Here is a 288,358-nt window from a genome sequence, read left to right on the forward strand (position 1 = left end):
TACACACACATATATATATATACACACACATATATATATACGTGTATATATATGTGTGTGTGTGTGTGTGTGTGTATATATATATATAGCAGAGTTGGTGTGGCTGACAAGACAGCCGAATAGGAACAGCTCCAGTCTGCAGCTCCCAGCAAGATCAACGCAAAAGGTGGGAGATTTCTGCATTTCCAACTGAGGTATGCGGCTCATCTCACTGGGACTGGTTAGACTGTGGGTGCACCCCGCAGAGGGTGAGCCAAAGCAGGGTGGGGCGTTGCCTCACCCAGGAAGTGCAAGGGGTCAGGGAACTCCCTTCCCTAGCCAACGGAAGCCGTGAGGGACCATGCCATGAGGAATGGTGCATTCCAGCCTGAATACTATGCTTTTCCCACAGTCTTCTCAACCTGCAGACCAGGAGATTCCCTTGGGTGCCTACACCACCAGGGCCCTGGGTTTCAAGAACAAAACTGGGCGGCCATTTGGGCAGTTACCAAGAGTTTGTTTGTTTTTTTTATCCTTTTGTTTTGTTTTGTTGTGTGTGTGTGTGTGTGTGTGTGTGTGTGTACTCTAGTGGCATCTGGAATGCCAGCAAGATAGAACCTTTCACTCACCTGAAAGGTGAGCTGAAGCCAGGGAGCCAAGTGGTCTAGGTCAGCAGATCCCACCCCCATGGAGCCCAGCAAGCTGAGATCCACCGGCTTGAAATACTTGCTGTCAGCACAGCAGTCTAAAGTTGACCTGGGATGCTCAAGCTTGGTGAGGGGAGGGGCGTCCACCATTACTGAGGCTTAAGTAGGCAGTTTTCCCCTCACAGTGTAAACAAAGCCACCGGGAAGTTCGAACTGTTTGGAACACACCACAGCTTGGCAAAGCCACTGTAGCCAGACTGCCTCTCTAGATTCCTCTTATCTGGACAGGGCACCTCTGAAAGAAAGGCAGCAGCCCCAGTCAGGGGCTTATAGATAGAACTCCCATCTCCCTGGCACAGAGCACCTGGGGGAAGGGGCAGCTGCGGGCACAGCTTCAGCAGGCTTAAACTTTCTTGCCAGCCAGCTCTGAAGAGAGCAACAGATCTCCCAGCACAACGTTCGAGCTCTGAAAAGGGACAGACTGCCTCCTCAAGTCAGCCCCTGACCTCCTTGCCTCCTGACTGGGAGATACGTCCCAGCAGGGGTCGACAGACACCTCATACAGGAGAGCTCTGGCTGGCATCTGGTGGGTGCCCCTCTTGGACGAAGCTTCCAGAGGAAGGAACAGGCAGCAATCTTTGCTGTTCTGCAGCCTCTGCTGGTGATACCCAGGCAAACAGGGTCTGTAGTGGACCTCCAGCAAACTCCAGCAGACCTGCAGCAGAGGGGCCTGTAGAAAGAAAACTAGCAAACAGAAAGGAATGGCATCAACATCAACAAAAAGAACGTCCACACAAAAACCCCATCCGAAGGTCACCAACATCAAAGACCAAAGGTAGATAAATCCACAAAGATGAGACAAAACCAGTGTAAAAAGGCTGAAAATTCCAAAAACTAGAATGCCTCTTCTCTTCCAAAAGATCACAACTCCTCGCCAGCAAGGGAACAAAACTGGCCGGAGAATGAATTTGATGAATTGACAGAAGTAGGCTTCAGAAGGTGAGTAATGACAAACTCCTCCAAGCTAAAGGAGCATGTTCTAACACAATGCAAGGAAGCTAAGAACCTTGAAAAAAGGTTGGAGGAATTGCTAACTAGAGTAACTAATTTAGAGAAGAACATAAATGACCTGATGGAGCTGAAAAACATAGCACAAGAACTTCGTGAAGCATACACAAGTATCAATAGCTGAATGGATCAAGCAGAAGAAAAGATGTCAGAGATTGAAGATCAGCTTAATGAGATGAAGTGTGAAGACAAGATTAGAGAAAAAAGAATGAAAAGGAACAACCAAAACCTACAAGATATATGGGACTATGTGAAAAGACCAAACCTACGTTTTATTGGTGTGCCTGAAACTGACGGGGAGAATGGAATCGAGTTGGAAAACACTCTTCAGGATATTATCCAGGAGAACTTCCCCAACCTAGCAAGACAGGCCAACATTCAAATTCAGGAAATACAGAGAACACCACAAAGATACTCCTCGAGAAGAGCAACCCCAAGACACATAATCTTCATATTCACCAAGGTTGAAATGAAGGAAAAAATGTTAAGAGCAGCCAGAGAGAAAGATCGGGTTACCCACAGAGGGAAGCCCATCAGACTAACAGCAGATCTCTCTGCAGAAACCCTACAAGCCAGAAGAAAGTGGGGGCCAATATTCAAAATTCTTAAAGAGAAGAATTTTCAACACAGAATTTCATATCCAGCCAAACTAAGCTTCATAAGCAAAGGAGAAATAAAATCCTTTACAGACAAGCAAATGGTGAGAGATTTTGTCACCACCAGGCCTACCATGCAAGAGCTCCTGAAGGAAGCACTAAATATGGAAAGGAAAAACCAGTACCAGCCACTGCAAAAACATATCAAATTGTAAAGACCATCGACACTATGAAGAAACTGCATCAAGTAATGGGCAAAATAACGAGCTAGGATTATAATGACAGGATCAAATTTACACATAACAATATTAACCTTAAATGTAAATGAGCTAAATGCCCCAATTAAAAAACACAGACTGGAAAATTGGATAGAGTCAAGGCCCATCGGTGTGCTATATTCAGGAGACCCATCTCACGTGCAAAGACACACATACCAATGCAAAGAGATGGTAAACATTTACCAAGCAAATGGAAAGCAAAAAAAAAGCAGGAGTTGAAATCCTAATCTCTGATAAAACAGACTTTAAAGCAACAAGTATCAAAAAAGACAAAAAAGGGCATTAATGGTAAAGGAATCAATGCAACAAGAAGAGCTAACTATCCTAAATATATATGCACCCGATACAGGAGCATGCAGATTCATAAAGGAAGTTCTTAGAGCCCTACAAAGAGACTTAGACTCCACACAGTAATACTGGGAGACTTTCACCCCACTGTCAATATTAGACAGATCAATGAGACAAAAAATTAACAAGGATATTCAGGACTTGAACTCAGCTCTGGACCAAGCAGACCTAATAGACATCTACAGAACTCTCCACCCCAAATCAACAGAATATACATTCTTCTCAGCACCACATCACACTTATTGTAAAACTGGCCATATAATTGAAAGTAAAACACTCCTCAGCAAATGCAAAAGAATAGAAATCATAACAAACAGTCTTTCAGATCACAGTCCAATCAAATTAGAACTCAGGATTAAGAAACTCACACAAAACCGTACAACTACGTGGAAATTAAACAACCTGTCCCTCAATGACTGCTGAGTAAATAACAAAATTAAAGCAGAAATAAATAAGTTCTTTAAAACCAATGAGAACAAAGACACAATATACCAGAATCTCTGGGACACAGCTAAAGTAGGGTTTAGAGGAAAATTTATAACACTAAATGTCCACAGGAGAAAGCAGGAAAGATTGAAAATGGAAACCCTAACATCACAATTAAAATAACTAGAGAAGCAAGAGCAAACAAATTCAAAAGCTAGCAGAAGACAAGAAATAACTGAGATCAGAGCAGAACTGAAGGAGATAAGAGATATGAAAAACCCTTCAAAAAATCAATGAATCCAGAAGCTGGTTTTTTGAAAAGATCAATAAAATAGACCACTAGCCAGACTAATAAAGAAGAAAAGAGTGAAGAGTCAAATAGGCACAATAAAAAAATGATAAAGGGGACATCACCACTGATCCCACAGATATACAAACTACCATCGAGAATACTATAAACACCTCTACACAAATAAACTAGAAAATTTAGAAGAAATGGATAAATTCCTGGACACGTACACCCTCCCAAGACTAAACCAAGAAGTCGAATCCCTGAATAGACCAGTAACAAGTTCTGAAATTGAGGCAGTAAATAATAGCCTATCAACCAAAAAAAGCTCAGGACCAGAAGGATTCACAGCCGAATTCTACCAGAGGTACAAAGAGGAGCTGGTATCATTCCTTCTGAAAATATTCCAAACAATAGAAAAAGAGGGACTCCTCCCTAACTCATTTTGTGAGGCCAGCATCTTCCTGATACCAAAACCTGGCAAATAAACAACAAAAAAAGAAAATTTCAGGCCAATATCCCTGATGAACATCCATGCGAAAATACTCAATAAAATACCGGCAAACTGAATCCAGCAGCGCATCAAAAAGCTTATCTACCATGATCAAGTCGCCTTCAACCCTGGGATGCAAGGCTGGTTCAACATATGCAAATCAATAAACGTAATCCATCACATAAACAGAACCAATGACAAAAAATAAAGGATTATCTCAATAGATGCAGAAAAGGCCTTTGACAAAATGCAACACCCCTTCATGCTAAAAACTCTCAATAAACTAAGTATTGATGGAATGTATCTCAAAATAAGAAGAGCTATTTATGACAAACCCACAGCCAATATCATACTGAATGGGCAAAAACTGGAAGCATTCCCTTTGAAAATGGCACAAGACAATGATGCCCTCTCTCACCACTCCTATTCAACATGCTATTGGAAGTTCTGGCCAGGGCAATCAGGCAAGAGAAAGAAATGAAGGGTATTTAAGTAGGAAAAGAGGAAGTCAAATTATCTCTGTTTGCAGATGACATGATTTTATATTTAGAAAACCCCATCATCTCAATCTAAAATCTCCTTAACCTGATAAGCAACTTCAGCAAAGTTTCAGGATACAAAATCAATGTGGAAAAATCACAAGCAATCCCACACACCAATAACAAACAGAGAGCCAAATCATGAGTGAACTCCCATTCACAATTGCTACTAAGAGAATAAAATACCTAGTAATACAACTTACAAGGGATGTGAAGGACCTCTTCAAGGAGAACTACAAACCACTGCTCAAGGAAATAAGAGAGGACACAAACAAATGAAAAAACATTCCATGCTCATGGATAGGAAGAATCAATATCATGAAAATGGCCATACTGCCTGAAGTAATTGATAGATTCAATGTGATCTCCATCAAGCTACCATTGACTTTCTTCACAGAATTGGAAAAAACTACTTTAAACATCATATGGAACCAAAAAAGAGCTGGCATAGCCAAGACAATCCTAGGCAAAAAGAACAAAACTGGAGGCATCACGCTACCTGACTTCAAACTATACTACAAGTTTACAGTAACCAAAACAGCATGGTACTGGTACCAAAACAGATATATAGACCAATGGAACAGAACAGAGGCCTCAGAAATAACACTACACATCTACAACCATCTGATCTTTGACAAACCTGACAAAAACAAGCAATGGGGAAAGGATTCCCTATTTAATAAATGGTGTTGGGGAAACTGGCTAGCCATATGCAGAAAACTGAAACTGGGCACCTTCCATACATCTTATACAAAAATTAACTCAAGATGGATTAAAACTTTAAATGTAAAACCCAAAACCACAAAAACCCTAGAAGAAAACCTAGGAAATGCCATTCAGGACATAGGCATGGGCAATGACTTCACGACTAAAACACCATAAGCAATGGCAACAAAAGCCAAAATTGACAAATGAGATCTAATTAAACTAAAGAGCTTCTGCACAGCAAAAGAAACTATCATCAGAGTGAACAGGCAACCTACAGAATGGGAGAAAAAATTTTGCAATCTATCCATCTGACAAAGGGCTAATATCCAGAATCTACAAAGAACTTAAACAAATTTACGAGAAAAAAACAAACAACCCCCATCAAAAAGTGGACAAAGGATAAGAAGAGAAACTTCTCAAGAGAAGACATTTATGTGGCCAACAAACATGAAAAAAAGCTCATCATCACTGGTCATTAGAGAAATGCAAATCAAAACCATAATGAGGTACCATCTCACACTAGTTAGAATGGCGATCATTAAAAAGTCAGAAAACAACAGATGCTGGAAAGGATGTGGAGAAATAGGAATGCTTTTACATTGTTAGTGGGAGTGTAAATTAGTTCAATCATTGTGCAATACAGTGTGACAATTCCTCAAAGATCTAGAACCAGAAATACCATTTGACCTAGCAATCCTATTACTAGGTATATATCCAAAGGATTATAAATCATTCTACTATAAAGACATATGCACACGTATGTTTACTGCAGCACTATTCACAATAGCAAAGACTTGGAACTAACCCAAATGTCCATCAATGATAGACTGGATGAAGAAAGTGTTGCATATATACACCGTGGAATACTATGCAGCCATAAAATAGGATGAGTTCATGTCCTTTGCAGGGACATGGATGAAGCTGGAAATCATCATTCTCAGCAAACTAACACAGGAACAGAAAACCAAACACTACATGTTTTCACTCATAAGTGGGAGTTGAACAATGAGAACACATGGACACAGGGAGGGGAACATCACACAACAGGGCCTGTGGGGCGGTAGGGGTCTAGGAGAGGGATAGCATTCGGAGACTTACATAATGTAGATGACGTGTTGATGGGTGCACCAAACCACCATGGCATGTGTATACCTATGTAATAAACCTGCACATTCTGCACAAGTATCCCAGAACTTAAATTATAATACAAATATATACGTGTGGGTACATATATCTGCTATATATATGTATATGTATATATATATATCTGCTATATATATGTATATGTATATATACATATATATCCGCTATATATGTGTATGTATATATACATATATGTCCACTATATATGTATACATACACATATATACATATAGGTACATATGTAATATATATGTGCACATGTACACATATATGTACATATATACATATATTACATATGTACATATGTATATATACACATATAAACGTTTATATGTGTATATATACATATAGGACATGTGTAATATATGTATATATACATATACTTATATTATACATATATGTATAAAATATTATACATATACGTATAATATAAGTATATGTATATGTATATATACATATATTACATATGTACTATATGTGTATATACATATATGTATGGTAACATATGTATATATACGTATATACGTGCATACATACATATATGTACATATGTGTATGTGTGTATATATACATGTGTATATATGTGTGTATATGCATATATGTACCTCTGTGTATATATGTGTGTATATGCATACATGTACTATGTGTATATATGTGTGTATATCCATACATGTACATATGTGTATATGTGTATATACATGTGTATATATGTGTATATATACATATACGTACATAAATGTATATATGACTATAAATACATATATGGCAGATATATAATATATATGGAAATATATATAATATGTTATATATGGAAATATATATTATATATTATATATGGAAATATATATAATATATTATATATGGAAAAATATATTGTATATTATATATGGAAATATATATTCTATTATATGTGGAAATATATATTATATTATCTATGGAAATATATATTATATATGGAAATATATTATATATTATATGTATGGAAATATATATTATATATTACATATGGAAATATATATCATGTATATTATATATGGAAATATATAATATATATTCTATGGAAATATATAATATATTATATATGGAATTATATAATATATGTTATATATGGAAATATATAATATATGTTATATATCGAAATATATAATATATGTTATATATGGAAATATATAATATATATTATATATGGAAATATACAATATATATTATATATGGAAATATATAATATATATTATATATGGAAATATATAATATATATTATATATGGAAATATATAATATATATTATATATGGAAATATACTATATATTATATATGGAAATATATAATATATGGAATATAAAATATATATGGAAACATATTATATATTATCTATGTGGAAATATATATTCTATATATGGAAATATGTAATCAATAAATATGGAAATATATGATATATATTATATATGGAAATATATGATATATATTATATATGGAAATATATGATATATATTATTTATGGAAATATATATTATATATGGAAATATATATCATATATAGTATATATGGAAAAATATATTATATATATGGAAATATATATTATATATGATATATGGAAATATATATAATATATATTATATATGGAACTATATATAATATATATTATATACATGGAAAATATATAATACATATTATATACATGGAAATATATAATACATATTATATACATGGAAATATATATAATATCTATTATATATTATATATGGAAATATATAATATATTATATATGGAAATATATATAATATATATTAAATATATGGAAATATATAATATATATTATATATGGAAATATGTTTAATATATGTTATATATATGGAAATATATATTATATATATGGAAATATATAGAATATATGGAAATATATAGAATATATCTTCTATATATGGAAATATATAGAATATATCTTCTATATATGGAAATATATAGAATATATCTTCTATATATGGAAATATATAGAATATATATTCTATATATGGAAATATATAGAATATATATTCTATATATGGAAATATATAGAATATATCTTCTATATATGGAAATATATAGAATATATCTTCTATATATGGAAATATATAGAATATATCTTATACATATGGAAATATAGAGAATATATATTATACATATGGAAATATAGAGAATATATATTATACATATGGAAATATATATAATATATATTATACATATGGAAATATATATAATATATATTATATATATGGAAATATATAAAATATATATTATATATATGGAAATATATATAATATATATTATATATGGAAGTATATATTATATATTATATATGGACATATATATAATATGTATTATCTATGGACATATATATTATGTATTATATATGGACATATATAATATGTATTATATATGGACATATACAATATGTATTATATATGGACATATATAATATGTATTATATATGGACATATATAATATGTATTATATATGGACATATATAATATGTATTATATATGGACATATATAATATGTATTATATATGGACATATATAGAATATATTATATATGCAAATATATAGAATATATTATATATGTAAATATATATAATATATTATATATATGGAAATACATAATATATATTATATTTATGGAAATATATATTATATATCATATATGGAAATATATCTCATACATATGGAAATATATATAATATATATGGAAATATATAATATATTATATATTGAAATATATCATATATTATATATGGAAATATATATAATATATATTATGTATGGAAATATATATTATATATTATGTATGGAATTATATACTGCATATAATATATATTATGTATGGAATTATATAATATATATAATATATATTATGTATGGAAATATAAAATATATGTAATATGTATTATGTATGGAAATATATAATACATATAATATATATTATGTATGGAAGTATATAATATATATAATATATATGTATGGAAGTACATAATATATAAAATATATATTATGTATGGAAGTATATAATCTATAATATATATTATATATGGAAGTATATAATATATATAATATATATTATGTTTGGAAATATATAATATATATTATATATTATATATGGAAATATATAATATGTAGAATATATATTAAATATATAATATATAATATATATTATATATGGACATATATAATATATTATATATAATATATATCATATATATGGAAATATATATAATATATAATATATATTATATATGGAAATATATAATATATAATATATATTATATATATGGAAATATATAATATACATAATATATATTATATATATGGAAATATATAACATATATTATATATTATATATGGAAATATATAATATATATTATATGGAAATATATGACATATATAATATATATTACATATGTTAATATATAATATATATCATATATGGAAATATATAATATATACTATATATTATATATATGGAAATATATAACATATATAATATATATTATATATATGGAAATATATTATATATTATATATATGGAAATATATAATATATCATATATCTCATATATGGAAATATATAGTATATAACATATATCATATATGGAAATATATAATATATAATATATATCATATATGGAAATATATAATATATTATATATCATATATGGAAATATATAGTATATAATATATATCGTATATGGAAATATGTAGTATATAATATATATCATATATGGAAATATATAATATATAATATATATCATATATGGAAATGTATAATATATAATATATATCATATATGGAAATATATAATATATAATATATATCATATATGGAAATATATAATATATATCATATATAGAAATATATAATGTATATCATATATGGAAGTATATAATATATATCATATATGGAAGTATATAATATATATCATATATGGAAATATATAATATAGAATATATATCATATATGGAAATATATAATATATAATATATATCATATATGGAAAAACATAATATATAATATATATCATACATGGAAATATATAATATATAATATTTATCATATATGAAAGATATAATATATATAATATATATCATATATGAAAGATATAATATATATAATATATATCATATATGTCAATATATAATATGTATAATATATATTATATATGTAAATATATAATATGTATAATATATATTATATATGTAAATACATAATATATATTATATATGGAAATACATAATACATATTATATATGGAAATATATAATAAATATAATATACATATATTATATATGGAAATAGATAATATATACTATATATTATATATGGAAATAGATAATATATAACATATTAAATATGGAAATAGATAATATACGACATATTATATATGGAAATAGATAATATATGACATATTATATATGGAAATAGATAATATACGACATATTATATATGGAAATAGATAATATATGACATATTATATATGGAAATATATAATATACGACATATTATATATGGAAATATATAATATACGACATATTATATATGGAAATATATAATATATGACATATTATATATGGAAATATATAATATATGACATATTATATATGGAAATATATAATATATGACATATTATATATGGAAATATATAATATATGACATATTATATATGGAAATATATAATATATGACATATTATATATGGAAATATATAATATATGACATATTATATATGGAAATATATAACATAGATAATATATAATATATGATATATAAAATATATATTGTATATGGAAATATATAATATAAAAACTATATATTATACATGGAAATATATAATATAAAAAATATATAATATATGGAAATATATAATATAAAAAATATATATTATATATGGAAATATATAATATAAAAAATATATTATATGTGGAAATATATAATATAAAAAATATATATTATATGGAAATATATAATATATAACATATGAAATATATATAATATATAATATATAATATATATAATATATAATATATAAAATATATTATATATTATGTAGAATATATAAAATATGTATTATATAATATATAATATATCGTATATATAATATATAATATATACAATATATAATATATATAAAATATATAATATGTCATATATATGGAAATATATAATATATAAGATATATCATATATATGGAAATATATAATATATAAGATATATCACATATATGGAAATATATAATATATAATATATATCACATATATGGAAATATATAATATATAATATATATCATACATATGGAAATATATAATGTATAATATATATCATACATATGGAAATATATAATATATAAGATATATCATATATATGGAAATATATAATATATAAGATATATCATATATATGGAAATATATAATATATAAGATATATCATATATATGGAAATATATAATATATAAGATATATCATATATAAGGAAATATATAATATATAAGATATATATATGGAAATATATAATATATATTATATATGGAAATATATAATATAGAATACATATTATATATATGGAAATATATAATATAGAATACATATTATATATATGGAAATATAGAATATTTATAATACATGTCATATATGGAAATATAGAATATATAAGATATATTATATATGGAAATATAGAATATATAAAATATATATTATATATGGAAATATAGAATATATAAAATATATATTATATATGGAAATATAGAATATATAAAATATATATTATATATGGAAATATAGAATATATAAAATATATATTATATATGGAAATATAGAATATATAAAATATATATTATATATGGAAATATAGAATATATAAAATATATATTATATATGGAAATATAGAATATATAAAATATATATTATATATGGAAATATAGAATATATAAATTATATATTATATATGGAAATATATAATATATAAAATATATATTACATATGGAAATATATAATATATAAAATATATATTACATATGGAAATATATAATATATAAAATATATATTATATATGGAAATATAAAATATATATTATATATGGAAATATATAATATATAAAATATATATTATATATGGAAATATATAATATATAAGATATATTATATATGGAAATATATAATATATAAGATATATTATATATGGAAATATATAATATATAAGATATATTATATATGGAAATATATAATATATAAGATATATTATATATGGAAATATATAATATATAAGATATATTATATATGGAAATATATAATATATAAGATATATTATATATGGAAATATATAATATATAAGATATATTATATATGGAAATATATAATATATAAGATATATCATACATATGGAAATATATAATATATAAGATATATCATACATATGGAAATATATAATATATAAGATATATCATACATATGGAAATATATAATATATAAGATATATCATACATATGGAAATATATAATATATAAGATATATCATATATATGGAAATATATAATATATAAGATATATCATATATATGGAAATATATAATATATAAGATATATCATATATAAGGAAATATATAATATATAAGATATATATATGGAAATATATAATATATATTATATATGGAAATATATAATATAGAATACATATTATATATATGGAAATATATAATATAGAATACATATTATATATATGGAAATATAGAATATTTATAATACATGTCATATATGGAAATATAGAATATATAAGATATATTATATATGGAAATATAGAATATATAAAATATATATTATATATGGAAATATAGAATATATAAAATATATATTATATATGGAAATATAGAATATATAAAATATATATTATATATGGAAATATAGAATATATAAAATATATATTATATATGGAAATATAGAATATATAAAATATATATTATATATGGAAATATAGAATATATAAAATATATATTATATATGGAAATATAGAATATATAAAATATATATTATATATGGAAATATAGAATATATAAAATATATATTATATATGGAAATATAGAATATATAAAATATATATTATATATGGAAATATAGAATATATAAAATATATATTATATATGGAAATATAGAATATATAAAATATATATTATATATGGAAATATAGAATATATAAATTATATATTATATATGGAAATATAGAATATATAAAATATATATTATATATGGAAATATATAATATATAAAATATATATTATATATGGAAATATAGAATATATAAAATATATATTATATATGGAAATATATAATATATAAAATATATATTACATATGGAAATATATAATATATAAAATATATATTATATATGGAAATATAAAATATATATTATATATGGAAATATATAATATATAAGATATATATTATATATGGAAATATATAATATATAAGATATATTATATATGGAAATATATAATATATAAGATATATTATATATGGAAATATATAATATATAAGATATATTATATATGGAAATATATAATATATAAGATATATTATATATGGAAATATATAATATATAAGATATATTATATATGGAAATATATAATATATAAGATATATTATATATGGAAATATATAATATATAAGATATATCATATATATGGAAATATATATAAGATATATCATATATATGGAAATATATATAATATATATCATATATATGGAAATATATATAATATATATTATATATGGAAATATATAATATATATTAGATATATGGAAATATATAATATATAGTATATATTTCCATATATAATACATATTATATATGGAAATATATATAATACATAGTATATATGTTAATATATATAATATATAGTATATATGGAAATATATGCATGGAAATATATATAAAATATATATTATATATACATTTTTTTCCTATAATATATAGTGGAAAACAAGAAAAATTTAAAAATTAAATTTTAAAAAATTCAGTCTTAAGACTAAGTTTTTTCATCAGGTAGTGTGTACTCAGCTTCAAGTAACAATACACTGCTAAAAGTAGCTTTAAAAACAGGAGAAGTCTGGAACCAGGAAGTTTGGAGAAAAATATTTCCAAGTTTATTAGAGCAGTTTAGCAATTTCGTTAGGAGGTGGGACCCTCCTCCCACCCTCCTTTGTCATTGGCTCTGTACCTTCATACTTGCAAGATGGCTCTCCCCTCCAAGATGAGACACATAAGTATGACAATATTTGGGCCCCCAAAACCTGTCAGATTTTATAACCTGCATCTGTACCTATTGTACCAGAAGCGTTTATTCCATAGTAAGTCTTTTCAACTTTATTTTTATTTTTATTAATTTATTTATTGAGACGGAGTCTTGCTCTGTCGCCAGGCTGGTGTGCGGTGGCACGATCTGGGCTCATTGCAACCTGCGTCTCACAAGATCCAGCGATTCTCCTTCCTCAGCCTCCAGAGTAGCTGGAACTACAGGCGCGTGAGATCACGCCCGGCTAATTTTTTTGTGTTTTTAGTAGAGACGGGGTTTCACTGTATTAGCCGGGATGGTCTCAGTCTCCTGACCTGGTGATCCGCCCACCTCGGCCTCCCAAAGTGCTGGGATTACAGGGTGAGCAACCGCGCCTGGCTATTTATTTTTGAGACAGAGTTTGGCTCTTGTTGCCCATGCTGGAGTGCAGTGGCGTGATCTCGGCTCACTGCAACCTCCACCTTCAAGCGATTCTCCTGCCTCAGCCTTCTGAGTAGCTGGGATTACAGGTGTGTGCCAGCATGCCCAGGTATTTTTTAAAATATTTATTTATTTATTTATTTGTGGGCATGAGCCGCCATGCCCGGCCTCAACTTTCATTTTAAATGGTGATACATATTCCATACCAAAAAAAAAAGAAAGAAAGAAAGAAAGAAAGAAAGTTCGGGCACAGTGGCTCATGCCAGTAATCCCAGCACTTTGGGAGTCCGAGGCGGGTGGATCACCTGAGGTCAGTAGTCCAAGACCAGCCGGACCAACATGGCGAAACCCCGTGTCTACTGAAAAATACGAAAATTAGCTGTGCATCGTGGCAGGTACCTGTAATTCCAGCTACTCAGGAGGCTGAGGCATGAGAATCGCTTGAACCCGGGAGGCAGAGGTTGCAGTAAGCCAGTATCGTGCCACTGCATTTCAGCCTGGTCTACAGAGTAAGACTCCATTTCAAAAAACCACAACAACAACAACAACAACAGAAAAAAAAGAAAAGAAAGAAACAAAGAGAAAAACAAACCACACACCCTATAATTGGACAGGCCCAGTGGCTCATGCCTGTAATCCTAGCATTTTGGTTGTCAAGGCAGGAGGATCACTTGAGTCCGGGAGTTACCAGCTTGAGCAACATAGAGAGACCTGGTATCTACTAAAAATAAAATTAGGCTAGCATGGTGACTCATGCCTGCAGTCCCAGCTATCTGGGAGGCTGAGGCACAGGAGAATAGTTTGAGCCCAGGAGTTTGAGGTTTCAATGAGCTATGATCACATCATTGCACTCTAGCCTGGGCAACAGGGTGAGACTCTGTCTTAAAAAACCAAAAACTGTAGTTGACTTAACATAATAAACAGCGTTCCTTTCATTTATGGAATACCTGAGTATTAAGAAATATATACTAGAGGCTTTACACAAACACCTCTAATCCTTAAAACAATCTGGCAAGGTAGCTATTATCATTCTGATTTTACAAATGAGAAAACTGAAACTCAGAGAGCTTAAAACTTATCTGATATTTCCGCTAGTTGCAGAACAGGGAATTTGAGCCCATTTCCAAACCAGCAGTCATAATGATATTTATTTAACACTGGGGGCGGGTGGGTTGGGTAGGGAGAAATCAAAGCCCAAAGGAATAGGCAAATTCATAACTAATAAACATAGAATTAGTTGGCCAGGCACGGTGGCTCACGCCTGTAATCCCAGCACTTTGAGAGGTCGAGGCGGGCGGATCACGGGGTCAGGAGATCGAGACCATCCTGGCTAACACGGTGAAACCCGTCTCTACTAAAAATACAAAAAATTAGCTGGGCGTGGTGGCGGACGCCTGTAGTCCCAGCTACTCGGGAGGCTGAGGCAGGAGAATGGAGTGAACCTGGGAGGCGGAACTTGCAGTGAGCCGAGATCGCGCCACTGCACTCCAGCCTGGGCGACAGAGCGAGACTCCGTCTCAAAAAAAAAAAACAAAAAAACATAGAATTAGCTAAGCTTATTATTGAAAAAAAAACACAAAAAACCTGAATTCTTATAAGAAGTCAGCAAATGGCTACAAAGCTATGATGGATATTCAGATCTATTTATAACCTACAGTTCATCATTGCACTTTCAGTAGACGGTAAGCAATTATTCAGTTTGGATCAGTAGCTATGTTGAGCTTACTCTGACATCCTGTTTTCCACACCTCTTGATCAGGCTTACTGGCATTTTGTTCTTCATAAGTCTTTGTCAGCACTTCCTACAGTTGTCCAACACTATCTAGCACATACAATTAGTCACATTTGTCAACAGTCCTCAGTAAGGTTAGATTAAGTTCAATTTCTCATGGCACCCATATAAAAAGCTCCTGATTTGACTCTCCTATAGCACAATAAATTTCACTAGCCAATAGAAAATTCTGTGAAATATATGTAAATGCGTATATATGTGTGTATATATATGTGAGTGCGGTACTTCTTGTGGTAGGTTTGGTCTGTATCCTCAAATAGGTGACAATCAGACATTTTTTTTTTGTTCTAAAGGCATCAAGAAGGCTATACAGAGGCCGGGTGTGGTGGCTAACACCTGTAATCCCAGCACTTTGGGAGGCCAAGGTGGGTGGATCACTTGAGGTCAAGAATTTGAGACCACCCTGGTCAACATGGCAAAACCCTGTCTCCATAAAAATGCAAAAAGTAGGCGTGGTGGTGCATTCCTATAGACCTCGCTACCCGGGGGGGCTGAGGCAGGAGAATCACTTGAACCCAGGAGGCAGAGGTTGCAGTGAGCCGAGATCACGCCACTGCACTCCAGCCTGGGTGACAGAGCAAGACTCTGTCTCAAAACAAACAAACAAAAAAGCTATACAGTGTCTACAGGTGTTAGCAGTTAAATGGAATACATGGATAAAAAAGGAAAAATAAGAAGGAGGGAAGCAGTGAAAGAAGGAAGAAAGAACTGTATACATAGGGCAAGGGAAGGGGACAGACAGTGCTGTCACTATTGTCAATTCTGCTGTGACAGAATAAATTCTAGAACAGACTGGGAAACAGCACAGGGCAAATGTTTCTGTCCTGCCAACAGGACTAGCAGAGACTAAGCCAAACTGCTGTCACTGATTGCACCACTGCAGGTTGTCATGGATTGCATCACTACGGTTTCTCCTCTCTGAGGACACATTTTTCTCTGCTCTCCACCCAGGGACTTGGACACTTGATTTCAAATTCTCCTAACAGTTTCAGGCTCTTAAGGCCCAGTCTCACTTATTTGCCTACCCGCTTCCAGGACGTGCTCCAAAGGGCTTTACCAATATACCCCTCATGTCGAAGACCGGCCCCATCTCTGGCTTTCTCTTCTCCCCATGTCATTCCTGACTATGGTGTGGGTGGTTCTGGGAGAAAGGTGACATAAACAGGTTCCCTCTGGACTCAACACAGCAGAGCCAAATGGGAAATGATGTTGGGCGCTTTCCTTGTGAGGTCAGTCACTGAAAAGTGCTGACAGTCTGGCAGATGGGAAATCAGAGTCCCTGAGAGAGCAGGAAACACTCACCAAGCTTCTCAGCCTCCTTTTTTTGCCCTCTGCTATAGCTATCTGAAGCTGTCCTAGGGTCAGTGAACAAGAAAGTTCTCCCCAGTCTGTCTGGCCAGACCAAAGTAATATTTTGGATTAAGGTTCATGACATTTCTTTGTCCCATCCTGAAACAACCCTCTGGGAAGGAGAGGGGAATTCATAAATTTACTTTAGTTTGATTTTTGTGACTAACAAGAAAGTGGTGTTTTACCTTTTCTTCATTCTAGGTTGCTAATGTGCTCACTCTTGGCACCTTGTTAATAATATATAAGATTTATTTACCCCATCTTCATTTACTTATCATCTTTCTCCTGTCTTAAACCCCACACTTGGAGCATATAAATTTACACAGTTTATTTTAAAAGAACAGACTTTGAAGACCTACAGATCTGGTTTTCATACTGGCTCCCACGTGTCTTAGCAGAGTGACATTGGACAAGCTGGTCAACTTCTTTCAATATCACTCAGTTGTTTCATCACCAAAATGAAGGTTATGATGTCTACCTCAGAGGGTTCTTAAGATTTAAGAGAAAGGATGTCCATCAAGTGAAAGGCAAGGAGTGACTGAGTAGAAATATCCATTCCCTTTCCCCTCTCTTTAACCCATCAGCCAAAAGAATATAGCATTTTTTGTTTGTTTGTTTGTTTGTTTTTTAACAAGTTGTGAACCCAGAAAATCTGAGACAGGTCTCAGTTTATTTAGAAAGTTGATTTTGCCAAGATTGAGGACATGCCCATAACACAGCCTCAGGAAGTCCTAATGACAGGTGCCCAAGGTGGTCAGGGCACAGCTTGGTTTTATACATCTAGGGAGACAGGAAACATCAATCAATATATGTAAGAAGTACATTGGTTCCGTCTGGAAAGGCGGGACAACTTGAAGCAAAGGCAGGAAGACAGGAAGCGGGGAGGGAGCTTCCAGGTCACAGATAAGTGATACACAAATGGTGTACACAAAAAAGGGTGTACAGAAATGTTGTACACAAAAAGTGATACACAAACCTACCCTATGAGATACGTGTGTGTGTACATATATATATATATTTATCATATATATATGATAGTTAATTTTATGTGTTAACTTGGCTGGGTCACAATGCTCAGATATGTGATCAAACATTATTCTGGATATTTCTGGGTAGGGGGGTATGGATGAAAATAGCATTTAAATTAGTGGACTTTGAGTGCAGCAGCTTGCTCTCCATAATGTTAGTAGACCTTATCCAATTACTTCAATAGAACAGAACAATAGTTTCCCCAGAGAAGGGAGAATTTTCCAGGAGATGGCCTTCAGTAGTGAACTGCACCATTAACTCTCCCCTGATCTCCAGCCTGCTGGCCCAACCTGCAGATTTTGGATTTGCCAACCTCCATATTCATGTGAGCCAATTCCTCTATCTATCTATCTATCTATCTATCATCTATCTATCTATCTATCTATCATCTATCTATCTATCTATCTATCATCTATCTACATACATATACATGCACATACATATCATGTTGCTTTTGTTTATATATAATTTGTATATAAACATACATATGAAATTTATAAGAAAAGGAAGTAGATGAGTTTAAAGAGAGGTTTACAGCAATGCATTGTCATAGAAAGGAATTTCTGGCCTAATAGAATATGCCATTCTTTAATTATACTAAATAAAGATTCTCCTGTGCTTGCTCAGAATTCACCAGTGCTTATGAAATTCTGGTTTGGGGACACTCATTTAGGTTTTGAGTCCAACTGCTCGTTAGAATCCTGGTTCTGCCATTTTCTGGCACTGTGACCTTGGGTAAATGACCTCATCTCTCTCACCCCATTTTTCTCATCTACAAAATGAGGCCATTTATACCTACCCTATGCCTAGGACGGTTGTGAGGACTGAATGAATCCCCAAACTCTCTCAAAAAAAATACTCTAAAAATCCATGTTAGAGGCCAGGCACTGTGGCTCATGCCTGTAATCCCAGCACTTTGGGAGGCCAAGGTGGGTGGATCACCTGAGGTCAGGAGTTCAAGACCAGCCTGGACAGCATGGTGAAACCCATCTCTACTAAAAATACAAAACTTAGCCGGGTGTGGTGGCGCAGGCCTGTAATTCTGTAATCCCGGTTACTCAGGAGGACGAGGCAGGAGAATCACTTGAACCCTGAGGCAGAGGTTGCAGTGAGCCAAGATCTCGTCACTGCACTCCAGCCTGGGTGACAGAATGAAAAAAAAAATCCACATAGAATTAATCTCTCCTTCCAATCCTCTTATAAATCTATAACACTTTGCTCCTAACTTGTGCCTATCATGATGATTATAAAAGTATTTTACATAAAAATTTCCCCCTGTTTACTCAGTCAATAAGATTCCATCAGAAATGTATGAAATAAGAATTTCCCAGCTCCCTTCTACTCCCACTTACCAAAGAAGCAGAAATTCTATCAAATATCAGGAATAATTTTTTTTAATGCAAATTCCTCTTTGAAACCCTTTGACCCTCAGGAGATTTAAATTCTATGAGGTGAAAAAGAGAACATACCAGACCTTTAAAACAGTAGATGAGAAATATTTGCATTTCTGAAAGAATTTTCATATGATTCATGAGTCATCTTCCTCTTTGGCCGCCTAATACAAATTCAGGATGTTATTTATTGTCTCTATAAAAACTATTTTTTCCATATATCTCTAGATAATTCTTTTGCCACAACCTAAGGGGTTATGATACTTTTCCTTTCAAGAATCAAAGTACTAAGTGTGGCAAAAAGACAACAAGTATCCTCTGGACAGAAATCAAATAAGCTCACTCAAAATTAAAGAAGAGAGTAAAAGAACTTTCATGTTTTTCATGCCAGATACTGTTGAAAACATCTCATAATTAGCTCATTCAGTCCTCACAACTGTCCTAGGCATAGGGTAGGTATAAATGGCCTCATTTTGTAGATGAGAAAAATGGGGTGAGAGAAATGAAGTCATTTACCCAAGGTCACAGTGCCAGAAAATGGCAGAACCAGGATTCTAACGAGCAGCTGGACTCAAAACCTAAATGAGTGTCCCCAAACCAGAATTTCATAAGCACTGGTGAATTCTGAGCAAGCACAGGAGAATCTTTATTTAGTATAATTAAAGAATGGCAAATTCTATTAGGCCAGAAATTCCCTTCTATGACAATGCATTGCTGTAAACCTCTCTTTAAACTCATCTACTTCCTTTTCTTATAAATTTCATATGTATGTTTATATACAAATTATATATAAACAGAAGCAACATGATGTGTATGTGCATGTATATGTATGTAGATAGATAGATGATAGATAGATAGATAGATAGATAGATAGATAGATAGATAGATAGATGATAGAGGAATTGGCTCACATGAATATGGAGGTTGGCAAATCCAAAATCTGCAGGTTGGGCCAGCAGGCTGGAGACCAGGGGAGAGTTAATGGTGCAGTTCACTACTGAAGGCCATCTTCTGGAAAATTCTCCCTTCTCTGGGGAAACTATTGTTCTGTTCTATTGAAGTAATTGGATGATGTCTACTCACATTATGGAGAGCAAGCTGCTGCATTCAAAGTCCACTAATTTAAATGCTATTTTCATCCATACTCCCCTACCCAGAAATATCCAGAATAATGTTTGATCACATATCTGAGCAGCATGACCCAGCCAAGTTAACACATAAAATTAACTATCATATATATATGATAAATATATATATATGTACACACACACGTATCTAATATATAACCCCTCTCTATATAAACTTTTCATAAAGGAAAGGTGATATTTTTGTAGTACCTTAGGAATTACGAATAGGAACATTTGAAATCACTGTTGAAGGGCTAAACACATAGAAAGCATTGGGTCAAATTCTGTACTGACCACCAGACATAACCAGGAATTTAGATTCATGAATAACTTCTGACTATTAGCTTTTCTTGTGATTCATTTCTTTCTCCTAAAGCTTGAGGGCAAACAAAAATCAGGTTAATCAAATAAAATGATACATTTCTGTCTATGAATTATCTAATTTATCTATTTGTCTGTCAGTTCATCTATCTACTGAGACTTAGAAGAAGGTCTACATTCTTCCTCAGCCAGAACTGAAAATAGGGCAGACTGGATAATACATGCTGGCTTCTTTGCTTTCCAAAAAGAGAATGACCAGACCTCCCACTACCCCGCTTAAAAGTTATGTACAAATGACTTAGTTAAAGTGATGCAAGTTTCCAAAATGTTGTGGGTAGCCTTGATGATGAGGAAATTATCTAAATACAGGTGCAAACAATCTCTAGAGAGTACACCAGACAATCCATTAGGGTGCAAGTAGAATATGCTGTATTAGGATATATGCATTCTCTTTATATGTAGTTTTAGTTTAAAATATTTTAAAAATATATATTGACACTTCCCTTATGATTGTCAGCCAATCACCTGTCATGTACAATGTGAAAAGGGCCTAAGGGACAAGTAAAAGATACATAATGACAACGGTTTGACAACAGCACCATTGCTCATTGGTTTGCTATATATTGCAGAACACAGGTGCCTTGTTAAGTGAATTTACATATTCTGGCTCTGATTTTATCCTAACTAGTCCTCACAAAATGGGTAGGTGACTAAAAAATCTATTCCAGCAAAGAATCGTAGGTGTTAATAATGCATGTATGAGGGAACAATTAGAAAGCTGCGGGGCTAACACTTTTATTCCTGCCACAAGCTGTTGCCAGAAACACTAAAATTACCAAGAATATTATTTGAAATATCTATTTATATACATTATCATTATGATAGGTGGTTAATATACAAAATAATTTTTTTTGAGATAGAGTCTCACTCTGTTGCCTAGGCTGGAGTGCAGTGGTGTGGTCTCAGCTCACTGCAAACTCCTCCTCCTGGGTTCAAGCAATTCTCCTCCTCAGCCTCCCGAGTAGCTGGAATTACAGGCACCTGCCACCAAGCCTGGCTAATTTTTGTATTTCTAGTAGAGACAGAGTCTCACCATGTTGACCAGGCTGGTCTCGAACTCCTGACCTCATGATCCACCTGCCTCAGCCTCCCAAAGTGCTAGGATTACACATGTGAGCCACTGCGCCCCGCCACAAAATAAATTATTAAACTACTACTTTAAAAGATTTCATGTTATTGGATGGGCGTGGTGGCTCACGCCTGTAATCCCAGCACTTTGGGGGGCCAAGGCGGGCGGATCACGAGGTCAGGAGTTCAAGACCATCCTGCCTAACACGGTGAAACCCCGTCTCTACTAAAAATACAAAAATTAGCAGGGCGTGGTGTCGGGTGCCTGTAATCCCAGCTACTTGGAAGCCTGGGGCAGGAGAATCTCTTGAACCCGGGAGGCGGAGGTTGCAGTGAGCTGAGACAGCACCACTGCACTCCATCCTGGGCAACAGAGTAAGACACTGTCCCCCTCAAAAAAAAAAAAAATCCATGTTATTGATAAATTGCAAAAGTGGCCACAAATTCTATCTATCCCTGTATGCTTATCCATTCACAATGTGACTTTGCAACTACTCCCATGAAGAGGTAAATTCTGTTCTATTCCTTGAATCTGAATTTGACCATGTGGACAAAGAAATGGTTGTAAAAATTATACAAGAAGACTTAAACAGATATTTCAATATGTTTATTGAAATAATCCTGTCCCTGCTTCATCATTATATATCACGTGTGTTGGGGCAGATAATTTGTCTTTTTAGTTCATTGGCTTCTAAAACTAGAAGAGCAATATCTGAAGAGACTCATCTGATCTGATTTAGATTATGAGATCCCAAACCATTATTAGATGAGACTATGGTGCAAGGATCTCATCTGCAGAAAGAATAGTTTCAGGCCTAGATCACTTTGGCTCTAAACATAACAGTCTGCCCCTTGCAAACCCACAGCGAGTACCTGCTGGATGACAAGAGATGTGTATCCCAACCACCGCTGTCACCCAGCCAACAGCTGATCAACCTTCAGGAGCAGAGCTGTCAGAGCAAGTTTTGCCTGCTCAGAGGCACTCTGAACTAAATGAGCCAGTTGAGAAAACCATCCAATTGATCCCAGCCAAAATAGTTGACTTAAAAATTATAAAATAAACATAACTGTTATTCCAGGCAAATGAGTTGGCTAGAGGGTGGTTTGTCTACTTGTCTGTGTCTACACCAGTTGGATACTAAAATTCAATATAGCTTGATATCTGCTGAGGCAAATCTCTCCCCACCATACACACCTTTTCCTTCAGAAGAGTCCTGGGGCTATTCTTGGCTTTTTTTTCAGCTCTATACATTTTGAATGAGCTTATCAACTACAGTGGAACCAAAAAATACCCTGTTGAAATTTTCACTGGAATTGTGTTAAATCTATAGATACATTTAGAGGAACTGGCATATTTTTAATGTTGACTCTTTCTATCCATAAATAACATTTCATACATCTTTTAGATTTATTTATAAATATATTATTTTGTTGCTAATCTAAATTAGATATTAAAAATTCTACTTTTCCAAATGATTGTGGCAGGTGTATCAAAGTGCAAATGACTTTTAATTGTAATAATTTGTCTGTGGGTGTCTGAAATTTTTCCCCTCCCTCCCTCCTTTCCTCCCTCCCTTCCTTTCTTTTTTTTTTTTTTTTGAGACACGATATCACTCTGTCACAACACAAGCTGGAGTGCGGTGGTGGTAGAATCCCAGCTCACTGCAGCCTCGACCTCCCAGGCTCAAGCTATCCTCCTGCCTCAGCCTCTTGAGTAGCTGAGAGTATAAGAATAGCACCATCATGCCTGGATTTTTTCTTTCCTTCTTTTTTTTTTTTTTTTTTGAGACAGAGTCTCACTCTGTCACCCAGGCTGGAGTGCAGTGGTGTGATCTTGGCTCACTGCAACCTCTGCCTCCCGGGTTCAAGCAATTCTCCTGCCTCAGCCTCCGAAGTAGCTGGGACTCCAGGTGTGTGTCACCACGCCCGGCTAATTTTTTGTATTTTTAGTAGAGATGGAGTTTCACTGTGTTAGCCAAGATGGTCTTGATCTCCTGACCTCGTGATCTGCCTGCTTCGGCCTCTCAAAGTGCTAGGATTACAGGCGTGAGCCACCGCACCTGGCCTTCTTTCCTTTTTTTTTTTTTTTTTTTTACTTTTTGTAGAGACAGGGCCTCACTATGTTGCCCAGGCTGGTCTCAAACTCCTGGACCCAATAGGTCTTCCCGCCTCAGCCTCCTGCAGTGCTGGGATTACAGGCATGAGACACAATGCCCCTGCCAAAATTTTCTATGTAGACAATAATCTAGAGAAAATAGCTTTCTCTCTCTCTCTTCCCATTATACTTGATAATGGATGAGTCCAAAGTAACAGCTGTAAATACAAGAGGAAGCAGAAGGGAAAGAAAAGAAATGAAGCCAAAGTGCCCTTTTCTTCCACTATAAATTTGCAAGTCTGAAGCAGACTGAGGAAGGAGTAGCTACTCGGGTAAGAATTTCAGTTTTGATGTTACAACTGCAGGGAATAGAGGTAAATTATATTAGATAAGACTGAACTTGTATTTTCTAAGAACAATTGTAAAATCTCTGGCACAATGGAACATTGCTCTCTTAAATGTTTCAATCAATAAAAATAACTTAAGCCTTAAAAAAGGAAGTATAACACATATTTAATGTTGCTCTGGCATGGCAAGCAAACTGAGGTAGCCATAAAAGCCAAAAAAATCAAAGTAAAAGTGGGAAATCTAAGAAGTAACCAAAAAACAAAGCCAGCATTTGCCTGAGGACACATTCAGACCCCTCCATTTCCCACCCACCCCCAGTGACTCTGAGTTTCTGCTTTCATGCTCAGTTCTGGTGACGTAAAGCCCAGTTCTGGTGACATAAAGCTTCCATCAACATCGGAAGTCTAGTTGGACCACTTCCTGTATAAAGCCGGTAGATGAATAATTGTCTCCAAAAATGTCCATGTCTTAATTCCCAGAACCTACAAATATGTGGTTACATGGAGAGGGAGAATTAAGTTTGCAGATAAAATTAAGGTTGCTAATCAGCTGACTTTAAGATAAACAGATTATCCTGGATTACCCAGTGGACTCAGTGTAAGCAGAAGGACTCTTTAAGTGTGGAAAAGGGAGGAAGAAGGTCAAGAGTCAGAGAGATTTGAAGATGCTATCCTGCTGACTTTGAAGATGGAAGAAAAGACTATGAGCCAAGGAATGCATGTGGCCTTTAGAAACTGGGGAAGGCAAGGAAACAGATTCCCCAGTACAGCCTCCAGAAGCAATGCAGACTTGCTGACACTGATTTCAGCCCAGACTTCCAACTTTTAGAGCCATAAGATTATAAATTTGCATTGTTACTAGCCACTAAATTGGTGATAATTTGTTACAACAGCAATACAAAAGTAATACAGAGCCCAAAGGGATAATATATCTTCAATACAGAAATGTTGGGGGAAATTATGGTTATGAAGAAAATAGAATAATTTTTATAATACATGTTAAGATGGGGCCAGGTGTGGTGGCTCACACCTGTAATCCTGGCACTTTGGGAGGCCGAGGTGGGTGGATCACAAGGTCAAGAGTTCGGACCGCCTGGCCAACATGGTGAAACCCTGTCTCTACTAAAAATACAAAAATTAGCTGGGCATGGTGGTGCGTGACTGTAATTCCAGCTACTCGGGAGGCTGAGGCAGGAGAATCACTTGAACCTGGGAGGCAGAGGTTGCAGTGAGCCAAGATCGCGCCATTGCACTCCAGCCTAGGCAACAGAGCAAGACGCCGTCTCGAAAAAAAAGAAAAAAAAAAGAAAAAAAGTTAAGATGGAACACACAAAAACATATCCAACCTACTCAGGAGTTCAAAGCACTCTTACTAATTGAATTTGATTTGATGAAATTAAAAGTGTCATCTGCCTCTGAGAAAGGCAGGGCAAGATTCATTAACAATTAAATTTACTGGAAAAGGAAGAGCTGAGTCACTATGCCTGAAGCATGAGAATATCTTCATTCTGCGGAATTCAGGATCTTATAAACAGAAATAGATGCCCCTCCCAGCAATGAGTTCCTTCCTATCTTCAAGATGCTTTGATCATGCGTCCCAAATGGAAGAAATGGTTTTTGTAAGTTAAGGAAATAATTTCAATTTTATGACATTCAAAATATGAATTATGAGGGTTATTTGGGGAACAGACCACTGAAGTTCACAGAGTAAAAAAGTCCAGGCCAGGCACAGTGGCTCACACCTGTAACCCCAGCAATTTGGGAGGTCGAGGTGGGTGGATCACCTGAGGTCAGGAGTTTGTGACCAGCCTGGCCAACATAGTGAAACCCCGTCTCTACTAAAAATACAAAAATTAGCCGGGCGTGGTGGCAGTTTCCTATAATCCCAGCTACTTAGGGGGCTGAGGCAGGAGAATCCTTTGAACCTGGGAGGCGGAGGTTGCAGTGAGCCAAGACTGCACCATTGTACTCCAGCCTGGGCAACAAGTGTGACACTCCATCTCAAAAAAAAAAAAAAAAAAAAAAAAAATCCAGGACTCCTTCTGAGTCTTTTTTTAAAAGTGCTAAAAGTGCTACTGCTTCTACACATAAGAAGCGTTACATCATTTTTTTTTTTTTTTTTGGACAGTTTCACTCTTGTTGTCCAGGCTGGAGTGCAATGGCACCATCTTGCCTCACTACAACCACCACCTCCTGGGTTCAAGCAATTCTCCTGCTTCAGCCTCCTGAGTAGCTGAGATTACAGGCGTCCACCACCAGGCCCGGCTAATTTTTTGTATTTTTATTAGAGATGGGATTTCATCACGTTGGCCAGGCTGGTCTTGAACTCCTGACCTCAGGTGATCCACCTGCCTCGGCCTCCCAAAGTGCTGAAATTAAAGGCATGAGCCACCGCGCCCGGCCTCGTTAGATCTTCTTTTAAGTCCATGGACCTTTGATATCACAGTAGTGACTTTACAGTTTAATATTTTTTTTTCAAAGTTTGAGTGTTTCAGAAAACTTTGGCTAAAGATTTTGTGGTGGGAGGTGTACTGACTTCAAATCACTGAAGAAAAGGCAATTTAGTTGGCCAAATGGTAGCTATGTTTGAAATGTCTCAATGTTGAGTGAGGAAAGGAGCTGAAGATAAGGGTGTTACCAGAGGACCATAACATTGGCTTCACCCAGGGCTGTGAGACAGCAAATTTTCTTCCCTTTTTGGTGTTCTTACTCTTTCTACTTTTTTTTGTTGTTGTTGTTTAGATGGAGTCTCGCTCTGTCACCCAGGCTGGAGTGCAGTGGCGCGATCTCGGCTCACTGCAACCTCTGCTGCCTCCCGGGTTCAAGTGATTCTCCTGCCTCAGCCTCCTGAGTAGCTGGGATCATAGGCGTGCACCGTCATGCATGGCTAATTTTTGGATTTTTAGTAGAGACGGGGTTTCACCATGTTGGCCAGGCTGGTCTCAAACTCTTCACCTCGTGATCTGCCCGCCTCCATCTCTCAAAGTGCTGGGATTACAGGCATGAGCCACCACGCCCGGCCTTAGTGCTCTTACTCTTTACCTCTGCCCCTTGCTAAAGACTCAGGAACTGAGTACTGCCAGCCTTGTATCCTCCACAGCTACTCCAAGCAGTACCTTATCTGTGGATATCTTACTTCCCATCCTTGCATCTCATCAAATCTCAACTGTTATGATGTTCTAATTTCCCTATTTCCCTGCTTCCACTTCCAGCTTTTTTTTTTTTTTGAGATAGAGTTTCGCTTTTGTCACCCAGGCTGGAGTGCAATGGCGCGATCTCGGATCACCGCAACCTCTGCCTCCTGGGTTCAAGTGATTCTCCTACCTCGGCTTCCCGAGTAGCTGGGATTACAGGCAAGCACCACTACGCCCGGCTAATTTTCTTTTTTTTTTTTTTTTTTTTTTTTTTTTTTTTAGTAGAGACAGTGTTTCACCATGTTGGCCAGACTGGTCTTGAACTACCGACCTCAGGTGATCTGCCTGCCTCGGCCTCCCAAAGTGCTGGGATTACAGGTGTGAGCAACTACGCCTGGCCTCACTTCCAGCTATTCTTATTGGGAAGGAGCTCATCACATATGTAATATTCTACAATTCTGGAATTTTCCTTCTCTCACAGAAGAGAATGATGATCCGATGACTTGGTTTTTCTCCTCAAAATGTCCATCCATTGGCTGGGCACAGTGGCTCATGCCTGTAATCCCAGGACTTTGGGAGGCTGAGGTGGGTGGATCACCTGAGGTCAGGAGTTCGAGACCAGCCTGGCCAACATGGTGAAACCCCATCTGTACTTAAAATACAAAAATTAGCCGGGCATGGTGGCAGGTGCCTGTAATCCCAGCTACTCGGGAGGCTGAGGCAGGAGAATTGCTTGAAGCCGGGAGGTGGATGTCGCAGTGAGCCGAGATCGTGCCATTGCACTCCAGCCTGGGGGACAAGAATAAGACTTTGTCTCAAAAAAAAAAAAAAAAAAAAAAAAAGTCCGTCCATTGACCCAAGAAGTGTTTTCTCCTGTCCCTGTCAAATCAGTTTCATACATTCATGTTGAATGTTAGCAGTGAAGGTGAAACCTGGGAGGTGGAGGAGAAAGGAATGAAGTTAAGCTAACCTTCAAAATAAGCAGATAAGAGGATTTTGGAAATTGAGGGCAAATGAAAGGTGCTAGAATAAAGTGGAGGTAAGATAATTGGGGAAGAGGGAAAAAGGTAAATGGGTTGTTGCCAGGGGGTTGGTAAAGAATCAACTTTAATACATTTTCAAAAGCACAAAAATTAGAACATAATTCCATTTTTCTTACTAAATAGATATTTGGCCTGAGCTTCTATGGATGAGACTGTATGCATGGACTGGACCATATAGGTCAGAGGCTAAAATGGGGTTACACACTAAGTTTAGGGTGGCCAACTTGTATCAGTTTTCCTAGGACTTCCCCAATGTTAGCACTGAAATTTTCACATCCAGGGAACTCCTTCAGTCTTTGTCAAACTGGGATGGTTGTTTACGCTAAGTTGTTAGTGACTAATAATGGCTCCATGTGTTACATTTTCTGGGAGAATAGTAAGCTCTTGGTTTTCATAAGAAAGGCTTAGAGGATGAAGAAACTATTATGGCATTTGACTTCCAGTGATGTCCATAGAAATATTATCTTTAGTTGAAATGCAAACACTTATGATATATTTTACATACCCACAAGTGGTTCTTGGGATTCTAATTCTAGAATCTGAATTTCTCTTTCTCCTGCTTGCAAGAGAAGACAAATATAGTACTCAGAAAAAGAGACAGTCTCGGGGGAAATTTAATGGAAAAGAAGGAGGTGGAGGAAGAGGAAGAAGTGAAAGGAAAGAGAAAGGGCTCGAAGGAGAATGAAATTTAAGTGCATGTGTGTCTATAAGGGAGAAATCTCTTCTCTAAAAAAGAAGTTCTTGGCTGGAGATGATTCCATCCTCCAGGGGATATTTAGCAATGTCTGGAGATATTTTTGGTTGTGACAACCAGAAGGAGGGCACTACTGGCATCTAGTGGGTCAATTGCTACAGGGCAAGAATGCTGCTAAACATCCTACAATGCACGGGACAGCCCTTCATAACAAAGATCTAGCCCAAAGTGTCAATAGTGCCAAGGTTGAGAAATCCTGACCTAAAGAATGTATCATTAATAATGGACTAATAGACATCAGAAAAAATGTATAGAATGAGGATTGAGGACACAGCCTCCCTATCTGTCCTTAAATCATACCATATATAGAGTGATGCTAAAAAAATGATTTTCAAGGGCCTAAAATGGTAGTGTTAGCATATAAATAGAATGCTAAAAGAACATCAGCAAAAAGCAGGAAATCGGTGTCAATTTTTTATTTAGCTGCCCATGTCTCAGATAAAGTACTTGATGCAGAAAATAACAATACTTTTCTCCAAGGTTTTCCAATGTTAGGACAAAGGGAAGTATCCCAATTTACCCAGAATCTGTAAGACACTGTCAAATTGGAATTGAATCAGCAATTAGGACAGGTGAACTTTGCCTTATGAACATTAGAATCAGCCAATTTATTCACTCAACAAGCATATTCTTTCATGCCAGGATTCTTGAGGAAACTGGGGATGCAAAGATGAACATGATACACTGAAGGTACAAAAAATATAATTCTTTATTGAAGGTGAGCATTGTGTCATGGGAGCACAGCAAAGGAAAGACTCATTCTGCTTGAAAGTGTCTCAGAATAGGTAAAATTCTACTCGGCCCTTGAAAGATGAGCAGTAAATAACCCATCAGCGACAGGGCAAGATAAGGACAATCCTGGCCAAGGCTGCAGAGAGTGCAAATCATGGGGGCTTTAAAGAGGGGTAGACCTTGACATTTGAGCAACTCATCTTTGTGGCTAGATTTCATGGAGAAAAGAAAGAAGTGATTGTGTATCAGATGTCAAGAAAAAGACTACCATAATGCCTACATGTCATCCTCTCAAGTCAAACAGCATATACATTCTCCCCCATGCACATCATTGTCCTCTCCCAACTCAGAGGCTTAGACCACATGTCGCCCTCTCTCTGCCTATTCAAGGTCCCTGCAAATATCCCTCAGACCAAAGAGATGCTTCCGTGCTTGCACTACGCATAGTTTATGTCATTTAACATTCATTTGTAACTCTGTTAGGGTGGCTGCATCTCCTGAGTATAAATTGTATCCTTGCCCATCTATGTCATGAACTTTCCAAAAGATGGACCAGATATATATGACTTGAAGCTCCCAAGGACATATTGCCACATCCCTGGCAATCATATTATAGACTAAATGTTGGTGAGTTAATATTATAAGAACACTGTTGGTGTCGACAAAATGGAAAAGGAAACAAGTTTGAAACAATGTGGTGCTCTGCTGAAGTGTTATTTCAAAAAGAAAAAGAAATCATTCTTCTAGAAGTGGGATTAGTAAAGCTTACGTATTTAGTACCTGACACAAACTGGACACTCAATAAATATTTGTCCCATAAGTAAAATATCAAATTTTATTGCCCAGGTTGAGTTGATGTTAATGGTTAGATTGCTTACTCTACAGGTCATCTCACTCTTCATATCAGCAATCTATTCCTGTGTTTCTGCTTTCAACCCACAAAGGCAATAATCAATTGCCCTGATACTCTCTTACATTCCCCAAAATGTACGAACACATGAACCTACTGCTAAGCCTCCAATAGGTTTTACCTCAGTTACCAATAGAAAATAGGTAACAAGGCTGGGTGAGATGGATCACGCCTGTAATCCCAGGACTTTAGGAGGCCGAGGCTGGCAGATCACCTGAGGTCGGGAGTTTGAGACCAGCCTGACCAACACGGAGAAACCCCGTCTCTACTAAAAATACAAAATTAGCCAGGCGTGGTAGTGCATGCCTGTAATCCCAGCTACTCGGGAGGCTGAGACAGGAGTATCACTTGAACCCGGGAAGTGGAAGTTGCCATGAGCCGAGATCGCACCATCACACTCCAGCCTGGGCAAGAAGAGTGAAACTCCGTCTCCAAAAATAAGGAAAATAGATTACAGATAGTGTATTGAAATACATAAAGTCCCTATCACAGTTTGTGACATATTGTAGGTGCTCAATGAAAGGTGGCTATTATAACTTATCTTGTTACTATGGAACCCGATGGTCACAATTCTCCCAAACGTGTGTGTGCGTGTGTGTGTCTTACACACCTACCCAGAAAGGGCAATTATGCAGTCAGCGATCATCTGCTCAGTACATGTTCTTTAGAAAATCTTTTGACACTTCCCCCTAGAATCATTTCACTAATCAGTGCCATTATTTAATATTGCCATAATCCCTTGTCCCTTATTTCAATGATAGTATTTTTCTCTTTGTCCAGAGATTTCCTGTTCAGACTTGATTGCTGTTTTGTACTGCAGTTATTCTGTACTCGTATAACAGAATCAACCTGCAAAATATAAGTAATATCATATTTTCAGAACCAGCCATTAAACACTGATTAAATAATAAAACTTACATTTTTCTTATCATTAAAAAACACATGGGGCTAGGCATGGTGGCTCACGCCTGTAATCCCAGCACTTTGGGTGGCTGAGGTGGGAGCAATCCCTTGAGTCCAGGAATTCGAGACCAGCCTGGGCAACACAACCCCATCTCTAAAAAAAGAAAAAAATCGTATAAAAAATAAAAAGTAAAAAAAGAAAAAATTACTAAACAAAGAAACAAACATAATATGGTAGCACATATTGTAATGCCAAAGGTTCTTGCCTTAGCCACGCCAAAGAATTAGTGCGGCGGCTGCCCGCGGCGAGTGATGGAGACACGGACCAAGAGAAAAAAAAGCTGTAGGCTTTATTGAGCAGAGTGACAGTACAAAGCTTCCACAGCATAGAAGAGGTCCCCAGCGGGTAGCCAGAGTTAGATTATGCAGTTGCCTTTTAAACTCTTTAAAGCGGGAAATACGTGCCTGCGGAGGGAAGATGTTGCCAGAGCAGAAACAAAGGCAGTAAATTATTTTGTGGCATGTTTTAGATTTTGAGGAAAACCGGAATTGCAACTTAGGTTTTATCTACTTTATGACCTTGCAGCGGCATGGCAAAGGAGACAGGATCTCACAGGACTTTACAAAGCATGTTTACAAGGAATTGGAATTAGGAGCATAGATAAGGTCCGCTGGTCACAGAAAACGGGCATTTAACGTTCCTTTTAGTTTTAGGGGAGGGGGAAGAGAGAGAGGGAGAGAGGACACAGGGAAACTTACAGCAAAATTTTTGCTGTTTATAGGTTTCTTGGGGAAGAAAACACATGCACAAATCCTGGTGTTAGGAATATTTTAAGCATATATCTTCAATATTATTCATCCAGGACTGAAGTAAGTCCTGATGCAGGAAATGAGTGAGTTTCACAGGTTTCTGAGCCCCTACTTGACCCAGGAAGCCAAGCTGGAACGTCCTCTCAATATTATAGATATCTATACCAGTCATGCAAAAATAAATAGGTGGATGGGTTTCTTTGCTTTGAACTGAGAAATACTATGGTTAAAAAGCTTCAAGTGTTAATAACCTTACTTGCTTTCATTATACACAGTACTATCTAGGCCTTCAGTGGTGAGATAATCTGGTAACTGGTCACAGGCTATAAATCCTAAGGCCAAGGAAATAACAATTTACTGCAGGCTACCAGATCAGACAAAAAAAAAAAAAAAAAAAAAAAAGAACAAACAAACAAACAAAAACACTTAACAGGGAATGTGTCATACTCCAGGACCCAGCTAGTACCAAGGCCAGCAGAAATTTGGGTGTAGTCCTGGCTAACCCCAAAGCCCATGATCCTTCTCTTATTCTTGCCTCCCACTGCCTCTGGAAGGCAGAATGCAGTGTGTGAATGACTCCTGAAACCCACTCTTCTCACTCAATATTGGGAATCTAATTTGTTATTCTATCAGGACTACGCAAGGAGGTAAGGCTTCAAAGAATCAGTCCAAAAACAAATTTCCAAAATCTCCTATACGTATGCAGATAATTGAAGACTAGAAGGTAGGCAGTTTGTTGCACATCTATAAATAACATTGACCCTGGTCAACCATTTTCCACAGACAACTCTTTTGGTGCTGACTTCAAGTAGTGGTTTTGTGTAGTCCCATGTTGGTTTCTGGATAGTTCAAGATGAGATGGACAATTTTACAGTTAAGGAGGTAGGGGCGGCGGGGGGTGGATATCACTGTCTTCCTCCTTCCTCAGGGCTTGTCAGACCAGTTGGAAGGGGATGAACTTGTCAGTTGCTGGAAGCAATTTTCAGGCCCTGTGGACTGTAGAAAGGGTTTTAATCAATCTGGTATTTCCTAGTCCTGACTCTCCTCGGCCAAACTTGGCCCAGCTAACTTCCTCACTTCCCTAGGGGCTTCCCTTTCTTAAGGAGATAACTCTCTTTTGACTTAGCCAAGGCTAGGCTCAGGTGTAGGGAAGGAAGTCTTTAAATAATTTGTACTTTAATTAAAGGAGGAAGTAAAAAAGAAAAAAAGAAAACAAAACAAAACAAAAAACAAGAAAGAGGAAAAGCCAGCTGTTTTCTGCAAACCTTTGACACAACAGCTGTGCACTCTTCTCCTGCTCCAGTAGAAACTGGCTTCCTCCCCAACCCTGAATGTTGCTTTTCTAGTCTCCTTAGTTTATCCCAATGGCTGTGACCTTGCCACTATCATTTCACCTGTAAGTAAGATTCTGAGATATGTTAAGTGAGCTCAGAGACAGCTTGTTCAGTTCTTCACTCGGCTATGATCAAAGCTATACTTTTCACATAATAGCCATAATAGATAACACTTTATAAATACAACCTCGTTTAATCCTCAAAGTTACCCAGTGAGGAAGATTGTATTATTAGCCTCATTTCACAGGTGATGAAAGTGAGATGTAGGTCCTATGTCTGAGTCACCTAACTTCAAAACCTATTCCATAAATCAGAGGATCACAAAAAGTCTTCACATCAGAAGGGTGCTTGGTCAAAAACACAGATTTCTAGGCAGCCAACTCAGAGATTGTGACTGAGTAAATGTGGAGTGAAGCCCAGTAATCTGTTTTTTAACAAATGTCTCTGTTGAAGCAAGAGTTTAAATCTTTACAATGCTACTCTATAATTTTGTATATTCTGCTTGGCACAGCCCTTTCTCAATTCTTAGTTCTAATTAATCACTCCTTCCACTGGGTTCCTGTTCTCATGCCTGGAGCAGCAGGAACCGCATTGTGTTAAAATCAGCTCTCTTTTTCCTTTTTTTTTTTTTTTAGACAGAGTCTCTCTGTTGCCCAGGCTGGAGTGCAGTGGCACGATCTCTGCCCACTGCAATCCCTGCCTCCAGGTTCAAGTGATTCTCGTGCCTCAGCCTCCCAAAAAGCTGGAACTACAGGCGCCTGCCACCATGCCCGGCTAATTTTTGTATTTTTAGCAGAGACAGGGTTTCACCATGTTGGTCAGGCTGGTGTCGAACACTTGACCTCAAGCAATCCACCCACCTCAGCCTCCTAAAGTGTTGGGATTAAAGGTGTGAGCCACCACGCCCGGCCAAAATGAGCTCTTTTTATGTCTGTCTCCCTGACTAGATGGGGAGCTACTTGATGTCCAGAATCCTGTTTCTTCTTTCTTTCTTTTTCCTGGGTTGCTCATTCCATTAATCTTTACGTAGCTGGGTTCTCCTCATCATTTAGACCTCAACTTGAAAGTTCCCTCCTCAGAGAAGTCTGTTCTGATAACGCAATCAAGAAGCCCTCCAGTCATTCTCTGTCATATCCCATTTCCTCATCCAGTGTAAAGCACAGCAGATGCTCATCTGCAACTGGATTACCCAAATGCAGCTTAAATACATTCTTAGGACACCAAAAACAGAGGCATCAAAAGAACTTTTTTTAAGTTAAAAAGTGGTTATTTTTAAACTACAGAAAAAGTCATTTGAAAATTATCAGGATCTTGCTGGTCTCCCACTTACATTATGGACTAGTATTATTTTTATATAGAATTACATATTGAGTATGGAATCTATAACATTTTTGAACTTTGAGTCTCTAAAGGTTTTAATCTGGCACTCTGCATAGTACCTGCTTATCAATATCTTTGTTTTCCAAAACATATTGAAAATAAGTTGGATGGGTATAATTATCCAGTCTTATCTCGAAGAGGTTAAAAAACAGAAGCACAAAAACGAACAGAAAAAACATTGAACTGATTTTTTATTTTATTTTATTTTTTGAGATGGAGTCTTGCTCTGTCTCCCAGGCTGGAGTGCAGTGGTGCAATCTCAGCTCACTGCAAGCTCCACCTCCCAGGTTCACACCATTCTCCTGCCTCAGCCTCCCCAGCAGCTGGGACTACAGGCGCACGCTGCCACGCCTGGCTAATTTTTTGTATTTTTAGTAGAGATGGGGTTTCACCGTGTTAGCCAGGATGGTCTTGATCTCCTGACCTTGTGATCCGCCAGCCTCGGCCTCCCAAAATGCTGGGATTACAGGCGTGAGCCACCGCACCCATCCCGAACTGATTTTTTAGAATCCTTCCTGAATTTGAGCATTTTACTGGGAATAGAATATTAGACTAATAAATTGAGCATTGAACAATGCCCAAAGAGTATGTTCTTTCCTTGCAAAAAGCCTCTTAAGCATTAAAGAATCTACTCTCCAGAGGTTTAATTTGGGCAAGACCCTCACCACGATGAGTTCACTTCATTTTTCTTACTCATGAAATATGGGAACCAAACTAGATAACCTGTGAGATGTGGACCACCTAAGCATTAGAAAATTCTACCTTGAGATGTAAAAAAAAAAAAAGTGCGTGACTCAAGATTTTTTACCAGAAACTCTTCTTCCCCTGATTAAGGTGACTCATCATTCTATCAAAGAAAGAAATGATCTGGCATTATTTATACTTCTCAGGGTCCCACTTGTTATTCTGCTGGGGCTTGAGTTTGTCTCATATGAGACTAGTCTTTGATTTTCTGCATTCTTTAGGATAAATTTAGATGGCACTGGGCTCCATATCCACAGCCGCCAGCATGGTCCAAGCCATTGTCATCTCTTGCTTCAGGTCCTGCAGTAGTCTCCAGACTGGCTTTTCTGCTTCCACTCTTGCATCATTGTAATTCTTTCTCCAAGTAGACCCCAGAGTGATTTTTTAAAAAATATGTCAGATTCAATCACTCCTTGCATACAATATTTTAGTTACTTCCTTTCGCATTTAGAATCAAATCCCAATTCCTTACCCTTGCCTTCGAGGCCCTGCGTGATGAACGATCTAGCTCCTACCTCCTCTTTGGCTTCCTTGCCCATTACACTCCCCTCGTATGATATGCTCCAGCCAGACCGATCTGCTGGTTCTTCCCTGCACATGCCAGGCTCATTCGTACTATTATAAATAAAGTTTCAGTGCCGCAAAAGAAATAGCACTCGAATATAAAATTTTCTTTTTAATTCTCAGCAAGACAACGTACTTCTATAGAAGGGTGCACCCTTACAGATGGAGCAATGGTGAGCGCACACTTGGACAAGGGAGGGGAAGGGGTTCTTATCCCTGAGGCACGTGGTCCCTGCTGCTGTATCGTTCCCCTATTGGCTTGGGTTAGACTGCACAGGCTAAACTAATTCCAATTGGCTAATTTAAAGAGTGACAGGGTGAGTGGTTTGGTGGGAAAAAATGGTTACGGCAGAGCAGGAAATCAGAGTAAGCCAGGGTGGAGAATGAGCAGGTAATCGGAATGAGTCAGGGTGGAGCAGGTAATGGAAAAAGGTTGCTTTACGAGGAAGTTAAGTTTAACAGTAGAAGGCAAAGAACTGAACATACTGACATATTGATTCTTTGAAGAGAAATTTAGAACTCATACCTAACAGTACTTGGAGAGTGTGCATGAGCCATTCCCTCCGCCTGAACTGCTCTGCATAGCAGGTCCAGCTGTTGAATTTGTTTTAAAATGTGCTCAGGATTTGTTTAAATCAGGTATAGTAAGGCACGCAGACATGGAAATGACTGTCATGAAGAAAGAAGTTTTCACACTTGCAGGTTCCTAGAAACAGGAGGTAAGCCACGAAGGCCCACAAAGGAAAGCACCAGGGTCAGTCCAGAGGCAGAGGGAGCAGTAGGAAAATGTGGCAAGACCCTTTATTGTGTTTTGCAACAAAAGGAATAAGGTCAAGGTAGGGCAAGCAGCTTAGAATTGTCTAGTTTTAATAATGTCAGTGGGCTCTGGAGGTGTAGTGGCCGTCCTGAGTTGCCTGGTACCTGGCCCCAAGATGATTAGAGCAAGGGAATATCGGGCAGGAGAGTACGAATCCTATAGAGGAGGTTGGGGAAGTGTGGACTCCAGTTTGAGTAGTTTGCATATGAAAAGCATGCTCCCTCTATCTCTAAGAATTAGCTCTTCCTGAGAAGAGCTATCCCTCCCCAGTTACCAAGTCCCCAGTTGCCAGCACATCAAACACACACACGAAAATAAGAAAATATAGTGAATATAGTTTAGTCCTATAAACTCCATTATAGGTAATTGAAATACAGGTGCAGACTTCTGGAAACCATCACCTTCTAACTGGAAGAGGGCCTGGACAGGAACACCTCTTCTTTTCCCATTGTCTTGGACTTCATAAAGTTTAACTTGATATTCTTCCCTAGACTGGGAAATGACAAATCAAATGTTATTGCTTTTCTCGGTTTTTATTTATTTAGCAACAGTGTCACTTGCCAATCTCCCCAGTTTTTAATAAAGAAATCCTTGTAAATATGTTGTCCTTTACCAATATTCTCAATAAATTTGGGCAAGGATGTGACACCAAATGAAACTATTCTTTTCAGATGTAAATGTAGGCAGAAGTCCTGTAAATTCTTTAAAGAGAAGCAATGTGAGAAGAGAAAAGCATGTCACTATCATCTCTGAATAGCTGTCCCTTTCTAGAATCTGAACTAGGCCATCAAACTGTATTAACTCATCTGAATTCAAAATAAGGATGAGATGGAGGGGCTAGAAAAGAAAATGAAGGAGTGAGAGGCCTAAGAAGATTGTGAGGGTATTTAGGGGAATATGGTTCAAAAAGGAGAACAGCTCTCTTTTCCATAAAAGGGAAGAAAGCCTGTTAAATAATCTTTTGCTGCAGTCTCCATTAATTTGTTGTTGTCATTGACCCATTTTCCTATCTCTTAGTTGAATTTTTGCAATAGCAAAAGAACCAGCTTATCAATATATATTGAGAGTTTAGTATAATACTTGAAAATTTTGATATCACAGAATCTTAGAGTTGTAGAAATTGTAGGAATTAGAGAATTACTCATTTACCTATGCAGGAATTAATTCTGAAAGATAGTTATATAGTTAATACAGGTGATGTATTCTATTGCTGGACCCTTCATGGTATTAATTGTAAGGGATAAAAACATAGCCCTTTCATGATATAGTTTGATTCAAAGATAAAATTGAGAAAGATTTTTTCCCCATGTTTTACTCAAGAGAAAAAAATGAATCCAAAATTTTGTCTAATAGGGTCTCTCACCTGAAAATCACATCAGTAATTTTCATTCATAATTAGTTCTCAAAGCCAGCATTTTGGTAAGAGCATAAAGAGTCTGTGGTTGATTTCTGATGACAGGTTTGTCAGGATTCTGTGCTGCCAGTTGTGTATGCAAGATACTTTTCAGGTTGTAAGAAGGGGAAGAATATCATGATTGACTTTAACATTGAATGTACTTGAATATACTACCTATAAATATACTAAATGACATATTTTATTATTATTCCAGGTTTGGATAATTTAGCAGCTCATTTACCTCATGATGTATCTAGATCCTTTCTGTCTATCTTCCTCAGATGCTGGCTTCATCCTCAGGTCCTTGACTGTTTCAAGGTAGATGCCACATCTTCAGGCATCACATCCTCGCCCACCGATATCTCACAGCTGGAAGAGAAGAGAGTGCAGCCACATCCCTCATTTATTTATTTTTATTTTTATTTTTTTATTTTTGAGACACGGCCTGTGTTGCCCAGGCTGGAATGCAGTGGTGCAATCTCAGCTCACTGCAGCCTCAACCTCCCAGGCTCAGGTGATCCTCCCATCTCAGCCTCCCAAGTGGCTGGGACTACAGACGCATGTCAACATGCCTGGCTAATTTTTGTATTTTTTGTAGAGATGCGGTTTCACCATGTTGCCCAGGCTGGTCTCAGACACCTGGGCTCAAGTGATCTTCCAGCCTCAGCCTCACAAAGTGCTGGGATTATAGGTGTGAGCCACTGCACTCAGCTTCATTTATCTTTTTAAGAGATAAGAAAAACTTCCAAAGCCTTTCCTCCCCTATGTCATCAGCAAGAATTGTGCCACACGTCCATCGTAACCAATGTCCATTGTCTTAACCAATGACAAAGGCAATGGTTGTCATGATTGGCTCAAACCAATCCTGATTTACACCCTTGGGGCAGGAGAAAAGCCCAGCCTCCTTTAAAGTTTACGGCCCACTGATCATGAAAATACTTGGGCTCCTATTAACACAAGTGAAGAGGAAAATGGACATAAAGTAGATACCCCACAAAGAAGGCAGTGTGTTTTGACAGTGAGTGGTGCACAGAGAAGGGTTTATATTGTCCTCAAAAAATTAAGGAAATCCTTATTAATCACAATTTCTTTCAAATATGGAGATACAAGTTATTTCTGTCATTTCCACTTAGGCTTGGGTATTTTTCTGGATAGAAGTAAAATAAGTCTAATTTCTCATTACTGTGTCAATATCCAAGCACTATATATCTATATCTATTGAAAGATATAGATATACAGATATTTTGAGATAGGGTCTTGCTATGTTGCCCAGGCTGGAGTGCAGTGGCGGGATCTTGGCTCACTGCAACCTCCATCTCCAGGGTTCAAGCAATTCTCATGCCTGAGCCTCCTGTTAGCTGGGACAACAGGTGCATGCCACCACGCCTGGCTAGTTTATGTTTTTTTTGGTTATTTATTTATTTATTTATTTATTTATTTTATGAGACGGAGTCTCTGTCACCCAGGCTGGAGTGCAGTGGCGTGATCTCAGCTCATCACAACCTCTGCCTCCGGGGTTCAGGCCATTCTCCTGCCTCAGCCTCCCGAGTGGCTGGGACTACAGGCGCCCGCCACCACGCCCAGCTACTTTTTTGTATTTTTAGTAGAGGCAGGGTTTCACCAAGTTATCCAGGATGGTCTTGATCTCTTGACTTCATGATCTGCCCACCTCGGCCTCCCATAGTGCTGGGATTACAGGCGTGAGCCACAGCGCCTGGCCTAATTTATGTATTTTTTGTAGAGACAGGGTTTCGCTATGTTGGCCAGGCTGGTCTGGATCTCAAGAGATCCACCAGCCTAGGCCTCCCAAAGTGTTGGGATTACAGGTGTGAGCCACGGTGCCTGGCTGAAGCACAATATTTAAATATTGGTCCTCCTTGACTCCCAGGCCTTTTCCTCCCAATCTCCTCAGCCCTTCCTCGTGGTTTCCAAATTCATCACTATGTCTGCTCCTGGCATAACCCTCATCTCTTCAACTCCCAACTGATGACATGAAACTCAACTTTCAAGGCTTAGCTCTGGAAAGCCTTTCCAAAGTCCCTATGGCAGTAAGTACTCCATGTTCTGTTTGTAGTCCTCTCTAGCTCCTCCTCCATGCCCACACTTCTTGAACTCTTTATGCCAGTCAGTGTGCCAAAAACATTATCAATAACCTTATTTAGTCTTCACTAGAACCCTATGGTACAGATATTAATTTTCTTAGCTTCACAAGTGACAAAATTGAGGTAAACACAGATGAGTAATTTGCTTAGGTCATAAGGTTTATAAATCGTGGGGCCAAGATTCAAAGCCAAATCATAAGACTCCAGAGTCCTGGCTCATTAGTACCACACTGTACAGATTCAGCATGTTCTTACCCATATCCCCAGAGTTATCCTTGCCCTAAGTCTGGCTCTGTGTATCAGCATGTCTGGTGCATAGGGAATGCTTCACGAATGTTTGTCAAGTGAATGAATGATTCATGGTTATTCTCTATACTCTTCCATATAACACCATTAATCAATGTCCTCCTGAAAATATGCCCAGAAAACACTACCCCAAGTTTTTTGTTGGTTTTTTTTTTTTTTTGAGATGGATTCTCGCTCTGTTGCCCAGGCCAGAGTGCAGTAGCATGATATCAGCTCACTGCAACCTCCGTCTCCTGGATTCAAGTGATTCTCCTACCTCAGCCTCCCGAGTAGCTGGGATTACAGGCACGCACCACCACACCCCACTAATTTTTGTATTTTTAGTAGAGACTGGGGTCTCACCATGTTGGACAAGCTGGTCTCGAACTACTGACCTCAAATGATCCACCCATCTCGGCCTTCCAAAGTGCTAGGATTATAGACATGAGCCACCATGCTCGGCACCCTCAAGAGTTTTTTGATAGAACAAAATAAATAGCATATGTAGAAAAATAATTCCTCCCTCCACCCACAAAGATGTCTACATCCTAATACCCAGAAACTGTGAATACGTCACCTTACACAGCAAAAGGAATTTTGCAGATGTGATTAAGTGAAGAATCTTGAAATGGGAAGATGATCCTGGATGATCTGGATGGGCCCAATGTAATCACAAAGTCCTGAGAAAAAGGAAGCAGGACAGACAGTCAGAAAAGGAGATCTGATGACAAAAAGGAAGCAGGACAGACAGTCAGAGAAGGAGATCTGATGAGGGAAGCAGGGGCTGCAGTCAGAGAACTCTTTCTCTAAAGACACTGTGCTGCCGACCTTGAAGGTGGACAAAGGGGTCAAGAGCCAAGGGATGCAGGTAGCCTTTAGAAGCTGAAGAAGGCAGGGAAAAAATTGCCCCCAAGGGCCTCCAGAAGGGAACATAGCCTTTCTGACACGTTGATTTCAGACATCTGACCTCCAGGAATAAAAGGAAAATTAATTTGTGTTGTTTTAAACCACTGAGTTTGTGATACTTTGTTACAGCAGCAGCAGAAGGAAAATACAGTATAGATACTTTCTTTTTTGACTTGGTTATGATGTTTCTATTTATAACTCTGTTTATGAGTATAGTCCTCTTGATACTGGGTACACTGAATTTTCAGACCTCAAATAGATTCTTCTGAAAATATAAATCCTCTCCATGTTCATTTTGCTTTTCTCATTTCAAGTCACTTAGTTGGCATCTGTCTCCTCATGTTGCCAAATTCCTCTGGACTGTTACCACCATCATTGTCCCTGTTGTTTGCTCTCATTGATGCTGTCTTTTTTTTTTTCAGACCCAGTTTCACTCTTGTCACCCAGGTTGTAGTGCAGTGGTGCCATCTCGGCTCACTTCAACCTCCGCCTCCCGGGTTCAAGCAATTCTCCTGCCTCAGCCTCCTGAGTAGCTGGGATTACAGGCGCTCACCACCACTCCTAGCTAATCTTTTGTATTTTTTGTAGAGACAAGGTTTCATCATGTTGGCCTGGCTGGTCTCCAACTGCTGACCTCAGGTGATCCACCTACCTCAGCCTCTCAAAGTGCAGGCATTATAGGCATGACCCACCGCGCCCAGCCTGATGCTGTCTTAAAAGGAGTTTGCAATCAGGCACGGTGCCTCACGTCTATAATCCTAGCACTCTGGAAGGCTGAGGCAGGATGATCGCTTGAGCTCAGGAATTCAAGAACAGCCTGGGCAACATAGTGAGACCTCATCTCTACATTTTTTTTTTTTTTAATTAGCTGGGCATGGTGGCGCATGCCTGTAGCCCCAGCTACTCAGGTGGCTGAGGCAGGAGGATCACTTGAGCCTTGGAGGTTGAGGCTGCAGAAAGAAAAAAGGAATTTGCCTCCCTACATTAAAGCAGTGGCCTTGAGGCCGCATCATGAAGTCCAGCATTCTACTACTGGTCACAGATGTGGTCACAACTTTTTAATATCTAAATTTCTAAAACATCTGTCTATGAGATTAAAAAAAGAGAGTGATAACAAGTCAAATAAAGCACTTCAACCTCAAAGTATTTTGGATTCTGATAATCAGTGATAGATGGAGGCTTTGGGCTTCAAGTTAATAGATTGTTGCACTGAGGACATGAAATATTTATTACTGTATTTAGTTTTCTCTATCTCCTTATAACTTTGCATTTTCTAAATAACCTAGGCTTGTTATTCATCCTGTGAAACAGAGATATTATCTGCCTCACAATCTTCAAATAATTATTTTAACTTTTAAGTTGGTATATTTAATCCTTTAAACTATGATTTTTAAAGTGTGGCCCCTGGACTGACAGCATCAGCAACTTCTGGGAGCCTGTTAACAGTACAAAGTTTCATATCACACTTTAATCCTACAGAATCAGAAACCCTAGGCAGGCATCAGTGATCCATGCTATGGCTTTGAGCTATGTTAGGTGGTATGAATCAGAGTGTCCGAGCACTGAAGATTTTTTTGGAAAGCCATTTCACATCTCAGTGGCTGAGAATCTCGAGATAGAATCGTTCTTCTGGCAAATCTTGGGTACATGCATGCTTTATTTAAAGCAAAGATAAGGCAATACTAGTAAAGAAAAATTAAGAAAAAAAGAGACAATTATATTCTGCATAAAGCACATCACCAATGCCATCTTTCCTGATGTATCTAGGAGGTTGTGTCCTTTTTTCTATTAATTCTGTTTATGTCTAATAGTTGCAATATGCTGAAATAGTATTAGTCTACATATCTGCTATGGTCTGAATGTTTGTGTTTCCCCCAAACATGTTGTACCTAGTCCTCAATGCAATAGTATTAAGAGGTGGGGTTAGGAGGTGATCAGGTCATGAAGGAAGAGCCTTATAAGAGATTAATTCCCTTATCAAAGAGGCATCAGAGAGCTGGTTGGCCCCTTGCACCAGGGGAGGACAAAGAAGTTGTCATCTATGAGAAAGCAAGCCTTCTCCAGACACTAAATCTGCCAGCACCCTGATCTTGGACTTATCGGCTTCCAGAACTATAAGAAATAAATGTTTTTTGTTTACAAGCTACCCAGTTTATGGTATTTTGTTACAACAGCTTGAATGAACAATGTCTGCAAGCATCATCAAGATAGGGAACCTGTCTGTTCACCACTGTATTCTCTGAACCTAGCTCAATGCATGACAAGTATGAATCTCAGTAAATATTTTTAGTCTCAATGACTATTTTCCTCATATCACCTCCCAAGGCAGAAACTCCATCTAGAACTCTGTATGTCCAGTGCCTACAATGCCACTGTGCTGGACACATAGGTTCTCATGAAATATGTAAAGCAATAAATTAATGAAGGCGTGATACACATATCAAATATCATTCCAATATTCAGTTCACATTCTGATGTACTATCAAGTTGTGCTGGAAATAAGTAGACATAGGTTGATGCCAAAGGAATTTCTGTTGCACTAAGACTTTCATTGTAAAAGTATTTAATGCTAGAGAATTTACATTGCACAAGCTGCTTCTATAGAAATGGGAAAAGCCAGCAGGCAAAATAATAGAAAATTATTTCAGACATTTATCCGGATTTGGACCAGAATCTATTTTATTATGCATGAACTAAAACATAAATACTTATATAATAAAATATTAGAAAATGCTGGCCGGCTGCGGCAACTAATGCCTGTAATCCCAGCACTTTGGGAGGCCGAGGTGGGTAGATCACTTGAAGTCAGGAGTTCAAGACCAGCTTGGCCAATATGGTGAAACCCCATCTCTACTAAAAATACAAAAATTAGCCAGGCATGGTGGCATGCACCTGTAATCCCAGCTATTCAGGAGGCTGAGGCAGAAGAATGTCTAGAACCCAGGAGGTGGAGGTTCCGGTGATCCGAGATCACGCCACTGCATTCCAACCTGGGCGACAGAGCGAGACTCTGTCAAAAAAAAAAAGGAAATGCTGATAGATGTATGGTTTCGAAAATACAGTGATGATTTTATATTAAACCTGTCACTGCAAGTTTGCCATGCAATTTTCTTCTAAATATATTTCTAGAGCTGGGTGCAGTGGCTCACACCCATAATCCCAGTACTTTGTGAAGCCAGCTCAGGAGGATTGCTTGAGGCCAGATATTTAAGACCAGCTTGAGCAACATAGCAAGACTCCCTCTCTACAAGCAAATAAATAAATAAATAAATAAGTAAAGATAGATAGACAGACAGACACACAGATAGATAGATATGCCGTGTGTGGTAGTATTATCCCTTAGTCCTAGATAGTCAGGAGGCTGAGACAGCAGGATTGAGCCCAGGAGTTGAGCTTGCAATGAATAACTGTGCCATTGACTCCAGCCCTGTCTCTAAAATAAATTAATAGATTGATAAATAAATTCCTAATGAAATAAAGTGACTTTCATCTTTAACCCTTTATAGTCACAGTTGATTTTATCAAAGATCCCAGCTGTTGGTTCTCTAACTGGATATATACAGACCCAAATCTACAGCAATTGGTTTTTTTATTGTTGTTTCAATTTGCTTTGGGAGATAGAGATAGGAGATTATGATAGAATACTGAATAAAAAAGTCTTTGACACAAAAACAAGCTTGTTTAGATCTGTTTAACATTTAAGGAAAGTTAAACAGCTTTCCTTTTTGCTGTTTTTACCTGGTTCTTTAATATGCTAATATGTACTGAATATGGCCTGGAGGCAGGGGTGTGGGAGGCGAGGTTAGCACTCAATCTTGTTTGCGAGATATCCTTTGTTCTTAGAACTCAGATTAGCATCTCCCAGCACGATACAATTTGGAAAAGGCCACTCAATTCCTAAAGTACTGAATCTTTTCTGAAATAACATTTACAAAGAAGGGAAACTGTAAGGTCTGGGCTGCTGCATCAGACAGCTTTTTACTTAATAGGCCATTCCCAGATCTTTCTTTTTAAGGATAGTAAGAAAAGCACAATTTTTACTAGGAAAAAAATGGAAATGTAATGACAAACTTGAAATTTAGTCTTAAAGTTAAAAAAAAAGTAATGTCATGAATTAGTTACTTGTTATCAATATTTCATCAAACCTCAGAAAGTTGAGAATTAAATTATATCTGTTCTCCTCAGTTAAAATTTTTATTTTTATGTCAGAGTCAATTGAGAGGGTTCCTAAAAGAGCACTGGATCCCCCGCTTCTGTCAGGTGAGTTTGTGTGTCTTTGCTTTGGACCCACGGAGACCTAGGTTTGCCTCTGGTTCTGTCCTTGACTGTTTCTGCTCTCATCATATTACCTCAGTAATATCTAACTACTAGATTTGTTGCTATTAGATATGATAATGAATGCAAAATCCCCCCTTCCCCCCCTTTTTTTTGAGATGGAGTCTTGCTCTGTTGGCAGGCTGGAGTGCTGTGGTGCGATCTCAGCTTACTGCAACCTCCGACTCCCTGGTTCTAAGCGATTCTCCTGCCTCAGCCTCCCAAGTAGCTTGGATTACAGGCACACGCCACCATGCCCAGGTAATTTTTGTATTTTTAGTAGAGATGAGGTTTCACCCTGTTGGCCAGGATGGTCTCGAACTCCTGACCTCGTGATCCGCCTGCCTCGGCCTCCCAAATTGCTGGGATTACAGGCACTAGCCACCGTGCTCGGCCTTTTTTTTTCCCCCTGCTTCATCTGACTTCTTGTCTGTTGAGGGCTTTCATATACTTGGGGTGGCCATATTTTGCCTTGTGTTGATAGATGACTGTTAAACAGGAATTACTCTTAAATCTCTTTATGTTCCCACATATATCCCTGCTGTAAATATTTATCACTCCTCCATCTCAAGAAGGTAACAGAGCTTTGGTGTTCTGTTGGCTCAGTGATTTTTTGGTTACAGAATAAAAACTAAAAGTCACCAGATATCCAGAAGACAACTCAACTTGTGTTTCTTTTGTTTAGAAATCTTAGACTGATTGAGTCAGAGAAGCAGGAGTCCACTGTTGTGCTTCATTTTAGGGGAATGAGTGTGGCGAGGTGGAAGAGGCAGGTTATTCTAGAGAGAAAGAGAAAAGAAACCTAAGGAGAGAAAGAGTTTGGGCGACTAGCCCAAGACCGAGAAGTAGAATGGTGAGTTGTGGATCCCTGGGATAGCATTGCACAGATCCCAGCTCTAGGTGACCTCCCACAGGGAATGCGAATGAACACTATGGGAGGAGAAGCACAAGTGAAACAGAGATAAAGCGATCAACAAGATGACCTCTGAAGACTCTTTCTGGACACCATTAAATATTAGACTGTAAGCGGCCAGGCATGGTGGCTCACACCTGTGATCCCATTACATTGGGAGGCCAAGCGGAGGATCACTTGAAGCCATGAGTTGGAGCAGCAGCCTGGGCTACATAGTGAGACTTTGTCTCTACAAAAAATAAATAGCCGGTGTGGTGGTGCGCACCTGTAATCTGAGCTATTCAGGAGGCTGAGGTGGAAGGATCACTTGAGCCCAGGATTTGGAGGCTATAGTCAGCTATGATTGTGTTATTCATTATACTCGAGCCTGGGTGACAGAGCAAGACCCTGTCTCTAAAAATTTTATAAAATAAAAATAAAAAATTTGCTCTCTCTCGAGGGTGGGAGGAGAGAGACAGAGAGACAGAGAGAGAGACAGAGAGAGAGAGGGAGAGAGAGAGAGAGAGAGTGAGCACCTCTAGAGAGAGCAAGCAATAATTTCTTTTTATTTTCCTGCTGGTAAACTGTACTCCTAGCATCTAGAACTATAGTGCCTGGCAAATAGTAGGCACTAAGTAAAGATGTATTTAATGATTGAATATGAAGTATGTTAATGACATGAAGGAGGAAAGTTCAAGTAAGATGAGAAAAAGGAGAGGTCAGGATGACTGAGGTTTCATAAGTGGGAGAAAAGCATTATCACCAATAAAAATGTAAGTTAAATGGCTGGCTAAGCTGGAAGCCTAAAGAGTTTAGCTTTACATTGGGAACTGATAAACACATGTTGAACTGAATGTTCAGCAGGCAATTGGAGATACAAGACTAAGACTTAAGAAAGTAGTCAGAGCTAGGAATAGAAGACTCGCTAGTCCCTCAATGGAAGTTGGGTAATGAATCCTTGAGAGATCTCAGATACAGAGTAAGTGTTGGAGGTGGGCGGTACTGAACTGGAAGGGACATGCACCTTTTCTGAAGTGATGTTCAAATGAACCTGTGAATAATCCTGGGGTTAAGTAAAATTTAGGAACAACTTCCAAATCTTTAGTATTGGTGTGTTACTGTTTTTCAGCCTGTGGATTAGAGTTTTGTCTATCTGAGACATTGTCAGTAAGCAGGACTCTTCACTATCAAGGGCCCAGGAAGATTCAAAATATTCAACTTTGTAGTCTATAGCCAGTAAAATCTTTTATCGCTTATACAAAATATTGTGGGTCCAAAGTCCAGGACCCATTTGATTTTGTTAAAATGCATTAATTTATTACGTGATAAGCAGAGACATACAATTAAATTCTGCTTACATCCTTCCCTTTCTCCAAAGAGCACAAATTATATGTGTTCTTTTTTAGTCCTTAGGCAAGGATTCATAAGACCCTTCATTTTTGGGGATAATAAAAAATTATAATGATGATTGAAGTTATCAATATTTACCACTTTTGAAGCATTACAGATAGCTGTTTGGATGGTCAGTATATCACCATATGGTTAACATACTCATCACAAGTAACAGTCACTGCCATTAATGAACAGGATTTGGAAAACTTTTGCTAACATGGCACTTTTGAGTACAAAAAGTAAATTAAAAGGTTTACAAGAAGATATAGTAAAAACAAACAAAAACTGTAGTAAAACAGATTAGTAGTCAAAATCACTGGGAAAAAATAGCCAATTTAAATCTTTCTTTATACTTCTATTTCAGATGTTCACAAGTCTTAGTTTGTGTCACTACAGCAAAGTACCATAGATTTTGCGTGGCTTGAAACTGTGGATATTTATTTTTTAGTTCCAGAGGCTGGAAGTCTGAGATCATGGCTGACCTCTGCTGAAGATCCTCTTCCAGGCTGCAGACTGCCATCTTCTTGTCGCATCCTCACAGGATAGAAGGAGTTTGAGAGAGATCTTTGGGGCCCTTTTTATAAGGGCATTATTCTCATTCATGAGTGCTCCACCCTCATGACCTAATTACCTCCCAAAGGGCCCACTTCCTAATACCATCATGGGAACGAATGAAAGGTTAGGATTTCATGTATGAATTTTTGGGGAACGCATTCAGTTCATCGCAAGATGTTCCCTGTATGTATTGCTCTTTAATTATTAATGCTGTTTCTCTTGTATTCATAATGTTCTGTAGTATAATAAACAGTTTTCCATAAGAAGCAGAAATGAAGAACTGAAGTACTGGTTTTGCATGCTCCTAGGGAGCTGCTAAACATATTTTTCCTATGAGCCTGATGCCATTAGTTACTGCTTCTGCCACTACAGTTACCTTAAAAATTGGATTCATCCCCGAAGAGTGAGTGAAAGAGATCATTGACTCAGCTAGGAGGAATGATGCCTGTGGTCCTGAAGAAAGTTTTCAGTAATCTACATTCTACATATCCCTGAAGAAAACATCATGGTGTTTGAGAACCAGAACTGAAACAATGGGAACTGGAAATGACTGCAATTCCATTTCAGTTGACAGCTTGATACTCATTCACAAAAGGCTAATTAAGGCTTCACAGGATTCACATTAAATTTATTACGGCTATAAATGTTTTCCTGGAATGTCACATTGTAGAATAATAGGTATTAATTTTTCTTATTTCTTGAACAGAAAGGCACTATGTCCCCGTTTTGACACATATTAGCTCTAGATCCTTGAACAAATTATGAAACTTCTCTGAGTCTTCAATTCCTCATCTGGAAAATGGGGATAATGATAGCCCTCAGGGTTGATGTGTGTAATAAACAAGATAATCTATAGAAAATCTCCTAGCATCTAGAGGGATATAGCAAATATGAACTCACATGTGAGGTGTTTTTTTTTTTTTTTTTTTTTTTTTCCTATTCTCTTGGTGTCACTCCGTTTACTTCCAGGTGTAATGATCAAAAGCTGAGAGAGGGCCCCCAGTGTGCATGTGTGGCAATTCCTTGTGTATTCCCCAGCACGAAGTTTGTATCCTATTAGTGTCTCAGCTTGACAAGCCACTCTAAGTATCCTTATGATGATGAGAGAATCATAAGTTTGGGGGTAGATGAGTTCTTTTAATTCTGAGGATGAGAATAAATAGCCCAAGTACTGTAACTATCAAGATCCTAATGATAATCGCGCACACACCCCTTTACAATATCAGCTGTTGTCACTTCTCAGAAAAATAATTGATCTCCCTTCCCCAACAAGTAAAAGTCAATTTGATGTCTCTAAGCAATTGCATGTAAAACTTTCTAAATGTTAAATGTTTTGAAAAAAATTTTTTCAGCTACAAAGTCAATAGGTGCTTATTGTGAAAATCAAGCATTTGGAAATATTTTTACAAACATTCACATGAAGTTGCTTTAAGTCCAGCTCTGTAAACCCCCCAAAACGAGACAAAGGTGTAAGCTAAAAAGGTTAAGTATAACTAATGAATTAAGTGTATACCTAAAGTAAAGCTATTTGTAATACTTTGACAGAATTATTAGTTATGAGACTCTGAAGCAGAAATGAGGAGAAAAGCTCCACAGACATATGGGGTGAGATACCTCCCTCCTCTCCTGAAAGGGGGGCCCATCAACTCGTACAGTAGTTCAGGCTTCTAGTCCTTCCCATAATCAAATAAGAGCTCTGAGGAAGCTGCCTTGCCCCAAGTTGCCATTATTTTGTAGATTGCCCCCACACAACTCCAGGAAGAGCTCCTACCATCTCTGAGTCTGTATTGGCAACCGCTCAGCAACTGGAAGTTTTCCTCCTGTGTTGACCAAGGTAGCTAGGAGTCAACTAAGAGAGCTCTTTTCCACCCCCTACATTGCTACATTGCTTGTTAACTTGAGGCCAAAATGTCTTCTAAGGAGAAAAGTTAAGGAACTTTAATTAGGGTTTTGAAATTCAAACCCTAAACAACCTTGTAAATTTGATACCAATCACCAAATTGCTCTCTAAAAAGGAAGTAGCACTTTACAATTCCATAAACAGTTTTCTGACACCTTTTAACAAAATTGTATCGCATTCATTTTTTTAGTTTCAGCCAATCTTATTTCTCATTATTTTTTTAAAGTAGTATTATTATAAAAGGACACAAATTTTTGCACATGGTTGTAAACTATTTGTTCTTTCTTTTCTTTTCTTTTTGTTTTTGAGGCAGAATCTCACTTTGTCGCCCAGGCTGGAGTGCAGTGGCACTATCTCGGCTCACTGCAACCCCTGCCTCCCAGGTTCAAGCAATTCTCTTGCCTCAGCCTCCCTAGTACCTGGGATTACAGGTGCCCGCCATCATGCCTGGCTAATTTTCGTATTTTTAGTAGAGACGGGGTTTCGCCATGTTGGCCAGGCTGGTCTCGAACTCCTGACCTCAGGGGATCTGCCCGCCTTAGCCTCCCAAAGTGCTGGGATTACAGGCGTGAGCCACCACACCTGGCCCTTGTATTTATTGTATGAATTGCTTGTTTATGGCTTGTGTTCTATTTTAAAATAGGGTGTTTTTTTTTTGGTACTGATCCATAGGCATTTTTTTTAACATATTCTGGATATTCTCCCTTTAAAAAAAATACATTGCAATTATTTTCTGTCAGTTGCCCTATTTACGGTTTCCACTGTACAGATGTTCTACATGTTCAGGAGTTTGGGATGAACTTATCCCCAGTCCCACCATCCCACCTCCCCTCACCCTCCAGCCTGTGGTAAAAGAGACTGAGCAATGAAGACCCCTGAAACTTTGACAAAACTGGTAGAATATGAGGACGTCATCATTTATGAAGTTGCAAATAAGCTTCCTGGTAGATGTGACTTCCTTTTTTGTACAATCACAATACTGGGAAAATCATCACAATGGATATTTACATATGCAAAAATGTAGCTGAGACTCTAGTCTGAAATAGAGATTTTGGAGAAGTATGACTCTGCTTAATGCAACTAAACTGCTTTTTGCTAATGTGATACATTTTCTACACTGTGGACAGTCATAGCTGTAAGTCAGGATTTAGACTGCTTAGGCACTGTGTTTTTTTGTTTTTTGTTTTTTGTTTTTTGAGATGGAATCTCACTTGTAGCCCAGGCTGGAGTGCAGTGACAGGATCTCGGCTCACTGCAGCCTCTGCCTCCCAGGCTCAAGCAATTCTTCTGCCTCAGCCTCCAGAGTAGCTGGGATTACAGGCGTGCGCCACCATACCCAGCTAATTTTTGTATTTTTAGTAGAGCCGGGGTTTCATCATGTTGGTCAGGCTGGTCTCTAACCTCTGACCTCGTGATCCAACCACCTCGGCCTCCCAAAGTCCTGGGATTACAGGCGTGAGCCACCGCGCCCAACCCACTGTGGCTTATTATTTTTGAGATGCACATGTTCTTTAAATAATTGCTTATAGGAGATAAAACTCCAAGACAGCCAGAAGACTGCACTGGCAGGATTTTCTCCTTGAGTTGGAGGAAGGATTGTATGTAAAAAGGATTAGCTTGGTCAAGCTCAGTCATGAGCTAGGTGGTGTTTAAAATTGAACTTGATGTTCTCTGACCAATGTGTCAAATGAAAAAAAAAAAATTGAACTCGACCTTGAAAACTGTTTTTAAAAAGAAACCTTTTGAACATCATGTACTGTAAAAGAAAAAAAAAATTAAAGTTTTAAAAATTATTCTAAGAGGATGTTGTAAGAAAGTGGCCTCATGTCACTTTATAGGTAGCCCCAGTCCTGGGGTTCACTTACTACGATCTGATCTGATTGTCTTGCTGAGAGCACACCCTTATGAGTAGGTCTCTCCTATGAGGAGTACACATTCTTGCCATCAGTCATGGCAGAAAAGGCTGTACTTGGCACAGAACAGGAGAATTTAGAAGGCAGGCCCTACAATGGGGATGAGGAGGAAATACTTTGGTCTATTCCAGAGTGCATATTTAGTGCTGAATGGCCTCCCATGATAATGTGGGGAACCTGGCCTCTACCTGTCACTGGTGCGCAGAGGCGACAGTCTATGAAACAATAGCATTTATTTTAAAGAGACTGCACCACCACAATAAAAAAACAAACCTAGTAAAACAGGGCCAGCCCTATATGTACACTGCCTGAAAATTATAATTTTAGGGGCCTTTGAAAGACCTTGCATGTCCCAAGAGTCCTCTCCTTCTTTGTGGCTTTTCCCCTCCCAGCTTATTAGAAGAAATCTTCTACCAAAAGGCCAAATTAAATATACATATATTGGGAGAGTATTTTCTCCAAAACAATGACCAAAAACACTAACCCAGAGAGGACTAAAAACTTTTAATTCCATCACCCTACTTAAGCCTTTGTCAGTTTCCACAGGAATATAAAATATTTATATAATAGCAATCATGTGCCCATACAATAATATATCTTGAATTTTTAAAAATTAATGTTACACTGATCAAAAGCCCCTCCCATCACAGAGAGTTACACAGCAGTGATATCTCAGAAAGAACAATGATTTTGGCCTCAGGTGCTTTCCTTTGAGTCACAGCTCCAATGTAGGCAGTACAGCCCTAGACCACCTGACTCTGTTCCTTCCTTTCTACCATGACTGGCTTGCAGGGTGAGTGAGAGGAACAGATACAGTGCATGGTGGGTGGCTGACTCATGGTGGGCAATGACTGGTAGTTAATATTTTTAGCGTTATTTTTAAAGTCAACATTTTATTTCCTGAATTGATGGTTTTGGGGGCAAGCACTGTGCCAAGCATTCTTTACAACAGAGACTGTTCTAATCCTAATCACCCTTCAAGACTAGCTGTATTATCTCACTTTACACCTGACAAAAAATGAAGCCCACTGTGGTAATGCCACTTGCCCAAAGTCACACAGCAGGTCAGCAGAAGAGGCAGCTTTTGAACTAGGTTGGGGTCAACAGCAGTCACTACTGGCCACTACCAAATATGAAATACAAACGTCACCTCAGAACAGCAGATAGCCTCTCTCCTTAGCACACTGCTTTGCAGATTCAAGAAGTCCAGAAGGCCAGAGTGGATGAGGTGAAATACAGTTTTAGTTTTTAAGATCATGAACAAGGGGTCAGTGAAGAACCCAGGAGAAATTAAAAGAGCAAAGTAAACCTCAACACCAATTAGTTCAGATAGACAAATTCCCTAAAACTCTTTCACTATCTTGATGTCTCAAGAGCCACGTTTAAAATTACAAAATCTGTGTGGGTTATGTCAAAGGCAATCTGTAGAAAGGGAAAAGAATATGAATTATCTGAACCCATTGAGTTTTTTTTGTTTGTTTGTTTGTTTTGAGACAGAGGCTCGCTGTGTCGCCCAAGCTGGAGTGCAGTGGCGCCATCTCAGCTCACTGCAACTTCCACCTCCCGGGTTCAAGTGATTCTTCTGCCCCAGCTTCCTGAGTAGCTGAGATTACAGGCGCGCACCACCATGCCCGGCTAATTTTTGTATTTTTAGGAGAGACGGGGTTTTACCACGTTGGTCAGGCTGATCTGGAACTCCTGACCTCGTGATCCGCCCGCCTCGGCCTTCCAAAGTGCTGGGATTACAGGTGTGAGCCACCGCGCCCGGCCATTTTTTTTTTTAAAGTAAGGTTGGGAAAACAACAAATGGTACCTCCTAGTGCTGTTATTACAATTAAGACAAATACCAGAGCACTTTGGCAGGTGGAGGCGAGCGGATCATTTGAGGTCAGGAGTTCGAAACCAGCCTGGCCAACATAATGAAATCTCATCTCTACTAAAAATACAAAAATTAGCTGGGCGTGGTAATCCCAGCCTGTAATCCCAGCTACTCGGGAGGCTGAGGCAGGAGAGTCGCTTGAGCCCGGGAGGCAGAGGTTGCAGTGAGCCAAGATCATGCCCCTGTACCCCAGCCTGGGTGACAAAGCAAGATTCTGTCTCAAAAACAAACAAACAAACAAACAAAAAAAAAACAGAAAGACAAATACCAGAAAGCCCATCACAGATGAAGGACTTTGTTCCAGTTCGTGACACATTGCCAACTTTGAATTACATCCAAGTCCGTGGGTCTTCTCTCTGGGGTCAACTGACGGCACGTGATTACACTGCTCAGGGCCCAAAGGTTGGAGCTATGACTTGAATGTTTCTAGACAAGGAATTATTTGACAAACACATTTTAAAAAGTATTCAGAGCCATCCAAGTAAGAGGACATTAATAACGTAGGGTTTTTCCTATGGAGGGAAAAGAAAACGCAAAAAGCACGTTCCACCTTCGTTCTCCCTAAAGTAATTATCTCCTTCAAAAGATAAAAAGTACGAACACATTTGCCCTTGAAGGGCAGAGCCCCGGAATTCAGGAGCTCTCTGAACACTCCTCCCCTTCTGATAGGGACCAAACCTTCTGCTGAGCCTTGTGTCACAGTCAGTCCGCGGCGCCACAAGCCTCAGTGTTTACTTCTGCCGCCTGCCAGCCGGGCGGGGAAGGGGAGTACCCGGCCACCCCTCACTTTAGCTCCTGCAGCTTTCCAAACAAACCAGGGCGGGATGGGAGTGTCTTCTTGGCTGTGGAAATCGATCCTCCTACCTTGTCCTGAAGCCACCCGCCGCCTTTCCTCGTCCCTCCCTTCGCGGTGATTTTCCGGTCCCGGCGCCCAGCGAGGGCGCGCGGCTGGTGTCCGCCCCGCCCGAAAGGTAGGGGTTCGGCTGTGCTCCCGCCTGGTCCCCAACGCCTCACCCTCCGGGAGACCCGCAGCCTCCCACCACTTTGCACCTTCCTCCTCGAATTTGGGGGCGGCCACCGTGCAACTGGCGCCAGCCACGGAGCAGGAGGAGCTTCCCGCGACTCCGGAGTCGCTCGGCGCAGTCGCCCGGGATCGGGGCTGGCGGGAGCCTGAGACTCCGGGCAGGGCTGCTCCCTCCTCTGCTCCCCCGCCAGATCCGCAGGGAAGGAATCGTGCCCGCGCCGCCCCTGGCCCGCGCCACCTTCCTTTGGTTTCTGCCGGCCTCGGGCTTCTGCGGCCCGATGCGGCAGGCGCCGCGAGAGAGGCAGCCGCCGGCTGGAGCAGCGGCCCCCCAGGTCGCGGAGCCCGGTGCGCCCCTGCGGTCGTCGCTCCTGGGCCTCGGCGGGTCACTCTTGCCGGCCGGCTTCGCTGCGGGTTTGCACTGCGCGGGTGAGGGAGATTGGGGGTGCGGGAAGACCGGTCCTGGGCCGGGGTCCGGACGGCCTGGGGTCTGTGCTGCCCCGACCCTCCGGCTTTGCAGCCTCTGAGCCTCAGGGTTGGGGGTGGGGACACGGAGCGCTGTTTGCCCCTCCACATATCCTGCCAGCACCAAGGAGGTGGCGTGCGGAGGCGTAAAGGGACCATGGGCGCTGGGACCCGCGAGCCAGCCGGCGTGCGCCGCAGCCACCGCCGAGAGGGCACCCGGGGATCCTGGAGCCCCAGTGAAGGGCGGGAGGGACGCGCAGCCTCGCGGGTAAGCCCAGGAGACGCGGGGGCCGAGATAATCTGCTCTGGGACCCTCTTTTGTCGAATCGCCGGCGAGGCTGTGCAATTGGGAAGCCAAGAGGAGTGTCCAGCTCCTCGTTCACTATTGTTTTCTTGTAAAAGGGTCTGTACGCGAGGAGGGTTGAGGGGTCTGGAAGGTTCTGGTCTCTTACCGTATAAAGTTTTTCGAGAAACCCTTTTTCCCTCCACAATGGAACTAGACCTAACAAAACAAGCTCCGAGGCAGTTGAGGAGAAAGGAGGACGGTGAGTAAATTGCAGTGTTTGGGCTGCTGTTAATTTTCAAGATAAGGGAGAAGCAACTTGTCATTTTGAGGCCGCCGGCTCCGGAGATCCCGGCAATCTCAAGCCTCTTTCTTGTGTGCTGTTATTTTGGCTTAAAAGAAAACCTATAAAAAGCGACGCCCAGAAACCAAAAACAAACCCAAAGCACCTTCTTTTAGGATTTTTCAGTAGCGAGGGTTGGCGGGGGCAGTGGGGAGGAGCAGGCAGGGGAGAAGAGGTTGCTGTTGAAAGGTAATGTTTAAAAACAGTGTGTGGGGGTAGGGATGAAAATAACATGGTGACTGCTAGTGTATCAGAAATCACACCGAGTCTAAAGTCGTAAGTCCCACTTGCCTTACGAGGACCAGCTGGGTGCTGTGAGTAGGTGGATAGTTAAGGAAACTGTAGATCTGCTGAAAGCTCCTCGTGGTCTGTGGTCTCGTGTCCACGCTGACCTTTGAACCTCGTAACTCTTCGGGTCCACCTCTTTTGGGCTAGCCCGAATGTTTGACTTTCCGGTCCTCAATCTTCCTCACCTAGCTGCAGACCATAAAACTGTCTTTTTATTTACAGGGAGATGTTAAATATTTGGGAAGATCTGCTCAGGCTGCCAGGTTATTTTCCGTTTGAAAGCATGCCGATTTGACATTTGCAAGTTGGTTTATGTTGCTTCCTTTTTGTTTCACTAAGAACTCTTTTCATACCAAGATCTGCGAAAAACGATGCCCTTAGACTGTTATTTAGTTTATTGTCTGTGAGTAAGGCCAAATTCCACAGAGGGTCTTTGGATAATGGCAACTTTGCTTATAAGAAGATAATTTTTCTAGAAAGTGTTGCATTGGTCTGGTTTCCTAAGCTGTTCTCGTGGTCATGTAGACTGGGAGGGGAGATCTTCATTCCTTGTGATGTCGCTTTCCTTGAATTGTATTTTTACTATAGTTCCTCAATGTCTCAGTCCCAGCTTGCACCATATGTTGTTTACATGGTGCAGTAAAATGGGACTGCAATTTTGACTACATTTCAGTAGATTTGTTGGAGATAGTTTGTTCTTATGCCCTATATCAATAATAATAATAAAAAACCTTTGAGGCTGAAGAATAGACAGTATTGACAGAATAATACCATTAAGAGACATACCATTTAAAAACATTAGTCTGTCTCCTGTGAAATTGTAAATCGTAGGTGTTCTTATTCAGTGGCAGACGACTGGGTTTCACAGCAGTTTTCTTCTGTTGGAGACATTTCTGTGTTCCACATCATGTGGAACCTTATGGAAGAAGACGTGAGTAATGCCATGTTTCCCGCATTTCCCTGATAAGCATCATCTGCTAACCATGCAGACTGCCAGATGGCTTCCATGGAAATTGTGCTTCCATCCAGGAGTGGTGACCAGAGATCTGTTTAGCATGCATTTTAGGTGATGCTTATTGAGAAGGTGAAGGAAGCATGGAACTCCTATTTGGCACCCACTCTGATTTTTGGTGTGTTTCCATATGCTATTTTATTTAATCTTCCTGACAAAACTCCTGCAAGAAAGGAATTTTTAGCCCCATTTTATAGCTTAAAAAACCAAGATTGCCTTAGGTTGAGTTGCAGTGGCTCACATAAAGGTTTGACTCTACCTCTGCCTACACCATCCCAGGAATCCTCTGCAGTATACATTCTGCACAAATTCTTCCATTTCCTGTGCATATCTTTCTCCTTTGCCTGGCATATCCTCCATTTATATTTACCTTGGTCTGAATATGCCTTTCTAGTTATCCCCAGGCTGGGCTTTTTGAATAGGTGGTCTGCGTACTTTGCCTTCCTTGTGACAGCTTTAGACTTTCACCAGCCAGGCACCTTCTATCTTCTGCACATCTCTGATGTGTCACTTAGGTGAGCAGGGTCTGGTGAAATCTAGGAGTTTATGCTGTCTTCAATGGGCATATTCCAAAAGTTCTTTCCTTTCTGAATACATTTTCACTGAAGCTCCTACTCAAGCTATATGTTACCTGGAAGAGGTTTTCCCAGGGTTACATCCCCGCCCTCACGGTTGAAATGAAACATTCTCTCCTGTCTGTCCCAACTGTGATGGATAATAGCACACATCACACATCACAGTTTCCAATTTAACCCTTAGGGGTTAAAATGGATTTTGATTTGGAGTGAGCTTGATGCATGGAATAGAATGTATACATTGGATATTATAGTGTTTTGGTAGGAAATTGTATTTACAATTCCATATCAGGGTGTCAGAAACACAATTCCCTCACCATTGTAGGGTAGCTGGAGTTCTTTCCCCTGATGGTGACACACCTCAGCACTGAATCAGCTGCAGTGTCTCAGACTTGGTCAGGAACTTGACTGTCGTATAATCAGGCTAAGAAATGCTGAGATTCTGGCAGTGAGGTTATGAAAGTAAAAGATAACAGGATCAGTAAGACCTGGTTTTCTTCCTTGTGCCCATGTTTCTTTTTCTTGGAGAGCTTTTGGTCATCTAGGAGGATTGTCCAGTTTACCCTTTTACTGCCACAAACTTTTGTATCTGACCAGGGGCCTTCCTCTTCCTGGACCATTGAGATAGAGGGAAAGGAAAGCACCTAGCCCTTAGGAGATTTTCTTAAAAACATTGAAAAGCTGAGTGAAAAGTTATCTTCTCCCCCATTCTCTCTTTCCCCTTCTTATATGCTTAGCCTAAGACAAAGTATACAGATAGCATCATTGTATACTTAGCAATGTATTTAGTGCTGGGCTTTGAAAGATGGTTTAAACATTGATTTACTTTTTATTTGGTTGGGAATGGAAAGATCTTTAGGACCTGATGAGAACAAGGCCCCCAGAAGAGGAGATGGCAAGGAAGCTGGAGATTCCTCCAGAGGTGGCAGGGTTATTCTCACCTTCCACAGGTTGTGGAAGCAGGCGTGGAGTTGTTATGGCTGTGGGTCAGAGTCACTATGCTGAAAGATGGGGGCAACAAGGGAGCAGAAAGTGTTTTTTTCAGTGGACTTTGGGTGATATTCCATGTGGTCATCCATGAGGTGGGACTTCCCTAATGGTCAACCAACATTCACTGAGTGTCCACCATGTAACAAGAGATGTTCTTGTGGGTGGGGTTGGGAGCGTGCCGTGTTGGACACAGCAAAGCCCCTGCTCTTACAGAGCTTATGTTTTATGGGGGGCAGAGTCAAAAAATGAGATACAACTACATGAGGCATGAGTGAATTTGGGTTGTTTGAGAAACAGAAGGTGCAGTGTGAGAAGAGAGTGGTTAAGACAATATGTAGTTAAAGAAGAGTGCAAAAGACGGAGTGGGAGGAGATGTAGTCAGTAAGATAGGAAGGCAGATTTTGTGGAGTTTGAATTGTATTCTAGTTAGAATTGGCATGCCTGGAGATTTTTAATGAGAGCCTAATTCAGTCTTCACCCAGTCATGACAGGCTTTCCTGTCTCTTCTTTTTCTTTCTTTTTGAGGTGGAGTCTTGCTCTGTCACCCAGGCTGGAGTGCAGTGGCTCGATCTCCGCTCACTGAAACCTCTGCCTCCTGAATTTAAGTGATTCTCCTGTCTCAGCCTCCCAAGTAGCTGGGATTACAGGCATGCACCACCACACCTGGCTACTTTCTGTATTTTTTTTTGTAGAGATGGGGTTTTGCCATGTTGGCCAGGCTGGTCTTGAACTCCTGAATTCAGGTGATCCGCCCACTCCGGCCTCCTAAAGTGTTGGGATTACAGGCGTGAGCCACCACACGCGGCCCCTTCCTGTCTCTCTGTCTCTTTCTCTCTCTCACACACATAAACACACAAATTTCTACCCTTAGTTGCCTTTTTTTCTTTCTACTAATTTACCATAACTGATTTCCCCTCTCTTTTCCCTAGGGTAGAGCACAGGAATATCACAAAGACAGGCAGAGCTCAGAGACGCCTATACAGTATTCCTTTTATCCTCTTGTCCTTTGATTTCAAGATGTCTCATCATCACCACTCTATTAGTATCTAGGGAGGCTTGGCACAATTTTTAGAGAGAAAATTATTTTTGAGATTCTTTGGCCCATTGTTAACTCACATACTTAACTAACATACAAAACAACTAAATTATGGCTTTTCTGATTAACACAGTGGCATAAAACCTGAAACCTCAGGAGACCTATCTCACATTCAATGATATCCAAAGGCTGAAAGTAAAGGGATGGAGAAAAGTCTGGCAAGCAAATGGAAAACAGAAAAAAGCAGGGGTTGCTATTCTAATTTTAGACAAAACAGACTTTAAACCAACAAAAACCACAAAAGACAAAGATAGTGATATGGTTTGGATCTGTGCCCCCACCCAAATCTCATATTCAATTGTAATCCTCAGTGTTGGAGGTGGGGCCTGATGGGAGGTGATTGGATATGGGGGGCAGTTTCTAATCGTTTAACACCATCCCCCTGGGTGCTGTTCTTCTGATACTGAGTGAGTTCTTACAAGATCTGGTTGTTTAGCAACCCCCCCTCCCCCGCCGCCCCCCGCCGCCTTTCCTCCTACTCCAATTATGTAAGATGTGCCTGCTTCCCCTTCACCTTTTGCCAGGAGACTTCTGTGAGTTTCCTGAGGCCTCCCAGTCATGCTTTCCGTACAGCCTGAAGAACCGTGAGCCAATTAAACCTCTTTGCTTTTTTTATTACCTAGTCTCAGGTATTTCTTTCTTTCTTTCTTTTTTTTTTTTTTGGATAGGGTCTCACTCTGTTAAACAAGCTGAAATGCAGTGGCACAATCATTCTTCACTGCAGCCTCAGCCTCATGGGCACAAGCAATCTTACCATCTCAGCCTCCTAGGTAGCTGGGACTGCAGATACACACCGCCACACCTGGCTGATTTTTTAAAAAATTATTTGTAGAGACGGGGTCTCACTGAGTTGCCCAGTCTAGTTTTGAACTTCTGGGCTCAAGCAGTCCTCCTGCCTTGGCCTCCCAAAGTGTCGGGATTACAGGCATAAGCCACTGTGCCCAAACTCAGGTATTTCTTTATAGCAGTGTGAGAATGAACTAATACAGATGGGCAATACATAATGATAAAGGGTTCAATTCAACAGGAAGACCTAACTATCCAAAATATATATGCAGCCAACACAGGAGCACCCAGATTCACAAGGTAAGACCTATGAAGAGACTTAGATTTCCACACAATAACAGTGGGAGACTTTAACACCCCACTGGCAGTATTAGACAGATAATCAAGGCCAAAAACTAACAAAGATATTCAGGACCTGAACTTGACAGAATGTACCTAATAGACATCTACAGAACTGTCCACCACAAAATGACAGAATATACATTCTTCTCATCTGCACATGGCACATACTCTAAAACCAACCACACAAATGGATATAAAACAATCCTCAGCAAATTCAAAAAAACCAAAATCATACCAACGACACTCTTAGACCACAACGCAATAAAAATAGAAATCAATACTAAGAAAATAACTCAAAACCATACAATTATATGAAAATTAAAGAACTTGCTCCTGAATGACTTTTTGGAAAACAGTGAAATTAAGGCAGAAATCAAAACGTTCTCTGAAACTAATCAGAACAAAGATACAGTATACCAGATCTCTGGGACACAGCTAAAGCACTGCTAAGAGGGAAGTTTATAGTGCTAAATGCCTACATCAAAAATTCAAAAAGATCCCAAATTAACAACCTAACATCACATCTAGAGAAACTAGAGGAGCAAGAGCTAACCAAGCCTGAAGCTAGCAGAAGACGAGAAATAACCAGTAGCAGACTTGACTTGAAGGAAATTGAGACAGAAAACAAACAAAAAAACCCCCCAAAAAACCCATGCAAAATGCCATATAAACACAGACCTCTTGTCTTTGAGCTGATTCTATGAAATCACCTTTCCCATACCATTAGATTTTAGTCTTAAGAGGTATCAGCCTGTTGCTTCTGACCTCTTAGTGGGGTTTTCAGCTTAGGAAATATTCCATTACAAATATTTAGGCAGGAAACCTAGAAGGAAGTCTCAAATGCTTTTATTAAACTCTTATGCAACTCTAATATGTAAGAGTCCTTAATGTATTAAGGGGTGGAGGAAGCAGATATAGGGAATGTGTACCTTTTCTATGGTTAGCATAGGGCCAAAGAATAAAAGGAGATTGTAGATTTTATTTTTTTAATTCCGTCTTTTTTGTGGATAACTCATTGCATTTAAAAACTGTAAGATGGGTTAAGCAGTTGCAGTTAGATGAGAGCAGTGAGGTGATAGATAATCCAGGCATTCAAGTAGGGTACAAATGAATTTTTCAACTACATTTTAGAACAGCAATTAAATGTAATTTATAATCTTATTTAATTGATAGATTGTGGTAATTAAAGGAACTTTCTGTTGTAAGTGATCTTGTGAGATAAAGGACATTGCTGTCAAAATATTTTTAATATTTAAAGCCAATATTTCAGGTAGATGTCGAAGTGATTTAGCTAATTATTATTCTTTTATCCCAGATATGCTACAATTAAATGATAAATAATTGGATTTTTTGATAAACGGGATGTAAGGAGATATGTGTGTTTTCTGATCACCAAGTAACTATAAATATTTTGCACACACTGAATTTTTTGGAGGACAAATCTGGCTCTCTTATTGCAAAAAAAATTTTTTTTTTTTTTACAAATTTGATGTGTATGGTTCTTCTGCTTTAGTCATAGAATAAAAAATCATATTCTTATAAAAATCTTATATTCAAGCTCTCTAATTATGACCATCAATGATTTTCATTATTTTTTTTCTGCTTAAAAATCCAGAGAATTTCTCCCACTGATTTTTGAGGTTTTCTGCCATCTTATGTTGCTAACTTTCTTTTTATTGTCCTGTTTGACCCTGTAGCCACGCAGGTCTCCTAGTGCTTCGGCTCAGGCTGTTCTTTGACACTCAGTGCCATTCTCCTTCCCCTCCACACTCTCCCATCTAAGCCAGATTATAACATGTGTTCAGTTTCCAGCTTCATAATTTATCACTGCATGACTCTGAACAAATAGCCTAACTTCTCTGAGCCTTACTTTCCTTATCTATAAATTTGAAATAATATCCACATCACAGTAATTGTGATAATGAAAAAAACACATACAAATATTTGAGCATAGTTTCTGCCAAATATCAAATATTTAATCAGTGTTATCTGCCACTATTACTATTATAACTCTGTTTTTATAGCTATTATGACAATTCTATTCTTCCTCAATTAGTTAAAAATTGACTTTCCCCAGAAACCCTTTCTGATTGTTCTTATATACCTCTAATTTTTTCTCAGGTCTGTTTCCTCTTAGCACCTGGTTTCCCTTTGGACTATGTTAAGCTACCTATGTTATTATATTTCTTTCATCATTCTTCAGCGAATAGCAACAAATACTTTGCATCTATCATATGCCAAGTACTCTGCTATTATAAAGGGATCCATGGACATATAGTAGAGGGATTCTGTGTGTGTGTGTGTGTGTGTGTGTGTGTGTGTGTGTGCATGCATGTATGTACATATGCTTTCAAGTGGAGTTAGGGAAAGAAAATCTGTAGGTTGAATAGAGCTATGAATTTTTCAGAATAAACTAGGCTTAAGGAGCAAAAGCCGTTCTCTCCGAATGTTCTTGAAATCTGAGATTTTTTTTTTTTATGGTTCAAAACATAGGAACACTGTAGTTATCTCTGATCTTGAAACAGCTTTACATATGCTTTCTTGGACTCCTGTGTCATCATCCAGATGCAGGGTAGAGATAGAAAGGGAAGTCCTCCTTGGAGAACAGAATCCTAACTGATTATTCCAATTTATATTGGGAGTGGGAATGTTGTGGGAGGGGAATTGGGGGGCAGGGTGAGAGGAGAGGGAGAACATTCCGGGCAGCAGGAACAGTATGACCAAAGGCGCTGAGACATGAAACTGCCAAGAAGGATTGAGAAGTGCACAAAGTTTGGTGTTACTAGAGTCAAGCATTTCAGGAGATGAGTCAAGAGTCAAGCATTTCAGGAGATGAGGCAGGACAGGCCATAGGAGCCAGCTGGATCAGACTTAGAGGCCTATGGCTTATATATTTATATCTCTCTATAAGGCACTTAGGGAGGTAGGTCTATATAAACAATTTATAACAGGTAAATTCTACATGTTGCTTCTAAACTTGGACTTGGGGCTTACAATATGACATGTAATACATTCCTTCCAATTGCTGTTGTCACCAGAATATGATGGAAACATTAGTTAAGGTAATATATAATTGATATTTAGCACTCTCACTTTTAATAACTTGAGTGAAGGATAGAAATGTGAAGTGTCATTTGTGACTTTTGAGGTGGGGGATTCTGTATGAAGTTTGATAGTAGAGATGGGATTTGATGGGATTGAGACATCCAATGAGAAGAGTCAAGAGGATCACTACAAATGTGTGGCCTCGAACCTTTCAGTACCTTCTTCATATATTTTACACAGTAGAAAGCCAAGTGCTTTCTATTCACAGCTTCATTTTACACAATTATGTGTATGATAATGTACAAATACATTTTCATCAATATTTGGTTTGTATTTCTTTGTTGGCATTGCAATTAAGTTTTGGCTTCCTTCCCCTCTCCACTCCTTTGATTTGATATATCAATGTGTTATTCATAGCTTATGCAATAACTGATGTTAATATTTAGCTCTAAAAAATTTTACATTTTTACTCCAAAAATATGTTTTCTAAGTTTGAGTGTTGTCCAGTAGATTTTAACTCTGTCTTTTTGTGGTGTTTCCTCTTCCTTGGAAATTAAGCATTAGGACCCAAAACACCCTAACCACAAGAGCTTAAAATTCCCAGAGAAGAATTAGATGTGAAAGAAACAACTCTATAACTTACTTGAACTTTAATTAGCCTGAAAGTGGAATGTCGGGGAGAGGTCTGCAAGGAGGTTAGGAAAACAGAGCAAAGCAGAATATCAGCATATTTGCAGCACTGTGCAGGGGAAATCATAACCTTATTGAGGGGTCCATGCTTACTAAACAACTTTTTAATTATCACTTATGGATTTGCCTATAGAAGTTGCCAATCTACTGATTCAAATATACAGACTTCTTGGCCCTTATATTTTTCTTTTTCTTTCTTTCTTTTTTTTTTTTTTTTCTTTTTGAGATGGAGTTTTGCTCTTGTTGCCCAGGCAAGAGTGCAGTGGCGTGATCTTGGCTCACTGCAACCTCCGCCTCCTGGGTTAAGCGATTCTCCTGCCTCAGCCTTCCAAGTAGCTGGGATTACAGGCATGTGCCACCACGCCCGGCTAATTTTTTTGTATTTTTAGTAGAGACGGGGTTTGTCCATGTCGGTCAGGCTGGTCTCAAACTCCCAACCTCAGGTGATCTGCCCGACTCAGCCTCCCAAAGTGCTGGGATTACAGGCATAAGGCACCATGCCAGGCTCTTTTGTTTTTTTTTTTTTCTGAGACAGGGTCTTGCTCTGTCGCCCAGGCTGGAATATCGTGGTGCAATCTTGGCTAACTGCAACCTCTGCTTCCCAGCTCAAGCAATCCTCCAGCCTTAGCCTCTGGAGTAGCTAGGAACACAGATGTGAGCCACTATGCCTGGCTCATTTTTTTTTTTTTTTGTATTTTTCGTGGAGATGGGGTTTCGCCATGTTGCCCAGGTTGTTCTCCAACTCCTGAGCTCAGAGTGATCCATCAACCTTGGCCTCGCAAAGTGCTAGGATTACAGGAGTGAGCCACTGTGCCTGGCCCAATTTTTTTTTTTTTAATTTAAATGAATTACTTCAGCATTTCCAGTTATAAAGCAGCCTCTTAAGAATTCTGCTTCTCAGGTGAACAGACAGCTCAAGTGTCTGAACCCGCAGGGCTAAGCTGCCAACTCCTGGCTGTGTAACTCCTCCCAGATAATGCCCCTCCCTGAGGTCCTAGCTGGGCTTCCAAGACCCCTATTTCTTGGATAGCTCCATCTTCTCTAATGTTTTGTAAAGTTTTTATGGAAATATATCAGACATACAGAGGAGTGCACAAAGCATATAAGTATAGTTCAATAAATTTCCTTACAGTGAATGCACCCAAGCAAGCTGCCTCCAGATGAAAAAATAGGACAATACAGGCCCTCCAGAAGGGTACCATGTGTTCCCACCCAGTCACTATTACTACTCACATGTAACCACTACTCTGACTTTTGCCACCATAGATTAATTCTTTCCTGTTTCTCTTTCACATTAATTAGCGCCTGGTATTCTGAATGACCTAGGACATTAGTATCCGTCTGGCTGAGGGTTAGCCTTGGGCACCCCAACGAGGGTGTAATTGGTTCAGTTGTGCCCCCCCCTCCCCACCGCTCCAAGAGATATTTAGAAGTCCTAATCCCCAGTACCTCAGATTGTGACCTTATTTGGAAATAGAGTCATGGCAGATGTAATTAGTTAAGATGAGGTCACACTGGAGTAGGGTGGGTCCCTAATGCAATATGATTAGTGTCCAGGTGAAGACAGAAACACGGGAGAACACCACGTGAAGACAGAGAATTGTAGTGATGCATCCACAAGCCAAGGAATGCCCAAGATTGGTGGCAGAGCCAAAGCTAGGAAGAGGCAAGGAAAGATTCCTCTCTAACAGTTTTCAGAGGGAGCATGGCCCTGCTAACACCTTGATTTCAGACTTCTAGCCTCCAGAACTGTGAGACAGTAAATATCTGTTGTTTTAAGCTACCCAGTATGTGGCACTTTGTTTCAGCAGTCCTAGGCACTAATACAGAGGTTCTGCCATGGTACTGATCCCTCTTCTCTGCATCCCCTGAGTACACTTGGTTCTTGGTCTTGAAGATGGCCCAACTGAGTAGTGGCTACACCCTGTCCAAGCTGTAGCTCTCTAAACTGACTCACAAACTGCCTCTCTTGCTTCTGCTTACTCCCTGTCTGTGATGTGCCCTGGGGGCAGACAAGTTTCATTATCATTATATTGGTTTTTCTTCATTTCTTGACTCTGCTCTTCACTACACTTTGAGATTGAGCCAGTTTGCTTCCTGACATGCTCCAGGTTGAGCCTTGCAGACCTGCCCTTCTGCACCTTGCCTGGGTCTCTGCTGAAGTGTTCTTATTCATCCTCCCAGACCAGATTGGGGCCACACCTCTGGTGTCCAGTTTTTCCCAGTTCCTTTGGCCCCAAAAACATCTTTGATAGGAAAAAAAAAAATCAGCTCACTTTATTTTTTAAGTGAAATCCTGATTTTCCAAATAGTGTGGCATGTTGTAAATAAAGGCTTCATTATGCTGAACTTTGGCATATCAAAGATTCCTTCTTCTTTGATAAAATAGAAAAGCCCTCAGTTTAAAAAGCAGCCCAACAATTAGACTTTGGTTAGTAATAGGGAACCATGCAGAACATACTAGACATGGGATGTTCCTTACTCATTGAAAGATCGTCTTTAAACTGCCTTACAAGTTTTTTTTTTTAATTTTATTTATTTATTTATTTTTTGAGATGGAGTCTTGCTCTGTCACCCAGGCTGGGGTGCAGTGGTGTGATATCAGCTCACTGCAACCTCTGCCTCTGGGTTTCAAGTGATTCTCCTGCCTCAGCCTCCTGAGTAGCTGGGATTACAGGCACTCGCCATCAAGCCTAGCTAATTTTTGTATTTTTAGTAGAGACGGGGTTTCACCATGTTGGTCAGGTTGGTCTCAAACTCCTGACCTCAGGTGATCCACCCGCCTTGGCCTCCCAAAGTCCTAGGATTACAGGCGTGAGCCACTGCGCCTGAGAACTTATCTGTTTTTTATTTGGGGCTGAGTTTCTGGTGTTAGGGGAATCACAAGGACAGTACTGTTGTGAAGTCCCCAGAGTGACTCTCTAGGCTCAGGCCAGTTCCTGTGTTCTTGCTTTGGGACCTAGGGACTCTGCTGGTGGCATTTCTTTTAAATCCTCTTAGCACAGACTGTCCTTTGGTCTTTAATGTCCTCAGCCTAGAGTGGATGTACATTCTTCAACTGTCCCTTTCTTTTCTGTTCAGAAGCAGTGGAGTATTGCTAGCAACTATGGGAAAGTCTTCAAGACATTTTTAAAAATCACCAACTTTCAGAAGTTTAGGTAATCCTAGTTTTGGTTTCTGGTCTATTTGACATTCTTAATTCTCTTGTTAAGCCTCTTTCAGCTTCTAGCTCCTGTTGTTTATACTGGGAAGTATTTTGCCCTTGGAGGAGGGAGTTTTAGGCTAATTATATATTATATATAATGCACATTTTATGTAATTGAAAAAATATAAAACAGTACACTTTGTAGTTCAGAGGTCAGGGATAGAGCAAGGGGTTATGTGTATGTTATGTTTTATTGTCTGTGTTTAAATGTGTGACTACATGGGCTTGCCTTTAGTACATCCATACTCTCTCGGCTCAGACAGTCCTTACACCCTGAGATTTCATGGCATGTGATAGATGGGTATAATGATCTGTGATGGATGGTTGGATGGATAGATGGATGAGATAGGTTGGTTGGATAGATGGATGGATGAGATGGGCTGAGATGGATGGATACATGGATATATGGATAGATGAACAAATGATAGGGCTGCTCCATCTGCTTGGTCGGTTTTCTCACTAAACTATTATGCTAGTGATATGAATTTCAGTTGATTTCAGGGGTGCCTCCTGAAGCTTGGAAGCGTTTTCCTAAGCCCAGGAGGATTTCTTAAGCTTCAGAGATCTAGAACTCATAACTCCTTAGCTTGGCTATGGAATGTACTAAAATATTGTTCTAGTAGGTTGTGAAAGTGAGGCCAAACAGACTCCATTGTAACCCTCAGTGTACTGGGGTGATGTTTTTCATTGGGATCCCAGATTTTTTTTTTTAATTTACCTTCTTGGGGATTGCGTACACTTCTGTAGAAGATACTTTTCTTCTCCCCTCTGCCCCAGAAGAGAAATGCCCTTTGAATTTTGTATTGTATTTTCTAGACTGGGTTGTTTCATAATGTGAATAATGTCGTCAGTAAATAGTTATCCATCTTTTGAAAGGTCTACCTTTTAATGTTTTCTCAGATTCTTCTTTATAGAAAATAACGTTAACAGTGAAAGAATTCCATACATGAGTCTTCACATTTTTGTCAGTGAAAACAAAATTATTTTTTTAATTTTTAAAAATTATGCAATATTATTTATTTTATTTTAATTTCCTTATTGTTACATATTATATGTATGTATTTTGGGGGCACATGTTATAGTTTGATACGTTCATATAATCACATCAGGATAATTAGGATATTTGAGTCTTCACATATTTGTTAACTAGATTTCAGTTTACACTTGATAATAAACCTTGCTACAATGTCTTTGAGGTAACATTTCCCGTTCATGTAAGTAGATCATTGTTTATAGTCACATTATTTATAAGTCTAACCACTTCAAGACTAAAGACCAGGCTCGTTCATGCTCTGTTTAATAGTCCCCTTTGTCAGACATTGTCTATGGTATGTGGTAGGCACTTCACAGTCCCTTGATTCTAAAAACAATGTGGTAACCTTCCTGTAAGGTTGTGCCTTGGATTATTTTCTGGCCAGAACACAGAACAAAGCATTCCAGAGAAACCTTGGTTTGTTTATCTACTTTCTTCAATGCGCTCATTTTTTCAGCCCCGTCAGTATGGTTATCAGGCAGAGAAATTGGTTGTAAGAAGACTATTTTCTGCATCTACTTTCTCTTCAATATGTTTTGTTTTCAACAGCGTTATTATAGATTCACATAAACTGGAAATCTTTTTCTGTTTTATTTCCTTTTTCAGAGATTCATAGTGTTTTAAATATCTAGGTATCTTCAGATGACTTGAGCTACCAAAGGTTTATGTTACATGACTTAAACTACCAAAAACATGTTTATGTTTTAGAAAAAAATTCTATTTAAAAATGAAATGACAATTCTAAAGTATTTCTAGCAATTTGTACGATTCACTAGCTTAGTAAACTGTTTTTACCAGATTGGCAAAAAGTGATTTGGCTCCAAAATGACATTTAGATAATCAAGTCTCTGAAAACAACCTAATTTCTACTCCAAGAAATGTACAAATTTGTGATGTATTTGTTTGATAGAATAGAGCATTTAAAAAGAATGAACCAGATCTTTAGGCACCATATGGATAGACCTAAAAATTAAAAATATAGAGTGATATACACAAATTTCAGAATATTATGTATTTGCTATTCAAATGTTAACACTTAAAACAATATCATATACTCTATAATGTTTATGAATATGTATGTGTGGGTATGCGTTTTTGTGTGTATATATAAAAAGGGGACTGACTATGTATCAAATCCATGATACTGGGAGGAGAGGAATGGGGGTAGGGAAGGGACCATAAATCTAGTTTAAAAATATCTTTCAGAAGAGATGGTTATTTTTGGTAATGAGCTCATGGGCATTTATTAAATTAACATTTGGACCTCTATTAATGTTCTTGTGATAAATATGCATAATATTTCCTAATGAAATAGATCACAACTAGGAGCCATACATTTATCAAGATTCTGGGAATGAGACTGAAGCTATTATTAGGCACACCTAATATTTCATGATGTCATTCTGTGCAAATTGAAAATTAACAGAATGAATTTTGAACATGAGGAAAGCTTCAAGTTGATCTCACTCTTGGGAAGCTTACAGGTTGGGAATAAGGACCCTGGCAGCAAACTGCCTAAGAGCAAACCAGCCTTGATGCCTTTTAGCTTAAGACCTTGGGCAAGTCATTTAACTTCTCTAGGTCTCAGTCTCCTTTTCTGTAGAGTCAGAATAGTAGTGCACATCTCCATCTCAGTGCTATTGTGGGGATTATATGAGTTTGTGTCTGTGAAACCTGGAATGTAGTAAGTGTGCAAAAAAGATTAGCTATTATTTTCTTTTCTTATTTGTATTTATTTATTTTTTTGAGACAGAGTCTTGCTCTTTCTCCCACGCTGGAGTGCAGTGGTGAGATCTCAGCTCACTGCAACCTCCGCCTCCGGGTTCAAGCGTTTCTCTTGCCTCAGCCTCCCGAGTAGCTGGGATTACAGGCGCCCGCCACCATGCCTGGCTAATTTTTTGTATTTTTCGTAGAGACGGGGTTTTGCCATGTTGGCCAGGCTGGTCTCGAACTCCTGACCTCAGGTGATCTGCCCGCCTTGGCCTCCCAAAGTGCTGGGATTACAGGTGTGAGCCACCGCGCCTGGCCTGCGCTATTATTATTTTCATCACCGCCCCTGCTATCTGCAGCCTCGGTTCTTTGAGTATACCATTTTCATTCTCACCTCAGAATCTTTGCAAATGCTTCTTCCTCTGCCTGGAATGTTCTTTCTTTCTACCCTGTTTTATCTGATTAACTCCTCTTCATCCTTCAGAGACACTTCCTGTCCTTCCCTATCTGGATCAGTCCCTAGTCACCCTACAATTGGAACTTGATGATTACTTGTGAACTACTTGTTAATTTCTGCCTTTCTTGATGAACTGTAAACTGTTTTTCTTCTTCGCTGCTGTATCTCCAAAGCCTAAAACAGTGTCCGGCACAGAGTAGTCAGTGAGAAATTCTTTACTGAAGAAATCAACAAAGTTACCCTAGAAAGTGAAAACATTCAGAGTTAAATTTTGCAAGAAATGATTTTGAAATTCACTTTGCCTTAAGGATCAAGCCACTGGTTTTAGGAAATAAATCTAGGATTGTTTGATTTCATAAAAAAATCTATCATATATATTGATTTATTTGTAATAATAAATTATAAGTTGCCCTAAATTAAGATTCACCTCATATTTGTAACTTAGCTCTAGGAAATCATCTGATTGATAGTGGTATATGTGTTGTCACATTTTCATTTGCTGTGGAGAGCAGGACAGTTTCAACACGGGAATTTTAAGGTTTGGTATATGCTCATCTGATTGTTCACCCTTAAGCTAACTCATTTCTTTCTTTTAAAAATAGCAGAAAAGGTAAGGGAAAAAAATCAGATTGGAGAGGATATTTCCTAAGGGCCAGAATAATCCAGGCTTATTCAGAATAAATTGGCATAATAAGTATTTGAAAACAGAACTTTCAAATATCAGATGAAATGTTATTTATAACTTTTAAGCAAACTAAAACAGTAAACTCTTTGGAAGGGGGACTTTTAGAATCAGGAAAGACAGAAACTTGTTCCCCCTTAGTTGTAGTTTTATTTACCCTGGGAGAAAAACATAAGAATGCTTTCAAGTGTAAGGAAGGGCTGTGTATTCAGATATCAGCATACTGCTCCAAGAAAGACATCAGAGAGTTTTGAACTGATTGAAAGCCCAAATCTATTGGATCAGTTGAGGAGCAGAGCAAAATATGACCAAGCAATAAACGAGTACCTTCAAAGCTTTTAAGAAATTCTTATAGTTTGTATAGGTGGTTGGGAAGTGAAATTCCAGGGCTAGGAATATAATGTAAAGCCCTACAATGAAAAAGAAGACTGCAAATTGTGGCCTTAGGGGACTTTCCCTGCCCCGTTCAGAGACACATGATTTTTTTAACAGAAATCCCTGGAAAAATTACTTTAGAGCCATGTTTTCTTGCATTCTACATTTTCATTAATGGTAGTATACTGAAATCACAAATTCATTCATTCTTTTCTTCATCAGAGCACATTTACTTACTCTTAACATTTGAGTACATTGGAAAGTACTTGCATTTAAGTACTTTCCAAGCTCAGAATAAGGTCACCATTCTTCTATGGAAGTGAAACATCTCTTCTTTAGAATTGTGCAAAATTAATTACTGGTTGGGGTATGACCTTGGGGGTATAGGATACAACATGTTTTTGGATATTTGAATGTGTGGACTCACAAAACCCTGCTAATAACCACTTAACCTATTTATTAATCATCTGCCTCAAAATCAGGGCTGAAGACTTGAAATAATGTAGTTAGAAGACTTTGTACAGTGACCATACTTTGGGAAACCCTGGTTTAAGTAACATTCGAATGTTCCTGTTCACCCTAAATTCTTGCCACTCAAAGCAGGGGCTTCAGACTAGCAGCACTGGCATTTTTTTTTTTTTTTTTTTGGCATGATTTGGGAGCTTGCTGGAAATGCAGATAACCAGGCCCTGCCCTAGACATGCTGAATCATAATGAGCAACTTAACAGGATGCTCAGGTGATGCCAATGGCTATTAAAGTTTGTTAAGCACTGCTCTGCACACTCCTGCCAAATTGACTTTAGAACATACTAGTAATGTGTGACCCACTTTCCAAGAATGCATCCTGTATTAGGCAGTCCAAATATTAGCAAGGTCTTCCTAGTACTGAGCTCAAACTTAACTCCTTGAATTTTGCATTCACTGGCCTTGGCATAACTGCTTGGTAGCCATCAGAACCAGGTAAAATCCTCTTCATGAAGGACCTTCAAACCTGTGACTAGGCTGTCTTGTTTCTTTCCTTGATTTAAGCTTCCCCAGGTGTAACTAAATCCCTGTTCCCCCCAGTATGACAGTGCTTGAGGTTTCTTTACCAACTTATCCAGACTAAATAATCTTTTTTTTTTTTTTCAATTGATCATTCTTGGGTGTTTCTCGCAGAGGGGGATTTGGCAGGGTCATAGGACAATAGTGGAGGGAAGGTCAGCAGATAAACAAGTGAACAAAGGTCTCTGGTTTTCCTAGGCAGAGGACCCTGCGGCCTTCCGCAGTGTTTGTGTCCCTGCGTACTTGAGATTAGGGAGTGGTGATGACTCTTAAGGAGCATGCTGCCTTCAAGCATCTGTTTAACAAAGCACATCTTGCACCGCCCTTAATCCATTTAACCCTGAGTGGACACAGCACATGTTTCAGAGAGCACAGGGTTGGGGGTAAGGTCATAGATCAACAGGATCCCAAGGCAGAAGAATTTTTCTTAGTACAGAACAAAATGGAAAGTCTCCCATGTCTACTTCTTTCTACACAGACACAGCAACCATCCGATTTCTCAGTCTTTTCCCCACCTTTCCCCCTTTTCTATTCCACAAAACCGCCATTGTCATCATGGCCCGTTCTCAATGAGCTGTTGAGTACACCTCCCAGATGGGGTGGTGGCCGGGCAGAGGGGCTCCTCACTTCCCAGTAGGGGCGGCCGGGCAGAGGCGCCCCTCACCTCCCGGACGGGGCGGCTGGCCGGGCGGGGGGCTGACCCCCCACCTCCCTCCCGGATGGGGTGGCTGGCCGGGCGGGGGGCTGACCCCCCACCTCCCTCCCGGATGGGGTGGCTGGCCGGGCGGGGGGCTGACCCCCCCACCTCCCTCCCAGACGGGGTGGCTGCTGGGAGGAGACGCTCCTCACTTCCCAGACGGGGTGGCTGCTGGGCGGAGGGGCTCCTCACTTCTCAGACAGGGCAGCTGCCAGGCGGAGGGGCTCCTCACTTCTCAGATGGGGTGGCTGCCGGGCGGAGGGGCTCCTCACTTCTCAGAAGGGGCGGCCGGGCAGAGACGCTCCTCACCTCCCAGACGGGGTTGCGGCCAGGCAGAGGTGCTCCTCACATCCCAGACGGGGTGGCGGGGCAGAGGCGCTCCCCGCATCTCAGACGATGGGCGGCCGGGCAGAGACGCTCCTCACTTCCTAGATGGGATGGTGGCCGGGCAGAGACTCTCCTCACTTTCCAGACTGGGCAGCCAGGCAGAGGGGCTCCTCACATCCCAGACGATAGGTGGCCAGGCAGAGAGGCTCCTCACTTCCCAGACGGGGTGGCGGCCGGGCAGAGGCTGCAATCTCGGCACTTTGGGAGGCCAAGGCAGGCGGCTGGGAGGTGGAGGTTGTAGCTAGCCGAGATCACGCCACTGCACTCCAGCTTGGGCACCATTGAGCACTGAGTGAACGAGACTCCCTCTGCAATCCTGGCACCTCGGGAAGCCGAGGCTGGCGGATCACTCGCGGTTAGGAGCTGGAGACCAGCCTGGCCAACACAGCGAAACCCCGTCTCCACCAAAAAAATACGAAAACCAGTCAGGCGTGGCGGCGCGCGCCTGCAATCACAGGCACTCAGCAGGCTGAGGCAGGAGAATCAGGCAGGGAGGGTGCCCTGAGCCGAGATGGCAGCAGTACAGTCCAGCTTCGGCTCGGCATCAGAGGGAGACTGTGGAAAGAGAGGGAGAGGGAGACAGTGGGGAGAGGGAGAAGGAGAAGGAGAGGGGGAGGGGGAGGGAGAGGGCTCCTTTTTTTTTTTTTTTTTTTTGAGATGGAGTCTTGCTCTGTTGCCCAGGCTGAAGTTTAGTGACATGATCTTGGCTCACTGGAGCCTCTGCCTCCCAGGTTCAAGGAATTCTCCCTGCCTCAGCCTCCTGAGTAGTTGGGATTACAGGTGCCCGCCACTACACCTGGCTAATTTTTGTATTTTTCATAGAGACGAGGTTTTGCCATGTTGGCTAGGCTGGTCTCCAACTCCTGACCTCAGGCAATCCTCCTGCCTTGGCCTCCCAAAGTGCTGGGATTACAGGTGTGAGCCACTGCGCTCGTCCCAGACTGAATAATCTTAAAGGACCCTTCCAACTTTAAAATTGTGATGGATTCTTTAGTAATAAGTAATAGTGGATAGAAGATGATGGAAACTCAGGAACTGTACTTTCTATACATTTAAGGAGAGAATAATCCTGAGGCACAAATATATCATGATCCATAATTTCTTTAGGTTCAAAATTCTGTCTCATGGTGAATACTTCTCTAATAGTAGGCATTAAACAGCACTCCTTTGCTTTTCTCTTGATTTCTAAATGGGTTTGCTACTTAACACTTCAAAAGTGAAATGTATATAGAGATATATGAAAATAAGCACTTTCAGTTTCTTTGAAAATTGAAACATTTATGTACTTAAAAAAATTCTCTGTAATCTACAATTCAGCACATCAGCTGATTTTGTTTTTCTTTAATGCCTTTCAGTACAGTACATTCTCATGTAATGTCAATAGGTTTTTGGAAACTACAACCTTAAGCAAAACATTTTTGTTCATTGTCATTTTATTATTGATGAAAAAAATTGGTTTTGATGTACCTTACTTTGCTTAAAGTCATAGTTTCCAAGAACTTATGAACAATAAGTGAGGATTTACTATAAGGTGTTACACATGCATATATCTAACAAATGGAAATAATCTTCATGTAGTCAACTTTTAAAAACTTTCTTTGGTAAAATCTATTTTTTATGTTACTATATGATTTTCATAATCAAGCATAATTATTTCCCTGTTTAAGGGCATTAGAGTTCATAAATGGCCTATGAAATAAAATATTTGCCAATTTTAAGGTATTTGTTTTCTAAGAATTTTTTTAAATAAATATATTCTAACAGAGACCATAGCGGCAGAAAAACCCCACCTTCATCCTCTTAAGGTCCCAGCTGGGTCCAAGAATTAAATTGACATAAGTTAGATTAACAGGAGAAAAGCATGCACATTAATTTTACAAGTTTTATGTGGCATGGGAGCCCTCATAAAGAAGTAAAGACGCAAAGAAGCAGTTAGAGCCAGTTACGGGGCATGGCTCATTTTATTGTATTTCATAGATATTGTGCTTTTTACACATTGAAGGTTTGTGGCCACCCTTTGTCCAATAAGCCTATTGGTACCATTTTCCCACAGTATGTGCTCACTTCTTACCATTGTGTTACATCTTGGTAATCTTAATATTTCAGATTTTTTCATTATTATTATATCTGTTATGGTGATCTATGATTACTGATCTTTTTATAAAATATATATTTTTTCTTTCTTTTTAAATTTTATTTATTTTATTTTTTTGAGATGGAGTCTCACTGTGTTGCCCAGGCTGGAGCGCAGTGACGCCATCTTGGCTCACTGCAACCTCCGCCTCCCGGGTTCATGTCATTCTCCTGCCTCAGCCTCGCGAGTAGCTGGGACTACAGGCACCCGCCACCACGCCCGGCTGATTTTTTGTATTTTTAGTAGAGACGGGGTTTCACCGTGTTAGCCAGGATGGTCTCGATCTCCTGACCTCGTGATCTGCCCGCCTGGGCCTCCCAAAGTGCTGGGATTACAGGCATGAGCCACCGCACCCAGCTGATCACTGATCTTTGATGTTACTATTGTAATTGTTTTGGGACACCACAAACTACACCGCTATAAGACAGTCAGCTTAATCTATAAATGTTTATGTGTTCTGAATGGACCACCGACCAGTTTTTTCCCTGTTTTTCTTCCTCCCCTTGGGCTTCCGTATTCTCTGAGACACAACAATATTGAAATTAGTCCAATTAATAATCCTCCAATAGCTTCTAAGTGTTCAAGTGAAAGGATGAGTTGCATATCTCTCACTTTAAATCAAAGGCTAGTAATGATTAAGCTTAGTGAGGAAAGCATGTTAAAAGCCAATACAGACCAGAAACTGTGCCTCTTGAGATAGTTAACCAAGTTGTGAATGCATAGGAAAAGTTCTTGAAGGAAATTACAAGTGCTTCTCCAGTGAATACACAAATGGTAAAGTGAAAACCTTATTGCTAATATATAGAGAGTATTAGTGGTCTGAATAGAACATCAAACAAGCCACAAAATTTTCTTGAGCCAAAGCCTCATCCCAAACAAGGCTCTAACTCTTTTCCATGAAGACTAAGGGAACCTGCAGAAGAAAAGTTGTAAGTCATGAGGTTTAAGGAAAGAAACTGTCTCCATAACACAAAAGTGCAAAGTGAAGAAGCAAGTGTTAAAGAAGAGGCCGCAACAAGTTATCTGGATCTAGCTAAGATAAATGATGAAGGTGGCTACACTGAACAGTAGATTTTCATTGTAGACAGACAGTCTTCTAGTGGAAGAAGATGCCTTCTAGGACTTTTACAGCTAGAGAGAAGTCAATGCCTGGCTTCAAAGCTTCAAAGGGCTGGCTGACCCTCTTGTTAGGGGCTAACGCAGCTGTTGACTTTTAGGTTGAAGCCAGTACTCATTTACCATTCCGAAAATCCTACAACCCTTACAAATTATGCTAAATCAGCCAAGTGCGGTAGCTTACGCCTGTAATCCCAGCATTTGGGAGGCCAAGGCAGGAGGATCACTTGAGCACAGGAGTTTGAGACCAGCCTGGGAATCATAGGGAGAACCCATCTATTAAAAAATAATTGTCCTAAATCTACTCAGCCTGTGTGCTATAAAGGAACAGCATGGTTTACTGAATAGTTTAAGCCAGTTATTGAGACCTGCTGCTTAGAAGAAAAAGATTGTTTTAAAAATATTATTGCTGTACAGTGCACCTAATTACCCAAGAGCTCTGGTGGTGTTGTATGAGGAGTTTAATGTTGTTTTCATGCCTGCTAAAACAACGTCTATTCTGCAGTCTATGAATCAAGGAATAATTTCAACATTCAAGTCTTATTATTTAAGAAATATAGTTTGTAAAGCTCTAGGTGCCATAGATAGTGACCCCTCTGATGGATGTGGGTAAAGTAAATTCAAAGCCTTCTGGAAAGAATTCACCATTCTATATGCCATTAAGAACGTTTGTGATTTATGGGAGGTCAAAATATCCACTTTAACAGAAGTTTGGAAGAAGTTGATTACAACTTTCAGGGATGACTTTGAGGGCTTCCAGATTGTAGTGGAGGAAGAAACTGCAGATGTGATGGGAATAGCAAGAGAACTAGAATTAGAAGTAGAGCCTGAAGAAGTGACTGAATTGTTACAGACTCATAATAAAACTTTAATGAATGAGGATTGCTTCTTATGCAGGAGCAAAGAAAGTGATTCCTTGAGATGAAATCAGCTCCTAGTGAGAATGCTGTGAACTTTGTTGAAATGACAACAAAGGGTTAGGAATAGTAGATAAATTTAGTTGATAAAACAGTGGCAGGGTTCGAGAGGATTGACTGTAATTTTGAAAGAAGTTCTGTGGCTAAAATGCTATCAAAGAGCATTGCATGGTACAGAGAAATATTTCGTGAAGGGAAATGTCAGTTGACACAGCAAACGTCATTGTTTTATTTTAAGACATTGTCACAGCCACCCCAACCTTTAGCAACCACCAGCCTGATAAGTTAGCCATAAGCACTGAGTCAAGATCATCCACTAGCAAAAAGATTATAACTCAGTGAAGGCTCATATGATCAATCATTAGCATTTTTAGCAGTAAAATATTTTAAAATTAAGATATGCATTGTTTTTTAGACACAATGCTATTACTGCACACTTATAGACAGTGTTGTATAAACATAACTTACATCCATTGGGAAAATTTGTGACTTGCTTTATTGTGATATTTGCTTTATTGCAGTGGTCTGGAACTGAACATGCAATATCTCTTCAGTGTGTCTGAACTTATTTTTTATTTATTTGTTTTTTTTTTTGAGACGGAGTCTCGCTCTGTCGCCCAGTCTGGAGTGCAGTGGCACAATCTTGGCTCACTGCAACCTCCACCTCCCGGTTCAAGCGATTCTCCTGCCTCAGCTTCCTGGGTAGCTGGGACTACAGGTGCCTGCCACCGCGCCTGACTGTTTTTTTGTCTTTTTAGTAGAGACTGGGTTTCACCATGTTAGCCAGGATGGTCTCGATCTCCTGACATCGTGATCCACCTGCCTCAGCCTCCCAAAGTGCTGGGATTACAGGCATGAGCCACCGCGCCCGGCCTGAACTTATATACTAGATTGAACGTAATAAACTGTGAAAATGCAGCTAAATTGTATGGGGAGGCTTAAAAGATAAGAGTTATTTCAACAAGCTCTGTCTCAACATCTTGTCTTTGAAGATAAGGATGTTGCCATTTTTTCTAGTATAGAGAGGGTATCTTCCATGTGGGAATTTCATTTTCTGCTCTTAAGAAACAGCACAAGGGTTAATGAGATATTCATGCAGCTGCTATTTTTCAAGTGCCTTTAACTTAAATAGGCAAAATACCGGAATATTAATACCATAATAATGGAGTTAAAATACTCCATAAACCATGCTGTTCTTTTATAGCACACAGGCAGAGTAGATTTAGCATAATTGTTTTTAACGTCTTAAAGAGCGTGCATTTTGTGTGTGCGTGTCTCTGTGTGTGTGTGTCTGTGTGTGTGTGTTAGTCTTGTGTGAAAATAGCTGTAGCAAGAGAGGTTTGAGATTTTTTTCAATTTTTTTTTTTTTTAGAAAGTAGCCCACGGCACATTTTTAAACTAGTTGTTCTAATACTTCACCCACACTTCTTTTTCCCTCACTTTCTTCTAGATATTTTTATTCTTCTTGATCTCCTCCTCATTCTCCTCTCTCCTTCTGTCCCTTCCTCTTCTAATGATTTTCAGAGAAATAGCTACTTCTCTCACCTCACCTCTGCATTTCAAAATAAAGCTGCGTGTATGTGTGGAGAGAAGCTGGAAAAGAAGACAGATGGTTCTTTCATTACCAGGTTACTTGGGATTAATTGAGCTGGGTTTGTTATTATTTTTAAGGAGACTGAGCTGGGTCCTTCGGAAAGCCAGTTCTGAAAGGCAGGCAATAATGTAATATGTACTGTTGGATTTTTTGTTTTGTTTTTGTGTTTGGTAATTTCATCATCCTGTAAAGCATTTTTTAGGAGATCAGAAGTGAGTTTACTAAAATGGCGTTTTCCTTAAAGTTTTAAAAATGACTTTACATTTTTCTGGGGCAGCTGAACCATTCTTAGAAACATACTATCTTTATGTTTTATTTCAGCATTTGCAAGTGAGGAAGCAGCACAACCCCGGGTCTTAGATAATTTCTAACAGAGAGGCCCCAGCAATTCAGCAGGCAGCGTCCTGAGTCTTTGGCAGCCTGGTCCCTCTTTAGCAAATTCTCCACCTTTGCGAACAGAGGGTCTTTAGGACACAGATTCTTAAAAGTGCAGGTAAGCAAAGGCAACACCACCATTGTCTCAAATTGCTTAAATGTAAACTTGAGCACTTGTAATGTTCTTATACAATGTTTCTCTTGTGGGTGATGTTAAAATCCCCTCTTCTATGAATACAGGTGCCTGCTATTTTTTCTCTTACTAGTTTTGCAGGCTGGGGGCCTATAAGACTCCTAATGTAACCCATGACCCTTCAGCATATCCCACAGTTGAGCTATGAGAGTCTTACATATTATTTTTATTCTCAATTGAATGGGCCTTCTTTGGGACTCTTCTTAACCAATACATAAGTGAGGAGTAAGAAAACTCTTAAAATTAGAACATTATATGCATCACAAATATTATAGAAATTCTGCTGTTAACCAGCTTTATATTGGGCAAGAGGGTTTCCCTCTTTGGGCCTTGTTTTCTCAATAGAATTAATTCCAGTTCTCTCTCTGTCTTTAAGTGCAACAATTAATGATAGTTTCATTAAAGTACCTTCTAATTTTTTAGGCTGATTTTTCTTACTTTTTTTGGAATCCTATGCACAGATTTCAGACATCAATGTATAACTTTATTCTGAAAAAAGATCTAGAGTTCAGATGTCTACCAGGAATGAACTACATGTTTTACCCATGAATATATGCAGGCACTCAATGATTTATTAAGGTTCATCAGAGAATGATTATTCTAGCAAATTTGTTTGGAGATCTTTTTGGGAAAGACACTTATTGACTGATAACATTATGCTTTAGCAGTGCTGGCCAATATGGACACTCATAATGGTCTTGTGATTTAGTCCTAGGGAACCTCTTAAGCTCTTGCTTGTTCCTACTGAGATTGCTCATGAGGGTTTCAAAGTCCTTCCCCAGCGTGGTCCTTAGCCACTGGACTTGCAGAACTCTTGAGGACCTGAATCAAGGCTGGAGGTAGGGCTGGATCCTCAGGTTTTACTGCCAGCAACACCTCAATTTAGTGGAATCTGGACTGTAATCATCTTGGTGATTTGTAAAGCTGTTTTTCTTGTCAATCTTTACCATTTCTGGCATCAAAAAGATGGAAGTATTTTGAGAGTCTTTGTGATGCTCCTGGACTCTAGTACGTGCTTGGGTTCAAGTCCCAGCTCTGTCACTTTTGATTTGGGTATCCCGGGGGAAGTTATAACTTCTCTGCGCTTTGGCGTCTTTATCTGTATGATAGGGATGACGATAAAGCCTTTCGTAAAGGTTGGTTTTGAGGATTAAAATAAGTCTATGTCTAAAGCATTTAAAACTGTTCTATCACATAAGCGTTTAGTTAATTTTAACTGCTTTTTTTTCTTTTTTTTTTGAGACGGAGTCTTGCTCTGTTGCCCAGGCTGGAGTGCAGTGGCACGATTTTGGCTCACTGCAACCTCTGCCTCCCGGGTTCAAGCAATTCTCCTGCCTCAGCTTCCCAAGTAGCTTGGGACTACAGGCGTGCACCACCACGTCTAGCTAATTTTTGTATTATTTAGTAGAGCGGGGTTTCACTATATGTTGGCCAGGCTGATCTCGAGCTCCTGACCTCTAGTGACCCGCCTGCGTTGGCCTCCCAAAGTGCTGGGATTACAGGCTTGAGCCAGCGTGCCCGGTCCTAATTTTAACTTTTTATTGGCACCTGTCATACAGTGTTTATTCTTCTGTCCTTATTCTCTAGTGTAGGGTGAGGAAAAATTCCAGTCTTTATCCTTACGTTGTTAAACATTGCTTGAGTCACCATGGTATTTGCTTCAACACCTAGGACACAATATCTGAATCCTTCTCAACATTATAATGGATCCAAATGAGAATGAAACCTATTTCATGAAACCTATTTGCCAACTCAGATTGTTTATAGAGTTCTTGATTTTTATTTTTTTGCTTCAAAACATAAATTTGAAATGTTGTTTACAAATCTGAGTTTTTTGTTTGTTTTTACTAAATTTCAGAGAAGTTTTATTATGAAAAGCATAAAAAAGATATGGTTTCTATAGCCAGAAATAGGGTCTAATTCTAAGATGAGTTTTGCCAGTGAATTAATACTATTTTGAATGCCTTTCACTTTATATTCAAAAGCAGATGAGTAAAGCTTCCTGTCACAGATACTTTAAGATGTTAAAATGATTGTGCAGCAATAATAGCACAGTAATGGAAACTTAATTTTTCGAGGCTATTATTGGCACAAAGTCATGAGTTCTTTAGCATCTCTACCAGGACATTAGGAAGCTAATTTTTTAGGGAGGGCTTGGTGCATGGGAAGCTGATATTTCACTAATTTTAAAAGAAGAATTGAAACAAGATTAGGAGAGTCTTTACCATGTGCCAGATACTTACCTAAGTATTTTATATTTACTACTTGTAATAGCTCTATTAGGAAGTATTATTATTTCTTACTTTACAGCCAAGGAAGCTGAAGTGTAAAAAGATTAGGCAAATTCCCAGGGTGATACAACTCATCAGAAGAAGAGCTGAGACTCAAACTCAGGGGGTCTGATTGTCAAGCAAACAATCTTAACACCTAATTATGCTACTACCTACAAAGAATAAATTGCCAATGAATTATTAAGACCAAATCATGGACGTCTTAAATACCAGGCAAAGTGACAAGATGAGAGCTGCACTTCGAGGATTTTATGCCAAGTACAGCGTGTGGGCTGGTTTAAAGGGAAGAAAGATTAGAGATCATTGCTAGTAGCTAAGGTGAGAAGTAATGAGAACATGGGTTTAGGAAACAGGATTAAGATAACAGCTTGAAAACACCTGTATTTAGGTGGACGGAGGAAGAAGAGGAAATCTAGAAACACAGGCAGAGAAGTAGAGGAGGGAGGCCGTGTAGTGCCACCCAAGGGGACATTCTGGAACTGAAAACCGTAGAAATCAGAGAGGATTGGAACAAAAACAAAGACGAGTGGGTTTGGAGATAGTAATTTATTTATTCATTTATTGACTTTTTTACTCATGAAATAAGTAAATATTATTGTGCACCCATAACGTGACAGGAATTGTGCTGGAGGGGAACCTGTATAAAATGTTCTTCTTTATTACCAACTTTGCTACTTATTAGCAAGATAGCCTTTGACAAGTTTTTTTTTTTTTTAAACTTTTCAAAATCCTGGCTGCCTCTTCTGTAGTATGATACGTAAGTCCTCACTGTGTCTAAATGCCCCCAACTCTTGCGGTCTTCCCAGCTCTAAGATCTGTAATTCTTGGGTTCAAGTTGTAAATTGCAATTGTAAATTGGAAATGTTGTAAATATGTGGCCAATGATTCAGTTGGCACTTAGGTGAATCAGAAGGAGATGCAAGATAAGGTGTGTGTCCTATAGCTGTAATGTGAATGGAGGAATCCTACATATTTTCCCTCAAAAATACTGGTAGTATCATACTGACACTAATAGTAGATGGAAGGATGAGACTGAAAATAATACAGGAAAGACAGTGTCCAGGGAATTAAAAAAAAAAAAAACCCACAAACATTCCCTAGAGTGGTGAGGGAAATTTTTCTCAAAGCCACTTATTTTCAAAGGGAATCTGACTAGTTTCTTCAGAGAAACTTCTGTTGATTGAAAACTTTCAAAGGTCAAGCCCTAAAGACTCTTAAAAGATGTAGCATAAAACTTAGAATGAGCTGCCAGTTCCCCTCAAAAACTGTTTTCTGTGAAGCCCTGATCTTCTCGGCTGGATACAATTCCTTTTTTCTCTGACCTTCTCCAGCAGTGCTTCTCAAACACACAGATCACATGGGGTTTGCCAAAATCCACTTGACTCAGTGGATCAAAGGTTGGAGCTGAGACTCTGCAGCTCTACCAACTTCCCAGGTGATGCCAGTACTGCTGGTCCATGGACCACACTTTGAATAACAGAGGTGTAAAATAGTTTGCTTTAATCCTCATAGCAGATAATGGAAATAATTTTGAAACAGTGTAACATCTCCTTCACCAGACTGTGAGCTCTATTCTCCATATCCTAAAGTCGAGTACATACACATTATGAAATTCTTGATATTAATAGATAAGAGATTCTTACCTCGGTCAGTGATTCGTATTATTCAATAGCAGTAATAATTTGAATTGGTATAGGTAGGGCTTTTTTTTAAACTGAGATAAGCACCAGCATGCAATATAACTGAGATAGGCACCAGAATGCAATATAAAGTTTTCATATAAAGTTAAACGTGTTTACCATATGGCCCATGAAAACGTATATCCACCCAAGAAGTTGCACTTGAATGTTTAATGCAGCTTTATTTACAATAACCAAAAATTGCAAAGAAACGAAATGTGTATTGCCTGATAAATAACTTGTGAACTGATAAATAAATTGTGGTATGACCATACAATGGGATGCTATTTAGCAACAAAAAGGAATGAACTCCTGGTACAAGCAACAACTTGAGCATTTTTAAAAAAAGTATTATGTTAATTGACAGAAGTCAGAAATAAGATATATATTATATGATTCAATTTATATGAAATTTTAGAAAAGCAAAACTATAGTGATATCAGATCAGGCTGCTAGGGGCCAGGAAGTGGGAAGAAGGAAGTGACTACAAAGAGGAACAAAGGAACTTTTGAGGTTGATGACAATGTTTAGAATCATGACTTCAGTGGTTGTTACCTGATACACTTAAAAGTGGCGAATTTTAGTGTATAAAAATTTTATCCCCAGCTACTCAGGAGGCTGAGGCAGGAGGATTACTTGAGCCCAGAAGTTAGAGACCAGGCTGGACAGTATAGTGAGACCCTGTCTCAAAAAAAGGAAAAAAATGAATAAAGGCAATTTAAAAAATTACACACAGGCTGGGCATGGTGGCTCATGCCTGTAATCCCAGCACTTTGGGAGGCCGAGGTGGGTGGATCACTTGAGGTTAGGAGTTTGAGACCAGCCTGGCCAACATGGCAAAACCCCATCTCTATTAAAAATACAAAGAATTAGCCAGGCATGGTGGCACGTGCCTGTAGTCCCAGCTACTTGGGAGGCTGAAGCAGGAGAAATTGCTTGAACCCGGGTGGTGGAGGTTGCAATGAGCCAAGATTGCATCACTACACTTCAGCCTGGGCAACAGAGCAAGACTCCATCCCAAAAAAAAAAAAAAAGTAGCCACAGTCATCAACCTGTTAACAACATCTAATGCTTCTTGGAAGCTGATATCTTATTAGCAGGATGTTAATATGAGAATACAGGGACAATTTTTACTTTAAGAGAATAAATGGGCATGGAAAGAAAATGTGAATAAACAGTAGGAACAAAAGAAGTTCCCTAAAAGCTTACTTGTGTACTTGCAATGGACCTGAGTCTGAAGAGAGAGCTCTTGAAAACAGGAACTCCAGTTCTTTTATTTTTAGCATCCCATATAGTTGCTATTAGCTGAATGATTTTAGTGTGTCCTGTTGTGCTATTAAAGAAGAAAATTCTGCTGAGAAGTCATTTCTCTCCTTTTTATATTCTTTGCAGTGAGCACACCCCACTTTCAGGAGAGGATCTGGTCATCTGCTTTGGCAGAGGGCTTATCTTTAATTAAGTGAAAAGATCTGTCTACATGTGCTAAGGATGATATCTGGTGAAAGCACTGGCTTTGTTGAAAAGCTGAAAGAGAAGGGTGTTTGTGCATATGCATGTAGGAACCAGCTTCATATCATTGTATTAGCAGAAGAGTTGGGGGAGGAGAGGGAAAGAAAGTTAATTATACGTGTTCCCTTTCTGCAATGCAGAAAGAAAATAGTTATATTCTTAGAAATCAGTCAAAATGTATACAGCTGATCTAATTTGTTGACACTACACAACTCAATATTTTTGGAGGGGGGCATAAATCAGATTTTCTGTTAATTTACTCAGCAATGTCAGAGTTTTTTCTTAACTTGTATTAAATAGCATTAGTTTATAACTTCAGATTAAATTTAGCCTTTTCATTGTAATATTGTATGTTTAAAAAATCTATATGTGCTGTTTTTTATTTCTTTAATTATGGTCTATTGAGAATTTCTTCATCCTTCTAGCAGAAAATCCCATCAACCAGACTACTGATTCCTTAGGATTTCTCTCTTTAATTATGAGATTAATAGCTTTTCATATTATAATGTTTCTAAAGACGTGTGTTTGATAAATGCATAATTTAATGTGTATCATCCCCTTGTTTTATTTTTAAAAGATATTATTGAATGATTATTTAACAGTTCATACTCTTAAAAATATGGTTATTATAGTTTTCTATAAGCCACAATTTCAAAGTGTGGGCTTTGAAATCAGATCTCAGTTTGAATTCTGGCCAGTGCTCTGGGTATTAAACATATCTAGCATGAGGATGAAAATATCCGTGACTTCATCCTTATGTGAAAAAGGGCTTAGTACTGTGCTGGCCATTTAGTAAGTGGTTAATAAACTGTGCTATCATTTACATGATCATCGCTGCCAGAGGTTGTAGATCCTTGGGATATGAACGAAGCTGATCTCACGCATTTGGACTACCTAATTAGTAATAAGGACCAAACCTAAAAGAGAGGTAGTAAATGAATTGAGGAGGACTGAGGCCTTTCCATTCATCACTATGGGGTCCTGTACATTAAGGCTTAGGTTATATGGAGATGGCTGGGTCTGTGAGGCTTAGGCTTAGGGGACCTATGAGGCTGGACCAAAAAAAATCTAGACATTAATGCATGGCTAGAGTTGGAGGTTCTGTTGTAGATTTGCTCATGTAGGCATGTGACTGCAGATTATAATCACAAATTGAGTAATAAGTACAAAGAGGAAGGAAGGCAGGATGTGAAATCTGTTGGCCATGTTCCACACAGTCTGGAGTGTATGTCAGTGTGAGCTGAAGACCAGCAGAGACTAGGATGGATGACGGCCTGTCCGGGGGCTGAATGGACACAGGTGTCAGCAGGGCCACCTGGTAAAGGTATGGAGGTGAGCCATGAACAAGGTTACCTGCTTAAGGGGAAGGTTGTGGCTTAAATCTAGATGCTGCTGAGATATTAGACATTAGGTGCCCACAGGCTGTGTGGAGGTAGAAGGGGGATGTGCTTCTCTTATTTGCACAAAGATGTGAGTTACTAAGGAGTATTATTGAACAGCAGCATGTTGGGTTTGAGAAGAGACCTAGTAGTAGAAAGAGTAGTATGTCTGCCACTGAGGAAGCAGGGAACAGAAGGGTGCCTCACCCCAGGGCAGATGGGGACATGGTTTAGGATCCTAGTGACTAAAAAAAAAAAAAAAAATTGGAAGTTTGGCTGCAGAGCTGCTAGGGTGACTAGGAAAGAGAAGAATGCAGACGTTGGAAAAGTGTGGTATAGTTTAAGCACCCAGCAGCAGGAACCCAGGTCCAGTGGATGAGATGACCAGGATCACTACTGGATCCACAGGAACCTGACCCTACTGTTAAGCTGCTAGTCGAGGGCTCCTCAGACTCTCTTTCCGTGGGTCAGAATCAGTCCCAGTGCCTGGGGTGGCTGGGCTTGCAGATGGGCATTAGGAAGCACCTGCTTCCAGACTGAAACGGAACTGGGGATGGAGGAGACAGGGAGGTGAGGTTTGTGTGTGCTCAGCATCTGGAATAGAGAACGCCAAGGGTCTTTCTTCCTTGGTGTTGCATATTGACTGAGATACCCACCGGGTTTTTCTATTAGGTTGGTTTTAAATGACAAAAACCACAATTACTTTTGCACTAACCTAATGCGTGATAAGTAGAACAATGTTTCTAGAATTATTGCTGAACATGCTTTTTTCTAGCTGGTTGGAAAAGCAAGCTCCCTTTGGTTTGAGAAAGCATTAGGGGAGTCTAAAAAAAAAACCTGACATTTTTTTCAAGTGTTTCTCCGTAGAGTTTGTTTTTATAAACAATGCTAGCATGGTTGGGAGGAGCAGAACTGGGAACAGGGTTGGGAGTAACAGGCTTTTATTTCAGCTGAGTTTGAATCAAAAGTATTATAAGCTTTACCTCCATTTCATCAATTACTAGAATTGATATTGCTTAAGGAGCTTGCAGGATTGCTTAAGTTGGAGAAATGTTCAGTAACGTTTAGTCTGGTAGCAAAAGGAGGGGCCTGTGCTCACTTGTGAAAGCTCACATCTAGGGGGAGGTAGTATAACGCATGGCCTGTGGCCTGATAGAGACAGATTTGAGTCCTCGTTCTGCTACTTGTCAGCTCAACAAAGTCGTTGCTTCTCCCAGAGTTTTGGTTTCCTCCTCTACAAAATAGGAATTGTAAGTCTACCACTTCTTTTGCAAGGTGGTTGTCAGGATGTCATGAGGTAATACACCAAAAGCAATTATCACATGCCTTGGCACAGGCTAAGCACTCATACATCTTAATGCTTCTAATCAGTTGTTATTCACTGAGCATTTACCACGTGCTAGGCATTTAGGGTAAAAAAAAAATAATACAAAGCATCTAGTTATGGGATCTGTATCTGTTACAGTCTCTGTATTTCAGAAATTCTTCCATGGTTCTATTGTATGTCTTAGAGCAGTGATTCTCAAAATTTTGGTGTGCATAAGAATCAAATTGGTGGATGCTGTTTAAATGCACATTCCTGAGCCCCAGAGATTCAGATTAAGTAGAGGCTCAGGAGTGTGCATGTTAACAAGTCCCTGCCTGGTGCAGACTCTTGAGCCTGCCCTAGAGTCACCTCCTTTCACCAATATCTGAATTTACCCTTCTAGACTTCAAGATACCAATGGAACACCATTAGGAATTTTCAGATTAGAATTATCTCTTTTAGATTTGCCTTGTGCTTTTTATCTTGAGAGACAGGATAACACCAGGAATGGAACTCTGAGAAAGAAATGATTGAACCATAAATCTATTTCTGTCTTCCTTAAACTGTGTGACCTCAGACAACTCAACCTTATAAACCTTCAGTTTTCCTCATTCATCAAGAAGACAACACCTGCACACCCATCTAACAAGCTTATTTTGAGCCTTAAGTGGAGGGATGGACATATAAAAGATTTTTTATGAACTTTAATGCTCCACACAAAATATGCTTTTACTATTAAAGCAAAGTGAAACATTTGTCAAGATTGAGTTTAATTTGGCATATATAGGTTACTTATACATTGGGTTACATATCTTAGTTGGAGAATATGTGAACATTTGTCCTCTGCCAGTGAGTCCTTCTCTCCCTTGCCATCCTCTACCCACATTTTTGTAAAGGATGTTTTAGGGACCCTGATTTTAGGAGCATTTGCAGCCACAAAGCTGGCATTGGTCCTGTTTAATGTCAAGATCTTGAAAACTCTTTTTTTTTGGTAATCAAAGCTATATTAAAGGGCCTTATGTCTTTTTAAAAGCAGATAACCTCTTAAATTCTGTTTTTTCTTTGAATGTTTTTGCTCAAAGCAAAATGCCCTTCCACTTATAGAATATAATTAGATAATTGGTTTATTTGTGGAAGCTTTTTCCTGTGAGCAAGCAGAGGAACCATGTTTATCACAAGGATATCCTGGCTGGCCCGTGTCCTTTGCAACTTGAATACTGAAGCTGTGAATTGTACATGAAATACGATAGTGCCTTAACTTCCTAAATGTTTTTCAGGTGGCGTATGCAGTAGCTGTTCAAGAGTGGGTTCGTTTTATTGTTTGAAAACAGAGCATTCTCTCACACTTCTTTGTTTTTAATTAGACCACATATTAGTGAATGAAAAACAACAAAACAATAACACAAGTCTCGCTTACCCATACCTCCGCGTTCTGTAGAATAATACATAAATTGCCCAAAGAGTATGTTTTGGAGAATACATAGGAATTTTGACTCGTAAATACTGACTTCTTTCCCTAGACCTTCATATACTGTCTTAGATGTAAATACATTAAAAAATTTTGCTGATACTGGTAAGTTTTATCCTTGTTGGATCTTTGCATAAATGTCATTCTTTTTTTTTTTTTTTTTTTTTTTTTGTGAAAGGGAGTCTCACTCTGTCGCCCAGGCTGGAGTGCAGTAGCGTGATCTTGGCTCACTGCAACCTCTGCCTCTTGGGTTCAAGCAATTCTCTGCCTTAGCCTCCTGAATAGGTGGGATTGCAGGTGCCTGCCATCACGCCTGGCTAATTTTTTTGCATTTTTAGTAGAGACGGTGTTTCCCCATCTTGGCCAGGTTGGTATTGAACTCCTGACCTCGTGATCCACCCGCCTCAGCCTCCCAAAGTGCTGGGATTACAGGCGTGAGCCACTGCGCCCAGCCAAATGAAGTTATTCTTAGTGGAGCCTTAAATGTTTGATTTGAGCATTTAATAAGATGTTCCTCACTATTTTGGCCCATGGTAAACTGCCTTCCAGGACCATCTAATAACCCAAAGAGGTAGGTGGTGTGTTCTCACTTGTAAACACTTGAGGACCCTCAGGTCAGAAGAGGTAGACTGATTTACCTTAGGGTCCCCACACCATATGTAGAGTTAGGCTGTGAATCTTGTCTTCTGATTTCCAACCAGTGTTGACTCTTCACAGGGATTATGTATACCTAATTAGAAGTATGTGTGAACTAAAGTTTGCTCATTAACTTGCTTATTTATTTGCTTTCTCCTGACATAGTTTTCATTTCTAACTAATTTAGAATAGTGGCATGTGGGGGTGGTGACTGCATTAATAGCAGCAAGAACCAACAGCTGACAGCAAGGGAGGAGTGAAAAGCAACTCAACCAGATAATCATGCCAGTTTAGGACTGCTTAGCAAATAGCCCCACACACCCATTAGCTGCAGAGGGTTTCAACTGTAAGAAAGCCCAGAACAATTATATTTGTTGAGCTGACCCCATATTATCAAGAAAAGTTTAAATTATGTTTAGTATATTCTACTTATAAAGGCAAAGGGAGTGGTTTATTTTAAGATTTCCATTTGAACATATTTACCATTAAAAAGAAGGCAATGCCATATTATTTGGAAATTTATTCAACCAGACTCCCAGGTTCTATACTGCATCGCCATGATTGAGGTTAATAGGCATGGATAGGAGTGAAAGGAGTGGCACATGCAGTTGTTTAGACGAACTAGAAACTTGATAAGGGAGACAGAGAAGCAGTGTACCTGTTTAAAGTCACAGGCGTTGAAATAGGTCTATTATGGAACCATATGTTAAATTTGTCTTTTACATTTAATTACATAAGACAATGGAAACTTTCCCTCTTTTCCTTTGAAGCAAAAGAGAAAACCAAACATGTTTTATAGGTTTTTAAAATATATTCTATAAAGGCTTTTTTTGCATTTACATTTTAGAGAGGATTGTGTCAAGGTTTTTGTCTGTCTGCAAATGTGTAATGAACAATATTGTCAATTTAATACAAAACAAGCAAGTAGCTGAATATACCCGAACTATGATGTGGAAAAATCAAATAGGTGGATCTAAAAGTATATAAAAATTGAGGATGAGGGAAATGTTTTTTCAGTAGCTTTTTTCCTCAGTTAAAAATTAGAAAATGACTTGTAAAAATTATAATGTATAACATTTTAACATCATTTCAAGCACTGAAGAAATGAAATATTCACAGTTTAAGGCGTCTATTCACTTTCTACTGAGAGAGAAAATAGATAGGTTTTAATGTTTGTGAAAAAAGTTTTGGATATGGAATAGATGTGTAAACTTTTATTCTGAAGGAATTATTTCTTTCTTACCTACCATGAGAAAGTAGTAGGGGGAGGCCCCTACCTTTGAGACCGTGGAACTGTTTATTGGCCTAAACATACATTATGTTGTCTTATTGATAAAAGGAGAGACAGAAAAAACATTATCTTTCTGCACGTTTAGTGAGTATTTCCAAAATTACATGCCCACATCATTTTTTTCTATAGTTCCTTTTGTATATTTTTTCCAATAATGCTTATATTTGAGCCATTGTGAAAATCCATTTGTATAACATCCTGGCCTTTGCTTTGGACTTCATTCCTTGTGTTTCAGGTGAGCCAGCCATGAGAGGGTATCTTGTGGCCATATTCCTGAGTGCTGTCTTCCTCTATTATGTACTGCATTGCATATTATGGGGAACGAATGTCTATTGGTAAGTTTCATTTTGTTATTTAAAAATAACTCTCAACCTAGTCTTTCACACAAATCCACAAGTTATAGTAGAGGGTCCTATGAAAAAAACTTGTACCATTGTAACATTTTGAATATTTTCTTGCTTTCCATTGTAAATTGGGGTTTTACCATTCCAGTATCCTATAGATTGTATCTCGAACAATTTAAAAGTTGACAAGCAACACCTGCTTTCTATTGACTTCCCAGTGAAGCCATGGTGTTAACCATCTTTGGGTTATAACATTCTTTCTTTATGCTATAGATCATCTCCTTGAGTTAATGGCATAATTACTGGGCTCAGTGGTACTTAACTTTTGGAACCTAAAATGCTTGCTTAAGAGATTATTGATAAAATACAGATATTACATATGGTTTCCTTTGTTTACATATATTTGGTGAACGATGATATATGTATCTTCTGAAATAGCTTTGACTTGAAATACCACATATAAAACTTTGAAGAGGCACAGATAGTTTTACTGAAGAGAAAGCCTCTGTAATAGGGATTTTAACCTTCTCATTGTCAGTCCTTTGGCTAGGAAAAAAGTTTTGATGACCTTTAAATCCCAAACAGGTGGCAGTACATAATTATGCTAAAATAAATCACATAACTTCCTGTCTTAGACAAAGAGTCAGTATTTTTTGCCAGTGTTTCATAGTAGATCTTAGATCATGTTTCTAACTTGTGCTTACTCGATGAAAAAAAGCTGATGCTTCTGCATTTGATTTCATTACTGGTTGATTGAAAAATAATTGTAATGCTTTTCATGGAAGGACGTTAGGCAAATGGCTACTGGAAAAAACCCAATGCCAGGTGGATAGTTTTGGCCCTAAAGTTTTAGGCTTTGGACCCAAATATCGGGCTAGAGAATTTTGAAGTCTGATTATGTACTAAATGAGGACTACATCAAGGGGATCTATCCCTACATCTTTGCCACATTCTCTGTCCTACCCTTAGTAGTAGAAGACAAAAATAGAAGAGAAAGCAAAAAGCTTACTAGATTGCTACTTTCCTACAAATCCTATTGTTGGTCACAGGGAAAATGATAAAGAAGGTGATGAAAAGGATCTAAATCAGCAGTCTTTTGTCATCAGGGTTGAAGTGACCATGTGACTCCTCAGCTAACACATTACTATAGTCACGCAAGTACCTTGGGATATTAGCTCAGACAGTTGTTTGTGCAATGAACTTGCTTCCTTAAAAATGATTTAAGACATATAATTGTGTTTTTCTTTTAAAAAGTCACCCAAAGGTTGTCTTCACAATATCCTAAAACTGTTTTCTATGTTTTAATGACTTTAGAAATCAAATAATATCTTCATGTTATCCTCCAAATATAATTGAGATTTTTTGGTCTAGTGTGCTGGTCCACCATATTTATATATCTTCCTTATGTATAAATCAAGGAGTCCTTGCCATGTGGTATTCACAAAAGATGTTTTCCTGCGTAAGGAGTTTACTAGCCTCATAGTTCAGAAACCTAGCAATTCTAACTATGGGGATTTTGTACCCACAAAAATGGAAAATTGTGTGTGTCCATGAAGGGTTTAGGATATTTCCTTCATTTTGAATTCTGCTGATTATAGAAGAAAATTGATTAGTTTTTAAATATGAATTCTTCACATAATTGATGATCATTAATAAGTTTTTGTATTAAGCTGTTTTCCTCTTTCCCAGCTAAGTCTGGATCCTGCCATCCACCACCCCTTTCATTTATTTTCCTTGTTGTGCTCTGTCATGTTTCACAATACCCTTTTAAATTGTGGAGACAAGTACTCCATTCAGGAGCACACAAGGGCCTAACTTATGCCAAGAATAGAGAAGAGTTAGAAATGACTCTCAATAGTGTGATTTGTAGAGTCCCCCGGATCCCAAGGCAAGGGTCTATGGAACCTGTTCAGGTCAGGTGTTTCTGTGGTGTTTGCTGCCTGCGTGCGTCAGCAGATGTGGCAGGAGGTGGTAAATAGCCACATGCCCTTGGGGTGAGTTTCGGTTTCTCCAGCTTTCAGGGACTTCTAAAAAGTGAGCCTAGTTGCGGCTTCTACAATGCAGTAATCCTGGCCCTTCTCTGAAGGTCCTTTGAATCATTGCTCTTGGAATCACTTCTGGGTTGCTCATCACCTCAGCTTTTCCACCCTCCCTTTCCTTACATCCATGAATCTCAGGTGTGTGTAGGGCTTGGAGAAGGCACTGGCACACCTCAAGAGGTGCAGGGAGTATTTTTGTTTGCTGCCACAGAACCTCTCAGTGGTGGCATGAATGAGTTCCCAGGGCATTTGCTTCCCTTTGGGCAGGGTGCCCGGTTCTGGTTTCTGACTGACATTATTTTTGTCTCATAGGGTGGCACCTGTGGAAATGAAACGGAGAAATAAGATCCAGCCTTGTTTATCAAAGCCAGCTTTTGCGTCTCTGCTGAGGTAAAAATATACCAGAAAAACCTGTGGCTTACAAAATATTCTAAATGTGCTTGTAATCATTTTCCACACTTGTTTATTTTTTTAATGCAAATCTTAGCAGTATAAAGTGGACACCCCATATTTAAGGAAGAGCTTGAATATCCTGTCTCTTTTTGTGCTTTTAGTCAGAGCTCTGCATATATTTTAAGAAAAGGCATTGAGGAACTCAATCAAACCAGTATTCTTTTCACACAGGTGAGGCTAGAGAGGTCTATTTGTGTTTGATTATAAAAAAGCGAATTGTTCTTTAGGGTTTTATTTTTCCCCCTTGTTGCTCCCATGTTATTTTCCACCCTTATTATTTTGTGGCTTCTCCTTCCTTGCCTCTAGTTTAAACTTTTTGAGTAGAAAATTTCCCTTTTATTAACTTTTAATGAACTACATAGAATGCAAATAATGATTAATCTACATAAAATGTCAATGATTGTTGATTGTGGCTCTTGGGCTTTGTAAAGAATTTACTCTTCTATTCACATGTTCTTTTCCTCCATCACTTTGACTTTGACAGATTGCTCGTCAAAATGCTCTAGATAACAAGAAATAAAAATCTATTCAAGGCATGTTTAATTGGGTAAAACAGGCACAATCTGTTCAGCATTTTTTCTATGAAGCATTAAAAATTCATTTTTTTTCCTATTGTCTTTTATTACTGCACCTTGTTATTACTGGCTTTTAATTCTTTGGGGCTACAGATCCCTTTACAATCAATCAACTCTCTGGAAAACTGCAAATACATAAGACTTTTTCGTATATGATTCCAAGTGTGCTATGGCTGCTTGTAGTCTTTCCAGGGGTGTGCATCCAGTGAGGACCACTGCAAAACTGGAATAGTGTTTTAAACTTTTTTGAACATGACTCAGGAAGAAATACATTTTACTTGGAATCTAGTGCAAACACATATTTATATAATAAGAAAAAAAGAATTTTTACCTTTACTACTCCAGATGTACTGTGTTCTGTTCCATTCACTTTTTAAAAAGATGCCGATCGTGACTCACAAAATTGATTTTATGAGCCACATACGGGTTGCAGACCACAGGTTAAAATAATACTCTAGAATTAAGGTACTCCATAACTTTAGTGAAAAAAGATATCCTTTCCTTTCTGAGAAAACCCAAAAGGGTTAAAGTATTTATGCAAGATTATTCAGCAAGTATGTAAGTCTACAGTGTAAGCGACAGGTAGATTTATGTTTATCATGTGGACAGTATTCTCTGAGGGCAGTCCCCTAGAGTGTACTTGAGGCCACTTTCTCAGAAACAGAAAAGCCAGCAGCAATTTGGAGAAGCTCTTCTGGGAAACCTGGAGCTTTTATCTTCAGTGTTATAAAGAGAACATCTTTCCTTATAATTAGGCTTGGGTGTGGATTTCAGCTTTGTCATTTATGGGATAGTGACCCCAGACTTGTCATAGCTGATACAACTTCACATATATGGTACTTTTAAATTCAGAAATAGCTTAACATCAGCACTTTTATAATATTACTTTGTTTTTTCCTATATATGGCTATTATTTTATCACTTGCTGTTCGTTTGTTTTTAAGTTTTGTTTTTACTTCCTGAGTTGTAACATAATTTTCATCTTAGTAGCTGCAAAGTGTTTTCATTTCAGTTGTGTAGTTCCATTAAGTACCCAATTCTATGCAATATTTCAGCACGGTTTAAAGTTATTTTTAAAAATTTAAAAAAATTATACATTTTTGTATAGCCAGTATAATGATATGAATTATATGCTGTAGTTACTTTTAGTTTTGATTTTAAAAGCTTGCAAATATAGTAGGTATTTGGCAAAATCATTCTTTATCCTTTCCTTCCAGGTTTCATCAGTTTCACCCTTTTCTGTGTGCAGCTGATTTTAGAAAGATTGCTTCCTTGTATGGTAGCGATAAGTTTGATTTGCCCTATGGGATGAGAACATCAGGTCAGTAGTATTATTCTTACCTGGTTCTGTTAAATTTGAGTGGTGTTTGATGAGAATGGCATGTTAATATAATTTTAAGGGCTTTTATTCTTTCTGCTTCCTAATGATTTCCAATGGATATGATTTTGGGATGGAATGAAATGAATTACATTTTAAAATATAAATTCTCACTCCTTTTGAGGCAGTATAGAACCAAAGGATAACAGGGGTAGATTTGTTGTTGTTGAGAAACTACTTTTTACATTTGCTCTGCCGCCATGTGATCCATGTAAGTTCTGGTGCCTTACTTTATTCTAATTTAGAATTAGCAGGAAAACCTGAGGGTTAGCTTCCTTCCTAGCTTCCCATGGCTTCTTTTTACCTGTGAGTTTTATCTCATCAGCGATTCTTATCTCCTTAAGCAGTCTTTTAATTTAATCAGTGGATATTTTATTTTTGTTAAGTTTAGAGATAATTATTCCATCTTCTAATGATAAAACACTTTCCCTTCTGCTTGTTGATAAGTGATTGGCCCTATATAGCATTAAGTTCTAGATTTTTGAGGGATCATAAAAGCCCAAGGTGACAAGCCTTCAACATTGTGAGTCAGATTTTGCTTATTCAACTGATCCTGTGAGGGTGGGGGTTGTATTTTTTGTTTTATTTTTTATTTTAAAACTATTTTGCAGAGAATTTGAGAATTTAATTGGGTTAAACTTACTATTTCTATTCTAACATCAATTTCAGAATCATGTGCTATTTTAAAATTATATGATTGTTTTTCAGATTAAATGTGTTGTTTTTTGGGGAGGTTTTGGAAAGTGTCTTTAGAGCATTTACGATTTTGAATGGGCCTGCTGAAGTAGTGCTGGCTAATTGCAGTTGTATCGTTAATTTTTCACAGAATAAATCAATGTGGCCATGCTGGTTGGAAATGGGTTTGTGTGGGAGGGAGTAAGGTGGTTTACTAAGTACTAAAAAGACATGATTATCCTTTTATTCATAACACTCCATTTGTTTTCTAGCGGAATATTTTCGACTTGCTCTTTCAAAACTGCAGAGTTGTGATCTCTTTGATGAGTTTGACAAGTGAGTTTATTTCCTTGCTTCTAGTCTGGCTTTTAGCTTCAGCTAAGCTGGTTCAAAATATGTACCCCAAGAAATGTAAGATGTATTTACTCAGGAAAATTTCATAGCGTTTGTGCATAACCAAAATTTCTAGTAGTAATTTGACACTTAAATACCTATAAAATTAATTTAGACGCTGCATAACTGGTTGGCTCAAAAGTTTGCAGAATCTTGATGATGATCAACACTGGTCCCAAATCAGGACATTTTTAACCTACATTCATTTTTTTCTAAGTTGTTCCTACTTAAGAATTAGTTCACCCCCTGCTAATCAGCTCATGGCTTCCCTTTATAGGCTGTTTCCCATACTTTTCCATGCATCCTCCAAACTACTGATGAGATTCTTTCTGTCTCACTTGTTAAGGAGATTATTAGATTTTGGAAGCAGCTCTCTTCTTTTTTAATCAGAATTACATTTGAAGGACAAATATACTTGCTTTGATGTTTTCTGACTACAAAAGTAATTTAGTTTTTAGACAATTTTGTCATTAAATAACCGCATATAAATTGAATTGCCAAAAATAGACTTCTTCACTGTTGGGCTTATTTTACAGAGGTAAGTTTATTTCACAAAGTTTCAAGCCACACTTTAGAATTTGGCCAGGGTGCCAGTGTGATAATATGGGTAGTCTATAGATGTAAGGCCTCCATTAAAAAGGAAAATGGCAGAAATTACCCTCTTGCCCAAGAGAATAGGAGTGCTGTTTTTTGGGTGCAGAGAGTGGGGGTAGTGGATAGAGGTCTGAAAGTGTAGATAGAGTTTGCCATAAGAGCAGCGTTAGATTTTGTCCAGGTTTATCTCATTTTTGTCTGTTGGAGACCAAGATGCTTGACGTGAAGTGTGTATTTGTGTAATGTGTATTGGTTCATTTCAGTTTTTTATAACTTCAAACTATGCCATCAACCTAATCAATTTTAATTTTGATTGCATATCAACAGCAACCATAAATTTTTTCAACCCCCAAATTTATGTAGCTCTGATTTGTAGAATATTGTTTTTTGCAGACCTTTCACATATGTGCTTTATGTTGATTCTCTCTAATTCTGTAAGTTTCTGGAGAAACTGAGGCTAGGCACACAGTTTGTTACACTTGGTAAATGCCAGACCCAGGATGTGAACCTAGATAGTTCAACTCCAGTGCCTGGATGTCTGAGTTAAGAGTAATAAAGGTGGCCGGGTGCTGTGGCTGATGCCTGCAATCCCCCAGCACTTTGGGAAGCTGAGGCGGGCAGATCGTGAGGTCGGAGTTCGAGACCAGCCTGGCCAACATAGTGAAACCCAGTCTCTACTAAAAATACAAAAATTAGCCTGGCATGGTGGGGCATGCCTGTAGTCCCAGCTACTTGGGAGGCTGAGGCAGGAGAATTGCTTGAACCAGGGAGGCGGAGGTTGCAGTGAGCTGAGATCCACCACTGTACTCCAGCTTGGGCGACAGAGCAAGACTTCGTCTCAAAAAAAAAAAGATAATTGTGAGTCCTTGCAGCAATTATCTGCAAATATTTGTAAAGATGCTTGACTCTATACATGCAAGCTACTGTCAGGATTCTAGAGGATATATGACTAGAAGTTTTGTTCTTGCCTAGTTTTTATCTAAGAACTAGACTGTGCTTTATTTAGTTGCTTTCATAACCCCTTGTCCCACAGGTGTTCATCTGTTTGTGTATGATGCCTCCATCAGGCTAATTTTTCTCTTCTTGCTGACTTGGTCTTGCTGTTTCCTGCCCCTTTCCTCCTGTCACCAGAATCTCCCCACTCCCCACCATCATGCTAAGTTCATTTCTTAGCATTACCTTTGTTGGGAGAGAAGTAGAGTGTAGCTGGTGAGGAGGGATTGAAAATCATGCTGACTGCAGGAGTCCTTTAGTCTGAAGTTGCCAAGAGTCTGAAGTGAAGTAAATGTATAGTCAGAGACTCTAGATAAAGAGTGAATGGCAAATAACCCTGTAGGATCCCCACAGAGGGAGCACAGTGACACATGTTTTGTAACATCACAGATGTTCAGTTAGCATTGCTGAGTTGTGTGTTCGACCTGGGCAAACCTTAGAGTATTTCGAAAATAGATAAGAATATATTTATGACACTATTATCTTCTATTTGCATAGCACTTTTCAGAGGGGTTCACATGTAGTATTAAATTTTGCCTATATTTTAAGTGAGTCATTCTACCTTTATCATGTGCCCAATGTACAACACATAGAAAAAAACAAACCAGGCTGTGCCTGAGCAATACATTTTTAGTAAACTCCAGAAAGGCAGAATGGACTGAATTGCCTGAATGCTGCCTCTGAGTCAACTTAGTTCCTCAAGTGACCTTATGTAGTTCTCATTTCTCTTCTCAGCCTGGGAATAAAGCTCTAGAAGAAAGATGTCTGAGAACAGTCTTTCTTTCTCAGGCAGAGAATTTAGACTGCCTTTGGCAGGAGAGTCCTCCCTGAGCCCCTGGCTTGTGGATTTGTGAGCTGGGCCCACACGTCCAAGGAGGAAGGTATTGATATTTAGGCTGGCTTGTCCTTCGTCATGGGTCTGTAGGTCAGAGAGGAGGAGCTGAGGTAGAGAGGGATTCCTTTCAAGTTACTTTCCTCCTTTTTCTGCTTTCTTTACTGATATTTATAAAATTGCTGGCCTTGCTCTCTGCTCATTTTTTCCTACCTGTGCTCTAGAAGGTGCTTGACATAGTTTGAGTTGTAACAGCTAAGCACATTATTTTCCTTGCTTTTTATTCTCCTTCCATCCTCTTTGTCCCTTCTAGAAAGGGTCAGATGTTGTTGGTGCTGTTGTTTCAAATCTGAATCCTTTAAGATTCTACCAGATATAAGTTGTAGTTTTGTCAGATATCTTGTCCAGCATGTATGATGCCCTCAGTTGGGATAGATTCCACTGTGAATGGGAAAACTCAAAATATCAGTTGTGATTGTAAGAAGGAAGTTCTCCTTTTGTCCAGTTTTCATGTAAATGAACTCTGCAGGTAAACTTGCCAGGGCTGGTTCTGTGAGCATCAGGGACCAAGGCTGCTTCTCTATCTTAACGCCACCATTCCTAAATATACAACTTGTTCCTTCTGGTCTGGTGTGGCTGGAGTTCCACCAATCACGCCTACCTCCCTGCCAGCCAGGAGGAGGAAAGGGCGAAGGGCATACCCCAACCCTTTAAGACATGCCTTCTTCTTAAGGGCATCTCCCAGAAATCCCATATAACACTTCCTTACCTCCAATGATGTGCTGGAACCAGTTGGTACCAACTTGTGAGAGCTGTATCTCTTTGTATTCAGCTCCATATTTAGTGCCATCAAGGTGAAAGCTTGAAATGGCCAAGGTGAGAGTATTCGTACCATGGGAATTGGCAAACATTACAAATCAGGGCTTTGCCCATTCATACTCCTCCCCCTCCCCCAGAACTGATCGTTAAACATTGACTAGCAACCACTGTTTGCATCCCATTGGATAGGACTCCATCACAAGGCCACCCCTAGCTGGAATGTGGACCGGAAAATGTAGCTTGTATTCCAGGTGACTGTGTGCTCACCTTTAAAAGCAAACGTGATTTTAACAGATGAAGGAAACAAGATTATTGGGGAACAAATAGCTGTCTTTACCAATATTCTGCATCATTTCCCTGGTCCCCATCTGTTTTTATGCCTGGTCACTTTCAGGATTCTGAAGTCAAATATCTGACTCTGCTCTCTAACAACTGAGTTCAGTGCATCTTTTTTATCTGCTGCTGCTACTGATTTCTCATGGACACAGGCTCTTCTCTTTATTCTCCAAAGCACAGCCAACATAAGGTGACTAAGTTTAACAAACTTCACTGAAGACTGAGGATTTTTTTAAGAGAATTGCATCACAGAAAAGGAATACTAAAAATATGGCCATATTCCAAGGCCCTAATCCTTCCTGGCTGTCCATGTAGCTCCTCAGCACCAGTCTGCCCCCTAGTCCTAAGGATTATTGCTTTCTCCTCAGTGGAAGTACATCCTCACACAGCTAGAAACAGCAGCAACCCTAAATTATCAAATCTCAGCTCCCACTTAAAATGCACAGACAAGCTCCCCATCCCCAACCACCAACATTCCTTCTGAAAGCATGCCAAGTTTTATGAAGAATGCTTTAGTCCTGCAGCACAGGTGGTTATATAGTAACTAGACATAAATATCTTACCTAACTAAAGCACCTGTGTCAAGTCAGTTGCCTGCTAAATGGACAAGGATTTGTAAAAGCTGCCTGGTTGCTCTCTCAAGCAGCATCCATTATGTCAGCATCAGCAAAGCTGGGTTAGATTGACTACCAGCCAGGCCAGGAGCATGTCTTTAGAAAACTTAAAAAAGAATTAGACATTAGTGGTGTATTTATCGAAAAAGAGTCCTAACTCTAAACAGAATATCAATATCTGCCTCCCTACTTTAGACATTCTGCTGTTTTGCAGAGTTTCTTTACATTGCAGGATTTTTAGCAAGGAGAGCTTGAGGATGAGGGGAAGTTGCGATTCTACATCAACAGAGTGAATCATTTGTGGTGAATATGCAGAAGCAGCCCCTGCCTGCTTTCTAGCATCGGCTGTGGTCAGATGTTGGGTAAAGGTATAGAAGTCTCAGTACTTTTGCCAAAGGAAATGGTCTCTTCCATCAGAGAGTAACATACAAGACCTAAGTGATTCCCTTACTTCACAAAAGAGCAAACCGAGATCAGAGAGGTCAGATTACTACACCAAGGTCCTAAGAGGTGCTAAGCGGAGGAGCCAGAACTAGCAACCAGGTCTCCAACTATAGTTCCTTGTGTAGTTTGAGGATCTTCTGGCTGCAAGTAATAGTCTTCACTAGGAGTGATTTAAACTAAGTGGACATTTATTATCTCCTGTATTGTGTAGACATGTGGATTCAGGTCTGCATATTTGTGGTTCCAGCTTGCAGTGTGGGGCTGCTTATGGCTGTACAGACTGTGGATTGCACAACTCCAGGGAGTACCGATTCATTCATATAGTTATCTGAATGGTGCTCCCTGACATCGGACTGTGTACAACTTACACATATGTTTGGAGTGGCCCTGGTTGGGGGATTGAGTTAGTGGCTCAGTGATGTCAAGCCTCCAGGGTAGTTTTTCTGTGGCTGTCTTTTTCTCTGATGTGTAGCTGCTCTTTTTGTTATCACGTGTCAATGTCTAAGCAGAAAGGAAGAAGTGAGTAATGAAGTATCCTGTTCACATGATTCTTTTGGCAGCAGCAAAATCTCTTCCAAAAGCATCTAATAGACTTCCCTAATATCTTATTGCCCAGGGATGGGTCACATGGCTATGTCTAGATGAAACATTGGCAGAGGCAATGAGCTCACTATTATAGGCTTAGGAAAGCAGGGATCTGCTAGCAAGGCACATGGGGTAATGGGTTGGGAATGTGAGTGGTATGATTTGCCATAGATTGTTACACTGAAGGTAGAGTCATGTATTTTAATGTACATGATGGTATTGAAGGGAAAATGCATGTCAAAAAGCATTTGTAAAATAAAACACATCATAGATCATTTGAAATGGGCAACTCAAGTTTGCTTGCTCTATATTGATTGTGTTTAATGTTTCCCTCTGCATAAGGTAATGACTCTTCCAGCTTTTGCCTGACTTTATGAGAAACAGCTTTCACCTTGGGGAAGTGTAATCTCTTACTACCACTGCTTTAGCAGCTTTCCAGATTTCCATTAACAGGTTCCAAAACAATTATTTTGTTTTCTGGGTAAGCAGTTTAGAGCATACGCATTTTCCTACGTGTTTCCAGGGTGGTTGGAGGAGTAAAAGGTAATTTCTTCTCCAAACACAAAGTAGGGAAATAACCTCCATATACTTAATGTAACAACCAAACTGAATTCTAAAATGCACAGCCTGTGAATCAGGAAGTGTTGTAGATGGGAGGATACAGAGATATAAATGATACTATTCTTTCCTCTAGGGACTCACAATTTACTGCAGCTATTTCTACATGAAAGTTATGTTAATTAAATATGTGAAGTTTTACAGTCACCCAAAGGACACTGAAAGTCATTGTTCCACACCTAAAAAGGCAGAGGAAGCCAGAATCACAAGCCAAATGGATGAAGTCAAGGAGAGAATGAATCAGTCCTTTCAGAGTATGGGGTACTTGCTAGAGAGTGAGGGAAGCAATGAGTAACGAGGAGTGTGATTCAGACAGCTTATCTGTACCATTCCATACTTCCCAGAGCCATGGTGGTACTATGAATACTAGCTGTAGATAAAGTGTTATTGCCAAAGAGTAGTCCTAGGGATGCCCTCAAAAGAGTTTCTATATGATTCTCAGAAAAATGCGTAAATCTTTGCAATATCCTTTACCAGGAGGAAAAGTGGACTTTCATTGATAAGGTTTCCTTTCAAAAGCATTGGCATGATTTCCTATAGTAAAGGCCCTTCTCTCTTTCTGTTTGTCCCCTATAAGCTGACAGGAAAAAAAAGTAGAAAATGAAACTCCTAAAAATATGGTGACGTAGAGCTGCAAAGAATCTTTGGAATGGGCATTCTAAATGAGGCAATGTCTATGTTATTTCTTCCTGTTTTTTAAAAGTCCTTGAACTGCTGGGACCGTAAGTAGGAGAGGCTGAGTATGAGGAATTGCCCTGCAGAAGAGATCTGCCTGAAACCCTAGACCCCTCTTTTTTCTTGGCTTGTAGGGTATGTGGGAGGAGGTCCAGGACCTTGAGTCTGAGTGATGACCAGTGATAATGGCACATGTATATGACAGAGGGTAGCTACTCTTACCATGATACTCTTTGGGCCACGCATTATCTAGGGCTTGATGACCATCTGTAACTCAGTGTGATAGAGTGGAAACTTCTGTGAACACTAAGGTCTAAGCTATCAGTTCATTGTTGAGCAATGTTATATAACTGACCACGTCTAAGACTGAGCTCAGTCAATCCCATTACTGGGTATATACCCAAAAGATTATAAATCATTATACTATATAGACATTATACTACATAGACTTTATACTATATGCACATGTATGTTTATTGCAGCACTGTTCACAATAGCAAAGACTTGGAACCAACCCAAATGCCCATCAATGATAGATTGAATAAAGAAAATGTGACACATAGACACCATGGAATACTATGCAGCCATAAAAAAGAATGAGTTCATGTCCTTTGCAGGGACATGGATGAAGCTGGAAACTATCATTCTCAGCAAACTAACACAGGAACAGAAAACCAAACACCGCATGTTCTCACTCATAAGTGGGAAGTGAACAATGAGAACACATGGACACAGGAAGGGGAACATCACACACTGGGGCCTGTCGCAGGGTTGGGGGCTAGGGGAGGGATAGCATTAGGAGAAATACCTAATGTAGATGATGTATTGATGGGTGCAGCAAACCACCATGGCACTTGTATACTTATGTTAACAAACCTGCACGTTCTGCACATGTATCCCAGAACTTAAAGTATAAAAAAAAAAAAAAATAGACTGAGCTGAGTAACCTTTCTGGGGTCAACTTCAGATATTTGGCTTGTTGTTCAGGAGTCTTTTGTAGAGGATAGGGGCACTGGTGGTATGCTAGTGGCTTGTTGGCCTTTGCCCCTGCATGTTCCATGTAGGTAGAGTCAGGTAGCCCAGTGTCAGACTGGGAACTCCAGGCCAGGATGGATGCAGGAGCCCCTGAGGCACCTGGGCTCAGGGCCAGGCAGCCCCTTCTCTTGACAGAGGATTGGCCTACAGCCTTCATTGAATGGAGAGGATTAGACTAGATAGCATCTATAGATATTCCCCCTCTACCCCTATGCAGGTTGTCTCATGGGAACAGCTGTTATTTCAATCCTGTCTGTGCTTAGCCATGCCTTCCCCAGTGCCTAGCCTTGCTTAAAAATTCCTAGTGGAGATGGAGCCAGCTTTAGGAGGTGTAGCCTCTGATCTGAATTAAACTGACCCTGAGGTTATGGAAAGGGCAAGCAAGCTGTGAGTGTGAGAATCGCCCCCTGCTATAGCATATTCATGGGATGATTTGGGGAGGATAATGGCAATAATACCCTGAGAGGAAAGGGTTTTGAATATTCAGCAGCTCCCATCTCAGCCATACTACATGGCCCCACAGCAGAGAGCCTTTGATAAAGTTGGCTTTCTAGAATAGGGATTGAAGTCAAACTTGCTTGTAAAAGCATCTAGAGTTATGTTACTTTCTTATTTAGAAACAGAGAGCCCAGGACCATGAGGCTTCCGCCTGCTGGACAGCAAGGACTTCCAGTAGCTTCTCAGCTGTTTTCCCAGTCACTTTCAGAAGCAAGGCTGCTATAGCTAATTGATGTATGAAAGATGTAATTACAGCCATTGATAGGGAAAATATCAGCAATATGATGCACTTGGAAGCTCAGAAAAAAGTCAAAAGGCTGTACCATGACTCTCACAATAGCCAGATCTGAATATAAAATCTAGTCTCTTCTGGTGATGGAGAAAAGGAAGTGTCATCCATACAAGATGAATTTACACTCTGAATCCCAGGAGGTCCCGCACGTAGGAAGTGCCTGCAATCCAAGTACCATGCTCTTTACTGCCTCTCCTGCTTCCAGCACTGTCCCTGGGGTCATCCAAACCAGTACAGCAACCCAGCTGGCCTCTCTTCTTCTGAAAACATCTCCAACTTCAACAATACTTTGAGATACCATATTGCTGGTATTTCAAAAACTGCTGTCAGCAGGGAGGAGGCCAATGGCGTGCCCATAGATCATGTTCAGCCTCCAGGTGGTCTCATAATCAACAAAGAATCTGAAGTTTACAAGATGCTTCAGGAGAAACAGGAGTTGAATGAACCCCTGAAACAGTCTACCTCTTTCCTGATTTTGCAGGAAATCCTGGAGTCTGAGATAAAAGGGGATCTCAACAACCCTCAGGATTCAGAAGTGTTAAAACTCCTGACCCTAAGTGGCTGCATCAATTGGAAATGCTCAGAAGGTGCCCATGTGTGACAATGCGGTCCTGGCATTGTAGGCATGTTTGTAAAGCAGCGGGGACCATCATCCCCTCCCTGAATGTTACGTGTGCACTGATTGTGACACTCACCCAAAAGAGAAGGGCTTTTTTTTTTTTTTTCCATCAAATCTACTGTGAAGAGCATGCCCAGGAGCAAGTCACACCACTTGAGGGTACGATGTGGTCATCATGTTCCCCAAGTGATCCAGCAGACCTGAACTGACCACCGTTCTCCAGCCAGCCTCTGCTGCAGCTAGTTCTCTAAATGTTCTGGCCTTGTCTCTTGAAAGTTCTGTACTTATTCCCCCCACCCCCCAACCCGCTTACCTTGGTTTTATCCCTGCTCATTGAGCCTTGAGTCCCTTGTCTTGGTTAACTGACTCACACTGACTGTGTGGTGCCCGCCCACTTTTACAATGAATGGCAAACTGTTTTTGTTCAGTGTCCCCTTGCCGGCAACACTGTGTACCTTCCTCCCCTCAGTTCTTCTCTGCTGCAAATGGACATCAGCCACATTTGAACCAAATCAAATACAATATGTCTGACATTGATTTCATTTTTGCTCAATCTATAGACTCCCAGAAAAAAGAAATAAAAAAAAAACAAAGAAAATTTAAATGAACAAAAAACAGATCCTTCTGGAACCTACTGTGACATGAGACATGTCCACAAGGCGAGGTTTCAGGCACACACTGAAGGAGCATCTGCTGGACAGCCCTCCCCGCCCCCAAGTCCTTACCAACCTGTGCCACTGGTACTTATTTTTCTTGACTGATTAGGTAGACACTGATTTAGGCATGACTCTTTAATATTTGAGAGCCTAGAGCTTCCAATTAAAATATGTTGAAAGTATTTTTTAAATTTTAAACCTTACAATCAGATGAACTGTACTACTCAAAAAGGTAAATTTAATGAATATAGGAGTGTGTACATCATCTCCTGTTTACCTGACAAAGCCAATGCTTGGCTCTTTTAAACAGTTTCCGAATTCCCACATTCTCCATGTTTCCGGGTTCTACAGTGTTTGTACAGTTTTGCTACTCATTGATTTCCTAAAATCCTTAAGGTCTTGAGTTCATCTGGTCTGCTGATTTCATGGGTCTTAAGGAAACAGTGTTCTCTTTAGACTTTCCATGCCATGAGGGCCCTGGAAGGATAGCCTCAACAACTTTCCCTTCTGTGGTTTTGTTCCCTAGCGGGCAAGGACACAGTCTATTTTGTCATTTCTCCAGGCCTGCCTGGGTGAGGGTAAGAGCTGGGAGAGAGATGGACCAGCAACACGAAGTTCCCCTTTGTGTTCTACTTTAAAGCTGTTTGCCAGGAACACCGCATGAACTTTTAGTTTGTATTGGTTAAGCTCCAAGGACCAGTCCATGTTTGAGAAATTGAAGTGAGCATGGGCAGGGTACAGAAAACTGCACTTTTCTCACCAGATTCCAAACTGTCCATCTCCACACTTGTGCAGCAGAGAGCCAGAGGTAGAATCTTCGAGGAGTGGGTAATGCTGGCAAAGAATGTAGACCTGCTTAATGTAAAACACACATGCAGAGTCCTATATGGAGGTGTGTTTCACAGTCTCAAGTTCTGGATCCACATGCTAGTTCCACTTTGGAGTATGACTTTAAAATGTTACATAATAGATTTCTGAACCTCTTTCTTCATTTGTATACTGGGAATATCAGGCTTACTTATCTCAATAGGTGGGTATGAGAATCAAATGAGAGAACATGTATGGGCTGATAATAGTTGCTGACAATGATATGCTCTTCCTATAGAATGTTACTCATTGAATCTTGTATCTTTTTAATACAGCTCTAGACTTGTAAGTCGCAGTTGGTTCTTTTTCTACTTGCGCAACAAGTGGAATTTGGCACTGGGTTTCTGACAGTATGCATGGATTCTTGGAATCAGTTTTGTAAAAGATGGCTCAATCTCTCACTTGTCCATCTGTCCAACAGCATACCCTGTAAAAAGTGTGTGGTGGTTGGCAATGGAGGAGTTTTGAAGAATAAGACATTAGGAGAAAAAATCGACTCCTATGATATAATAATAAGGTAAATATATTTTCTATTTGCTACCCTAGAATTGTTTCAAAAGAATATGGTTTCTTACCTTAATACAGCTGTGTTTTGACAGGAAGGGGAGATGTTTCCATTTGGTTTTTTTTTTATTGCACAACCTTCTCTCTTGGTTGTTGGCTAGAGTTAGACGTAGATTTCAGGTTACTCATTTAGCAAGTATTTGTTAAGTCTCCTTAGTATGCCAGCATGCTTCTAGCCACAGGACAGATAGCAATGGATAAGAACAATGTTTGTGCTCCCTGTGGAGGGAAGAAAATGAGTAATTAAATATATAAAAATAATAAATGCCATACATAATTTAAAAAGGATATAACAGAGAATCTTTGAATGGCTCCTTTGTAATGATTGACCACTTTGAGAAGGAGATATCTAAGCAGGGCCCAAGTGACCACACAGCAACAGCCATATGAAGATTATGGTAGAGCAGTCCAGGCAGAAAGGATGTTTGCTGCAGGGCCTCAGGAGGAGATGATCCTGAGTTTGAGAGGAGTAGCAAAGAAACCCAGTGAAGCTGGAAAGTAGCAGGCAGGGGGAGAGTGGTGGAATTGGAAGCTGAAGCGGTGAGCAAAGATCAGGCTGCATAGGACTTTGTAAGCTAGGATTAGAAACTTGGATTTTAAGTACAACAGGAAGCTTTTTAAGGGTTTTAAGCAAGAGAACAAAGCAGTCTGGTTATGTCTTAAATATTCTGGCTGTGGCATGGACAATGCAATGTGAGGGACAAGGGTGGAAATGAAGAGGCCAATTAGGTTGCTGTATTCGGGTATAATATGATGGTGGCTTGGGACAGGATTGTTGTAGGAGAGGAAGAGATATGTGGACTGACTGAAGATGTGTTTTAGACATAGAGTTATCGGGATTTGTTGCCGTATTAGATGTGAAGAGTAATGAGAATAAAGAAATCAAGGATGCCTCCTACTCTGTTTTCAGCTTAGGAGATTGGCTGGAGAGTGGTATCATTTATTAAGTTGGGGAAGACTGGTATAGGAGCAGGTTTAGAGGAAAACCATGATATGAACATGTTAGATTTGAGATGCTTGTTAGATTTGCAGTGGGTATGTCGAGTAGGCAGTTGGATAAACAGGTTAAAATCTTGATGGTGTGTGGCCTATAAGCTGTATTTAAACCATGGACTGGGTGAGATTTCCCAAGGAGAGACTGAGAGAGAGAGAAGAGAGTGAGGACTGAGCCTCGGAGAACTCAAAATTTAGAGGTTGAGCAAAGAAAAAGGAATGTGTAAAAGAGATGAAGAGGATCCACCAGTGAGGTAAGAAGAAAATCGGGAGAAGGTGATCACAGAAGCCAAGAGAGCAAAGTGTTCCAGGACAGAAGGAGTGACCAACTGTATCCCAGTGCTGGTGAGAGGTCATGCAAGATAAGAACAGAGTGGTGACCATTGGACTGGTGACCTGAGGCTCACTGACACTCCCAATAAAAGCAGGCTTAGAGGCGTGATGTGGCAAGAAGCCCGGCTGGACTAGGTCGAAGAGGGAATGCAGAGAATGTACACCTGAATGTACAGATGAAGATTTAGAGAAACCAATGTAGTCCAGGGATTTTGCTTCAAAGAGGAGTTGAGAAATCAGATGGCAGTTAGAGATGGTTATGCAATCAGGGGTTTTTTTGTTTGTTTGTTTTCTTCTTTTGAAAAGATTGGAGGCACTATAGTACATTGGTTAACTGGTGGAAATGAGAAAGAGATTGGGGTGGTAAAAGAGAGGGGAAGGGGGTTCAGAACACAAGTGTGGTTAATGTTTCATAATGGAAAGGAGAGCCAGGATTGTGGTTACAACTACCAAGAGTCCCTCTGATGTAGTGAGGGGAAAATATGGACCTTTCTATCTCTATTTTTTTAGTGAAAGGTCAAGATAAGGTCATCATCTGGGATAAGTGTGTGTGTGTGTGTGTGTGTGTGTGTGTTAGGAGTAGCTATGAATAGTTTAAAGAATGGCAAAGTTAGCATACTGAGGCAATACATTAGGATGGTTTGGCAGCTTTGGGGGTTTTGTGGGGTTACAAGCTGCCTAGGGTTTCTGCATGGTGAGGTCACCTTATTTTCTGTTTACTATCCATTTTGAGGAAGCTGTGATAATTTACCTACAAAACAATTTTGAAGCAATCACAGGTTTCTCTACCCATAATTGTCTAAATCTGATAATTTAGAGCCACAGGAAACCCTTGCAGGAAAATATCATGGGTACAACATTTTGAAAGTCATCTCAAGTGTTAATAAGTCTGTTCGTCTTATATTACGTAGAGTCAGTAGCAAAGGGCAAAACAGTATTTATCCTCCTTGGGGACACTGTTTTGGAAACAAAGCATTTCTTTTTTTATAGCATGCCTTCATAATGTGTGCATAAATAGTGCATGTGCAACCTTGGCTTTCAGCATACACAAACCCAACGGTAGATACTTTGTGGTTCTTTAGTTTACTCTAGCAATAGACATTCATTTGGTTGTGCTTGAATATAATATAGCAGATTTATATTGTTAACCTTATTTCAGAGTACAACAATTTTGATGGGTCTTTAAACCAACTTAAATGTGATTCTTCTTACCTGTCAGTCACACACATCCATGTGCTACATGACTGTGTGGCTTTGAGCAAGTAATTTTCTCTCCAGGGGTTTGTCGTCCAAGTTCTCTTTCAACTCTGGTATCCTGTGGCTCTGTGTTCCCACTTTTTTAAATTTAGTCTTCAGTTCCCCTGGAGGTAAGACTGAATTATCATTGGCTCCACAATTAATTTTCAAATACAAATGAACATTTCTGCCTTTGATCAACCAACTATTTCATGAAAAGGAATGATCTCCTTGGCCATTATGTGTGAAAGATTGATCTATTGCTTTGTGGCTTCAGAGCACAGGATAAAAGGCTGATGTTTGTCCAACTCTGAAACCTCTGAGAACTGTGATGGGAATGGCAGATACTGCACTTGGTCTACATATCTTGTATGTTTTACTATCCACAGAATGAATAATGGTCCTGTTTTAGGACATGAAGAAGAAGTTGGGAGAAGGACAACCTTCCGACTTTTTTATCCAGAATCTGTTTTTTCAGATCCTATTCACAATGACCCTAATACAACAATGATTCTCACTGCTTTTAAGCCACATGATTTAAGGTGGCTGTTGGAATTGTTGATGGGTGACAAAATAGTAAGTAGGCAAAATTGTTCTGCCTTCAGATTACCTTTAGTGCTTTTTTTCCTTAAAAACCAGACAGCCACACTGTTCTATTCTCTATATTTTTTACTTTCAGAACACTAATGGTTTTTGGAAGAAACCAGCCTTAAACCTGATTTATAAACCTTATCAAATCCGAATATTAGATCCTTTCATTATCAGAACAGCAGCTTATGAACTGCTTCATTTTCCAAAAGTGTTTCCCAAAAATCAGGTATGTATTTATCTCTGCATGGTTTCAAACTACAGATCTGGCTGAGGTAGGATAGAGGGTCCTGGGAACTCTCAGAAACTGTATGAGAACCACAGCTCATGAGATGATTTCTGAGGGCCATCTCTGAGTTAGTAAAAGTAGTTATCTATGGATATTATCTTTATGTTTTTCATTTATGTTGCAAGGAAATGTAATTTTAAGTTGGGTTTTTTTCCTGCCCTTGTAGGGCCTTCCTGGGGTCTCTTTGTGCATGCCGAAACAATTTATCTTTCATAACTCTGTCTTCAGTGTTCTGCAGTGAGGAGAGTCTGACTGGGTGGGCTGACGGGCAGGCTTGTGCTCAGAGTAGCTGGCCTGGCTTCAGGACAAGTGCATGGCTTTGCAGGGTAAAAAGAAGTGTCTGAGATGCTCTGATAAAAATATCACAGGAAAGCCAGAGGAAAGGTGAGGAAGGACAATAAAGTAGTCCAGAAACATTTCTGTGGTCAGAGGAAATGTTGGCATTAAATTCTCAAGAAATGGTAGCTACAGCAATATTGAAAGAGTTCTTGAAACTTCAAAATGAAATCTCATTGACTTTCACTCCTGTTTGCCTTCTTTCCCTAGAAAACAATACTCTAGACCCATACAGTGGCAGAGATATTTTTTACTGGAAGCTTGAGTAACTGTATAACATGACACCTTGGTTGAAATGAGTTTTTCACCCCTTTTTAAAGTAGGGAAAAATCCAAAGAAATAAATATACATCATGTATTTTCATGATGTATATTTAGCATGATAAGAATTGTGATTAAGAAATTCAAAAGTGTTATATGCTGAAAACAAATGTTAGTGTTGCACACTGAAAATAAAGGAATATTAAAGATCAAAAAGGAAGTCACCAGTCTATTCTCTTCCCTCTACAACCCATGTAACCTCTGAAGCTTTTCTACCTTTTATGTGCTTCCAGACTATTTGCTATGCATTCATAAACACATAATCTTTTTGTTTGTTCAGTATAATTATGATTATACCATAGGTATTGTTGTTATTTTCTTTTTTCTCTTTATTTAACTCTTCCCCTATTTATAGACACTCAGATATATCCAACATTTTCTTCTCTTTAAATAATATAGCAGTACATGTGTTTATAGGGGTTTTCTGCCCATTTGTCGGATTTCTGTAGGATGGACTTCTGGAAGTGGAATGCTCAAGTCAAAAAGCATACATGTTTTAAATTTAAACCTGACTTCCTAGTAATTTTGAGGGTAAAGGACAGCTTCTGAATATGTGTTTTGTGAGTTTTCACTTCCTATATTCCTAAGTGAAGTATGATCAGGTATATCTCTTGCTTCTTCATTTTAGGTAATATCTTTAATTCCAAAAGCACAGGAAGACCCTGAGCATACTTAGTGATGACATTAGAACTAGCTGTAGCTACATCAAAGTCCCAGTAGGACATGGTGTCCCAGAAACCAAATGCTGTATTTCAAGAGAAGTCAGCCATGTCAGATGCTGTCCAGAGGTTGAATGTAAATAATAAACCCTGGTTTTAGAAACGTGGAGGTCATATTGGTGATATATATTAACAACAAGAAAGAAGGAAAAAGCCTGCTTGAATTGTGTTGAAGAGAACCTGGGACATGAGCAAGCAGCAACAAATCTTTAGTGGACTTTTTGCTAGAACAAGGATCGGAGAAATGAAGCAATAGTTGGAAGATGATATAGGATCGAAGAAGCGTGTTTTATTTTTGGTCTGTGTATATGCTGAAGGGAATGGTTCAGCAGAAAGAAACACTGATGATGAGGGGAGAAAGTAGTTAAGTACAGAAGTAAAATTGTTGAGAAGTGATATGGGATAAAATATACACTAGTGAAAAGTTGCTGAAGTTACATCTCATCCGTTATAAGAGGAATAAGCACTGCAAATGTGAGTAAAGATACAGGTAAGATGGTAGATTTGGAGTTGGGATGATGAAGTCACTCTTTTGACTGCTTTTGTTTCCTTAAAAAAATAAAGATTAACTAGTCAAATTAGGAAGAAGACTAGGGCTGTTGCAGGATACAAAGTTATAAATTCTCATCTTGGAGAGTAGGAATGGAAATTTACTAGTCAAACGTAACTGGATTGCTAGGCAATACTTACTGCCTGTTTGAGAGTTGGGTCATAAATTCAACATTCAACCAGGTAAACGTATTTTTCTCTTGCCCTATTCTGTTGCTGGGGTGTGGGTACAGGGTGACTGCAGTGCTTATTCCTCTTATAAGAGTTTGTCAGGTGGTAATATAGGTTCTGTGGGTGATGGCTGCAGAAGAGCTGGTCTACATAAAGGAATGGTTATAAAGACGGATGAAGGACTCTTAAGATGTGAAGAAAGGAAGTAGAAGACATGAAAAGGGGCAAGGAGAAGGAAAAAGCAATGGGATCAATGAGGCTGAATGACTCCTAGGTTACAATGGTACATAGGATAAAGAAAATTTTATGCTGAAGGCAGTTAATGCTTTCGGACAAGTTTGCCTCCTGGAATTGATTTGGTTGTGCTGCTTCGATTTTTTTTTCTTCTCCTCAAAATCATAGTAAGTCATATGTAATTTCAATGGGAACTGTAAGAAACACTTTATTGAAAGTGTTATGTAAAAAGCTTAAGATGTATCTTGTTTTTCGCTTTGAAGGCCATCTCAGTGAGAATTACAATTTCTGAAAGCCAAGACCCTCTTGTCAAATATCTATCACACTGGTTTTCAAGATATATGTAAGATAAGGAAAGAGGATGCTTGGTTTTTCTTTCTAAAAGTATAATGGTGCAGCTGAGATTGTGATATTGCTATGTATGCATTTGGAATATTTGTTTTCTAGTCAGATACTGTTACAATTTGTCATTGAAGTACTAGATTAGCCTTCCCCTATAGTTTAAATGGTAAGTATAAAATATAGCTATTCGAAGGCGAATTTATATGAAGTCTTTTATCATGATTCCATCCGTTTGTGAATTAAGCTGTCCTTACATTTCATACATGTGTTCAAAATTCCCAGGCTTTGCTTTTGCCATAAGGAGCCTGACTCATCATGTTTTTGTATTTTTAAAAACAATACAGCAACATTCTCTTCCTTAAGCCTCACAGTATTCTTTCATTGGATAGTTGTCCTCTGGGTTAATACCACAGCTATATTTTATTTTAAAGACTTCCTAAGATTTCAATCACAGTTTATATATTTTTTAGAGTTAAGGTATATATGCATACTCTTTGGGGCTTGAGCCTTATAATGAGAGTTTAGTTATTTCTCTCCTTATTAAATGTTTAGAAATCCCTGTTTTATATGATTCAGCCAACCAAATATGCTTTGGTAACAAGTAGCTCCTTTTGCTTAAAAAAGTTTTTTTCATCCCCTCCCCCAGAAACCTAAACACCCAACAACAGGAATTATTGCCATCACATTGGCGTTTTACATATGTCACGAAGTTCACCTAGCTGGTTTTAAATACAACTTTTCTGACCTCAAGAGTCCTTTGCACTACTATGGGAATGCCACCATGTCTTTGATGAATAAGGTAATATACTGTACTTTAGGTAATATACATATGCTTTGGACTAATCTTTGAGGGATGGAAAGCCCGTATTTTCTCTTCTCACACTCATTTTACTGAGGGACCACGTTTTGAAGGGTTGAGGGCTTGATGGTGATTACAGGGCTACCAAAGGCTGTAACTAGAACTCATGTCCAGGATCATTTTACTACAGCATCAAATCCCAATTTATGGGCCTCATGGTTATTGCCAAGTGTCATCAAACCCATATAAGTACAGAACCTTACTTTAGATATTATATTTGCACTATTGAAATTCAGGCAACCTGCTGTGTTTGAGGTATTACAAATTCACCTTGCATTGCTGTGCTTAATTATTCTCATTTGTTTTTAAGTAGACAAGATGGTGTAGAATATTTTAATCCTACAAGAGAATCTTCATGATCAAAAAGGTTACCAACTTTCATACTGGATCACACTTCTCTTGAATAGGGATTAATAGTGAGGATTTGTATTTTATTTTTTTAACAATTTTAGTTTAAATTTTTTTTTTTTTTTTTTTTTTGAGAGTCTCACTCTGTCACCCAGGCTGGAGTGCACTGGCATGATCTCGGCTTACTGCAACCTTCACCCCGCAGGTTGAAGTGATTCTCCTCCTTCAGTCTCCCTAGTTTCTGGGATAACAGGTGCCCGCCACCACGCCTGGCTAATTTTTTTTTTTTTTTTGTATTTTTGTAGAGATGAGTTTTTGCCATGTTGGCCAGGCTGGTCTCGAGCTCCTGGCCTCATGTGATCTGCCCGCCTTAGCCTCCCAGAGTGCTGGGATTACAGGCATGGGCCACTGTGCCTGGCTAAGGATTTGTAATTTACTTGACTGGGAAGGAGTTTCCTAGTTTTGTAATTCTAACTTAGTAGTGCATCACAAGTGATGGGATTAAAATGTTATCTGTATACTTTTAATATTGAAATATTACTTGATAAAAAGTATATGGATATATCTCATGAAATCAGTCCCCTTGAATCACCCCACTATATAAGCTGAGGAAGTGGTATAAATCAGGTTAGATTTAGTATTGTCTTTTGTCCCTCACCCCCACCCTCTGTCCCCACCACGTAAGACAAGCACTTAAGTATTTCAAGAATGAGGTGCTCCAACAGACTTTGGATTAGGCTGATTTCTCCTCAGCCCTAAACTTTCCTGTAGCACTTGCGGTATTTCAAGTGTCATCTAAAGAGCAGAATATTAAAACAACTTCCTCAGGAAGAAAACTTGGATATTCATGTATAGAACAGTAATTTTTAACACATCTTAAACTGAACCGGGCATTATAATAGTTTAGTTTATCTCCAGGCTGATTTTTTTGTTTGTTTTTAAACTGATTTCTAGGGGCTTCTTCCATTAAAGTGAACAACTCAAAATTTTGGTCTCCAGATTTGTATGGTACCATGATTCGGTCTACCAGGGTTTGATATGAAGGAGTCTTACTTATGTGAGAGTTGAAATGGAAAGAGTGGGCTGTAGGGAAAGCTTTTGCACAAGAACCAGCAAGGAAAGTAATTTAAAAGGCTATCAAAAGTTAAAAGTACATGCAACTCGTTACTTAACATTCGAGTTCTTTATTCGGAATTTTTTAGATATAAAGTATTCCATTGGTGCTGCTAATACTTTGAGATTGGGAAAGAAAGATGGTAATTGTATTTTTCTTCTTTAGAACGCGTATCACAATGTGACTGCAGAGCAGCTCTTTTTGAAGGACATTATAGAAAAAAACCTCGTAATCAACTTGACTCAAGATTGACTCTACAGACTCAGAAGATGATGCTAACAGTGTTAGTTTTATTTTTGTACTGCAATTTTTAGTTTAAAATATGTTGGATGCACTCGTCAAATAATTATGTATACTGTCTGTTGCTGCCTGGTGATTCATAACCACCAGCTTAATTTCTGTTAATACTGTATATTTAACTTATGAAAACCAAGAAATGTTAAGATATCAGGAAAATAAGTTTTGATTGCATTGTTTTTAAAATAAGCTAGTTTTCTGAGGTGTTTTCACACGTCTTTTTATAGTTACTTCATCTTAGATTTTTGAAGGGATATGACTTCCTACTAAGGATTTAGTTTACCACAACAATTCTGACAATAAGACATTTTGAGGAGGATATTTGGCTACTGTAAACATGGCTGGTGGAAAAGCACATGACTGTGGCTTGATGTGGCAAGCCGAAACCACTTGGCTCTGGAAATCTAAGTTCATGCTGGTTTAATTAAGCTGTCTCCTGACAACCCCCAGAATTAAATGAACCATGATTGTGAAGAGTAATTTGGTACAATGAAGGCAGTGTTTTTAAGTTAAAGGAAATGGGCTAAACATAAAGTTCTTATTAGATAAGTAAATAACTAAAGAATACAATTACTAAACTCTGATGGCTTTGTATTATTTTAAAGAAATGAAGTTTAACTTTATACAATGAAGCTAAGCTAGGCAAGCTCAAGAAGGAAAAAAAAAATCTTGAACATTATTTTTTTTTGCCTGACTTATTCATTAAATTTTGAAGGTTTTCCACTTGAGGTAAAGTAGGAAAGGTAAAGAAGATAACAGAACAAGTAAACACTTAAGAAAAGTCAAGCTGAGGCCGGGCATGGTGGCTCACACCTGTAATCCTAACACTTTGGGAGGCCGAGGGAGGCAGCTGGATTGCCTGAACTCAGGAGTTCAAGACCAGCCTGGCCAACATGGTGAAACCTCATCTCTACTAAAATACAAAATAATTAGCTGGGCGTGGTGGTATGTGCTGTAGTCCCAGGTACTCGGGAGGCTGAGGCACGAGAATTGCTTGAGCCCGGGAGGCAGAGGTTGCAGTGAGCCGAGATCGCGCCACTGCACTCCAGCCCGGGTGACAGAGCGAGGCTGTCTTCTAAAAAATATAAAAAGTGAAGTTGGCATTTTTGGATTTAAATGGTACAAAAAGAATATCTCATTTTCCCATGATTAAAGCTAATCTTCAGATGGAAAGCTTGCCTGGCTACCTAGGGTGCACCAGAGAATCTGATCCAATGCAAGCCAGTCAATCCTACAAATGTGGTGAGCTAGTCTTCCTTCCTATATTTTAATAAATGTAACCAAAGGCCATCTGGAGGTAGGGGAATGAGAGGTGAAGGAACAGAAAAATAAATAGAGGTTATAAGGATGGAACTAAAAGTTGTCAGAAGAGGTATGAGCTGAAGAAAGAATTACTCTCTTTTGACCAATAAATACAATTGGGAAACACTGGAAAACCATGGCTTGATTACTGACAACCAACCTGCCTCTCTAAAGAGGGTATATAAAGGGTGAAATACATTAGATTTGGCTCAGAAACAGAATGCAGTACTTATAAAGCAGAATAAAGGGGAGAACAGTAGTAGTTGATCTAACCCAGATTAGACATGAATACCAGCATATGTTTGCAGAGTCCCACAGTTTTGATTCTTCTTATAACTAACTTTGAGGTGCAAAAGGAAGGTACCAGAACTGGAATCACATGTAATCAGTGTGATTTTCCCCTCATACCACACAGCCATAGGCTGCAGTGTGGCTGCTGAAGTTCAATTGATATAAAGTAAATCAGGCTTCAAAAAGGATGGTGCTGTGGGTACACAAGGACATAAAGATGGGAACGATAGACACTGAGGACTGCGGCGGGGGGAGCGAGGGGAGCGGGGAGGGCAAGGGCTGAAAGACTATGTATTGGGTACTATGCTCACAACCTGGATGATGGGATCATTCATACCACAAACCTCAGTATCACACAATATACCCATGTAACAAACCTGCACTCTGCACATGTACCCTTAGAATCTAAAATAAAAGTTGAAATTATTTTTTTAAAAAAAGGATGGCACTGGTCATAGAAAAAGTCAAAGTAAACCAACAGTGTCATTTTCAAATGTTGCTGGAAGCACAATATTGGCCATAAGTTAGTGAGGTTAAAATAGAAGAATATGGCATTTTATAGTATAAGGAAAAGCTACAAACCTCAAGGTTGTTTTATTTAAACCAAATAATCTGAGCAAGACATATATACATTAAAAACAAATGAACACATTAAAATTTCACTATTTTACAATCTAAATTCTAGCAACATATACAAATAATACTGAGTGACTACAGTACATGCCGAGGTAAGATAAGTACATTCTAGGAGAATATCACTGACGCTCAAACCATTTTTATTTCCAATATGTATTTCAATACGTTTGTTTCCACTTTCCCCAGTGCCACACACACACACACACACACAAACAAAACAAAACAAAACAAAAAAAAACACAAGTTGGATTACATTAGAATTGGTGCCACAGTTGACTTTAAAAGCATTTTAATAACCATCCAACTCTTAGATTTTGCAGTTTAGGGACTTCAAGTTCAGAACCAAAAAGCAGAGAATCGTTTCATGTGACATGATGTTTCTATAGACCTCTTGCTCTCTAGGTGACAATGCAGAGCCAGGGCAAAGGTGTTTAAGCTTTGTCACTTTCCACAGCTTTGTGGCCACATTCATATTTAGATAAGCTCGGACTCTGCTCCCCTCTTCTGGAGATGGGGAGAGGCAAGTGTGTATGTGTTGTCATACTTACTGCATTAATTCTTCACTCGAACCATTTACATCAGCGAATAAACCCATTGTTCAATGCAAAGTGCAAACAGTGAAACATGAACTTAAATAAACTGGACTAGACCCATCACATCCAACAGGATCTATTTAGATTTACAGCATTTAATAAAGTATAAGTCAGAATTCACAATATCTTAAACTGTGCTGTTTCCTAAGATCAAGTAACAGCCAAGTCAGTGTAATTTTACGAAACCTGTAATGGCCACATTTGTTGTGTCTCCGATGTATTTCTATAATTGCATTAACAGGAAAAAACTTAATCCAATATACCAGTGACTTTGAGTCTTAAATGTTGCAAGCAAAGGATAAAAATTCAAGGGAATTTTGTCAGATATGGTTACTTTCACATTTTCAATTGTTACTTGATTGTCTCCAAAGCTGTATATGTATCAGACATATAAATGTAGTAAAAAAAAAACAAAAACAAATAGAAAACCTCTACTATGAAAACCAATGAACTAAAAAGAAGTATAAAGCAGAAAAACCATTTGAATCAGGCTCAGCTCTTCATCTGGAAAGTAAAGTTTATATAAAAGTAGTAAAAACTAGATATTTTATAAAAATTATTGGTAGTTCAAGGATAGCACAGTGGCAATATGAATCGAGTCTTAAAATATGCATCATTTCAGAAAACACTTGCCTCTCTTAAAAAAAAAAAAACCCAAAACTAAACAACAACAACAAAAACCTCCAGGAAAAAACAATCAGGTATACACAATTAACACAAGAATAGCAAACTTCTTTGGGAAAATGAAATAGTTACCAAAAACATCTCTCTTAAAGCTTCAAACAGGTATATTACTTGAGGAAAAGTATATTCTCTGTGTACTCAGGATGAATTAAAAAATCAACTGGTTTGCTCTCTTCCCACCTGAAAAGGGATGACTGCATTAATATATGTGCTTTCCACATCCATATATGTTTTAATAAAAGTCTACCATCTATGTCTTTTGTTTCAAACATTTTGAAACAAAATATGTATTGATTCTTCAATGAATGAAATCGCGCCTCAAAGTTTGGAGAAGGAAAAGCCAGTGAAAATAAGGCCAAAAAACCATACCACAAAAGGACAGGAAGCCTGCAGAAATAAACAGTTCTCTTTCTGAAGCGATGTTTTAGAATACTGATATAATTCATGGAAACAAGAAAACAAATACTGTTCATCTTTATTCAAATTGAGTGAATTCTGGCAACATCATAATCTGGTGGCTCAGGCCAACAGAAGTGACTAGAACTTTATGGAAAAGTACTGTTCAACATTAAATCTACAAACAAAGGTTTATGGAAGAGGGAATGTCAAATTTATGTATTTTTATTAAATGGTGAGCTGCTCATGTCGTCTTGCCAGTCTGAAGGCTTTAAAAGATGGTTTTACATTGTTGGCTAATAAATTACAGATGATTTCTATTTTGCCATGTCTAAAACTAGCTCTGGGCGGGTATGAACAAGTGGTGACATGGAAGCTGCCAGGAGGTATCAAAAACAAGGCATGAATATTCATTTGCTAGGAAGCTATAATGTCTGTTCCCCAGGTGACATACAGGACTACTCAAACCTCTTACCACACAAAGTGCACGATCACGCAGTCCTGAAAGATACACGTTAGGTTTATATTTTGTGTAACAGTTTATGGAAAACTGAAATGAAAAATTATTTTTTCTGACTACAAATATAAAATACCTTGAGACTCAAGAAAAATGTATATGTTTGTGAATGTATAAAACCAAAAAGGACAAATTCTGGTTACTTTTTAAAGAGGTAATTTATATTACTTCTGAGTGAATAATTTTGCCTTTCACTGTGATAAATATAAGTGGGTCATGTTTACAGTATTCCCTTAGAAGCCTTCAACTTTTCATAACTCTCCTAGGAAAAATACCATTGCAAATAAAGTTGGGGGTGGGAGAAGAATCTCCTTTAAAGCTTTCAAATCATAAAGTTGTTCCTGTTTACACACTGAGGAGCATACTTAAAAGACATGAAGGGATCTGAATTCATGAGACTAAGGCAAGCATCACTCATCAGAAATACTCAAACATTTTATAAACACAAGAATGGGGCAAGACACCAAAGGGCCTCAAGTGGAACACGCAAGGATGAGACCAGGCCATATACTGTGAAGCATTAAAGCTCTAAAGAGTGTCACAAAGTGAAAAAGCAATCCCCCTGCTCATTACAAGTCAGAAAATCCCAGCTATAGATCTTAAGATGGATAAGTGGATATGGCTGCAATAAAAACAATGCTTATATCACTAATTATTTAAAAAAATCCAGAAAAGAATATAGGAATAGAAGAGGAAATCATGATAGTACCCATCTTTCACAAACAGACTAGAATTTCAAGCCATTAGGTATTTCAAGAACAGTACCGTGCGTTATTGCCAGTCAGGCTTACAGAGCCATCTCGAGTTCATTAATGTACCTGCAGCATTGGTAATAAATACTCTCAGTGATTTTTAATTTCTCTGAAGTGCATTATAGGGAGCTTTTTCTGTATTAAAAATAGTGTTCTACAGTAGTATCAAACAGGACATTTGAAATTTAACAGGCGAGCAGTAACTGTGCCACCATAACACCTTAAAGCAAGATGGCAAGATTAGTAGTTTCCTGTACCTCAGTCACCACATTTTCCCCAACCACTTCAGTGACAGTTATGTAATACATTCCATATATTACTACCACTAATAATTAAAAAAAAAAAGGCCATGTGCTTTAAAACGATGCTTTGTAAAAAGCAGCATCATCTTCAAAGGATTTCTTTAAAAACATCACATTCCCCATCCCTTCCTGCTCCTGATACTTCTTGTGTGCTCTGTGGCACCTGGTACACCAATTCGTCTGGGGCAGGTGGACCTGGCTTCCCAGCTTTCGGGGTATCATACTGGGCCTGGGCTGAGGAGCAGCTGTCAGTCCTGGAGAGAAGTGTATTGTAAGTTCCCACTAGTGGGGGAGGTTGGTTCCCCGTAGCCTTGAAAGTGGATGTGGAGGGCTGACCAACTGAAGTTGTGGGGTGCCCTGACATGTCCATGATGATTGGGGTTGCATACTCAGGCCCCGTAATTGGGAGTGGTTCAGCATAGGCATGATAAACTTCCTGCCCTGGTGAGTTGTAAGGATCTAGGTCTGCATAGCCTGCTTCTTTTCCTTCTTCTGGTTTAAAGGTAGATCTTTGATGAAGTGTACCAACAATTCCTCCTACCAGTGGCTGAGCATACTCTGTGGATATCACAAAACAACAGAAAAGTCATTTTACTAGTAAAGAGATTGCATAATTTAGGGTGGCAGCTACAGATTATACTAAAAGCAAACATTCTTTAGGGTACTTTTGTTGCCATCAATACTTAATCTGCAAGAACTTTGAAAATTAAAATTAAACATACTGTCTAGTACTTCTCATAGTAATAATATACCAGAAAGTCTCATTCATGTAATTTTGCATATAGAATTTTCACATATGTTCTTTAGATTTACAGACAACATATTTCTTTACTGAATATTTCCTTTCTGAATTATTTTCAGAATATTTCATTGGAAAAGAAACATTCAGTTACTGGAATAAATATTAATCTTGAAAAATAATTTCAGAGATTTTTTTCAAATATTAGGAAATGTTTAAAATAAGTATGTACTAGGCTAAGAGGATAAACACTGTAAGGCTTCTTCTGTCTTTCCCGCTCTCCTCTCAACATCTCGGGTCTCCCCACAAGCCTCAGTTAACATACATAATGCCCAGAGTCTTTAGAAATCAATGTCCCAACTTTACAGACAGAACATCCAAGATACAGAAATGACTCTCTGAAGAGTCACCTTTTAAAAAAGTGGTTCTACCTTTAGGAAACAATTCATTTCTTAAACATGAAAGGGATCAAAGAACTGTAAATCCCAAAGCACTTTATAGCAAGCCTAAGCAGTTTCTCCCTCTGCCTGGTACCAGAAGGCTGCAACATAGCTACCTGCAGAGTCAGCCTGCAGCACTGTGGTGACTTCTCTTGGACTCAGGTGATTAACTTCACTGCTGCTATAGCGAACTGGGGTTTCCTCATGGTCCACTGCTTTTGCAGGAAGAAACTGCTTCATTCCTTTCCACCAACCTTCATTGTGACGGCAAGCCAAAGAGACCATTAAATAAAAACTTGTATCTCAAACAGTAGTATCAAGAGAAAAATCCTGTTGCATTTAAGCCATTTCTATAACAAATATCTCTACAAACTTGCCTTTATAATCCAACTTTTTTTTTTTTTTGCTGTGATAGACTATCCAGCACCAAGCAGTACACGGTAGAAATCTCTACCAAACACATGCAGGCAAATCACTGTTAGTATAGTACAGCCAGATACAGTATCTATTTTAGGGGTGGCTTTAATTACATTTTTCCCAAAAAATATTTTCCAAGATCTACCCTGGGGCACTAGCTGCCCTTTTCTATCCTAGCCACAGCAGTGAACTCTCCTGGCTCCTAAGAGCTGATCCAGTAGTGAGATTGGGAAGTGAGAAACTGGTAGGGGGGCCCCTTTGGTGTCACTTGCAGCAATTCAGAAGATGACAACTCATCATGGGAGACCTCCCGATTCCTAAACTGCTGGACTCCACTTGGTGAATAACCATGGCAGAGGACAAACACACACTGTGTCCTGGAGACCACAGTCTTTTGTTTCTTACTCAGTGTTCACATGGGCCACAGAAAGCCGGTCTCCTCATGAGAAACAGATACACAGGACAAACTACACAAGTTTTCCAGAAGAAAAAGAACAGAGCTTGTTTTAAGAAATTTGTACTTTTCATTTCATTACTTAGGAATTACAAGAGACTTTGCAGAAGGGTAAAAATGGTGAGAACTGAAGAGTAATGCCATTGTTCTAACAGTGTCGAGGAGTTCACGGCCTGAGAATGACTCTTTTTTCACTACTGCCCCCTGTAGGGGAGCGACATCCCTCTGATAGAAATGAGATGCAAAGACCACGTGAGTTACCTGCCCGGTCCCAGTAAGGTAAGTCATAGGTGCCTTCAGTTTTTTTCTTTCTGGAAAAATACAGAAGAGAAGTTAGCAAATAGAGTAAATTCACTGGTAAGCCTACTCCCCCTACCCCATGACAGGCCCTGGTATGTGATATTCCCCTTCCTGTGTCCAAGTGTTCTCATTGTTCAATTCCCACCTATGAGTGAGAACATGCGGTGTTTGGTTTCTTGTCCTTGGGACAGTTTGCTGAGAATGATGGTTTCCAGCTTCATCCATGTCCCTACAAAGGACATGAACTCATCATTTTTTATAGCTGCATAGTATTCCATGGTGTATATGTGCCACATTTTCTTAATTCAATCTATCATTGATGGACATTTGGGTTGGTTCCAAGTCTTTGCTATTTTGAATAGCGCTGCAATGAACATACGTGTGCATGTGTCTCTATAGCAGCATTAATCCTTTGGGTATATACCCAGTAATGGGATGGCTGGATCAAATGGTATTTCTAGTTCTAGATCCCTGAGGAATCACCACACTGTCTTCCACAATGGTTGAACTAGGTTACAGTCCTACCAACAGTGTAAAAATGTTCCTATTTCTCCACATCCTCTCCAGCACCTGTTGTTTCCTGACTTTTTAATGATCACCATTCTAACTGGTGTGAGATGGTATCTCATTGTGGTTTTGATTTGCATTTCTCTGATGGCCAGTGATGATGAGCATTTTTTCATGTGTTTGTTGGCTGCATAAATGTCTTCTTTTGAGAAGTGTCTGTTCATATCTTTCGCCCACTTGTTGATGGGGTTGTTTTTTTTTCTTGTAAATTTGTTTGAGTTCTTTGTAGATTCTGGATATTAGCCCTTTGTCAGATGAGTAGATTGCAAAAATTTTCTCCCATTCTGTAGGGTGCCTGCTCACTTTGATGGTAGTTTCTTTTGCTGTGCAGAAGCTCTTTAGTTTAATTAGATCCCATTTGTCAATTCTGGCTTTTGTTGCCATTGCTTTTGGTGTTTTAGACATGAAGTCCATGCCTGTGTCCTGAATGGTATTGCCTAGGTTTTCTTCTAGGGTTTTTATGGTTTTAGGTCTAACATTTAAGTCTTTAATCCATCTTGAATTAATTTTTGTATAAGGTGTAAGGAAGGGATCCAGTTTCAGCTTTCTACATATGGCTAGCCAGTTTTCCCAGCACCATTTATTAAATAGGGAATCCTTTCCCCATTTCTTGTTTTCGTCAGGTTTGTCAAAGATCAGATGGTTGTAGATGTGTGGTATTATTTCTGAGGGCTCTGTTCTGTTCCACTGGTCTATATCTCTGTTTTGGTCCCAGTACCATGCTGTTTTGGTTACTGTAGCCTTGTAGTATAGTTTGAAGTCAGGTAGTGTGATGCCTCCAGCTTTGTTCTTTTGGCTTAGGATTGTCTTGGCAATGTGGGCTCTTTTTTGGTTCCATATGAACTTTAAAGTAGTTTTTTCCAATTCTGTGAAGAAAGTCATTGGTAGCTTGATGGGGATGGCATTCATCTATAAATTACCTTGGGCAGTATGGCCATTTTCACGATATTGATTCTTCCTATCCATGAGCATGGAATGTTCTTCCATTTGTTTGCGTCCTCTTTTATTTCGTTGAGCAGTGGTTTGTAGTTCTCCTTGAAGAGGTCCTTCACATCCCTTGTAAGTTGGATTCCTAGGTATTTTATTATCTTTGAAGCAATTGTGAATGGGAGTTCACTCATGATTTGGCTCTCTGTTTGTCTGTTATTGGTGTATAAGAATGCTTGTGATTGTTGTACCTTGATTTTGTATCCTGAGACTTTGCTGAAGTTGCTTATCAGCTTAAGAAGATTTTGGGCTGAGATGATGGGGTTTTCTAAATACACAATCATGTCATCTGCAAACAGGGACAATTTGACTTCCTCTTTTCCTAACTGAATACCCTTTATTTCTTTCTCTTGCCTGACTGCCCTGGCCAGAACTTCCAACACTATGTTGAATAGGAGTGGTGAGAGAGGGCATCCCTGTCTTGTGCCAGTTTTCAAAGGGAATGCTTCCAGTTTTTGCCCATTCAGTATGATATTGGCTGTGGGTTTGTCATACATAGCTCTTATTATTTTGGGATACGTCCCATCAATACCTAATTTATTGAGAGTTTTTAGCACGAAGGGCTGTTGAATTTCGTCAAAGGCCTTTTCTGCATTTATTGAGATAATCATGTAGTGTTTGTCTTTGGTTCTGTTTATATGCTGGATTACATTTATTGATTTGCGTATGTTGAACCAGCCTTGCATCCCAGGGATGAAGCCCACTTGATCACAGTGGATAAGCTTTTTGATGTGCTGCTGGATTCGGTTTGCCAGTATTTTACTGAGGATTTTTGCATCGATGTTCATCAGGGATATTGGTCTAAAATTCTCTTTTTTTGTTGTGTCTCTGCGAGGCTTTGGTATCAGGATGATGCTGGCCTCATAAAATGAGTTAGGGAGGATTCCCTCTTTTTCTACTGATTGGAATAGTTTCAGAAGGAATGGTACCAGCTCCTCCTTGTACCTCTGGTAGAATTCGGCTGTGAATCCGTCTGGTCCTGGACTTTTTTTGGTTGGTAGGCTATTAATTATTGCCTCAATTTCAGAGCCTGTTATTGGTCTATTCAGGGATTCAACTTCTTCCTGGTTAGTCTTGGGAGGGTGTATGTGTCCAGGAATTTATCCATTTCTTCTAGATTTTCTAGTTTATTTGCATAGAGGTGTTTGTAGTATTCTCTGATGGTAGTTTGTATTTCTGTGGGATCGGTGGTGATATCCCCTTTATCATTTTTTATTGCATCTATTTGATTCTTCTCCTTTTCTTCTTTATTAGTCTTGCTAGCAGTCTATCAATTTTGTTGATCTTTTCAAAAAACCAGCTCCTGGATTCATTGATTTTTTGAAGGGTTTTTTGTCTCTATCTCCTTCAGTTCTGCTCTGATCTTAGTTATTTCTTGCCTTCTGCAGCTTTTCAACGTGTTTGCTCTCGCTTCTCTAGTTCTTTTAATTGTGATGTTAGGGTGTCAATTTTAGAACTTTCCTGCTTTCTCTTGTGGGCATTTAGTGCTATAAATTTCCCTCTACACACTGCTTTGAATGTGTCCCAGAGATTCTGGTATGTTGTGTCTTTGCTCTCATTGGTTTCAAAGAATATCTTTATTTCTGCCTTCATTTCATTATGTACCCAGTAGTCATTCAGGAGCAGGTTGTTCAGTTTCCATGTAGTTGAGTGGTTTTGAGTGAGTTTCTTAATCCTGAGTTCTCGTTTGATTGAACTGTGGTCTGAGAGACAGTTTGTTATAATTTCTGTTCTGTTACATTTGCTGATGAGTGCTTTACTTTCAACTATGTGGTCGATTAAAAATATGGAACGCTTCACGAATTTGCGTGTCATCCTTGCACAGGGGCCATGCTAATCTTCTCTGTGTCGTTCCAATGTTAGTATATGTGCTGCCGAAGTGAGCACCACAAATGTGGTTTTCATAAAAAGCCCAAGCCATGTGCTTTTCCTACTGGGAAACATTCTCCAGTATAAGACTATATTTTTGATACTAAATGCATCCTCATTTTAAAGCGTAGGTATACTTATTTCATTATTTCAAAGTACAGTATAATAAAAAATTTGTGGAAAAGATTAATGAGTGTTGAAGATGTTAATGAAACACTTGAATGGAAAAGAAATAAAAACATATACTGATTAAACACCTTTCTCCCTGAAAATGCTCTAATCATCATATGATTTAGAAATAAAAAAATAAATAAATCATCTTTTCTAAATAGAAGTTAGATGCCCTATATTGCTAGGACAACAAATTTATGGCATCAGTATTAGTCATAGGTTGTACTATAAAGGATTTTATACACATATGTGACAAAGCTTCTGGTTACTTATTCATTACGTATAAAGTGCTTAGAATGAGCTCTGGATTCATTAAGCTGCAGCTGTTTTTATTATCATTCTCCTCCTCCCTATTTTCCACAGCATATTAATGGTATCTGCTCCTTTACTCCTTGTCATAAAGCCACTCATCAGTGATTTCAACTACATTCCTAACAGTAACTTCAATTCTCCAGCTCAGATCGTGTCCTTAACGCCAGGTGTGTGGTCGAATTGCCTCAGGAGTCTGGATGTCCACAGGGTCCTTTCAACACTATCCCAAACTGACCTCAGGCTCTGTCTGACTCCTGCCCTCTCAACAGCGGCACTCCTCAGTCCTCCCCTCACACCCTGTGCTTTAATTAACAGTGAGTTATACCTTATTTATTATGTGTTCAGAGCAGCAGTGGGTAAGAGCACGATCTCTCAAGTCTGGTCCAAAACTCCCCTCTGCCCATGTACTAAGCAATAACTAGGCAAGTTATTTATGCCCGTAAACTAGGCAAGTTGTTTGCCCATAACTAGGCAAGTTATTTATGTTGTGTCTCATTTTCTCCTTCTGTAAAACGGGGCTTATTATAGTGCCTGCTTCGTAGATTGTTTTGAGGATTAAATTAATTAATACAGGTATTCAGAATAATTTGCGTAGAGGTGCATGTTGTCAAGACTGGGCATGTGGTGGTAACTGCAGAAGCTTTTGCAGATACACAAAAGCTTGTTCCACTATTCATTCCATCTGTGTAGAGATGTGAAATTTTCCTAAATTTTTAAATCACTAAAATAAAATTGAAAATAGAAAATACAGGTATTTGGAATAATTATGTAGAATAGTGACTAAGATTAGCATTCAATTTTCTATAAAAATTAGCTACTGCTGCTGCGGGCCTCATCACTACTATCACTGTTGTTGCTAAGTTCCTTAAATGCATCATACTCTCTCCTCTTCGGAATTTCCTAAAGTCCTTTCCTTTCCATATTGTTCTCATACTAATTTGCTGTGTCTCTGCTTAGACAGCCTGCTCATGAAGCTGGGATCCACTAGCTTCCTCCCATGGCATATATTCTATGGCTGGTGTTACAGCTGGGAGTTTTTTTTGCATTGCATCCGTTCCTAATCTGTAAGCTTTGGGGTTCATCACTGGAATCCCCAGCACATGGCTCAATACTTGACACAGGGTAACAGCCAAATATTCAAATATTTGTTGCATGTCTGAACAAATGAAGTCATTTTCATTCTCCACCAAACCTGTCCCTCCTGCTCTGTTATCTCAACTCATGACACCTCTACTGGTCTAACTGCACAAGCCAGAAACCTCAGATTCCTCCTGTATCACTTCTTCCTTACTAGACAACTAGTCATACATCCTGTCAATGCTACTGGGAAACATCTCCACTCCATCTCTTCTCCCTTTCCTAGAATCAGTGTGTTATGTGTCTGCCTGGCCTCAGTGGTTTCCTAACTCATCTTGCTAAGTCTCTCAGCCTCTCTCCTCTTCAATCTACCCTTCAAAACTGCCACCATCTTTGTACAATCATCTGACAATATCACCTCTTTGCTTGACACTCAAGTGACTTTCCATCTATAGAATGAAATCTAAATTCCTCTCTTCCAGAAAAGCCTTTCCTGATCCAGGCCCAGACTGAACCTCTATGGTTATTTCTCAGGACTCTCCCACACCAAGTGTACATGCGATGACTCACTATTTTGCCTACATTCCATATCTCTGTGCCTTCACTCAAACAATTGGCTCAGGTTGGGCCATTCGCTACTGCTATGGTCTGAATATTTGCATCTCTCCAAAATTCATATGTTGAAATCCTAACCCCCGTTAGAAAGTGGGGCTTTGGTAAGTGATTAGGTCATGAAGGCAGAGTCCTCATGAATGGGATTGGTGCCCTTACAGGAAAGGCCTGAGAGAGCGTGTTTATCCCTTCCTCCATGAGAGGATCGGGCAAGAAGGCACTGTTGATGAATGAGCCAGACGGCAGGCCCTCACTAGTCATAGCATCTGCAGTGTTTTGATCTTGGACTTCTCAGCCTCCAGAACTGTGAGAAATCAATTCTATTATTTATGTCACCCAGGTTATGGTATTTTCTTATAGCATCCCAAACAAAGACATCTACCTTCCTCTATCTAGCCAACTACAATTCCTTTAAGGCAAAGCAAGGCAAACTTGAGGAGTCCCCTTTCCCGAAGAAAAAACTTCAGTTAATTCTCATGGTTCATAACTCATCAAACCACATGATATAGTTCCTTGTTAGTCAACCCTGCTAAACACTTCAGAGAAAGGAATTGTGTCTCATTCTTTAAGTAAATGTAACTATCATGTGTCAGAAATTGTTCATATTAATGTACATATCCCAGTGTATAATGCAGAACTTGATACAAAAAAGGTACTTAGTAGCTGATTGTGGAATTGAACTTATTTATTTTTAACGGGAATAAAGGAGAAGCATGAAATTTTCATTTTAATAATTATCTTAACTCTCACTCTCAAACAGGTAAACATTTTCATCTTCTATATTTAGCTTCTACTTCACATTTGGTAGTTTTGGACTCAGGTGAACTAGTTATGTACTAACCTGTTTCTCCAGTGCCAAGCACACACTAATATGAGAATGAGAGTAGTGAGGACCATGACCAGCACAGGGACAAGAACTGCAGCCAGCGCTACATCTGAAGTTACAAAGACAAAAACAGACAAACAAAAGCCATATTAACACCAAAGGCAGAAATCACTAGGTAAAATTAACCACATCATCTTTCAACATTCTTCTACCTCACAGAAATACCATAAACATTATTTGTCAAGACCGGGCATGTGGTGGTAACTGTAGAAGCTTTTGCAGATACACAAAAGCTTGTTACACTATTCATTCCATCTGTGTAGAGATGTGAAATTTTCCTAAATTTTTAAATCACTAAAATAAAATTGAAAAACAAATGAAAAATTGGGAAAATATATTTTCTACATATGAGAAGAGTTACTTTAAATAATTATTATATTGTAGGGCATTACAAGTCAAATCCAAACATTTAAGAGAAAAATCAGTAGAGATTAACTAGTAATACATTAAAAAATACAAGTAACCATTAAATATGTTAGCTTCACTAGTAATCAAAGAAATACAAGTTAAACAACCAACACAAAAAAAGTTAAAACAACAAAATACTACTTTTGCTAATCAAAGTGGCAAATATTTAAAACAACAACTAATTGATGAACAGGCTACCAGGAAACAGTTATTTTTTAATGGAAATATAAACTGATACTATCTCACTGATTGGCATTTTTGGGCAATATGTACAAAAATCTATTGGCAATTCCATTCCTAGAATTTATTCTCAGAAACTAAAAAAAGATGCATCCTTAAAGATGTTCTCCCTGTTTCTGCGTAAGAGTGAAAAATTGGAAATAATCCAAATGCCCAAAAATGAGAGGGAATAAATCATGGTATCCTCCTTACAAGAGAAAATAATCCAGCAATTGAAATGATGTTGCATCATAATGGCAAAACATTCATATATATATATATATATGGGAAGGTAACAATGTGGTGTTAAGAAAGTCAATTGGAAATGTGTGTGTGACCAGGTCAGAAGCCAGCATAATGCTGGAACTGGGAGAGATTTAGGGATCATTTAATCCCCTAATTTCACTCCAGAGATAAGGAATTCTGGGCCCAGATATAGAAAATGATCTGCCTAAGGTCACTTGGGATATTAGTTTCTTCCTTTGTCGCTCAACCCCCTACTTGCCATGAAGATGATAATAGCAGCACCTGCTGATATTTACTGGGGACTCAGAGCCGGACACTGCAATGAGTCTAACCTGCACCATCTTCTTTACTCCTTAAAACAACTGTATCCAAAAGAGAGAAAGAGGCTGAAGATACAGGAGGGGGAGAGGATAATCAGTAAGATTGGGTCCCTGAGAGGTAGATGGAGGGGAACCAGGGCACAGGTGATATAATCAGCCTTGGGCAACATAAGGAAGCCCCCTTTTCACTGCAGTGAACAGAGGATACAGATAGGTTTGTAGGCTCCACAAAAAGGGAGTTTCACTGGAAGGAAACTCCCTACTTTCTCTGTGAAGTTGGAGCGGTAACTGAGAGTGGGTGAAGATATCTGGGTGAAGGGTTTGAAAATAAGGGGAATATTTAAAATAGCTACAGTTGAGAACAGACAGAAGAGCTACTGCAGCCTTTCAGAAGGTCAGCCAGCTGGTGCCACGGGCCCCACTGAGGGAGGACCTGGAAACTACAGAGGCACAAATCTGACCATGACATAATCTTTTCCATGAAATCACTCTCAGCCTGGCTGTAAAAATGGAGAAGTCCATAAACAGAAATAATGACTTAGACTAGAAAGCACTCAGAATTCACAACGGTAAATGTGCTTTTTCCGTTAAGATTAGTGAGACAAGAGAAGATAATCAAGTTTAGATGGATGCTGTGTGATTTAATCAGAGGCTTTAAAACATCTTCTTAGGTTCAAAAAATAAATTTATGTACTACCATCCCCCTAAAAAAGAGACAGGAGGTCTCTGAGAAGACCAACTCATTCTTTGTTATTCTTTTTGGGCATACAGGGATCCTAATTCTGGAAGGAAATTATTTAAGGACTCTTTTTAGCCTTGAGGGTCTGAGATGCAATCAGATTTTAAGATGAGCAACACTTTTCAGTGACTGATCTCCATCCAGGCATGTGGTCTGGGATTCTGCCTAAGTACATGCCTTCTGACAACTGGTAAGCAGTTAAAAGATGCTGAGATCTCCTGCCTCTGAGAACTCTTGATTCTCTCTAGCTGTACCTGCAGCATGAGAAAGTAATTCATCTTTGTGAAAATACTTCAGAAGATGGGAAAGAAACCAACATGGGGAAAGTCAGAGAAAGTTATCTGAATCCAGGCAAACTTTCAAAAAATGAGAATGACTGAAGTTCTATGTGGCACAAATTACTTTGGATGAACGGCTTTCTCTCTCTGCACTTTCCTGAAAACAAGCAAGCTTTTTATGTGACAACTCTGATACTTAGTCTACTATGACACTGACACTTTTTTGAATTCAATTGAAATTTTGTTTTTCAACAACTAGTAAGACTACTATGTTTTATATATTTTGAGGCTTTATTTATCACTGATGACAAAACTTGAAAGTAAATTCTAATAAATTTCTATTTATGATCTTAAAAAATATAATTGCAAACACTTAAAAAGAGATCAAAGTTTTTTTTATGAATATGTTAACTATGAGTATTTTTTAACAATTATTAGTTTCTACTAAAAGTTCTGTTTTTATTTTCCCCTTTTTGCCATCAAGTTCCCTATCCATCAAATTAATATATTATCAAGGGAAACAAGTTTGTTTCCTGCTATGATTTCAGTTATTTCTAGAAAATATTGTATTTCTAAGCCTGAGAGTCAACATGTTTAGCTGTAAGGAACAATAAATCACAAGAGGAGGCCTGCAACACAGTGGCCTTCTCTAAATATTTAAAGAGCAATTCTACATGGCAGCAGAGACTACAACTTAGATCAATGCAGTCTTTTCCTATGAAAGAAAATAAATTTTTTTTTTTTTGCTATACTTAAAAACTATAGTTGGAAGAAAATAAACTGAAGGTTTAAAAATGCCCGTGAAGACTTTAGTTAAGAACAAAACAATACTATGTACTAGGCGTTCATTTCCATGTTTGCATACCTTTGGTTACATTTGGAGTTACGGTAGTATTTCTGATATCAGGACTGGCAGTTGTTTGTTCTGTCTGTGCAGGAAATTCATTGCTACTGCGAGGTTGTAGTGGTTGGGTAAATTTTGGGGCACGACCTTTAAAAAAGTTTCAAAAGCTCTTTACTTTTTAATCTGTACCAACTTGATTAACATAAACTTATTTGATAATGCTTTTAATATATTTTTGGAAAGTTGCACCATAAATCCAAGGAATATCAAATTCTCACATTAAAAACAGGCATACCTTTGGCTATTTTTGGAGGGGCTGTAGTGTTTTTGAGGTCATTGCTGTTCCGAGGAGGTGGAGGTTGAGTAAGTTTTGGAGGACGACCTTGAAAAATGGTTTAGAAAAATTTAAACATTTTGTTTTTAAAAATCATAATTAAAAATAGTAATGCTAAATGTCTTCAATATTTCCTAAAGTATTTAATTCTGCAGAATAATTTTAACTCTCAGAGAGAAATATATTGGAAGGATAAATATTATACTCTGCAATAAAGGCACAAATATGCCAGGATTTCTCAGTTTTTAAACAATTAAATCATCTGAAAATAATCTTAGGAAGAAGAATAATGGGGTGGAAAGTGATGTTGAATGCTAAAGCTATAAAGGAGTCATCCAGATTTTGATATAGTACTTATTCAATTCGTTTAATAATTATTTATGGAGGGCCAACGATGTGTCAGGCACTGTGGTAGCCTTTGGGGGTACAAAAGTAAACAGTATATTAAAATGTATAATATTGAGATAAATTATTCTTGCTTTAAATGTATTGTTACAATCTTTCATGCTTATGTTAAACAAATATTACAGTACATGAGACCTGATTTAAAATTATTAGGATTGAGACTAAATTTGGAAAGTGAATCTCATTTACATTATGTCATGAATGATGCTATTTCTTCTTCCACTTATAATTTTGGAAACCATTCTGATAACTAACTTTTTAATATGGTAACCATTTTTTTAACATCCCTTTAAGAAGATATTGCAATTAGAGTTTAACCAGAAAAACACTCACATTATTAATTACTCTCTCTGAGAACAGCAAAACCATTTTAAATTGGCAATCCAGTAAAAATAACATATCTTAAACGAACTGTCTCTTTACCTTTAGGAATAAACTGACATCCGAGCAGCTCCATTTTCATGGCAATTTTCTGCTGCCATTGGGTAGGATTCACTCTAATAAAACGTGCAATAATTGGTGGCAAAAAGTTATTACGCACATCCTGGTGATAATCTTTGTTTCCTTGAAATATCTTTAAAAAAACAACAAAAAATTGGTACTTCAAATCAATAGAGGTCAGGGCTAAATTTCTCCACTTAAACATGTTTTTGTTCTTTGCTCTAGGCCTTAAATTACATCTGGAAAGTATGACAATAAGGATCAATTTTTAAGAAAATAATCATAATTTGGAAAAATATTAAGATGCTGCACATTTTTATCAAAAGTTTATAAAACAAAAATATTTAATATAGAAATGATTTTAAGATGATTTAAGAACTTAACAAGAGGGCTAACTTGGCATTTGGGTAAAAGGTTTCAAATCCAGTGAGACAATTTATCCTATTAATAAATCAGTAACTCTAGTCCTGTGGAATTACCAACTATTTATATATATTAATTTTTATTTTTAAAGTAAAACAAAATTGATCATGCCAGGTCTTAGGGGAAATATTTTGCTTGTGTACTTTTCATAATTTTTCTCTCAACAGGCTGAAGGTGAACATATACTAAGGAACATATACTAACAAACATATAACAGATATATACCTCCACCTACTGGATAAACTGCATAAAGACAGTTCTCCTATTATCCCGGTTTTTGTTCCATGCTGCTATTTAAACTAGAAGTGACTTTGAAATGCTATTTTATGCTTAAATTATTAATTATTTTTAGAGATAGAGTCTTGCTCTGTCATCCAAGGAATGCATTGGCGGGATCATAGCACAATACAGCCTAGAACTCCTGGGCTCAAAAGATCCTCCCACCTCAGCCTCCTGAGTAGCTAGGACTACAGAGGCGCATGCCAACATGTGTGGCAATATTTACTTATTTATTTAGAAAAGAGGTCTCGCTTTGTTGCCCAGGCTAGTGTGCAGTGGCGCAATCTTGGCTCACTGCAACCTCTTCCTCCCAAGTTCAAGTAACTCTCCTGCCTCAGCCTCCTGAGTAGCTGGGATTACAGGTGTGCACCAACATGCCCGGCTAATTTCTGCATTTTTAGTAGAGAGAGGGTTTTACCATGTTGACCTCAAGGGATCCACCTGCCTCAGCCTCCCAAAGTGCTGAGATTACAGGAATGAGCCACTGCACCTGGTGATTTTTTATTTTTGTAGAAAGGGGTCTCGCTATGCTGCTCAGGCTGGTCTCAAACTCCTGTCCTCAAGTATACTCACACCTAGACCTCCCCCAACATGCTGGAATTACAGGTGTGAGCTACCACGCCTGGCCTGTGACTAAGTTAATGCTTGTAACTAAATAGCAACAAATGCATTATAAAAATAATCCCTAGGTAAAAATATGAGTTTAGGTGAGTCTCATTCCCTTAACTACTTCAAGCAAATAATGATAGTATCTTACAATGGACCAGCACTTAATTATTTATAAAACATTTTAATGTAACTAATTCAGACAACCCTATGAAATAGGAGGGCATAGGAATCTGTAAGTGGATTGCACAGCTAGTCAATGACAGGGCAGCAACTTGACTCTGGGTCTTCCGACTTAAGTATGGACTCCAATAAGCTAAAAAGAGCCCTGTTTGTTCTCTAGGTCAGATCAACTAGGTAGTTTCTAAAGACCATTAATAAGCATATATTGCCTAAAATCAAAGTGATTTTTTTTCTAATCAGCTAAGGTGAGATTAAGTAAATGTTTAACTTCTCAATCAAGCTATTTCCAAGTATTGTGGCTCTAATTTCTTCTTGGCTAATTCACTTGGCATTAGACTATAAATCTCGAAAGATGTGTTAATATCCTTCATTTCCTAAAAAGTTTGTTTTGCAGTTACAATAACTTCCATACTAGTGAGCTCCCGTGATTTCCTCAGATATTACTCTGAAATAAAATGAAAGGCAATTATTTTCATTCTTAGTATATTAGTGGAACAGGGACGATAACAAATCATTACTTTAACACATAAAAACTATCTTTAAGATATTCCTCTATATTGCTGTCTCAATTTTATAAAAACTGAGTAAAAAAGATTTGCTATAGTCAACCTATGAGCATTTACTGAGAATCCTCATGTACAGAGAAGTATGTGAGGTGTCATGAAGAGAAAATGGATATGGTTGCTACAGTTCCCACCCTCAAGAAACTTAAATTTTATTGATTACCACACATAAATATGGCATAATGTTAGAAAGTGATATATTATGAAAACAAATTGTATATATATATATAAATCCCATTTTCTAAAAACAAAAGCAAATGCAGTCTCTGTGTACTCATGCACATGTGCAGGCTCAGAAAAGGGGTAAAATGAATACACCAATTACCCTTGGGTTGGAGGTGATGAGGGAGCAGATGGACTTACATGAGCGGGAAAAGACTGTTAATTCATACAATTCAATGTGAGGATTTGCATTTCTGACCATAAGAGTAACGGATTAGACTTATTGTTCAGCCCTATACGTACCTGAGAAACTGGATAACAGGCTGCCTTGGGCAATAATGACCGGGAGAAGGGAAACAAATAAGGTGAACCCTGCTATTTATTGCCCCAGTACTGTCTGTAGAGAGTTTCCAGGCCACAGTGCAGGGAGAGAGATCCCTAACAGAGCCTGCCGGTCTCACTGAGTTGCGGAGACAGAGCTGAGAGTGGGAGGCCAATAAGGTAGCTAGAATTTGTAGGCAGAGATTAGGAGAGAAGAGAGCTATAAAGATAGAGTGAGTGAGTGAGAGAGAGAGAGAGAGAGAGAGAGAGAGAGAGAGAGAGAGAGAGAGACACTTCTAGAATATATAAGGAGTTATCCCTTAAATCTTCAGCTGCATGTAAAGAAATGACCTATGGCCAGTAAAAGAAACACTGGAAGGAGTCAGCAGGACAAGTCTCACAGCTCCCTAGGTCTGGGAATTCCTTACACTGCCAACAGGTAGAACAGAGAAACCTCATAATACGTGGGACGCTGCAGTGAGTACTTAGAACAGTATTGTCTCAGTGGGGGAGAAAAATAAGAAAACTGAAGGCTGTCCAGGTCCTGCCTAATGAAGTTTAAAAGCAAGCCTTGAAAATATCACATTGTTTCCAGTAGCTTAACTACATCCCAGAATAAAGCTCAAAAATACTTAAGGGAATAATAATAACAAAAAACCCCAGCACCAAACAATGTAACACAATGTCTGGCATCCAATAAAAAAAATTCAGGCAGGTAAAATATGATCCATAATATCAATCAACATAAAAAGACCCATATATGACATAGGATAACATTAGCAGATGAGGATATTAAAAGAGTTATTATATATGCTCCATGTTCCAGAGATAGAGAAAAGCATGAGCATGTAAAGACACACTGGAGACATCTTAAAACTCCCAAACTGAACATCTAGAGGTAAAAAATACAGTATCAGAGATAAAAATACATTGGATGGGATTAACAGATTAGACATTTCAGAAGAATAGATTAGTGAACTTGAAGACAAAACAGAAAACTTTCAAACTAAAACACAAAGAGAAAAAGACTGAAAAAAATAAAGAACGGAGCATTGGTGAATGGTGAGATACCTTCAAGGGTCATAATATTCATAAAATTAGAATTGGGGAAGGGAAATATTTGAAAAAAAAAAAGAACTACAATTTTCTAAATTTGATGCAAATCATAACCTACAGATCCAAAAAGCTCAAAGAACCCCACGCAAAAAACAAGAAGAAAAATATAAAAAAGCCACATCAATCAAACTGCTTAAAACAAATGATAAAAAGAAAACCTTAAAAGGAGCCACAGAAAAAAAGACATATCACATATTGAGGAAAAGAAATAATAGCAGAATTCTTGTCAAAAACAATGCAAGCCAGCAAACAGCAGACAACGTATTTCAATTATTGAAAGGAAAAACCAAAAAAAAAAAAAAACAAAAAAACCACTGATCAACCCAGATTTCTACACTTAGAGAAATTACCTTTCAAAAATGAATGCAACATAGAATCTTTTTCAGAAATATCATTTAATGTTGTTAGAAGTTTTTATAGTATAAGCCTGAACAATTCTTAACATTCCAAAAATTTAGCTATATTCCACAAGCAAAATAAATGTGATACAAATGAATATGGATGTGGTAGGAGTAAAGAGTAGCCAAGTTTAGGGGCATGAGGTAGAAGATATGTATGGAGACAGTATTGTTATTTTCTTTAACAGGGAGAGGCTCACCAAAGATGAAGTTCATGTGACGCCAAGTAGAAGAGAAGAAAGAGGCCTTGAATAAAAGCAGAGGAGTCAACATGCATATGAAAGATAATGAGCCCCTGGAGGTTTTTGAACAAAGAGATGAGAAAAGTAGTAATTGAAGACTTTTTAGCAAATCATACATGATAAAAAACAAAAATATATAATCAAAATCAAACTCAGGAAAGTTTGAAAAAATGTCATCATTGTTTCAGTTTTTTTTTTTTCCACTTTGAGACAGAGTCTCCCTCTGTCGCCCAGGCTGGATTGCAGTGGAGTGATCACAGCTAACTGCAGCCTCAACCTCCTGGGTTCAGGTGATTCTCCCACCTCAGCCTCCCAAGAAGTTGGGACTACAGGCATGCGCCACCATGCCTGGCTAATTTTCTGTATTTTTAGTGGAGATGGCGTGTTGCCATGTTGCCCAGGCTGGTTTCAAACTCCTGAGCTCAAGCAATCCCAAAGTGCTGTGATTACAGGAGTGAGCCATCATGCCCAGCCCCATAGTTTCGGTACTGATGGGAGACATCTATCTTCCTTAGGCACAAGGACTTCTCCATTTAAAGATCAAAGGGATACACATCTGAATAAGACCCATCTCTGCCTGCTCCCCACCCCTTATCATTTCCTCTGGCTCATTCCAGCATCTTCATAAATTGTTGCTAACTAAAACAAAGATTCCATAATTAGATGCTAGAGCAATTCTTCATGTAAGAAAAAACAGAAGTTTCCCAAGATGAAAGTTGGTGAGATGATCTTCAGATGAATTTTCATCTCTAATATCCTATAATTTAATGCACGTTGGTTTTCAGCTTTTTTCTTTTTTTACCTCTTGCCTACAGAGTAGAAATCTGGGAACAAAGGCTCTCCATCATCTGGTGAATTGAAAAAAGCTTCATAAAAATAAGAAATTACAAGGTCCCTTTTAGACTTTCTTAATAAAGTGTCTAAACAATTCAATTAAAAATGCAATGACAAAAATCAGAAAAGTACTCACCGTTACAATCACCAAAAGGAACCTAGAACTACTGAGAATTTCCTAAAGTCAGTAGAGTAAGGCCAATAACACTACCTAAAATAACCACAAGAGGGTAGTATAAGACATTCTAAACTTCTACATCTCTTTTATACAGGAGAGCTCTGCGACTTGGCAACCGACCATTTTAAAAATGTTTTTTAAAAATACCTTGGTAATCATTTTACCTTATCTTGCTCCACACCAGGCTCTCTGTACACAGTCCATTTCTGCCCATCATCACTGTACAGGATTCTGTAGGCAGACACATAGTAATTGTGCTCCACCATGGTGGATCCAGTGGTTATAATGCCTGGGGAATGAAGAGTTGCTTTCATTAATGCACATGGTCTGATTGCCTAAGTTTGTTCAGCATCAAAGTATAAACACTTGAAATGCACAGCTCGAACATTTCTAATTATGGCTCATTTCCATATCCAAGTGCACGTTTTTGTCATAACAATTACTAAATCCTTGGCCTTATTCCCTTGGAGAGAGAGGAAGGATTATGGGTGTGCATTAATTAAGGAAAGAACTATTCTGTTTTGGTGTCTTGTGTTTATATAACGTCGTAAAATAGATTTTGACTACTGGGTAAGATGACTTCCTGGGAATGAACAGATTAGAGATGATTATTGGTATTATTTACAGTACCAAAACAAAATAAATATTTTAACAAAATTAAACCAATCCCAACCAATTATTCTGACCATTTGCTAAGTTCCCCTAAATTAAATTTATACTCTCCACATGTGGAAAATTAATGATCTCATCATTTAAAATGGACTCCTTTAACATAAATTTCTCTTAATGACTGTAAGAGACCGTTATTTTAGATGTCTCAAGACCACTTTACTGAAACACTACCTTAGAAAAGAGTCTCATTACAATGGAAACAAAAAGCTATTACGAATTAAATACTGTGATGGTTAATACTGAGTGTCAACTTGATTGAAGGATGAAAAGTATTGTTCCCGGGTGTGTCTGTGAGGGTGTTGCTAGAGGAGACTAACATTTCAGTCAGTGGACTAGGAAAGGCGGACCCACCCTCAATCTGGGTCGGCACCATTTAATCTGCATCAGCACGGCCAGAATAAAAACAGGCAGAAGAAAACGTGAAAAGACTAAACTAGCTTAAGTCTCCCAGCCTACATCTTTCTCCCATGCTGGATGCTTCCTGCCCTTGAACATCAGACTCCAAGTTCTTAGCTTTGGGACTTCTGGACCTTTGACCATAGACTAAAAGCTGCACTGTCGGCTTTCCTACTTTTGAGGTTTTGGGACTCGGAATGGCTTCCTTGCTCCTCAGCTTGCAGATGGCCTACTGTGGGACTTCACTTTGTGATCATGTGACTCAATACACCTTAATAAACTCCCCTTTATATATACATCTGTCCTATCAGTTGTGTCCTTTTAGAGAACCCTGACCAACACAAATAACTCCTTTTCTCTGCCATGTTTCATAAAATGTGTCTCTAGTAGTATTAACATCAGTGAAGAAAATATAAAACCATATAATTACAATTTTAATGCCTTAATTTTCTCTGAAAATCTTAGATGTTACTAGTTTTTCAAATAAGTGCTACAAATTGCTCTAGAAAATTTTTGTCTCTTAACCTGTTATTTTCTTTTCCCTATTCAAATCTATTTGTAACCACTGGTATTCATCAGTGGCAAAAGCAGCCCAAGGCGGTCCAGGTTTTTTCAGCCTGGCTTTTTTGGGTTTCCAACTGTTCTCTTGCCCTGTGTGGTCAGTCCACTCCAGCACAGATGATGCTGTTATTTGAGGATCCGCGATCACACCAGACTCCATCCCCAGTGTTCCATAACATCCTGAAACAAAGAAAAGACTAAATTTGGTTTCCAGGTATAATTTCAAAATGCATGTAGACCTGCTCACTGAAAACTTTCTATTCCATCTTTAATTAACATACACTGCACTAATAATACACTGTAACAGAGAAATTTCAAAACTAGGCAAGTGTTTCTTGGGCATATGTCTTTGTGTATCATTAGGAAACCTACAAACATGCTCATTTACAAGCATGACTGTTAGTTTAATGGAGATACATTATCTTCTCCCTGGGACACTCTTCCCAAATAACTGAGTAACTCACTCCTTTACCTCCTTCAGGTTTTTGGCCTATGTTGCATTCTCCCTGAGGTCTTCCCTGGGAGGAAGGCCCTTCCCAACTTCAATCCAGTCCTCCTTCTTTATTTTCCTGCATCTTTTATCATATTGTAAACAGTACATTATAAACAGTAATTTATTCATTGCTTATCATCAATCTCTCACTACTAGAATGTAAGCTCCAGGAAGGCAGGAGTTTGTTCACTTTACTCTATCACTCGAACCAGAGCAATGCCTGGCACATAAAGAGAAGGCACTCAGTAAGTATTTTCTGTTGAACGAATTGATTACTTCTTCAGACAAGTTCAAAAGTCATCTTTCTTAAGGAACCTTCCTTGCTTACATGACCATTTCTCTATAAATATAAAACCTTCAATTTGCTCTATTCATTATATTATTAGATAACTATCTTACCTCATAGTGTTATTAAGACAACTACGTGAGAAAGTACAATAAATCAGCAACTGACACAGTGCCTAACAGTGTTCAAAAAATATTAATTATATAAATAAAAAATTATAAAGTCCATAAAAGGCTTACCACTTGTCTTAAATGTAAAAAGACTTGTAGATAAGTGTCCCCTGAAAGAGAGAAGGGTTTTTTTTGGTGATACTCACATAACACATGATTGCCCCAAACATTTTCTTTTGATTTGGTTCCCCCCACCCAATAAAAGAACCAAGAAGACTGTGTGGCTAAAAATTAGACAACTAATATTGTTCCTAGGGAAAAAGTCTCATTTCTAAGCAGGACAACTTCTGAAATCAGCATAAACAGCTTTCTCTACCAGTATCTAGCACCCAGTTTCATATGTGATTGTGCAAAAGTTCTCTATGTAATCTTTAATATGTGCTTCTTTTTCATATGTATTTACTCATTGTTTACTGTCAATCTCTCACTACTTTATTTCATGAAATAAATGGATTCTTAACACTTTTCTGTGGCAAATGCTTTTGATGAAAATACACTAAAAGGTCTAATTCTCAGAGAATGAGGCTCAAGTTTTTTCGGATAAACATGAGAAAAGTTGCGTCCTAATAGATTTATTTTTCTTTTTTTTTTTTTAGGAGAAATCAACATCTCATGGCAGAAGTTTCAGTGTACACTCCTGCCTTTAGTCCAACATACAAACCATTACAAGAGGATGCAATTTATCCCTGTTTTCTTTTTTAAAGTATGAAAGAGAGAATTCACAAACACTAAATCTTTCTAAAGGTACAACATGGTAAAGGAATGAAAGGGTCTGCATAAAATAATCTAGAAAAAAAAAAAAGAAGGGAAGGTAGTTGAATCTATACCAGGGATGGGCAAATGACTGCCCATGCATGGCCTGTTTTGTATGGGCAGTGAGTTAAGAATAAAGAGCTGTAAATAAAACAAAAAAAGAATAAGCTGCAGAGACATGTGGCCTGTAAAGCCTAAAATATTTATTAGCTGGATCTTTACAGAACAAATCTGCTGAATCCTGTTGTATACCAATCTGGATATGGATGATGCTTGTGTCTTCTGAATGAAAATTGGCCTAGGACCTCTGAAGAAAAGCTGGTTTCAATTAGGCTTAGTGTTGTCTGAAAGACTGAGCATATCTAAGAGACAAGATTTATAAAAACAGATTGCTAACACTGCATTTCTATTTAATGTTTCAACTTCTCTTGCTTTTGATGCCTACCCTACGTTTTATAAAACAGTAGAACACTATAGTTACCATGAAAATACATCCTCAAAACATTCTCTTAGAATGAAAGGAAGATTCACAATAATGCTTATGATGTAACACTTTATGTCAAATTTAAATTTATATTTAAAGTATTTCAATTATCTTGAATCCCCATGTGCTATAAGGAACACAGTAGTTAAGCCTTTCAATCTGTAAAATAAATAAGGATTTGGCAACAAACTTCTAGACTCTTATGTAGACTTTTTTTAACACTTAGAAAAGACAGAAGAAACACATTACTCTTCCAAATGACTACATTTTTGAAGAACAATAAGCTAAAGTAGTACACCACCACCTGTACTCTTCAAAATTGCAGACACTGGCTGGGCACGGTGGGTCACGCCTGTAATCCCAGCACTTTCGGTGGCCGAGGCGGGTGGATCACGAGGTCAGGAGTTCGAGACCAGCCTGGCCAACATGGTGAAACCCCGCCTCTACTAAAAATACAAAAGTTAGCCAGGCGTGGTGCCACACACCTGTAATCCCAGCTACTTGGGAGGCTGAGACTGGAGAATCGCTTGAAACCAGAATGCAGAGGTTGCAGTGAGCCGAGATCACGCCACTGCACTCCAGCCTGGGCAATGAGAGCGAAACTCTGTCTCAAACAAAACAAAACAAAAAAACAGACACTGAGCACACTAATTTGAGTGCTTACTGCCTAAATGTTCTTTCATGAACACCATTAACAGTGATACTGCTGAGATCTAGCTAGTTCTTAGCCCAATGCTACCCAGAATGCTAATTATATATAGCATATATTTTTTAAATTGCATATATACTTACACCACAGATGTGACGTTGTTAGCCAAAGAACTTTCATAATAGGGGATACCTTTACTAATTACAACACTGATTTGGCCGCCCAACGTGTTTGACACTACTCCTGCATGCACACCAGCCATGCACAATGGCGAGGACTTAAGGAAGGGAAAAGAAAAGATTCATTTTTAATTTTCTCTTAATAATTCATAAACAAGACACTCTACTTCCTGAGAAATCAGTTAATCTAGGCAGTTTCTTCATAAACTTCATAAACAAAAATAGATTATTGGTACTGTAACACAACAGTTTTAGCAGAAGAAAAAGAATAAAACACATATTATTAAAAAATGTCTTAAAAAGGTAAAAGATAAGGATATATGATTAACACACCTCTAACTACTCTGGAGTTCTAAAAAAATAAAGTTATATCACAATTTTCAAATAAGTTTATATCTGGCTTACATCTCTATATCCATGAGGAATTGTTCCAGATATCTCAGCAAAAGGAAGCAGACAACCAGCTGGGCAGTACTTACTGAGAAATGAAAACAAGCAAAAGGTTACATAATGCTGTATTTTACAGGGAAAAAAGCAACCCCCCAAAAATATCACAGACACATTTTTCAGTTCAAGGTGAATACCATAATTTCACTACCCTCAAAGACCCACCAGTTCTTTTTTTTGACACGGAGTTTCACTCTTGTCGCCCAGGCTGGAGTGCAATGGCACCTTCTTGGCTCACTGCAACCTCTGTCTCCTGGGTCTCAGAGATTTTCCTGCCTCAGCCTCCCGAGTAGCTGGGATTACAGATGCATACCACCACACCGGGCTAATTTTTGTATTTTTAGTAGAGATGGGGTTTCACCATGTTGGCCAGGCTGGTCTCAAACTCCTGACCTCAGATGATCTGCCCACCTCGGCCTCCCAAACTGCTGGGATTTCAGGTGTGAATGACTGTGCCCGGCCAGGACCACCAGTTCTAAAAAGCCCTTTCAGACTTTCTTCCATCCATATATATATAATATGTCTTTACTCACACATTTGAAACATTTTTTGTCTTATTACATACTGCCTTGATTATTTTATTTCATAATGAATGGTAGACATGTTTCTACTATAAAACCTACTCATCAAATTTAAGAGCTAAATGATATTCTATTCTCTGGATATGCCATAATACATTTTACCAACCCTCTATTGATCCAATCTAAGCTGTATTAAAAGAGGTGCATTCATTCACGCTGCTACCCATCCACCCAACACATTTATTTGAGTGTCTATTATGCTGTCTGTTGAGTGTAGGGCAGTACTAGGTACTGGGTTTACAAAAGTCAAACAGACAAATATTGCCCCTGTCCTCACTGAGTTTATATTCCAGTGGTAGAAGACATTAAACCAATACTTACACAAATAATTGATTTTGATTCTGCTATGAAGAAAAGTCACGCTGAAATAACCGGAAGAAATCTAACTTAATACAAGTAACACAGTAATTCAGTAAACTTAATGAATTGCCAGGTAGCACCCTAAGTGCTTTAGGTAATCCATATAAGAACTCTATGGAGGAGATGCTAGTGTTGTCCTCATTTTAGGAAACAGGGAAATTAAGGAAATGTATGCCCATTCACACAGTTAGCAGGTAGCAAATGGGCTCTGGAGTCCATGCTCTTATGCAGGACTCTGTACCACCCCCAGTCAGGGAACGGGGGTGGCAGGATGGGGCTCTTAGGAAGTGAAGCCTCAGCAGTGAGCTAAGGGGTGTCACTAGAACAAGTGGTGGGAAATGCACATTAGTCAGAGGGATGAGCACAGCATGAGGCAGGATGGCCTAGTGTGTGTCTGGAAGTGGGGACGGCAGTGCAAGTAGGTGCCAGAGAGCAAAACTAAGGTTAGTTAGAGAGAAGACTGGACAGACGGGCAGGTAATGCAGGAGCCTTGTGGGCTATGGTGAAGAGTATGGAATATATTTCTAAGTAAAAATAGGAAGCCAGTAAAGGATTTTGGCAGCTTACATACATAATCTGATTAGTAATTTAAAAAAGATTATTCTGGCTCCTGGGAAGAAAAGAGATAGCAAGGAATCATGAGTGGAGGCTGGGACACCATTAGGCGATAGTACAGCAGCCCCGGACAGGGATAATGGGAGCTTGGATTTGTTGTGGCAGATCATGGAGCTGGAGAGTGGCGCGAGCGCAGCTGACCCTCTGCCGGGGCTGTCTACCATACACTGATGCTAGGGTTACCCCAGCTAACGTCCCCCTCAAATGCTGAAGAGGGCACCCTTCCCACACAGAACCATTCTTGAAGACAAAATTAAGGTTCTTGGGGGGAAGTGGTAGTAAGTTCGGAAAAGTTAGTAAGATGGCTCTTGAAAGATGAGAATGATCTGCCAAGCAGAGAGGAGGCAAGTGGTTCCTGGTAAAAGCTCTGTGAGCTCAGAGCACTGTAAATAACTCAGAGTCATTTCAATATGGAGAACACAAGATGAGACTGGAAAAATGGCCTGAGGACTGCTTTGAAAGAACGAGAAGACCAGGTTAAGGAAATCTGGACAACTGTTATTTATCATAATAAGTAGTTTCTCAAGATTTTTAAGCAGGGAAATGATCAGATATGTATTTTGAAAACAACTTGGCAGCAGTGTGAATGGCAGCCAGCAAACAGAAATAAGAACTCGATTAGAAGTTGTCTAGGCAAGGGACAAAGGCATAAAGAAGAGAAATAGTAGAAATGGTACTTGAGTAACAACACTGCAGAATTCTATAACAGCCAAAACCATGCTCTTTCAATTTTTTGAAAAAAGATAAATACCTTTTCAACTTTTACTAGCAGTTTTGCTAGATTTTGAAAAGCAACTAGTTCTACTTTCAAAGCATATTAAAATGATACTTTCATTTTGCAGATCTAAATGCTACAATAAAAGCAAAATGTAAACATGCAACTAAATGGCTTTATGCTTTAAGTAAGCTCTAATTTATTGAAGTCTCGGAACAATGATATGTATCACACAATATACATTAACCCTAAGAGTATACAGAATGAAAATGAAGAAGTGAATGAAAAGTAACATTTAAGCAAAAAAAAAAAAAAAAAAAAAGTCACAAATATAATCATACCTGAACTCAGGTTCCAAAAAATTGGATGCAGTGTCCAAACAAGTAATTAGATCTAGAAAAACAAAAATAAAAAACTGATTCCATTAATATACAGGATTACCTTGCTGAAACTCCAAGTGTCTCAGAATCCCAAACTGTACTACTCTAATTTTCAAAAATCTCAATGGCACTGTCAAAGTGGTACTAAAAACTTTACCAACTTTTGTTAAACACAATTTCTTTCTGATATTAAGTTTCTTGATTTTTGGAGCAATGTCCCCTCAATACTGTTTACTACATCACCTCAGGAAGTCACATACCATATACACACATATATGTATATGTGTATTTATATATATATATATATTTAGAACATGCATAGATAAGTAAAATTTATAGCTTTAAAGTGGTTTCTGTAAAATACAGCTACCCACACACACAAATATTTCTTGGTTATTATATAACTAAAAATGATCCTTTGCTGTTTGCACATAAGGAAAACAATGACAAAGAAAGTGAGTTAATTTTATGGCTCTAACTATTAATAACTGCTAATTAAAATCTGGTCCAGAGACAGGACTGGTGCATCAGCATCTTCTGGAAATTTAGTAGAAATTCAAATTCTTGAACTCCATCCAGACTTACAGAATCTCTGGCGGTGGTGCCCAAAAATCTGTTTTAACAAGTCCTCTCAGTAATTTCTTAAGCACACGGAAGTTGGAGTAGCATTGCTCTAAAGAAACAAAACTTCTAAAATTTAACATTTTCTGCCTAGAAACCAATACAGCTGAGCAAGAGCTAATCTGCCTCTAATTAAGACCAAGTTCATAGGCTATGTAAAAAGTGGCTTTGGTTAAAAAAACAAAACAAAAAACAAAACAAAAACAAAATACCATCTCAGTGGCTTCCTTCTCTTAGGTTAGACAGCAAAGCCTTCAACACAGCCTACAGAGTCTTGAAGTGCTGGCCTTGTCTTACTCTGCAGTCTTGTGTGTACCTGCCTTGGCTTCTCGCCGCTCCAGTCTTGTTTTGGTCCCCTGGCACAAGCTGCTCTCTTGACTTGTAAGGCTTTCCCACTACTACTTAGCCTAGCTGATTCCTCTCTAAGAGCTCAGCTTCACTGCCACTTCCTCACAGAAGCTGTCCCTCAGCTTCACAAGTCAAATTCCTTTAGCACACAGTAGGCACTTAAGTTTTGTTTGTTTTAATAAACAGATGACTATTCTGTGTTGTCAAAGGTAATGTGTTATGTTAATATGTAAGCCTGACTTGTTGATGTAATTATAGAGTTATAAGCAAAATCACTCTATAAAGCCTAGTCCCCGGACAGAGCCTGAGGCTGTTTGTCCTCACCTTTGTATTTCCAGTATCAATAACAGCATATGGTATACAGGAGACTTATTTATTGAATCAATGGATGAATAAAAGTTTCTGATCATTAGCATGTTTGGCTAAGTCCAGTTATTTACTAACCTGCAGGGAAGAAAACCTGGAAGAAGACCCCAAGGCAATCACAAAAGTAAGTGATTTTACATATAAATGCTTGATTAAAGAACTGTGTCAAGGGTAGCCAATATACCCTTGATGGAGATAGCTCCTAGCACACTGAACAGTATGTAAATATTTGTTAAATTAATGGTTACCACAGCAAGCATATGATAATCGATCATTTTATTCCATAATTCTGAAGAAATTTTGTGTTTACTATTCAACTAAAATGTGTCTTGAACTAGAGCTTAATAACTGTGTTGTACCAGTAAGAAAGGGGTATTTTCAAGGCAAGTGTATAAATTAATATTTATAAACCACAGGCATTTGAATGACAGTTAAGCTAAATCTGTGCTTTAGGAATTTAATAGGATAGATGCCTAAATAGGGGCTCACTACCACCCAGTTGACCAACCAGAAGAGCAGGCAAATTGAATTACCAGTTCTCTAGTTATTCCTGTCAATCTTTGCCCAGCATCAACAAGAATCAATTTTCCACTTTCTGCTCCACCAAAAAAATTTCCGACTTCTAAGATTAGAAGTTGAATTTCTAAGATTAATAGCCTGGGATGAAAGGTACTGTGTGGTCCAATATGGCACTTAAACCACAAGAAGACTGCCAGCTGGCCCCATTATCTTCCAGCCACATCCCAGAAATCTGGTCAACTATGGATTATTTGATCAGAACAGGGCTTTGGTTGTAAGTCCATGCAGTGCTGAGACTCCAAAACTATGCCATGCAAATGTGCAACTCACTAAAGTTGCTCTCAAATTCCATGGAAGTTCAAAAGAGCTCTCAAGGAGAAAAATAAGAATTCAAAATGGACAGCTACAAGGAGAGCCAAGAAGACTGAAGATAAAGAAAGCCTTAAGTACACACTTTGACCTTTACAACTCTACAAAGGCAAAGAAAACAACATCAAATAAAGCAGGCAATTAAGAAGCTTTAGAATGTCTTTCTTAAAAGCTTTTCCCAAGTAAACAGCCTTCCAGAAAATTGTCATTACTACAATGCTCCCAGCTAAGAACACAGCCTAGCTCCAAAAAAATCCATCTGCCCCAGAGATTTCTGATAGCAATGTATAAGTCATCATAATCAAAGGAACAGAATTGAAAATCTAGAAATAAACCCTCAAATTTATAGTCAACTGAGTTTCAGCAAGGGTGCCTAGACAATTCAATGGGGGGAAGAATTATCTTTTAGACAAATGATGCTGAGACAACTGGATATCCACCAAACAAACAAATGAATTGGACCCGTACCTCACACCACATACAAAATAAAGTGGATCTAAACTTAAGAGCTGAAACTATAAAACTTTTAGAAAAAAATATATGAGAAAATCACAACTCTGGATTAAGCAGTGATTTCTTAGATAAAACACCAAAAGCACAAGAAAACAAATAAAAATAAATTGAAGTTCATCAAGATTAAAAACTTTTGTACTTCACAGGACACCATTAAGAAAGAGAAAGATAGCACACAGAATGGGAGAAAACATTTACAAATGATATATCAATGAAAACAGATGTATCTAATATCCAGAATACATAAAGAATATTATTATGTGGCATTAAAAAGACAAAGGAACCAATTTAAAAAAGACAATGGATATGAACAGACATTTCTCCAAAGAAGATATACAAATGGCCAACAGGCACACAAAAAGATGCTCAGCATCATTAGCCATCAGGGAAATGCAAATTAAAATCACAGTGAGACACCACCATACACTCATTAGGATGGCGAAAATAAAAAAGACATAACAAGCACTGGCAAAAATGTGGAGAAACTGGAGTCTTTATGCAGTACTAGTAAAATTGTAAAATGGTGCAACTGTTTTGGAAAATGGTTTGGCAGTTCCTTAAAATATTAAACAAAGAGTTAGCATATGACCCAGAAATCTCACTACTAGGTATATGCCCAAGAGAATTAAAAACCTATGTCCCCACCAACATTTGTACACAAAAGTTCATCAACTGATGAATGGATGGATAAACAAAATGGGGTGTATATACATACAATGGAATATTATTTGGCCATAAAAAGAAATGAAGTACTGATTCATGCTACAACATGGATAAACGTTGAAAATATGCTAAGTGAAAGAAGCTAGTCACAAAAGACCACATACTATGTGATACATTTATATGAAATATTTCGAATAGGCAAATCTATAGCAATAAAAAGTAGATTCGTGGTTTCCTAGGACTGTAGGGGGTTAAGAGGAGAGAAATGGGGAATAACTGCTACTAAGGAATTTCCTTTGGGGTGATAAATATGTTCTAAAATTGACTATGGTGATAACTGTACAACTCTACACTGAAAAATCAACGAATTGTATATACAGATATTTTATTATTTAATTTCAACTTTTATTTTAGATACGGGGTACATGTGTAGGTTTGTTACATAGGTATACTGCATGGTGCTGAGGTTTGGGGTACAGACCCCACCACCAAGAGAGTGAACATAGTACCCAACAGGTAGTTTTCCTTTTAACTTTATTTTAGGTTCAAGGGTATATGCGCAGGATTGTTATATAGGTAAACTTGTGTCATGGGGGTTTGCTGTATCTTTTATCACCTAGGTACTAAGCCTAGTTAGCATCCCACAGTTATTGTTTCTGTTCCTCTCCCTCCTCCCACCCTCCAGTAGGCCTCAGTGTCAATTGTTCCCCTTTATGTGTCCATGTGTTACATTTAACTGCCACTTAAAAGTAAGAACATGTGGTATTTGGTTTTCTCTTCCTGTGAGGTTAATGGCCTCCAGTTCCATCCATGTCCCTGCAAAGGGCATAATCTCATTCTTTTTTATGACTGCATAGTATTCCATAGTGTATATGTACCACATTTTCTTTATCCAGTCTACCATTAATGGACATTTAGGTTGACTCCATGTCTTTGCTATTGTAAATACTGCTGCAATGAACAATATGAGTGCAATTTATAATCTTTTGGGTATATACCCAGTAATGGGGTTACTAGGTCAAATGGTGGCCCTGCTTTTAGCACTCTGAGCAATCACCACTGGTTTCCACAATGGTTGAACTTACACTCCCACCAACAGCGTTTAAGTGTTCCCTTTTCTCCACAGCCTCATTAGCATGTTATTTTTTTACTTTTTAATAATAGCCATTCTGACTGGTATGAGATGGTATCTCATTGTGGTTTTGATTTGTATTTCTCTAAAGATCAATGATATTGAGCTTTTTTTCTTATGCTTATTGGCCACATATGTGTCTTCTTTGGAAAAGTGTCTGCTCATGTTCTTTACCTGCTTTTTAACGTTTCTTTTTTCTTGTAAACTTGTTTAAGTTCCTTATCGATGTTGGATATCAGATCTTTGCCAGATCCACACTTTGCAAATATTTTCTCCCCATTCTGTAGGTTGTCTGTTTACTCTGTTGATAGTTTCTTTTGCTGTACAGAGCTCTTAATTTTAATTAGATCCTATTTGTCAATTTTTGCTTTTGCTGTGATTGCTTTTGGTGTCTTCATCATGAAATCTTTGACAGTTCCTATGACCAGAATGCTATTGCCTACATTGTCTTCCAGGGTTTTTATAGTTTTGAGATTTACATTTAAGTGTTTAATCTATCTTGAGTTGATTTTTGGATATGGTATAAGGAAGGGGTCCAGCTTCAATCTTCTGCATATGGCTAGCCAGTTATCCCAGCACCATTTATTAAATAGGCAGTCCTTTCTACATTGTTTATTTTTGTTAACTTTGTCAAAGATCAGGTGGTTGCAAATATGTGGCCTTATTTCTGTGCTCTCTATTCTGTTCTATTGGTCTATGCACCTATTTCTGCACCAGTACCATGCTGTTTTGGTTATTGTAGCCCTGCAGTACAGTTTGAAGTCAGGTAATATGATTCCTCCAGCTTTTTTCTTTTTGTTTAAGATTGCCTTGGCTATTTGGGCTGCTTTTTGTTTCCATATGAATTCTAAAGTAGTTTTTTCTAGTTCTGTGAAGAATGTCATTGGAAGTTTGATAACAATTTCACTGAATCTGTAAATCACTTTGGGCAGAATGGCCATTTTTATGATAATGATTCCTCCAGTTCATGAGCATGGCATGTTTTTCCATTTGTTTGTGTCATCTCTGATTTGTTTGAGCTGTGTTTTGTAATTCCTGTTGTAGAGATCATTCACCTCCCCAGTTAGCCGCATTCCTAGGTATTTTATTCTTTTTGTGGCAATTGTGAATGGGATTGTGTTCTTGATTTGGCTCTTGGCTTGACTGTTTTTGGTGTATGGAAATGCTAGTAATTTTGTTTTTTTTCTTGAGATGGAGTCTTGCTCTGTTGCCCAGGCTGGAGTGCAGTGCAGTGGTGTGATCTTGGCTCACTGCAACCTCCGCCTCTCGGGTAGCTGGGATTACAGGCACACGCCACCATGCCGAGCTAATTTTTTTTTTTTTTTGGTATTTTTAGTAGAGATGGGGTTTCATCATGTCAGCCAGGCTCATTACCAACTCCTGACCTCAAGTGATCCACCCACCTTGGCCTCCAAAGTGCTGGGATTTCAGGCATGAGCTACCACTCTTGGCCCTTCTCTCTTCTTTATTAATCTAGCTAGTGGCCTGTCACTAATTTTTTTCAAAAAACCAACTCCTTGATTTGTTGACCTTTTGAATGTTTTTCTGCATCTCACTGTCCTTCAGGTTGAGCTCTGATTTTGGTTATACATATTCTGCTAGCTTTAGGGTTGGTTTGCTCTTACTTTTCTAGTTCTTTTAGTTGTGATGTTAGGTTAATTTGAGATCTTTTTGATGTGGGCATTTAGTGCTATAAATTTCTCTTGTAACAATGCCTTAGCTGCATCCCAGAGATTCTGGAATGTTGTATCTTTGTTCTCATTTAGTTTCAAAGAACTTCTTGATTTTTGCCTTAATTTCATTATTTACTCCAAAGTTATTCTGGAGCATTTCCATGTAATTGCATGGTTTTGAGCCATTTTTTTTAGTTTTGATTTCTATTTTTATTGCACTGTGGTCTGAGAGTGTGTCTGGTATGGTTTTGGTTCTTTTGCATCTGCTGATTGCTTTATGTCTGATTATGTGGTCATTTTTAGAGTATGTGTCATGTGGCGATCAGAAGAATGTATTTTCTATTGTCTTTGGATGGAGAGTTCTGTAGAGGTCTATCAGACACATTTGGTCCAGTGTTGAGTTTAGGTCCTGAATATCTTTGTTAATTTTCTGCTTAGATGATCTGCCTAATACTGTCAGTGGAGTGTTAAAGTCTCCCACTATTATTGTGTGGGAGCCTAAGTCTCTTTTTAGGTTTCTAAGAACTTGCTTTATGAATCTGGGTGCTCCTGTGTTGAGTGCATATATATTTAGAATAGTTAGGTATTCTTGTTGAATTGAATGCTTTACATTATGTAATGCCCTTGTCTTTTTTGAGCTTTGTTCGTTTAAAGTCTGTTTTGTCTGAAATTAGGGTTGCAATGCCTGCATTTTTCTGATTTCCGTTTGCTTGTTAGATTTTCCTCCATCCCTTTATTTTGAGCCTATGTATGTCATTGCATGTGAGATGGGTTCCTGAAGATGGCGTATCATTGGGTCTTGCTTTTTTATTCAGCATGCCACTCTATGCCTTTTTAAATAGGGCATTTAGGCTATTTACATTCAAGGTTAGTATTGATATGTGTGCATATGATCCTGTCATTGTGTTGTTAGCTGATTATCATGCTGGCTTGTTTGTGTGGTTCCTTTATAGTGTCACTGGTGTGTGTACTTGAGTGTATTTTCCTAGTGGTGTTTTAATGGTTTTTCTTTTCCATATTTAGTGCTAGCTTCAAGATGTCTTGAAAGGTGGGTCTGGTGGTAATGAACTCGCTTAGCATTTGCTTATCTGACAAGAATCTTATTTCTCCTTTGCTAAGGAAGCTTAGTTTGGCTGGTTATGAAATTCTTGAAGATTTTTTTCCTTTAAGAATGTCAAATATAGGTCCCCAATCTCTTCCAGTTTGCAGGGTTTCAGCTGAGAGGTCTGTTGCTAGCCTGATGGGGTTCCCTTTGTTGGTGACCTGCCCTTTCTCTCTAGCTGCCTTTAACATTCTTTTATTTAGACACTGGAAAACTTGATGATTATGTGTCTTGGGGAGACCTTGTGTAGAATCTTGCAGGGGTTCTCTGTATTTCCTGAATTTGACTGTTGGCCTCTCTAGCGAGGCTGGGGAAATTTTCATAGATGATATCCTGAAATATGTTTTCCAAGTTGTTTGCTTTCTCCCCATCCAATTCAGGGATATCAATGATTTGCAGATTTGGCTTCTTTATATAATCCCTTATTTCTTAGAGGTTTTATTCATTCCTTTTCATTCTTTTTTTCTTTACTTTTGTCTGACTCTCTTATTTCAGAGAGCCAGTCTTCAAGTTCCAAGATTCTTTCCTCAGCTTGGTCTATTCTGCTGTTAATACTTGCAATTGGGTTGTGAAATTCTTGTAGTGTGTTTTTCAGCTCTATCAGGTCAGTTAGATTCTTTTTTGCACTGGCTATTTTATCTGCCAGCTCCTGTATTGTTTTATTGTTAATTCTTAGTTTCCTTGAATTGGGTTTTGCCATTCTCCTGAATCTCGATGCTCTTCATTCCTGTGCATATTCTGAATTCTATTTCTGTCATTTCAGCCAACTCAGCCTGGTTAAGAACCCTCATTGGTGAACTAGTGCAATCGTTAGGAGGACATAAGACACTCTGGCCATTTGAATTGCTGAAGTTCTTGTGTTAGTTCTTTCTCATCTCTCTGTGTGGGTGTTCCTTTAACTGCTGGGCTGCCTCTAATTGAAGTGGTCAGGTGGGGGCACAGTGGTTGTGCTGGAGTCCCAGGTCAGGCAGCCCTGTCCAGTGAGGAGAAGTGAGGACCAGGATCTACATGGAGAACCGTCTGACCACTTTTCGGTGAGATGGGTACTGTGCTGGGGGTTCAGACCAGCCTTCAGTCCCATGGACTCTCCAGAGCCTGGAAACAGCAAAGGTGAGGGTTGCAAGGCAGAAAAGATGGAAACACCACCCTCCCAGTGGGAGCTCTGTCCCAGGTTGCTGCAGAGCTGCTACTGGCTCCAAAGTCCCAGTGAAGGGAGGCTGGAAACCCAAGCCTGGAGGATTTGCCCAGTGAGGAGATATGGGAGTGGAGACCCATGTAAGAAACAGTCTGGCCACTTTTCCATGACTACTCCAGTAAACTAGGGGCCTGCTCTGGTCCCCAGTCACCTCGGATTTTCCAGCACCACTTCCCTGGGTGGGGGAGGCTCCTCTGGCCCTGTGTCGTTCCTGAGTGGGTGGTTGTCCTGCTTTGCTTTTTTCCATTCTCTGTGAGTAGAGTTGTTTTCTTGATGAATCCCAGTTTGTGTACCTAGGTGCTCCAGTTGAAGTGCTATATTTACTTGCCCCTTCTATTTCTTTCCATGAAGGTGGCACACACTAGCTGTTTTTAGTTGGTCACCTTGGCCAAACCCCCTGAATTGTATATTTTAAATAAAGGAATTGTATGGTGTGTGAATTATAACTTAATAAGACTGTTATAAAACAAAAATAAACTATCATAGAATAACAATGTCCTTTCATATGTAGCATATCTGTATTGATGGGTGAAATAAAGCCTAGTAAAAGAGCCAGGGATGGCAGTTTGTTCATTTATTCATTCAGCATATATTTAATAAGCATGTGTTATGACCAGGTGTCATTCTAGGCACCAGAGATAAAACAAAGAACAACCAGACAAAAATTCCTTCGTATAGGGAGTATACCTCTGGGTGGGGTGCGGGGAGGTAAAAGACAATGTTAGTAAGAAAAAAATACTGTGTTAGAATGTGTATTGTACTTTAGAAAAATAATGAGAACAAGGAAGTTTTAAAAAGTTAGGGAGTTACAATTTTAAGTACAGTGGTCAGATCAGGCATCACTGTGAAGATGACATTCAAGTAAAACTCTTAAAATTGGTGAGGGAGTGAGGTGTGAGGTATTTGAATCTGAGAATAGGCAGTGGGAATCAAAGGCCCTGTATGGAAATGTGCTCAGCATGTTTGAGGCCACAGTAGACAAGTAAAAGATGAAGTCAGATGAGTAATGGGAAGCTGAATGCTAGAGCATCTTGGAGATAAGGATAGTTGGTAGACTGAGATGAAACTTTCACTTTAATAAGATCATACTGACCACTGAATTCAGAGTAGATTGAAGGGGAAACACAGCAAAAACAAAGGTAAGAAATTTATTGCCGTAATTGAGGTAAAAGTTGGAACCTGAAATAGAGTGGTAGTAGTAGAGCTGTTAAGATGTAGTCAGATTCTGGTACATGTACATATATATTCGAAGAACTGGCAGCTGAATATGAAGCTTGAGAAAAAGAGAGGAGTCAAAGATACACTAAAGTTTCTGGACTGAGCAACTTAAAAGATGAACTTATTACATGTGAAGTGCTTAGATTATAATAAATACTGAGAAAACACTTATCTTGCTGGATCCACTTTAATATGTCCTATAATACTAAAAAAATCAGTGATATGTTCAAAGTACCGGGCAGTATATAATTTACATTTCTTTTTCCTTGCTCTGTCACCCAGGCTAGAGTGCAGTGGCATGATCCTAGCTCACTGCAGCCTCAAGTTCCTGGTCTCAAGCAATCCTCCACCTCAGCCTCCCAAGTAGCTAAAACTACAGGCATGTGCCCCCACACCCAACTAATTTTTTAAATTGTTGGTAAAGATGGGGGTCTCACTACCTTTCTGGTCTGGAACTCCCAGCCTCAAGCAATCCTCCCACGTCAACCTCCCAAACTGTTGAGAAGACATGTGTGAGCCACCATGCCTGGTATTTGCTACGTTTTAAACTGACAGCCTCTGCATAGAATTTTATTCTGGTAATTTTAATCAAACAATACATACAAATGACTATAACACATTACTGCACAAAGTATCACACATATGGTACACTTCATTTGGGTGTTGTAGATAACAGCGATGGCAGTAGTAAACAGAATGCCCTCAGGGATTCTGCTGAAGCAAACTGGCATTCCCTCTTTTTCTGTATAGCCCCCAAAAGAGCATCTTCAGTGTTGAATATACACTAGTCTTCACAGTAGAGTTTAACCCAAAGGAAGTGTAACCATAGTATCTATAAAAAGAGTTTCTATCCTTCCCCATTACCTGCCTTCCCTAAACCTAGAGGGCTGTCCAGAGCAGGCAGATCTCAGATGGGGCTCTGAAGGCAGGATAATGTGATTGTGAGAAAGAGCAGGAGAGAATACAAATGTGAAGGCAAGCCAATAATCAATAACAGCCTGAGGAACATCAGGTTTTCTGAAAACACCAACATCAGATTTCTTAAGACAGTTGCAAACTTAGTTAGCTATATTATCTGCCATAACTGATATATACATTAAAAAAAATAAAGTACAATTAAAAACATTTTCAAGACATAATAACTGCAAAGGCTAGAGAACTTTGTAACTGTTGCATGAAATATTTAAACTTGAAATCTTATGTTGACCCATATATAATACCATGAAAATATATTTTATGTTAACAAATGAATCAAAAAATATCAGCACATTGGTTACTATCATAGAAATATTTTTGATTGACAGTGTTGGCTATTTCTGAGATTGTAGGGTTGCAAAATATATTTATTTAGATTTTCCTTCAATTAATACTGTTTTGTGTTCTTGAATGAATTGAAAAAGACCCTCAGTAGTGTCAGTAGCCATCACTTACCACAATATAGTTGGTATAATGCCAACTATACTTGCTGTAAACATTTTTGCACAGTTGAACTCAAGTGCCTATATTTATTCTAACTCAAGAAAGTGGCCAGGCACGGTGGCTCATGCCTGTAATCCCAGCACTTTGGGAGGCCGAGGCAGGCAGATCACGAGGTCAGGAGATCGAGATCATCCTGGCTAACACGGTGAAACCCCGTCTCTACCAAAAAAACTACAAAAAATTAGCCGGGCATGGTGGCGTGTGCCTGTAGTCCCAGCTACTTGGGAGGCTGAGGCAGGAGAATCGCTTGAACTCGGGAGGTGGAGGCTGCAGTGAGCTGAGATCGTGCCACTGTACTACAGCCCGGGTGACGGAGCAAGACTCCATCTCAAAAAAGAAAGCACAGAAGTACTACTCCTAAGTTACTGTATTATTTACTAGAAATAAGAAAATATAGGCTGAAACAAGAAAATGTACACCTATTCATTCTTCTCTCTTATGTGATCTAAAATTATTTAAATAACCAATTTCCCAGAGCCTTAAACAATATGTGGTCTTGCTTTCATAGTTCTCATCTTGTCAATAGCCTTGCATCGTAGATATATGACTCTGTTCAAGTGCTAAAGGCTGTAGGATAAGCCTGGTCTTCTGCTAAATTCTCCTGACAATATTATTGTGTGGTCCTAAGACTAATTCCTTGCTTCTATTATAGGAATCTGGCATTGATTTTTTAGCATCTGCAATTCTGTTAAGAGAAATTTACATATATAGTATAGTACAACATAATTTATAGTGATTCAGAGCCAATTAACATTTACTAAGTACCAGACACTATACTAGGTATTTTACCTCTTCTCTCCTTTTACATACTGAGAGTGGACACTAAACCTTATGTTTCTCTTAAGAATATAACAATGTCATCTACGAAAGCAGAGTCCACAGTAGAAGCCCGGAAAAAATTTTCTCAGATGAAAATAATTAATGCTTTCCTATGGATGATATAAAGCATAGCTCAGTTGCCTAAGCAATAAACTATGTAGTCAAACAGGCTATAAGCTACACATGGTTAACTGGATCAAATCAAACTCCTTATCTAAATCTCCATACACTAAAAAATGAATACAAAACATTAAAATATAGCATAATTATTTTGTGACCTACACAGTATCTAGGAAGCTAATAAATACATTAGTATTTATCAACAGTGAAGGATAGAGCCACTGTACAGCACAGGACAGCACAAACACATATGTAGTCTCTTCTCAGCACTCCTAATATGCCAAAAAAATTAAAAACATAGAAAACATTAAAATCATTAAGATGCTCTTCAGGTTTATCTAACAGCTTGGAATAAACTCTATCCTGTAATGTGAATTGCCTCTTCAGGTTAACACCATCTTAACAGATTAAGTGTTTAAATTCTCTTTCTCTGCAAAATTGGTAACACTTTGTTCGTCAGCACCTTTGTTCTACAAATTGACACCAAACTACAAATATTCTTCTGCGTGTTAATTATATTATACATACAAACATTATACATACTCATTTGTATGGAAATAAAAGCATATCTAAAGATAGGAATGTAAACTGAAACTTTGTTAATAAAATCTTACTAAGTTTAATAGTATCAGAGTTTTAAAATGTTTGCCAGATACAGGAACCAAAATTTGGAACCCAATATAAAAATAACAAATAGGAACCTAGCCAATTGTAGTACTGGAAACAAAACAGATTCTATACAATTACTGTACGGTTAAGAAGGCAAACAATCTAAGGAATTCACACTCTATTTTCAAAGCCGAAAACATTCCATGCAGGAAAAAAATAACCGGTTACAGAAATTTGGATTCTGCTAGAAAGGAATTATCTAGTCAGCCCTACGTTTCATTTGCAAACTGATATAATCTGATGTAAGAATGAAAAAATGGCAAATATTTGCAAAAATGATGTGGTTAAAAAATGCAGCAAATATTTTTTATACTATTGGTGTTAATTCTAAAAATAATCCATCATATAGCAATGATAATCTTGTTAAATGGGAATATTTTCCAGGCTCAGCTGTTCACAAGTCTTAAGTGTACTGTCATCAGATTCTAAGGGGTGGCAGACAATGAATGAACATGTGTTTATGAGTTCCGATTAGGAACTATATTAATATCTACATTATTTTACATGAAATTTTAAACTATTTACTATTTCTCCCGTCCAAAATAAAGGCAAACTTTATAGACTGACCACTACAAAATTCCGAGTTGGTGAAATCTAAAGTAGTAAGATTCAGTATTATGTTTTAAGTGACAATTTCATGTTCTCCAAAAAGAATACCAGGATCACCACTTTCCAATCATGCATGCACACACACACCCCCCCCCCCCAATTATGGTACATATGAATAAATGCTGTCTTGAAGGACTCGAAGCTTTCAATGCAAATGTATATATTTCTTTTGAGTTCACTGTTTTATAACTACAACTTAAAAAAATCATCACCCAGAACCATTCTACAAATGTCCAGTTCCTCCTAGAAACTGGTCATTGTTGAACAGATTCAAAAACAGAAATTTAGATCATCTATAAAATTCATTTTATTTTTCAATTCCAATGACAACCACTGTTTTTAAATCTACTTTTCAGAATAAAATGTCAGTAGCATTTATTATTATTATTATTATTATTATTATTATTATTATTATTTTGGGACAGAGTTTCATTCTTGTTGCCCAGGTTGGAGTGCAGTAATGCAATCTTGGCTCACTGCAACCTCCGCCTCCCGGGTACAAACAAACGATTCTCCTGCCTCAGCCCCCTGAGTAGCTGGGATTACAGGCACCCACCACCATGCCCGGCTAATTTTTTATATTTTTAGTAAAGACAGGTTTTCATCATGTTGGCCAGGCTTGTCTCGAACTACTGACCTCAGATGACCCACCCGCTTCGGCCTCCCAAAGTGCTGGGATTACAAGTGTGAACCACCACGCCTGGCCACATTTATTATTATACTAAATTAAAAGATCCAAGTTACCTGAGTCTGGACCTTAGTGTGGTAGGTTCTGCCTCACTCAGTAACACCAGCAGTAACTCAGGAGTTTCTATAGAACTTCTAAACAGGGGTTGCCAATATAAAAGTCCAAGATACCACAAAGGTCCACATACACGTTCAAATTTTCAGAAAGTCTGGCCATGGTAGATGAAAACTGATTAACAGTATTTATTATAGTTCACTGTGTGGAGAATAGACTGTTAGAGAGAATACCTATTATGAGGACTATAGATGTGGTTGTTTGTATAAGGAAGTATTTAGTGGCTGCTTCCATGGAACGGTTGGAATTTGTTGAGATTATGCTACTTTAGAGTAGAAATATTAGTCCTCTCATAGTTGTTGGAAGTCTTGATTCATATTTCTATATATCAAATTGCTTGAGGAAATGAGAACTTTTCCTTTCGCTGTCTTTCAAAAATGAGGTTTATAGGTGAAAATGGAAAGAGATAACTGGTAATGAAAAAAGCTGAAAACTATTGCTCAAAGATCATTAAAAATAGCAAAGAGGGGGAAAAAAGCTTTATTAAAAATTTAATGAAAACTAGAAATGAAAGTGGAAGAGGACTCCAGGTAGAGAGCCCAAGATACAACCCGGGCATTACTGTAGCTCAGAGCTTTACCCAAGAGGGCTTCCTAATGCTCAAAGACTCTTCCTAGAGCTTAAATTCCACCAAGATAAACTCTAATTCATTGAAATGTTCCCTATAGAAGATATGTCTGACTCTACAGTCTTTACAAACTGGCATAATTCTAGTTACATTTATAACGAGACCTCTTAATTCAATCATCTCTTTTTTGGCTCCTCGGACAGCCTCTTAATGGGCCTCTCTACATTTATTCTTACTTTTATTTGACCCGCTCTTCACAGAGCAGGGAAGACTGCATAAACAAAAACATAAATCCAGTCACACCACTTCTCTGTTCTTAACAGCTTCCATGCACTCTTAGGAAAAAGCTCCAACCCTCACATTTTCTATAAGGTTCAGAATAATGAAGCCTACTCTCCCCCAACCCAATCTACTCCAGCTACTCTGCTTTCTTTTCCAGTTCTCCCAGAGCTCTTCTCTACCATCAGGTTTTTGCACCTGCTGTTCCCTTCTGTAGAATGTTTTTCCTTCCTTGTCTGCCTGGAAACTCCAATCCTTCACTTCTCAGCTTAAAAGTGACTTCCTCAGGAAAACTCTGCTTTTTATGAATCTTCCACTCCCCACACACCTCTGGCCCCTATCATTTGGTGATTCTTTCACCATACTTTATTTCATAGTTGCAATGAAGTATTCGTTTAATATCTTTTTCCAACCCTATACTGCAAGTCCCATGAAGGTGTGATTGTGTCTTATCTACTGCTGTTTCCTTGGTGCCAAGTATAGGGCAGGAAATAAGGAATCAAAAGGAATAGATTTTTATAATGGGCTCTTGCACAAGGTAATGAGAATTAGTCTATCTCACGCAAAATCATGACTCTATCAACAACCCATGCTATAACACAAGTCATCTTGAGAGCCTAACAAATGAAGTAGCTGATGAAGCAATATTTTTCACAATCTTTTCATTCCCAAATACTCTAAATCTTCAACTAGACTTCTAGGCTAGGGACATGTAGCTAGGTTCCTTGAAAATATTTATGGAATTCATTGTGGCAGTTAAGTTTCCTGGATAAAAATACACTGAGGACCTCAACCAAAGCCAAGCAACCTTCAAATTAATGAGTCATTATAAGAAATTGTCATCAAAAAGCCACCCAGGAAGAAGTAATAAGAAATTCAACCAGTGTTGTCTTGAATATAGTTCAGGCAATTCATTCTAGTTCAGATAAAACAAATGCTTGATGGATGGGATAAAGACATGCAAAAAATAATAAGATTTTAGGAGCTGTTAAATGAGATTTCCCAAGATGATTATGACTTTGGAAAGTTTTAGTATCAAGAAATTCCTGATTAAGGTGGTTGTTTCAAAAATCTTTGGAAGCTAAGATTCATCTAAAATAGAATATAGCCATTTGAAATTTGGTAGAGAGGTTTGTAAGCTACACAACATACTGATTCTTTTCTCTGAGGTCATAGCCAATTCTTAAGTAAATTGAATGCAGGACATTAAGGTTTCTGTGGGCCAAAAAGCCTCATAATTTAAATATCTGAGAACCTTTTTTTAAAAAAACAGGATACTTATTTTCCAGAAACCTTCAACTTGATAAATAACAGAGAAAAGCAAAAATATGAATCAAAATAAATAATTTAACCTGATATTAAGATTAAGAAACTTAATGAAAATAAGAAGCAAATTAACTTTATTTTCTATCCTCTCATCTATCAACCCAAGACTTTCAATAAGTAAAACTTAAAGGACGGTAATCCATTATCATCTCACTTGTGTTCTCTACATTACTCTTTTGGTGGTAGGGGTGGGGAACACGTGTATGCATGTGTACAGTGGTAGAAGGGGGGAAACTAACATTGTATGTGTCTGCTATGTCATGAGCCTACAAACAGTACACATGTTTTTATTAGATTCAGTCCTCACAACGAATCCATTCAAAGATACAACTCACAGTGGTGAAATGACTGGCCAGAGGTTAGCCAGCTAGCACGTGGCAGAGGCAGGGATACCAAGAGTCCTTTCCACAACATCACACTGACTAAGTTTTCCTGGTTCTGTCGAAAATATTAATTGTTCATTTGGCATAATGTTTCTAGTTCTTTTCTATTATTTCATCCAAATGAATTTTCCTTCTCATTTACTATGAAAGATTTTGTTAGCCTTCACATCTTGCCCTGCTGCTTATAAACTAAGGAAAGGCAGGTTCCTCCACACAGAACAGCTCTCTCCTCTATCACTTTCTATATGAAACTTTCAATAAGACATATCGTGTTTATCTCAAGCCCACCATAGCTGAGGAGGAATCGCTTGCTTTCCCCTATAATTCCCAGTGCCCAGCATTCTCACAACTAGGAGGTTCTTGAGAATCTCCTCATTTATACAATATGAAGTAAAAGCCAATTTAAACTTTTAAATGGTAACTTAATTCAATGCTGAATATCAAAATAATCAACTGTTAAAAATTTAAATGATTGTTTTGATATATTCTTGTACTAGCAACACTTATTAAACTTTCTCATCATGGTACCCCTATATAGCAGGGGGAAATGAACACATCCCACAGCAGCTAAAACACGTGAGAGAGTTCATGCAGGTCTTGCATTTTATCTTAGAGATTCAGGTAAATTTTGGATTCTATTCTATTTGATAATCTTTTGTTTTTAAACTTTTAAGTTTGGGGTACATGTGCAGGTTTGTTCCATAAGTAAGCTTGCGTCATGGGGGCTTGTTTTACAGATTATTTTATCATCCAGGTATTAAGCCTGGTATCCATTAGTTATTTTTCCTGATCCTCTCCCACCTCCCACCCTCCCAAAAGCCCCAGTGTGTGTTGTTCCCCTCTATATGTCCATGTGTTTTCATAATTTAGCTCCTATTTATATGTGAAAACATGCAGTATTTGGTTTTCTGTTCCTGCATTAATTAGTTTGCTAAAGATAAGGGCTTCCAGCTCCATCCATGTCCCTGCAAAGAACATCTTGTTCTTTTTCATGGCTGCATAGTATTCCATGGTATACATGTACAAAACTTTCTTTATCCAGTCTATCACTAATGGGCATTTAAGGTGATTCTAAGTCTTTGCTATTGAATAGTGGTGCAATGAACATACACATGCATATGTCTTTATGACAGAATAATTTATATTCCTTTGGGTATATATCCAGTAATAGGATTGCTGGGTTGAATGGTATTTCTGTCTTTAGGTCTTTGAGGAACTGCCACACTGTCTTCCACAATGGCTGAACTGACTTACACTCCCACAAACAGTGTATACTGTTTCTTTTTCTCCACAACCTCACCAGCATCTGAATAACCTTGTTTTTAATTTTCCCCCTTTACACCACATTTTCCTCCTAAACATTAGCAATTTAGAAATACCCCATGTTTATTTCATGCTGTCTCAGCACTCCTCAGGTACTCCTGGGGATGTGAGATCTTATTCTTTGAAAATAATGGTAGTATGGTCTTTAACACAGCACTATGAAGTGGTAAACTGTGAATAATAATGTTTTAAATTGATATAAAACATTTCAATAATTTATAAATTTTAAAAATGTTATTATAGGCCGGGTGCAGTAGCTCACACCTGTAATCCCAGCACTTTGGGAGGCCGAGCCAGGCGGATCACCTGGGGTCAGGAGTTCGAGACCAGTCTGGCCAACATGTAGAAACCCCATCTCTACTAAAAATACAAAATTAGCTGGGCATGGTGGCGCATGCCTGTAATCCCAGCTACTCAGGAGGCTGGGACAGGAGAATTGCTTGAACCCAGGAGGTGGAGGTTGCGGTGAGCCGAGATCGCACCACTGCACTCCAGCCTGGGCAACAAGAGCAAAACTCTGTCTCAAAAAAAAAAAAAAGTTATTATAGCTCGTGTTCCAATCTTATAAAAATAAAAAAAATCAGCATTTCAGCAGTATTTCCTTTACTAAGGAAAGGGAAGTAACGTTTATGTACTTTTATTTTTGGAACTTTGAAACTGAACTCACCTTATTTGTCAAATTTATATATGTGCTATTAATTGTTCAGTCTTTCTGCTCTATTCCAATTTCAGAAAACAGGTACTTAAAAAAAGCATTTTATTTTTGTTGTTAGAAATTACAAACTGTAGGAGCCATTGCAAAAGGTGAAAATTACCTTGTTTATCTATAACAGAGTATGAGGCCAAAAATCCGCGTCCAGAAACATGGATTCCACTCATGAACAGCAATGTGATTTCATTGCCTTTTGATTCAATTGAATGGTTCATTTGCAACCCCAGACCACAGTATTTGCCTAGGAATGAAAGAAAAGCAGATTATTTGGCGTGACTCTCATGAAGTCAATAATATTTGCAACGTAGATAACAGAATCAAAATAATATACCAAGCTGGCTGTTAAATTAGTATGGAATAATGACTAAAATGTTTAATGATTACCAATCATATTGCTCTGGAGGAAAAAAATGACAAGTAATGTCTATTCAAATGATTCAAAAGGAAAAGCAGTACATGCATCACTGAACTTATAAAGATTAATTTCCTGTGAAAGACATGTATACTCTTTCAAAACAATAATGAGGGACTAAAAAAAAAATTAACAAAATATTTCATCCAGGCAGGTGGCTCACAAATGAATTGATGGTTAATTAGTAGTATTCTTAACGTGCTTCCCTCAAACCCCTTAGATTCCAGCCTCAGGTCATCCCTCAAGCCTTTTTTTGGACCTACTCAATTTTACTTCTGAGGGTTGTTGGATTTCTAGTTAATCTCTTTAGGTGATCATATCTGATCCCATGGCTTTAACTATGATCTGACAACTCACAAGCTTAACCTTCCATCCACAGCTTTTTCCTTGAATGTCAGATGCATATATAAAACGGTGTGCCTAAATTTCATCCTTTAATGTCTATCACAGGGGTGCCTCATCTTTTGGCCTCCCTGGGCCACAGTGGAAAAAGAATTGTCTTGGGCCACACATAAAATGCATTAACACTAATGACAGCTTTTGGGCACAATCAATCAATCAACCGATAAACAAACAAACATAAATAAATCACAAAAAAATCTCATAATGTTTTAAGAAAGTTTATGAATTTCTGTTGGGCCGCATTCAAAGCTGTCCTGGGCCGCATGAGGCCTGCAGGCCACAGGTTGGACAAGCTTGGTCTATCAGATATATAAAAAATAACATATCCTCAGTACACATCTAAGATACTAAGATAAAAAGGAAGAAGAAGAAAAATTAAAGCAAGACACACACTAATAAATAATAAAAACTGATTTTCTTATGTGCTTGGTAACTTGTGTAAGAAAGCCTGAATAAGGACTTCCAAAAATGTTTTAAGCTATGGCAACATCACTTGAATAAGAGTAATGTGGACCTCCAAGGATATCATTTTCAAGGATGATACTTGATCTTATGAGTAGTGAATTCTAAGGAATTGACAAATAAAACAAAACAAAACCTCTCTAGAACTAGTAAAGAAACTTAGCTAAGTCACAGGATCCATATACAAAAATCAACTGCATTTCCATATATGCTAGTGCAATCTGAAATCAAATTTTTAAAACTCCATCCATAATAGCATCAAAAAAGTTAAAAAACTTAGGAATAAAATTGCTTTAAAAAGTTCAAAATCAGCATACCTCAAAATAATAAGAGCTATTTATGACAAACCCACAGCCAATATCATACTGAATGGGCAAAAACTGGAAGCATTCCCTTTGAAAACCTGCACAAGACAAGGATGCCCTCTCTCACCACTCCTATTAACATAGTACTGGAAGTTCTGGTCAGGGCAATCAGGCAAGAGAAAGAAATAAAGGGTATTCAAACAGGAAGTGAGGAAGTAAAATTGTCTTTGTTTGCAGATGACATGACTGTATATTTAGAAAACCCCATTGTCTCAGCCCAAAATCTCCTTAAGCTGATAGACAACTTCAGCAGTCTCAGGATACAAAATCAACGTGAAAAAATCACAAGCATTCCTATACACCAATAACAGACAGAGAGCCAAATCATGAGAGAACTCCCATTCACAATTGCTACAAAGAGAGTAAAATACCTAGGAATACAACTTACAAGGGATGTGAAGGACCTCTTCAAAGAGAACTACAAACCACTGCTCAAGGAAATAAGAGTGGATACAAATGGAAAAAAAGAGTGGATAGGAAGAATCAATATCAGGAAAATGGCCATAATGCCCAAATGTATAGATTCAATGCAATCCCCGTCAAGCTACCATTGACTTTCTTCACAGAATTAGAAAAAACTACTTTAAATTTCATATGGAACCAAAAAAGAATCCATGTAGCCAAGACATTCCTAAGCAAAAAGAACAAAGCTGGAGGCATCACGCTACCTGACTTCAAACTACACAAGGCTACAGTAACCCAAACAGCATGGTACTGGTACCAAAACAGGTATGTAGACCAATGGAACACAACAGAGGCTTCAGAAATAACACTACACAACTACAACCATTTGATCTTTGACAAACCTGACAAAAACAAGCAACGGGGAAAGGGTTCCCTATTTAATAAATGCTGTTGGGAAAACTGGCCAGCTAGCCATATGCAGAAAACTGAAACCGGGCCCCTTCCTTACACCTTATACAAAAATTAACTCAAGATGGATTAAAGACTTAAACGTAAGACCTAAAACCATAAAAACCCTAGAAAACCTAGGCAATACCATTCAGGACATAGGCATGGGCCAAGACTTCATGACTAAAACACCAAAAGCAATGGCAACAAAAGCCAAAACTGACAAATGGAATCTAATTAAACAAAAAGGCTGTACCAATTTATTCCCCCTCTCCCCAGCAGTATTGGTGATCAAGAAACGGGTAACTTGTTATTTTCTTGATTAACTTTTCCAATGTGTGTTTACTTGTAAAATTTCCTCTAGTATGTGATCTTTTAATGCTTCTAGGATATTTCTTTTTTTTTTTTTTTTAAAGGAGTCTCGCTCTGTCACCCAGGCTGGAGTACAGTGGCGTGATCTTGGCTCACTGCAACCTCTGCCTCCCGGGTTCAAGCAATTCTCCTGTCTCAGCCTCCCAAGTAGCTGGGATTACAGGCACACACCAACACGCCAGGCTAATTTTTGTATTTTTATTAGAGACAGGGTTTCACCATATTTGCCAGGCTGGTCTTGAACTCCTGACCTGTGGTGATCCACCCCCCTCGGCCTCCCAAAGTGATGGGATTACAGGCATGAGCCACCACACTCGGCCTTCTAGGGTATTTCTTACCAGGATTCCCTGTCAGTTTCATTTTTAACTTCTTTTATGTTACATATATGGCAAAAGGGAGATTTTTCTGGGTAAGCCTGAACTAATCAGGTAGGCCCATTAAAAGCACATTGTTTTCTCAGGTTGCAGAATTGGAAATAAGAGAGACACATGCCAGGTGGCCTGGAAGAATGCAAACATCTATGTAGCAACTTGCCTATCAGGGCCATTGCAAGTCACCTCTAGAAAGTTACAGCAGTCCCTGGCCAACAGTTACCAAGAAAATGGGGACCTCAGTTTTACAACTGCAATGAACTGAATTCTACCAACAACTAGTACACTTGGAAGAGAACTGTGAGCCCCAGATGAGAAACGTATTCCCAGCTAACACCTTAATTTCAGCCTGGTGGGACCCCGAGCAGAGAATTCAGTCATGCCATGCAATGCCTAGACTTCAGATCCATGGGAAGTGAGATGATAAAACTGCGCTGTTTTAAGTTGCTAGGCTTGTGATAATTTATTATGAAGCAAAATAAAACAGAATACAACCAGGAATTTAGTGTACAGTCCAAGAATATTGTGCTTTTGGATAATTGAATTTGATAGAGGTATGGAGGAGAAGTTAGAATTGATGGCTCAGGACCCAAATTAGCCCACAGGCCTCTTGGTCTGTACAGTTCTGGGCTATACTCTCCTTCAAAAATGTTTAAATTAGGTGTTAAAGTTCTCAAAATCTGGAAACTTAACATAAATTCTGAATTTCCAACTTCTCTTGAAAAATCACAAGGAAAAAAGGAAATCTAGGCCAGTTTTCTAAGTGGTTGTCCTTAAGTAGCAGCTGTCCCCTTTGAAAAAGAAAGTCACACTCCAGTTTGCCACAGCCCTATCACTCCACAATGCCCCCAGTCCTGAAGCTCAGCTATCATTTATCATCATGGCTATGCTGTTATTCTTCATATGCCTAGGCCATTTCACTCCTTTATTTCATCTGTCTAGACCCTGTTGGCAGTGAGCTTGTAGCCACTTGTACAGAGTATAGAGACCTTATGGTCACCATGCCTCTTCTGATGTCCACATCAACTACAGTAGATGAAGAACAGCAATAAATTAAGCTCTAGAAGGTGTTAAATGGAAACATTCTGTATTCAAAAGAGGGGAGATAGTGCATCTGACTCTGATAAACCAGAAGTATAATTAATATTGTTACGAAACTTGAGAAATCTTATTTATGTTCTCAATTAAATGGAAGCTCATTCAACTTCCTGAGGTGTGCCACGGAACAATGCTCCCTTAGGAATCTGCAACTTAGAAGGATGAACCAGAGGGTAGAGAGTTACTTGCTAGAACAAAAGCACATCAGCTCTGTCCACTTTCAGTAGAGGGAAACGAAGCTTGCTTAAAGAGCATCAGTCCTAATTTACAAACTCATTTACGAACAGGTTTTTTTTTTTTAACTAGTATAGCGCATCTCTAGTCTCAAAAACAAAATTTGGAATTCTCAAAGGAACTCATTTATTGAAAAACTCTGAATATCCAGGCACTAAGCCAGGCAGGAACTGGGGATTCAGTGACGGAATGAGAGGCAGTGATGCCCTCAGAAAGCTTAGTGTAGTGGGACAAATCAAATGTACAGTTGAATCCTCTAAGGTACAGAAGAGGCCATGATAGCGCCTGAACAATGTTTACCATAGATGCTATCATTAAATAACTTCCATCAGTAGTTTCTTCAAAAAGTCTGGCTTTGAGGACCATTGTCTTATGCTTGGTGGGCCAGAGTGAGGTGGAGATGTACAAATTAACCCCCTGACTTGGAGTGGTTGAGTGTTCTCTTTTTGAATGTCTAAAATGTCTTCCCATAATCATTTCTCTTATACTGTGAATAAGCTGTCCTTTTGGCTGGATTTAGCCTTACTTTTAGCTGCTTCAGCAAAGACTTGCCTGCAGAAGATAATGATAGGAAGGTATAGCTCTAATTTCTTTTTGAACAATTAGACTATTGGGTATATATTTAAAATGGGACATAACAGATATTTACTAGGTTTAAAAGGGATTTAGCAATATTACTAAAAATGAATTTGCCTCTCCTTCTAAAATATAGTGGTTTTAGAAAAGTATTTTAAATTATGTTTTTCTACAACATATCATAGTCATTGTACATCTTGATTTTAGAAAAGTGGCTATTTTGGTGTTATTCTTCTTAAGCAGCAGATCTGATATCTGCACATTTTAAAGTGAATAAACGCTGCAAGGGAAAAATGTACCTTGACACTTTGACTTCTACCTCACACAACTCAGATAAAAATCAATTCTGGATGGATTGAGGATAATATAAGAAACAAATCCAATAAGGCTTTAAGTGGAAAACTTTGAGAAGAGCTTCACGACCTAGAAATGGGCAAAAATTTCTTAAACAGAATACAAAAAGTACTAACCATAGAATAATTAGTAAATGCAAACTACATAAAATTAATGTTTATTTATCATAAGATACCAGTAAGGGAGTAAAATGGCAGCCCATAGCAATGGAGAAGATACATTTACTACATCTAAAAAGAATCCATTACCCGAATATATACAGAACTCCAACAAATGAATAAGAAAAAGATCTCCCAATAGAGAATATGCATGAAAATGTAAACAGATTTTTTATAAACAAAGATATTTAAATGGATAATAAATGTATGAAAAGAGCACAGTATCATCAGCTATCAAGGAAATACAAAGCAAACTATGTATAACATGCCATCAGTACACACACACCAGAACAGTTAACATGGAGAAAAGCAGAGAATGGTAACTAGAACTCTTATACACTGGTGGTGGGTATAAAATAGTACAGCCACAAAAACATTTGGCAATAACTGCTAAAGCTGAACATATGCAACCCAGTGACCCAGCAATTCCTCTTCTACATATAGAAATGTGTACTTACGTACATCTTCAACATAAAAAAGTGTCAGTTTTACCACACTCACACAAACATAACATTAAAATTTTAATATTTTTTATGAATTCAAAAGTCAGGAAAAAAATGTAGTTTTAAAACTATGCATTTCTTTGATTGTAAGCATAGTTCCCTCCTCTAAAATCCTTTCAGAACTGTAGCTCAGACAAAAGAGCATATAGGTTTTTACCACTATCTACAATGGTAACCAAACTGTCTTGATAGAAAAATTTATAGCATTCAGATGGGCTAAAATATTCATAAGGTAATATCAAAATTCCCCATCGAAATTTTCCAAGTGGGCTTTCCTTCTCTCTTATGAAACTTCTACTTTAGCAAAGGACTTTAAGAGTTATCTTTTGGAAAACAAGCCAACTCTGTAAAGAAGAGAGCTTCACATTCTATTTCTTAATAAAACATCTTGGAAAGGTAGTGATTCAAGGTCCTAGCTCTTACTAAGTTGACAGATTCTTTCAGTATAGCTGGCAGTTTCTCATGCCAAGTATGCTAATACAAAAAGCAATGAGTCATAATAATGTGAAGACTTCAGCAAAACCAGATGTGGTGCCAAGCATCACAGATGAGACATTCATAGAATATTAAGAAATTTCTTTAAAGCTTTTCTGAAAAAATATACTCTTCACTACTTAGGAGATGTCAAAACCTTTTAATATTCACTTAAAAGGCTCACAAACAGGAATTCTTGGATGGGGGCAGGATCTCACAGGAGAGTAAGTTCCCTCCAGTTAAATGCTGAGAAATGGACAGTTGTCAATTCCTCAATAATCTGCCTCAAAACCTCAGAGGAAACATTTAGGATACTGAAAGAACAAAACAAAACAACAAATATATATGCAATCTCTCCCGAACTATGGTCTCTCTCAGAAGAAAAAAAAGAAAAAAACTATATTAACAAAGGGGCCTATTATGAGCTACAAAGCTTATAAACCACTGCAAACTGCCAGCCCTATCCACAGAAATACAGAGGTACAATGTTAATCTACTTAAAAATACACAGTATAAAAAGAAAACAAAAAATGGGAGTCCCTAAAATTTGGTTTATGAAAACCCTCTCCTCCTATAAAAACAGTGACAGAAGGAAACTACAGCACAACATCCAAAGTTAATTAAATGTCCTCATACATTTGGGATATGATAAAACATCTTGAAGCATAAATTCAGAAACTAGGGGCAGAAATGGACCAAAAAAGCAGAAAGAAATGAGAGTTGGTTGACCTCAGGAAAGAAATATAAGAAAAAGACAAAAGTATACCAAAAATGAAGAATTAAGACCACATTATAAAGTGCACAAGGAATTACAGATTCTAACGAAAACATAAGGAATGTTGAAAAGAAGGAAAAAAACAGACTAAAAAGAATATTTAAAAAGTAAAAAGGATCAGTGAGAATGTGGCTGAAATGAAAGGGGATATAATGGCAAAGAAGATTCAACTGACATATAAGTGTGTCCGGAATTGGTGGGTTCTTGGTCTCACTGACTTCAAGAACGAAGCCGCGGACCCTCGCAGTGAGTGTTACAGTTCTTAAAGGTGGCGTGTCCGGAGTTTGTTCTTTCTGATGTTTGGATGTGTTTGGAGTTTCTTCCTTCTGGTGGGTTTGTGGTCTCACTGGCTCAGGAGTGAAGCTGAAGACCTTCGTGGTGAGTGTTACAGCTCTTAAGGCGGCACATCTGGAGTTGTTCATTCCTCCTGGTGGGTTTGTGGTCTTGCTGGCTTCAGGAGTGAAGCTGCAGACCTTCGCGGTGAGTGTTACAGCTCATAAAGGCAGTGTGGACCCAAAGAGTGAGCAGTAACTGCAAGATTTATTGCAAAGAGCGAAAGAACAAAGCTTCCACAGTGTGTAAGGGGACCCGAGCTGGGTTGCCACAGCTGGCTCGCCACTGCTGGCTCCGGCAGCCTGCTTTTATTCTCTTATCTGGCCCAACCCACATTCTGCTGATTAGTCCATTTTACAGAGAGCCGATTGGTCCATTTTACAGAGAGCTTATTGGTCTGTTTTGACAGGGTGCTGATTGGTGCATTTACAATCCCTGAGCTAGACACAAAAGTTCTCCACATCCCCACGAGATTAGCTAGACACAGAGTGTCGATTGGTGCATTCACAAACCCTGAGCTAGACGCAGGGTGCTGATTGGTGTGTTTACAAACCTTGAGCTAGATACAGAGTGCCGATTGGTGTATTTACAATCTCTTAGCTAGACATAAAGGTTCTCCACGTCCCCACTAGTGTAGCTAGATACAGTGTCGATTGGTGCATTCACAAACCCTGAGCCAGACACAGGGTGCTGATTGGTGTCTCTACAAACCTTGAGCTAGATACAGAGTGCCGACTGGTGTATTTACAATCCCTTAGCTAGACATAAAGGTTCTCCAAGTCCCCACCAGACTCAGGAGCCCAGCTGGCTTCACCCAGTGGATCCCGCACCAGGGCTGCAGGTGGAGCTGCCTGCCAGTCCCGTGCCACGCGCCCGCACTCCTCAGCCCTTGGGTGGTCAATGGGACTGGGTGCCATGGAGCAGGGGGCGGTGCTCATCGGGGAGGCTCGGGCCATGCAGGAGCCCATGGTGGGGGGCAGGCTCAGGCATGGCGGGCTGCAGGTCCCGAGCCCTGCCCCACAGGGAGGCAGCTAAGGCCCAGCGAAAAGTCAAGCACAGCAGCTGCTGGCCCAGGTGCTAAGCACCTCACTGCCTGGGGCTGGCAGGGCCAGCTGGCCACTCTGAGTGTGGGGCCCGCTGAGCCCACACCCACCCAGAACTCACACTGGCCCGCAAGCGCCGTGTGCAGCCCCAGTTCCTGCCTGTGCCTCTCCCTCAACACCTACCCGCAAGCTGAGGGAGCCGGCTCCGGCCTTGGCCAGCCCAGGAAGGGGCTCCCACAGTGCAGCAGCAGGCTGAAGGGCTCCTCAAGTGCTGCCAAAGTGGGAGCCCAGGCAGAGGAGGTGCCGAGAGCGAGCGAGGCCTGCGAGGGCTGCCAGCACGCTGTCACCTCTCATAAGTATTAAAAATAAATACACAAAGCAATGGAACAAATATTAACATTAAAAATTAGGCATATAGGATTACCTCACACTAAAATGCTTTTGCATAGCAAAGAAAACAATCAACAGAGTGAAGAGACACAGAAAGAGAAAATACCTGCAAACCATGTATCTGGTAAGGGGTTAATACCAAAAACATATGAGGTCAAACAACTCAAAAGCAAGAAAACAAGTAACTTTAAAAATGAAAAAAGACCTAAGTAGGTATTTTTCAGAAAAAGTTTATGAAAACAATCCCCTCCCCTATTATAAAAATAGCCAACAGATATATGAAAAAATGTTCTGGGTCCTCCGTTCCAAGATGGCCGAATAGGAACAGCTCCAGTCTATAGCTCCCAGTGTGAGCGACTCAGAAGATGGGTGATTTCTGCATTTCCAACTGAGGTACTGGCATCGCTTCACCTGGGAAGCGCGTGGGGTTGGGGAATTCCCTTTCCTAGCCAAGGGAAGGGGTGACAGATGGCACCTGGAAAATCAGGTCACTTCCACCCTAATACTGCGCTTTTCCAATGGTCTTACAGCAAACGGCACACCAGGAGATTACATCCCACGCCTGGCTCGGAGGGTCCTACACCAACGGAGGCTCACTCATTGCTAGCACAGCAGTCTGAGATTGAACTGCAAGGCGGCAGGAGGCTGGGGGAGGGGAGCCCACCATTGCTGACGGTTGTGTAGGTAAACAAAGCGGCCAGGAAGCTCGAACTAGGTGGAGCCCAACGCAGCTCAAGGAGGCCTGCCTGCCTCTGTAGACTCCACCTCTGGGGGCAGGGCATAGCCAAACAAAAGGCAGCAAAAACCTCTACAGACTTAAATGTCCCTGTCTGACAGCTTTGAAGACAGTAGTGGTTCTCCCAGCATGGAGTCTGAGATCTGAGAACAGACAGACTGTCTCCTCAAGTGGGTCCCTGACCCCCAAGTAGCCTAACTGGGAGGCACCCCCCAGTAGGGGCAGACTGACACCTCACATGGCCAGGTACCCCTCTGAGACGAAGCTTCCAGAGGAATGATCAGGCAGCAACATTTGCTGTTCAGCAATATTCACTGTTCTGCAGCCTCCACTGCTGATACCCAGGCAAACAGGGTCTGGAGTAGAACTCCAGAAAACTCCAACAGACCTCAGCTGAGGGATATGACTGTTAAAAGGAAAATTAACAAACAGAAAGGACATCCACACCAAAACCCCATCTGTACGTCACCAGTATCAAAGACCAAAGGTAGATAAAACCACAAAGATGGGGAAAAAACAGAGCAGAAAATCTGAAAATCCTAAAAATCACAGCACCTCTCCCCCCTCAAAGGAACACAGCTCCTCACCAGCAACGGAACAAAGCTGGATGGAGAATGACTTTGACGAGTTGACAGAAGAAGGCTTCAGACCATCAAACTTCTCCGAGCTAAAGGAAGAAGTTTGAACACAACGCAAAGAAGCTAAAAACCTTGAGAAAAGATTAGACGAATGGCGAACTAGAATAACCAGTGTAGAGAAGTCTTTAAATGACCTGATGGAGCTGAAAACCATGGCATGAGAACTACGTGACGAATGCACAAGCTTCAGTAGATGATTCAATCAACTGGAAGAAAGGGTATCAGTGATAGAAGATCAAATGAATGAAATGAAGCCAGAAGAGAAATTTAGAGAAAAAAGACTAAAAAGAAATGAACAAACCCTCCAAGAAATATGGGATTATGTGAAAAGACCAAATCTACGTCTGATTGGTGTACCTGAAAGTGATGGGGAGAATGGAACCAAGTTGGAAAACACTCTGCAGGATATTATCCAGGAGAACTTCCCCAACCTAGCAAGGCAGGCCAACACTCAAATTCAGGAAATACAGAGAACACCACAAAGATACTCCTCCAGAAGAGCAACTCCATGACACATAATTGTCAGATTCACCAAAGTTGAAATGAAGGAAAAAATGATGAGAGCAGCCAGAGAGAAAGGTTGGGTTACCCACGAAGGGAAGCCCATCAGACTAACAGCAGATCTTTCAGGAGAAACTCTACAAGCCAGAAGACAGTAGGGGCCAATATTCAACATTCTTAAAGAAAAGAATTTTCAACCCGGAATTTCATATCCAGCCAAACTAAGCTTCATAAGTGAAGGAGAAATAAAATACTTTACAGACAAGCAAATGCTGACAGATTTTGTCACCACCAGGCCTGCCCTAAAAGAGCTCCTAAAGGAAGCACTAAACATGGAAAGGAACAACCAATACCAGCCACTGCAAAAACATGACAAATTGTAAAGACCATCAATGCTTGGAAGAAACTGCATCAACTAACAAGCAAAATAACCAGCTAACATCACGATGACAGGATCAAATTCACACATAACAATATTAACCTTAAATGTAAATGGGCTAAATGCTCCAATTAAAAGACATAGACTGGCAAATTGGATAAAGAGTTGAGACCCATCGGTGTGCTGTATTCAGGAGACCCATCTCACGTTCAGAGACACACATAGGCTCAAAATAAGGAAATGGAGGAAGATCTACAAAGCAAATGGAAAACACAAAAAGGCAGGGGATGCAATCCTAGTCTCTGATAAAACAGACTTTAAACCAACAAAGATTAAAAGAGACAAAGAAGGCCATTACATAATGGTAAAGGGATCAATTCAACAAGAAGAGCTAACTATCCTAAATATATATGCAGCCAATACAGGAGAACCCAGATTCATAAAGCAAGTCCTTAGAGATCTACAAAGAGACTTAGATTCCCACACAATAATAATGGGAGACTTTTAACACCCCACTGTCAGCATTAGACAGATCAATGAGACAGAAAGTTAACAAGGATATCCAGGAATTGAACTTAGCTCGGCACCAAGCAGACCTAATACACATCTACAGAACTCTCCACCCCAAATCAACAGAATATACGTTCTTCTCAGCACCACATTGCACTTATTCCAAAATTGACCACATAGTTGGAAGTAAAGCACTCCTCAGCAAATGTAAAATAACAGAAATTATAACAAACTGTCTCTCAGACTACAGTGCAATCAAACTAGAACTCAGGATTAAGAAACTCACTCAAAACTGCTCAACAACGTGGAAACTGAACAACCTGCTCCTGAATGACTACGGGGTACATAACGAAATGAAGGCAGAAATAAATATGTTCTTTTAAACCAATGAGAACAAAGACACAACATACCAGAATCTCTGGGACACATTTAAAGCAGTGTGTAGAGGGAAATTTAAGCACTAAATGCCCACAAGAGAAAGCAGGAAAGATCTAAAATGGACACCCTAACATCACAATTAAAAGAACTAGAGAAGCAAGAGCAAACACATTCAAAAGCTAGCAGAAGGCAAGAAAAAACTAAGATCAGAGAAGAACTGAAGGAGATAGAGACACAAAAAAACCTTCAAAAAATCAATGAATCCAGGAGATGGTTTTTTGAAAAGATCAACAAAATTGATAGACTGCTAGCAAGACTAATAAAGAAGAAAAGAGAGAAGAATCAAATAGATGCAATAAACAAATGATAAAGGGGATATCACCACCGTTCCCACAGAGATGCAAACTACCATCAGAGAATACTACAAACACCTCTATGCAAATAAACACAAAAATCTAGAAGAAATGGATAAGTTCCTGGACACGTACACCCTCCCAAGACTAAACCAGGAAGAAGGTGAATCCCTGAATAGACCAATAACAGGCTCTGAAATTGAGGCAATAATAGCCTACCAACCAAAAAAAGTCCAGGACCAGACAGATTCACAGCCAAATTCTACCAGAGGTACAAGGAGGAGCTGGTACCATTCCTTCTGAAAGTATTCCAATCAATAGAAAAAGAGGGAATCCTCCCTAACTCTTTTTATGAGGCCAGCATCATCCTGATACCAAAGCCTGGCAGAGACACAACAAAAAAAGAGAATTTTAGACCAATATCCCTCATGAACATCGATGCAAAAATCCTCAATAAAATACTGGCAAACCGAATCCAGCAGCACATCAAAAATTTTATCCACCATGATCAAGTGGGCTTCATCTCTGGGATGCAAGGCTGGTTGAACATATGCAAATCCATAAATGTAATCCAGCATATAAACAGAACCAAATACAAAAACCACATTGATTATCTCAATAGATGCAGCAAAGGCGTTTGACAAAATTCAACAGCCCTTTATCCTAAAAACTCTCAATAAATTATGTATTGATGAGACGTGTTTCAAAATAATAAGAGGTATTTATGACAAACCCACAGCCAATCTCACACTGAATGGGCAAAAACTGGAAGCATTCCCTTTGAAAACTGGTGCAAGACAGGGATGCCCTCTCTCACTACTCCTATTCCATATAGTATTGGAAGTTCTGGCCAGGGCAATCAGGCAGGAGAAAGAAATAAAGGGTATTCAGTTAGGAAAAGAGGAAGTCAAATTGTCCCTGTTTGCAGACGACATGATTGTATATTTAGAAAACCCCATCATCTCAGCCCAAAATCTTCTTAAGCTGATAAGCAACTTCAGCAAAGTCTCAGGATACAAAATCAATGTGCAAAAATCACAGACATTCTTATATACCAATAACAGACAAACAGAGAGCCAAATCATGAGTGAACTCCCATTCATAATTGCTTCAAAGAGAATAAAATACCTAGGAATCCAACTTAAAAGGAATGTGAAGGACCTCTTCAAAGAGAACTACAAACCACTGCTCAACAAAAGAGGTAAACAATTGGAAGAACATTCCATGCTCATGGAGAGGAAGAATCAATATCGTGAAAATGGCCACACTGCCCAAGGTAATTTATAGATTCAATGCCATCCCCATCAAGCTACCAATGACTTTCTTCACAAAATTGGAAAAAACTACTTTAAAGTTCATATGGAACCAAAAAAGAGCTGCATTGCCAAGACAATCCTAAGCCAAAAGAACAAAGCCGGAGGCATCAAGCTACTTGACTTCAAACTATACTACAAGGCTACAGTAACCAAAACAGCATGGTACTGGGACCAAAACAGAGATATAGACCAATGGAACAGAACAGAGCCCTCAGAAATAATACCACACATTTACAACCATCTGATCTTTGACAAACCTGACAAAAACAAGAAATGGGGAAAGGATTCCCTATTTAATAAGTGGTTCTGGGAAAACTGGCTAGCCATATGTAGAAAGCTGAAACTGGATCCCTTCCTTACACCTTATACAAAAATTAACTCAAGATGGATTAAAGAATTAAATGTTAGACCTAACACCATAAAAACCCTAGAAGAAAACCTAGGCAGTACCATTCAGGACATAGGCATGGGACTTCATGTCTAAAACACCAAAAGCAATGGCAACAGAAGCCAAAATTGACAAATGGGATCTAATTAAACTAAAGAGCTTCTGCACAGCAAAAGAAACTACCATCAGAGTGAACAGGCAACCTACAGAATGGGAGAAAATTTTTGCAATCTACTCATCAGACAAAGGGCTAATATCCAGAATCTACAAAGAACTCAAACAAATTTACAAGAAAAAAACAACCCCATCAACAAGTGGGCAAATGATATGAACAGACACTTCTCAAAAGAAGACATTTATGCAGCCAAAAGACACATAAAAAAATGCTCATCATCACTGGCCATCAGAGAAATGCAAATCAAAACCACAATGAGATACCACCTCACACCAGTTAGAATGGTGATCATTAAAAAGTCAGGAAATAACAGGTGCTGGAGAGGTTGTGGAGAAATAGGAACACTTTTAAATTGTTGGTGGGACTGTAAACTTGTTCAACCATGGTAGAAGACAGTGTGGCAATTCCTCAAGGATCTAGAACTAAAAATACCATTTGATCCAGCCATCCCATTACTGGGTATATACCCAAAGGATTATAAATCATGTTGCTATAAAGGCACATGCGCATGTATGTTTATTGTGGCACTATTCACAATAGCAAAGACTTGGAACCAACCCAAATGTCCATCAATGATAGACTAGATTAAGAAAATGTGGCACATATACACCATGGAATACTATGCAACCATAAAAAAAGATGAGTTCATGTCCTTTGTAGGGACATGGATGAAGCTGGAAACCATCATTCTCAGCAAACTATCACAAGAACAAAAAACCAAACAGCGCATGTTCTCAAGGAGGTGGGAATTGAACAATGAGAACACTTGGACACAGGCAGGGGAACATCACACTCTGGGGCCTGTTGTGGGGTGGGTGGAGGGGGGAGAGAAAGCATTAGGAGATATACCTAATGTAAATGACGAGTTAATGGGTACAGCACACCAACATGGCTCATGCATACATATGTAACAAACCTGCACACTGTGCACATGTATCCTAGAACTTAAATAATAATAAAAAAAGAATAAATGTTCTGCACCATTAAACACCAAGAAAATGAAAATAAAACCACAATGAGATATCACCTCACACTTCCTAGAATGGCTACTATCAAAAGGACAAAAGTGTTGACAAGAATGTGGAGAAAATGGTACACTTCTACACTATTGGTGGGAATCTAAATTAGTATAGCTGTTATGAAAACCAGTATGGAAGTTCCTCAAAAAATTAAAAATAGAACTACCATATGATCCAGTAATTCTACTACTGGGTATACATATCCAAAGAAAATGAAATCAGTATGTTGAAAAGATACCTACACTCCCATGTTCACTGCTGCATTATTCACAATAGCCAAGACATGGAATCAATCTAAATGTCCATCAGTAGATGAATGGATAAAGGAAATGTGGTATATGAACACAACAGAGTACTATTCAGCCTATATTAAAAAAAAAAGAAACCCTGACATTTCTAACAACATGGATGAAACTGGAGGATATGATGTTAAGCGAAATAAGCAAGGCATAGAAAGACAAATACTACATGATCTCACTCACATGTAGAATCTAAAAAGGACAAACTCACAGAAGCAGAGAGTAGAACGGGTTGAAGGGGGAGTTGGAGGAATGAGCTGGAGAGATGTTGGTCAAGGGACACAAAAATTTCAGTTATACAGGAGTGATAAGTTAAAAAGAAACACTGTATAACAGTGTATTGTATAGTTAAAAATTGCTAAGAGATTTTTTAAGTGTTCTCACCACAAAAACGTTAAGTACGTGAGGTAATGCATTTATTAGTCTGATTGACCCATTCTACAATGTATACACATATGAAAACATAATGTACAGCATATATACAATTTTCTTTTTTTATATATATATTTTGTATTATAAAGTTCTAGGGTACATGTGCACAACGTGCAGGTTACATATGTATACATGTGCCACGCTGGTGTGTAGCACCCATTAACTCGTCATTTACATTAGGTATATCTCCTAATGCTATCCCTCCTCCCTCCCCCCACCCCACGACAGGCACCGGTGTGTGATGTTCCCCTTCCTGTGTCCAAGTGTTCTCGTTGTTCAATTCCCACCTATGAGTGAGAACATGCGGTGTTTGGTTTTTTATCCTTGTGATAGTTTGCTGAGAATGATGGTTTCCAGCTTCATCCATGTCCTTACAAAGGACATGAACTCATCATTTTTTATGGCTGCATAGTATTCCATGGTGTATATGTACCACATTTTCTTAATCCAGTCTATCATTGATGGACATCTGGGTTGGTTCCAAGTCTTTGCTATTGTGAATAGTGCCGCAATAAACAGATGTGTGCATGTGTCTCTATAGCAGCATGATTTATAATCCTTTGGGTATATACCCAGTAATGGGATGGCTGGGCCAAATGGTATTTCTAGTTCTAGATCCCTGAGGAATCGCCACACTGTCTTCCACAATGGTTGAACTAGTTTACACTCCCACCAACAGTGTAAAAGTGTTCCTATTTCTCCACAACCTCTCCAGCACCTGTTATTTCCTGACTTTTTAATGATCACCATTCTAACTGGTGTGAGGTGGTATCTCATTGTGGTTTTGATTTGCATTTCTCTGATGGCCAGTGATGATGAGCATTTTTTTATGTGTCTTTTGGCTGCATAAATGTCTTCTTTTGAGAAGTGTCTGTTCATATCATTTGCCCACTTGTTGATGGGGTTGTTTTTTTCTTGTAAATTTGTTTGAGTTCTTTGTAGATTCTGGATATTAGCCCTTTGTCTGATGAGTAGATTGCAAAAATTTTCTCCCATTCTGTAGGTTGCCTGTTCACTCTGATGGTAGTTTCTTTTGCTGTGCAGAAGCTCTTTAGTTTAATTAGATCCCATTTGTCAATTTTGGCTTCTGTTGCCATTGCTTTTGGTGTTTTAGACATGAAGTCCTTGCTCATGCCTATGTCCTGAATGGTACTGCCTAGGTTTTCTTCTAGGGTTTTTATGGTGTTAGGTCTAACATTTAAGTCTTTAATCCATCTTGAATTAGTTTTTGCATAAGGTGTAAGGAAGGGATCCAGTTTCAGCTTTCTACATATGGCTAGCCAGTTTTCCCAGAACCATTTATTAAATAGGGAATCCTTTCCCCATTTCTTGTTTTTGTCACATTTGTCAAAGATCAGATGGTTGTAGATGTGTGGTATTATTTCTGAGGGCTCTGTTCTGTTCCATTGGTCTATATCTCTGTTTTGGTCCCAGTACCATGCTGTTTTGGTTACTGTAGCCTTGTAGTATAGTTTGAAGTCAAGTAGCTTGATGCCTCCAGCTTTGTTCTTTTGGCTTAGGATTGACTTGGCAATGCCAGCTCTTTTTTGGTTCCATATGAACTTTAAAGTAGTTTTTTCCAGTTCTGTGAAGAAAGTCATTGGTAGCTTGATGGGGATGGCATTGAATCTATAAATTACCTTGGGCAGTATGGCCATTTTCACGATATTGATTCTTCCTATCCATGAGCATGGAATGTTCTTCCATTTGTTTGTGTCCTCTTTTATTTCACTGAGCAGTGGTTTGTAGTTCTCCTTGAAGAGGTCCTTCACAGCCCTTGTAAGTTGGATTCCTAGGTATTTTATAAAATATGTACAATTTTCATGTCACTTAAAAAATCATTAAATAGGAAGTATTAAAACTATAATCCAAGACGATTTTCTAGAAATAAAGGAAGACTTGAATTTACATACTGAAAGGGTCCACTGGGTACCAGTGAAAACCTGTAATGATCAACTTCAACACATATCCTTAGAAAACTAATAGACTTTAAAGGTAAAGAAAAAAATCCTCATGGTCACTGTACAAAAACCAAATACCTTATAATGGCAGGAGAGTTCAATTGTCATCAGACTTCTCAAAAAACAATATGAAGTAAGGGAATCATGGAAAAGCATTTTTTTTTAACCAAAGAAATAACATTTGTTTTTGTTGTTTTTTGTGGTTTTTTTTGAGATGGAGTCTTGCTCTGTCACCCAGGCTGGATTGCAGTGGCACAATCTTGGTTCACTGCAAGCTCCGCCTCCCAGGTTCATGCCATTCTCCTACCTCAGCCTCCTGCATAGCTGGGACTACAGGCGCCTGCCACCGCGCCCGGCTACTTTTTTTTGTATTTTCAGTAGAGACGGGTTTTCACCTTGTTAGCCAGGATGGTCTCGATCTCCTGACCTCGTGATCTGCCCACCTCAGCCTCCCAAAGTGCTGGGATTACAGGCGTGAGCCACCGTGCCCGACCAGAAATAACATTTGAATCCAAGATTTAGATACTATCAAGCAGCCCCCTGAAGCCTAAAGGCCATAAAAAATTTACAAAGTAAGCAGTTTTAAACATGCAAAATCTGCAACATAAGCCCTTCTTAAGGAATCAACCTATTCAAAGATGAACTTCATCCAAACAATAGACTAGTGGGAGGACTTGAGGAAAAAGACTGACAGTGATCATTTATTATATTTAATTATAGATCTAGAAAAGTTAGAGATGGGGTTGAAGAATAAGAAGATATGATACATGCTGTGTGTTATGAATGTATATTCTGAGAGTGCTATGATTTGGACATGGTTTGTCACCATGAAATCTCATGTTGAAATTTATTTATATTTTTTTAAAATTTTCAATAGCTTTAGGGGTACAAGTAGTTTTCGTTACACAGATAAATTTTATAGTGGTGAAATCTGAGCTTTTAGTGTACCCATCACCCAAATAGTGTACAGTGTACCCAACAGGTGATTTTTTAATCCCTTACCACCCTCCCCCTTTCTCAGTCTCTGATGTCCATTACAGCATTCTGTATGCTGTTATTTATCCACAAGGTTAGTCCCCCCTTGTAAGTGAGAACATGTGGTACTTGGTTTTCTGTTCCTGAGTTACTTTACTTAGGATAATGACCCCCAGTTCTATCCAAGGAGCTGCAAAGACGTTATTTCATTCTTTTTAAGGGTGAGTAGTATTCCACTGTGTCTATATGTTTACATCATATATATATAACATTTTCTTTATCCACTCATTGGTTTAATGGACTCTTAGGTTGATTCCGTATCTTTTCCATCGTGAATTCTACTATGATAAACATACTAGTGCAGGTATCTTTTTGATATAATGACATATTTTCCTTTGGGCAGATGTCAGTAGTGAGACTGCTGAACTGAATGGTAGATCTGTTAGTTCTTTGATAAATTTCCATACTGTTTTCCACAGAGGTTGAACTAATTTACATTCTCACCAACAGTGTATAAGTGTTCCCTGTCTGCGCCAACATCTATTGTTTTTTGACTTCTTAATGGCCATTCTGACTAGGGCAAAGTGGTATCTTGTTGCAGTTTTAATTTGTATTTCTGTGATGACTAGTGATATTGAGCATTTTTCATATGTTTGTTAGTCTTTTGTGTATCTTCTTTTGAGAAATGTCTGTTCATGTTGTCTGTCTACTTTTTAAGGGATTATTTATTTTCTTGCTAATTTGAGTTCCTTGTAGATTACGGACATTAGTCCTTTGTCAGATGTATAGTTTACAAATATTTTCTCCCATTCTGTAGGTTCTCTGTTTACTCTGTAGATTATCTCTTTTGCTGTACAAAGCTTTTTAGTTTGAGTCCCATTTATTTATTTTTGTTGCATTTGCTCTGTCTCTTACTAATAAATTCTCTGCCTATGCCAATATCCAGAATTTTTCCTAGGGCTTCTTCTAAAATTGTTATGGTTTCAGGTCTTACATTTTACCCTTTTCCTGTTTTCAAAACAAAGGTGTGGCTTGCTGCCAGCGCTCATTTAATTTTACATAAACACGTTCTTTGAGGCTGAAGCAAATCTGACTGATAGTCAATGTGAAAGTAAAATATAAAAACTGTTCTTGGAGTTATTTCTAAACAGAACTAACATTAGAATTGTCTGAATCATCAGAATAATCTATTTCAGAAAAACTGAATTCGTGAAACTAATCTTTGGCCAACAACTTTTCATGAACAATGTTAACATCGTGTGTAGGAATGCTGTTTTCTAAGATTTGACATTTTCAGTGGTTGAGATTTTATTTTGTAAGTGGAAATACCGCTACTAAAAATGGAATGCTATAAATAGGATAATGTCTTTTGTTTCCAAAGTTGATATACTAGAGCAATGCGAAAATAATAATCATAGGGTGCTATTTTGTGGCAAATTTACTTTGGGGTAAATGATGCAGCCGCAAGTGCCACTGGCGAGTATTCTCAGAGCAAATGGGGAAAGGGTTAAGTCTTTAATCCATCTTGAGTAAATTTTTGTAGACAGTGAGAGATAGGGAACCAGTTTCATTCTTCTGTGTATGGCTATCCAATTTTCCAGCACCACTGAATGAATAGGGTGTCCTTTCCCCCATTGTATGTTTCAGTCTGCTTTGTCAAAGATCAGTTGGTTGTAGGTATTTGGCTTTATATCTGGGTTCTCTATTCTGTTTCATTGGTATATGTGTCTATTTTTATACCAGTTGTCATACTGTGTTGATTACTGTAGCCTTGCAGTATAACTTAAAGATAGCTAATGTGATGCCCCCAGATTTCTTTTGTTTGCTCAGGACTGCTTTTGCTATTGAGGATTTTTGGTTTTATTTGAATTTAGGATTTTCTTTTCTAATTCTGAGAAAAATGGTGTTTTTGGCAGGATATGATGGCACACGCCTGTAGTTCCAGCTGCTTGGGAGGCTAAGGCAGGAGGCTGAGGCTGAGGCTGAAGTAAGCCAAGATTGCACAACTGCACTCCAGACTGGGTGACAGAGTAAGACGGAAAGGAAAGGGAAAGGGAAACGGAAATGGAAGGAAGAAGAGACAGAGAGAGAGAGAGAGAGAGAGAGAGAGAAATAGAGAAAGAAAAAGAGAGAAAAAAAGAAAGAAAAAGAAAGAAAAAGGAAAGAAAAAGAAAGAAAGAAAGAAAGAAAGAAAGAAAGAAAGAAAGAAAGAAAGAAAGAAAGAAAGAAAGAAAGAAAGAAAGGCAGGCAGGCAGGCATTGGTGGTATTTTGATAGGAACTCTACTGAATCTGTAGATTGTTTTGGGCCGTATGGTCATTTTCACAATATTGATTCTTTTAATTCATGAACATAGGAGGTTTTCTATTTGTTTGTATCATCTATGGTTTCTTTCATCAGTGTTTTGCAGTTCTATGTGTACAGATCTTTCACCTCTTTGGTTAACTATATTCCTAGGGTTTTTTTTTTTTTCCTTTTTTTGCAACGATTGTAAATGGGACTGAGTTCTTGATTTGATTCTGTTTGGTCATTATTGGTATATAGCAGTAGTACTGATGTGTGTATGGTGATTTTGTAACCTGACACTTTATGGATTCATTTATCCAATCTAGGAGATTTTGGAGGAGTCTTTAGAATTTTCAAGGTATAAGATCACATCATCAGCAAACAGAGATAGCTTGATTTCTCTTTTCTAACTTAGATGCCCTTTATTTCTTTCTCTTGCCTGACTGTTCTAGCTAGAACTTCCAGTACTACGTTGAATAAAAGTGGCAGAAGTGGGCATTCTTCTCTTGTTCCAGTTCTTAGGAAGAATGCTTTCAGTTTTTCCTCATTCAGTATGTTGGCTGTGAGTTTGTCATATATGGCTTTTATTATTTTAAGGTATGTTTTTTCTGTGCCTAGTTTGTTGAGGAGTTTTATCATGAAGGGATGCTCAATTTTATCAAATGCTTTTTCTTCATCTACTGAAATGATTTTTTTTGTTTTTAATTATATTTATGTGGTGAATCACATTTGTTGATTTGCATATGTCAAATCATCCTTGCATTCCTGGTATGAAACCCACTTGATGCTGAATTATCTTGTTGATATACTGCTGAATCTGGTTTGCTAGAATTTTGTTGAGGATTTTTGCACCTATGTTCATTAGGAATATCGGTCTGCAGTTTTCCTTGTTTGTTGTGTCTTTTTCTGGCTTTGGTATTAGGGTGATACAGGGTTCATAGAAAGAATTAGGGAGGATTCCCTCTTTCTCCATCTTTTGGAATAGTTTCAGTAGAATTGGCATCAGTTCTTCTTTGCATGTCTGGTAAAATTCAGCTGTGAATCCATCTGGTCCTGGGCATTTGTTGTTGTTGTTGTTGTCGTTGGGAGATTTTTTATTACTGATTCAATCTCACTACTTATTACTTGGTCCATTCAGGATTTCTGTTTCTTCCTGATTCAAACTTGTGGCGTTGTGTGTTTCTAGGAATTTATCCATTTCCTCTAGACTTTCTAGTTTGTGTGCACAGACATATTGACGGTAGTCTTAGATCATTTTTTCCAGTGTTCTACACATTCAGAGAAACTTTCTAATAATAAACTACAGAAGTGATCTCTGAAAGTATAGTCTTCATGTTGAAGTTTAACTGCCAGCGTGACAGTATTGGAAAGTGGGGCCTAATGGGAGTTGTTTGGGTCATGGGGCCAGATCTCTCATAAATTGATTAATGCCATCTCACAGGAGTGAGTTCTCACTCTAACAGGACTGGATTAGTTACCATGACAGTGGGTTGTTATAAAGCAAGTCAGCCTCCTTGGTCCCCTCTCTCTCTGCACAACCCCCTTTCCCTTCCAGTTTCCTCCATGAGTTGAGGCAGCACAAAACCTTTATCAGATGAGCTGTCCACTCTTGCACTTTCCAGCCACCAGAATTATGAACCAAATAAACCTCTTTTCTTTATAAAACATCCAGCTTCAGTTATTCTGTCGTAGCCACACTTAACAGAATAAAACTGAGGAAACTGGGTACAGAAGGAAGGGGAAAGAAGTCTAGTTCATTGAATGTTTTATAGGCAATAGGTAGAAAATAAAGAATACCATTAAAAATGGACAAATCGGATAGTAAATGATTAAGACAATAGGGACCACAGGCATTTTAAAAAGTATAAATTGAAAAGCAGCACCTAGAACAAAACTATAAACCTTACCAAACACGAAAAGACACTTAAAAAAACCCAGGACAGAAAACAATGTAGAAAAAATAAACACAACAAATATAATATACATAACTTTAAAAGATATGGAAGAGTTAAAATGTATCAGTTATAAATAAATGCAAATGGATTTAACTTAGACATTAAAAATATTTGCAATTTGGCTCATAAAGACCCAAAAATATGCAATATACAAGAAAGACACCCAAAACAAAGTGATTCAGAAAGGCTAAAAATAAAGTGATGGGCACAGACAGACACAGCAGGATAATGAAAACAATAAGGAATAAATAGGAGGGTATGTGTGTGATACTGGTGTCAAACAAAGGAGAATTCAAACTAAAAAGTAATATATGATGGGTAGGAAACCTTTAAATGTGAGAAGTCATAATTTAAAATGGAGATATTAGAATTATGAATATCTAGTCGACACAGCACAGCAACTTTATAAAAGCAAAACCTCCAGGAGACAGCAAAGAAAGAGAAAGAACCACACCAAATAAGAGATCAAACAGATAAAATAAGAATATAGAAGACCGAAACAGCAAAATAAAGACAGATTTTTAAATGCATATCAAACTTTTTACAGTAGAGAGTAAACCTTCTCAAGTATATATAGAATATTCACAAAAAAACTGGTCATACATTAGCTTATAAAGTAGAAATTTTACAATGCTCTCTGACTATAATGCAATAAAATTATACATTATTACCAATAACAAGGAAAGGTCCTTCCAATTAGAAATAAACCTATTAAACAATTATTGGGTAAAAGAAAAACATAAACCAAAGTTTAAAAATTCCTAAAAAATGATATAATTGACTCATATTAATCAGTGATATCATTCTTAAGGATGTGATCAAAGTAAAATTCATAGGCTTAGATATTTTTATCAATAAAAATGAAAGAAAAAGTGAATTAAATGCCTAGCTAAAACTAGTAGTTAACACAGTAAAAAAAAAATTTAAATCATGAAAATAGAGATTAATAAGTAGACAACAGAAAAACAATAGTTCTAATAAATCAAGATTCATTTTTTGAAAAAATTTAACAGAATAGGCATGCCCCTAGCTAATTTAATGAAAAAAGAGGGTGGGAAGCATAAATATGTAAAATAAGAAATGACAGGAGGGAAATAACTATTGGAAAAACACTGAAATAACCATGTTAATAACTGTAAGATTCTATTTTACAGACATCATGGCCAATATATTAGATCACTTAGGTGAATGGGTAATTTACCAGGCAAGTACAGTTTATTACAATTGGACCCATTAGAGGTAGAAAGCTCAAACAGACCAATTTCCTGAGAAGAAACAGAGAACGTCATTAAGGAAGCATCCTATCAAAAACGCACCAGGCTAAAATAGCTTCACAGAGTGAAACCTTCAAAAACTAGATTGTTCAAATTCTCTGTAAATTTTTCCAGAGAACTAAAAAGAAAGGAAAACTTCATATTTCTTTTTATTTGTATGTATAGTATCAATACCTAAGCCTGATAAAGAAAATGCAAAGTAAATTACAAATTAATATCACACCAATATTTATGCAAAAATACTAATAAAATATTAGGAAACATAATCCAATGCCACATTAAAAGAATGCCACATCATAACCAAGAGATACTTATTCCAACAATGCACAGTTATTTCAATATTAGGGAACCCATTAATATAATACACTATACCAATAGATTTAGATAGAAAAACCATATCATTACCTCCATAGATGCTAAAAAAGCTTTTCAACAAAATTCAATAATCTTTCTTGATAACAACACTTAACAGAAATCAGTGGATACTTCCTATTATGGACCAGATACTGGTACGCCCCCCAAAATTAATTGCTGTTGAAGTCCCAACTCTTAATATGACTAGAGTTGGGGTTAGGCTCTTTAGAGAGGTAATTAAAATTAAATGGTTTTAGTTTTCCTAAGGTGGGGCGCTGATCCAACAGGATTAGTGTACTTATAAGAAGAGACATGAGAGAACCTGCTGTTTCTCTCTCCTCATCCCTCCAACCTTGTCATGTGAGGACACAGGAAGAAGGTGGCCATCTACAAGCCAGGAAGAGAGCTCTCACCAGAAACTGAATTGCTTGGCATCTTGATGTGGGACTTCTAGCCTCCAAAACTCTGAGAAAGTAAACTGCTGTTTTTTTAAGCCACTCGGTGTATAGATTTTGTTACGGCAACCTGAGCTCAGACACTTTAAATTTCCACTAAGATAAGGAACCCGGAAAGGATGCTCACTCTCTCCCCACTACTGTTTAACGTAGTCCTGGACTGGAGGTGTTAGCCAATACAATTAGATAAAAGAATCAACCATAGGCATAAGAAATGGAAAAAAAGGAAGTAGAACTATCTCTATCTGCAGATGTGATTGTGTATCTGAAAATCCCTAGAAAGTGAATGATAAAACTAACTGAAATAATTTTAAAAACTCAGTAAAATAGCAGAAAAAAATCAACATACAGAAATACAATCTTCACATAATTAGGAACCCATTACAGGATATAATAGCAAAACAAAAACACCTCCATCTCCAATGCAACAAAGCAGATAAGATGTTAAGGATTAAGTTTAACAAAAAATGTGTAAACCCTACATGAGAAAGAGTTTAAAACAATCCTTAAAGACAACAAAAGTAGATGTGAAGAAAGGAGAAAAAAAAAGAGCTCTTGCTTTTGAACATGATAACTCAACATCATAAAGTTAATTTATAAACAGCATAATGTCAATAAAAACACCAACGAGCTTTTTTATGGAGTTAGATAAGCTGATACTAAACTTCACATGGATAAACAAACAGGAAGGAAGACCCAGGAAAACACTAAAAATGAACGTTTCTGAAAGGAGACTAAGCCCTATCAGGCATTAACACATACCATAAAGCCTCTGAAAGCCTTTACAAAACAGTCACATTCTGGTATGTGGATAGATACATCTGTGGAGTGCAACCCAAAGTCCAGAAATAGACCCAAGCACATACAGAACTGCAGTATACGATAAAGGCAGTATTTCAAACCACTGGGACAAAGATAAACTTTTAAATGCATGGTGATGGGACAAGTGGTCAGTCATATGGAAAACACAATGAGATCTATACTTCATGCCATACAAAAGAAAAAAACCCCGATGTACCAGGGATCTAAATATAAAAAATGAAATCATATAATCCCACTATGAAAAAAATGGGTAAATTTATCTTTAGTTGGGATATAGGAAGAAGCTTTCTAACTAGGACTTAGAATCTAGATGCAATTTAAAAAAAGACTAATGAATCTAACTATTAATACATTTTTAAAAGTTTGCATGGTTGAAAAAAAGCACCATAAACAAAGTCAAAAGACAACTGGCAAAGTAGGAGAAATTATTTGTAGCATATACCACTATTATGTTTATAGACTAATATCCCTAAAAGATAATGAGAAGTCCTAAAACCTGAGAGAAACAAAGACCAATAAAACTTGACAGATGGGCAAATGGTGTGTGCCTGTCGTCCCAGCTACTCAGGGGGCTGAGGTGAGATGATTGCTTGAGCCCAGGGGTTTGAGGCCAGCCTCGGCAATAGAGAAAGACCTGTCTTTAAAAAAAAAAAAAAAAAACTTGACAGAAAAACGGGCAAAAGACAGGAAGAGATAAAAATTAAAAAAAAAAAAAAAAGGCCATCAACATATGGGAAAAAACAGTTCAATTTCACTCATAGTAAGAGAAATGCAAATTACAACTATACCGAGCACTATTTATCATTATCAATTGGCAAAACTTAAAAGATATGACACACTTTGTCGGGAAGGCTGTGGAAAGCAAGCATTTTCATGCTATGGAAATGCAAACTGGTATAACTTCCAATTTGGCAATGTCTAACGAAGTATATAATTTACCTTTTGACTCAGCAATCACTTCAGGAATCTACACCAAAGACACCTCTAAGAATACAAAACTAGTTTGTAACTGTAAAATATTGAAAGCAACCAATACAACCATTCATAAAAGAGTGATTAAATAAACTATGATACATCCACATGATGGAGTTCTATACTGCTGTAAAAAGAATGAGGACTATCTCTACAAAATGATGCACAGTGATTTCCAGAAAACACTGATAGGTAGGGAGAAAGCAAAGTACAAAAGAATATTGAAAGAATGTTAAAGTTCGTATAAGAAAGGAGAAAACAGAAAATATAAATGTCATTTGTATAAAGAAGTACAGAAAAGATAAAACAAACACTAATGCAATTGGTTAGCTACAGGGAGTGAGTGGAGATGGGGTTAAAAGGAAAGAAGAAATGCACTGTAAAGGGGAGGAATGTCACTTATCTACCTTTTTGTACAGTTTAACTTTGAGAATCATGTTAATGTTTAACATATTCAACAAAACAGAAAGAAAACCAACAAGGATAAAGAAAAAACCTATAATGGAAGATGAACAGAAAGAAATGAACCAAACCATATTTCAAATGAGTAACATAACCACATTGAAGGGCAGGTGGTGGTGGAGTAAGAACCAGCCCAAAGAATTTTTTAATGTACTATTTAGACTCTAAGTCCTCAGGTACGAATTCTAGGTAGCAGGCTTCTTTCAGTTCGAGTCATGGGTTAGCAATTCTAAAACTATTTTCCGGTTATAGCACTGAACAAGTAAATACATTACAGGTAATGGGAGCAAGATTTCTCACTGTCAGAGAAGTGAGTTAGAAAGAAAAATAGGAAAAGGATAGAATGAACCCTATAATGTTGCATTAGCATTAAAGGTATCAGCATAAACTCATGTTCTTTAATACAGGCAGATAAATATAAAAAGATATAACACAGGTACATGTATATACATATGTATATACAAATGTCTATTTACTAAATCTATTTGTTGATAGGGCATATGGTAGCTCATTGGTCTAAACCTAGCAACCAGACATTGATTTCTAATACCATTCTCCACTAAAAAGAACCAGGGTTCCCTGAAGAAATGGCTGATTCCAGGCCTGGAGCAGGGCAATCACAAGATAAACCTAGAATATCCTGTGCCAGAATATAAAGAAGTACTCAAATAATGATGAGGACATCACCAAAGGACATAGGAGCTAGCGTGAAGAGGCTCCCACTGGAGATTTGGGACAATCTGAGCACCAAAATAATGACAGGAAAGGGTGATAAGTGATGGCGTAACACAGGAATCCATTGACTTCACACCGATATAAACAAACAAATGGGAGAGAAGGGAAAGATCCTGTTTTTAGTATGAAAAAAAAAACCTAATAAATACAGAAGGAATAATGAAATTAGAAAATAATAATTGATTCATACAAGATTAATATGTCCCAAATCTAGTGGGTATAAGTTTGATGAGTAACAGGATATTTCCAACATTTCAAAGAGTCTCCCAATCAGACATGTATTGGTTATGAAGAGCAGCATAGTTACAGTGTAGAAAACTGAGAGACATCACCTTAGCCAAAATATCAAAGTTAATAGCACCAGAAATGGGACAAATCAATCTCATATATGATACACTGAGAACATCGCATCTGTGGTATTCTTGCCAAAAGTCTGTCACTGGAATCTAATAATGAGGAAGCATCAGACACACATCCCACGAAATAATTAGCCCATATACTTCAAATGTGAACATCAGAAACACAGAGAGACCAACGAACTCTCTTCTCCTTTAATGCTTGTTTTCTAAAGGGGCACTGAGAAAATATGATATAGGGGAAAAAAAAAAAAGATTCAGTGACATTATCCCTGAAATCCTGATGCCCACAATGTATTTGTTTCTATCCTGTAATTCTCTGCAGACCTATCTTAACCAGAATGTTAAATGACTATTCTTGAATTATCTTTATTTCTCTGCAATACGTTAAGAAACTTTGCTACCACTAACCATAGGCTGCTACCAAATGGAGGACCAGTGGGTATACGGTAGGTGTGATGGGGGAAGGGTGGGTACAAACTGAAGCCCAACAGGAACCATCATCACTCAGGCCCCTTGACCTTTCTGCAGCTTTCCATTCACCCATGAGGAGAATAGGAAAAAGCAATGGAAATAAGGGAAAGCTGAGATTTATTAAATACCTATTACACACCAAACACTGCAAAGTATTACTTCTTTTAATCTTCAGACCATACAGAAAGTGACTATGAAGTCTGGGCAGGTTCAACACTTTGTAGAAAAAGGACTCTCAGCAAGTAACTCCTGGAGCTTTGACTAGAATTCAGCGAGCAATTTGAAACCTGTGCTCAGAAATCTTCCCCACGCCACTCTTCCACTCTAACAACAGTGCCACTATGTATTATCTAAATATATAATTCTCTTGTTTTATTTTAACATAACCACTTTTCTTTATTGGAATTTTCAATATTACACAAAAGTAGAAAGAAGAGGGTGTAACAATTCCCATCTGCCCATTACTCAGCTTCACTAATGTGCCCTTGTTTCTCCTATCCTTCTCCCTATTTCTGAAATACTTAAAAATAAATCCTAGACATTTGAAGTTGAGAATGTCTCTAACAAATTAGAACTTAAAAATAATTTTAACATTATTACATCTAAAACAGTCATTCTTTACCATCACTGAATGCCCAATGCTTCAAATTTCTCTGATAATCTTTTTTTCTTTTTTTGAGATGGAGTCTTGCTCTGTCACCCAGGCTGAAGTGCAGTGGCTCGATCTCGGCTCACTGCAAGCTCCATCTCCCGGGTTCACGCCATTCTCCTGCCTCAGCCTCCCTAGTAGCTGGGACTACAGGCGCCCGCCACCACGCCCGGCTCATTTTTTTGTATTTTCAGTAGAGGCAGGGTTTCACCATGTTAGCCAGGATGGTCTCGATCACCTGACCTCGTGATCCGCCCACCTCGGTCTGATAATCTTAAAAATAATTTCTTTCAGTGGTTAGCTTGAATCAAGATCCAAGCAAAGTCTACATATTATTTTAGGAAGATATGTCACAATGTAGAACAGTTACCTTCCCCCTCCTCCTATTTTTTTTAAAATGCTATGCATATGTTGAAGAAACTAGGTCGTTTGTTCTACAGAATTTCTCATATCCTTAATTTAGTCCTTACACTCAGTAGAATGTATTTCTCTATCTCCCTCATTTCCTGTAAAGTGTTAGAGGGGTGACCAAACTGTGGTTCACTTTTCCTCACTGTTGCTTAAAGAATGCTCAGGTGGTACTGTCTGCTCCCTACTGCATCTGCAGGAGACATCTACTATCCAGTTATCTTCTATTAGTGTTAATATTATAGTAAGTTTTTCTACCTCCTCAGGCGATTTGTGTTCCTAAAACTTTGTTCAACACCATATATTCATGCAATACGCACGTGGTGCTCAAACCACCAGGTTAATCAAGAAGTGACTGAGAAGCACCAAAGTTTATCAATCAGCAGCCTGGGAGATAGGGCAGGAATTTTTCCTCCGGTAGATAAGAGGCCAAAAAAGTAAAGAAGAGATGAAGGATTTCACTAGAGATGGAGAGGAAGCCAGAGGATGAACATAGTATGGTATTTAAAGAACAGTATACTGGATTCCTATTATAGTTCTGAAGGATATTTTACACACTGGAACCAAAAAATGTTTCTAAATAAACTCACAGAGAATTCCTAATTTTATAATGTTAGTTCACCTAAAAAGCCTTACAAATTTTTCCACCTTTCTTGCTTAAGAAAGGTACTGATGCCTAAATCAAAGGTTTTTAACCGTGACTGCAAGAGATTTTCCCGGGAAGCGTTTAAGATACTGAGGCCTGGGTTCCACCTAATCAATTCTGATTCAACTGGTCTAGGATGGTAACTGGGTTTATGGTATTGTTTACTACTTAGGTGGCTCTAATATGCAGCTATAATTGAGAACCACTGCTCTTAATCAAGAACAACAACAATGGCCACTACCATTTACTAAGCATATATTATGTCTTAGGTGCTGTTTACTTTTCTAAGCACGTTACACATACTAGTTCATTCCCTGTATTTTTTACAAGAGAAAAAATGGAGAGGTCAGGTAATCTGGCCAAAGTCACACAGCAAGCTGATGAGAGTTATGCTTTAATCCCAGGAAGTTTGGATCCAAAACCCTTGCTTTTAATCACCATGCTATACTGTCTCCTAAGCATTAATTATACTTGTATTCTTCAATTGCAAATAAAACTATGAAAGGAAAACATTTTTAAAAATGAGATAATTGGCCGGGTGCAGTGGCTTACGCCTGTAATCCCAGCACTTTGGGAGGCTGAGGTGGGTGGATCACCTGAGGCTGGAGTTTGAGACCAGCCTGGCCAACAGCCTGGCCACCATGGTGAAACCCTGTCTCTACTAAAAATCAAAAAAAAATCAGCTGGCTATGGTGGCGAGCGCCTGTAATCAGCTACTTGGGAGGCCGAGGCAGGAGGATAGCTTGAACCCAGGAGGCGGAGGTTGCAGTGAGCCAAAATTGCGCCATTGCCCTCCAGCCTGGGCTACAAAAGCGAGACTCTGTCTCAAAAAAAAAAAAAAAAAAACCCAGAGAATTAACTTCCTCCTTCTTAGTAGTACAGTGGCATCTTGGGCAAGGGTACCAATATGTGCTTATTAGAAAAGTAAATAAAGTAAACAGACAAGAATCTTCTCTTCCCAAAAGATTCAAATTCGAAATTTTTACACATATTCAATAATTTCCCACATAGCACCTTACGCTGCATGGTTATTTAATGTTAATATCAAAAAATACATCATTGAGACAATGATGTATTTACATGTACATTTACAAAAAAAAGTCCTACCTATTTCAGTTCTGCTGACTCCAATTCCATTATAAATTCTCAAGTAATTAAAGTGACAAGAATCAGAATCTTCAATGTCAAAGTCACCAAATTTGATGCGAACTCTCTCTCCCATCTTTACACGGATCTCCCATTCACAGACAGTGCTGTTGGGATAGGTCTGTGGGTAGTTTATGGATGTAAGGGTTCCACTCTCAGGGCCTAGTACAGTGTGTCCACATCCATCACCTTTAAAAAAAGTGAAAAGAATGATAAATTATTCTCACATATTTTACTTCCTCTATAATGATTTTTTTGTGAAGATTTAAAAATATGCACGACATCAAATATTTTATACCACCCATACTTTCTATTTTAATTTTTTTAATGGACAAATAATTGTACATACTCATGGGGTTCACAGTGATGTTCTGATACATATGATGTATAGTGATCAGATCAGGGCAATTAGCAAATGCATCATCTCAAACATTTATCACTTGTGTTACCTGAAACTACATAATTTTGTTAACTATAGCCATCCTGCAGCGGTAGATTCCTCCTATCTAGCTGTAACTTTGTATCCTTTAACAAATCACAAGACCTGACATTGTTCTTAGTATATCTATTCACAGGAGGCAAGAGAAGACAAGTTAGGTCAAAATAATCAATGGTTACTCATATAATTTATAAGTTCAAGGAGATTTCAATTCTGAACAAATAAAAGTAAATATAAATTAGTAGTCATTAAATATACATATACATGTTATAATAAATCCAATCTTCAAAAGAAGAGCAACTTAGAGTAATTGTTCAAAAAGTGAATGTAAAATATAAAAATGTGGTCAGCTTCATCTATTTACAAATCATGAACCAAAATATCTGTGAGAAGCTGAATGGCAGCTTTTTTTTTTTAAGTTTTTAAAAATTATACAAGTTCTGGGGTACACGTGCACAATGCGCAGGTTACACAGGTATACATGTGCCATGTTGGCTTGCTGTGCCCAACAACCCATCATCTACATTAGGTATTTCTCCTAATGCTATCCCTTCCCCAGCCTCCCAGCCTCTGACAGGCCCCAGTGTGTGATACTCCCTTCCCTGTGTACGTGTGTTCTCATTGTTCAACCCCCACTTATGAGTGAGAACATGTGGTGTTTGGTTTTCTGTCCTTGTGATAATTTGCTGAGAATGATGGTTTCCAGTTTCATCCATGTCTCTGCAAAGGACATGAACTCATCCTTTTTTATGGCTGCATAGTATTCCATGGTGTATATGTGCCACATTTTCTTTATCCAGTCTATTACTGATGAACACTTGGGTTAGTTCCAAGTCTTTGCTATTGTGAGTAGTGCCGCAATAAACATATGTGTGCATGTGTTTTTATAGTAGCATGATTTATGATCCTTTGGGTATATGCCCAGTAATGGGATGGCTGGGTCAAATGGTATTTCTAGTTCTAGATCCTTGAGGAATCGCCACACTGTCTTCCACAATGGTTGAACTAATTTACACTCCCACCAACAGTGTAATAGCATTCCTATTTCTCCACATCCTCTCCAGCATCTGTTGTTTCCTGACTTTTTAATGATTACCATTCTAACTGGCCATGAGATAGTATCTCATTGTGGTTTTGATCGCATTCTCTAATGACCAGTGATGATGAGCATTTTTTTCATATGTCTGTTGGCTGCATAAATGTCGAGAAGCTGAATATTTCTAAAAACACTATGTACGAAAGATTATGCAGATTACTATTACAGACTACAAGGCACTCCTTCTTGAAATTATTAAAGCAATATTTAATGAAGTTTGATTCTATATTTACTGAAATTTAACTTTTTAGTAGTTCCTCCCGCACACCTTATTTTTTTCCCTATAGAATAAAGAGAAGTAAAATTAAAGATTTGAAAAAATGACCTTTATATATTGGCAGCAGCATTATTTGCTCCAGAAATTTATTCAGCAGCTAAATACAGAAACTTAGTTAACAACATGTTTGTAAAAATGAAATATTTGCATTCTTTATCATAAAGTTTGTATTTTGTTTTTACTGAGCACCCAGAAGGAAAAATTAATGTTCATTTAGGAGTTTCAGCAGCTGCTCCAACTGTACTGTTCAGCATTCCATAACAATGAGATTCAAATAAATCTCTTTCCAGTAGGATGATGAATATATGCTTTTAAAATAACAGCATTTTGTCCTTCAAAACGGTTATTTATAAATCACCTTTTGGAATAGTACAGCACTTACACAAAAACTATATTAAAAGTGACACTGCTGAGTTCTAAACTCAATATGGACACAGAGGGCTGTAACAGAACTTTCTACTATGTTGATTATTTTTAAGAACAAATGTAGTGCTAATATTTGCTAGAAAAGATGAAAGCTTTCAAAAGCCTATGAATAAGAACTTCATATAGTTTTTAGTAAGTGGTGGATGCTAAATAAATGTTTATTAATTGAATAAGGAAACTGTACATTAATCTATGAAAAAGTAATTTCAAATTAGTCTCAAAACTAACTTTAATGATGGAACAACTTTGTACCTAAATTATTATGACAATACTTAAAAATCGTATCCTTGGCTGATAAAGAAATTTTATTGTTGAATCCATATTAGTATTGCTCCTTAGTCTACTTTTAAAGGTCAGTACTGGAAATCTGGCTTTCTGAACAAGTATCTCTCACACAAAGCTTAGTTTTTAATCAACATTAAATTTTAGCTATCTTCTATACTTGCTTTCATTTCATACACAAGAACTAGGCATAGCAACTCAGTAACACAAAAATATATAAGGGCAGAATGTAATAAACATGTGGATTTCTGTGCAATATATCCATTGGTCTTTTGCAAATATAAAATGTAGGATGTTACACAGTCCATAAAAAAAAAACCCACAAATTTCCCCTGAAACTGGCATGAAAATACCTTGAATATCTCTGCTGGATATCAGCTAAATTAAAAACATAGGGATATAAAAAAATCTACTGTGAAAATAAATGAATTGTAAGATAAATAACTCTTAAACAATCACTAACATTTTTCCTCAGAGGAAAAAACTACCACCCTAAGACAGAGTTCCTAACATTATAAAACTAGTCTGAAATGCCCTTACTACTGAAAAGATGAAAACATTCTTCCCGTAGGTGGTTCAATCTTCAAAAAATAACCACTGAATAAACAAAGTAACTCAAAATATAAATGCACGTTCTTTAGTAAATAGAAACAAAGGCAGCTTTTAAGGTGATTGAAAGTGTAGATGAATTTCAGAAACTCAAGTATTTTATATTAACAGCTGAATCTACGACTTTGTAGTGGCAGATTGTCACACTTAAGGTATTCCCCGTAGGCTATTATTCAACTTACGGTTGTCATTTAAAAATGATTTTTACAAAGAGTACACGCAGAGTGTTAGGAGTAATTTTTAGGCGTCTTATGCTCATGTTTGATTCTCAATAAATACACGAAACATTTACTGCCCTTTCCAACATGAAGGATAATTTCTATAAAAGTTAACAAAAGAAATACTAACTGATGAAAAACAGGACTTTTGCATGCATGCTGATGAAGAAAATAATTACAGAGTTGTCTTTTTTCATAACCTTGTGTAGGGGAGGGCAGGAACAGTCCACAAGTAACGTGCCAAGAATGTTCTAAAATATGTGATGGAGTTCAGAGCTTCCTCCTCTTGCAAGCAAGATGATATGCACCAGAAACTAAAGTTAACAACAGGTCTCCAATCTACAGCAATGAACAAATTTGAATGTTTTGTATCTCAAAAAATATTTGACAAGTTTAACCTGACTGGATAAATAGCTTAACTAAGCACCTACTGCTATGAAATATATGTTCAGAATACTCCAGTTCAAAAGGGAAGGCTAGACATATACATATGTTTTTTGCTTATTCCAAAAGAAATACCTTTTACATCGTGACCCTATACACTCTTGCATGCATGCTCATGACCCACTAAAGTATTTCATGACCCCCGAATGTGTCCCCAACTGCAATCTGAAAAACACTGTGCTAGGTATGCAAAGGTCTTAACATTGAATTTGCAAATCAAGGAAAGACCTCGTTCTCATTTTCACCCCTAAATTAGAAATGTGTTTCCAGTTTATTTTTACAGTTCTTAAAAGTAAAGCCTATTCCACCAAGATACTTAAAATACGACAAAATATTTAAAAGTAGAACTAAAATTGGGAAAACATTCTTGATCAACCAATTATGTAATACACTTAGAGCAGTGATTCTCAAAAGGTGGGTTGCAGGGCAGAGGAGAAGAGGACCCCACAGAAGCAATTTTACCTCCCATTTGGCAGTGTCTTGAGACAATTTTGGTTGTCACAACTGGAGGGGGAGGGGTGTTATTGGCATCTAGTAGGTAAAGGCCAGAAAAGCTGCTAAAACATCTTATCATGCACAGGAGGCCCCTCAGAACAAAGAATGATCAACCTTAATAGTGAATAGTGCTGAGGTTAAGTGCTGACTTAACTCTAGCTGAGTTAAAGCTAGAAAAACTCAGAAAAAAGATCTGGTTTAGCTCTTGGCTGGCTTCCATTTGGCCCAAAGGGTAATGCTGTTCTATTCACTGAGAGACTGGTTTTCCCCCAAAGATCAGCAGTTATACTAAAGAGTTTTATGTTCCGACTTTCCAATTTTTAAAAAAAGTAAAAGGAATGTTTTATTTTTCTTTACGTTAAAGAAAAATATGCTTTTTATTAGTCTACAGACCTCAAATGATATATATTTTTTCTGGGTCAGGAGCTCTTAACATTAGGAGGGAAAGGGAGCTAACAGTAATCATCTGTGACTGCTATTAATTCTGAGTAGCTTTGTACACTGGGAAGAATAATGATCTGTGACCAGGCTACACCACCTACTATTATTCCTCCTCATAAGGCAGAATTGACAAAAAGAGTAAAACTACTATTGGAAAAAACAACGTTCAGAGCACCAATCCATACATTCTCACCAACTCCAAATTCACTAACTTTCTCCTTCTCCAAACTCCATCAGCACTATCACTGACAGGTTCTCTTTTTCATCTTCCTCCTCGACATGGTCTCCACCAGACTATAACTGATCAAAAAGGGTAGAAGCCTGTTAACCTAATTTTTGAATTTTAATTTTATTTCAGCTAAGAATAAACACTGGAATTTGATCTTAATGATTCTTTGGCTGCACATTTATCTAGGGAATTACTCATAGAACATGTGTTCACTTCCTCTGAAGAGTGTAAGGTCAGATATGTTAAGCCAGATACAAATTTTGATATTATTACACGAAAAAAAACCCTTTTTTTTTTTTTTTTTTACTACTTATCCCTAGAAAAAAGAGAAAGAAAATTAAACGTATTTAAATGACAATGAATTATTGCAACAAAGAATGCATGCTTTTTTAGGCTACTCTAATTAAACTCCAAATCAAGTGTGTTTTTTGTTTAAGTATGTGCTTGTGATGCTGATTCCATATGACTTTCCAGCCACCCCCAGATTTTAGCCATATCACTACTGATAAATTGTATTAATTATATTCTTATATATGCATTACTGAATTTTAATAATATGAACATTGTGATTTCCAAAATTATTTCCTTTAACAGCAAATACAAATGCAGGATACACTTGCACAAATATGCCAAAAATGGAGAGCAAAGGTTTAAACTTTTCCAGTGAGTTTTCAAGGTTTTTTTTTGGTGAACTGGTGAGTCTGACTATACTTGCTCTAAATAACTGTCACTTTGGTCACATAATACATCTGCGAGATCTTAAAATGAGAAAGCATGGAGCTTTTACGAAACAGAAAAGTGTTCAGAAGAGTAAGTTGCAACTGTTAACTAACGTATCTGATTTCATTTGGTTACAATAAAGTTTTTATTATTTGGTACTGTGAATTTTTAGACCAGAAGTACTATATCAACCTTGTAATTGTGAGGTTTGTTAAGTTGCATCACTACAAATCTCAGATAATTCAAATACTACTCTAATTTCACTTAATTTTTTAATGTCCTCTTTAACCCTGGTAATTTTCCTTGTTCTGAAGTTTTGTCTGAAATTAATACAGCGACTCCAGTTTTCTTTAGTGTTCACAAGGTATATCTTTCTCCATCCCTACAGTTTTTAAATTGTGGTAAAACATATATTACATAAATTTAGTATTTAAAATATATTTCACTTTTTAAAGCAGTTTTAGGTTCATAATAAAACTGAATAGAAAGAACAGATATTTGTCATATATCCCTTGCCCCTACACTTGCATAGCCTCCTTCATTATTAACATTCCTGACTAAACTGATACATTTGTTACAATTGATGAACCTACACTGACACATTGTTATCACCCTGAGTCCACAGTTCATATTAGGGTTCACTCCTGGTGTACATTCTATAGGTCTGGACAAATATATGACATGTACCCACCACTATAGTATCATACAGAGTAGTTTCACTGCCCTAAAAATCCCATGTTCCACCTGCTCATCTCTACCTCCCCCAAAACCCTGGTAACCACTGATCTTTTTCGGGTCTCCCTAGTTTTGCCTTTTCCAGAGCATCAAACAGTTGGAATCATATAGTTGGTGGCCTTTTCGGATTGGCTGCTTTCACTTAGTAGAATGTATTTAAATTTCCTCCATGGTTTTTTGTGGCTTGATAGCTCATTTATTTAATTTTTAAAATACTGCATAAGATGCACATGCATTCAGAGTCCAAAGAGGGTCAATGTGACAATTTTTTTAAAAAGACATTGCCCCCAGCTTCATTCTTTTTAAGCTCAAACTCATCTCTGCATGTGTGACAATCTACAAAACTGAATAACATGAAGGAATGTGAGCTATATATAAATCCTCTTCAACTCCACCATGCACATACTCTACCTAGAATGCAATGGTTATACACACTGGAGTCATACAATCAATTTAAATGTCCTATCTACCACTCACTATGACCTTGAAAAGGTTACTTATTGCTGCTAAATCACAGTTTTGCCAGGGGTAAAATGGGAATATTAACAATTCAAGCTACCAAGGTTAAGATTTAAACGACATACCATACGAAAACAACTGGTGTCAAGGTCCTAAGCCATAACAATGTGCTCAATAAATATTTGTGAGTACTATTATTGTCATAAAAGACCAGAACAGCTTTTGCCCATTGTTTATTGACCCAGTACACTTGGCTACAATCTGGCGAAAGTTAAGAGAACAATGGCACATTATTTTAGGAAATTTAAATTTATAGCAGCTTTAAAGCTTCTAGTGTCTTGTAGAAGTATAAATTTATGAGAAAGTAATGCTCACTAATCAACCCAATGACCTCTACTGCAGTTCAGTAACTCACTCTCAGGACCACAACCTGGACTTTATTTTTGCCATTATTGGAAACTACTCCCAACTCTGAAATCTTAAAAACTTTAACATCTCGCTCTTCTGGTTACAGTCTCCTGACCTCTCAGCTCTCTTACACCCACTGCATACTTTCTGTGAACTGGATTTCTCTCTTCTCTCTCCATCTGTTAAGCTGATCCTGGCCTCACTTCTTTCTCTACCTAGTCTGGGCCTCATGTCCAATATATTAACTACACTCTTTCTGATACCTTCGCTTTCTAGCCACTGTATTCTTCTTGAGCATATATCTGCCTGGCAAAAGCTCCACCCTAGATCATTAAATAATTTCTCTTTGTCAAAGAGTTGAGCACTATAGAAAGAGAAAAAACTCACAAAACCCAGGAGATGAGTGTCATCAGATAGTAATGGGTTCCAGCCTCAGATGGGCACTCAAAGCCTCTCAGTTTTCTCTTATTTGGTGGTACTCAAAGTCAAGTCAATGTTAGAATCACTTACAGGCTAATTAAAGGTTCTCAGGCTCCTATTTCCACCTCCATGGATTCTAACAAGTATGTCAGAAAGATGACCTGAAACTTGGAAATAGGGTAAAAAAAAAAGTGTGCAGCACATCCTTTAAATGTCATAAAAAGCAAAAGCCACTCAAAGTTATAGGGCAAAATAATTACCACCTGCTATTTAATGCTGATTAAAGGTTGCAGTCTTGGTTACATGTTAACTTACAGATTGTTTGGTAAAGATGCACATAATTTCTCTATAGTTGAAAAAATAACCTATAGGTAAAAGTTTAAGGCTTTGTTGGCCATTAATCAGTCTTGGCCATCTAATGCAGCTATCATATCCTAACATTGCCTATAAACACCTAGCTTCTCAAATACTCTATGGACAGTTTTAACATTTTACTGATTCCCTCATTAATGAATGAGTTGAACAAAATATTTGGTGTGTTCATCTTATATTTGCAAGACAACTGATTTTGCCTTTTTTGCAAATTATAACCTGTAATTGTAGTTCTTCAGTGGGGCCTTGGATCTGCAGTTTTACAAGCTTTAAAACACTAAGGGTAACAACTAAAAACACACAAAACCTCCTTCTACATGGTGTCCCCTCACTACCCCCCATCTACTACCCTACCTTTTTTCTCACTTTTTCCTTCTTGTACATAGATTTCTTTAGTTGCCTATACTTGATGTCTTCTTTGCCTCCTTTTCTAATGTCAATACACTGCAATTCACGTTCAAGACTGTTGCGGGTTGAATTGTGTCCCTCAAAAAGATACATGTTCAAGTCCTAATTTTTGGTACCTACAAATGTGACCTTATCTGGAAACTGGATTTTGCAAATGTAATCAAGTTAAAATGAAGTCATTCTGGAGTTAGGGTGGGCCCTAATCCAACAACTGGTGTTTTCTAAGAGGAGGAAAGTTTAGACAGAGATGCAGGGAGAACCACATGTAACCACAGAGGCAGAGACTGGAGTGATATATTAAAAGCCAAGCAATGCTAAGAGTTGCAATCACCAAAAAGCTAGAAAGAGATAAGGATCCTACCTTAGAGTCTTAGGAAAGAGCATGGCCCTCTGCACACCCTGCTGTCAGAATTCTAGCCTCCATAACTGTGAGACAATAAATTTAAGTCAATTAAGTTTGTGGTACTTTGTTACAGCTGCCCTAGGAAACACACAGATCTACATATCCAATGAAACTCTTCACTAAAGCAGTCAGTTTCTGAGCTGCCAAAAGCCAATGGAGAATTTTCCATCCTTATCTTTTGTTACCTTCTACAGCATCTGGCATTGCTGGCACTTCCTTCTCTTGCTTCCTTCTCCCTTACTTCATATCTCCCCTCCCTCCTTCTTAAATCTCTCCTCCCATGTCTTAATTCCTTTAACCCTCCAACTGCATCTCGCAGACACCTTAACTATATGTAACCTTGTTACTACCAGCTGTTGATGTTGCTATTCTTCAGAGTTCTTTCCCCACTCTGTATTCTATGTGGGCAATCTACTCCTTGACTTCAGTTGTCACTAAATGGAGAAAGCTCCAAAGTCTTCAATCTTATCTATATACATACTAAGCATTTTTGCTCAGAAGTTCCACAGCATTTGAAACTCCACATGTCCTACGCATTCAATGAACAACCTCCACATGTCCGACAGTGTGCTACTAGGTATTAGGAACAACAGTAAAAATGTCAGACAAGACCCCTGTCCTTACAGAGTTTACAATATAGGGAGTAAGACAAACACAGAGAGTCATTCCAGGGATGATGAGTACTAAAGGGAAGTAATGAGTGCTTCAGTGTGAGTGTGAGAATGTGTGTGTGTGTGTGCATGTGTGACAGAGGGAGAGGGAGAGGGAGAGAGGGAGAGGGAGGGAGAAAGAGAGAGAAAGAAAGAAAGAAAAAAGCAAGCAAGCAAGCAAGCAAGCAGTTAGCTAGGTAGAAATCCTGGTGAATGAGAGAAGTGGAATGCAGGAAGAGGAAGAAGATTCCAGAAAGAAAAATCTCAATATTAAACTGACTTGGCTCTCTCAAATTTAACTAATCATTATATTTTATACTTTTTATCTCCTTAGCAGTTCTAAATTTAGTCCCTCTGAACAAGTGCAGGCCCTTGCAAAGTTCTCTAATAGGTTTCCCCACTTTCTATCTTTTCTCCCTCTAATCCACTGTCCACACTCCAGCCAGAGTTTCTTAAATACTAACTGGGTCATGTAGGTCCCTTATTTAGAAATCCTTTAACTGTTTTCCACTGATGATACAACAAAGTTCAAATGCTTCAGCCAGGATACAAAGGCTATCATAATCTGGCCCCTGATTCCCTTTCTGGTCTCATCTCTTCACTTTTCCCACAACCTCTTTGTTCCACAGTCCTGAACTATAGGTGACTCCCCACATGCTCCACGCTCTCACCTCTGTGCCACTGCACTTGACATTCCACTCTGCCAAGAATAACGTCCCTCCTCCTTTTATCCACCTAGCAAATACCTACTCAATGTTATTTTCTTTGTGAAACCTTTCTGAAGCTCCTGGTGTTTCTCCCTATTTCCATAATAATATCTTTCTGTACTTAATATGCTTAATTATGCATATTTATGTCAGGTTACCATACCAACCTATAAAATTTGGTTAGAAAGGCAATGCATTCTATTCACCTTTATAAGCATACACACAGAAATAAAACATACAAGGCTCTTAGCACATGCTGTTGAATGAGAAATAAGCCTAAACTAATGTTATGGTAGACAAATAACACATTAGAAAGTACATAGGCTTTGGAGTCCAACAGACTTAGATTCAAATTCTAGACATGCCAGTTTTCAAGATCCTGGACACTTAACTGCCACAAGCTTACATACCCTAACCAGTATACTGGTGAGGATGCAACTACCTCACGGATGAGGATACCACCACCCATCTCCCAAGATAAATGTAAAGGTTCAGTAAGAACTTCTTTAAAATACAGTGGACTCTTTATAAATGTAACACTCTTTCTCCTAGAAGAGGATGCCTCTGTTTATCTAGTACCCTGCCTTATCCTTCTCTGGAAGGTGCTCTGCAGTTCCCAATTTTAATATGACCTCATGCCCCCTGGTTATTTGACTGGTCCAAGGGTGGGTACTGAATCACACTGGGTCAATGTGAGGGCCAACTCACCCTTTCCTGGACCTTGTACAATAGGGAAAATACAGAATTTCTCCGTGTTAAAACCGTAAGCCTTCGGGATTGCCAGCAGCCATGATTCCTTCCACAAAGAGAAAGCCAGACTGAAGCAAGAGGGAAGAACTAAGCTGAGTCCTTGGTTCCTGAAGTCTAGCTGCATTCCTGCCTTCCCCTCTCAATCCTCCCAATAGTTTCTCCTTCTACCTTAATCAGATATGGATTTCTGTTCTCTATAACCTCAAAAGTCCTAACTAAAACACTCTTCCTCCATGCATGCAACAGAATGTCCACCTCACATCCAGACCTATAAAGCTGGCTTTTAGGATGCCAAGAGTAGACAGAAACAAAGGTATATCAGGAAAGAAGAGATAAAATGATCTGAGATGGTGGGGATCAAAAAACACTGAAGCACACCAACAGGCAGAAGGCTGAAGAGGCAGAGCAAAGGTCAAAAAGGAGAGCACAGAACTCATATTAAGGTTTGGGTGGGCTGGAGACAGTCATGCCTTTCTGCCACATTCCTCTATTGCATGCTCTGACTCCTCTCACTGAGCTGGGGGTGGAACAATAATTGGGGATAAAGGGAAGAGGGATGGAAAAGTGAGTCTTAGTGGAACGGAAACATATAAAAATGGAAATTTTAACTGCAGAGTAAAGTGAAACAAAATTTTCTTTGACATATTGATTCATTCATTGAACAAAAATTTACTTGCTACCCAGATTCAATCCCAGCCCTTGTTACAGTCTAAAAAGAAAGATGAGTTACATATTTTAAAATATTTAGAGTAGTAACTGGATGTCAAGTTCAACAAGGCTATTATTTAAATCCAGGTATGTCCAAGTCCAAAGCCTCCAGATTTTCAAAGACCACTGTAGTAAGAAAAAAAAAAAGAAACCAATAATAAAGATAGGCAAAGCTGCTTGGTTTTTCAAACTAAAACAAAAACCAAAACAAACAAAAATCTGACAGTGTAAATGACAGTTTCAGTAAAGCAGAAACAAAACCCTTGCTTTTTTATTGCAAGGGTTAAAAAATAAATTAATAATTTAACAAATATCTGCTGTATGCCAGTCACTAAGAAAATATACAGCACAAATGTAGATTACCATTTAGAAAGCTCGTCACTGAAAAAAGCAGAGATACAAGGTACCACAAAGCAATGAAAAAAGAGATATGTAAAAGCCAGTGGCATTTTGAGCATGTTTCCAGATATAAAGTAAAAGTGCCATCAAAGTGTAAAGCATGCCAAAACAAAATTCACATTCCCCAATGTAGCAGTGCTCTGATAAAGAGGAAGAGGACAAGGTTTCAGGCAGGAGGAAGTCATACTGTGCAAGGATTAGGAGCAGGGCAGGAGTTCGGCTGTACAAATCAGCTTTACAAAGTGAGATAGTCTGCTAAGCAGTAATCCCCACTTGTGACTTGATTAGCCAGATCTCATTTGTGGCAGATCTAATCATGATGACCACACGACTTAATCTTGTAACTATGAGCTATCCAGAACCAGAGAAAGCAGAGAATGGGGATTATCACATGGGCCCAAGTTTGGGAACTGTCCAAGATCACGGAAAGGGCATTGTTGAGATGATGGATTTGGGGTGCCTGACTTGAGAAGAGATAACCAAACCTAGTGACAGACAAATGAACCAGGTGAAAGAGGAAGCACCCGAGGCTAATGTCAGGCCTAACATCGCAGATATAAACTCCTCAGTCTGCCCCTCAATGGGAAGTCCTCCACAATACGTTCCAGTCTCCATTTCTCATTACTTTTCTATTACACCAGATTAGTGAAGCTACCTGAATGCTCCCCAGGAACATCCACTGGCAAGAAAAAGGAGACAGGCAACTACGAGAACAAAAACTAGGGGGACTTTTATAATATTGGAGATGCCTATTGAAGTCAGAAGCTGAAAGCACGCAAAGGAGAAAGTCTGCCCAAATTGCTGGCACTGATTTAGGCTGTCACGGTTGTTAAGGATGACCCATCTGAGGGGAGCAGAGCTTTCTAAGAAGTAGGCATGTCTATTTTCAGAATTTCAGCTTGAAGGATTCCTCTCATAGTCAAGGGTGTGCAGCAAAGGGGTCTTCCTCCTGGGAAGAGGTGGGACTGGGAAAGGCTGGGAAGACTGTTAGGCTCTGAGCAAACAGGTAGTAAGGGTCAAGACATGGCTCTGTTCCCGGCTCCTGAACTGACCACTAATTTACGGGGATTAGGCAAAGGACAACAGCATGAAGTGCATGCCGGTGCCAAGGGATGAACCAAACAATGTGCTCAGGGTAGCAGATTAACTCTAGAAATGGGGTTCTTAATTCACATAATTTGAATGACAGACACTATGATAAGTATTAGAAATAAGAAAATGAATAAAACTCTCTCCACTGGCAGGAATAAATACTTAGAATACAGTGTGGAATGTATTATCTGGAGATGAGTGTGTGGGGACTGTTCGAGAACTCTTCATAAAGGGATAATACCCAAGAAGGGTTTTGAAGGCTGATAGAGAGTTTACCGAGAAGACAAGGAAAGTAAGAGCATTTCAAGTAGAGGAAACTGCATATATGAAGAGGTTAGTATAGGGAACAAGGCAAAATGGCATGAAATTATATCTTAGAAGAATAAAATTAGCTCAGTCTCATATCTGAACTATACAGTGTGAGAAATGCTGGCATTAGATTAAGTCAGAGTGAAAGGGAGGGACCAGACAGTGAAAAAAATTACTTACATGATATGCAAAGGAGTTTGGACGGTATCTTACAGATGATAAAGGGGCTGCTGGCAACACTATGGAAGTCATTAACACAGCTCCAAGAGGAAAATGCCCCAGCATGTGGTACCATGCCTGGCCCACAGTAACCAACCAACGTTTTTCCAATAACTGGGCAGACACAGGGCATGAGTTCAAGAAGCAAACAGTGGAGCATGACCAGAATGAGTTTTGCTACTCATTCTAAAAGGGTGGGCTTTCACACTCCCACTTTCCTGACTCCCCATGTTATAATCTTATGATCTTACTCTTCAAATATCTGCTGTTCCTTGTGGACAAGAAACCTACCAAACTTCAAAGCTTACCAATCTAAAACCACTTTATCAGTGAGGCGTCTCCTACTTCTCCAGGAGTTGTGAGCTTTTTCTGCCTTATACAACCTTCTTATAACCTTCCTTGATTATTATTATAGTAGGCGTCTCCTGCTTCTCCAGGAGTGGTGAGTTCTCTCTGCCTTACATAACCTTCTGATATCCTTCCTTGGTTATTATTATATATATTCCAACTTGAATTACTTTCTCAAATAGACTGTAGGTTCTCTGAAGACAATAACAATGTTTTACTCTTCTCTGAATGTCTCAGGACTATACTGAGGTACAGGCACACTCTCTTGAGAGTTCACAGTTGGTACCCCCTCATACTGATAGTTCTTAATGAGAGAATGATAAAGAGTGCCAATACCTTCTCTTTGATCCCAGGCAATTCAGTTTTGAAGGCAAGGTTGCACACACCCTACTCAACAAAAGCCTTGCAGGGAATTCTGGGCCACTCTCCTTAAAAAGCAGTTGAGGGAACGTGCATCTTGTGATTCTCCCATAATTCAAGCAGCAAATCAAAGTTTTTCTTACAATTACACACCCATCAGGGTGCACGTTCAGCTGGTGAATGATGTTTTAGTAGCCCTTGGAAATCATGAGTATCTCATCAGCTTCAGTGGGTACTGCACTGGCACTCATTAGATACTAGTTTATTTGAATATCTGTATTTTCTGTCCTCATAGGTTGTACTAATTTAACCCAAATAATGAACTGAAAAATTAGCATGATATTTGTTTCTAAACTAACATTTTGAACTGAAATACTTTCTCAAAGATTTTTCTCCAGAATGAAGAATTCAATTAAATACAATAACAGCTCTGAACAATATAGTAATTACTTATAAATACTGAATGTCTTATGATAAAATTTTGCATTTTGAAATTTTTGTTTTACTGTATTTTGTAGGTATGCTTATGTGTGCTAAATTAGCCTATAAGTTAATTTTACATGAACACACTATTAAAATTACAACTATATAAGATTATGCAGGTATGTGAATATGTAATAGAAAGGAAAGTTAAAAATTATAAGTTGATGGATTAGAAGACAGAAATGTGGATAATCATCTACGTTTTTAGTTTTGAGTAATAATCATTGTTATCCATACAATACTTAAAAATAAATACAAAGTCCTATGGCCGTAAGGTTGTTATAAAGAAAACTGAATCCAGGAGCCACATCAGAAAAATTGCCAAATTGTCTCACTTCATATTTCAACAATCACACTTAGCAAATATCACTATCTTTATGAAGCTTTTCCTCATCCTTCTACTGTTGGGTCATCATTCCATATCCTTCCAAATATATCAAGAAGTGGAAGCAGAAACTGTCTACTTGTATGCATTCAATTAATGTCCAACATTACTACCTGAGCTTCACTTCCCAGTGTCACTTTGCTAAGTGTAGTCCTAAATTTAAATTCTACTCCTATGTAAATCTAGCCCTTTCCCACATACATGATCTATTAACTTTTGGAAATTAATTTATTTGTCATTTTAATTCTACTACTGGTATTTTACTTATGCCAATTCCACCATTTTAAGATATTTTTACATGTTTGTCTTTAAAATGAAGCTCAGATGTTCAAATGGAATTATCAACCATCCCCAGGGAAAATAATATGTTCTTTTTGTTTCTAACACTGAGAAATCTACCTATAATTTACCTGCAATCTTACAATCAATTTTTCATTTACAAGTTTCAAAAATGTGCTGTTTCAATCTGATCATTCACACGTGTGGATTGTGTGCTGCTTCTAATTTTCATTTTGTAAAATTAATTAGAAATACAGCAGAAAAGGATGCTTTGATTTATTTGCTTCTGAACAAAACTGGATAAGAGCCCCAATGTTTTATCAGACAAAGAAAAGACAATGGAAATTTCTAAATTAACCTAATGTCAATGTGAAAAATAATTACAAATGTTTATTTGCAGAGAGAAATAAGTTTTTATTTTCTGGCAACTCACAAATATTGTTCAAAAATATTTCCCTGCATCACAAGCAAATAAAGGCATTCCTTGACAGAATATAAACTTTTTCACATATTGGTTCCAAATATGTTCAAATAACTGAAACATCCTTTTTAAGAATGAACCTGATTTGTTTCACAGATTAAATTAGCAAAGAAAAACTAATATCTTCACAACACGTTATATATTAATAGGCCCAAACAAATCAGGCTTAATGGTTTTTAAGAATTAATTCCCTGATATTTTACCATGTTCAAATTACATTCTAACCAAGAAAGTAGGCAAGCCTTCCAGGATACAAATGAGGAAGCTGAGCTCCTGATATGAAGTAACTCAAATTCCTACAGTCATAATGGAAACCAGAGACCTAAAATCATAGTAAACCATCAACTTCCAATAAATTTAATACAATAGCAAATATGCTACCAGCATAAGTTTCACCAGTTTAATTTTTTTGAGATGTACATTTTACAGAAAAAAAGTTTTCAATAAAAAAGATTTCGAAGACCAACTTCTTGATATCCAACTTAGAACTCTACACAAATACAAGCCATATGTGAAACATCAACATAATAAATAGAGGTAAACAGAATATATTTATAAACTTATAAGTGAAACAGAACTGGTTAAAATACATCTGTTGTGAAAAGTCGGTAAGTTTTCAAACTAATGATACATTTTATTCGGAGCCAAATAAAAAGAAAGGTCATTGTGAACAGAAAATCTATTGAGGAATAGCTATGTATGACATTAATTGGAATGAAGGTAATATATTCTGCTATTTCAAAATGATGTCAGAAAGAAAAAAGACACTGAAGCACATTTCTACCTCTCCATACTAGATGCATTTCTACCTTCAGTTGTCAAATAAAGAAAAAAAATCTATCAAAGAAACCTTTTTTGCAGTTTAATTTTTATTCTGACTATATGTGAATTACAGAAAATTTAGAAAAGTATAAAGAAATGTCCCACAATTTTACCACCAAAAGACAACAACTGTCAACAGTTTATTTCCTTCCAGTCTTAAGACTTCTTATAGAGTAAAAACTCTACCTTGTAGCTGAACATTACAACATGTACAAATCCCATTAAAAATTCTAAAGGTGTTTTAAACAGACTTCTTTTCAGGTTATGTGAGGGAATATCAGTAGACCCTAAAGAACATCTGTTAGACTGGGAAGACTGGCTTAAAAGGAATTCCACCACGGGCTGCTTTAGGGTCCTTTGAGTAAAAAATTTAATTTTTAAAAATGAGAAAATTCAAATCTCAAATAATTGTGAGTTTTCAGATGATGTATACCTAATTAGCTCTTATCAACTTAGTAAGATCGAGATTAATAATAATCATTTATAGCTATTTTAAGCTTTTCCCTTTGCAAAATTCCTGCATACTATCATTTCATTTATATTAAGCTGTGAGATAGGTATGCATTCTCATCTTAATGATGTAGAAAACTGAGGTACAAAGAGATTAAATATTAAATGATTTAGCAAAATTTACCCAAGCAATTTAGAAGAACTAAAAAAAAAAAAGTCTTTTAATTATCAGAATCATTTCTATTTATGTTGATGTTTACATAAGATGACACTGTTAAAGAGAAATGTATTTGTTAAAATGTTCTGGTAAAAAAATTATATTAAACCTTAAAAAATGAAGTAATGTTGCATGTCTGATTAGACTGGCTATTTCTTTTTTTTTTTTTTTTTTTGAGACAGTCTAGCTCTGTCGCCAGGCTGGAGTGCAGTGGCGCGATCGCTGCAACCTCCGCCTCCCAGGTTCAAGCAATTCCCCTGCCTCAGCCTCCTGAGTACCTGGGACTACAGGCATGCGCCACCACGCCCGGCTAATTTTTTGTATTTTAGGAGAGACGGGGTTTCACCATGTTGGTCAGGATGGTCTCGATCTCCTGACCTCGTGATCTGCCCGCCTCAGCCTCCCAAAGTGCTCGGATTACAGGTGTGAGCCACCGCGCCCGGTAGACTGGCCTTTTCTAAAAACAAGGCAATCCCTCATTTGGAAGGGAGACATGTAACTGATTCTATACTGTTCCAAGACTTTTTTTAATAACATGATACAAACACTATCAGATCCAGAAACAAGCAAAGCAGAGTACTCTGCCTATGGAGTAATATGCCCTCCTGCATCAAGGTACCTTATATTCTTTGTGTCTCAATTTCCTTACGTTTGAACTGGGATAACAATAACTATCTCAGCTGATTGTAGTGAAGATTCAAGGAGTTAATAAACCCAAACCACTTAGTCCAGTTGTTCCCGCCACAAAGTAAGCCCTAAGTGTTAGCCATATATAAGCCTGTTTTCCCCCCTACCAGGAGGGAAATACATCTCTACAATGGAAAGAAGGATTTCACACTTTAATATATTAAATGCTGATGATGTTCAGTAATTTTAGAAGACGATCTAACTAAAACCTAAATGCTAAGCATCTAAATTTTGAGTTACTCTATATAGAAACGTGTCTAGATGTAAGGGGTCAGTTTGCCAAATACATTTTTTCCTTATAGTTACAGAGATTATATTTCCACATGCCTGTCAAGGTTCGGCATCTTCTTAATGACAGGCCATGATTCCATACTTCACTGAAAACCATGAGAGCAACATAAAGCTGGGCTTAAAGGTAGAGAACAATTTTCTTTTTAAAAAACTCTCTTCCTAGCAATAAGTAACAATCCAATCCTTATCCTTCCCACTGCAATAAAATGGAAAATGCAATGGAAAAATCTGTTCAAAAACTGATGCCAAACTGATTCAAAAAGTGTGGTACACTAAGGGAAAATAGTACTAAAGGGGAAAAGAAATCACCCTGCATTCTCTTTCCATTATGATAAGTATTTAATAAACAATTTTGCTTGTTTCTGGAACAGGTTTTTCAAGGATTGTAGGTGGAAAAAAAAAGTTTTGTCACTTTTTGGAAAGGCTTACCTTTTTAATGTGGAGAGCTTCACTTGGGCAAATTAGCATAGCGTTGGGTCAGACCCAGTGTTTGACCAAGGCAGTCTAGACCACCAGCCTCAATGATGGATTGTAAAGAACATGTTCTGAATCCAAGACTCAGAGATAAGCAGAAACTATTCCATTCGCTTCAGAACCCGGGCTCTTTCACAAAGGATCATAATTACCACCACTTACCTTTAATAGGCTTAAGATGCTATTTAATTAACCTGCCTTCCTACAGTGTCCATCCATCCGTGCAGCTTAACTTTAGGGGTCATTACCTCCAAAGGTTCTTTTTCCTCCCCAAAATTTTCCCGAGAAGGACCTAATATCAACGAGGCTTTCATAGCAGGGTCTCACGTCCCCCTTTCAGAAAAATAAATGGCCTTGCCAAAAAGTAAAGCCGCGCCAACTTGGGGGACAGAGGGGCAAGACCTTGCCTTTGCAACTCAACCCTGTGAGTACCCAGCCAGGTCCGGCCACGCACGAAAGCGCACCGCGCCTCCCTGCAGCGTCTGCAGATTTGTTCAGGGGCCAAGAGACCCGACGCCCCGACGGAGGTTCCCCCGCCGCTCACTCCCCTGGGACCACTCACCTTGCTGGGCTCCAGCGTCCTCGAGCAGCAGGAGCAAGACAAGTAAGAGCAGGAGGAACAGAGGCATGGAGAAGGAGGAGGAGTTGGAGCAGGGAGGGAGGGAGCGGGAGAGGGGGAGCGCGGCCCAGGCGGGGGCGGCGGCCGCGGCCCGGACTTGGGGACACTGAGGGCAGCGCCTGGCTCTCACCACCGCCCGGCTCGCCATCGCGGCGGCCGGCAGTCTGCCTGCATAGTGCGGGTGCCTCGGCAGCCCCGCGCGCCTCTGGCCGCGGCACCCGACCAGGAGACGGCGGCAGCGGCGGGAGAACGAGAGGCAGCCCTCGCCTCACCCCGCGCCGGGACCCTTCCGCCCCTCACCCCACTTTCACCTACTCCTCCTTCGTCCCTTCCCTCCGCTCCCCGCGCCGAGACCCCAGGCCGGAGCGCAGGGGAGGGGAGGGAAGGAAGCGGAGTCCTCGAGCCGCGGAGGGCGGCCGCGGCGGAACTAAGGAACGTGCCTCCCGCGCCGCGCTCCTCACCAGGGTCGCCGCTCGCCGCGCTCGCCCGCGGCTCCGGCTAGCTGGCAGGCAGGCCCGCAGCCCGCTCCCTCGCGCTCCCTCTCGCGCGCGCCGGCCACGCCCCCTCGGCACCGCGGCCAATCCTCGGCCAGCTCTGGTCCGTCTCCTTCCGCGAAACCCAATCGGCATGCTCGCTCCTCGGTCGACCCGCTAGTTCTCCGGCCCATTCCTCGAGCTCCACCGCCCCTTATCTCCCTCTTCCAATCCCCTTCGGCCTTTGGAGGCGTCCCACCCGCCTCCTCCAATCCAGGTCCCGCCCTCAAGCTTCGGATCCCCGCGGCCCCCGCCCGGCCAGGGCGCCTGTTATTGTTGGGACCGCAGCCCAAACTGATCCCGCAGAGGCGGCAGCCAGCTCGTCAGTGACTTCCGGGACGTCCCCCATCCCGCGCTCCCTGCTCCTCAGGCCCAGCTTGCTCCTTGTTCCTTTCTCCTCGCTCCTCCGACGCACATCAGACCACTGGAAGGGGGTGGGAAACCTGGATCCTGGGTTGTTTTAGCTGGGAGCTGAGTCTAAGGGACTTTTTTTTTTTTTTTAATGGCAGAGCGTGGCTTGTTTTGTTAAAACTGCCGCCAGTTGTTGCAACAGCTCCGAGTTAAAATAATAGATGCAGTGTTCAGTTTGTAATATATGTGTTCCCTGTTTTCTCTGCTCTTTTTATGGCGGGGGGTGGGGGACAAAAAGTGTAAAACAAGATCCGTGCCGCAAAGGCAATTTAAACCTAACATCCCAACCTTCATGCAGCCATTCTACAAGGAGTTGTTGAGCACCTGCTATCTATCTACAGAAATCTTGAAATGTGGAACAGAGATGGAAATATAGCATGCAAGTCAGAATGAAGTAAGTGCTAATTAGAGTCACAAGCAGTTTGATGGAGACTGTAAGCCTATGGAACGACAAAAAGAATTTTAGGAAAGAGGAATGCAGAGGTCTACGCAGTGATTTATTTTAGAGAGAAGAGAGTGGCCATGTAGGATGTTTTTAACAGCAGCCCCTAAAAGGACAATGGTGTCATTAGCAAATACAAAAAACTGCTAAGGTGGAACAAGTTGTGTGGGAAAGTAAGTTAATTTTGGACGTATTGAATTTGAGATGCCAACTTAGATAATAAGTGAAGCTATGTAACAGGCAGATGGATATTTTAGTCGAAAGCTCAGATTGAGTGCTTTGAAATTATGGCTCTGGGAGTCATACATAGCCATACATGTATACATATACATATGTATACATAGTCATACATAGATGTGATATTCAAAAACATGGAAGGGACTGATATCCTTCAATGAAAGTCTAAGTTGGAAAGGACTTTGGAGGTCGTATTTTTCAACTCCCCTGCATATTTCTTATACAATAATCTCTTTAACCAAATTTATTCAATTAGCATTTATTAAATGCCTAAGAAACCCTATTATGCTCTAAGCCATTGTGGGCATTGGGCATAAAAAGTTTACTGAGAAGAACTTACATTCTGGAGGAGGAGGTGACATGTAAACAAACCTATTGTTATTAGTGCCCTGTTAGAGGTGTGGACTGGTGCAACAATACCACAGTGAACGGAGTTCAAAAAAACCCGTCACAGTTTGAAATGCCAGTGTCTTGAATAAGAAACTAAAGTGAAAAAGGTGATCTCAGGCCAGAGGCAAAATAGGCTGGGTCACAGGCTTAATAGGGAATGGTGTTGATGGAGCTGGATTGACTACTGCTGACGTAATGGGAGGAACTGGAGACTAGTCTGGAAAAGTTAGGAGGGGCAAGATGTAAGGCAAGCTAAGAGTCAAGATTTTATTTTGTATCACTGGAAAATAACTAAAGGGTTCTAAGAAAGAATGACATTGTCAGTTTTTTGTTTTTGTTTTTGTTTTTTTTTGAGATGGAGTTTTGCTCTTGTTGCCCAGGCTGGAGTGCAATGGCATGATCTCGGCTCACTGCAACCTCTGCCTCCCGGGTTCAAGCGATTCTCCTGCCTCAGTCTCCCTAGTAGCTGGGATTACAGGCATGTGCCACCGCACCCGGCTAATTTTGTATTTTTAGTAGAGCCGGGGTTTCTCCATGTTGGTCAGGCTGGTCTCGAACTCCCGACCTCAGGTTATCCACCCGCCTCAGCCTCCCAAAGTGCTGGGATAACGGCGTGAGCCATCGCGCCCGGTCATTATCAGGTTTTTATTGTAAAAACCCCAATCAGCCAGTAGGGTGAGGAATACATTGGTGTAAGAACAAGACTGGAAGCCAAGGAGAGCCAGTCTGCAGTTAAAGGGAGTGATGGTGAGTTTTTAGTGCGTTAAAAGTGGGCTTGGGAAGGCGGGACCAACTAGGGGAATATTTTTAAACTTGGTGACTGATTATGTGGAGTGTAAGGAGTTGAGGAAGTCTCCAGGTTTCTGGTAGAAGGTGATGTCTTTCCCACAGTAAGGAGTACAAGAAGGAGAATTGGTTTGGTTGGATAAAGAAGTAGAAGTTAAAAATCATAAATTCAGAATTGAACCTATCAAACATGATGTGCTAATGTGGCAAGCAGTCAGTCATGAAATAAGATTTCTAGTAATAGTGCCTGAGACAACCTATTTCATGTTGAATCACTCCTTTCATAGGACCATTGAAAGAGAAGCTTGAGGTCACAGATGTGGTGGCAGAGCAAGGTAGTATGAATCTTAGCCTGGCATTCTATTGACTACATAGAACTGTGGCAGAGGCAGAGAATTCACCTAAGAACTAGCACAGTTATGGAGCATTTCTGGAAGAGGCAAAATTTGGTCTCTAGCAACCCCTACCCCTTTAATATAGCAGGAAAAGATCCAGACTACGTACCTGTAAAGCAAGAGGAAGGAGCACTTACATTTCTCATCACTGTTTTACTTACTGTCTAGTGTTTTAAAGTTGTTAAAAGTAGAGACTAGAGAGGTGAAGAGGTTCTGAATTAGGTCACTGGCAGGGAAAAAGAGAGGGAGGTGGGAGCAAGTTGGAGTTATATTTAAAGCGGCAAAATCAGAAGGTCTTAGTGACCGATGCCATTTGACTATTTCTGTGTTATTTTATGCCTCAGCTTCCGGAGTTTTGCTTTGGAAGACAGAGTCTGGAAGTCTGGCTAGAGAACATTTGTGGTGCCCCCTATTGCTTTATGTATATAGGAAATTACAAATATAGCACAGATGTGGGAGAGGATTGATGCTGTTGCACCCATATTCTCTCTTCTGATTATTGTCTCTCTACTTAGTTGCCAAACAATGACAGAAGGCTGCTCTGAAATGATCAAAATTTTCTCCTGGGACCTCACACCAAAGGAATATAATAGGCATTCATTTCTAAGACAATGCGGGTAAAGTGGAATTCTAGTTTATATTACCTTTCTTATTCTCTGCATGCTGCTCTAGACAACTTGGTCATGATCCTTGCTTCTGAGGACTTGGTTTATTTGGGGAATGACATCTTATGAGGCAGTGGGAGCAATACTTGTCCAGGACCATTTTACCCATGCAACCCAGATGCATAACCCAGGGGCAGAACTGGGGATTCTAATCAAGTCTCAAAGTGGATAGGTTTGGAGAGGGCCATCACTGTAGCACATAGAGGCTCCCAGAAGCTACAGTTCCTCCACAAGGCAAGCCCAGGTTCTGGCTTCTTTTTACAGGGTTTCAAAAGTGTGTATTATTTTATTGTATTTCTGGTTGTTTACTCTACATTAAGATATTTAAAAATAAAAATAGATTCTCAACCTAAATTTTAATTTACCAGCTCTTTCTCCTCTTTTTATCTTTTATCTCTCTTCCTCTTTTTCTCATTCTTTATTTCATGTTTCTTAATCAGTAAAGAATGGAAGAATAGGCCGGGCGCGGTAGCTTACACCTGTAATCCCAGCACTTTGGGAGGCCGAAGCGGGCGGGTCACGAGGTCAGGAGATCAAGACCATCCTGGCTAACAGAGTGAAACCCTGTCTGTACTAAAAATACAAAAAATTAGCCGGGCATGGTGGCGGGCGCCTGTAGTCCCAGCTACTTGGGAGGCTGAGGCAGGAGAATGGCGTGAACTCGTGAGGCGGAGCTTGCAGTGAGCCAAGATTGCTCCACTGCACTCCAGCCTGGGTGACAGAGCAAGACTCCCTCTCAAAAAAAAAAAAAAAAAGACCGGGTGCAGTGGCTCATGCCTGTAATCCCAGCACTTTGGGAGGCTGAGGCGGGCAGATCATGAGGTCAGGAGATCGAGACTATCCTGGCTAACACCGTGAAACCCCGTCTCTACTTAAAATACAAAAAATTAGCCGGGCGTGGTGGTGGCGGGTGCCTGTAGTCCCAGCTACTCGGGAGGCCGAGGCAGGAGAATGGCATGAACCCAGGAGGTGGAGCTTGCAGTGAGCCGAGATGCACCACTGCACTCCAGCCTAGGTGACAGAGCGAAACTCCGTCTCATAAAAAAAAGAAAAAAAAAAAAAAAGAATGGAAGAATGAAGAAAATCAAATTAATCTATAGGGAAAAGGGGAAATATAAAAAGAATAGTTACATTTTACTATTCCTACTTTCAAATGAATCCAAGCTCAGCCAACTGCTAAGGAAATTAGAATGTAGGAAAAGAACCTGGGGGCTGGTGTCTTTGTTTCTGTCTGTGCAGAAACATCTGGGTTTCAATGAAATGATACCGTAAGAATCATTTGGCACCCATCATTGCTATTAAATGTCTGTTAGCATTAATGAAACAAAAGAGGCTCATTAAAAATGGCATTTATACTGGAAACCTTAGGAGGATGGTATGTAATGAATCATTGGTGAGCTTTATCAGTGACTGTGTATTTTTGGCAGGATAACAGAAAGAGGGAATGAACAAGAATGTACTTTTGTGATCTTCCAGTGGGGTAGGAGAGAAAGAAGATTGTGGCAGTTCTGGGGAAATACTTCAAACATCAAAGGCCAGAGCCTTAAGATCTGGTTACTGTTCTCACAGGAGCATTTTCTTTGTCCTGTTGACTGTTTGGGAAAATGTTTACAGCCAACTTTGCTGCTAAATGTCTGAATTCCGCTGAAGACACTTTCTTTCTGTGAACAGAAGTGGTTTGGACACATTTTTCTCTTTATCTTGTATGCTTTTTTCAGTTACTTATTTCAGTCAACTCTCCTAAGTTTATTACTCATATTTTCTTAACACTTATAAACTTTTTAAAAGATATTTGTTATAGCAAATTTAAGGCAAAAGTGCCAGAAATCTAACTTATTATAGAAGGTATTTAATTTCTGCCAGTGGATGATAATGTTAAATACTTCTCTTAAAAGATTAACATTTGTATGTATCAGCAACATGACTAACTTTTAGCATTTTCCATTTGCATCTTCATCTACTGCAACCATCTTACTCTCTTTCTCTCTCTCCATCTCTTGCCCCAGTCTCTCTCACACTCTTGGTTTTTCTAGGAACTTTAGGAAATTAACCAATTCATTTTCTTATGGGTCATGACAAGAAGAAGGCTTCAGTCTAGTATTTTATCTCTGATGGAGATTTCAAAGGATTTTAGTAAAAGCATGTGAAAACTGCCTTCCATAGCATTATTATCAAGCCTAGAAATTAGGAAATTAATTATACATGGATGGTTAACATAGCAGTAAAATGTGAATAGTGACCATGCTAGTATATCTGAGATAATATGATTTAGGTAACCTGCAGGCCTCCCCTGCTATATGCCTGTATCCTTTCCTGTGGGACTTTTGCTGGCAACGCAGTTGAGAATTAGATGTACAGAGTTGAAATGCTCTTTGGATTCTGAGAAATTAAGTTTTGTGAGATAATGGAAACAGCCCTAGATAAGACTCTTGTATACAATTTCTGCTTGAAAGTGCTGTATAACCTCCAGCAAGGCTCCTAATCTCTCTAGACCTCAGTTTCCTTGCCCATAACAGAAAATGATTGGATCCTATTCTAAATCTGAAGTTTGATAATACTTCCAAATTTTCTTTATTCACATCTCCCTTTCACCTCACGTCAAATTCTAAGTCTTCAGTTCCCAGATTTCTACCTAATGAGGAGGGAAAAGAACCAAAAGCTGATAACTACAGAATTGGTCTCTGGGAAATAATTGTCTTTGCTGAACACCAGTGCACCTTAAAGGGTGTGTTTGATTTGGAAAATAATCCTCAGGTCCCTCAACTGCATCCCAGCAATGTCTTAATGAATGGAGGCTATATGAATAGCCCCAGTTTTATTCTGTGAAAGAAGCGAACAGAACCTTGGACAGGCAGGGTAACCTTTTCAGAGAGGAGATGGGGCCAGGTCAGAGGAAATAAAGCCGGTTAGCAACTTGGCAGGAAGCTGGAGCTTCAGAGATGTAAGAAATATAATTTCCCACTCATTTCAATGCAAAGATGCTTTAAAAATAGGGATATCTAATAAATAATTTCAAGGTGTTTGCTATATATGCTATACTGTAATCTTCCCCTTGCCTTCCTCCCAAACTCTCCATTAAGTTTACTACAATCACAGCCTTGACTGGGGGAGACTTTGGGCACTGTGAGTGGAGGACATGCCTATTTCCACATAAACAAGGGCAGCATCAGCAGGTGGTGAAATGAAAGCATGGATCAAGGATTCAGAGGAAGCAGAAGACTACTATAACTAGAGGTTTTGAGAAACTTAAATCTTCACACCACTCCCCACTCTCTTGACAAGAAACTAGGTTCCCATCCCTATATAAGTCAGGATGTTTGAACCATAGCAAGCTAGATGATTTGGAATCGTCCAGGCAAGTGACGTCTTTCACACTAGGATAAGCAAATAATAATATAATAATTCAAATTTTTATTTTCTAAGAACGAAGAGAATAGAATTGAAATTGGGTGCTCACTTCGGTGGCACATATACTAAAATTGGAACAATACAGAGATGATTAGCATGGCCCCTGCACAAGGATGGCACGCAAATTTGTAAGCATTCCATATTTTTCAAGTCTGCAAAATAACCAGCTAGCATCATGATGACAAGATCAAATCCACACATAAAAACACCAACCATAAATGTAAATGGGCTAAATGCCCCAATTAAAAGACACAGAATGGCAAGTTGGATAAAGAACCAAGACCCATCGGTATGTTGTCTTCAAGAGATCCATCTCAGATGCAAAGATACACATAGGCTCAAAATAAAAGGATGGAGGAAAATTTACCAAGCAAATGGAAAACAGAAAAAAGCAGGGGTTGCAATCCTAGTTTCTGACAAAATAGACTTTAAACCAACAAAGATTAAAAAAAAAGACAAAGACATTACATAATAGTAAAGTGTTCAATTCAGCAAGAAGAGCTAACTATCCTGAGTATATATGTACCCAATACAGGAGCACCCAGAATCATAAAGCAAGTTCTTAGAGACCTTCAAAGAGACTTAGACTCCCACACAATAATAGTGGGAGATTTTAACACCCCACTGACAATAGTAGACAGATCATTCAGATAGAAAATTAACAAAGATATTCAGGAACTGAATTCAGTTCTGGGTCAAGTGGACCTGATAGATATCTGCAGAACTCTCCACCTAAAAACAACAGAATATGTATTCTTCTCATTGCCACATGGCACTTACTCTAAAGTTGACCACATCATCAGAAGTAAAACACTCCTCAGCAAATGCAAAAGAACTGAAATCATAAACAGTCTCTCAAACCACCATGCAATCAAATTGAAACTCAAGATTAAGAAATTCACTCAAAACCACACAACTACATGGAAATTGAACAACCTACTCCTGAATGATTCTTGGGTAAATAATGAAATTAAGGCAGAAAACAAGAAGTTCTTTGAAACTAATGAGAATGAAGAAACAATGAACCAGAATCTCTGGGATACAGTGAAAGCAATGTTAAGAGGAAAATTTACAGCACTAAATGCCCACATCAAAAAGCTAGAAAGATGTCAAGTTAACAACCTAACATTACAACTGAAGGAACTAGAGAACCAAGAGCAAACAAATCCCAAAGCTAGCAGAAGACAAGAAATAAGCAAGATCAGAACTGAACTGAAGGAGTTAGAGACACAAAAAACACATTAAAAAAAATAAAATCCAGGAGGTGTTTTTGTGAAAAAATTAACAAAATAGATAGACTGCTAGCAAGACTAATGAAGAAAAGAGAGAAGATTCAAACACAATCGGAAGTGATAAGAGGGCTATCACCAATGGCCCCACAGAAATACAAACAACCATCAGAGAATACTGTCAACACCTCTATACACATAAACTAGAAAATCTAGAAGAAACTGATGAACTTCTGAACACATACCCCCAATCCCATAACTGAACCAGGAAGAATTCAAATCCCTGAATAGACCAATAATGAGTCCTGAAATTGGTACCATTTGTACTGAAACTATTCCAAAGAATTGAAAAGGAGGGACTCTTCCCTAACTCATTCTGACATCAGCATTAACCTGATGCCAAAACCTGGCAGTGATAGAACAAAAAAGAAATCTTCAGGCCAATATCCTTGATAAGAATCAATGCAAAAACCCTCAATAAAATACTAGCAAACTGAATCCAGCAGCACATCAAAAAGCTTATCCACTATGATCAAATATGGAACCCAAAAAGAGACCAAATAGCCAAGACAATCCTAAGCAAAAACAAAGCTGGAGGCATCATGCTACCTGGCTGAAAAATATACTACAAGACTACAGTGACAAAACAGCATGGTACTGGTACAAGAACAGACACATAGACCAATGGAAGAGAATAGAGAACCCAGAAATAAGACTGCACGCCTCCAACCAGCTGATCTTCAACAAACTTGACAAAAACAAGCAATAGAGAAAGGATTTTCTATTTAACAAATGGTGCTAGGAGAACTAACTGGCTAACCATATGGAGAAAATTGAAACTGAACACTTTTCTTACACCATATACAAAAATCAACTCAAGATGGATTAAAGACAATTGTAAAACCCAAAATTATAAAAACCCTAGAAGAAAATCTAGGCAATACCATTTAGGACATAAGCACGGGCAAAGATTTCATAAAGAAAATGCCAAAAGCAATTACAACAAAAGCAAAGATTGACAAATGGGATCTAATTAAACGAAAGAGCTTCTGCACAGCAAAAGAAACTATCATCAGAGTGAACAGACGACCTATAGAATGGGAGAAAATTTTTGCAAACTACCCATCTGACAGATGTCTAACATCCAGCATCGACAAGGTACTTAAATAAATTTACAAGAAAAAACAAGCTCATTAAAAAGTTGGCAAAGGACATGAACAGACCCTTCTCAAAAGAAGAGATGCGACTGGGTGCAGTGGCTCACACCTGCAATCCCAGCACTTTGGGAGTCCAAGGCGGGCAGATCACGAGGTCAGGAGATCGAGACCATCCTGGCTAACATGGTGAAACCCCGTCTCTACTAAAAAATACAAAAAATTATCCGGGTGTGGTGGCGGGAACCTGTAGTCCCAGCTACTCGGGAGGCTGAGGCAGGAGAATGGTGTGAACCTGGGAGGTGGAGCTTGCAGCAGTGAGCAGCTGAGATCGCGCCACTGCACTCCAGCCTGGGCAACAGAGTGAGACTCCGTCTCAAAAAAAAAAAAAAAAGAAGAAAGCTCAACATTACTAATCATTAGAGAAATACAAATCAAAACCATAATGAGATACCATCTTATGCCTGTCAGAACGGTTATCATTAAAAAGTCAAGAAACAACAGATGCTGGCAAGGTTGTGGAGAAAAAGGAACACTTTTACACTGTTGGTGGGAGTGTAAATGAGTTCAACCATTGTGGAAGACAGTGTGGTGATTCCTCAAAGACCTAGAGGCAGAAATATCACTTCACTCAGCAATCTCATTACTGCGTATATATACCCAGAGGAATAGATCATTCTGTTATAAAGATACATGTGTGCATATGTTCATTGCAGCTTTATTCATAATAGCAAAGACTTGTAATCAACTTAAATGTCCATCAATGATAGACTAGATAAAGAAAATGTGGTTACATATGTACCATGGAATACTGTGCAGCCATAAAAAGGAATGAGATCATGTTCTTTGCAGGGACGTGGATGGAGCTGGAAGCCATTATCCTCAGCAAACTAATGCAGGAACAGAAAACCAAATACCACATGTTCTCACTTATAAGTGGGAACTGAATGTTGAGAACACATGAACACATAGTGGGGAACAACACACACTGGGGCCTGTCGGAGGGTGGGGGTGGGAGGAGGGAGAGGGTCAGGAAGAATAGCTAATGGATGCTGCACTTAATACCTAGGTGATGGGACTATCTGTACAGCAAACCACCATGGCACACATTTACCTATGTAACAAACCTGCATATCCTGCACAGGTACCCCTGAATTTAAAATAAAAGTTGGAAAAAAAGATATTTAAAAGGAATGTTTTTAATATTAAAAAATAGAAACTGGGATTTTTTAATGCATAGATCTCTTCTTTTTTTTTTTTTTTTTTCAGGAGATGGTGAGTTTTATTTTGTCTTGTCTGGATAGAGGTTTTGATTTGCTCTCGAATGTTCCAGGGTGGAGAGAAACTAGGAGAAAAGCACAGGATGTAGAGGTCTATTCGGCATAATCTTCTCCCTCATTTTCATCTTCACCATCAACAGAGAGAGCAGCATACTTGCTTGCAGAACTGAACTTGGAAGCTGGATTTTCCTCAGGTTTCTTTGGCTCAGGTGCAGATCTGGAGTCTTGATCCTTTTTGCCATCTTTCCTATCTGACTCCTTCCAGTGGTCTCTGTTCCCTCCGTCTCCTGGACCACGGCTAGAGTTCCCAGTTTGGCCTTTTGGGGCATTCATCCCATCTACTTTTTCATCTTTCCTTCCTGGTCCTTCCTCAGATGGTTGAGCTGGAGCTACTTTTCCCCCACCACTTGTAGGGGACTGCTGCTCTGTGTCTGAGCTCTGAGATCGAGCAGGAGGGTTAGAACTTCGCTTCACCCAAGCATTCTCCTTTGGTGGAGGGGCTGGCATTACCTTTAGGGGCTGATCAGGTTTGGGAGGTTTAGAAGTTGGAGAGTGGCAATCTTCCTCCTTATTGAGTGTTTCATTTTCTAGAGACTTCTCACTCTCTCTCCTTCGTGCATTTCTGCTAGATGTGGTGGAGGTCCCAGTTTGTGATGACTCACCTCCTGTCCTCGACCGTTCCCGTTCCTGAGTTTCTTCACTTCGCCAGCTTGGGTGTCTCTCCCGAGGCCGTCGTTCTAGTTTTGGCTCATCCAGCTGACGCTGCAACTTCTCTTGTTCCTTCTGTAGCCGTTCTTCTACTTCTCTTTCTCTAGCAGCTGTGTCAACAGGCTTTGCCCCTCCAAAGATAGAAGCAGCTCGAGTGGACTGGGAGGTACTAGCAGAGGAATCATCTTCCTTAGGAGTACTCCGAGGCTTTAGATTCAGTTTGGGTCTTTGGGGGGGACCTCTATCATCACGCCTATAATCATCCCGAGAGTAATCATCTCTGGAGCTCCACGACCGATCATCCCGTCTGTCATATCGGTCTTCATAGCGGTCCCCGCCTCCTCTGTAGTCATCATCCCTGCGATACCCACTGCCAAATGCTCTTCTGCCACTGCCTATCCGGGAATCATAGCCTCTATCATAGTCTCTGCTGCCTCGGTCATCATAGCGATCCCGGCCACCATATCGATCCATATCCCGGCGTGGGCCATCCCGATACCCATCCCGATACCCATCCCGATACCGGTCTGAATCATAACGATCTCGATACTTGTCTCCAAAGCTATCATCACCTCTTCTAGGTGGGTAGTCATCAAAGGTGTCTGTAGCAGGACGAGCCCTCCAGTCTGTATCTGTTTTGTCAGAATCCCGATTTCTGTCACGGCCAAAAGAACGATCATCCCTGTCTTTATCCTGTGCTTGATCAGCAACGTCCACTCGAATTCTCCTGTTACCTAGAGACTCTTCATTGAGACTCAGGGCACTGAGCAGGGAATCCAGGTCCTCAAATTCAGCATAACCAAAACCTTTCAACCTCTCTGGATTGCTGGGTTCACGTGGTAAACGCACTGCACTGATATTTAATCCTCGAAAGAATTCCTTAATTGACTCTTCTGTAACATCATAGGGTAGGTTTCCTAGAAAAGCAGTGTAGGGTGGCGATTTGGGAAGACGGCTCCGGTCGATATTGGGTTCCCGAGCAGCCCGTGGAGCAGTGGGAAGGATGGAACGGTCAATTGGAGGCGCCCTATACACATCGTCATCGTTACTGTGCCAAGTTGTCGAAACATCTCCTTCCAGGTCATCCGTTTCATCAGCCCAGCTGACTGGTTTGGAAACATAGGTGCTTCCTCCACCAGTACCCCCATCCTCAGCCAGAAAGTCTGTTAGGGAGATAGTTTTCCCCTTCTTATTCTTCTTTTTTGCTGAGGCCGCCATGTTGGGAGAGGGAAAGAGCTAGATCTCTTCTTTTAACCAGCCTTTTTGAATCCTTTAAACTGTAAGATATTTGTTTAATAAGTTAATAGACTAGGAAGCAATATTTTAAATAATAGCAAGCCTTTGGAAACTCACTATTTAGCAGGAATACTTAAGATTTTTAAAACAAAGAAATGTATCATCTTCTTTGTATCACATTCACAGACTAGCTATGTTTGCCTACCTAACACAATAAGATATAAATTAGATGAAGAATATATTATACATTTTCATTTAAACAAAGCTTTTTATTTTTGTCATTCTATTAACCATGGTTTGTGAAATGATAGATTGTGGACTAAGAGAAATAATATATTATTCAGATTAACCTTACTTTCCATGAGCTTCTGCATTAATAATCAGGTTTTAATATAAGTATTACATTTGACTGACGTACACTGTCATTTTGTTCATAGTTAACATACTGCACAAAAGTGAAGATGTGAGAGATTCTTCTGAAGGATTGATTGCAGACAAAAATAATTCCTAGGAGAGAAACAAAGGAGAATATAATTTCCCTGACTTAGCTATTTTTTCTTTTAATTGTAAAAAACTGTACATGCCTAGTACTTATACAATTCTGAATTTAAAAGAACGATTTTTAAACCACATATCTGGCATTATTTATTGGTGATCTCTCTAAATCAATGCTTGATTCCAAAGATATGTAAATTCATTTTGTGAATATAATCAGTATATTTGATGCACATTGCTTATCCTACTGCGTTGACCTAAGTGGAGGGTAAGAGCATGGCCTTCATAAAAATCATAAATTACTGAGTCACAAAAAGTCATGTAGTAACAAAATTCATGGATTTCCTTCTTATTTGGGACCTTATTTGGAAGGCACTCAATTATTAACAGCCCCATCTAATGACAAAATCTATTTGTTTAGCTGTTTGATTTGAAATATTAAGCTTTTTCCACCTAAAGTCAATTACCAGACAAAAGTTAATTCAGGATTCACTTTAGTCTTTTTGTCGTTTACTATTATTCTCATATTAATAACTAATATTAAGAAAGTACATCATTATTACAACATCAATATATTCACCCATAGATATATTCACTCTAGATACTGTTAATCATATATGTATGCAATTAATTAAATCACCTACAAAATAGTATGCTCACCAGAAAGCCATGATGAATCAGTCCTCAGATTTTATTTTAATAATAACTACAACACTGTGTATAATTGAAATTCTCTCCAAGTGAACAAACTGACACAATCGTTCATGCATTCTTACTGCAGCCATCAATTTAGACAAATTATAGTTATACATGGCCTAGAATGAAATGTTTAACACCATCTGTGCCCTAATGGAGAAAAAATGAAATAAACAAGCCATGTTTGGGTATGCGTTAAAATATTACACTCAAATCCCATCTGTGATCAAATTTTCTCTTCTAAAAGTTATTTCTCAACTTATATATTATGTATATTATGCATTTAAACAATGTAAGTTCTTCTTTATCAAGGTTTTTTTCCTGGTCTTATAATTTTCATAATTGTGGGTCTAATTTCATTCTGTTATGTAAAATAAACCCCACCTTTATTTTTCCAACCCAAATGATACCAGAGGTAGCTAATATTAATGAAAGGTAGAGTGAGTAGCTGCTAAATATCTTCTTTTAAAAATTGCCTTTATGGACTTGATGTAGTTAATAAATGATAAGAAACTATTTTGGAGAATATAATATGAATTGTCACTATGGATATATTGAGAATGTAAAATGTCTTTGGAAAAAAAGCAAAGCAGCTGAAAATTCTACATCCTGAACAATGAATGTTAATTTTAAAAATCAGGTTTCCAAATTGATTAAAAACAAGCTGCATTAAAATTATTATGGTAAAGTTTTTGGCCTATAGAGTAAAATGAGCTGCTCTACTGAGATGGTAAGTACCAACAGAATCACCTGATGGGGATTTTAAAAGTCCTGATAGCCCCTAATAGCACCTGTGGCCTCCTTGAATAGTGATGAGAAAAATATTGAGAACCAATTGGTTGGAAGACTTAATTATGGCAACCATGTTGTGTAAATTCATCAGGGACTTTGGCTTTGTCGATTTACATTAAAAAATTCTATATGTCTGTTTCTGCCAACTAAGCTTTTGTCCATCCCAGGCTACATATCATCCATATTCCTTCTCCTTTGCTGTAGGAATCTAAATGAAACACTTTGATCCATTAATGGAATGTAGCTGACCCAGTGCCCTCTCTGTCACAATGTTGATTCACGGCCACAAGGTGCAATGGGCAGCAAGCCAGGCTGCAGATGGTGTCTAAACCCCGGTAACAGGTCATACGTGATGCTTGCTTAATGGGCTCCTCTGTCTTGAGCAAACAGATCACCCATCACAGTGGGTACAGGATTCTCGTTGTAGGAATTAGTTGCACACAATTTCCTCAGGATTCCTCAGAAAGCTGTTGGTGACCCAGATGAGGTATTCTCTTGTAGCAAATGAAGAATCATATACTCTAATACCGGGTCACCTCCAATGCTCAGCAACCCTGGCCAGAAGAGAAGGAGAGGGGGCTTCATGATTAGTGAGTATCAACCTCTGCTGGACATTTCCCCAACATGTATTATTGATGTCTCATGGCATCTCAGTGAGGCGAGTATAATTACTCACAACTATGGGCACACTGATTCAGTGATTAGGCTAGGTCTCACTGGATTGAGACTCCAGGTCTGTCTAATGTGAGCACATGTGATTTTTTCCACTTGACCACACTGCCTCCATGTTGTTTTGGAAATTTTGCTTGCATCAATCAAAGTTCTTTCCAAAGCTTATTACCAACAGGCAAGAAGATAAATACCTAATAAAAGTGCATTTTTTTGTCATAACATTGTGATTTGGTACAAATGGCTGTTTTGAAAACGATGTTAGTGAATACTCATTTTATCTCTCTTTTTTTTTTTTTTTTTTTTTTTTTTTGAGACGGAGTCTCGCTCTGTCGCCCAGGCTGGATTGCAGTGGCGCGATCTCGGCTCACTGCAAGCTCCGCCTCCCGGGTTCACGCCATTCTCCTGCCTCAGCCTCCCGAGTAGCTGGGACTACAGGCGCCCGCTACCACGCCCAGCTAATTTTTTGTATTTTTAGTAGAGACGGGGTTTCACCGTGTTAGCCAGGATGGTCTCGATCTCCTGACCTCGTGATCTGCCCGCCTCGGCCTCCCAAAGTGCTGGGATTACAGGCGTGAGCCACCGCGCCCGGCCCATTTTATCTCTTATATTATCTAACATTTCATTTAAAAATTAAAGTCTTGAATATTTTGAAAGACATACAAGCCCAGGTCCTGGAGTTTAGCCGGGGTTGAATTTTGTATTTAGAGAACGTATCAGTATTCCTCAACTTTACCTAATGTAGTCTCCCAAGCCTCAAAGAATCTGAGACATTAATTTCTAGATAATTATGGGGGATTAACCACAAATGTTTATTCCCTCTTCCTGCCCTAAGAATGATGTTAAAGTGACAGAAGAAGAATTAAAAAGGTATGTGTCAATAAGGACAAGAGCTACAGTTTTATAAGTTGAGGGAATATCAGGCAGAAGGGCTAGAATTTGAGAATCAGAGCTGAAAATGAGGCTGGGAAGCAAATAAATGAATGTCTATATATTAAACTTTTTCCATCCTGCTTTCACAATTTCAAAGACCAGCCCATAGTGTGTACTTAAAAAATAAATAGGCTGTTGTGAAATTTCACTGAGATTCTGGAACATCCTGCATGCCAGTACTATTCGCACTGCTTAATTTTGGTCTTGAGCCTGCCATGAGTTCCAGTGTGCCAGGCTTGATCAGTGGATACTTCCATCGTGTATCCCTGCAGTCTGAAGACCCCATTTGCATTTTAGCAGCTACTTTCTTGGTGGGCAAGAGCATGTATTGACTTGGTGCCAAGCTAGTCGAGAAACAGCAGGCTCATTTTTACTAAGCCAGTTTGTCCACGTAAAAACATGAAATTTTCTGAGTAATAACACTAGAATGTCACAACAAAGTGAACTGGGTCCTGATGGCATTTCTTCTCAACCACTGGTGGATCTTAGTATAACCCTTCACTACTGGCAACTTTAGTGGCCACAACATCGTTTTACTTCATGACAGTTGCTAAATTCTGAAGATCAGAGATGTATTAATTGTCCTTGCTTTTGGAACCACATAGATGACTCTGGAATTATAGCTCTCCCTCCCCTGCCACCCCATGAAAATTGGACGAAACCTTCCAATAGCACCCAGTAATTGATAGCTTCTAGAGGAGACAGCATCACCCAAATCTTGTTCACTGTAGGCAGTAGGCTCAATAATTGCTTTGGATATGGCAAGCTAACATCTTCACCTTTTTGTGAATCTACTGTCTCTGCTCTGGAAGCATACAACTGCCCTTCTGGCAGCACACCATCATCTTCAGGGACATAAAATCCAGCCCCAGGCCCCTCAGAGCCACAGAGAGAGCCACAAGGGTCCAGAACTTCTTGTGGAAGATGGTAGGAGACTTTAAAAGAACTTTTTATTGAAAAGACTTTGTTATGAGTTGGTACAATAGTCTCTTTCATAGATACTGAGTATGGAGTTACAGTACGACTGTTATTCCCTATTCCCTAATTTAATTAAATAAACCTTAAGCAATTTTTAAAATGTCTAACATATTGTCTTCAATACTATAGTAGAAAATAAATATGAATAAGTAATGACTCTTCCTTGAAGAAACTTATTAGAGATGATTAGATAAGCATCCAAATATATATAATACAAAGTAGAGTCCAGTGCATACCATGAAATAGGTATAGATGTAATGGATGGAGATATTGCATTTTATTGGAAGGATCTGGAAAGCTTCATAGAGGAGGCCATGAAGAATGGACAGGATTTTAGTAACTTGAAAGTTTAGGACACTATCAAAGAAGCAAATGACATGGACAAAGGCATGAAGGTAGATACACACAAAGTATTGTCTTAGGAGTTACTAGCTACCATGAAAACTATATTAATTTTTTCAGCTCCCAACAGCTGTCAAAATATTATTTAGGTTGCTTTGATTCCTCATTTGCATTTTAATTCAACCATCTCTGACCTTTCTGTCAGAGAAACATTTTATTTCTCCTTTTAGTTCCAGCAAGGAAGGTAAAACTTGAAGACATTGTAATTTGGGAGTATAATGTAAATGTGAATTTTTTATTTGTATCTACTTTCTGTGAAAGAGTTTGGAATATACTAGGACATCTTTATTTTCCATGGTGACTTAAAAGATGTCTGTTTTAGTGATATAAAGATCATAATAATTGCAATCTCTTTGATTATCCTTGCCCACTATATAACATGTAATGGTCCTTAATTGCACTCCTTGTCAAGTGAAAAAGTATTATACAAAGGAAGTGATACAGCCTGTGAACTGGTAAGTGTAGGAACTTTGTGAATTGTTCCACAGTGCAGAAGCATCCTTAATGAATCTTTGCTCACTGCTTTATCTGCCTTATTTTGAAAATGCAGTCTATGACTTACTTTTTTCTTTGACTGTGGGATAAAGTGATTACTCTTCTTCAAAGTTACCAAGTAATTAATACCATAGAATTGTTTGCACATAACTCTGAAGAAAAATCCTGAACATATCATCTAAATTATTGTACAGATGGGTTTCAGAAAAGAAATTTAATTAATGGAAAATTTATATAAAAAATTAGGTCAATGTGCAGGCACATGGGAGCTGAGACAATGCTAGTCTTGAGACTGCCACATATGCTAATGCACTGTTAAATTCTAGGGAATGGCATTCATGTGATAGTCTAATGGAGGGAATGAAATTTCTGTTGCTGGGTAGTGCACAACCTCCATGGCCATACAAGGCAGCCCTGTCCATTCTTTGGGTTGTCTTTTGTTTTGCTTATTGTGGCTGAAGAGAGTCTCTTTGCCAAGTTTCCCTGTGTTTGTCTTCTGTCTTTCCTCTGGCTCTTACTTTTCCTGGAGCATGGCAATGGGATTCATTGGCAGCTCTGTTATCTTGGGCTGTCTTCAGCTGTATCCTTGACTCCCTAGATTACACTGAACACTGGCATTCATATACCCACGGTCTTTGTTAAGAATTAGTAGGGAAAATTTCTCTGTGTTGCCATTTTTTTTTCTTCTGGATGTCAAGGTCTTCCCCTGTCTATGAGTTTTTATTCAGGGAGAATCGTATTTTGTCTTTTCGTCCTTGTATTAGGGTGACTATATATTGTCCAATCAGAGACACTTTGAGATATATGGTCATCCTAATATAAAGGCACAAAAAGCAAACGTGATTGTCTCAAAAGGAGCTCTTGCTAATAGCACTGGAATACCAAGTATAAACTGGGACTTTTCTGGGGACTTTGGGTCATCTAATCTCTGACCCTTTTTCTTACAACTGATATGCAGTAGATTTATACCATAAAGGGCAGATACTAGAGTTTTGGAATATTTTCATTCAGTAAGTAAATAGTCATTGTCCTGTTTTCCCCAAGTGTGCCCTCACCACTGTGGCTCCTCCTCTACAGATCTCCTTACTGTCTAGCATCGAATCTGGCAACCTGTAGCATGGTTGGAGGATTCTAGGCCCCTGCACAGGGGCTGAGGTTGGCATCTGATAAGGACGTGTGCTATACCAGTTGCTAAATAATGTTGATATTACCCTAGTCATTTTCTATCTATCTACAAAGCCCCACTTTTCTCTGTAACTTTGTCATTCTATTAAGGTCTAGTCCCAGGACTGTGAAGACACTCAAGCTTTAGTTTGCTATTTCATTCCTACATACATGTGTGCCATATCCAATTTTCTAGGTGTTATTTGTGTACATATAATAAATACCAAGCTATTTTTTGATGCAAGGAGAAGGTATTTGATTTTGTTATCAACATCACAGAACTGCAGTATGATTAAATTTACTGTAAGCAAGCAGCTTTGAAAAAAGAGCTCTGTCTCTTGTCACAATCTCAGCATTGTAGAAGATTGTTTCTGTCTGTGATTCTACTCCCCTGACTGGAATGTGGAGAAGATGACTAGTTATATAAATAAGATTAGAAAAACTAGAGGAGTGTTTCAAAGAAGCACTAAAACAGATAATGTTTAGATAACTAAAAAGAAGGTAGAAAACTATTGTGTCTTTTGCTTAAAAATCATATACCAAAATATTTTCAGTTATTGGGTCAAATTAAGATCTTCCCAGAAGCAATAGAGAAAAAGAAAAAAAATGAGATGAAACATAAAACTCCCCTTTTTAGGAGCATTAATTTAAAAAAAGGATGAAATACTCCCCTCCCATAGGGCAAGTGTGAATTGAAGGATGAGCTCTAGATCAAAAGTTGATATTTTCATGGCTTTATATAAATGTGAGATCTGAAATTTTTAAAATGCTAAGAGGCAATTGACAAAAGCTTCTTTGGGAAGTTGGTATCTTTTTGTGTAATGCACAGAACTAAATAAGGGGAAGACAGAAGGTCTAGGGATGTGGTGAAGCTGTGGAAAGAGCATTATAATCTAGAGTCAGGAAGGCCTGGGTTCAAATCCCAATTCTGCCCTTTGGTAACTAATGTCTGTGTAGAATGACTTCCTCATCTTAGAACAACATAAATATTCCTTTCCCTATGAAGTTGTTGTCAACATTTAGCAATTTAATGTAGGCAAAATACCTACTATCAACCCTACTCCATAGTAAACACTTAATAAATCTGCACTTTAGAATCTGGAATATTTTGATGCAAACTGCAGAAACTAAGGAGTAGCCTAAGGCAAAGAGAAAGGAAGGGTCAGTGTGACCTGAAAACTGGATGGGTCTGTATATATCAAGGTCTGTGGAGTGTGTGGAGAGCTGAAAGGAGAGTACGCAATATAGGAAGCAGAAAGAATGAAGCTAGGGCTCGTTGAAGAGATATCAGCAGCTGATTTCATTTATCAAGTTAAGATCAGAAAGCAACCTGGCTTATATATGATGGCCTTGCTTCTCTGAGACTCAAAAAGAGACTTGTGGCAATTTCTGGACCTAGAATGAAAAGAAAGGCATACTGTTAGAATTATTGTGCCCCGTGGGTCAGTTTATAGCCTTGTTGGGTTTATAGCCTTGAAGTTCATAGACTCCTGGGGGAGCTTTAAGAGTGCTTTAGGAGGCTTTTTGAGCCTCCTGAAATTGAGTGCAAAATTTGGTACATATTTGTATTTTCTGGGAACAGGTTCCATTGCTTTTTTCAGATTCAACAAGTTTCTGATTTCTGATTCTTCTGGTTCTGGTAGTTAACTCCCCAGTACTCATTTCATAGCTTGCACATCGTATGTCAGCAATATATTTTTGAGAATTAATATCAGTTTTGGGGGAGCATACTTGATCTAAGGGTAACTCCATGCTCTTTTGCAAAATTTGCTTCAAATTCAGAAAGAATAGATGAATAAACCTGATGTACCCATCAGCCAGCTTTTCCCCTTCACCCTTGAGAGAGAAAAGCTGCCCTTCCTCCAAATGCACATGTCTGAGGAAGCATTTGGCCCAGCCTGGAAACCAGCCTACAATATGAGATGAGGAATCTGACACTATGGGTGTAAGAGCAAAGAGAGGAAAAGAACTAGAATCTTCATGACATTGTTGAGCCACTGGTTCAACAATGTTCTGAAGCCTGGACTATGTCTGGGCTTCCTCTCCTGTGAGCTAATAAATGTTCTTATTTAAATAAGCTTGAATAAGGTTTTATGTCACTTGCAACCAAGCGTATCCGATTAGCCCCCAAAGTTTGAAAGCCAATGGTTTACACTGCATTAAAAAAGAGACATCTTAGCGAATGCTTAAATGAACCGATCAGGGTTTAAAAAGTATTTCAGCATAACTAGATAATATGATGTATTTGTGTACTTTACCTCATCTACAGTACTTAAATAACTAGCTTTTCTCTCTGAGGTAGTTGTAGGAGTGCCCCAAACCCTTTCATAGTGGTAAGAGAATAAAAGAGCACTACCATTTAAAAGAAGGAAGAGTGGGAAAGTTAGAGTGTTTATGTGTGAGGTTTTTAGTTATGCAGTGTATACATTTTATGGAATCACAACAGTTCAGAAAAGCTGAGGCATACAAAAAATGTAATTGAGAGGGTCTCTGTCTCCAGACATCACTGGGGAGGGAGATGTCTGCTTTTAGGTCTTGATCTATGGTGCCACTGGCTAGCCTTTTGATCTAGAAGTGATCCTTCTGTTTTGGTGTTTGCCATTGGTGATTGTAGTGCTCCAGCTGCATTGGCAACGGTATGGTGTGTGGACAACAACCCAACTCATGCTCTACCCCTGCCTCTACCACCTGCAAAGACACAAATCCAAATCCAAACTTTAGTGGTGTACTATCTACCCTGGATCTTACTGACATGCATTCCTTGTCCAGACTGCACAGCCCTAAATAGGCATATCATCTTGCTTTATTTCCAGAGGACTCTCCCGAAACCCCACTCAGAACCCACAGGTACTTTCAAATGCTCTCTATACCACTTTAGGTTATGAACAACTTGGGAGGATGAGGAGGATAAGCTGTAGCCCTCTCATGGCTAGATCTGCTGTGCTGCTATCTCTATAGACCCCGCTATGACTATGTGAAGGTACTTCTTCCAACATTTCAGACAGAAAGCTAGGCAAATGTCTACTCTACTCTTGGAACTCAAAGAGAAAGCTGAGAGGAATTCTGTGAGTCTGTTCTTGCTACTATACTGTTTGCCTTTTTATCAATCACTTAGGTTACTGCATAGACAGCATAGTATTCTAGTCTGCAGAAGATACAATGCTGGGGGAAATAGCTGAACACAAAATAATAGCTGGAAACGCTTGTCTAGTACTCACTATATACACTCTTCTATGTGATTTACATAAATTAGTTCATTTGATTCTTATTTCACAGATGAGGAATGGTGCATTGAGACATCAAATCACTTGCCCAAGGCCACATAGCAAGGAAATGATAGAGTTAAGTTTTGAGCCCAAGTAGACTGGATCTAAAGTACATGCTCTTAATCAATATGTATTGAAGGGCTTTAGCATGATCTAATAGAATGGATTCTTTAGATTTCCTAAAACAAGGGATAGAAAATGACAGTGTGGAGGGGGTGACTATATAATGGTCTGTATAAAAAAGAACAAGGCTTTTTAGTTGGTCGTAATCTGGATTTGAACAGCAGATAAGTAAGCTGCTTCTAAGAAGGAAGCAGTCTTCTGACCAAAAAAACTATAGTTCAGGAGACAGAAAGTGAATATTTTATTATACCCTAACTACTTTGACCCATAGGACTATGCTGGAATACTTTAAGTCTGGTGTCAGAGTTCATGATGAATTTTGTCAGGCTCAAGATGTCTAGGACATTTGCCAACATTTTCTTCAGTCCAGTGACCGCTTCTCATGACGGGAGACAAAAGCTTGGCAAAGAGGTCATGTAATGCCAGCTTTCAGATATTCCAAGAATCATCATAAGGAAGAGGCATAGATTGTGAGGTTACAGAGTTAATATCTTAAGATCAGAAAGAATCATCTAGATACTCAAAGTCTTCAAAATGTTCAAAGACAATAGTCAAGGCTACCTCATTAAGTAGTGAGCTCTCAGGCAATAGAAGTTTCAAGTATTTGAATCACGATTTGTTGAACACCCTATTTGTTGGAAAATTATATCAATTAGAATACCATTCCAACGAGACTGTTTTAAGAATCTTTACAAAGATAGGTTAGCCCCCCCAAAATGTGTCTCACACAGTTGTTAACTAGAAAATACCAAATTAGTATAGGCTTTTCAAAACTCTTATTAGTACCTACTGATGGGCAATATTACAAACAAAATATGAAAGAATAATATTTATGATGAAACATATAAACTGCTTAATATGCATTTTGGAAAAATATTGGAAACTCAATTTCAAATGAATGTTTTCCTGCCACTTTACTGTTTTTGAGTGCTGTCTTTGGGGAAATATTGCAATAAATAAAAGTGGGAAAGTTAAGTGGCTGAGCACCCTGTCAAGATGCCCTGTACAGCAAGTGCACTTGTGATAAGTGCAGAAGGGAGAAAAGGTTAATGTAATCAGAGAAATGCGTTCTGGGTCACCCTAAAGAACATGTCTTGTGAGTCATCTGTGTTCACATTTCTTTGAACTTTGTCTATCCTAACGGAGATGAAGCAATTACATAGACATAATGTCTTACCCTTTTAGTACAATGCATTCCGCATTCCTCAATCCATTCATCATCATCAGTGATATTTGTATTCAATGCTGTCATGCAGAGCTAGCTGCCAACAATTATTAAAAAGAAAGCCATAAGGTCATACATTTAGGAGATAAAGCAAAACTAATTATTACAATGTGTACTATGAAGACATCAATCCATTAAGGGGAAAAATCACTAAGCTCCTCAAAGATACTTTTGCATCAAGGATTATCTTGTATTCAGAGACCTAAAGTAAATGAAGTGATTATCTGTCACTTGTAGTTCCTCCTCTCTGAAATGAAATCCACAATGACTGTAGCATTGCTGCATAGCAACTTCCCTCTCTCTTTTTGCTCACCATTTTACCTATATTCTCACTGGTTAATTTCTCTGGACTTTCCTTATTACCTGCTTTTATCCTTCAAAAGCAAACAATAAAAATATTCTCAGATGCCAGGTGTGGCGGTTCGTGCCTGTAATCCCAGCACTTTGGGAGGCCATGGTGAGAGGATGATTTGAGCCCAGGAGTTTGAGACCAGCCTGGGAAACATGGCGAAACCCTGTCTCTACAAACAATACAAAAATTAGCTGGGTGTGGTGGCATGTGCCTGTGGTCCCAGCTACTCAGGAAGCTGAGGTGGGAAGATCACCCAGGTCCAGGAGGTTGAGGCTGCAGTGAGCTGAGATCGCACCACTGCACTCCAGCCTGGGTGACAGAGCAAGACCCTGACTCAAAAAACAAAACAAACACAAAAGAAACTTTAAGATTTCATTACTAGAAATATTTGATGTAGCAAGTGTCCTATCTGCCACAGTGTTAGTACTATTCTTCCCAGCTTCTTAGACAAAGAAAGGGGCTGTTTTAAATATATATATTTTCTTTTCTCTTTCTTCTCTTTTACATCTTTCTCCCCCTTCCTCCTCCTCCCCTTCTCCTCATGCCCCACTCATCTTCCGCCTTCCTTTCTCTCCTCCTTTTCTCCTTCTTCTTCTCTTCCTACCTGCCCCTCCTCTTCTTTCTCCTTTCCTCTCCTCCTTCTCTTCCTCATCCAACTTATTCCTCTCCCCACTCCATGATTACCTTCAAAATGAAGTTTTTGATCCGAATCAGTTTTCCGATGCCACTAATAAAATAGCTTGTACATAATGCTTGTTATTTGCAGAGCAGTGTTCTAAAGGCATTACATATATTGACTGATTTAATCTTCTCAACAACCCTAGGAGATAGGCAGTACTGATAAATCCTTTCATAGAAGAAAAACCGAAATATCAAGAAGTTACATAATTTGCCATTTGTCACGTGGCTAATGAGGTCTGATATGGTTTGGCTCTGTGTCCCTACCCAAATCTCACCTTGAATTGTAATAATCCCCATGTTTTAAGGGTGGGATCAGGTGGAGATAATTGAATCACGGATGCGGTTTTCCCCCGGCTGTTCTCATGATACTGAGTGAGTTCTCATGAGATCTGATGGTTTTAAAAGGGGCTTTCCTTCACTCGGCTCTCATTCTCTCTGCTGCTGCCTTGTGAAGAGGTGCCTTCTGCCATGATTGTAAGTTTCCTGAGTCCTCCCTAGCCATGCAGAACTGAGAGTTAATTCAACCTCTTTCTTTTATGAATTTCCCAGTCTCAGGTATTTCTTCGTAGCAGCTTGAGAACAGACTAATACAAGGTCTGAGCATAGCACTGTGATTGAAAGGCCATGCCTGAACCATTAATATGCACCACTCCTCTAACTCTAGGGTCTTCCAGAGCAGCGATTTCCTTAGAGACTAAGGAAGAAGGAAATTAACATATACTGATTGCCTAATTTATCCCAGGCCCTCCCACGTGCTGTATAGCTAGATCTCTGCAACAATACTACAAATCAGGCATTATTATCTCTGCTTTACAAACAAAGTTAAAAACATTGTCCAATGTCACACTGTGAGCCACAGAAACAGATTTTCATGTAGCTGATTCTGTAAGGTACCCTCTTTGGAACATACTAGAGTATGGCCTGTAACTAGAGATGCAACAAGTAGCCTTTACCTGAGGCCTCATCTTTGGCATTATCTTCATGCTCTGATATTTGTGTCTAAATAACCTCCTGGATACTCTAGAAGACTTGAACTACCTAGTCAAGGCTGCATCTGCCTCCTTTAACCTGGTCTTAAGAATTTATTGTCTGGCCATGGTGGCTCACGCCTGTAATCCCAGCACTTTGGGAGGCCAAGGCGGGCAGATCACCTAACGTCAGGAGTTTGAGACCAGCCTGGCCAACATGGGGAAACCCCATCTCTACTAAAAATACAAAAATTAGCTGGGAATGGTGATGCACATCTATAATCTTAGCTACTCTGGAGGCTGAGGGAGAATTGCTTGAACCCGGGAGGCAGGGGCCACAGTGAGCCGAGATCGCACAAATGCACTCCCACCTGAGCGACATGGCAAGACTCCATCTCAAAAAAAAAGGGAAGAATTTATTTTTTATTTTTATTTTTGTTTTTTAAATTTTGAGTCAGGGTCTCATTGTGTCATCTAGGTTGAAGTGGAGTGGTGTGATCATGGCTCACTGCAGCCTTGACCTCCTGAGATCAAGCCGTCTTCCTACCTCAGCCTGCCATGTAGCTGGGACTACAGGTGTACACCACCATGCCTGGATAATTTTTGTATTTTTTGTAGATTTGGGCATGTCCCTATGTTGGCTGGGCTGGTCTTGAACTCCTCAGCTCTAGCAGTTCTCCCACTTTGGCCTCCCAAAGTGCTGGGATTACAGGTGTGAGCTACTGTGCTAAGCCAATAATTCATTTTTTTAATCTAGAAGACTCACAAGGCCTCATCTGGTCCTGACTCTGATATACACCACAAATTTTTGTCTTTCTTTGTTACCCCAATTCCTAAAATGAGATATTGAGAGGCAATACTTAAAGGAGAACCATATGTATCAAATTCTAAGAATTATTAGATTGAACCACAGGAGACTAATGCTTTTGTGTATTAAATAAGTAAAACAGTATAATTTCATATGGGTCAACATCATTTAGGTTTTATATTCCCCATTTTTATTTCCACTTATGTAAAAATAATTATAGAAAATATACTATTTTTAAGGTAAACAAAATCTTATTATCAAGGAAAAATTACCAGGATGTTTTATATAATTTTATTTCTTATATAAGTCATAAGTGTGAATCAAACAGCCCTGGCAGCTAGTGTCTGCCATGCTGCTACATCATAAAGGACACTTTAAAAAATACAATGAGTTCCATGAAAATAAAAATACAATATATCCAAATATATGGAATGCATGAAATCAGTGCTGAGAGGGAAATTTATAGCACCAAATGCTTACTTTAGAAAATAAAAGTTCTCAAATTAATAATTGAACTTTCTATCTAAAGAAACTGGAAAAACAATAGTTAGATACTCCCCTGACAAGCAGAAGATGGAAGTAATACAAATAAGAACAGAATCAATAATCTTGAAAACAGAAAAACAATAGAGAAAATCAGTGAAGCAAAAAACTGGCTGTAAAGGTCAACAAAATTGATATACTTCTAAAAGACTAAAAACATTTAAAAAGAGAAAATTTAAATTACTCATATTAGGAATGAAACAGGGTGTGTGATTATAGCCCTTTTAGACATCATAAGAGTAGTAAGTAAATATTACAAACAATTCTACATGTAAACCTGACAGTTTGTTGAAATGAATAAATGCCTCAAAAAGCGCAAACTACCAGAACTCAATATGAAATATATAATCTGAATAACTCCATAACTATTAAAGAATTTGTATTTATAATTTAACCTTCTCCTTCCCCCCAAAAAACCCTCCAGGCACAGACAGTTGCACTGGTGAATGCTTCCAGGCTTTTAAAGGATAACTAATATTAATTCTATAAAACCTCTTCCAGAAAATAGAAGAGAGAACACTTTCCAATTAATTTTATGTGATCAGCACTAATTTGATGCCAAAATCTGGCAAAGGCATTACAAGAAAAAAAGTAAACTATGGAGCAATATTCCACATGAACATATACACAATAATCAATAAAATATTAGTAAATTGAATTCAGCCATATGTAAAACAGTCGTGATCAACAACTGAGTGAGGTTAATTACATGAATGCCAAGTTGATTTAATGTTTAAAAATAAATCAATTTAATTCATTATGTTAGAGACTAAAAGGAAAACCACATGACCATAACAATTGACACAGCAAAAGCATTTGAAAAATTTAATATTCACATTCATGAGTTTTATATTTTAAAAAATTCATTTTCAATATTTATGAGTTTTATAAAAACTCAGCAAACTCAGACTATAAGGGAATATACTTAACCTGATAAAAGGCATCTATAAAAATGGCAAACCTAATTTAATATTTAATTGTGAAAGACGAAATGCTTTCCAGAAAAAAAGTAAGAACGTTCCATCTCAACTCTTCTATTCAACAATGTACTAAAAGTTCTAGTTATTGCAATAAGACGAGTAAAAGAAATTAGGCCAATCAAGCCAAGATAGCCAATTAGAAGCAGGTGTGGTCTGTGGCATTCACAGAGAGGAATGATCAAAGAGGAGAGTGAATTCAGCACCTTCAACTGAAATATCCAGGTTCTTGCATTGGGACTGACCAGGCAAACAATCCAACCCACAAAGAACAAAGAAAACTAGGGAGCTGGTGGGACAATGGCCCAACTGGGAGTGGCACCGAGAGGAACCCCCAACCCCAGCCAAGGGAAGTGGTAGGTGATTATGCAACCTGGACTGGGAAACCATGCTTCTCCCATGGACCTTTACAATCCATGGATCAGGAGATTCCCTCATGAGCCCACACCACCAGGGCCTTGGGTCTGATACACAGAGCTGTGTGGAGTCTCGGCAGAGCAGCTGTTCAGGCATAGACAGAGGCCCAGGAGTTTTACATTCTCCCACCCCAGGATTCCTGTCAAGGTGCGAAATCCATCCATACATATACTTAGGAAGGGGGCTAAATCCAGGGAGCCAAGCAGCGTATTTCTGAGGGCCCCACTCCCACGGAACCTCATAAGTTAAGACCCACTGGTTTGGAATCCCAACCTGCCAATGGCAGTGGGTTGGAGTCTGCCTGAGATGGGTCTGAGGTCCTGTGTGGAGGGGTGACCACCGTCTCTGCAATTCTGTTGATTTAGCCACTCCAGCCTGCCAGCTATGGAGAATACAGATGATCAGATGAGGATGGGTCCTTTACAACACAGTACAGCTGCCTTGCCAGAGCAAAGCCAGACTGCTTCTTTAAATGGGACCCCAATCCATTCTTTCTTACTGGCAGGACCTCCCTGTGGGGGCTTCAACCATGCCAGCAAAAGTTCTATGGACAGAGCTCTGATCTTTCCCTGGGAGGAAGCCCTCAGGAGGTGGGGCAGCTGCCATTTCTGCAGTTCGGTTCACTTAGTTGTTTCAGTCTGCTGGCTGTGGAGAATACAGATGGTCTGGATGAGGAAGGGTCCACCGCAGTGCAGCACAGCTACCTTTCCAGATTGTGGCCAGACTGCTTTTTTTTGAGACAGAGTCTCGCTCTGTCACCCAGGCTGCAGTGCGGAGGCGCGATCTCAGCTCACTGCAAGCTCCGCCTCCCGGGTTCACGCCATTCTCCTGCCTCAGCTTTGCGAGTAGCTGGGACTACAGGCGCCTGCCACCGCGCCGGCTAATTTTTTTTGTATTTTTAGTAGAGACAGGGTTTCACCTTGGTCTCGATGTCCTGACCTCATGATCTGCCCGCCAAGTGGGATCCTGATCCATTCCTCCTCACTGGGCAGGATCTCCTTGCAGGGGCTTCAGCCACTCCAGCCAGGGTTCTACAGATAAAACTCTGATCTCTCCCTGGGATGGAGTTCCTGGGGGAAGGGCTGCCACCATCTCTGTGGTCCTGTTGATTCAGCTGCTCCAGCATGCAGACTGTGGAGAATACAGGCTGTCTGGACAAGGAAGGGTCCCCCAGAGTGCAGCACAACTGCTCTACCAAAAAGCAGTCAGACTGCTTCTTTGGGTAAGTCACTGATTCTGTTCCTCCTGACTGGGTAAACCCTCCCAATGGGGGTCTCCAGCAACCTCCTGATGCATGTGGGTTGGCAACAGGTCAGAACCGCCCCGGGATGGAACTTCCACAGGAAGGAGCTTGCTACTATCTTTGCTGTTTTAAAGGCTTCACTGGTGATAAGTCCAGGTATGGGAAAAAAACAAGGCAACTGGGATCTGGACCAGACCCCCAGTAAACTTCAGCAGACCTATGATAGAATGGCCTGAGGGTTATTATAAAAGAAAAACAAACACACAAACAAAAAACAACAGCATTTTTAAAAAACCCACAAAAACCTTATTCAAATGTTAGCAACCTCAAAGATCGAAGGTAGATAAGCCTACAAAGATGAGAAATAATCAGCATAAAAATGCCGAAAACTCAAAAAACCAGAGTGCTTCTTCTCAAAATGATTGCAGCACCTCTCCAGGAAGGGCACAGAACTGGACTGAGGCTGAGATGGCTGAATTGACAGAAGTAAGCTTCAGAAAGTGAGTAATAACAAACTTTGCTAAGCTAAAGGAGCATGTTATAGTGTAATGCAAACAAGCTAAGAATCATGATAAAACATTACAGGAGCTGATAGCCAGAATAGCCAGTTAAGAGAGAAACATAACCAACCTGATGGAGCTGAAAAACACAACACAAGAAATTCATAACGCAATCATAAGCATCAATAGCAGAATAGACCAAGCAGAGAAAAGAATCTCAGAGCTTGAAGGTTATCTTTCTGAAATAAGATAGACAGACAAGAATAGAGAAAAAATAATTAAAAGGAATGAACAAAACCTCTGAGAAATATGGGATTACGTAAAGAGACTGAACCTATGGCTGATTGGGATACCTGAAAGAGACAGGGAAAATAAAAACAAGTTGGAAAACATACTTCAGGATATCATCCAAGAGAACTTCCCCAATTTAGCAAGACAGGGCAACATTCAATTTTGGGAAATGCAGAGAACCCCAGTCAGATATTCCATGAGAAGATCAACCCCAAGACACATAACCATCAGACTCTCCAAGGTTGAAATGAAATAAAAAATATTAAGAACAGCCAGAGAGAGAGAAAGGACTGTTCACCTACAAAGGGAAACCCATCATACTAAAAGCAGAACTCTCAGTGGAAACCCTATAAGCCAAAAGGATTGGGGAGCAATATTCAACATTCTTAAAGAAAATAATTTCCAACCCAGAATTTCATATCTGGCTGAACAATAGTTCATAAGCAAAGGAGAAATAAGATTTTTTTCAGACAAGCAAATGCTGAGGGAATTTGTCACCACTGGGCCTGCCTTGCAAGAGCTCTTGAAGAAAGCACTAAATATGGAAAGGAAAAACCATTACCAGCCACTACAAAAACACACTGAAATACATGAGCCAGTGACACTATGAAGCAACCACATAAACAAGTCCTTAAAATAACCACATAACCAAGTCTTTAAAATAACCAGCTAGCATCATGATGACAGGATCAAATTCACACATAACAATACTAAATGTAATGTAAATGGGCTAAATGCCCCAATTAAAAGACACAAAATAGCAAGCTGGATAATGAGCCAAGATGCCATTGGTATTCTGTTTTCAAGAGACCCATCTCACATGCAAAGCACACATATGCTCAAAATAAAGGGATGGAGAAAAATTTACCAAGTAAATGGAAAACAGAGAAAAGCAGGGGTTGCAATACTACCTTCTGACAGAACAGACTTTAAACGAACAAAGATTAAAAGAAGACAAAGAAGGGCATTACATAATGGAAAAGGGTTCAATTCAAGAAGAAGAGCTGACTCTCCTAAACGGACTCAATACAGGAGCACCCAGATTCATAAAGAAAGTTCTTAGAGACCTACAAAGAGACTTAGACTCCAACACCATACTAGTAGGAGAATTTAACACTCCACTGACAATATTAGGTCATTGAGACAGAAAATTAACAAAGGTATTCATAACCTCAACTCAGCTTTGGATCAAGTGGATGTGATAGATATCTACAGAACTCTCAACATAATGGAGACCATATTGTCCAATGTGAACATATTGGTAACATAATCAGAAGTAAAACATTCCTCAGCAAATGCAAAATAACTGAGATAATGATAAACAGTCTCTCAGACCATCATGCAATCAAATTAGAATTCAAGATTAGGAAATTCTCTAAAACCACACAACTACATGGAAATTGAACAACCTGCTCCTGAGTGATTCTTGGGTAAATAATGAAATTAAGGCAGAAAACAAAAAGTTCTTTGAAACTAATAAGAACAAAGAGACAACATACCAAAATCTTTGGGATGCAACTAAAGCAGTGTTTTTTAATTTAATTTAATTTTATTTTATTTTGTATATTTTTATTATACTTTAATTTCTAGGGTACATGTGCACAATGTGCAGGTTTGTTACATATGTATACCTATGCCATGTTGGTGTGCTGCACCCATTAACTCGTCATTTACATTAGGTATATCTCCTAATGCTATCCCCCCCTCCCCCATCCCACAACAGGCCCCAGTGTGTGGTGTTCCCCTTCCTGTGTCCATGTGTTCTCATTGTTCAATTCCCACCTATGAGTGAGAACATGCGGTGTTTGGTTTTTTGTCCTTGAGATAGTTTGCTGAGAATGATGGTTTACAGCTTCATCCTTGTCCCTACAAAGGACATGAACGCATCATTTTTTATGGCTGCATAGTATTCCATGATGTATATGTGCCACATTTTCTCAATCCAGTCTATCATTGTTGGACATTTGGGTTGGTTCCAAGTCTTTGCTATTGTGAATAGTGCTGCAATAAACACACGTGTGCATGTGTCTTTATAGAAGCATAATTTATAATCTTTGGGTATATACCCAGTAATGGGATGGCTGGGTCAAATGGTATTTCTAGTTCCAGATCCCTGAGGAATCGCCACACAGTCTTCCACAATGGTTGAATTAGTTTACACTCCCATCAACAGTGTAAAAGTGTTCCTATTTCTCCACATCTTCTCCAGCACCTGTTGTTTCCTGACTTTTTAATGATCGCCATTCTAACTGGTGTCAGATGGTATCTCATTGTGGTTTTGCTTTGCATTTCTCTGATGGCCAGTGATGATGAGCATTTTTTGATGTGTCTTTTGGCTGCATAAATGTCTTCTTTTGAGAAGTGTCTGTTCAAATCCTTCGCCCACTTATTGATGGGGTTGTTTGTTTTTTTCTTGTAAATTTGTTTGAGTTCTTTGTAGATTCTGGATATTAGCCCTTTGTCAGATGAGTAGATTGCAAAAATTTTCTCCCATTCTGTAGGTTGCCTGCTCACTCTGATGGTAGTTTCTTTTGCTGTGCAGAAGCTCTTTAGTTTAATTAGATCCCATTTGTCAGTTTTGGCTTTTGTTGCCATTGCTTTTGGTGTTTTAGACATGAAGTCCATGCCTGTGTCCTGAATGGTATTGCCTCAGTTTTCTTCTAGGGTTTTTATGGTTTTAGGTCTAAAATTTAAGTCTTTAATCCATCTTGAATTAATTTTTGTATAAGGTGTAAGGAAGGGATCCAGTTTCAGCTTTCTACATATGGCTAGCCAGTTTTCCCAGCACCATTTGTTAAACAGGGAATCCTTTCCCCATTTCTTGTTTTTGTCAGGTTTGTCAAAGATCAGATAGTTGTAGATGTGTGGTATTATTTCTGAGGGCTCTGTTCTGTTCCACTGGTCTGTATCTCTGTTTTGGTCCCAGTACCATGCTGTTTTGGTTACTGTAGCCGTGTAGTATAGTTTGAAGTCAGGTAGCGTGATGCCTCCAGCTTTGTTCGTTTGGCTTAGGATTGACTTGGTAATGTGGGCTCTTTTTTGGTTCCATATGAACTTTAAAGTAGTTTTTTCCAGTTCTGCAAAGAAAGTCATTGGTAGCTTGATGGGGATGGCATTGAATCTGTAAATTACCTTGGGCAGTATGGCCATTTTCATGATATTGATTCTTCCTAGCAGTGTTAAGAGGGAAATTTATAGCACTAAGTGCCCACATCAAAAGCTAGAAAGAGGTCTAGTTAACAACCTAACATCACAACTAAATGAGGTAAAAAACCAACAGCAAACAAACCCCAAAGCTAGCAGAAGGCAAGAAATAACCATGATCAGAGATGAACTGAATGAGATAGAGACACAAAAAAACCCTTCAAAAAATCAACAAATCCTGGAGGTGTTTTTTTGAAAAAATTAATAAAAGAGATTGCCACTAGCTAGACTAATAAAGAAAAAAGAGAGATTATTCAAATAAATACAATCAGAAATGATAAAGGGAATATCACCACTGACCCCACAGAAATAATAACAACCATCAGAGAATATTATAAATACCTCTATGCACAGAAACTAAAAAATCTAAGAGAAATGAATAAATACCAGACATGTACACCCTCCCAAGATTGAGCCGGAAAGAAACTGAATCCCCAAATAGACCAATATTGAGTTCTGAAATTGCGGCAGTAATAAATACCCTACCAACCAAAAAAGCACAGGGCCAGATGGATTCACAGCTGAATTCTACTAGAGGTACAAAGAAAAGCTGGTACCATTTCTACTGAAACTATTCCAAAGAATTGAAAAAGAGGCACTCCTCCCTAACTCATTCTATGAGGCCGGCATCATCCTGATACCAAAACCTGGCAGACATACAACAAAAAAAAGAAAACTTTAGGCCAATATCCTTGATGAACATCGATGCAAAAATCCTCAATAAAATACTGGCAAACCGAATCCAGCAGCACATCAAAAAGCTTATCCACTACGATCAAGTAGGCTTCATTCCTGGGATGCAAGTTTGGTTTAACATATGCAAATCAATAAATGTGATATATCACATAGACTGAACTCAAGACAGAAACCACATGATCATCTCAATAGATGCAGAAAAGGGCTTTGATAAAACGTAACATCCTTTCATGTTAAAAACTCTCAATAAACTAGGTATTAAGGGAACATACCTCAAAATAATAAGATCATATATGACAAACTGAAGGCCAATATCACACTGAATGTGCAAAAGCTGGAAGCATTTCCTTGAAGACTGGCAAAAGACAATGATGCCCTCTCTCACTACTCCTATTCAACATAGTATTGGGAGTTCTGGCCAGGGCAATCAAAGAAGAGAAAGAAATTAAGAAGATTCAAATAGGAAAAGAGGAAGTAAAATTATCTTTGTTTGCAGATGAATTTCATATTTGGCCAAACTAAGCTTCATAAGTAAAGGAGAAATGAAGTCCTTTTCAGACAAGCAAATGCTAAGGGACTTCATTACCACTAGACCTGCCTGATAAGAAGTCCTAAAGGGAGTGCTAAACAGAAATTAAAGAACAATACGTGCCACCACAAAACACCCTTAAGTACATAGCCCATTGGCACTACAAAGGAATTAGGCAATCAAGTCTACATAAAAACCAGCTAACAGCATGATGACAGAATCAAATCCTCACATATCAATATTGACCTTAAGTGTAAATTGGCTAAATGCCTAATTTAAAAGGCATAGAGCGGCAAGTTGAGTAAAGAAGCAAGACCCAACTGTCTGCTGTATTCAAGAGTCTCATCTCACAAGTAACAACACCCATAGGCTCAAAGTAAAGGGATGGAGAAAGATCTATCAGGCAAACTGAAAACAAAATAGAGCAGGCATTGCTATTCTTATATCAGATAAAACAGGCTTTAAGCCAACAATGATCAAAAAGGACAAAGAAGAATATTGCAAAAATATAAAGGGTTCAATACAACAAGAAGATTTTACTAGCCTAAATATATACACACCCAATATTAGAGCAATCAGATTTATAAAACAAGTTCTTAGAGATCTACAAAAGGATTTAGACAAACACACAATAATAGTGGGGAATTTCAATACCCCACTGACAGCGTCAGACAGATCATTGAGGCAGAAAACTAACAAAGATATTTGGAACTTAAACTCAACATTGACCAGTTGGACCTGGACATTTACAGAACACTCCACCCAGCAACAACAGAATATACATTCTTCTTACCTGCACATGGCACATACTTTATGATTGACCATATGGTCAGCCATAAAGCAAGTATCAACAAATTAAAAAAAACACTGAAATCATACCAACTACAGTCTTGGATCACAGCTGAATAAAAATAGAGATCAATACTAAGAAGATCTATTAAAACTATACAATTATTTGGAAGTTAAACAACCTGCTCCTAAATGACTTTTGGGTAAAGAACAAAATTGAGGAAGAAATCAAAACATTTTTGGAAACTAATGAAAATAGACACAATATATCAGACTATTTGGGACACAGATAACACAGTGTTAAGAAGAAAGTTTATAGCTCTAAACATCTACATTAAGAAGTTACAAAGATCTCAAATAAACAACCTGGTATTGCACCTACTAATTTTAGGAACAAGAAAAACAAGAACAAACCAACCCCAAAGCAAGCAGAATATAAGAAATAACAAAAATCAAAGCTGAACTCAATAAAATTGAAATGCAAAAATTTATATAAAAGATCAATAAACCCAAAAGTTGGTTCTTCTAAACATTAAACACGATCGATAGATGGCTAGTTCGATTAATGAAGACAAAAAGAGAGAACACACTCAGAAAAGACAAAAGTGACCATAAAAACAAACCTGCAGAAACACAAAAATATCCTCAGAGACTATTATGAAAACCTCCATGCATACAAACTAGAAAACTTAGAAGAAATAAACTAGTGGAAACACACAACCTCCCAAGATTGAACCAGAAAGAAATTAAAATGCTGAACAGGCTGATAACAAGTTCCAAAACCGAATGAGTTATAAAAAGCCTACCAACCAAAAAAAAAAAAAAGCCCTGGACCAGACAGATTCACAGCTGAATTTTACCTGAGATACAAAAGGAGAGCAGTTACCAATTCTGCTGAAACTATTCCAAAACATTGAGGAAGAGGAGGGACTCCTACCTAACTCTTTCTATGATGCTAAAATCATCCTGCTACCAAATCCAGCAAAGACACAATGATAAAAGAAAACTTCAGGCCAATATCCCTGATGAACATAGAAGTAAAAATCCTCAACAAAATACTAGCAAACTGAATCCAGCAGCACATCAAAAAGTTAATTCACCACTATTATGTAGGCTTTAATCCTGGGATGTAAGATTGATTCAACATATGCAAATCAATAAATGTGATGCACCACATAAACAAAACTAAAAACAAAAACCACATGATGATATCACTGGATGCAGAAAAAGCATTTGATAAAATTCAACATCCTTCATGTTAATAACTCTCGGCAAATTGGGCATTGAAGAAATATACCTCAAAGTGGTAAGAGCAGTCTATGACAAACTCACAGCCAACATCACTGAATGGGTGAAATCTGGAAGCATTCTCCCTTGAGAACTGGAACAAAACAAGGATGCCCACTCTCACCACTCCTGTTCAATATAGCACTGAAAGTCCTAGCAGGAGCAATCAGGCATCCAAATACGAAGTGAGGAAGTCAAACTATCACTGATGATTTGATTCTATGTCAAAAACCCCATAGACTTTACCAGAAGGATCCTAGATATGATAAAGAACTTTAGTAAAGTTTCAGGATACAAAAGTCAGTATACAAAAATTAGTAGCATTTCTATATACTAATAACATCCACATTGAGATCCTAATCAAGAATGCAATTCCATTCACAATAGCCACAAAAAGGAGAAAATACCTCAGAATACCTCTAACCAAGGAGGTGAAAAATCTCTACAACAAGAATTACAAAATGATGCTGACAGAAATCAGGAAATACACAAATGGAAAAACATTCCATGCTCATGGAGAGGAAAAAATCAATATTGTTGAAATGGCCATACTGTCCAAAGCAATTTATAGATTCAGTGCTACTCCCATCAAACTACCAAAACCATTTTAACAGAATTAGAAAAAACTAAAATTCACATGGAACCAAAAAAGAGCCTGAATCACCAATGCAATCCTAAGCAGAACAAAGCCAAAGACATCACATTATCCAACTTTAAAGTATACTACAGGGCTACAGTAACCAAACTAGCATGGTAGTGGTACAATGACAGACACATAGACCAATTGAACAGGATAGAAAACTCAAATATTAATAAACCCATACACTAAAAACCACATGATCTCTGACAAAGTTAACAACAAATAATGGGGAAAGGACTCCCTATTTAATAAATAGTGCTGGGATAACTGGGTTAACCATATGTATAAGATTGAAACTAGACCTCTTCCTTTCACTATTTACAAAAAGTAACTCAAGATGGAATAAATACTTAAATGTAAAACCTAAAACAATAAAAACTCTAAAAGAAAATCTAGTAAATACCATTCTGGACATCAACCTTGGCAAATAATTTATGATTAAGTCCCCAAAAGCAATTGCAACAAAAACAAAAATTGACAAGTGGGGCCTGATTAAACTAAAGAGCATCTGCACACTAAAAAAAAAAAAAAAAAAAAACTACCAACAGAGTAAATGACCAACAAAATGGGAGAAAATATTCACAAACTATGCATCTAACAAAGGTCTAATATCTAATATAAAGTACTTAAGCAATTCAAGAAACAAAAATGAAATAACTTTATTAAAAATGGGCAAAGAACATGAACAGACACTTCTCAAGACATACATATAATCAATAAATATATGAAAAATGCTAATCATCACTAATTATTCGAGGAATGCAAATCAAAACCACAATGAGACACCATCTTATACCAGTTAGAACAGCTATTATCAAAAAGTCATACAACAGATGCTGGCCAGGTTGCAGAAAAATGGAACACTTATACACTGCTGGTGAGAATATAAATTAGTTCAGCCACTATGGAAATCACTTAGGCAGTTTCTCAAAGAACTGAAAACAGAATTACTGTTTGACCCAGCCATCCCACTACTGGCTATATACCCAAAGGAAAATAAATCATTCTACCAAAAAGACACTTGCACTCATATGTTCATCACAGCACTATTCACAATAGCAAAGACATGGAATCAACTAAGAGGCCCATCAATGGTAGACTGGATAAAGAAAATGTGGTACATATATACCACGAAATACTACACAGCCATAAAAAAGAACAAAATCATGTCCTTTGCAGCAACACATATGCAGCTGGAGGCCATTACGCTAAGTGAACTAACACAGGAACAGAAAACCAAATACTACATGTTTTCACTTATAAGTGAGAGCTAAACATTGAATACATATGAATACAAAGATGTGAATAATAGACACTAGGGACTGCTCGAGAGGGGAAGGTGGGTTGGGGGCACAGGTTGGAAGGCTACCTATCGAGTACTATGCTCACTACTTGGGTGACAAGATCATTTATACACCAAGCTTCAGTAACACGCAATTTACCCATACGACAAACAAACCTGCACGTGTACCCCTGGAACAAGAAGAACAAGAATAAGAAGAACAGGAAAGAGAATGAGAAGGAGAAGAGAAAGAGAAGAAGAGGAGCATTAATTCTAAAAGAAAATATTGATAAATTGGATTCCAAACAATTAAAAACTTCTGCTTTGTGAAAGACACCATTAAGAGAATGAAAAGACAAGATACAATCTGGAAGAAAATATTTGCAAATTACATATCTAACATCCAATAATACTCCAAACTCAACAATAAGAAAACAACTCAATTTAAAAATTAACAAAATATGTGAACAGATATTTTAACAAAGATATATAGATGACAAATAACCACAAGAAAAATGTCAGTATCACTAGCCATTAGAATAATCCAAATTAAATCCACAATGGAATCCAGCTACACATATATTAGAAAGACCGCTATTTTTAAAAAACAATGGACAATTTCAAGTGCTGACAAGGATGCAGAACAATTAGAACTTTCATACACATTGCTCAGAATGTAAAATGGCACAGCCACTTTGAAAGAGAGTTTTGCAGTTTCTTAAGAAGTTAAATATATGTTTACTATATGACCTAGGAATCTCACTCCTAGGGATGAGAGAAATGAAAACTTATGTTTATGCAAACACATATGAAAGTAAAAGCTTACATTTACACAAAAAACCTGTACCTCAATGTTTATAGCAGTTGTATTCACAATCACTCCAAATTGGGAAATAACCCAGATGCCTTTAAACAGGTGAATAGATTAACTGAGCTACATCAATACAATGGAATACTACTCAACATAAAAAGGAATGAACTATTGCTGTAACAACATGATGAATCTCAAAGCCATGCTGAGTGAAAATGCCAGTCATAAAATATAACACATTTATGAGTTTACTCATATCACATTCTAGAAAAAGCAAACTATATGGATATAAACACATGAGTGATTGCCAGGATCTAGGGAATGGCATATGGTTTGACTATGAAAGAGAAAGTACAGAGGTTTTTGGTGTGATGGAACTGTTCTGTATCCTGACTGTGGTCCCAATGATGGTCACAAATCTATACATGTGTTAAAACCTATACAACTCCACCTAAAAAGATCAATTTTTCTGTATATAAATTTTAAAATAATTTTTAAATCTTAAAAAATCATTGCAAGTATAAAATTATCACATAAAAATATGGAAGATCTAGTATAAGTTTCTGTAGAAATGTAGATGAAGTTCAGGTTGGTTCCTGTAATTTAGAGATTCTTTACTATAGCCAGTTTTCATATCCATAAATCATTCAAATATAATTTAGAGGTCCTAGAACTAATGAAAATTACCTTGACTTTGGGAAATTCATTAATTTTCTTCAGATTCAGCATCTTCATTTTAAAAATAAGCCATTTTCCTGGTTTACTATTAAAATTACTTTCAGCTCTAATACTATATGACTTCTATGCTCATATAATCTTAGGGCTCAAGTTGTAACTTTCTCTGAGAAAGAGTTTCATAGGATCTCATAAGTAGAAGGTGATTTAACCCAATTCCCTGCAAAATACATAAATCCTTATACACATTCCTGATAGGATGCTGTCCAGATATAATTGGCCAGATGTGTTTGAGTGATCATGGTCACATCTAAACAAATGGCTACTCTTGGGTTAATCATTACAGATAATAAATGTATATTTAATAGAAATAATTAAATTAATATTTAACTTTTGTCATTTTATAGCAATGTATATTCCCACCAATAGTAGTAAGAGCAAAACCTATGGTCTTAAAATCACCATGGTATGCATCGATGTTCATAGCAGCGTTATTCACAATAGCCAAAGAGTGGAAGCAACCTAAGTGTCCATTGACAAATAGATAAACAAAATGTGTTATATACATAAAATGGAATATTACTCAGCCTTAAAAAGGAAGAAAATTCTAATACATGCTATAACATGAATAAACCCAGAGACATTATGCTAAATGAAATAGCCAGAAAAAAGAAAAAATATTGTGTGATTTTACTCATATGAGTTATCTATAGTAGTCAAATTCATAGAGACAGAACAAAGAATAGTGGTTGCCAGGAAGAAGAGGGAGGGGAAATGGAGAGTTGTTGTTTAATGAGCATAGAGTTTTAGTATTACAAAATGAGAAAAGTTCTGGAGATTGGTTGCACAACAATGTGAATGTACTTAACATTACTCTACACTTATAAAATGTATTATCTAACCATTTTCGTGTATTTTACCACAACTAAAAACCACTATGGTAAATATTATAGTAATATGTATCTGTGATGGTTAATTTTATGTGTCAACTTGACGGCCAAAGAGCACTCAGATATTTGGTTAAATCTTACTCTGAGTCTGTCTCTCTGTAAGGCTGTCTGTGGATGAGATTAACATTTGACTCCATGGACTGAATAAAGGAGATGGTCCTCCCCAATGTGGGTGGACCTTATCCAGTCCATTGAAGGCCTGAAAGAACAAAAGACTGAGAAAAAAGAATTAATTCTCTCCTCCTCCCTGTCTTTGTGCTGGGACATCATAGGTCTTCTCCTGCCTGTACACTTGGACTTGGACTGGAATTTACATCATGGACTCCCTGGGTTCCGAAGTCTTTGGATTGTGGATATTGAGACTTCTCAGCTTCCCTAACTGCATGAGTGAATTATTTATAATAATTATTAAATAATTAATAAGTATCTTCTATTGGTTCTGTTTCTCTGGAGAGCCTTGACTAATAGTATATCTATTTGTTTTCTTTTTTTAAAGGATAACTTCCTTAAAGTGTTGGGGTCATGTTTTGAAGTGTTTGATGCATATTGTCAAGTGTCCGTAGAAACACTATAGCAATTTACATTCCTACAGCAATGTTAAAAAAGAAAGTGCCCGTTTTCTCACACTTTGGCCAGGACTGGGTATTATCATTTGTGGTTGAATTTCAGTAGCCGTTTTTCCCCCTCTTCTTTCCTTAGCTGGACACAAGGCGGCTTGCAATAAAGATTTCTTCTTTGCATCTCTTGTAGCTAGATGTGGCAATATAACCAAGCTTTAGCAATCAGATCTACAAAGAAGTGATCTGTGCAGTTTCTGGAATGTTTTCTCTAAGTGAATGACATGTCCTCTTTCCTCCATATTTGTCTCTGCTACTCAAAATGTAAATGTATCTGATGATCCAACAGCCATTTTGGACCATGGTTTCCACAGAGAGAAAGGACCTAAGTCCATGACACCTGAACCTGTACTATGAACTTTGAACTCTCTGTCCCTAGAATACTGACAGAGAAATATATTTCTAACTTGTTTAATCTACTTGCAGCTAAATTTAGTCTTACTTATACATCATTCTTTTTAGTCTTTATAGTATAGGTGAAAAGTAAAATTTTATTTTTGTTACACATAGCTCTCTTGTCATCTGTTTGGAAGTTATAATTTTTGGAGCGTTACTCCTGCTTTTAGCTAAGCAAAGAAGAAAACACATGAAGAGATTTTCCTTCTTTTTATATCTGAGGTGACATATTGCTAGGGTTCTTCTAAATATGAAAGAGTAAATTTGTTAATACCACATTTCTCTTTAATTCAGAGATTGAAAGATAGGGTTGCTCAGATCAACAGATATTTATTGACCTATTCTATTCAATTGATACTTGAATGTCTAGATTTTAATCGAAATGAATTTCAGAGTTAGAGGATTTTAATAATGATAAAAAATCAAGGTGTGTCAGATCTTGCTGATTCCTTCAATAAAATAGAAGCAACTGAAATTAGAAACTGGATCTAATATTTCTAGTGAATTTAAGCCTTTTACTTTTTCAGGTAGGGGTGAGGAAGAAGCATAGCGAAACTATGAAATCTCAGGGTTTTTTTTTTGTTTGTTTGTTTTTTTGAGACGGAGTCTCGCTCTGTCGCCTAGGCTGGAGTGCAGTGGCGCTATCTTCGTTCACTGCAGGCTCCGCTTCCCGGGTTCACGCCATTCTCCTGCCTCAGCCTCCCGAGTAGCTAGGACTACAGGCGCCCGCCACCATGCCCGGCTAATTTTTTGTATTTTTAGTAGAGACGGGGTTTCACTGTGTTAGCCAGGATGGTCTCGATCTCCTGACCTTGTGATCCGCCCGCCTTGGCCTCCCAAAGTGCTGGGATTACAGGCGTGAGCCACTTTCAAACTTTAGTGTGCGTCATAAACATATGAAGAGCTTTTGTTAAAAACAAAGATTGCTGGTTCCCATGTGTCCAGATTTGTTTGGTCACGTTCTCCTCGGACAGACAGAGTGGAAGAATAAACAGTTCTGGTGTACAGCCGGCTCGTTATTTCAGGTGTAGCACTGCCATTTTGTGATAACTCTGCCAAGTCAAGGTTCTAGGCAAAATACTCGAAAGGAAACAGAAATGGCAAGAAGGAGAGTGCACTGCACTTCTTTAAAGTCACCGCTTAGCCTTCTTTTAGGCCCTTGGACTGATTTTCACTAAACAGACTAGTTTCTTTAAATTTAAACTTTTGCTTATTCCCATGGTAGAAGCATCACATAAGACCCAGTCTCTACTTTGGTGCACCAGGCACCTCTCTCCTTTCAGCATTAGAAGGTGAAGTCACATGCCCTCATCTAAATCCCTGAGAGTTCATAATGCAAGTATGTCACAGTGTTCTTGGAGAAAACCTCTATTACAGATATTCTTCTTGGCTACATTTCAGCAACATGAGAATTGCTTTAACTGCTATTCCTGATTCCACCAAACTCCTCACCTGTCTTTATAATAAAATAACTTTGAATTTTAATATATGTGATTAAAAACAAATTTTCAGCTACAGGATCAGTTTATGCATGAAGTTTCATAACTGTTCCGTTTCCTTTCAAGAAGGTATGGCGTATTGTTAATATTTAACTTGGTGTTTATCCATTCTGGTGCTTTATCCTTAATTATCAAGTTGTCTTATTGGTTGTCATTTCTATGAAGTAGAGCTTTTTCCAGATAAAACACGTCTGAATGGAATGTTTTCATCTTCCCATCTCAAACTCTGCAGCTAGGATAATAGCAAAAGGATAGATGAGATATAATCCCAATTTATAGAAGCAATATACCATATGAGTTGGAGATCTTAAATATCCTGTGTAAAAGATAAGGACATAAATTAGGAAGGAGTTTAAAAATTATTTGATTTAGCCACTTTGTTTTACAGATTTTTAAAAAGTCTGAGATTCAGAGAGGTTAGATGACTTGCTCAAGGTCACACAACTAAGCTAGTGACTGAGCCGGTAATAGAAATAGGCCTCCTGGAGCTTTGTAAAGTCAATATTAAGTAAAATGAACTAAATCCTAGCATTTCCAAATGTCTGCAGAGTATTACAATTCCTTTAGGCCTATTTGACGGGAGTTTAACAAAATTTATAATTCAGACATATTTTGGAAAGGAAAATATTACACTGCAGGAATTAGGTACTGATGTACTTCCAAGCACTTCATTAAAATGTTTGATTTAAATCAAGAAAAACTGATTATTAGTGATGTATTCCTGCTGATTTATGAGGAGCTGTAAGTAAGTAATATAGGGTGAAGGGATGATGATAAAGACACAGGTGAGATAAGTGGCCCATCTGGAATGCAAATGTATGTGGTGGTCTATGTGAATATGTTTGGAAAAAGCTTTTTTTTTTTTTTTAAATAACTTTCTCAACATTAAACATTCTCAGTGTCTCAATGTCTGCGTTTATTGTTCAGACTTTTATTTTTCTTCATTCTATATTGTTTCCACTGTGGTCTTATGACACATAGGACAAATACTAGCATGATGATTATGATATATTTTCATGACAAATTAGTGTTCTTTCAATTGAATATAATTAATAATAATGAATGCATTTTATTTTATTTTTTTTGAGACATAGTCTCAATGTGTTGCCCAGTCTGGATTACAGTGGTGCAATCTCCGCTCACTGCAACCTTTGCCTCCCAGGTTCAAGTGATTCTCCTGCCTTACCCTCCTGAGTAGCTGGGACTACAGGTTCAAGTGATTCTCCTGCCTCAGCCTCCTGAGTAGCTGGGACTACAGGCATGCGCCACCATGCCCGGCTAATTTTTGTATTTTTAGTAAAGATGCCGTTTCACCATGTTGGCCAGTCTGGTCTTGAACTCCTGATCTCAAGTGATCCACTCACTTTGGCCTCCGAAAGTGCTGGGATTACAGGCATGAGCCACCATGCCTAACAATGAATGCATTTTTAAAAACATTTAAAATATTAATTCTTATTTTTTGAGTTGAGTTACAGAGAATACTCAGGTTGCTAAAACATTGGCTAAAAATTTGGCTTTAACTAGTTTTTATCTTGACAAGTTTGTGGTTATTCTACTATGTGGCTGAATGAACTCAGGGCAAAAGCAACTAGTCAGTTATGCCAAATTCATTAAATTCAGTTGGCCAACATGCTAGTTTGATTAGATAAAAGCACAATCAAATCAGATGGCAAGAATGAGAAATATTGGTGCTTGATCTACTCAATGTTTTATTTGTAAGTTTGAACACAACACTGAGAGGGGAACCTCCAAGAGAATGCCAGAAAACCATCTTCTCTGCTCTCATCTTATCTCTTTGCTTGGCTCCATTTGTCTCTGTGCTTTGGAACCCTGTGGGTGAGGAAAATTCACTTCCTTCCCTGTCTGTGACTAAGAAAAGAATCAAGCTCATTATCCTTAGTCTGCTCCAAAATTGTGAATCAGATTAGACTATGAAAAATAGCGATAACAGCTATGACTGTTCCAGAAAAGGAATTATATTAAAGCTCACATGTTGTCTTTTTATGTTTGATTCTTTGCCTAGAGAGAAATGATTAATAACTATAAGATCTAACATGTGTTTTATGTTTACTATATATAAGTACTGCTTAATACTACCTAATAGTATACATCACTTATTATTAATGTTTCCATTTTACAGATAAAGTAATAAAGACAGTGAGGTTAAGCTACTTGCTTAAGAATTAAGCAGCTCATAATTGGGCAGAGCTGGATTTAAATGCAAATCTTAATCATTCTGCTCTTCTTCCTCTTAATTAGAGCTCGGTTTAGAAATATTCAAAAAGAAAGCAATCTGTGTGACTCAAAACAAATTACTCATGGAAATTAAAAGCCCATGCAAAATGAGAAATTTAACAGATGCCTTGAGATATTAATCCATCTGGTTGTTTGGAAACAAGAATTGTAATTATAGCTTCCATAAACAACCACCTCAGGCTATCTGAGAAATACATAGATAGAAAACATTTTATGAGATAACCTAGTATATTCTTTGTCTTCAACCCATGTGATGACTAGAATGACAATCTTGAAAGTCATTTGAATTATTGGGATCTTTTTTCAATAAGTATTTCTTTGTTAATATTATAAACAGTTTAAATAATTTGAAGATATAGTTCTTATCTTCATGAAATATACTGTTAGGAAAACTAAAATTCCCATTATACATTAGATAAACATGTATAATCACATAATTATATTTTGTTAATTACTGCAATGAGTAATACACACAGCAAACCCTTGCAATCTCCAAACTTTTCTAGGTGTATTTAAATAGGGGTAGAACAACATGGAACAGGCATTAGAAGTTTCATGAAGGAGGTGAGCTTGAGCTAGGAATAAAATGCTGGGTAAAATTTAAGAGGGTGGCGAAGCCAGCATACAAAGTGGGAGGTAGGACCAGGTGGATATGTTCTAAGAGACAGTGAAAAGACCACTGTGGCTAGGACAAAGGAGTTATAAGAAGTAGCTGAGTGGGTAAAGTTAGGTCATAGGCTTAGGAGTTTGTACTACATTTTATAGTAGTATGGAATTATGAGAAGTTTTAATGAGATGTTGATATAGTTTGAGCATGTGTCCCCACCAAATCTCATGTCAAATTGTAATCCCTAGTGTTGGAGATAGGGCCTGGTGGGAGGTAGCTGGATCATGGGGGTGGTTTTCTCATGAATGGTTTATCACCATCCCTGTTGGTACTGTTCTTACAACAGTGAGTGAGTTCTCATTAAATTTGGCCATTTAGAAGTGTGTAGCACCTCTCTGCTCTCTCTCTTGCTTCCGCTCCTGCTATGTGAGACACCTGCTCCCTCTTTGCCTTACACCATGATTGGAAGCTTCCTGAGGCCTCCCCAAAAGCAGGAGCTGCTATGGTTCTTGTATAGCCTGCAGAACCATGAGCCAATTAAACCTCTTTTCTTTATAAATTACCCAGTTATTTCTTTATAGCAGTGTGAGAACAGATTAATGCAGATGTTAAAGTGTTTTAGGATGGCAGTAGCAAAGTGATGGAGAATGGACTGGAAAAGGACAATCTCAATTTAGGAGAATGCCTAAGAGTCTGGTGTATAAACCCTGGTATGGAGCAGGAGGTATGAAATAGGATGGATTCTTCTGCCTCCTAACAGGAAGTCAGTTAAGCTAACTAATGCCAGTGCTCTTCCCTGGGGTGGTTGGAATAAGATGGAGCCAGAACAAATGTATCTCAAGAAATAAGAGTTCCAGAGCTCAAAATAAAAAAGTCAAATCCATTCTCAGGTTATAAGGACAAGAAGGAGGCTGAGGAAGGATTGGATTCCTTTGATTAAAGGATTCCTTTGATTAAAGGATTCCTTTGATTAAAGGAATCCAAGTAAAGGCAAGATTTGACCAAGAGTTTAGGAGATAGTATGGGAATGAAGTGAGAAGGTTGTAGGAAGGACCACAGTTTTCCTATAATAAGGGCTAGATTATGTAAAGCTCTTTCTAAGGGATGCCAGTCCCATGGTTTATCAGTTAGTTATTCTGAGCACAGGATGCTTCTGGATTTAGTTAGCTAGTATTTTGTTGAGGATTTTTGAATCTGTGTTCATCAGGGTATCGTTCTGTAGTTTTCCTTTTTTTGTTATGTCGCTTCCTGGTTTTAGTATTAGGGTGATACTGGCTTCATAGAATGATTTAGGGAGGATGGCCTCTTTCTGTATCTTTTAGAATAGTTACAGTAAGATTCATACCAATTCTTCTTTGAATGTCTGATAGAATTCAGCTGTGAATCCATCTGGTCCTGGGCATTTTTTGTTGTTGTTCTTGGCAACATTTTAATTTCTGTTTCAATCTCACTACTTGTTATTGGTCTGTTCAGAGTTTCTATTTTTCCCGATTTAATCTAGGAGGGTAGTATATTTCCAGAAATTAATCCAACTCCTCAAGGTTTTCACGTTTGTATGTGTGAAGGTATTCATAGTAGCCTTGAATTATCTTTTGTATTTCTGTGGTATCAGTTGTAGTATCTCGAATTTCATTTCTAATTGAACTTATTTGGATCCTCTCTCATCTTTTCTTGGTTAATCTTGCTAACAGTCTATAAATTTTGTTTATCTTTTCAAAGAACAGTTTTTGATAATTTATCTTTTGTATTTTTTTGTTCGATTCTTTCAATTTTATTTAGTTCTATTATGATCTTTATTTGTTTTATTCTGCTGGGTTTGGGTTTGGTTTGTTCTTTTTCCTCTAGTTCCATGAGGTGTGACCTTAGATTGTCTATTTGTGTACTTTTGACTTTTTGATGTAGGTGTTTAATATTGTGAACTTTCCTCTGACTACTGCACTTCCTGTATCCTAGAGATTTGGATAGGTTGTGTAACTATTATAGTTCAGTTACAAGAATTTTAAAATTTCCATCTTGATTTCATTGTTGACCCAGTGATCATTCAGGAGCATGTTATTTAATTTCCATGTATTTGCATGGTTTTGAGGGTTCCTTTTGGAATTGATTTCCAATTCTATTCTCCTGTGGTCTGAGAGAGTAGTTGATAAAATTTCAATTTTTTTTTTTTTTTTGAGACAGAGTCTCACTCTGTCACCCAGGCTGGAGTGCAGTAGCATGATCTTGGCTCACTGCAACCTCTGCTGCCTGGGTTCAAATGATTCTCCTGCCTCAGCCTCCAGATTAGCTGGGATTACAGGCGCCTGCCACCATGCCAGTCTAATTTTTGTATTTTTAGTAGAGATGGTTTCACCATCTTGGTCAGGGTGGTCTTGATCTCCTGACCTCGTGATCTACCCGCTTCAGCCTCCCAGAGTGCTGGGATTACAGGTGTGAGCCACCACGCCTGGCCTTTTCTTGTTTATTGTGACTCATTTTCTGGCTTATCATATGGTCTATCTTGGAGAATGTTCCATGTGTTGATGAATAGAATGTATATTCTGCTGTTGTTGGGTAGAATGTTCTGTAAATATCTGTTAAGTCCATTTGTTCTAGGGTGTAGTTTAAATCCATTGTTTCTTTGTTTACTTTCTGTCTGATGAGCTGGCTAGCACTGTCAGTGGAGTATAGTGGATTATTGAGATTTCCTACTGTTATTGTGTTGCTGTCTATCTCGTTTCTTAGGTCTAGTAGTAATTGTTTTATAAATTTAGAAGTTCCAGTGTTAGGGGTGTATATATTTAGGATTGTGATATTTTCCTATAGGACAAGTCCTTATATAATGTCCCTCTTTGTCTTTTTTTTTTTTTTTTTTTTACTGTTGTTATTTATTTATTTAATTTTTTGAGATGGAGTTTTGTTCTTGTTGCTCAGTCTGGAGTGCAATGGTGCGATCTCGGCTCACTGCAACCTCTGCCTCCTGGGTTAAAGAGATTCTCCTGCCATCAGCCTCCCAAGTAGCTGGGATTACAGGCATGTCTGGCTAATTTTGTATTTTTAGTAGAGACAGGGTTCCACTATGTTGATCAGGCTGGTCTCAAACTCCTGACCTCAGGTGATCCACCTGTCTTGGCCTCCCAAAGTGCTGAGATTACAGGCATGAGCCACTGTGCACAGCCACTGTTGTTACTTTAAAGTCTGTTTTGTCTGATATAAGAATAGCTACTCCTGCTTGCTTTTGGTTTCCATTTGCATGGAATATCTTTTTTCACCCCTTTACCTTAAGTTTATGTGAGTTCTGATGTGTTAGGTGAGTCTCTTGAAGACAGCAGATACTTGGTTGGTAAATTTTTACCCATTCTGCCATCTGTATCTTTTAATTGGAGCATTTAGGCCATTTACATTCAGCATTAGTATTAACGTAAGTTACTGTTCTATTCATTATGCTAGTCATTGCCTTAATACTTTTTTTTCATTTTATAGGCCCTGTGAGATTTATGCTTTAAGGAGGTTCTATTTTGATGTATTTCAAGGTTTTGTTTTAAGATTTAGAGCTCCTTTTAGCATTTCCCATAAGGCTGACTTGGTAGTGCCAAATTCTCTCAGCATTTGTTTGTCTGAAAAAATACTTTGTCTTTCTTCCATTTATGAAGTTTAGTTTTGCTGTATACAAAATTTTTGGCTAACAATTTTTTTGTTTCAGGAGGCTGAAGATAGGACCTCAATTCCTTCTGGCTTGTAGGGTTTGTGCTGAAAAATCTGCTGTTAACCTGATAGGTTTTGTTAGTAGGTTACCTGATGCTTTTGTCTCACAGCTCTGAAGATTCTTTCCTTCATCTTGACTTTAGATAACCCAATGACTATGTGCCTAGGTGATGATATTTTTGCAATGAATTTTCCAGTTGTTCTTTGAGCTTCTTGTATTTGGATATCTAGATCTCCAGCAAGGCCAGGGAAGTTTTTCTCAATTTTTTCCCTCAAATAAGCTTTCCAAACTTTTGGATTTCTCTTCTTCCTCAGGAAAATCAGTTATTCTTAGTTTTGGCCATTTAACATAATTCCAACTTTCTTGGAGGCTTTGTTCATTTTTTTAATTCTTTTTCTTTGTCTTTGTCTGATTGGATTAATTCAAAACCCTTGTCTTCCATTTATGCGGCCAACAAACATATGAAAAAAGCTCATCATAATGCGGCCAACAAACATATGAAAAAAGCTCATCATAACTGGTCATTAGAGAAATGCAAATTAAAACCACAACGAGATACCATCCCATGCCAGTTAGAATGACAATCATTAACAAGTCAGGAAACAACAGATGCTGGAGAGGAAGTGGAGAAATAGGAACACTTTTACCCTGTTGGTGGGAGTGTAAATTAGGTCAACCATTGTGGAAGACAGTGTGGCAATTCCTCAAGGATCTAGAATTAGAAATACCATTTGATCCAGCAATCCCATTACTGGGTATATACCCAAAGGATTATAAATCATTCTACTATAAAGACACATGCACATGTATGCTTATTGCAGCATTATTCATAATAGCAAAGACTTGGAACCAACTCAAATGCCCATCAATGATAGACTGGACAAAGAAAATGTGGCACATATACACCATGAAATATTATGCAGCCATAAAAAATGAGTTCTTGTTGTTTGCAGGGACATGGGTGAAGCTGTAAACCATCATTCTTAGCAAATTAACACAGGAACAGAAAACCAAACACCATATGTTCTCACTCATAAGTGGGAGTTGAACAATGAGAACACATGAACACAGGGAGGGGAACATCACACACCAGGGCCTGTCGGGGGGTCGGGGGTAGGGAGAGGGATAGCATTAGGAGATGCTATGTAGATGATGGGTTGATGGGTGCAGCAAACCACCATGGCACATGTATACCTATGTAACAAACCTGCATGTTCTGCACATGTATCCTAGCACTTAAAGTATAATAATAATAATAAAAGCCTTGTCTTCAAACTCTGAACTTCTTTCCACTTGTTCTAGTCTATTGTTGAAACTTTCCAATGGATTTTGTATTTTTCTAAGTGTGTGTTTCATTTCCAGAAGTTACTATTTTTTCTTAAAGATATCTACTTTTCTGGAGAATTTTTCATCCATAACCTGTAATTTTAAAAATTTCTTTAAGTTGCTTTTCACCTTTCTCTGGTATCACCTTGAGTAGATTAATAATCAACCTTCTGAATACTTGGCAATTCAGATATTTGTTCTTGGTTTGAATTCACTGCTGGGGAGCTAGTGTGATCTTTTGGGAGTGTTATAGAATGCTGTTTTGTCATATTACCAGAATTTCTTTTCTAGTTCCTTCTCATTTGGGTAGACTATTTCAGTGGAAATGTCTGGAACTCAAGGCCTACTGTTCAGTTTCTTTTGTCCCATGGGGTGATCCCTCAGTGTGGTACGCTCCCCCTTTCCCTAGAGATGGGGCTTTCTGAGAGCTGGACTGCAGTGATTGTTGATGCTCTTCTGGGTCTAGCCACCCAGTGGAGCTACCAGGATCCGAGCTGGTGCTAGGGAATGTCTGCAAAGAGTCCTTTGACGTGATCCATCTTCAGGTCTCCCAGCTGTGTAAACTAGTACCTGCTCTGATGGAGGTAGCAGGGGAGTGAAGCAGACTCTGTGAGAATCCTTGGTTGTATATATGTTTAGTGTGCTGGCTCTCTCAAATTCTGGTTATGCTAGCATTGAAGTTGTCACATTGACAGACGCAGGACCTCTGGTTAGCCAGGATGCTGGAGTCAGTGGTATTACCTGTTTTCTCCTTCCTGGGAACAAGGTTACTCTGTAATGAGTTGCTGTAGTGGCTTGAGTTGGTTTGCCTCCAGCCAGGAGTTGGTGCTTTCAAGAGAGCACCAGCTGCAGTAGTAGTAGAGTGATATAAGCTTGCCCTAAGTTGGCCAGGGTAAGTAGTCTCAGGTGATGAGTGAGGCCATAAGCTTCGAAGAGTTTATGTCTTTTGTGTTCAGCTATTAGGGTGAGTAGAGAAATACCATCAGGTGGGGCAGGGTTAGGTGGGTCTGAGCTCAGAGTCTCCTTGCGCAGGGCTTGCTGCAGCCACTGTTGCAGATGGGAGGGTGTTTCTCAGGCCAATGGGGTTATGTTCCAGAAGGGATCATGGCTGCCTCTGCTGTGCCATATAGTTTTCCAGGGAAGTTGGGGATAGCTGGTAGTGAAAGGCCTTACCCAGCTCCCACACAGTTGGCAAGGCTTGTTTCACTCCCACAGTGTCCTGCTAATAGCATCAAGTTTATATCCAGGCAGCCTGCCCCAGGCAGTAAGCTTCCCTGCTGAGAAAGCAAGCATGGCTTTCAGACCTCACTGCTCCCCATCTGCCCACAATGTTGGTGGTGGCTCTTCTGCTCATATCTGTAGCAGTTCTGATCCACTCTTCAGATTCTGCTCAAGAAAGTTTGTGCCCAGTTGAAATTATTTCAAAGTTCAGTTAGAAGCTTCTTTCACCCTGTGACCCTTCCCTAATTCTGCTGGATGCCTTCCCTGAGGGCCCCTGTGAGATATCATCAGGGATGGCTTCCCTGGACCAAGCTGGAGACTGGGAGTGTCTACAAGGCTCCTCCCACTGTGCTTCTACTTTTATATTTTATGCAGCTCTCTAGATCTGTTTCAGCTCTAGGTAAGGTTAAATCCTTCTCCCATGATCTGGATTTTCAGATTCCCCGGTGACGATACATGTTTGGAGGCAGCTTCACTACTCTTAGACTTTGGGATCTTATAGTTTTTTGTCTGTTTTGCAGAATTTGCTGTGGTGTGCCACTTCTTTCAAGGATTTGTGAATTTTTTTCAGTTTTCCTGGTGTAATGGTTAATACTGAATGTCAACTTGATTGGATTGAGGATACAAAGTATTAATCCTGGGTGTGTCTGTGTGAGTGTTGCCAAAAGAGATTAACATTTGAGTCAGTGGGCTGGAGGAAGGCAGATCAACCCTTAATCTGGTGGGTAAAATCTAATCAGCTTTCAGTGAATATAATGCAGGCAGAAAAAAATGAAAAGGACAGACGGATCTAGCCTCCCAGCCTACATCTTTCTCCTGTGCTGGATGCTGCCTACCCTTGAACATCAGACTCCAAGTTCTTCAGTTTTGGGACTCGGACTGGCTCTCCTTGCTCTTCAGCTTGCAGACAGCCTATTGTGGGACCTTGTGATTGTGTAAGTTAATATATAATAAACACCCCTTTACATGTGTAACTTACACTCTATCTATCTATCTATCTATCTATCTATCTATCTATCTATCTATCATCTATCTATCTCCTATTAGTTTTGTCCTTCTAAGAGAACCCTGACTAATATACCTGGAATGTTCCTGAGGTGGTTCTTAAAGCAAAATTTCACGTGTGAGTCTCCACAAGCTGTTCTATCCACCCAAGTGGGAGCTACACATTAGCCCTGTCTCCTATCCACCATCTTCTTACCCCTCAGAAAATTTTTCCTTCAAATCTGAATATTGACCGTGTGCAGAGAAGGACAGGGATAGTCTGCTATTAGATTTTTTCAGTCTACCATGAGGAAATGAATGACCATAAAAACTAAGATGATAAAACAAAGAGATCCATAAAGGATCAGAATATTTTCTTTAGCAACACTTGGTTAAGCTTTTTAATCAAATCTCCACCAAGGAAGTGGCATTAACATCAGGACCAAGGAAACACATTCAATATTATTTTTAGTTTGTAACATATGTATTTATGTTTATAAATTAATAAAATTATAATCTTAGTATTCTTTTAACACTTTGAGAGATGTGAGATTATGAGCTAAAGCTATTGGATTGTTAACAGGCTTTACTTCAGCAAGTTGAGCAGCCTCTGGCTCATTTGCATCTCGGTTTTTTTCTCATTAATTTGAGCACAAGGAATATTTTAAAAAGCATTTTAGAGGCAATCACAGAAACATAATCTAAAATCAAATCACATTTTTTTCTCTATGTAAAAAAGACCAAAACAATATAAATACATCCTAACCAGTCTGTTTTCTCTGGAGGATAAATTTTCTGCTTACAAAATAGCCATACATTCCATCTTGTTCTTATTATAGTTTAAGTCATTTAATGAACTGTGAAAAGAATGTTACATGCCAGTATACCCTGTCCTCATACTAAACAGCTTTGGAGCACACTGCAGTAAATGTCAGTTTGTCATTCCTTGTTTAAAGGCTGATTCTTGTGGTTCCTTTGAGGTATCCAACTACACTTTAATGCCATTAAGTCATTATTTGTGTCCTCTTTTAGAACTGTTGAGTACCTTCAAATGTACATCGGTTTTCAGCATAAACCCTCATATGTTGTAAATTTATAGAATTCTATATTTTAAATAAAAATATGAAATTAAATTTATGAATTGTCTGCTCAGTGTGCAAAGCAGCATGACACATATCAGTTGTGCTGATTTCACTGACCAACTTGTTAGTAAGGTGTGAAGCTGGTGTAAGAATTTTCTAAAATCAAAACAAAACCTCCTGATCTGGATGTGCCTTTCTTGATGGATTAGCTATTTAGGGGAATGGCTCCAAGAAAGCCAGATGGGTAACATGCATGTCCAAGATGACAGAAGTATGTGAATCATTTCTACAAAAGTGGAGCCTGCCCCACTAGTCTTGCAAACATTCAGGGCTGATTTTATATGGGATGAATGAAAACACTTGTGCCTTGCTGGCCCAGAGTGAGAGCTGCAAGTTACAATGCAACATTTGCCACTACAAAGTTTCTTTGTTAGAAATTCTTATTTATTGAACAATTTATCTACACACCCAGAATTGTGTTGGACTCCTGGGGGTGAGTCATATATAGTGATTAGTCAAGATGAGATCTCATAGGAAGTGTCTGTAGACCATTTGGATTTATAGGAATGAGAAAAAATGACCTAGGCGAAAAATTAGTGGAGAATCAAGGAATAGGCAAGGGAGGGTGTCTGCTGGTGAATGAGAGGCCCACAGGAGATATTTGGTCTTCTTGTCTTTGTGCTTTTTACAATTGGTAGAGGGAAATTACTAGTTGCCTCCAACATAAATTCAACCTCTATGAGGAAAATATATTAAGCTGGAAAATCAGTTATTCCCCACCTCCAACAAGACTGAGTGAATTAGTTGGCATCAATAGTGCCCACACTTGTCCAGGAGTAAATTTTTGAACTTGTGTGCATCCATCTTGTTTTAATAACTAAAATGAGGGAATGGGTGCCTGAAATACAAACATTATCAACTTAAATTATAGACAAAAAGAAAAAGGAATGTTGAAACACTTCTATATAAATCAGAATCAATGGCACTTTTTCCAATGATTATTTTTTCTAAAATCTTTTAAATTACAAATGTAAATGTTCTGGAAATCACACTGCATTGCCCATCTTTCTTTACTGACTACCTAGAAATGCAAAAGTTTGGAGTTTATGAAAATTCTGTTTTTGATCTAATTTCATGTGATGATTTCTCAGAGGGAAATATGATTCTATATTTTTTAAAATAAAAAAGTTAATAAACCCTTTGAAAATTGATCAATGATCAGCAGTTAACTCTGGAAGAGAGACATCCCTTAATGGATCTACAGAACACTGAATAAATAATATATCCTGCAGTGGAAATATTACAATAAAATAGTTCCATATGAAGCATAATTTCATTGTTCAAGAAAATCAGAAAGAAATGGCCTTATGGGGGAAATCAAGGTGTGGCAGATAGCTTTTAATTAATGCAACAAATTTTAATAATATACCTCATTTATATAGTGTTTTCTATGTAACAAACATGGTGCTAATATTTCACATGCTGTGTACCAGGCACTGTGCAAAATGCTTCTCATTTAATTATCACAGTGATACTATGAGGTAGGTGCAGTTATTACTATGCCCATTTTGTAGGTGAGTAAACTGAGATTATAAAAGTTTGAGTTACTTACCCAAGGTCATATAGTAATTATTTACAACTATACCTGACTAGCTCCAAAGCATGTGCATAATGCAATGTTATAGAAATTGGAGCAATAAAATCCCTCATTTATAAAAGCAAACAAATATTTGAAGAACATTTATTCAAACTAAGCAAAGTTTGATTCCATTTCAAGGCTGCTTACATCAAGACTGCTCAACATCATTATTTTTGGGAATCACATTCCACACAGAATATAGTTATTTATAAGAATTATGGGCGGGGCGCAGTGGCTCATGCCTGTAATGCCAGCACTTTGGGAGGCTGAGGTGGGTGGATCATGAGGTCAGGAGGTAGGGACCATCCTGGCCAACATCGTGAAACCCCGTCTCTACTAAAAATACAAAAATTAGCTGGATGTGGTGGTGCTCGCATGCAGTCCCAGCTACTCAGGAGGCTGAGGCAGGAGAATCGCTTGAACCCGGGAGGCTGAGGTTGCAGTGAGCCGAGATCGCGCCAAGGCACTGCAGCCTGGTGACAGAGGGAAACTCCATCTCAAACAAACAAACAAACAAACAAAAAAGAATTATGGCTGGGTACAGTGGCTCACACCTGTAATCCCAACACTTTGGGAGGCCAAGATAGGAGGACTGCTTGAGCCCAGAAGTTTGTGAGGAACCTGTGCAAAATAGGGAGACCCCATCTCTACAAAAAATTTGAAAAAAAAATTAGCCAAACATGGTGGCTTGCATCTGCAGTCCCAGCTACTTGGGAGGCTGAGGTGGGAGGATTGCTTGATCCGGGAGGATTGCTTTAGCCCAGTACGTGGGGGCTGCAGTGAGCTGTGATCGCACCACTGCACTCCAGCCTGGGTGACAAACACAAATAAAATAATTTATTGTGCCTCTTTCCTTCTTCCCTTCTTCCTTTTTCTCTTCTTCACACTCATGTTATCATCCTCATCAACAATAAACATTCTTGAGTTCAAGAGTCATTTAGGTGAATATTTTTCTAAAGTTTGAATTCTCCTTACAATGTTCCCATCTAGTGATTATTTCCCATAAAGGAAAATTTCTCCCTGTTGGTTCTGTCACTTCCATTTTTGAACTATTCTGACAATGAGAATGCGTTTCTTATTAATTAATTTTTATATGTACTAGTTGACCTTATTGATTGGAAAAAATGTTGTTTCAAAGTAGGAATTATTTTAAATTTAGCTGGACACCACACAAGGACCTAAATGGAACACAGATACCAGATTGGAACAGTTTAGTGAATACCATCATTGCAACAGGAAACAAGTCATATAAAAAGGTAGCATAACTTGGAAACAAATTATAGAAGTTAAGCTGCCAGAAGTCAAACAAGCAGTAAATAGCTTAACCTCTCTGAGCCTTCAATTTCTTCATCTGTAAAATCATGAAAAAAATTAATCTAGCAATTAGAGGGCTAATTTGATAAACTAGGAGGTATTATTGGGAACAATCAGATAATATTAAATTAATTATGAAAAGTTGACAAACAGTATGTGTACTCATATTATTTTGCACAAGTAAATTAAAATAAGTGTATAGAAAAAGTTCTGGAAAAACCCACAGTACACCAGAGTGGGTAACACTGATGTCTTTGGTCAGGTGGAGTGCATGGCTCACCCCTACACTAAACAAATATTTATTATGTTTATACAATATGGCTCTTTTGATATGAATGTTCCAACTTTCCACATTAAAGACAGTTCAAAGCAGAAATACTTTTTGAAAGTCAATTAAAAGTAAAACATGCTTTTATTTTGTCTACTCTTGCCAAATTCTGAAAAAGCAGACCAAAATGAGTAAGAGGGCAAACTCATCAAAATTTACAATGAACAAGATGTCAAATACTGAAAATATTCATTTTTTTGGTTAAATAATTACTAAGATTAAATTATAATGTTGACCAACTTGCTTTTACTTATATTGTTTGCAAAATACTATTTGTAGTCAAAGTATGTAAGTTTCTTGTCAAAAGTTGCCTAGTGTTATGTCTTTGAAAGACCTTTTGACCTAAAAGTTTGGAAAGCAAAAATGCTTTTGCTTAGACTCCTTGGAAGAGATAATCATTGTAACTTTGGGAAATATAACAGCCTCCTTAGGGTTGATATCTGGGATCCTTCCCATCAGAGGGATGTTGCAAAAAATATGAAGAAGCATTTCATGTTGTTCACATAAATGTTTGGAAGGCTTTTTCTTGATACAATTTGTATCATGCAGAGCCTTCTCTCTCCATAGGTAAAGAGTGGGGCTCAGGTAAGGGATACTATATAGTGCTACATAGACCTACTCATTTAGTAGCCTTTGGCTTGAGGGCTGTTTTGCCAGAAGACCTTACATACTCAATGACATCAATTGTGGGGTGTTTTAAAGACAGTTGTATTAGCTTGCCAGTTAATTTTATTTTGTTAGACGTTTGCTTTTATTTTTATTTTGAAATTTCCAATTTGATCATTTACATTGACAAGATTAACAGTTACTGCCTGTAGAAGAACTGTTTACTAGCATAATAGATGTAAAAACCAGGCATTTGATGAACCAGTGGTATTGGGAACATTCAGATAAAATCAAGAAAAAAAAAGAGATTTTATTGAGAAGAGACAGGTCTTCTCAGAGGATCAGTTGACATTAGGACCATGTAATGAAACTAGAGAACATGAAGTTGTGGTAGAGAGAGAAGTGTATGGGGTGTCAGAATTCCTGAGTTTGAGGCTAGTCTGTCACAATTGTGACCTCAGACAAGTCATTTAACTTCCTTGCCCACAAGTTTTCTTATTTCTTAAGTATGGATAATAATAACAGATGGATTCCCTACCCATGGTAGGGTTGACTCTAATAAGATACTTTTCTCCCAGGTGATTGAAGGGAATGCTAGAGGTTGGAGATGTAAGCTAAGTTGATGGAAATGACTAAGAGACTCTTAAATCTGTGTATCTAATATTCAGTTGTAATTGTTTTTAGCATTGCTGTCACCTTAACCCACTGGTACACTGTGCAATATGCACAAAGGCATTGTGTGAGTGGGGTTAATTTTGTGAAAATCTGACAGATACTATGTCTGAGTTATCTGGTTTGGAATAGGGACAGCATATATAAAACCTCAAGATGGTCCATAATTTAAAATGGAACAAGGAGCTGGGACCAGATGTAACTGAAAAGCCAGCCACCCCACTCCCCATGCTGCCACTGATAAAAGTGACATTTGTTTCCTTTGTCTCCCCCTGTAAGATCTTTATTAGCAGAGACCTTGGCATTTTTTGCACTTCCTGCTTTGTCAATAAAGTATGAAACACATAATATAATTGGCCATTTTCATGGATAAAAACAATTCAGGTATACAATGTGACAGAGGTTCAGTTTGATTTTACATATTTGTCCCAACCTCTATCACTAGAGATAAATCTCAAGTATGCAATTAAAGCTTTGTTCACAATTAATATTTCTTGTCACTTGTTGGTACAAACTAATAGGATAGCTATGAGCAACTGAATAAAAATATAGTTGAGATAATACAGTGAATGATGGTTTAGGTGGTTTATTTGGGCAGAAAAACTCTTACTTTGAGAAAAATCCAGATGGGTGTTTTTGTTTAACATTAATTCACATAGTGCTTAATATTGTTTGATATAATTGTTTACTACTTTGATACCATCTAGGCTTCGGTTACTTTTTTTTTTTTTGACAGGGGCTTTTGGATGTTGTTTTGCTGAATTTCTCTAAGCAGCAGTTTATAAGAAAAGCTATAAGACTAATGAATATAAACTTCCTCCAGTGATGTGAGCAGATAGAAACTGTGGGAAAGAGACCTATAAAGAATGCAGTGCTGGTTAAATTGAGCCCAGGCTCTCCTCCACCCCCAATACTTATGGCTACAAGAATTCAAGGGACACATAAATGTATTGAAGCAATTTGGCCTAGAATTCTACAATATGCTCAATAAATATTTGTCATCTGCTATATAAAAAGCATATTATTGGGCACTGAGTTTAAAAGCAAATATGAGCAAAATATGGTCCTGTAAATAACCCAGACTCAAAATTATAATCTAGACTCAAAATTTAGTTTATAATGTAGGCATTAAATTAATAATATCACGAAATGCCCTAAGAGAAGCTCAAATAATGAGCTACAAGATTCAGAGGAGGACATGCCATTTCCGGTGGCTTGATCTGGGGACATGAGATTTTAGTTGTGCCTTGAGGTTGGATTGGATTTAATAGCTGAACACAGAAAGGAAGAGAAAGTGGGGGAGAATCTCAATAGAGTGAATGACACTTATTTGCATCTAAAATCTCTCATTGATTTGCTTTTGACCATCACTGTTACTGTATTCATCAATACCCTAGTTATTTCTTACCTGTTCTATGGCAACTGCCTCCTTAACAAGTCTCATTGTCTTGCCTCTTCTGATTTATCCTTGGAAATATATTGCCACATATGTTATTCTACTACTAAAACACATTCAATAGCTTCTCCTTGTATTGATCAAGTCCATTTACAAGGCCCTTCATAACCTGGCCCAATTCTACCAGTGGTAATTTTGTACCCCAGAGAACATTAACAGTGCAACATCTGGAGACACTTTCAGTTGTCACAGCTCAGGGGAGGGTGCTCCCTGCATCCAACAGGAGAGGTCAGGGATGCTGTTAAATATTCTATAAAGCACAGAATAGCCTCCCCTCACAACAAGGAATTATCTGGCCCAAATGTCAATAGTGCTTAGGTTAAGAAACCTTGGTTTATATAGCAATTCAATTGTGTAATTATAACAACAAATACAACAGATTTTGGTAGAGACCACTGACTCTTAACAAACATAAAATTTAACTAGTGGCTATATAATCCCATGGGTAAGCAGGAAAATAATCTTTTAGCTATAAGCATTTAGCATGTTCTACATGTTAGCTAATATATTTATACAGGCATGTAGTGCCTGTTTAACCTTGGGTGTTGTTTTAGTGGGTGTTAATTGAGGCAGCTTTTACTAAAGTTGTATTTTCCTGAACAAACTACCTATCTTTCTATTGTTGGACATTTGCATATCCCTTTGCTGTTCTCCCACCTGGCAAACTTATGCTTATCTTTCAAGCCTCAGCTTAAATATCACATTCAAGCAGAAACTTGCCCCCACTGTTTATGCAATCATTTGGCCTAACCATTTCTTAATACCTCACTTACAATATACTTCACAGAGAATTGTAATTATCTACAATGTATGTTTCTTCTATAGTTAGAGCAAACTCTTTGAAGAAAGGGTTCATGTTTTCATCTTTGCATCCCCATGACTTATAATAGTATCTGGCACATAAATAAGCAACCAATATATGTTGACTTAGTAAATAAATGGGGAGGGATGAAAAAATGATATGTATCCTAGAGACAGGGAGTAGTCTGTTTTGTATGAAAAAGAAGGCATGAATAAAAGAATAGTAAAAGATCAGACTGCAAAGATATTTGTGAGTTACATTATTGAATGCTTTCAAAGCCTGGACTTAGTAGTTTATTCAGGAGGATTTAAAGAAAATAGAATGTGTTTTTCTATTAAGAGGTGACATAAAGTGACATGGTAGAAACATTAATCTGGTGGAGGTATTAGAAACTATTTGGTAATTACAAAGCATTTAGTCATTTAATAAAAATGTATATGGGTTTATATAAATATTGTGGTTTTTAGTGCTTTAGAGAGCATGTGAACTCAATCTGGGGTCACTCCCAAGCCTGGAAGAGAATGAGAAGGAGGCAGTAGAATATCATTATAATCATACTACTTGTCCCAGGGGATCCATGTATTCTACTGAAGAGTGGGAGTAGTTCAAAATGGAGAAATGAGGAAACCATTACAAAGAGTCTGGATAATCATTAGAACTGATTAAAGTCAGGCTGCCCTAGATTGAAAAGTGTGTGCCTCTGCTCACAGGTATGCTTTTTTTTTGGTACATTCCATGGTGGGCATTGCTATTTGTATCTAGGTTATCTTAGAAGAATCTGGTAGCTCTTTTTTCTGCCCACTCAACTTTTCCATCTTCCTTTTCATAGCTACAATATTTCCTTTCCTTTGGCAGACTCCTCTCTTCTTTACATGGTCCTGGTATACATATTGATCATTGCATTCCTATCCTCTACCTTCCCAGGCACATAGTTGAATACATGAATCAGGCTGAGCCAGTCGCGGTACCACATCCACTAGAACAGTTATTATTGACAGCAGTGTACATATCAACTAAACAAGGCCAATCAGAATTATTCCCCAGAACTTTACAGTGGGAGGTAGATAGGAATGACTTTCTCATGCTTAGCATGCAACCTGTAAGAATGTGGATCTGAATTGTCACTGGCCATCATTTCATGCATGGAGTGAGACTGCATAGAGTAGAAAATAAAGAAGCCAAATACAAAGAGAAGCAGAGAACAACAGCATCATGGTATTCTTGAGGCTCCTGACTCAGTCCCTGAATCACTGGTCTCTGTGGCTTCTCTTCCAAGTTAATGATCTATCTCAGTGTGCTTCCTAACCAGATGAGTCAACTCATTTCTCTTTTTCTTTCCATTAATTTTTGTTGGGTTGTGGTCATATGCAACCAAAGGAATCTTAACTAATAGAATTACCCCTTACCTAAGGATATAATAATGCGGGGGTGCAGCCCTCTAGCAGTAGTCTGGGATCTGAAATATCAGCTTTTATGCTATACAAACATTTCCCTCAGTATTCACTGGCGATGCAAAGTTAGGAATAATCCACCTTGGTTCTCTACCATCTCTAAATTTCCTCTCAAAATCCAGCAAAATTATTAAAAATCTAAAAATGAAAGCTTTAAATTCTAATAGCAAAAGAGTTCAAATCATTAAAATATGAAGAGACTTTTTCTCTTCCTTTATATTACCTCAGCAGTGACTCAGAGTGTGTATACATCCTAATGTAGTCTGCCCATTAGGTCCAGATGAGGCTTCCCTTATTGAGACACTTAACAACCACAAAGATAGGTTTTCTTCCAGTATCCCCACTCCCCAGTAGACAATGATGAACAAAAAGGACAGGATAACAGCAGAACCCACTCTGATTTGGGGAGGGGGAGAAGGGAGACAGCCAGTGGTCATTAGGCTGTGGAAGTTTTGAAATCCAACTGAGTAGACATTGGGAGTAGACTCTGGGTTGAGAGAGCTTCCTTAATTCTTTAGGTTGTGATGCTGTTTATAGGAGGCATCTCTTTGTCTATAGATGTTTGCAGGATGTATCTTTTTTTCTTCTTCGGTGGATCTGAAGTGGATATTGGAAGTACATGCCCTCCTTGGATGCTGAATAGCTTTCTCAGGCCATTCACATGAAAACAGCTTGGAGGTTCGTCTTGCTTTCAATCAAATGCTTTTTTGGTCATGTTCCAGTATTTTTGGCAATGCAATCTATCAAGAGTAGGCTTTTGATCTGTATATCACAAGTAAATTTTACATACCAGTAATCACACTAAAAGCTGCTTTCAAAATAGGATTTTCAGATCTGCTTTATTTCTGTGCTTCTTCATACATGCGCCTTGCTTTTTTGAGGCTATCTTGGGGCTGTTGAGCTTAAATGGGAAGATTATACCCTTAATCTGAATTTGCCTAGAAGCACTTGAATGAACTGAAAGTTTTTCTTGGGTATTTGTCACTCAAAGCCTTTTCAGTCCTGTTTCTTACTTTTGAGGTATAGAAGCAGTTGACTTTCCAGATTGAAAGTCCCTGAATTTCTGGTCTTTCCCTACAAATTATCTTCCAGTCTGCTTTCCCACAGTCAATTCTTTCTGAGTTTATTTAAGAGCCACCAATGCACAGTACTAAAGTTCTATTTTCTACCCTTGTCTCTAAACTCCTGGCTCAATACCCATATGAGCTGACTTCCAAGTCACTGCATATGATGGTTTTGTCAAATATTTCACCACTGAAAAACACATCTCATTATCATTTCAGCTGCTGATATCAGTTTCCTTGATGCTCATTACCCACTAAGCAAATTCATATGTTTTAGGTTGTTTTTATACCAACACTTCACATTTAGGTACTAGTATTCTTATTAGAATAATTAATGCTAGCTGGCGCAACAGACATTCTGAAATATCAGTGCTTATACAACAAAGCTTTGATCTTGTTTACACTGCATGCTCAGAGGAGTTGGTGGACATGATGATCCATGTAGTTACTCAGGAAACCAGGCTAATGGAGCTACACCACTGGGAACACCTGGAGTTTGAGGTCCCCCTGGCACAGGAAGAGAAGGATGAAGTTACACACTAATTTCCAACTCCTGGAGTTATAAACAAATATCTTTTCTATTCATGGTCTATTTGCCTTAACTAGTCACCGGACTGTAACCTAATTGCAAGCGAGGTTGGGAAACACAGGGAGCATATGGAATAGTCGGTGAGTCCTGTCTCTGTCCCAGGAACCTACTGTGGGAATATAAAGATGTAAGAGGAAGACTAAGCATTAGCCAGGAACATCCTGGAAAGAAAGTATCAGGTAGTAATTAGTTATGTTCAACAAATATTTCCAGTTCTTTTCTCCAGCATGCTGTACTTCTCTATTTTCCTGGAGGTGGATTGGTC

The 288,358-nt window shown here is 38.3% G+C and overlaps 3 protein-coding genes, 2 long non-coding RNA genes, 2 other non-coding genes and 1 pseudogene across 19 annotated transcripts; 2 read left to right on the top strand and 6 right to left on the bottom strand.

Moving 5' to 3' along the window:
- Positions 1 to 31,156: 31,156 nt before the first annotated feature.
- On the bottom strand, positions 31,157 to 57,374 carry LOC112439273 (uncharacterized). 2 transcript variants are annotated; one of them, XR_008624788.1, is made up of 5 exons: positions 57,341 to 57,374; positions 43,303 to 43,405; positions 40,580 to 40,707; positions 38,652 to 39,434; positions 31,157 to 33,239 (listed from the first exon to the last, which is right to left on the bottom strand). It is a non-coding gene; the product is annotated as an uncharacterized LOC112439273 (long non-coding RNA). The 2 variants fall into 2 exon arrangements; XR_010111609.1 differs by lacking the exon at positions 31,157 to 33,239 and having other exon boundaries at positions 38,225 to 38,831; positions 39,344 to 39,434.
- ST3GAL6 (ST3 beta-galactoside alpha-2,3-sialyltransferase 6) lies at positions 57,179 to 123,877 on the top strand. Of its 11 annotated transcripts, XM_014344315.5 has the most exons (12): positions 57,179 to 57,447; positions 83,086 to 83,257; positions 84,042 to 84,171; positions 95,127 to 95,226; positions 97,587 to 97,664; positions 99,520 to 99,623; positions 100,628 to 100,691; positions 111,647 to 111,742; positions 114,741 to 114,927; positions 115,031 to 115,168; positions 118,546 to 118,698; positions 120,386 to 123,877. In XM_014344315.5, exons 4-12 carry the CDS (start codon positions 95,138 to 95,140, stop codon positions 120,470 to 120,472), a joined length of 996 nt encoding a protein of 331 aa, XP_014199801.2. In that variant the 5' UTR covers positions 57,179 to 57,447; positions 83,086 to 83,257; positions 84,042 to 84,171; positions 95,127 to 95,137; the 3' UTR covers positions 120,473 to 123,877. The 11 variants fall into 11 exon arrangements, with proteins under 11 accessions (XP_014199801.2, XP_014199798.2, XP_003821950.2 ...); XM_014344312.4 differs by lacking the exon at positions 84,042 to 84,171; XM_008975385.6 differs by lacking the exons at positions 57,179 to 57,447; positions 83,086 to 83,257; positions 84,042 to 84,171 and adding exons at positions 57,464 to 57,926; positions 58,463 to 58,507.
- LOC129397419 (uncharacterized) lies at positions 107,708 to 115,000 on the bottom strand. The gene is made up of 3 exons (XR_008624789.2): positions 114,328 to 115,000; positions 111,801 to 112,008; positions 107,708 to 111,652 (listed from the first exon to the last, which is right to left on the bottom strand). It is a non-coding gene; the product is annotated as an uncharacterized LOC129397419 (long non-coding RNA).
- On the bottom strand, positions 122,665 to 223,299 carry DCBLD2 (discoidin, CUB and LCCL domain containing 2). Of its 2 annotated transcripts, XM_003821900.6 has the most exons (16): positions 222,691 to 223,299; positions 203,098 to 203,325; positions 171,013 to 171,150; positions 152,063 to 152,114; positions 149,409 to 149,481; positions 148,968 to 149,101; positions 147,008 to 147,048; positions 145,954 to 146,169; positions 144,525 to 144,649; positions 139,038 to 139,188; positions 138,171 to 138,257; positions 137,897 to 138,022; positions 134,777 to 134,870; positions 128,302 to 128,351; positions 127,286 to 127,423; positions 122,665 to 126,548 (listed from the first exon to the last, which is right to left on the bottom strand). In XM_003821900.6, the coding sequence occupies exons 1-16, from the start codon at positions 222,893 to 222,895 to the stop codon at positions 126,079 to 126,081; spliced, it is 2,328 nt and encodes a 775-aa protein (XP_003821948.2). In that variant the 5' UTR covers positions 222,896 to 223,299; the 3' UTR covers positions 122,665 to 126,078. The 2 variants fall into 2 exon arrangements, with proteins under 2 accessions (XP_003821948.2, XP_034812890.1); XM_034956999.3 differs by lacking the exon at positions 203,098 to 203,325 and having other exon boundaries at positions 222,691 to 223,292.
- Positions 131,675 to 131,781, bottom strand: LOC112439338 (U6 spliceosomal RNA). Its single transcript, XR_003027637.2, has one exon. It is a non-coding gene; the product is annotated as a U6 spliceosomal RNA (small nuclear RNA).
- On the bottom strand, positions 193,679 to 193,759 carry LOC112439541 (small nucleolar RNA U3; annotated as a pseudogene).
- A 6,756-nt stretch (positions 223,300 to 230,055) lies between the features above and the next one.
- LOC112439340 (U6 spliceosomal RNA) lies at positions 230,056 to 230,161 on the top strand. Its single transcript, XR_003027639.1, has one exon. It is a non-coding gene; the product is annotated as a U6 spliceosomal RNA (small nuclear RNA).
- A 3,543-nt stretch (positions 230,162 to 233,704) lies between these two features.
- Positions 233,705 to 235,616, bottom strand: LOC100977376 (eukaryotic translation initiation factor 4B-like). Its single transcript, XM_008975387.6, has one exon. The coding sequence runs from the start codon at positions 235,601 to 235,603 to the stop codon at positions 233,771 to 233,773; it is 1,833 nt and encodes a 610-aa protein (XP_008973635.3). The 5' UTR covers positions 235,604 to 235,616; the 3' UTR covers positions 233,705 to 233,770.
- Between the last annotated feature and the right edge of the window lie 52,742 nt (positions 235,617 to 288,358).

Source organism: Pan paniscus, chromosome 2 (assembly GCF_029289425.2).
Source record: "Pan paniscus chromosome 2, NHGRI_mPanPan1-v2.0_pri, whole genome shotgun sequence".
NCBI classification, from domain to species: domain Eukaryota; kingdom Metazoa; phylum Chordata; class Mammalia; order Primates; family Hominidae; genus Pan; species Pan paniscus.

What these genes read in the sequence shown, in the direction of transcription:
- ST3GAL6 (XM_008975385.6), top strand. Translation starts at nt 57,779, where the DNA reads ATGCGGCAGGCGCCGCGAGAGAGGCAGCCGCCGGCTGGAGCAGCGGCC. An exon ending in TCCTATGATATAATAATAAG is followed by an intron (nt 111,743 to 114,740) that starts GTAAATATATTT and finishes TACTATCCACAG; the next exon opens with AATGAATAATGGTCCTGTTT. An exon ending in TGTTGATGGGTGACAAAATA is followed by an intron (nt 114,928 to 115,030) that starts GTAAGTAGGCAA and finishes TTTTACTTTCAG; the next exon opens with AACACTAATGGTTTTTGGAA.
- DCBLD2 (XM_003821900.6), bottom strand. Translation starts at nt 222,895, where the DNA reads ATGGCGAGCCGGGCGGTGGTGAGAGCCAGGCGCTGCCCTCAGTGTCCC. An exon ending in TTCCTCATGGATATAGAGAT is followed by an intron (nt 149,102 to 149,408) that starts GTAAGCCAGATA and finishes CCCTTCCTTAAG; the next exon opens with TCCTCGCCATTGTGCATGGC. An exon ending in TTTTACATTTAAGACAAGTG is followed by an intron (nt 146,170 to 147,007) that starts GTAAGCCTTTTA and finishes TCTTTGTTTCAG; the next exon opens with GATGTTATGGAACACTGGGG.
- LOC100977376 (XM_008975387.6), bottom strand. Translation starts at nt 235,603, where the DNA reads ATGGCGGCCTCAGCAAAAAAGAAGAATAAGAAGGGGAAAACTATCTCC.